This window comes from Geotrypetes seraphini, chromosome 6, assembly GCF_902459505.1.
Source record: "Geotrypetes seraphini chromosome 6, aGeoSer1.1, whole genome shotgun sequence".
Classification (NCBI taxonomy): Eukaryota; Metazoa; Chordata; class Amphibia; order Gymnophiona; family Dermophiidae; genus Geotrypetes; species Geotrypetes seraphini.
Window position 1 is genome coordinate 96,269,106 of NC_047089.1, and position 288,358 is coordinate 96,557,463.

The 288,358-nt window shown below is 43.1% G+C and overlaps 1 protein-coding gene across 1 annotated transcript; it reads left to right on the forward strand.

Moving 5' to 3' along the window:
* The first annotated feature begins 20,190 nt into the window (after positions 1 to 20,190).
* On the forward strand, positions 20,191 to 176,853 carry LOC117362901 (zinc finger BED domain-containing protein 5-like). Its single transcript, XM_033949989.1, has 3 exons — positions 20,191 to 21,919; positions 174,916 to 175,553; positions 176,815 to 176,853. Exons 1-3 carry the CDS (start codon positions 20,191 to 20,193, stop codon positions 176,851 to 176,853), a joined length of 2,406 nt encoding a protein of 801 aa, XP_033805880.1.
* The last annotated feature ends 111,505 nt before the right edge of the window (positions 176,854 to 288,358 follow it).

Consider the following 288,358-nt stretch of genomic DNA (forward strand, 5'->3'; position numbering starts at 1 on the left):
ATGATACAGCACTTACCTTGGTCGCTAATTAGAGGAAGTGCAAATTTGAATACACAGCTCTGACCATCAAAATGCATCCGGGTGCCAGATCTGCATGGAAAAATAAATCTTATGTTATGTACTGATGTATTAGAACACATCTTCACTTCCTGGAGACTTGAACCAATCACCCATGAATGACAGGGCAAGTGTTCTTAACCGCTGGGCTATCTCATCTCTTCCATAGCTATAGTTCCCTGTCATCTGGACTACAGGAGACAGGCAGAGCTCTGGAATCTCAATGTATACATGAGACAATGGTGCAGGGAGGAGGGTCTTAGATTTGTTATGCACTGGACAGCATTCTGGGAAAGGGGGAGCCTATTTTGGAAAGATGGGCTCCACCCTAACCAGGCTGTTGGTATCAACATTTAAAAAGGAGGCGATAGAGCAGCTTTTAAACTAGAAACTGGGGGAAGGCTGACAGTTGATCAGAAGCATATGGTTTAGAATAAGGATCTTTAAAAGATTTTACCAAAACAGAAGATAGGGCATCCCAAAAGTGAGGTTGAATAGCCCTCTGAGTAAAAGGAACCTCTAGCCTGCAAACAAAAATCATGAGGTCCTCTTGATGTCTGTCATACAACAGTCCACAGCCCAACCTTCTATGAAGCAAAGGAGAGTATGGGAAAATAACATAGAGCAGGGGTGCCCACACTTTTTGGGCTTGCAAGCTACTTTTTAAATGACCAAGTCTAAATGATCTACCAACAATAAAATTAAAAAAAAAAAACACAAAGCAAACTGTACGCAGAGAAAATGTTAATTATCATTTATATTCCAGGGTTTTTTCAAAGAGGTCAAGGCAGATGACTCTATGCACTGACACCTCAATAACAACCATACAAAAAAAGATACCCCCCTCCCTTTTTACTAAACCACAATAGCAGTTTTTAGTGCAGGGAGCTGCGCTGAATATCCAGCGCTGCTCTCGACGCTCATAGGCTCCCTGCGCTAAAAAACGCTATTGCGGTTTAGTAAAAGGGGGCCATAGTGCAAATATAGACAGCAGATATAAATTCTCAAAACGGACACATTTTGATCACTAAATTCTTCCGGAATTAATCCAGGTACTCTCCTCCCTTGTAACCAAAAAACCCCCCAAAACTGTTGTAACTTCACTGGAAATGTCCAGTTAGCTCTTTTGTAATCCGCCTTGAACTGCAAGGTATAGGCGGAATAGAAGTCCCTAATGTAATGTAATGTAAATTGAAAATAAAATAATTTTTCCTACCTTTGTTGTCTGGTGATTTTATGAGTCTCTGGTCGCACTTTCTTCTTCTGACTGTGCATCCAATCTTTCTTCCCTTCTTTCAGCCTGTATGCTTCCTCTCCTCCAGACCTCATTCCCTCCCCCAACTTTTTCTTCCTCTCTCCCTGCCTTTTCTTTCTCCCTGCCTCCCTTTCTTTTTTTCTCTCTTCATGCCCTCTTTCTTTCCTTTTGTTTCCCTTCTTTCTTTCTGTCTCCCTGCCTGCCTCCTTTCTTTCTTTCTCCCTGCCCTCCCCCAAGCTACTGCCGCCGCCATCGGGGAACAGGCCCCCAAGCTGCCGCCATCGGGGAACAGGTCCCAAAGCTACCGCCGCCCCAAGCTCTCCCTGCTTCCCTGCGTCGGGCTGACCAGCATTCCTCTTCCCGACGTCAATTCTGCTGTTGAAGAGGAAGTTTTGGGCCAGCCAGGCAGCGATTGGTTGGCCCGGAACTTCCTCTCCAATGGCAGAATTGACGTCGGGGAGAGGAAGGCTGATTGGCCCGGTAGATTGTGAAGGCAACGCGAGTCTATCATGGAGCCCAGGATGGGCTCAACAATTGACTACTGGACGATCGTGATCGACCTATTGGGCACCCCTGACATAGAGGATCCTTTATCTAACAAAAGGACCATGTTATACACATTCACATGCATCTTTGTTTCCTGGGGATTTGAATGATAGGACAAGTGTTCTTAATCACTAAGCCACCTCATCTGTTATAATTCCTTAACATGTGGACTAATACCTTAGCAGAGCATAGCCACCTCTGAGTGAAAAAGTGTAGTGCCCTCTGGAGAAAGAGACCTTTAGTCTGCAGGCACAAAAAATGAGGTCCTCTTGATGTCTGTCATACCCAACCTTCAAGGTGGGAATGGAGAGGTTGGGAAAATAAAAGGACCAACAAAAGGACCATCTTACACATACATCTTTGTTTTAGGGAGACTCAAATCCACCACCCGTGAATGATAGAAATAGTGTTCTTAACCACTACACCACCTTATCTGTTTAGTTGAAGGATATGTCCATCTCTGAGTGTGACGGTACATTGAGCCCTGGAGAAAAGACTCTACAGGCTGCAGACACAAACAATGAGGTCCTCTTGACATGTTTTTAGCATGGCTCTATCAGCCTAATATCAAATAGCCTCCTAGACCTTCCAGCACACTTATTACTGTGAATAAACTGTAACAAAATTCCTCATTACCATATTATTCAGACTCATGTATTTATTACTCAATATAATGTATACAACACACCAAAAGAGACATGTAGGAAAAGTACGCACAGCACTGTGCCTTGAAATTATGACAGCTTTCAGGAAGACTAAATATTGGCATAATTGGTTGGTCCTTATGTGGCCTAATTCACACCTAAGTAGAAACCATGCTCCTATCTTTCATGCCACTGACTTTTTTGTGTAATGTCTAATTATTAGGCAGACTATTACATTAAGTTCATTAAGGGACATGGACCTAAATTGCAATTTATGCCAATTGATGCTCATAATGCCGCTATATAGAGCAATGGTTAGACCACACTAGGAATACTGTGTCCAACATTGGTCTCCGAACCTAAGAAAGGATATAAAACTGCTGGAGAGGGTGCAGAGATGAGCAATGAAGCTAATAAAAGGTATGGAGAACTTGGAATATGAGGAATGACTGACTGTGAGGGGATATGATCGAGACCTTCAAAATAATAAAAGGAATCGACAAAATATAGCAGGAAAATAAATTATTTACAATGTCCAATGTGACACGGACAAGAGGACATGGACTTAAGCTAAGGGGGGACAAGTCCAGGACAAATATCAGGAAGTTCTGCTTCACGCAGTGAGTGGTGCACACCTGGAATGCTCTCCCAGAGGAGGTTATTGTGGAATCCACCGTTCTAGGATTTAAAAGCAAACTATATGCACATCTCCTTACGAGAGGCATAGAGGGATATGGGTGACTTAATTTACACCAGGTGCACACCTGGCAGGGCCTCCGTGTGTGCGGATCGCCAGACTTGATGGACCATGAGTGATGGCAGTTCTTATGTTCTTATAATTGCTAATTATTGGTGCTCATTAAGCCTTTAAATGAATTAAGTTAGGCACCTACATTGGCTAGGCATATCAATGTAAGTGCCTAACTTTAAGTGGACTTTATAGAATTTGAGGGCTAATACATTATAGAATATTACCGTAAATCGGTTATTAAGTGCCTGAATTTAGGTGCTACCACTTACACCTGTTCTATGGTAGGTTTAACTGTGAGTGCCTTAATGGAGCAGCTAGGTACAGTGGCGTAGCGAGAGTGAGGTGCCCATTGTGGTGGTGCCCTTCCTCACCCTTGTCTTTGTTTCCCTCCTTTCCTGATCCCAGCTGCTATGCATGCCCCCCGCTCCTTTCCCAATCCCGCCTGCTGCATGTGCCCCCTTCCCTCGAACCTCTAGTTGAAGTTGATGCTCATGGTGGTCAACAACATGCTCCTCGTGACCCTGTCAGCTCTCCCTCTGACATCACTTCCTGTGGGCGGCACCCAGAAGTGACATGAGTGGGAGAGCAGACGGGGTCGCGAAGGGCATGTTGCTGACTGCCACTAACAACAACTTCAACTAGAAGTATGGGGGGAAGGGAAAGGGGGGCGCGCGTTTAGAGGGGAAGAATGGGACGAGGTATGGGGAGGGGCGGAAAGGAGGAGGAGTGCCAGTGCCCCCACCAACATGGCGCCCAGGGCAGACCATCCCCATCACCCCACCCCCCTTACTATGCCACTGGTTAGGTACCTAACTGACAGTATTCAATAAAGTGTGCGGTGAAATAGAACGCTCATGACCTGCCCATACTACTACTGCTAATTTCTATAATGCTGCTAGATATTTGCAGTACTGTACATTAAACATGTAAGAGACCTGACAGAGTTTACAATCTAATCAAAACAGACAAACATGAAAAATAGGGGTTAGGGAATTGCTTACGATGGGAATAATTAAAATAGACATGGGTACTTTAGAAATGAATAGAAGTTAGGAGTTAAAAGCAGCCTAAAAAAAGTGGGTTTTTAGCCTAGATTTGAAAACAGCCAGAGAATGAGCTTGATGTATTTACTCTGAAACTCTATTCCAGGCATACAGTGCTGCAAGGTTGAAGGAATGGAGTCTGGAATTGGCAGTAGAGGAGAAGAGTACAGATAAGAGAAACTTAACCAATGAATGGAGTTCCCAGGGAGGAGTATAGGGAGAGATAAGATTAGAGATTATGCCTTTCCCACATCCCATTTTGTCACTTAATTACCATTCATTTCTGTTTGAGTACCAAAAATTGAATGCCTAACTAGTGCCTAACTTTTGATGTACTATATAGACTTACCTCCTTGGAATTCTATATATGGTGTTAAAAAAAATCAGCACTGAAAAACACCTCTGAGTGGTATTCTATAAAGCATGCCTAAAGTTAAGCACGGTTTATAGAATAGCGCTTACACCCGGGACCTGCACCTAATTTTAAGCACATCCATTTGCATCAGCTGAAACATGGTGTAAATCCTCACACCTAACTTAGGCACAGATGCCCCTTATTTGAGAAATGCCTCTGACTTGCCCATAATCCTCTTATTTCTGCACCCCTTTTGGCACTGCATACAAATTTTATGTGCAAACTCTGCACCTAAATTTATGCACATAAATTTAAATTAAAATCAATTAACACTTCGCATTGCTTAAGAAGCCAACCATCAGCACTAATTGGCTTGTTATTCAATTAAATTTGCACAGAAATTGGGCACATGCCCTAATTTGCACGTGCAACTTAAAGCTCCATATAGAATTCAGGGGTAAAATGGATTTTGCATGCTCTAACTTTTTAAAGGGGTGCAATTGAATCCAATGTGTGCTAACATCCCTAATGTTCATAGCTGGAAGAGTTCATTTCCAATATTCCTGTACAGCATAATGTATTATACTTCAATAAATTACTATAGTAATGCAGCTGAGAACATTAAGCTACTCTGTGCCAGTGGTATAAGTTTTTATCAAAAGTTTCCAACCAAAAATCTGGGAGAGCTCCTTCAGGGCAGGGAGTATGTTGGTCTTCTTCTTCCTTGGATCCTCTGCACTTCAGATACTCCATAGGCAGAATTTATGATACTATTGTATTCTGTCTCCTGCTAAAGCCCACCAATAATTAATTTGTTATTTCTGTAGTGACATACAAAGAAAATCAGAGCTCCTCTGATACATCACAATTTCTTTGTTAACACTGTCGTGTTTCCTAAATCTGTACAGTTGCAGACACAAAGACAAATTACTTCCTCCATTTCACATATGAAAAGTGTCTCTAAATAAGTTTATTTCTATTTATGGTAGAGTTGGTGATTATCCTTTCCTGCCTATATTTGAAAGCTAAAGACATCTGCTTATCTGAACTGTACAAAATAGCTCTCAAGTCTTCACCATATAAAGGATTTCAAAGGCTTTTATTCTGCTTTGAAGACACAGAAATCAAAGAGAAAAATTATCAGAGGTAAGTTTTTGTTTTCCAAACAATGAGAAATGACAAAGTATATCTTCCTTCTCATGTTTAAAAGCAATCAGAATTACACTTCAAAATCAAAGATGTAACAATAATTAAAACAAAAATGCAGCTTGACAAGAAGAAACCAAGGCTTGCAATCTTGTAACAGTGAGGGCATTTGGTTCACTCTTTCCACTATAGTACATAATATGCACTTGAATCAAACATGAGAACAATTTTAACTTCCACCTCTTCATCCAAGAAATATTCAGAGTTAAAAAGATATACAACCTATGTAGTGAAAATGTAACAGATTAGAGAGAATGGATGTTGAAAGCTGTTGCTTCATGAAAATTGTCAGTGCTCCACATCTGTCAAAGACACCACTTTCACACTTTTCCAAGACAAGTGTAGTAGTTAGAGTGGGTTATAGGCCTAAGTTCCCATCTCTATGGTTGACTATACCGCCCACTAGGCTACTCCAGAGAATTGCTTCCTTCTGTACTAAGACTGGCCATGATATCTGAAGCTATCATATAGGTAGGTATGTTCTGTTTTATTTACATCTTTGGGGGGGGGGGGATGGGATCAGTCACTACTGGGGAAGCATGTGTGGGGGTTATGTTTCCATCCCTCCAGTGGTCATCTAGTCCAGTGTTTTTCAACCTTTTTTGGGCAAAGGCACACTTGTTTCATGAAAAAAATCACGAGGCACACCACCATTAGAAAAAGTTAAAAAATTTAACTGTGCCTAAATTGACTATATATAAATATATAGGAATCAAATAAACACAAAGAAAGTATTTTATAATGCTGCCACTGCCACTGGGGAATAGGCTGCCACTGCCGCCATCGGGAACAGGCCGGCACCGAGTTCTCCCTGCTTCTCTTCCCCGCAGGGCCGACCAACTCTCGCCACCCATCGTCAATTCTAACGTCGGAGAGGATGTTCTAGGCCAGCCAGGCAGCGATTGGCTGGCCCAGAACGTCCTCTCCGACGTCAGAATTGACGCGAGTGGCGAGAGTTGGCCGGCCCCACAGGGAAAAGCAGGGAGAACTTGGCGCCGGCCTGTTCCCGATGGCGGCGGTGGCACTCAAGTGGCTAAAGAGCCGCAGTTTGCCGGCCTAGGGACAACACTGGAGGGTGGCCAGCTGTGCACCCCCTTGGGACGTAAACCCGGGGTGGGGCAGACCGCCCCCCCACCCTGGTATGCCACTATCTGTACCTCACTCCCTCCCTATGACCAAAAATTCTCCTTTCTTCTATTCCCCGTGTACACAACCATCTCTTTCCCTCCCTTCCTCTCTCCAAAGTCCATGCCTTCTGTGTCCAAACACTCATTCCCTCCCCCACCTCAGCATCTCTTTCCCTCCCTTCTTCTCTCCCAAGTCCATTTCTTCTGTGTCCAAAAACCCATTCCCTCCCCCACCTCAGCATCTCTTTCCCTCCCTTCCTCTCTCCCAAGTCCATTTCTTCTGTGTCCAAAAACGCATTCCCTCCCCCACCTCAGCATCTCTTTCCCTCCCTTCCTCTCTCCCAAGTTCATGCCTTCTGTGTCCAAAAACCCATTCCCTCCCCCACCTCAGCATCTCTTTCCCTCCCTTCCTCTCTCCCAAGTTCATGCCTTCTGTGTCCAAAAACCCATTCCCTCCCCCACCTCAGCATCTCTTTCCCTCCCTTCCTCTCTCCCAAGTCCATTTCTTCTGTGTCCAAAAACGCATTCCCTCCCCCACCTCAGCATCTCTTTCCCTCCCTTCCTCTCTCCCAAGTTCATGCCTTCTGTGTCCAAAAACCCATTCCCTCCCCCACCTCAGCATCTCTTTCCCTCCCTTCCTCTCTCCCAAGTTCATGCCTTCTGTGTCCAAAAACCCATTCCCTCCCCCACCTCAGCATCTCTTTCCCTCCCTTCCTCTCTCCCAAGTTCATGCCTTCTGTGTCCAAAAACCCATTCCCTCCCCCACCTCAGCATCTCTTTCCCTCCCTTCCTCTCTCCCAAGTTCATGCCTTGTGTCCAAAACGCACTCCCTCCCCCCTTTTGTGTTCCGTGTTTGCCTCCCAGCCCATCTTTGCAACTTTCTCAGCAAAACGAAGCTCAAGCCGCGAGGCTTGTCTTCTGCTTCCTGCCTGCCCTGCCGCGCACAAATAGCCGAACGGAAGTATTCTCTGATGTCAGCGCTGACGTCGGAGGGCAGGCTTTGCTTAAGCCCTCCCTCCGACGTCAGCGCTGACATCGGGGAACGCTTGCGATCGGCTGTATGTTAGCTGCAGGGCAGGCAGGAACAGAAGACGAGCCTCGTGGCTGGAGATGTATTGAACTCCGCGGGTCCTCCGTCCAGCTCTCTCCTGTCCACGTGGGGCGGACCGCCCCTCTCCCTAGACTGGTGGTACTGCCCTGATGGTGGCCCTGACCGTACGGCACACCAGGCAACATCTCGCGGCACACTAGTGTGCCGCGGAACAGCGGTTGAAAAACACTGATCTAGTCAGTTTGGGCATCTTTTTAGCACTTATTTGTTATTAAAACAAGACTAACCCCAAATGTCCAAACTGTGCCCTAGATGTATTTGAAAATGATTGATTATGGCAGAAAAATGGCCAGGTCATAAGCCTGTCCTAGTCCTGCTCACACCACATTTTTGGAGAGAGGTTAGGACGGGAGGTGGACGGCATGTGACTCGTCCAAACATAGTTGTCCGGAAGAGATAATCAAAAGTTTGATGAAGTTGCCAGGATGGAACTTATATGTTTTGACTTAGATGAAATCAAAACAGGTATAAGTTCTGGATTGGGCCACTGAAATTGGCTCAGTGGCTCAGGCAACTTGTCCCCCTGCCCCTGTAATGATCACAGCAGGAAGGATGCCCAGTCCTTCCTGCCCGTACCCGCTATGACCCCCCTGCAATGAATGCGGCAGGTTCCCAATCTCTTCTGCAGAACAGCCCCCTGAACCCTCGAAAGTTCGCCGACAGGAGAGATACCCTATCTCTCCTGCCAGACACCCACCCCAAACCCCTGAACGTTCACCAGCAAGAGAGATGACAAATCTCTCCTGCTGACACCCCCTGTGAAAGTTCACCAGCAGGAGGGATGTCCAGGCCCTCCTGCCAGACACCTCCCTCCCCCCCAAAGGTAGCCCACCTGGACCCTCTCCCCAAATATAGCCCACTCCCACTGGACCTCCCAAGCCCACCTGGACCCCCCTAAACTTTTTTAGATGGCTGGCCAGTTGGGTCCTTCCTGTATCCAGCCGGCAGGCCAGCCTTCACTGGAATGGCAGGCCTGCCCCGTCCCGGTGCATCTTGGGATGTACCGGGGAGGGGCCTAAGGCCCTGATTGGCCCAGGCACTTAAGGCTGCTTCTGTAGGAGGGGTCTTAGGCACCTGGGCAACTGGAATCATAGGCCCGTCTCCCATTGCATTCTGGGATGTACTGGAAGTGGCCTAATATTCCAATTGGCCAGATCCCCTATGCCCCTCCTATGGTGGGGGTGGGCTTGGGCGGTTCAGGTGCGCTACCATTGGAGGGGTGGGGGATGTCTGGTAGGAGGGACTGGGCATTCCTCCCACCGGCAAACTTTCAGGGGAGGGATGGAGGGTGTCAGCAGGAGTGATTGGGCACTCTCTTTCTAGTGAAATTTTAGGGGTTCAGTGGGTTGTACAGCAGGAAAGATTGGGCATCCCTCCTGCCGCAATCATTGTGGGGGGGGGGGGGGAGAATGGTTCCATGATTCTTTTAACAGCACTTATGACAGACGCTGGTTAGAAAATCATGGTTTTAGGCGAAGGACTGGTCCCTCCCACATCTAAAAGGTCTTGTGTTGGGCATTTGGGACTTGTGTGAATTTTTGTTCGGGAATAGGGCTTAAAGATATATGTAGTGGCGGTCTGGGTGATTAAATACCTGAACATATAGGTAGGCCATTGACGAAAAAAACCACGTCGGACATTTTTTTCGAGAATGTACATTTCCTTGCTGCCTACTTTGGGTGCCTAGCGCCTTAGGCAAAAAAGGGACTTAGATATTTTTTTCAATTATGCCCCTCCATATTGATAACATCATTAAATAATATTTCTCACTAAATCACCCAGATGAGACTAATTGGTCTTGCATGTGGAATGCTTTTAAAGCCTATATAGGAGGGAGTATAATATCATTCTCTGCTAATATACTGTATACTAGAAAAGGAAAAATGACATTGATATGTCAGAAGATATAAAAACTAAAGAAGAAATACATCAAAAAAATCACTCAAATATGTCAGTCTTAGTAGAATTACAAAAACTAAGATTAAACTATAATACACTTTTGAGTAACTCTGCAGCACAAACAGTATTCATACAAGCTGCCAATTATTACTCAGATAACAATAAGAGTAGTCATTTATTGGATTCTTATTTGAAGAAGAAATCTGACAGTCTCTGTTGCCACCATAAGAACAAAAGATAGCACTATACTGACCCAAACAGAAGATATTCTTGGATGCTTCAAAGCTTTTCACCAACAACTATATTCTACTGAAATTGAAGACATAGTGACTCAATGTGACTTTAAAAGACTTACCTCATCCTTTTCTGAATGAAGAGGATAACGCATTATTAGAAACTAAAATAATTACAAAAGAAATAAAAGTATGGCCATTAACAAATTTCCAGGATCAGATGGCCTTATGGTTGAATTTTACAATGCATTCCAAAACAATTTAGCCCCATATATGCAGTAGCATAGTGAGGGTGACCAGCACCCGTGAAAGTGGCCACCCCTCTCCCGCCCTCTTCCCTGACCCCCTGCTGAATGTGCACACCTGCACCCCTTCTCCATACCTTTTTAATTTTGGCACAAGCAGCGGAGAACTTGCTGCCCGTGTCAGCTTTGGAGGTTTCTCTGACATTACCACCCATCCTTAAGGAAATAACAGGACAGTTCACAAAACAACAAAAACTAAAAAATTTGAAAATGAACTACAATTTATGAGAAAAAAAAGGACAGCACAGGAAAAAAGGGAGAGCAAAGAAAAAAGATAGAATACTGTACAATACTTTACAAACTGCATCCCTAGTAGATCCCTGCAACCTCAGTTCCATGTAGCCGGATAGAAAAAGCTTTCTCAAAAAGATAGGTCTTCAAAAGAATTGACACAAAAATAATTCCCACTCAACTTGACATGGTGGGGCCATTTTGATACTACATAAATGATGATAAAACCAAAGATAAATTATATGCTTAATATGCTGCCATTCATGCTAAGCCTTGAAATTAAGAACTTATGAAGGTCCATAAAGCCTAGTATCCTGTTTCCAACAGTGGCCAAACCAGGTCCTCAAGTACCTAGCTAGATCCCAAGTAGTAAAACAGATTTTATGCTGTTTATCCTAAGAATAATCAGTGGATTTCCCCAAGCCATTTCAATAGTAGCCTATGGACTTCTCTTTTAGGAAATTATCCAAATCTTTTTAAAAACCCCACTAAGCTAATTGATTTCACCACATACTATGGCAATGAATTCCAGAGTTTAATTATGGAAAGCAAAACAACCTTGCATCGCTCTTAAGAAACTTAAATGTTCTAAAGATAAGGGAAGAATAAATTTCCTGAGTTTCTATGATTATCGTCTTGTCTTTTTAATGAGGCAAGGTTCCATGTGGATAATAGAATAATCTCTACATGAAACTCCTGTATGGCTACAACTTGAACAATCCATAAATGGACTCAGTTGCTTAAAACTCATCACAAACATGTCTCTTATTAAGACTGAAAAATCTAATCATATGATTACTTCAACCAAACTAAGATGGCCAATTATTTACCAAATAGATCTCTGCATTCTGAAAACTTAGTCTTATTAAAAACAAACGCTACTCCAAAATATGTTGAGACCAGTAAAATGACCTTCTGCTATGTGGGGGTTAAACTGTGGAACTCACTTGTCAGTCAGTTCCGAAAATGCTGTGAAAAGGGCAGTTTTAGAAAATTACTCAAAACGCAGTTATTTGTAAATGCATTTCTCTAGATACTGATCCCTCATGATTGTTTTTTGCTGAACAATTTTTATATGATTCCTTTATAGTCGATCTTCTCAGGATTATTTGTTCATGTTTGTTTGATCTTATTTGTTTTACTGAATTATGTATGTAAAGATATGTAGGTTTAAATGATATAGAAAATTTTAAAATAAATAAATATATAATCTTTCCAAACATAAATGGTCAGACTCATTGCTAACTACAATATGATCCATTGACTCAATTAGAATTCAAGACTTAACTATTTCTTGGAAACGATGGCAACAAAGTGGCAACGAGACTATAAACCAACTGATAAAACAAACAAACATTGGTTGAAATTCTCTGACATTCACAAAATTTATGACCTGCCTACTAGCCAATATTATAAATGGATATAGCGCCATCACTATTTAAAATCCATCTTTCCAGATATCTCTTTCCTGTATGCCACTTCTGAAATGCTTGTCTCTCTGTATCAAGTTCTCTGTCAACAGAGGCATTGCTTCTTAATGGTACAAGCACATTTGACTCAGGAAATTTACTGCTCCTCATGCTATAGAAAAAAACACGGAAATCTGAAATGGACACATCTTTCAAGCATGAAACTTGGGCTCAAATTTGGATACAAACTTTAATTTAAAGACAAAAAATATGGATTGCTGCAAATCTACAATTCTCTGTGGTTAACAATCTACATACATAAAATACATTGGAAAAACAACGTTAGTTCTTATAACATACAAATATAAAATCAATGATTCTTATTAATAAACCAAAATAATATAATCTTACAGGAACGCTTGAGAAAGCAGGTATGTTTTTAAAGATTTTCTGAAGCCATTTAATTAATCAATCTTAAGTCTTTTGGAAGTGTGTTCCATAATTGAGGTCCCACAACCATAAAGATTAATTTTCTATATATCTCTAATCTTATTTGCTTGAAATCCAGAGGATCAAGTAATGTATGGCTGCTTGAATGCAGAGGCCATCCTGGAACATGAACTTTTAAAGTTGCAGCCAAACAGAGGTTGCTGCTCATGAGGGATTTTAAAGATCAATGTCAAGATTTTGAATTTAATATGCCAATAAACAGGCAACAAATGTAATTATTTAAGAATTGGTGTAATATGATCGTAATGAGGACATCCTGAAATAAGCTTTGCAGGATCATTTTGTGCAATCTGTGTAGCTCTAAAGGGTCCTTTTACTAAGGCGTACTAACCTATTTAGCACACGCTAACTCATTTAGTGCACACTAAAGATTAGTTTGCGCTAAATGCTAAGATTAGCATGCCTTAGTAAAAAGACCCCTTAGTTCTTCCTAACTGACCAGCTGACCGTTGTGAGAATTAAGGCATGACCTCCTTTAAATCCCTGGTAGTTGCTGAACCCATCAACAACCAAAGATGTGACTGTGACGGTACATACCAGGCTCTGTGACAGCTTCAGATATTGTGACCATTTCTATTAGAGCAGCAAGCTGGTCCCAGGAGTAGGCCAGTGGTCAGTGTAGTGGACTATAGAGAAAGGGACCAAGGTCCATATCGCACTCTAACTAGTATACTTGTGGTAGAAATTATGAGCCTTCTGTACCTATAGATGGGAGACAACTGCAGACCTGAGGTCTTTTCTAGTGGTGTACAATTAAATATAACAGCTTTTTAGGTGTTCCTGGAGGGCTCACAATACAAAATAAGGGTTTTAAGGTAAGATTTGTACCTGGGTCCCTTTATGTGTAGTCCAATGCACTGACCACTAGGCTGCCCCTATGCTCTGCTGGGATGTCTGTATGGCCAGTTTACTAAGAATGCTGCCACAAAACCATCCCTATGAATTGTTTTATGCGCTTTTCTCTAGAACAATTTTTTTAAAAGGTAACTAAAGAAATATATGAGTGCTGAGCACAAAAAGGTCTGGAAAATATTGATTTTCAAAACAACAAAAAAAAAAAAAGATGTTTTCTTGGTTCAAAAAGTGCTATATTCAGGATGAGATTTTTGGATGTTTTCAGCAACATGTCTACAATTGGACTTGAATTCATATTGAAAATGCCCATCCACTTGTTTGTACAATGTTTGTTAATGCTATGTTATTGGATTTGGCTCCTGCCTTTTTCAATAGTAGCTCAACATAAGTTACACTCATCTATAGTGGGTATTTCTTTATCCCTGAAAGGCTCATAATCTAAGGGTTAAGTGACCTGCCAAAGTCACTAGGAACCACAGTGAGATTTGAGCCAGGCTTCTCTGGTTCTCAGACCACTGCTTATCAATTAGGCTATTCCTCCTGTCCTATTAATATAGGCTCCTTGTTATAAAACTACTCTCAGAATTGGAAATAGCATTAGTGAATCAACCTCATTTTTTTCTATAAGAATAACATCTGAAATAAATGTCCCCTCCTGCTTTTATATAACCTAATGAACTGAGTGAAAACAGTGTTTCTTGGCGAAAACAGAAAGATCTCTTTTAACTTTGTATATCTGTCATAAACTGTTTCAAGTTAGCACTTGCTTTGAGACTGTGTTAAAATAACACAATTACAAGGTGTGATAAACTTAAATGACATTATAATAATTGTACAATGGTTCCCACTTGCATTAAGTGCAGCCTTATAATTAGTAGGCCCACTTTGTGTTATATATAGGGTGATACTGCAGAAAAACAATGAAAATGTATTGATTAATTGCAAAAATGGCACTCGATGCTGTTAAGCATTGCTAAAAGGCTTGTGAAAAAGAAAATAAATAATATGCTAGTTACCTTAAATTATTCTGTCTGTATTTTTATTATTTTACATTTATTAACTGGCTTTTCATGAAGAGATTCACCCAAAGTGGTTTATAATTCATTGAACAAGCAAAAAATGCACAAAGAGTTCCACAGGATGTCAACAAATGAACAAAGTGGAACACTATGAAGTCCAAAGCATCTTTAATAAAGCATAAAACAGTCCAAATAATAAGTTGCTTTCTGGGAGAGCAGACTCAATTGAAAGCAGCCACTTTCTCTCAGTTTCAAGCAGTCTCTTTCTCTCGACACGGCCGCGTTTCAGCTGGTACACCAGGAGAAGTAAAACACATTTTCAACATTTTGGTGTGTGATTGTTTTACTAGCTACAGCTCATTTTCTGTGATTAGGTCTCTTTTTGAACTGTGTTCTAAACATCAGTTGATATCATCTCAACCAGTGAGTGTTAAGACGTGATTTACTTCTCCTGTTGAAGGCATACCAGCTGAAACGCGACCATGTCGAGAGAAAGAGACTCTTGAAACTGAGAGAAAGTGACTGTTTGAACTGAGTCTATTCTCCCAGAGAGCAACTTATTATTTGGACTGTTTTATGCTTTATTAAAGATGCTTTGGACTTCATAGCATTCCAATTTGTTAATTTATAATTCATTGAACAGTAATCAGGTACTCTTAAGTATTTTCTCTATCTGTCCTGGCAGGCACACAATTCAGACGAAAAAAAACTGCGTGATCCACACCAACACGGGTTCACCCAGGGAAGATCCTGCCAATCTAATCTGATTAGCTTTTTTGACTGGGTTACTAGACAACTAGATGCCGGAGAGTCACTGGACGTGGTATATTTGGACTTCAGTAAAGCATTTGATAGCGTCCCTCATTGAAGATTACTGAACAAGCTGAAATCGATAGGATTAGGAGACACTCTAACTACATGGGTTGGGGATTGGCTGAGCGGTAGACTTCAGAAGGTGGTGGTGAACGGTACCCCATCCGAAGCATCGGACGTGATCAGTGGAGTGCCGCAGGGCTCGGTCCTGGGCCCGATTCTATTCAACTTATTCATAAGAGATATGATGCAGGGACTTAGAGGAAGGGTATCACGGTTCGCCGACGATGCCAAACTTTGCAACATCGTAGGTAGAAGCTTATTACCTGATAATATGACACATGACCTACTGCTTCTGGAACAATGGTCGACTACTTGGCAGCTAGGCTTCAATGCTAAAAAATGCAAGATAATGCACCTGGGTAAGAGAAACCCGCGTAGAACTTATGTACAAAATAGTGAGACCTTGGTTAAGACCACGGCGGAACGCGATCTAGGAGTGATCATTAGCGAGGACATGAAGGTTGCCAATCAAGTGGAAAAGGCTACCTCCAGGGCAAGACAAATGATGGGATGTATCCGCAGAAGTTTCGTCAGCAGGAGACCTGAAGTCATAATGCCGTTGTACAGAGCCATGGTGAGGCCTCACTTAGAGTACTGTGTTCAGTTTTGGAGACCACACTACCGAAAGGACGTGCTGAGGATCGAGTCGGTACAGCGAACGGCCACCAGGATGGTCTTGGGGCTCAAGGATCTCACGTATGAAGAAAGACTAAAGAAATTGCGGCTGTACTCACTTGAGGAAAGAAGAGAACGGGGAGATATGATTGAAACGTATAAGTACATCACGGGACGCATCGAGTCAGAAGATGATATCTTCTGGATCATGGGACCCTCGACCACCAGAGGGCATCCGCTGAAAGTCAGGGGAGGGAAGTTTCATGGCGACTCCAGGAAGTACTTCTTCACCGAGAGAGTGGTGGATCATTGGAACAGACTCCCACTCCAGGTGATAAAGGCCAGCAGCGTGTCGGATTTTAAGAGAATATGGGATACTCACGTGGGATCTTTAAGGGAGTAAACTCAGGGGGGAGGGATACTTGGAATGGGCAGACTTGGTGGGCTATAGCCCTTTTCTGCCGCTTTTTTCTATGTTTCTATGTTACCTGGGGCAATGGAGTGATAAGTGACTTGCCCAGAGTCACAAGAAACAGGTTGAGATTGAACTTGCAACCTCAGAATGCTAAAGCAAGAGCTTTAACCATAAGGCCACCTCCTCTACTCTTATATACTTGTAAAATGACTTGCATTGAGAAGAACAGGATAGTTACAGTCACCTGAATATGGCCAATGAAAAATTGCAGTTTGGATGCTAAGATTAATCTTCCATGGGGATCATAGTGTCTGCTCCTGGTGAAGTTTGAGTAAAGTCTTCCAAATGAGAGGTATTGGAGGGAATGCATAGAGAAATCTGTTCTCTCAATAGATGAGGAAGACATTTGACTCCAGGTGATTGGGGGCATATAGTATGGAACAGAAGAGTGGCAGCTTGTGATTGTGGGAGGGAGCAAAGAGGTCTTTGTCCAGGGTCTCATGAGGCTAAAGGAGTTTGCTGAGTCTGTCTGCTAACACATTCTGCTTCCCTATAAAATAAACTGCACTGAGAAGAAATTCCATGAGCAATTGCCCAAGTTCAAATCTGGATTGCTTCCATGCAAATAGGATAGTATCCTGTGCCCCCTTGTTTTCTCAATGTTTTTGATTGGGAGACTGCAGATGTTCTTGAAGAGACCTAGAATGCATCAAAAGCAGCTCGAGCCATGAATTTTCTAGTTGTAAATAAGTTCTTTGTAATTTGTTGAAACTGTTTTAACTGTTCTGGAGAAAGATACTGTTCAAAATCTGAGTACTGGGTCAGGAACTGGAAGGCAGAAGGCGACAGAGGGTAGTAGTCAATGTAGATTGCTCAGAGGAAAGGGATGTTACCAGTGCCTCAAGGTTTGGTTCATGGGCCTGTTCTTTTTAACATTTTGTAAGTGATATTATTGAAGGGCTATCTGGTAAGTTTTGCCTCTTTGTGGATGATACCAAAATATGCAATAGAGTAGATATCCCTGATGGTATAGATAACATGAGAAAGCACCTAGTGAAGCTTGAGGAATGGTCCAAAATTTTGTAGATATTTAATGCTAAGAAATGCAAAGTCATGCATTTAGGCTGCAAAAACCCAAGGGAACGGTACAGTTTAGGAGGTGAAGAACTTTTGTGTATGCAAGAAGAGTGGGACTTGAGTGTGGTGGTATGTTATGATTTTAAGGAAGCCAAACAGGTTGAAAAGGCAACAGTGAAAACTAGAAGGATGCTGGGCTGCATAGGGAGAGGAATTGCCAATAGTGAAAAGGAAACATGATAGCAGATAAAGGCCAAATGGCCCATCTAGTCTGCCCATCCATAGTAACCATTATCTCTTTCTCTCTGAGAGATCCCACATGCCTATCCTAGGCCCTCTTGAATTCAGACACAGTCTCTGTTTCCACCACCTCTTCCAGGCGACTGTTCCATGCATCTACCAATCTTTCCATAAAAAAATATTTCCTCAGATTTCTCTGGAGCCTATCACCTCTTAACTTCATCCTATGTCCTCTCATTGCAGAATTTCCTTCAAATGAAAGAGACTCGTGTACAGCTGAAAGATACTCGTGTACAAATGAAAGATAACTCCTATACAGATACAGCTCTCTGTATAATCTTCAGGTTTTTGTGCTGAAGCAAGGACTTCTCTAAGTTACTGGCCACTGTAAGAGCTTCCTGTTCAGCCAACCCCTAATTCTTTAATCTTTGATGTCACCAGTCAGACTCTGAATCAATTGAACAGTTCTTTAATAATGAAGAAAACAACTTACAGTTAGATGGTAGTTTAATGCAGTTTAAGCCTGTACATTCCTTCTCACTCTACTAACAAATCAGGACTACGCTAGGAGTCTCCACTTTGTGGCAATGACACCATTCTCCAGACTTAGAAGTAATCTAAGCTGTATTTGATTGTCAGAATTGAAGGGGTAAAAAACATAGTGGGAGAACACCACACTCAAGCTCTCATTCTGGCATTTACTCAGCAAATATGGCCACTGCTCTCCTCTGACTGAAGAAGGAGACAGGCTCATGCTCTGTTGAAGCAAAGCCCAGTCCACTGGAAAGCAAAGCCCTCTGGATAGTTGAGTCCACAGAGCACCCATAGCTAATACACATCTAAACAACATTAACTGAGTAAATGTCCATATAACATGGGGGCATAATAACTCAACTCATGTACATTTATATTACGTAGATATTAAACGTCTCTATCATAGCTCCCCTCTCCCGCCTTTCCTCCAAAGTATAGATTGAGATCTTTAAGTCTGTCCCCATATACCTTATCACGAAGACCATCCACCATTTTAGTAGCCTTCCTCTGGACCAACTCCATCCTTTTTATATCTTTTTGAAGGTACGGACTCCAGAATTGTATACAATATTCTAAATGAGGTCTCACCAGAGTCTTATACATAGGCATCAATATCTCCCTTTTCCTACTGGCCATACTTCTCCCTATGCAACCTAACATTCTTCTGGCTTTCACCATCACCTTTTCAACCTCTTTGGCCACCTTAAGATCATCACATACAATCACACCCAAGTCTCGCTCTTCCGTTGTACACATAAGTTCTTCACCCCCTAAACAGTACCGTTCCTTCTGGTTTTTGCAGCCCAAATGCATGACCTTGCATTTCTTAGCATTAAATTTTAGCTGCCAAATTTCAGACCATTCTTCAAGCTTCGCTAGGTCTTTCTTCATGTTATTCATACCATCCAGCATGTCTACTCTATTGCAGATTTTGGTACCATCCACAAAGAAGCAAATCTTACCTGACAGCCCTTCAGCAATATCATTTATAAAAATGTTCAAAAGAACAGGCCCAAGAACAGAACCTTGAGGCACACCACTGGTAACATCCATCTCCTCAGAGCGATCTCCATTGATCACTGCCCTCTGTTGAATAATAAAGGAGAGAGGATAGAACCTTGGGGTACCCCATTTTGACTAGTAAAGAGATCAGATGATGAGTTATTAAATAAAACTTTAGGTTGGAACAAATAGGCCTGAAACCAATTGAGTACTTGATCTGAAATTCCAATGGATTTGAGTAAGAGGAGAGAATGATCTATAGTATCAAAGGCAGAGGAGAGATCGAGGGAAATAAGAACAATGGAGTTGTGATGATCTAGGTCAGTGTTTTTCAACCGCTGTTCCGCGGCACACTAGTGTGCCGCGAGATGTTGCCTGGTGTGCCATACGGTGCAGACACTGATTAGGCCTCAGGCCGGGTCCCGCACGTGCTCCCATGAGACTCCCCCGGTCCCCTCTGCGACACCTTCCACTTCCACATCCTACAGGACAGCGGCAGGCCGCTACGTAGTGCGGGCGGGAGTCCCGGCGGACGGCTCAATGGAGTGCTGCTCTGAGACACAGGCTTGAGACACAGGCGAGTTATGTTCGTAGGTGTACAGCGCTGCCACATCGCCATCTAGTGGTGAGATTGAAAAAGCCTATATTTTTTACAATAAAATTTACACACGGTTGTTAGTATGACTGTGGTAGGTAGGACATCATCTTCCAACTTCCTTCCAGGCCTAGCACAGTGTGGAGACAGAGCTGTCATCTGGAGCTGTCATCCGCCGGCTCATCAGGGATCGATCAGAAGAGTGCTGAGTGTGACGGACAGCGGCTATCTGGAGGAGACAAGCGCAGTAAGTCCTGAGTGACAGTGAGATACTGCAGTGATGGACAAGTTTTTGAAAAGGAAAGAACTAGACTCTGAACAAAATTTGGAGCCAGATGAGAGCCCAAGTATGAGTGGGGGTCAAAAGAAAGCAAAGATGGTTAGCGCAAGCAAATTTTCTGGCGCAAGGCAATATAGCGAAAGCTATATTTCAGTTGGATTTACTTTCACTGGAGATGCAAACAAACCAACTCCACTGTGCGTGGTGTGTGGTGAAAAGCTAGCTAACAGTGCTATGGTCCCAAGCAAACTTAAACGCCATCTCCAAACGAAACACCCTTCGCTTCAAAACAAGAATGCGGACTATTTTGTTCGCCTGCGTGACAACACGGAGAAACAGGCAACTTTCATGAGAAAAACCACAAAGGTAAATGAAAGAGTTCTTAAAGCTAGCTATCAAGTTGCTGAACTTATAGCCAAGTCAAAAAAGTCGCACACTGTGGCAGAGACATTAATACTTCCTGCCTGCAAAGCTATTGTAGAGGAGATGCTCGGACCTGAAGCAGCTAAGGAAATAGCCAAAGTCCCTCTCTCAGACAACACAATTTCCAGACGTATTAATGACATGTCTGCAGACATCGAAAGTGTGGTTTTGGAAAAGATCCGTATCAGTGAGAAATTTGCATTGCAACTTGATGAGTCTACTGATATCAGTGGACATGCTCAACTCTTGGCCAATGTGCGTTTTGTTGATGGTGATGCAATTAGAGAAAACTTCTTTTTTTGCAAGGCATTGCCAGAAAAAACAACAGGAGAAGAAATTTTTCGGGTCACATCAGAATACCTTGAACAAGGAGGACTTAAGTGGGAAAACTGCACAAGTGTCTGCACCGATGGAGCTGCAGCCATGGTCGGGCGCACCAAAGGCTTTGTAAGCAGAGTGAAGGAAAGAAATCCAGATGTGATTGTTACGCATTGTTTTTTACACCGCGAGGCCCTCGTAGCCAAGACTTTACCAGCAGTCCTAGTTCATGTGTTGGATGATGTTGTGTGCATGGTAAACTTTGTAAAGTCACGACCCGTGAAAAGTCGCATATTTGCAGCTTTGTGTGAGGAGATGGGAGCGAAGCATAAAACCTTGCTGTTTCATACGGAGGTCCGGTGGTTGTCGCGTGGCAAGGTCTTGGTTTGTGTGTATGAGCTGCAGGAGGAACTTAAAGTGTTTCTGACAAATGAGAGGTCAGATTACGCAAAGCAGCTTGCAAGTGATGAGTGGTGTGCAAGGCTGGCATACCTGGCAGATATATTTTATCATCTGAATGAACTGAACACACGAATGCAAGGCCGAAGTGAAAACCTGCTTACAAGTACAGATAAAATAAATGGATTCCGTTCAAAGGTGCAACTCTGGCATCAACACGTGGAAAGTGGCAATCTTGAAATGTTCACACTCACCAAGCAATGGCAAGGTGTTCACACTGCTGCACTGTGTGAGATAATAGTTAAACATTTAAAAACTCTTGAGGAGAAGTTGTCATTTTATTTCTCTTCAGTCTCCACTGAATGCCTTGACTGGGTTAGAGACCCTTATAGCTCAGCATCAGTTGGTGGAAAGGACATGACTTTACAGGAGCAGGAGGAACTAACTGAACTGAGACAAAATCGTGGTTTCAAGCTAAGATTTGCTGATCTACCTTTGGACAGTTTTTGGTTGGATACCGCCAAGGAGTTCCCCCTTCTGGCAAACAAAGCTATTTTGACATTGCTCCCATTTTCCACTACATATCTGTGTGAGATTAGCTTTTCAAGCATGATTGCTATAAAAACCAAATACAGAGAGAGACTGAGAGCTGTTGACGAAGAGCTACGTGTGTGTCTTTCTTCGATTCCAGCCAGAATATCAGCTTTGTGTTCAGCCAAACAGGCCCAGGTTTCGCACTGAATAAAGTATTTTATAATTTTTCACTATTCTGTTTACTTAATATTTCATAATAAAGTAATTATAAAATACTTTCTTTGTGTTTATTTGATTCCTATTCAAGAGAATTACTTTATATATAGTCAATATAGGCACAGAGTTAAATTTTTTAACATTTTCTAATGGTGGTGTGCCTCGTGATTTTTTTCATGAAACAAGTGTGCCTTTGCCCAAAAAAGGTTGAAAAACACTGATCTAGGTAATAAAGTAAAATATTGTCATCCCCAGGAGGCAGTGTTCTGTTGAGTAGTTTGTCCTGAAACCTGTTTGGTGAGGGTGTAGAACATTTGTAGAGTTGATGAATTCTGAGATCTGATTAAATACTAGTTTCTCAGTCATTTTTGCCAGAAACGGAATATGTATACTTTGCAGGAAAGGCAGGAGAGGGAAAATTTGATAGAGATATTTAAATGCCTATGTGACAATTGAGAGGAAGCTATGTAATGAGTGGGCATAGATGAAGGTGAATGGGGATAGATTTAGAAGTAACCTCAGAAAATACTTTATCACAGAAAGGATGGTGAATGCTTGGAACAGCCTCCTGGTGGAGGTGTTAGAGATAAAAAGTGTATCTTGATTCAAGACAACTTGAGATAAATATATTGGATCTCTAAAGAAGAGGAGGGGACTAGTGGATGGCATGGTTGAGCAGACCAGATAAGCCAGTGGTCTTTATCTGTCTTTATTTTTCTCTGTTCCTTTGTTTCTCTGTTGCAGAGGAGAGCGATAGGTTGAGGATGTGACAGATAGGAGGGATGACAAAGCGCAAGATAGCACAGAGTAGGTGAGTGGGAATCGGATTGGAGGAGCAGGTAGTGGGTTTAGAGGATGAGAGAAGATGTATGGTTTCCTCCACAGTGATCTAAGAGAAAGAGGAGAGGGTGACAAGTGTTGAGGGGAGGATAGTAGAAGGGGCAGATGGAGGGAAGGGAGAGGGAAGCAGCCTGGTTGAGAGTTCAAGGTGAATCATATTGTAGAAGAACTCTGGGAAGAAATTGAAGGAGGGATAGGCAGCGAGGGTGCTTTGAGTAGAGAGTTTAGTGTAGTAAAGAGACAGCGAGGATCGGACCTAAAAGAAGTGGTTAAGTGGATATAGTATTCTTGTTTAACCAGCGAGATGGCAGACTGGAATGATGTCAGCATTAATTTAAAGTATATGAAGCCGGTGAGTGCATGGGATTTAAGCCAGAAACGTTCAGCATAACGGGCACCATTAACCTTTAGACTTCCTTCCCTAGAACTGTAAGTACAAGTTCTATGTTAGTGGTATCATTCTTATTATGATGTTTTAAGAAAAACATTAGATATAAATTACATATACTTAAAGAATCATACCTATCAAAGCCCTTAAAAACACACCCCTTCAGGTTTCCCCATTACTAGGTGTTGCTAGGCGCCATGAACCCAGGTGCTGGCCCAGAGGCTGCCTAGTGGCACCTAATTTATTTCTAATATGATTTTAATTGGTTTTTAATGGGGCAAATCAATGCTTCTCCAAGCAGTGAAGCCTGTTTCCCTGCATACAGAGAGGTGTGAAACCCAAGTAGTTCAGGGGGGCAGTAGTAGATTAAAAAAACACAAACCAGAGAAAATATCTTATCACTTAACGTGTAATTCAACTAAGGAATCTGTTCCTAGAGAATGTGGTTTGGATAATTTCCTAAAACAAATGTCCCTAAGCCATTATTAAGATGGCTTGGCAAAATCCACTGCTAGGATAAGCAGCAGAAAACCTGTTTTACTCCTTGGGATCTTGCCAGATACTTGTAACCTGGGCTTGATGGACCTGTGTTCAATCCCAGTATAGCAAATCTTATGTTCCTATGAGTTGAGCCCCCAATATGAAGGCAGCCCCTGTATCCACTAAGATACTACCAGTAATTCATCATATCAGCACTGTGTTAGATAGCAGCATTTTTCCACTAGGAGGGCAGCACGTAAATCTCAGATTTTATGGGTATTGCCCCAAAAGATAGAGACAGGGGCAAACAGTAGCGTACCAAGGGGGGGGGGACGGGAGGGGGGGGGGCGGTCCGCCCCGGGTGCAAGGCCCAATGGGGTGTTCAGCTGGCCACTTACCAGGGAATAGGCTGCCGCCAGGGAAAGGCTGCCATTGCTGTCATCAGAAAGAAGCCGGCGCCAAATTCTCCCTCCCTGCTGCTTCTCTTCCCCGAGCCGAGCAACTCTAGCCGTCCGACGTCAATTCTGACGTCGGAGAGGACGTTCTGGGCCTGCCAATTGCTGCCTGGCTGGCCCGGAACGTCCTCTCCGATGTTAGAATTGACGTCGGCAGCCAGAGTTGGTCGGCCCACGGGAAAAGAAGAAGGGCAAATTCGGCACCGGCCTGTTTACGATGGCCAGTGACAGCCTTTCCCCGGCGGTGGTGGCAGCATGGTTGTGGTAGTGGTGGTGGCATGGGGGAGGGAAGGGAGAAAGAAAGAAAGGGGGGAGCCAGGGAGCCAGAAAGAAAGCAAGGGGGGGACAGGGATCCATAAAGAAAGAAAGGGGGCAGGGTGAAAGAAAGAAAAAATGGGGCATGGGGAAAGAAAGAGAAAGACAGACATAGAGAAAGAAAGGGGGCATGGAGAGAGAAAGAAAGAAGGGGGCAGGGTGAAAGAAAGAAATGGGGCACAGAGAGAGAGAGAGAAAGACAGACAGACAGAAAGAAAGGGGGCATAGAGAGAGAAAGAAAGAAGGGGGCAGGATGAAACAAAGAAAACGTTGGGGGAGGGAATGAGGTCTGGAGGAGAGGAAGCATACAGGAGGCTGACAGAAGGGAAGAAATATTGGATGCACAGTCAGAAGAATAAAGTGCAACCAGAGACTGATGAAATTACCAAACAAAGGTAGGAAAAATGATTTTATTTTCAATTTAGTGATCAAAATGTGTCCGTTTTGAGAATTTATATATGCTGTCTATATTTTGCACTATGGGCCCCTCTTACTAAACTGCAATAGCAGTTTTTAGTGCAGGGACCATCGAGAGCAGCGTGGGGCATTCAGCGCAGCTCCCTGCGCTAAAAAACGCTATCGCGGTTTAATAAAAAGGGAGGGAGTATATTTGTCTATTTTTGTATAGTTGTTACTGAGGTGACATTGCATAAAGTCATCTATCTGCCTTGACCTCTTTGAAAACCCGCGGAATATAAATGATAATTAACATTTTCTCTGCGTACAATGTGCTTTGTGTTTTTAAAATTTTATTGTTGGTAGATCATTTTGACTTGGCCACAACTGTAACGGGGAGGGAGAGAGGGGAGCTGCTGAAAGACATCTAGTAATCCTTGCAGGCTTGACTGCAGGGAATTATTTTTGTAAAATCATGTTTTGTTATGTGACTGGCATTATTTAGACTTTAATTTCTATGAATGAATAGAATGAAAATGATATAAAATTACTTGCTTGTTTTTATGTGCGTACACTGAAGGAAAGTGGAGAGAGAGTGGGCTGAGGACGCTGAAGGGAAATGGGGAAGAGAGGGTGGGGAGAAGACGCTGACTTATAAATTGACAATTGTACAGAATATTGTTTCTTTTTATACTTTAATATAATAAGTTCAATATAAAACAATTCAAGGCTTGTTGGATGGAATCAGGTGGTTTGTGGGGCTGAGGACCGAGCTTACGGGGATTAGTCCAATAAAATGGTATTTTCATATTTCTTATTATTTGTTAATTTGTAAAGTGGTGATTGTTATGTATCAGTTTTTCAAATTTACATCTACTGTCTTTATATTTTGCACAGTATTAGAGGACATGTATTACTGTTTTTGTGGTGTTGTGGTGTTGCATTGTATGCAGAGTCTGATTTCTTGGCAGTTCAGTTTAACTTTTGTCTACATATTTCTATTTTTAGTTTGTGATTATTCCATATTGGGCAAAGGTGTATCTGTCTGAGTGTATGAAAAGGACATGGCTTTCTGATAGCATCGACTGTACTGGATCAACTGACTGTGCAGGATCTGGTTTGTTTAGTTTTACAATGTATGTGTTGGTGTTCTAGTGCTCACTGCAGTGTTTAAGATGCTGCCTTTTCCTAGGGACACTCTTGTTGTGCGATATGTAGATTGTTACTAAAAATCATATTTTTCCATATAGATGGGGATGATGGGCCCCGGGTGTCACATATGCTAGGTACGCCACTGGAGGCAAAAGTAGAGATGTCATATCATACTGCTATATGAAATTTGTCATGCACTCAAACTGCCCCTCCCTCTCTTCTCCCATTCTCTCCATACAGGTGGAAAACCTCAGGAAATGAGGCCAGCTCCTGCTGCAGCATAAGCAAGAATTCCTCCAAGGGGTGCAGGAGGAAACGTGTGCTCAGGTAGGTGAGTACTGAATCTGTTTCATAGACCATTTCTATTGCACATCTATGCCAGTTGCTAGGTGCTAATGTCAAAGGCAAAGCCAGTGCTTGGTCTCTAAACCCCATAATCATCTCCTAGGTGACTATGTTCATGTCGGAATATGTCATGTTCAGATGTGTAGGTGATGAAGTACCTGACTGTAATCTACGAGGGATCTTCAAAAAGTTTCTGCATTTTTATATTTTTTAATACTATTTATGAAATATTTCAAAAGCAGATTCCATCACTTTTGCACATAATCACCTTGTTTGCGATACATTTTTCCTGGCATCCTATTAACTTACTGCCATAAGAAAATAATGTTTTTGGTTGAGCATGAAAATATCAGCGTATGGAAACTTTTTGAAGCACCCCCTGGACATGCTGCCACATGCACTGGCCCTGGTTTTGGAGGAGGAAGATGAATTTCTTTGCAATTCTGTTTTGAACTGGTGGATCTTTTTTCGCATTCCCAAATGTTGCCTATCAAAATCCTCCACTGTGATGGATACCTTTAACTCTGGAATTTCTGTTCAAGATTGGCTTGTAACATTGATGTGCTTTCACATGTCTTTTCTGTGATCAGCACCATTAAATTTAAAGAGCATTTATTCAGAATAGAAGCCCATTTCTTCAAAACTTCTTGATGTTCCAAAAATAGTTTGGGCTCTTTAACAACCTGAATACCCCTTGGAACGTATTCCCTCTTACAATATTCTAATAAATCTATGTGTACCAATTGTTTAAATTAATTCAAAAAATTATCTCAAGTCAGATCATCACAAGTAACTTTATCATCAATTAGAAAAGTTTATGGACTCTGGAGCATGTTCAGAAAAAAGTCAGATTCAAAACTAATTCAAAACTGTTGATGCCCCTGTACAGGTCATTGGTGAGGCCCCACTTGGAGTATTGTGTTCAGTTTTGGATACCGTATCTGGCGAAAGACGTAAGAAGACTTGAGGCGGTCCAGAAGAGGGCGACGAAAATGATAGGAGGCTTGCGCCAGAAGACGTATGACGAGAGACTGGAAGCCCTGAATATGTATACCCTAGAGGAAAGGAGAGACAGGGGAGATATGATTCAGACGTTCAAATACTTGAAGGGTATTAACGTAGAACAAAATCTTTTCCAGAGAAAGGAAAATGGTAAAACCAGAGGACATAATTTGAGGTTGAGGGGTGGTAGATTCAGGGGCAATGTTAGGAAATTCTACTTTACGGAGAGGGTAGTGGATGCCTGGAATGCGCTCCCGAGAGAGGTGGTGGAGAGTAAAACTGTGACTGAGTTCAAAGAAGCGTGGGATGAACACAGAAGATTTAGAATCAGAAAATAATATTAAATATTGAACTAGGCCAGTTACTGGGCAGACTTGCACGGTCTGTGTCTGTGTATGGCCGTTTGGTGGAGGATGGGCAGGGGAGGGATTCAATGGCTGGGAGGGTGTAGATGGGCTGGAGTAAGTCTTAACAGAGATTTTGGCAGTTGGAACCCAACCACAGTACCGGGTAAAGCTTTGGATTCTTGCCCAGAAATAGCTAAGAAGAAAAATTTTAAAAAAATAAAATAAAATAAAAAAATTTAAATTGAATCAGGTTGGGCAGACCGGATGGACCATTCAGGTCTTTATCTGCCGTCATCTACTATGTTACTATGTAACTCTGCTGCAATCTATTCATCATTGAAAAAAATCCAGCCAAAAAAAGCTTACAAAGCACAACAAACCAAAGCAGGAGGAGCAATTCAACCTACAAATCCTCACATACAAAAATAACCCTCCTATGGAGAATGAAGGGAAACTATCAATGAATATTTCATAAATATAAGGAGGAAAAGCCTCAGATCCCTGTCTGCCGCCAGATTTTCTCATGCAAAACAGACTTGAAAAGGAAAATACCTTATTGGCTAATAAACCTTCTTCCCTCCCCACATTTAGGGCTCTTTTCACTAAGATGCGCTAGAGGTTTTATCGCACACACCGGATTAGCGTGAGCTATAGTGCGCGCTAGCCAAAAATCTACCTCCTAGGTGGTAGCGGCTAGCGCACGTGGCAATTTATCATGCGCTATTCTGCCCGTTAAGGCACTAGCGCACCTTTGTAAAAGGAGCCCTTAGTGTCAAATATTTTAAACAGTTCAAAAAATGATCAAAATCCCATGTATTATGATAATCAAATTTGCACTTGTCTTCTCTAAAGAAAAAGAGTTCTAACAAGTTTGTATTCCACAATCCAATCATTAAAAAAAACACAAAAAAAACAGTTATCTTCTCTTCTCATTGCTGAAGAAGTCAGAACATTTAATTCTACACAGCCCAATTGTCCAACTGACAATGGCCAGCCAGCTTTTCGCCCCTAAAGCTAAAACACCAGATTTCATTAACAAAAATTTTTTCTTACATCTTTGTGTCTCATGTGCTAAGTCTGGAAACATGTTAACTTTAAATCCCCAAAATTATTTTTGTTTATTTTTGAATAACATTCGTAAGAACATAAGAATTGCCGCTGCTGGGTCAGACCAGTGGTCCATCATGCCCAGCAGTCTGCTCACGCGGCGGCCCTTAGGTCAAAGACTGAGACTAGCCCTGAGACTAGCTTTACCTGCGTACGTTCTGGTTTAGCAGGAACTTGTCTAACTTTGTCTTGAATCCCCTATAACTGTCAATAGTAAGGTAGTAGGGACAGCTGTTTCCCTATCAGAAGCTTCTAATAAAGCTGAAACATTCAATGAGTCCTGGTTTTCATTTTGTTGATTATTTTGCACCTTACTTGGAAGGTAGAAAACTTGTGTGAAGGGAGATAATGAAGCCTCAGGGACTTCCAATATTTCAATCAAGTAATGTTTCAACATTTCCCTAGGAGTTGTAGTAATCCAAGGGGAATAAATCAATATAAGATTATTATTTCTAGAAGCATTTTCAAGTGATTCAAGTTTTCTTCTTAGATTTATATTATCTTTGATTAGCGTCTCTTGTATTTATTTAGAAGATTTTATCTCTTGCGGCAAATTTTCTACTGCAGTTTTAGAGTCGCCAGTCGATTGCTTTAAGTTGGCAATATCTTAAGAACATAAGAACATAAGCAGTGCCTCCGCCGGGTCAGACCATAGGTCCATCCTGCCCGGCAGTCCGCTCCCGCGGCGGCCCAAACAGGTCACGACCTGTCTGAATCACCAGAAGGGGCTCCCTTGCCACCTTGGTTTCTCATTGAAGTCCTATCTTCCCATCGTAGTCCTAACTCTCCGGTCTTGCACATGCACGACCTGTTGGGTTTCTATACTTATTACCTGGTTAGCTTTCTATACCTGTGTTACATCCCAGCACCTCTCTCAGTATCCCACGATCCCTTTATCCCTCAGGAATCCGTCCAATCCCTGTTTGAATCCCTGTACCGTACTCTGCCTGATCACTTCCTCCGGTAGCGCATTCCAAGTGTCCACGACCCTTTGGGTGAAAAAAAACTTCCTTGCATTTGTTTTGAACCTATCTCCCTTCAGTTTCTCCGAATGCCCCCTCGTACTTGTTATCCCCTTCAGTCTGAAGAATCTGTCCCTATCCACCCTCTCTATGCCCCTAATGATCTTGAAGGTCTCTATCATATCTCCCCTGAGCCTCCTTTTTTCCAGAGAGAAGAGCCCCAGCCTATCCAACCTCTCGGCGTATGGGCAGTGTTCCAGCCCTTTTACCAGTTTCGTTGCTCTCCTTTGGACTCTCTCAAGTACCGCCATGTCCTTCTTGAGGTGTGGCGACCAATACTGAACGCAGTATTCCAGATGTGGACACACCATCGCTCGATACAATGGCATGATGACTTCCCGCGTCCTGGTTGTTATGCCCCTCTTTATGATGCCCAGCATCCTGTTGGCTTTTTTCGAGGCTGCTTCGCACTATGCAGATGGCTTCAGTGATGCATCCACCAGCACACCCAAGTCTCTCTCAAGTCTGCTGTCTCCCAACAATGCCCCCCCAATTTGTAGTTGAACAACGGGTTCTTTTTCCCTATATGCATGACCTTGCATTTTTCCACGTTAAAGCGCATTTGCCATTTGTTTGCCCAGTCTTCCAGCTTGTCCAGGTCCCTTTGCAGGTCCTCACACTCCTCCCTGGACCTAACTCTACCGCACAGTTTGGTATCGTCTGCAAATTTTATAACCTCGCACTTTGCCTCCTTTTCCAGGTCATTGATAAATATGTTGAAGAGTAACGGCCCCAGAACCGATCCCTGTGGCACACCGCTCGTGACTCCCCGCCAGTCAGAATATTGGCCCTTCACTCCGACCCTCTGCAGTCTACCCGACAACCAGTGCTTGATCCATCTGTGCACATCCCCTCCCACCCCATGGTTCCACAGCTTCCTAAGCAGCCTTTCATGTGGCACCTTGTCGAAAGCCTTTTGAAAATCGAGATCATGTTCTTTATCTCCAACCTTCTGATAACCACCCCAAACAATAAGATATTCAGAAAAGAAGTAAAAACTATACTCTTCAAGAAATTCCTGAAACAGCTTTATCATGTTTATCTTTATCCTGAAAATTCTTTATCATGTTCTTTTAATCTCCCTTCAATCTGTTGGAATTGAGGATTAATAGACTTAGCCAAATTAGCCACGAGATCCCACAAAGCATCCAGTGTTACTTTGAGGGGTTTTTGAAATTGAGAAAACTGTAAATGTAAAGTACTTTGCTTATCCATTGGTAAGTCTTGTCGATGTTCTGGCTGGGTTGATCCAATTGCTGATGTTATCAATTCTTCCAAATCCATATTCAGACTCCCTTGTAAAGACTGGGAGTCTGAGTCTCTAGCTCCTGCTAGCCTCCGAGGGAAATTGTGTTCTGACTCCTGGAAGCTCCTCCACCCGCGGGGAGCTGGTCATTTGTGGATGCGGGGGCGGTGCTCTCATGTCAGGACTAAAAATTGTTTCCAGACTCTGGGAACTCTGCCACATTTCGCTTCTCTGCAGTGTCTCCAGTGGGGAAGTCACTGACATTGCTGGTATGCCCTGCATGCGCCGCATGAGTTCCTCTATGTTACATTACATTAGAGATTTCTATTCCGCCATTACCTTGCGGTTCAAGGCGGATTACAAATTATTCTTTAATGGGGGTTACAATGGAAGAACAATTGTCATTTCTAGAGTTGTGAAGAGTAGATCATTTGTCATTTCTAGAGTTGTAAGTAGTAAGGTTATTTGTCAAGTGATAAAAAGTGGTGTAGAGTAGGTAGATATTTATGAATGGAGGGTAACAAAGGAAGATCATTTGTCATTTCTCAGGTTGTACAGAGAAGATCACGTAGTTTCAGTGTGCCAGGAGGAGGGAGGGGGGAGTGGCGGAGTAAGTGAGGTTAGGGCTGTTTCAGGAATTTCTTGAAGAGTATAGTTTTTACTTCTTTTCTGAATATCTTATCGTTTGGGGTGGTTATCAGAAGGTTGGAGATCTGGTTTTCTAGTTTTGTGGCTTGAGTGGCTAAGAGGCCATCGTATAATTTTGTCCGTTTTACTTCTTTGATCGGGGTGTGTGTGAAAGGGGAGTGCGTTTTTCTATGGTCTCGTTGAGGATGATTGGATGAGTCGGTTGTTCAGGTATGATGGGCTGTCTCCATTTAGAGTTTTAAATAACATGCAGTAGAATTTAAATAGTGTTCGAAGATGGTGGTCCCGGAGTGTCATGAGGCACTAGCGGCACTTCTCCTCCCTCCTCTTCAACATTTTTCAAGAAAAAATATCAAGTTAAATGAAGAAAAAGCAAATTTCTAGAACAAACCCACAGGAGCATGTAACTCAGCACTCCTATCCAGTGGCCATCTTGGATCAACTCAGCAAGTTCAAAAGGACCACTTTAACCTAAAGAAAAATACATACACATTAGAAAACCCTCAAATTTTATATACATACCTATCTGTTTACCCCACTATTTACCCTTCTCCATTGAGAATATTGACCATTTAACCCTACACTCTTTTTTGTCTTTTAACCAATTCTTAATCTCTCTGCAACTAAAATACTTCAAAGGCGTTCGGCCAGTTGGGGTTGTGCTGTCTTTGCTAGATTCCCAACTTCCATTTCCTATACTTCTAAGGGATATCCCTCTGTTGGTTTTGGCTAAGTTTCTCTTTTCCTCTTTGGGATCCTTCCAAGGGTCAAGAAAATGGGTATTTTCTTTTAATCTTCCCATTCTCCCATTTTCAGCCTTAACATAATGCTCCATTAGTGTAGTAGCTTCTTTGAATGTTCTTGGGACTTCTCTAGAAACCCACATCTGTAGTGGGGAGGGTAAATATTTATAAATTGTTATAGCATTCAGTATCTCAACTGGTGTATGTTTCTCTGATTCCAGACATCGGGAGGTCCAATCCAACAAATTTTGGGCGATTTCTCACAGTCATCTTCTGATCTGGAACTATTTCTTCCTAAATTTATTTCTGTAGTGTTCAGGAAACAATCATAACCTATCCTATATCTCCACATGAACTTGGTGATAGTCCAGTGCCTTATTGCCATCCAGTGCTTGGTCGACAGCTTGCACTTCTCCTTCAAATATGGAGCCAATCTAATGGCCCATTGCTTATCCAGTCAACGGGTTACTGTAGCCACCTTCTCAAAAGTGATAAGGAATGCTTCTAGATCATTTCCAAGTTTCCAAGTTTATTATATAATTTGATTAATCGCCTATTCTACATTCTAGGCGATGTACAAAATGGTTAAAAATATCTAAAAACATGGGTAACATATTACATAGACATACAGGAGTAAATTCTCTATTAGTACGTCTAAGTTAGGCGTGCTTTAGACGTCCAGAAACGGCAGGGCCAATTAACCGGTACTTAGGCGTACGGTAGACGTCCCGACAATCTAGCCGCGTAAAATAAACGCAGGTTTCTGAAACGTCATTAAGACGTTTCCAATGGACCCATGATAGACGTGGGTAAGGTTTTTTGGACGTCTCCAATGGACCCATGATAGACGTAGGTACGTTTTTTTTTTTTGTTTTTTTTTTTTTTAAAATTATACTTTATTTATACTCTTTATTATCACACATTCAGCATTGTAAGTATAGGATGATGAAAAAGATAACTAAAACACAGTATACCATTTTCTAAACTATATATTAGTTAATCTAGCAGAGAACACTTCTGTGTTGTATCTTTTTCCTCTAGGATATCAGAATTGTACAGTTTACCATTAATACAAGGAAAAAAAATATGTTATGTTTCAAAGGAGAACTAGAAGATGAAATGTACCTAGTGGGTGTTGAACTTACATTATCAGTATGAAAGGTGGGAACTGGTAGATGTGTGCTACACAGAAAGCTGTACAGGAATGTCATACTCACCTCCTATTAGAAGTGGAAAGGATAGGACTTTGAACACCATATAGACTTTTTTTATAAACTTCGTTTAACTTCCACAAAGACTGGCAGGAAAGGCACCCTAAGTCATCCAATAAGCTTTCTCTCGATTTCACAGAGACATTATTTCAGAGAGGATAGTTTAGAAGTGATATCTTGCTCGAAAGAACACTCTCCTGGTCTTAAAACATTGCAACAATCAGCTCATTCTTCACAACAAGAAACAGAATCAAAACACAGATTAAACCTGAATGTGGCTTCCAGTTCACAGGAAGAGGAAATAGCAAGCAGCACAATGCTGATCTCATTGTGACATCATCAAGGTGCACCTGGAAGGTAGATATGCCACAAGTAAAAGACAAGCCGGGACTTGAACTCACAACCTACAGATGATCAATATAGTGCTTTTACTCACTAACCTACACTTGTGTCTCTGGTTCCCCTGTCAAAGCATACCTTAGTGATGCAATGATTACCCCTTGTCAAATCTTGTACCTAAAGCCATTTCTGGAGACTCCCATTCCCAAGTCCCCACCATAGCTCAGTGCTTAAAAGCACTGCCTGTATCTTCCAAAGGTCAGGAGTTCAAGTCCTGACTAAGGTTACCAAAGACATAATATTTTTTTTTTCCACCCACCCAAACATGCATAGCTAAGCATGTGAACCTCACTTCCCAATCTTCACTTATTTAATTTGTCATTGTGTTTGGTGGAGGTGGTTCATTCTGCTGTACTTTTTTGTATAACAGCGATATCGGCGTGGTTTAGGATGTAATTAACAGTGTTGATGTAGTGCGGAACTGCCACCGCAAGCACGCCCAAGCGGCACAAACACGTCATCGCGTTTTTTTGCGTTGTGACATCATAGAATCGGCTGTTCTTCATACGCAGTTATTTCCTCTAAAATGGCAGCTAGGAGACAGCCAAATTTCTCCACAGAGGACTCCAGGCTGCTGGCCAGGCTCTTTTTAGGGCATGAGCACCACTATTTTAGAGTGGCAGGCCATCGCAGGTCATACCTGCAGTTCAGGGACTCCTGGACCCGCCTGACCCGGCGGTTCAATCGTAGAGCCTCCTGTCCCAGGGAAGTAAGTATTCCAAGTCAGGCCCTCACAAATAATCATGTAAAATGTAATGATGGAAACCTGTCTCAATCAAATTGTTCATGTTTTTGTGGGTAAATTTTGATTCCTTTTAAAAACTACAATTGTGCATAATAAATCTTTTACATTGAATACTGAAATTAAAGCACATCCCAAAGGAGCAGTAGTAGGATTTCAAATGTCAAATTCAGCTCCTAGAAGGCATCTATTCCATTCACAACATGCACACAACTAATTTTTGGGTCACAAGCTTCGCATTTGTAATAGAAACATCTTGAAATCAACTTTGCCAAATTGCTGCTATGTCATTCCAAATACCTTCACCTTTCCTGGATCAATCTGCTGGTCTAGGGAGATAGTGGCATGACGTTTAAAGTGACAGCGTCAGTACCCTGACGTCAGGGGTTTCAAGCCACGCTGCTCCTTCTGACCAAACTATGTTATTGCCCCTGCTGTATGATTGTAAGCTCACCAGGACATGCTGTAATGTGGGGCAGTGCTGATAGGCTACAGCCTCAGCACCCTGGGGTTGTGAGTTCAATCCCACACTCCTCCTTGTGATGCTGGCCATGTCACCTCAAACCCCCCCCCCCCCCCCACTGTCCCAGGTACAGTAGAGAGATAGCGATGCCTCCAGCACAGAAAGGGGAAAGAGCTGGAGTACGTGAATACATTCATGTAAAACATGTGGCAGAAGGGGGTAGAGGCAGGCAGCAAAGCGGATAGCGGCTCTTGGAGGGCAGCGTACTCCATTTTTATGTGCTTATAGAGGTCAATACTTAAGTAAACATGTTATGCCACAGTGCTAGATGGCACTCATCATATCCCTCCCTCTCTGTTCTTTCTCTCTCTCTCTATTATCTAGGTTGAGGATCTCAGGAAAAGGGGGCGGCTGCTGAGGCGCCAGGAGCGGGCCTTCCTTGAGGGGGTGAGGGAGGAATTGCGCGCTGAAGCCGGTGAGTAATGAGTCCAGCGTGTGTTTCTTTGTGATCAGCCTACCAGAATAAATAGATGAAAATGCTTGAGTAGCTGTCAACCATTCTTAATCATAAAATCTGCAGTAAAGCTGCTATTGTGATATCATGTCACAATGGCTTTATGGTGTTCTACTTGCCTCACTTACTTACGCTACATTTTGATGTTTACAGTGGAGTAGGTGCTTTGCATCCTGTTATTAGCATTTGAAGAAAATAACGTAGTAAATAATGTCATGTTCAAAAGTGTTGTGGACATATCTGACTGTATCCTATTTCTCTCTTGTCAAGCAGCACCGCAGGCACCCCCTCAGGAGGCCCCGCAGGTGATGGAGGGAGCCCCACCCTGGTCCTCAGCAGAGGAAGAGGAGATGGAGGAGGAGGAAGAGGAGGAGGAGGCCTGGCAGCCCTCAGGACCGCCCACACCACCACTGCCCCCTGGACCTCCACCACTGCCACCTGGACCTCCACCACTGCCCCCACCACTGCCCCCTGGACTGCCTGCCCCACCACTGCCCCCTGGACCCCCACCGCCTGCCCCACCACTACCTCCTGGACCACCACCACCATCCCCTGTTGGACCTTCCCCTTCCCCCACCCACAGCCCTTCCCCTCACTCTCCTGCCCTTCCTGTTCCCATCCCACCCCCTTTCCTTGCTGTTCCCCCCCAGGAGCAGCCCGACCAGCCTCAGGAGGGGGCAGCCAGGGAGATGGCGGCCTACTCTGCCATCTTGGAGGAGGTGCAGGTAATGAGAGGGTGTGTGGAGAGGATGGAACATGCCCTCTTGCGGCTGGTAGCCGAAAGAGGGCATGGTGCCAGCAGCCATACACCCTCTCATTGACTGCACCTCTTCCGCCCCCCTCGCCTGAGGTAGCTCAAGCTGCTCTTGGGGGGCACCTACCCTCTTTCCCTGTGTTATGTGTATGTAAATAGTTATTTAAAAAAAAAGTTTTAAGTTTTTAAAAGTTTTAAAAAGTTTATATTTTAATAAAAAAGTTGGTTATAGTTTAAACTTTCCTGTGTGGTTTTAACCATGTAGCATCAGCAGTTTAGTGGACAGAGTCCAAGGTAGATAGGGGTTCAGGAGGGACTGCTGAATGGGCCCTTTTCAATATACAAGAAGGTGACATATAGAAAGTTTGACAATCTTTATTGGGGTCTGTCATTCATTCTATTACCTGCTAGCCACTCTGATGTCAAATCATTGCAGAATCTAGGAAAAAAGTAAGTGAATGCAAGGGTATATGCAACTATAGGTAGATAACGACATCTCAGCTATGATGTGCAAAATAAGGCAGTCCCTGTTCCAAAGTAAATGGCTACATAAGGAAGAAAATATAAGTCACTGTGGTAGATTTGTTGTTAAGGAATAGGGTTACTGCTACTAAGAGTTGGCTCCACACCAGGAGAATCCAAATGAGACATGTGGGTTTTTCTTCCTTTCACGGAAGGTGATGGAAGTAAAGGCCACATACCTCAATCTATCCTCCTGGTTCTTGAGCTGCACTATTTTGGTTAAGCAGGTGTGGAAACCACAAAGATGCTCACAGCTGCACTGCTCTCAGTAATACAAAACTCCATCTGACAATACTGCAGTTGCCTGTTTAAGACACCTGAAAACAGAAAAGAGGAGAAGCTGGTTTACACAAGGTTCACAAACAGGGGGTTCAACCCCCAAGGTCCATATCTATCCTCCCTTCCCTGAAGCAATGTGTTAACCTCATTTATGTTGAGCTGCTGTTTGTGTGCATATAACAGCAGGAATGCGTGCCATGGTGTTCTATGAGGCCAACATTATCAATTTACTATTGTTCCTGAAAGTCATCAAGGATACCTGTGTGAAGAGAACAATAGAAGTGTGAAACATTTATTTCACTCATCAGAAGAGTGACTCAAGTGAAGAATAGTAGAGTATCATTCTCACCTACAACTGTTTGGCTAGGTGCAAGCTGGTGTGCTGAGCTGATGAGCAGAGTTAACCTGAAATGAAGAATAGAGAAACTGTTAACAAAGATCTATGTCTCCAAAATGAAACACTGAAGTTGTGGCAGAACACACACCTAGAAGTAACAGAAGTGCTAACATACCTTTAGACTCCTTATTAAAAATGGCAGCCATTAGCCACTCATTAGGAGTTTTCCACCTGAACCATGTACACTGATTGGATGTCCACTGAATGGCAGTGTTTCCCCCCCCCCAACACACCCAACCTGTTCTTATCAATGAGTTAGTACACAGAACCATTCCTCACCTGATTTTAACTTGCCTGTAATTTGATTCTACAAAGAATTAACTTTAGCTCTATGAGTAAACCCTCTCAGATGTATGAACACATCCATTTTACTTATATATCCATATTTCTACCAGCAAAATTTCTACCAGCATGGTCTTTATCAGTCTTCTCAGTCATTTTTGTCAGCCCTGTGGAATGAAGAGTAAGAGATATCAGAAATAAAATAACTATTATAAACAATAGCACACAATGAAAGCCCATAAAGAGAAGTCAGTTTTTGCTGGTTGGTTTCTTTAGTTCTATCATAAGGACACCTAAGTAGCTTACAAAATATCATTCTCACCTGGACTTACTATCTGAGCTACTTCTAGAAAAGATAAAACAACATATTAGAATGACATGTAGCTTGTTAATGGCTCTGTGGAATAGAGAGAAATGGGAGGCAGAGATAGGAAAAAAAAAAAGTAAAAGACTAAGACAGAGTAAAGTCTCAAACATCTGCATAAGGAATAGAACAGAATAGAAAAGAAACACTGCTCACCTGGACCTTCTTATACCCATGCACGCCTAATTAACGTCTGACGTCAGTAGGACGGGAAAGGTTTCTCAATGCCTATTGGGCACCGTTCGGGTGCGGTTCCTTGGCCCGCTTCCTAACCACGCCTATCACACCTCATTGGCTATTCTATGGGGGTGTGTTTGAACGTGTTCTACAAGTAGCCTGAAAAGATATCTTCACCTTACAACATGGCTCCAAAACGGAAATCGAATTTCTTGCATGGAGAGTTGCAGATATGGAAAATGGAAGTGGGGCAGACCATGACATTTTGAAAGCAGGGAGAGTGGTGGGTGTAGGCATCTGTGTGTAACCTGGCCTGGCCCCTTCTTTTCCCTAACAATTGATTCCCCTCCACACTTAACACAAAATTTAAGTCCTCAACAATCCCTCACACCAACACCCAGAAAAATCCATAAACGAAAGAAATACAGATAATGGGGGTGGGGAGGAGTGTCAAAGGCAGAAGGGAGTATAAAGGAGAACAGGCAAGTTTCATAGCACAAAGTTTCATCATTGAGGAAACGGAACACCACAAACACCAACTCACATGAGGGGGTCTTACATAGGGAAAATGGCTGTGCCAAAGCTTTCTATATACTAAGCACGCCTAATTAGCGGCGGACGTCATAGGAACCGTTAGGATTCAAATCTAATTGGATGTGCATTGGATGTGGTTTAGCAATATACAGCTGTAGTGACGTTGTAGTCAATTCCTTCACATCTCTAAGCTCTATGTTCTAAACAAAGTTACCTCTATAGCTCTATGCCTTAAGGCATTGCTTTTTTTTCATCTTCCATACATCAGGGGGTTCAAGTCTTGAGTAAGGTTAGCAAATAGGTTATATTCATTTCTCAGCCAGGACACCTGGTAACTCTTTAGCCTTGCCTTTACATTTCAATATTTTGCTTCAGCTTTTATTATGTGCAGCCCATTGTCTAATAGGTAATGCAACCTGTTCTCTCTCATGCTGAACACCCTCCCCCCACCAAAAACATCCCCCCCCCCTAACTGGATCATTCTTCAACACCTGTCCAAGCCCTCTGAAGTTTGATTTAACTCATAGCTGTTGCACAATGCCTATATTGCATTAAAAGAAACACATTCCTACTAGAATGGCTTGCAGTTAGGAGCAAATGAAAATATCTCATGCACCTGTGGCTGCAGAATGCTGAGGAGAAACAGCAAATTCCACCACTTCTGAGAACTGTTAAGATGCAAGGAAACAAAAGTGAACAACAAACAGCACTGCAATCGGCTCTCTTTTGAAAGCAAAGAAAAACCAGCACACATTATCAGCACTTAAAAAGAGAATAAACAGATACACACCTTAACAATCCAGCTTCCCTCATTGCAAAATGGAGGTGTTCAGTTGCACAAAACTGACCTCATTGTGACCTCATCAATCTGCATCTTCCAGTAATATGCCACAATTAAAAGACGTGGTGGGTGTTGAACCCACAACTTCTGGATGTTAGCAGCACAGGCTGGGCTCCTAACCGATAGAGCTACAGCTGCTTGACTGAACTGTCTGTGCTTCATTAGGTATCATATCAGGATGAACTCAAATAAGTTTAAGCAAAGGAATGGCTAAAGATTTGGAACGTTTTCAAGTAGAAAACAAATATGAAATATGTATTAAAGAATTGCAGCACAAATAACGCCTAAACGGAACAGATTATTTACAGTCCTATATGCATTAGTACAGTGCTTAGAATGAAGATTAGCGTGTGAGAAAAACGGAGCTCCACCTCACATGCATTCAAGCACACTTGGGAATATGGGTTTGGGGCTCAGTGAAAGCAGCCTACTATGACATTATAGCTAAACTCCTTTTCCCTTAGCACTTCACTAAGATATGATATGACAAGGGAACCAGAGGAATTGGAGCTGTGGGTCAGTGAGGAAAGGCACTCTCTACCAATTGTCTGGCCTTTGAGGGTTCAAATCCCAGCCTGTATTTTACTTGTGGCGTATCTGCCTTCCAGGTGCACTTTGATGATGCTTTCCACTTCTTATAGGAGTTGAATATAACATTTCTCCATTTAAACATGGCATACGTTGTTAGTTTTTATCGTGGTAAAGTATACATTTCTGAAATGGTGAAGAAATGGCAGAAAGCGGTATAAGCAAATCCAAACTGCTATAAGCACAAGAAAGCATTTGTAGCTCAACACGCTAATGCTCCTTTTCTGAGCTTTGCCATCTAAAACTCCCCAGTTCGACTCCCACCTTTGCTAATTTTAATAAGGTCCTAGTTTTTTGCTATTAGCTCTTATAACATTTCCCTTTGCAGGCAAACCTATTTTCAACTTACCATGGCTCGGACATCCTAAGCAGTGATGAGAGCACATTAACCAGGCGATCCACAAATGTCATCTTGCTGTCAGAGGAAAGGTGTCTCTCATCACTGCTTAGGATGTCCGAGCCATGGTAAGTTGAAAATAGGTTTGCCTGCAAAGGGAAATGTTATAAGAGCTAATAGCAAAAAACTAGGACCTTATTAAAATTAGCAAAGGTGGGAGTCGAACTGGGGAGTTTTAGATGGCAAAGCTCAGAAAAGGAGCATTAGCGTGTTGAGCTACAAATGCTTTCTTGTGCTTATAGCAGTTTGGATTTGCTTATACCGCTTTCTGCCATTTCTTCACCATTTCAGAAATGTATACTTTACCACGATAAAAACTAACAACGTATGCCATGTTTAAATGGAGAAATGTTATATTCAACTCCTATAAGAAGTGGAAAGCATCATCAAAGTGCACCTGGAAGGCAGATACGCCACAAGTAAAATACAGGCTGGGATTTGAACCCTCAAAGGCCAGACAATTGGTAGAGAGTGCCTTTCCTCACTGACCCACAGCTCCAATTCCTCTGGTTCCCTTGTCATATCATATCTTAGTGAAGTGCTAAGGGAAAAGGAGTTTAGCTATAATGTCATAGTAGGCTGCTTTCACTGAGCCCCAAACCCATATTCCCAAGTGTGCTTGAATGCATGTGAGGTGGAGCTCCGTTTTTCTCACACGCTAATCTTCATTCTAAGCACTGTACTAATGCATATAGGACTGTAAATAATCTGTTCCGTTTAGGCGTTATTTGTGCTGCAATTCTTTAATACATATTTCATATTTGTTTTCTACTTGAAAACGTTCCAAATCTTTAGCCATTCCTTTGCTTAAACTTATTTGAGTTCATCCTGATATGATACCTAATGAAGCACAGACAGTTCAGTCAAGCAGCTGTAGCTCTATCGGTTAGGAGCCCAGCCTGTGCTGCTAACATCCAGAAGTTGTGGGTTCAACACCCACCACGTCTTTTAATTGTGGCATATTACTGGAAGATGCAGATTGATGAGGTCACAATGAGGTCAGTTTTGTGCAACTGAACACCTCCATTTTGCAATGAGGGAAGCTGGATTGTTAAGGTGTGTATCTGTTTATTCTCTTTTTAAGTGCTGATAATGTGTGCTGGTTTTTCTTTGCTTTCAAAAGAGAGCCGATTGCAGTGCTGTTTGTTGAGACAAAAAAGGGGGTTGTAAAAGCCATGTGAAAATTATATTATGGTTTGGGATGAAATGTGGTTTGTTATCCATGCAATATAATGTGTTCCATTGTTATGGTGTCATTATATTTATTCGGACAGAGAAAAGATGAAATATACCTATTGAAATTCACTATTGGAATTATTGATGAAAAACACAGCGGACGTCTGCCTCGCGTGTAACAAAGAGCCGCAATTACGATAGTTGAAACGGCATTGAAATCCAAGCTAGACCAGGGTTTCTTACGTCTACATAATTCACGAGATTTAGACGCACGCGTTCGCCCAAGTAGCGCCTATCTAGCGTCCCCACTTGGCACGCCCAACGGAACGCCCACGGAACGCCCACGTCCAGAGCTGCAGACGGGACTATGCTTTCAATAGACGTTAGTTCGTTATGTACTACCTAGGGACGTCTATGTGTCGTTAATTACCCAATTAACATCAATTAAGACCCTTAACTCCGTAATTATTCACTTGCAGCGGACGTCCAAAGCACGCCTAAGTTAAACGCAGTAATAGAGAATTTAGGCCACAGTGTTCCAAAAAAAAAAAGCAAATACAATGTCGAAACAACAGGGAAATTATTTAAAGGTTACAATCTGTATTAAATTTAATATTTAAAGGTAAAAACGTTAGGAGGGAAGACAAACATGATAAAAGAAATATAAGATAAAGATAGATTGAAGAATCATTTATTCACTAAAAGCATCATTAAAAAAGAAACTTTTAAGCTTAATCTTGAATTTGTCTAAATTATTTTCTTCTCTTATATAGAGTGGGAGATCTTTCCAAGACTGAGGAGCAGTCACTGAAAAAATAGTATGATGCCTCGTATTAATGACTCTCAGTGAGGGAATGGCCAATAAATGTTGATTCTGTGATCTCAGTATTCTAGAAGTAGTATAAGGAATTAAAACTCTGAAAATAAAGGCGGGGGTTTGAAATATTAATGATTTAAAAGTGAGTAAACATATTTTAAATAAAATGCGATGTGCAACAGGTAGCCAGTGTGCCTCCTTGAGTAAGGGTGAGACATGATCAAATTTTTTAGCTTTGTGAATTATTTTAATAGAGGCGTTCTGAATAATTTGAAAACGTCTGATTTCTTTTTGCGGCAGCCTTTAAATAAGACGTTACAATAATCAATTTTGGAGATGATTCTGTTTCTACTTTACTCCCTATTTAATAAGCCACAGTAGAGGTTTCTATCATGGCCTGGAGCACTACAACCTGGATCCTCTAACCGGCACTGATATCAGTGGCCATCTTAAAAGAAGCTGCTGATTGTGTATCATTTGCACATTGGCACTGGTTTTAGAATTGCGCGATACAAAAGATAGGTGCCATAAATGTAGGCCAGGTTTTTCCAGGCCTACAAAATCCTGAGTGGAGTAGAATGGGTACAAGTGGATTGATTTTTCACTCTGTCAAAAATTACAAAGCATGAGGGACACTCAAAGTTACAGGAAAATACTTTTAAAACCAATAGGAGGAAATATTTTTTCACTCGGAGAATAGTTAAGCTCTGGAATGCATTGCTAGAGGTTGTGGTAAGAATGGAAAGCATAGCTGGTCTTAAGAAAGGTTTGGAGGAAATGCCCATAGTGCTATTATTGAGAAAGACATGGGGAAGCCACTGCTTGCCCTGGATCGGTAGCATAGAATATTGCTACTCCTTGGGTTTTAGCCAAGTACTAGGGACCTGGATGGGACACTGTGAGAATGGGCTACTGGGCTTGATGGACAATTGGTCTAACACAGTAAGGCTATCTTTATGTTCACCTATCTTCACATAGGCACTTTAGGCTCCCTTACACCATGTCCGACATTGGCCATGCCTACTTTGCCATTTAACATCCTAAAGCACCTACATAGGCATGATTCTGGTGCCAATTTTCTAGGCACTGGTATGTGCCTCAAATCTTGGTTAAAAATGCAATTTGGATGGTGTTTATAATGGAGGTATGGGCACCTACCGGCATTGATTCAAGAATCTGGGCCTACATACTCTGACACTGTTCCAACACACATAGGAATTCTATGAGCATCGAAGCCACGTTGGAGCATTTAACACTCCAGGCCATGGCAGAAACCTCTACTGTGGATTAGTAAAAGGGGGAAGGGGGTTAAGTCAGGGACAACACTTTAGTTCAGTCTTCTGATCCAGTATTTCCCTATCCCACTTCAGTGTCCAGCTACATAACTGCTTTCTAGATTCCATCTGCTAACCGATGAAGTTCCTTTGTCTGCATTTCCATTATCTGCATCAATGGTTGTTGTTTCCATTGCTTTTCCATGGCCTGTACGAAACTTTGCTCCATGGCTTCCTGATGGGTTTAGAGTTGGTCAGCCTTCCACTTTAAAGTGGCTTTGGACACCATCCCCCTGCTGGAAGAATAAGAACAATATCTAAGTGCAGATCAGCCAAAACTGGACCAGCCCCTCAAGTACCTTTTCCTCAGCTTAGGTACTGTTTACTTGTAAGTGCTGGGTATCAGCATCTTCCTCAAGGGGATACAATCCAATGTTGAACAGGCAGTTCCTTGGATCCCACCACTGCCACAAAAATGTGAGGTTGACTGTCTGTTCTGGTCACTCTGGTCCATCTGGCCACATTCGGGCCACTTCAGTTACTCTGAGTGATCAATACATCTAAGAAAAAGCTCAGAGATCACTCTCTTAAACAATAGGCCAAAACAGAAGTCCTATCCTTGGTACCTCAAAACAATTATGGTGAGTCAAATTCCTACCCACTGGACAGGCCACTGATCACCTTGTTGTAGCTCCAGACAAGTCCTGTGCCTCTATGCCAGCCTCAAAATAAAAAAGTAACAACATAAGGTCTTTAAAGACTAGGGCCTAGATTCACTAAAGCTTCCAATCCTGACCCAATTCACTAAACTACTGTGTGATGAATCTCTGACCTGATCCGATCTACTCTGGCAAATTAGTAAAACACCATGCAAAATAGCCAAGCAATTGATTCACTAACAATTGCTTGGCTATTTTGAATCAGGTTTTACTAGCCTAAAACCCGACTGCTGCAGACCTGTCAGTAACTGTGCTACTATCAATAAATGTTCAAAAGTACGTCTGGATCAATGTACGATTTTAATCGCTTATACTAAATTCAAAAAGGACACCTCAGCCCCACCACTCCACCGCATATAATGTTTTCTATAGCGGGAAGTATATTGTGGTGCTTCATCATTGGCTATCACTTTTTGTTATTTCACTGCTGTTTTTAGTTATTTTTTATATATATATATATTTTTTGTTGGTTTTTATATCAATAGTTTAAGAAATAAATATTTCCTTCACACTAAACATTCTCAGTGTCATAGTGTATAGTTTAAAAAGTAAGTAATACTTATCTCAGCCAACACCCAGGGAGTCTGACCCGACATGTTTCACACAAACAAGTGTTTTATCAAGGGTCTCCCTGTGGAATATAAAGCAGAGGGTGTCACATATACTTAAGTGGCACCTCTCCCCTATCAAGATTATGTTCAACGATTATGTTTTGCACTCACCAAGGCTGCCGCTGTCATCCGACTCCGTATCTAAGTGAGAAAAGATGGCGTCGGCGTCCCTGAGCCAAAGTTTAAATCCTCCCTCTCAAACAATCATAGTACTGAGAGTACAGAAAAAGAGTTGTGTGTTAAAGTTAGTAACATCGAAAATGAATTACAACAACGACAGGACACCAGTGACTTTGATCAAAAATTGCAAGATCTGAAAACATCAATGAAAAAGTTCAGAGGTGAAATTAGGACCAACAAAATTAAGAAGTGGAAAAGGGACCAAAGGGACTACCTACAGGATCGGGTATACTCATGGCAAAGGAAAACTTCTATTGTTTCACAGAAGAAAAAAGTATCATTTGATAGTTCATCTGGTGAGTCCGACACCACCAGTGAAGGCTCTATTGAAACAAATGCTGAGAAACCAGGGGAGCCCATCGATACGGACGCTCGTGGACGGGGATGGACAAGACATCAACGCACAAGGGGCAATGTCCAACAAACAACGCACAAAACTCGGACGACAACCTCTCGTCAGTGATTAATTTATCATCTTTGTGCCTCACCAACTCACAAAAGGAGATTTTGGAGAATGGTTTAGGGTTTGTGATGTCTCACCCCCCTGATTTTTTTAAACTTCATGTGGCATTACATGCCTTTGTGAGGAAGATGCAATTGAAGGTCTTTTTTCATGATAACATGAAAGAAGAACCCCAATTAATGGAGGAAGAACAGATACCTCAGGCATCAACGAATAGGAATTCTATTACTGTATGTAAGGTTAGGTCCTCTTGGATTCCCCCGGGCCCTATGGATCCTCTTATTTTCACCTTTAAGGAGTTGATCATTACGGAACTCAAAGACCTTCAGAGAAGTTGGCAGAATAGAGGTCCCCATAATACAACTAAAGGACAAAAATATGGTTTCCAGGATCTTCTGGAAAACAAAGATATCATTATTACCAAAGCTGATAAAGGAGGGGCCACGGTTATACTCAATCGGGAAGATTATAATGCGGAAGCAGCACGCCAACTAGCAAACACGCAGGCTTATAGCCTTCTCCAAGGGGACCCTACTACAGCATTAGGGGTAGAAATATTACAATTCCTGAATGAACATCGTGAAAGAGGCACGATTACTATGAGGGAATATAACTTTATGTTTGAAAAGAATCCAAAAGTCCCTAAAATTTCATTTGTCCCCAAAGTACATAAGACTCTCAGGAGTCCTCCAGGTAGACCTATCGTTAATACCCGATCCTCTATTTTGGAACCTTTGTCAAAGGTAGTTGATTTCTTCCTTAGGGAGGAAGTCCCAAAAATTAAATCATATATCAGAGATTCTTCCCACTTCTTAAGAAATTTGGACAAGTTACAACTGAATATGAAAGATAAATGGCTGGTGACCCTGGACGTGATCTCTTTATACACACAAATTCCTCAGGATGACGCTCTTCAGGTTATAAGAGAGTCACTCCAGAGAAGAGACACCCACCTAATTTCCACTGAATTCTTAATGAGCTAGCCTTTTGGGTAATTAAAAGGAATTATTTTCAATATCATCAACAGTTTTTCCAGCAAATACAGGGGGTGGCGATGGGTGCCACTTTGGCCCCCTCTGTGGCTGCCCTATATATGGCAAGATTTGAAGAGACTTGGGTATATACATCTCCATGGAGTTCCTACATTGGATTCTGGGGCAGATTTTTGGATGATATTTTTTTCATTTGGGACAGTACAAAACAAGATCTAGATTCCTTTGTGGAATTTTTGAATTTGGTGGATTTAAACATTAAATTTACTATGACATGCCATCAGACAGAGATAGGTTTTTTAGATATCACTGTTCAAGTTCAGGGAGGTAACATTAATACTACCCTTTTTAGGAAGCCGGTCACCCGTAACACTATACTGCATTTCAATAGTTTTCATCCGTTTAAATTACGTTTTAACTTACCCATAGGGCAATTTTTACGTATACGTAGAATCTGCTCCTCTTTGGGGGAATATAGAACACAAGCAAAAAAACTAACGGACCGCCTTCGGGCGAGAGGCTATCCAGAAAGAGCTATAAAACAGGCTTTCATTAGGGGAAAATATGCACAGAGGGAATTACTCCTACAAGAACCATCCCATATTAAAAGTGAGGATGACCAACTTACATGTGTTTTGCCTTTCTCAAGAGCAACTAAAGGCGATGGTGAACATGTTTAAAAAATACTGGTTTATTGTACAACCTCACAAACCTTTGGAACTTTTCCCCAGGATTGCATATACCCGGGGGAGCATGTTAGGTCAAAAATGTAACTTCCAGAGATATGGTGTTCTCCCCGATAGGGGGGAGGGGGGACACCATGGAGCATGTAGACGGTGCCAATGGTGCCCCGCCACCATCCGGGGGGATTTTTGGAGGGTTCCGGGTAGACCAGTTATTTTAAAATCTAAACATGTTACTGACTGTAATACTCAGGGGGTGATTTATATCATTCTCTGTCCATGTGACCTCATATATGTGGGTCGAACTAGCAGGAAAATCAAAACACGGCTGACAGAACATAAATCCCGCATAGTTAATAAGACGTTGCTAGCCCCCTTAGTAGATCATTGGCTGAGGGTTGGACTTACTATTGGGGACCTGAGATGGCGTGTTATCAAAAAAGTGACGGGGTGGGATTGGGGATGTGACCAGGTTAAACTTAATGAAAGCGAGCAAAGGCTTATTTTTTCACTTGACACAATTGAGCCTCATGGCCTGAATAGCGAATTAGAATGGGATTCTCTGATGTAACCTAAGTTTGGACCAATGAACTGCAGGGGGCGTGTACTATGATTGTTTGAGAGGGAGGATTTAAACTTTGGCTCAGGGACGCCGCCGCCATCTTTTCTCACTTAGATACGGAGTCGGATGACAGCGGCAGCCTTGGTGAGTGCAAAACATAATCGTTGAACATAATCTTGATAGGGGAGAGGTGCCACTTAAGTATATGTGACACCCTCTGCTTTATATTCCACAGGGAGACCCTTGATAAAACACTTGGTTGTGTGAAACATGTCGGGTCAGACTCCCTAGGTGTTGGCTGAGATAAGTATTACTTACTTTTTAAACTATACACTATGACACTGAGAATGTTTAGTGTGAAGGAAATATTTATTTCTTAAACTATTGATATAAAAACCAACAAAAAATATATATATATATAAAAAAATAACTAAAAACAGCAGTGAAATAACAAAAAGTGATAGCCAATGATGAAGCACCACAATATACTTCCCGCTATAGAAAACATTATATGCGGTGGAGTGGTGGGGCTGAGGTGTCCTTTTTGAATTTAGTATAAGCGATTAAAATCGTACATTGATCCAGACGTACTTTTGAACATTTATTGATAGTGCTTTTTGGACTGGACAAAATATTTACTTCAACCATATTGCCATTGTTAAAGTAAATAACTGTGCTACTGACAGGTCTGCCGGTCTTTTGACAGGTCTGCCTGTCTTTTTATTCATTTTTTTCCATTAAAAAATGAATAAAAATGACAGGCAGTTCTGTCAAAAAACAGCCACTCCCAACCCCCCGTTAGATATGGCAGGAGGGATACCAACTCCCTCCTGCCATTGGGACCCCTCCCGAACATACCCAATGCTGCTCCCTACCCATCTGTGCGAATATGTTAGAAGGGATGCCAACTCCCTCCTGCTGTCAAATCCCTCCCCCTACCATCTACCCATGCCCCCCCTTCCCTTCGCATACCTTTAAATATTTGGAGCAGGAGGGGTGCTCAGTCCCTCCTGCTCTGTAGGCCTCCAGCAATCTTCAGGAGCAGGAGGAAGCCCAAAGTCCTCCTGCCCCGACACAATGCCAGGCTTAGGCCCCGCCCTGGTGCATCATGTGGTTCAGCCCTAAGGAAATCCATGATTGGCTCAGGCACCTCAGGCCCCTCCCACGGGAAGAGCTTGAGGTGCCTGAGCCAATCAGGGCCTTAGGCCCCTCCCCGTGTATCACATGATGCTGGAGGCCTACAGACCAGGAGGTACTGAACACCCCTCCTGCTCCCAATGTTTAAAGGTACGGGGAGAGGGGCACAGGTCAATTGCGGTGGGGGGGGGGGGGTTTCAATGGCAGGAGGGAATTGGCATTCCTCCTGCCATATTTGCGCGGATGGGTAGGTGGCAGCATCGGGTAAGTTCAGGAGAATGGGTCCTGATGGCAGGAGGGAATTGCCATCCCTCCTGCCATATTCACGCAGGCTGGGAGGGCAGCCTTTGGTGTAGCGGCTGATGGCAGGAGGGAGTGGGCATCCCTCCTGCCATTTTTGTTGAGTTGGGGGTGCTGTCAGGGTGGAGGCTTTTTTTAATTGGCAAGATATTTTGCATGTGTAATCCATGCAAAATATCTCTGCCATAAAAAAAAAAATGAACCCCCCCTTCAAAAAAAAAACCCAACACCCGGCAGAAGCCCTGACAACAGTGACAGGAGGCTGCTTCTCCTGTCACTACTGTCAGGGCTGCTCCGACTCAATCACTCACTGAGCGATTGAGTCGAGGAGTTTACATGCAAATGATTTGCACCTCCGTACAAATCATTTGATTGCAAAAAAAGATAGTGAATCAATTGCTTTTTCAAAATCAGCCAGAAATTGGCCAACAGTGAATGAATCGCTGTCTTTAGTGAATCTGGCCCTAGGTTTCTTAAGAGTTCATATTGTAAGGAAAGCAGCTCAGCCACTGGAATCATGGGTTATCAGTCTGTCTTTCTTCCTTCAAAGCCAAGTGGTTTTGTTATATTGTTTCCTCGCTAGGATCCCCATCCCCAGGTCCCCAGTATCCCATGATGGGATGTACACTCCATCACTTGTAATTTAAAAATTAGAATACACCACATACATCATAGGGGCATTGGAGGAAGCAGGAGACAGCATTAAAAACCAAGGGCTCCTTTTACTAAGCTGCAATAGTGGTTTTAGCGCACGCTGCATTGCCGCACGCGCTAGACCTTAATGCCAGCATTGAGCTGGCGTTAGTTCTAGCCGCGTAGCGCGGGTTTAGCGCATGCTAAAAACGCTATCGCAGCTTAGTAAAAGCAGCCCCAAGTATCAAGGATTTGTATCATTCTTTGGAGCTATGCAGGGTACCTGCATAGCTCAAGAGGAGATGAATATATTTATTTGCTGTGTTGAACAAACATGTTTTTGAAAAGAAAAAAAAAGTTTGGAGGTCTGAATGTAGCTGAATCAAAGCCTTTGTTTTTCTGTCTTTGCATGTCTCTATTTTTCTGGGTGTGTCTATTTTCTCCATCCAAAATCAACATGGCAATCCTCCCATTGTGAGTTATTTATCCACTCTAAATAATTGATAGTTACATAACTGCCAGCAATTTGAGGTATTGTGAGAGATTTCTGTTTGCCTCTTTAATTAAGCGATTGTTCACAGGTGCACAGTTAAAACAAAATTAATTGATAGCTTTATATCACATTTCTTGAGCCCTCTATTATTTGATGTTTGCAGACACTGCCAGTAGTTAGGCCTTATCTTGCATTTAGGGAACATTGCTGGTTTGCCTGCAATGAATAATTGGAAAGGTTGATCTAAATTCTGAAAAATCCTATACATGTGATAGTAAACCTGCTGAGGCAATTTTGCAGGAAAAAAATAAAAAATATATTTATTGAACATTTAGCAGAGATAAAATATTTTCTTATTTCTTGAAGTGCTGATCTTTAACCTGAGAAATCTATACCACCAGAAAGTGCTAGATCCACATGCAAGAAATTCAGGATAGTACCTTTTAATACCTAGCTGTCTTTTTTGTTCTCCCCAGCCATTGTTTTTCTTTCCTTTCCCCTCTCTTTCTTTTCCACACTTAAAACTAGTCATATACATTCATTCAACCGCTCTTAAACCTTGTGTAAAGGACGATATATAAAGTAAATGAATAGAATAGTGATATGCAGGGAGAGGAACTATGAAGGCAAAATTAGGGAATATCCGTGAAATAGCCATTTTGGTGAAACATGTTGGATCAAGTTAATCCTCGGCCAACATTACTATCACAAAAACAGATATATGCAATTATCTCATAAGATACCGAGTTATTGTTAAAAGCACTTGTTGAATGACGTTCACAGTTAAAACCAAATTAAAATAAAATAATACAAGAAGCGGATCAATGATGAGTGCGTGTAAATCCTATTGGCACAAGAATATAAGCTGCATGGAAGGCATATCTGAAGATTCTGCTCGATTAGTTTGAATGGTTTATAGTTTGAACATTATAAATACTAAAATCATAAAAATCATAAAATCAAGATATTGTGGACACTGCGAGCCAGATTCTGTAAAGGACGTCTAACTTAAGGCATCCACAATCTGGACATCCATCAACTTAAGTGTCCAAATAAAATGGATACTAAGTCCAATTAATGTCTTTAACAAACATTAATTGGAACTTAGACATCTAAATGCTGGACGCAATTCTACAAATAGACGTCCACAATTTTGTGAATGCCCATCAGAAAAAGCTACACCTAAAAAATAGGCGTGGGTGTGGCATTGAAGTGGCTTTGATTTGGACGTCCATTTACAGATTTGCGTACTGCTCAGTGCCTGAACGCATCTACCTAACACCTAAAATGTAGATATTCCAAAACCAGGTCTAGGTAGGGACAAGTTAGGTAGATGCAACTTAGGCGGCACTTAGGCGTACCATAGGCGTCCACTTATAGGTGAATTGAGCTTTTATTTTTGGGGTATAGAGGACTCCAGGTTGATATTAAGGTCAAAATATGTTTAATCATGCATTACTTAAGCAAAGCACATGAAAAAATATACATATTGCATACTAAATAAGTAATGCATGATTAAACATCATTTTCTATTATTATCAAATAGGAGTCCTCTTTATCCCAAAACTAGAAGTTTAGTATGCAATATATATATCTTTTTCATGTGCTTTGCTTAGTAATGCATGATTAAACATCAAAAAATAGAATCCCTGTTTACCTATATGCGGACGCCTCCAGCACGCCTATGAGATGCCTAAGTCACGTCCACCTAACTGAAGCTTATCTAGCGCCCAACTCATACTAAAAGCAGACATGCTTTTGCAAGCAGTCCTCTTACTAAAAAAATAGAGGATTTAGAATGCAATATATATATATATATACACTTCCCCCTCCCCATTCGCGGTTCCTGCACTCGCGGTTTCATATAATCGCGATTTTTTCTGGGGAGGTGGAAAATAAAATAGTCTTAAGGTTAAAAAAATCCATCTTTTTTTCCTCCCTGCCGCCTTCCCGGCCTTACCTGGTTGTCTAGAGGGCTTTCGGGGCAGGAGCGATCTTCCTACGCTCCTGTCCCATGCAGATCGCCATGAGGAAATGGCTGCTGGGAGTTCCCATAGTCTCTCGAGACTACGTCGGGAACTCCCTACAGCCATTTCCTGATGGCGATTTGCACAGGACAGGAGCATAGGAAGATCGCTCCTGCCCCAAAAGCCCTCTAGACCACCAGGTAAGGCTGGGAAGGCGGCAGGAAGGTGGGGGTGGGTCAGAGCGGGATAATCGCGGTTTTTCAGCATTCGCGGTCTGGCTCTGCCCGTATCCCCCGCGAATGACGAGGGAGAAGTGTATATATATTTTTCCCCATATACTTTGAGGAACATAGAAGCCAAAAGAGGAACTGGACAAGTGTTGAAGGTACATGTTTAATATTTATCCTAGAGAAATGACTGTTTGTAAAACATGAGGATATAACCTTGGCTTTGGAATTGACATGTGGTTTAATGGCTGAGTGTGTGGTGCAGTGGTTAGAGCTACAGCCTTAGCACCCTGATGTTGCTGGTTCAAACCTCCCACTGCTCCTTCTGATCCTGGGCAACTGGAAAAGAAGAGAAATATGATAAAGGAGCCAAATTTAAATACCACATATGATATAAGTGGTATATAAATAATTAAAAAATAAATAAAATATATTAGTAATGCCAGCCTTTTACTGCATACAATTTTAATGTAGAAAAACAGCATAAAATCGCTATTCTAATGACATTATAACGCTAACACATGGTAACATTATAGATGTTATTTGGACGTCTATGTAAGGCCTAAAAGGTGATTCTGCATAGGACGTCTAACAATATAGACACAGTGTTCCTTTTACTAAGGTGCGCTAGCATTTTTAGTGTACGCTAAACCCGCGCCATGTGGCTAGAACTAATGCCAGCTCAATGGTGAAGGGTGAGAAAGGGGGTCAGGATGGTATGGAATCATGGTGAAGGGTGAGAAAGGGGGTCAGGGTGGTATGGAAGGGTGTGGAGGGTGACAAAGGGGGGTCAGGGTAGTATGGAATCATGGTGAAGGGTGAGAAAGGGGGGTGAGGGTGGTATGGAATCATGGTGAAGGGTGGGAAAGGGGGTCAGGGTGGTATGGAATCATGGTGAAGGGAGATAAAGGGGGCAGATGCTGATGGAAGTGGGAGGAAGGGAGAGGAGAGATTGAAATGCCAGACAATGGGGGTGTGGGAGAATGAAGGAGAGGAGAGAGATGTCAGACCATTGGAGGAAGGAAGGGAAGAAGATGGATGCCAGCCAAATGGGGGTGAAGGGAGAGATGGAAGGGGAGGCATAAAGTTTCTGGAAGGGGAATAGAAGGAGAGAAGATGCCATATAAAAGGGGCAGAGAGAGGATAGACAGAGGATGAAAGGAAGAGAGTGACAAGAAGATGAGGAAAGCAGAAACCAGAGAAGATAAGGTAGAAAAAAAATTATATTTATTTATTTATTTTTTGCTTTATGGGAGATGCATTGCTGTTTCTGTGGTGTTGCATTGTATGTAAAGTCCAGCTTCTTGGTGCTTCAGTTTAACCTTTGTCTACGTATTTTTATTCTATCTCCCCATTTACAAAACTGTATAGCGTTTTTTAGCGTTGGCATCTGAGCTGTTACCATCATGGCTAAAAACCACACTACAGTTTTGTAAAAGGGGGAGGAGTTAGTTTGTGATTACATACTAGGCGAATATGTTTTCTGTGTGTTCGAAAAGACATTGTTTTCAGTTAGGATTGACTGTGTAGTACTGATCTGTACTAGTCTGGCTTGTTTAGTTGTACAATGGGTTTATTGACGTACTGCTCACTGTAGTATGTAAGATGCTGCCTTTTCCTAGGTACACTCTTGTGTGACGTGTGGATTGTTACTAAAAATCATGTTTTTCATACAGATGGGGGTGGGTGTCAAAAAATGATGGGCCCCGGGTGTCACATATGCTAGGTACATATGCTAGGTACGCCACTGTTGGTAAGGGAGAGACATGGGCAAGTCAGGGACATTTCTAGGGCAACTGGGCAAGTCAGGGACATTGCGTGCAGTGTTAGAGTCTTCAGGAGATCCATGTCTAGTTTAGGTGTGGGATTTACAGCAGAGGTCAATTGGTATAAATCCTTGTGCCCAAAACTGGGCATGGATCCCAGTGCTAAGCAACTTTGAGTGTCATTTATAGAACAGTGCTTAATGTGCATTTTTTTGTGTGCCTAAATTTGGGCCCTCCCCCCCCTCCATTTAAAGGGAGTGTGTGGGGCAGTGGTTAGAGCTACAGCCTCAGCACCCTGAGGTTGAGAGTTCAAATCCCTTGATGCTCCTTGTGACCCTGGGCAAGTCACTTAATCTCCCCATTGCCCCAGGTACACTAGATAGAATTTGAGCCCACCAGGAAAGATAGGGAAATATGATAAAGTATCTAAATGTAAAACCGTATTAGGTTATAAGTGGTATATAAATAAATTTTCAGTGAAACAAGTATACCAAATCACTTCTCAATACAAACAAGAAAAAATAAATTAAAAATCTAAGTGGTCTGGTTCAAATAAGACATATTTAACATTTACTAATGCAATTAAAACTCTTGGAGGGACATTTTAAGAAAAAATAGCTCCTAGTGCCAAGACTCTAAGGGCTCCTTTTACTAAGCTGCGGTAGCGTTTGCTGTCCCCTGTGCTATGCGGCAATGCAGCACGTGCAAAGCGTGCGTTAAAACCGCTAGCGCAGCTTAATAAAAGGAGCCCTAGGTTTTAGTTGAGGAAATTATGTCTCAATTGTGTTATCCTAGACCAGGTCCTCGAGATCTACTGGCAGGCCAGGTTTTCAGGATATCCACAATGAACATGCATGAGAGAGATTTGCATACCAAGAAGGGAGTGCAGGCAAATCTCTCTCATGCATATTCATTGTGGATGTCCTGAAAACCTGGCCTGCCAGTAGATCTCGAGGACCGGACTTGAGCAGCGCTGCCCTAGACACTTCTGGTAACTAGCAACAACTGTTGAAATAGAGTAACTTTTAAATAATCAGCTTTCTATTGCTCCAGCTCAGTCTTAATTGTATCAATGATAAGCAATATGAGATCCAAAGTTAATTTTGAAATGTGATTTTTGAAATGTGATTCACAGTTGTATTTTGATTCAAACTTTTGCTGATCATATTAAAGAAGTTATGATGTTTTTTGGGTTTGCTGAAGCAGCCATCAAGCAAAACATGGTGGGACTTGAAGCCTCAATGAAGTTGTATTTTTCTATACAAAGTTTTTTGGATCACTGTTTATTATGTTTGGTTTTCTAATGTAAACATGAAAAATAGAAGGCAATTCCACCTAAGGATTAGATTAGATTAGATCTAATACCATAAATAACATTTGAAGAGTTACAGTTTGAGGAATGTCTTAATATGTATTCTCTATTCATTCCTGGGTGTTTAAAACATAGAAACATGATGGCAGATAAAGGCCAAATGGCCCATCTAGTCTGCCCATCCACAGTAACTATTATTCTCTTTCGCTCTCGAGAGATCCCACATGCCTATCCCAGGCCCTTTTGAATTCAGACACAGTCTCTGTCTCCACCACCACATATAATGCAATGACTACAGACTGAGCAAGAACCACAAGAGCAATGACCTAAAAATTGTTGTTCTTGTGCAGAACCAAGTGCAGGCAATAGAGACGGTACTAGCTTTTCCTACAGATTTTTATTATGAGCAAATTCAATTGTTAAGCTATTTGTCTTTGAAACAAACATGGAGACAGAATATGCCAATTCTTATTAATAATGTTAGACATTATGGGGTGAATTCTATAAATGGCGTCCCGATTGTAGGCAGTAGTAGGCATCCTACCGCTGTCTAACCAGCCAATCGGGATGCACATTTTCTAAAAAAAAATCCCTGAGGCAGGCACCTAAACTGTAAGCGTCTGTAGCAATTAAAGGACACTTAAGCTTGCCCGAGGCTGGGCATGGGCATTGTTTTACCTGGAAGTGGCCTTAGGTGCCTCTCTAGGGTTATGATAAATGCCTGAAAAATAGGCCAGCACAATCCTAGCCTACATTTCAAATAGACACTGTTGCTGAGCTGATCACGGTAATGAAATCTCCCTGCCACAATCAGCTGAGCAGCTGCAGCAGGAAACCTACCCTGCAAAGTCCCCCAGTAGGAGGAATAACCACTCCCTCTTCCTGCCAACCACCCACACCCCCCACTATGCCGGGCAGGAGGGATGCCCACTCCCTCCTGCCCCCAAATCCCCGCAGTATGCTAGGCAGGATGGAAGCCTATTCCTTCCTGCCCTTGAACCCCCACCCCCTATTGAAGACCGGCAGGATAGATGCACTGGGAAGGGGAAGGCCCGCCATTCTGTGGAGGCAGCCTAACTGAAAAAGGGCGTAAACATCCCTCTGGTCGGCCAATGAAAAATCAGTACTGGTGGGTCCGGGTGGGCTTTGGGGGTTTGGGTGGTGGGCATGTCTTTAGGGGGGAGTTCCAGCAGGAGGGACTAGGCATCCTTCCTGCCAGTTATCTTAAGGGGGTGGCGATGCTGGCAGGAGGGTCTGGGCATCCCTCCTGCTGGTGATCTTTAGGGGTGGGTAGGTTTCCGGCAGGATTTAAATCAAAATATCTCTGATACAAGAGCACTAGTTGTTAATCCATGGCATGTTATTCATATTGAACTTAGATATGTTGACCCCCCCTCCCTCAACACACATAGAAACACCCAGTAATGCAAATAGTAGTATTACAGATCCTAGATACTGTATAATCTGAGAGAAGGCAGAGGCAGAAGACCCCAGTATTTTTCAGAACACTACATACTTGAATGAAATTGACTACTTCATATCCCAGGACTAAGCTGGTGCATGAGATGAATGATTATACAAACTTTTGATGGTTGAAAGTTTGTTATCTCATATCATGACAAGGCGGTGGCTGCTGCCAGAAGGAACACAGAAGATCTAGAATCAGAAAATAATCCACTATAATAAAACCCTTAGCGCGCATGCACACTTCAATCTTCTTGATCCCTGCGTCCGTGATCCGTGCTTCCATGCTACACATGTGCAATAGAAGGAGCCAGCGGCGATTTCCCCATCACCCTACCTCGGTGATACTGGCTCCTTCGACTGAGCATGCAGAGGCACAGACGCACGGAGGCGGCGACCATGGCGATGACTCCCCCCTCCTGCCCTCACTCCGTCTAACAGGACCGAGAGCACAAAAATAACAGAAGCAGTCTGAGCAGGAGAGAGCAGGAGAAAAGCATCTACATAGAGAGGCAGAGGGAGGGAGAAGCCAAAGAGGAAAGCAGATAAAACAGCAGGAGAGAGAAGCAGAGGCAGGAGACCAAGAGGGGAATCGGTGAGAGTTAGCTCCACACCCCCTCCCGACGTCCACCACCGAAGCTCCGCCTTAAAAGGGGAGGGGCCAACGGAGCAGAGCTGATCTGAGCAGGAGAAAAGCAGTTACATAGAGAGGCAGAGGGAGAGAGAAGCCAAAGGAGAAAAAGCAGATAAAACAGCAGGAGAGAGAAGCAGAGGCAGGAGACCAAGAGTGGAATCGGTGAGAGTTAGCTCCACCCCCCCCCGATGTCTACCACCGAAGCTCTGCCTTAAAAAGGGGAGGGGCCAACGGAGCAGAGTTGATCTGAACAGGAGAGCAGGAGAAAAGCAGCTACAGAGAGAGGCAGAGGCAGAGAGAACAAAAGGGGGAAAAAAGCAGATAAGAGCAGGCGCAACCAGAGCAGACCCAGAAGGCATCCGCAGCAGACCGGCAAGCAGACAGCAATGGAAGCAGCAGATGGAAGCAAGATGTTGAGCTACCCAGTTTTCTGCATCTTCTGCCTTATGTATGACTACCTCCCCTCTGGGAGGCGGTCTTACGTATGCGCCCGATGCGGAGAACTGGAGAGCCTGAAGAGACAAGTCAGACTCCTGGAGGGCAGAATATTGGAACTGGAGGCACTTGAAGCAGGGGAGAAGGGAGACAGAGCTGCAGAGAACGTCCAGAGGAAGCAGAGAACAAGACAGAAGACACCATCGAGGAAGAAGTCCGAGAGCTGGAGAAGTTCATAGAGAAGGCATACAGGGAGGCCGTGGAAAATCACCAGCAACAGTGGAACTGCCAAAAGACACCTACAGAGAGTGTGGACACCCGACAGACAACCACCAGGAAGAAATGGGTGATACAGTAGCAAGAACGAAGGATACGGACCTGCGGCAGGAAAGATGGACATACACCAGGTACAAGGACCTGAGGCTGGAGAATCAGGAGACGATAGAGAGGACAGCAATCGTCGTGGGCGACTCCATCATCAGACAAGTTGACAGCCACATAGCGGGAGGAAGACTTGATCGGCTGGTGACCTGCCTACCGGGAGCCAAGGTAGAAGACATAGTGAGCTGCATCAACAGGATCCTCAACAGTGTGGAAGAAGAAGATACGGCGGTGGTGATCCATGTGGGGACGAACAACGTGAGCAATAGGAACTACAACAGGGAAGTACTGAAGGACCAGTTCCGGATGCTAGGAAGGAAACTGAAGACCAGTACGCAGAGGATAGCATTCTCGGAGATCCTGCTGGGCAGATGAGAAGGGCAGATGAGAAGAGGCAGATGGAGCTGCAAGCAGTCAACGGGTGGATGCGGCGCTGGTGTGAGGAAGAAGGATTCCACTTTGTGCGCAATTGGACAACGTTCTGGGGGAAGAGCAAGCTCTACAGGAAGGATGGACTCCACCTCAGCAGAGGCTACTTGCAAGCAATATCAAGAGAGAAGTGGACAAGTTTTTAAACTAGGAAGAAGGGGAAAGCCGACAGTCAACAGAGAGAGAGAGTCGATGGTTCGGGAACCGGTATACCCAGAGGATTGGTCCAAAACGACAGCCACGGCACTGAACTTCCGAAAAGGGAATTAGGAAGGGATGAGACTCATGGTAGGGAAGAAGATTAAGAAGAGGATAAGCACTGTAAAAACACTAGAGCAAGCTTGGTCCCTTTTTAAGGACACAGTCACCGAGGCGCAAAATATATAGAAGAAAGACTCACCAGATTACAGGCAAGAGAGATCGAAAAGGACACAAGAGGGAAGGAAATGCAAGTAAGGAAAAAGCTGCAAACTCAAGTGTATGTACACAAACGCAAGGAGCCTTGCAAATAAGATGGGTGAATTAGAAGCCTTAGCACAAAAAGATAACGTTGACATCATAGGCATCATGGAAACATGGTGGACTGAGGAAAAGGTCTGGGACACTGTGCTACCGGGATACAAACCATACCGCAGAGACAGAGTGGCTCAAAAAGGTGGGGGCATTGCCATATACATCAAAGAGGAAATTGAATCTGCTGGAGAGAACACGCCACAACTGACGGATAAGTTAGAGTCTCTATGGGTCAAAATTCCAGGAACAAATGGCCTGGAAATGAAGATCGGCATCTACTACCGACCCCCAGGGCAGTCCAAAGAAATTGATGGAGAAATGACAGACGAGATTAAACGCAACTGCAAGGGAGGCAACACAGTTATCATGAGTGACTTCAACTATCCGGGAATAGACTGGAACCTAGGCATCTCCGGCTGCATTAGAGAGACCAAGTTCTTGGATGCTGTAGGCGATTGCTTCCTGGAACGACCTGTCAAGGAAAATACTAGAGGAAATGCAATTCTGGTTACTTAATTCTAAATGGCCTGCGAGGACCAGCACAAGATGTAGAAGTAGAAGGGATGCTGGGAAGCAGTGATCACAATATGATTCACTTTGATCTGGACGCAGGGGAGAAACATTGGTCCAAAACGACAGCCACGGCACTGAACTTCCGAAAAGGGAATTAGGAAGGGATGAGACTCATGGTAGGGAAGAAGATTAAGAAGAGGATAAGCACTGTAAAAACGCTAGAGCAAGCTTGGTCCCTTTTTAAGGACACAGTACCGAGGCGCAAAATATATATATACCGCATATCAACAAGGGATCCAAGAGGAAAAAGAACAAAGAACCGATGTGGCTCACTGTAGAGGTGAAGGAAGCGATCAGAGACAAGAAAACTTCATTTAAGGAATGGAAAAGGTCAAAAACGGATGAAAACTGAAACAAGCACAAACAACATCAACGCAGGTGCCATAAGGCGGTAAAAAGGGCCAAAAGAGACCACGAGGAAAAAATAGCCAAGGAGGCGAAGAACTTCAAGCCGTTCTTTCGATATATTAAGGGGAAATGACCCACAAGGAACTGGTGGGACTGTTGGATGACCATGAAATAAAGGGTGCACTAAAGGAGGACAAAGCAATCGCTGACAAACTGAACACATTTTTTGCATCTGTATTTACCTTAGATGTGCACAGCATACCGGAACCCATCAGGCTATATGCTGGAAACAAAGACGGAAAGCTGACAGGATTGACGGTCAGTCTAGAGGAGGTATGTAGGCAGATTGATAGGCTTAAGAGTGATAAATCCCCGGGACCGGATGGCATCCATCCGAGGGTCAACAAGGAACTGAAAGGGACCATAGCTGAACTGCTTCAACTAATAGCCAATCTGTCGATCAAATCGGGAAAGATTCCGGAAGACTGGAAGGTAGCAAATGTTACACCTATCTTCAAGAAAGGTTCGCGGGGAGATCCAGGGAACTACAGACCGGTGAATCTGACCTCTGTACCGGGAAAGATGGTAGAGTCACTGATAAAGGACAGCATCATTGATCACCTTGACGGAAACGGGCTGATGAGGACCAGTCAGCATGGTTTTAGCAAAGGCAGATCATGTTTGACGAACTTGCTGCACTTCTTTGAGGGAGTAAACAGACAGATAGACAAGGGCGATCCAGTCGACATTGTATATCTGGATTTTCAGAAGGCGTTCGACAAGGTTCCACATAAACGACTACTTCGGAAAATTGCAAGCCATGGAATTGAGGGTGAAATACTCATGTGGATTAAAATCTGGCTGGAACATAGGAAACAGAGAGTGGGGGTAAATGGACAATACTCGGACTGGAAGAGCGTCACCAGTGGGGTGCCGCAGGGCTCGGTGCTTGGACCCATGCTCTTTAACATCTTTATAAATGATCTGGACATAGGTACGATGAGCGAGGTGATTAAATTTGCGGATGATACGAAGTTATTCAGAGTTGTAAAGATGCAGGGGGTTTGCGAAGATCTGCAATGTGACATAATCAAGCTCGAGGAATGGGCATCGACATGGCAGATGAGGTTCAACGTAGATAAGTGTAAAGTGATGCATGTCGGTAACAAAAATCTCATACACGAATACAGAATGTCCGGGGCGGTACTTATAGAGACCTCCCAGGAAAGGGACTTGGGAGTTCTGATCGACAAGTCGATGAAGCCGTCCACACAATGTGCGGCGGCAGGAAAAAGGGCAAACAGAATGCTAGGAATGATAAAGAAGGGGATCATGAACAGATCAGAGAAGGTTATCATGCTGCTGTATCGGGCCATGGTACGCCCTCACCTGGAGTACTGCGTCCAGCAGTGGTCGCCGTACCTGAAGAAGGACACGGTACTACTCGAAAGGGTCCAGAGAAGAGTGACTAAGATGGTTAAGGGGCTGGAGGAGCTGCCGTACAGCGAAAGATTAGAGAAACTGGGCCTCTTCTCTCTCGAACAGAGGAGATTGAGAGGGGACATGACTGAAACATTCACGGTACTGAAGGGGATAGACTTAGTAGATAAGGACAGGTTGTTCACCCTCTCCAAGGTAGGGAGAACAAGAGGGCACTCTCTAAAGTTGAAAGGGGATAGATTCCGTTCAAACGTAAGGAAGTTCTTCTTCACCCAGAGAGTGGTAGAAAGCTGGAACGCTCTTCCAGAGGCTGTTATAGGGGAAAACACCCTCTAAGGATTCATGACAAAGTTAGACAAGTTTCTGTTGAACAAGAACGTGCGCTAGTAGGGCAAGTCTCAGTTAGGGTGCTGGTCTTAGACCAGAGGGCTGCCGCGTGAGCGGACTGATGGGCATGATGGACCACTGGTCTGACTCAGCAGTGGCAATTCTTATGTTCTTATGTTACCAACGCTCAGCATCCAGATTGTGGTTGGGGTTGTTCAGGTTGGGGTGGAGGCAAAAGGAGTGATTTAAGGTTAGGTGGGAGAGGGGGGCTGGCGCTGAAGTGTCTCAGCGCACGAGAACAAAAGACAGAAACACAGAAAGACAGCGGGCAGGGAGAGAGACATACAGAAAGAAAGACAGACAGGGGGCCAGGGAGACAGACAGAAAGAAAAACAGACAGGGGACCAGGGAGACAGACAGAAAGAAAGACAGACAGACAGGGGGCCCGGGACAGAGACTGACAGAAAGAAAGACAGACAGGGGACCAGGGAGAGAGACAGACAGAAAGAAAGACCGACAGACAGGGGGGCGAGGGAGAGAGACAGACAGAAAGACCGACAGACAAGGGACCAGGGAGAGAGACAGACAGAAAGAAAGACCGACAGACAAGGGACCAGGGAGAGAGACAGACAGAAAGACAGACAGACATGGGGCCAGGGAGAGAGACAGACAGAAAGAAAGACAGACAGACAGGGGGCCAGGGAGAGAGACAGATAGAAAGAAAGACACACAGACAGGGGGCCAGGGAGAGAGACAGAATGAAAGACAGACAGACAGACAGTGGGCAGGGAGAAAGACAGACAGTGGGCAGGGAGAGAGACAGACAGAAAGAAAGACAGACAGCTGGAGGGAGAGAGACAGACAGATATATATTCTAGCACCCATTAATGTAACGGGCGTAAACACTAGTAGTAAATATTGAACTAATGCCAGTACTGGACAGATTTGCACGGTATGTGTCTGTATATGGCCTTTTGGTTGAGGATAGGCTGGGGAGAGCTTCAATGGCTGGGAGGGTGTAGATGGACTGGAGTGAGATTTGACGGAGGCTTCGGCAGTTGGAACCCAAGCAAAATACTGGGTAGAGCTTTGGATTTTTACCCAGAACTAGCTAAGAAGAAAAATTTAAATTTAAAAAATTTAAATTGAATCAGGTTGGGCAGACTGGATGGACTATTTGGGTCTTTATCTGCCGTAATCTACTATGCTACTATGTGTCATATGCATTCTGAATGTTAGAGTGCTGATATTGATGATTAACCTGTTGGGAAAAAAAAAGCTGTGTTATACTAGTACAGTGGTAGGCAATTCTAGTCCTCGAGAGCCGGAGCCAGGTCAGGTTTTCAGGATATCCACAATAAATAAGCATGAGATAGATTTGCATCTCAAGGAGGCAGTGCATGCAAATCCATCTCATACATATTCATTGTGGATATCCTGAAAACTTGACCTGGCTCCGGCTCTCGAGGACCAGAATTGCCTACCCCTGTAATAGTATATAGTATCAGTTATAGTTCTGAACAGCTTTAGTTTCTGAAACCTAAGAGCAATGGAGTTTTTGTATAAAGCTGAATGAAATTTGTTAGGGACGTCCCAAAAATTAATGTGGCTATTAGAGACTGCAAGATTATTGAATGGTTTAGAACAGGGATCTCAAAGTCCCTCCTTGAGGGGCACAATCCAGTCAGGTTTTCAGGATTTCCCCACTGAATATGCATGGAAAGCAGTGCATGCACATAGATCTCATGCATATTCATTGGGGAAATCCTGAAAACCCGACTGGATTGCAGCCCTCAAGGAGGAACTTTGAGACCCCTGGTTTAGAAGGTCCCACTCTTGCATGTCTGAATGGCCAACCAGGAATGATACGAATTTTAAAAAGTGTCCAGACTGCTACCAGCTGGAATGTTTGATAGTCCAGTGCACTTGAGGGTATGGGACGATTGATGGGGTACCAACTTCCATACTCTCAGGATGCACTGGATGAAGGACTGTTTCAATAAGCACTCTGTTATGAGAGGCTTGTACCTGTACCCAGGTGTAGTAGTATGAAATATTTAAATCATGAGTTCTCAAGCAAGGTCCTTGGCATCATTATCGATTCTTCTCTCTCCCTCAATGACCACCTCAACTCCTTGGCTAAATCATGCTTTTTCAGCCTCCACATGCTGAGGAAAGTAAGATCCTATTTTCGCCAACAACATTTCGCCGTCCTTGTCCAATCCATCATCCTCTCCAAATTAGACTACTGCAATGCCATCTACTTAAGCCTATCAAAAAAAAGGCTTCAAAGACTCCAGCTAATCCAGAATACTGAAGCCAAGTTGATCTTTGCAAAACGCTAGTCTGACCATGTTTCCCCACTCCTAGCCAAACTTCACTGGCTCCCAGTGATTTCCAGAATCCATTTCAAATGCTCCTGCCTGGCTTTTAAGATCATTCACGGCATCCTTCCTCCATTAATCCCACTATCTTTTAACTCCTCGAGTCCTGACTCTACCAGACCCACCCAAAGGTATAAATTATTCTTCCCCTCTCTACACGGTATTCGCTATGCAGGCAAACTATGAAAATCCCTTCTCTTCAGAATCACAGGTCTTTGGAATGACATTACTAGCCCGCTGCGGAACCTGGGCTCCCTCCAATTATTCCGCAAGCAACTGAAAACCTGGCTTTTCACTAAAATATAATTCTATCCCCCCTTACTCTTCTCTTCAATATATAAGTTCATGTAAACCTTTTTTTTTCCTTCTCTTCCTATATTTTAAGTTTTTGTAAACCGTGCCGAGCTCCACAACATCCGTGGAGATGATGTGGTATATAAACTTAAGGTTTAGTTTAGTTTAGTTTAGTAATAGAACAAAGTTATGATTTTAGTGTGACAAAGTGTTTGAAAAATTTGTTTTTAAACAAAATTTTTATTTTTGCCTGGGCAAACGTAATTAGGGTTAAAACTGATATTTGAGAATCCCCTGGGAGCCATGGGCTATCAGGACCCAACTGCAGGATCGGCACGGTAGATTCTGCAGTTCACAGATATGGCACAGCATTCATGCCTATGGTGGGCCACTGAAGATCAAAGGGAGGCCAGGAGGGGAAGATATGGAAAGCCAGCATGCTCATGCCCAATTTTGATGCTTCTGTACATGTGCGTGACATCATAGTACATGTCTTGTAATGATATTATATGTCACACATGTGTGGAGCCTTGAGGTTTTGGCTGGGGCTGGAAGAACAAAGAGAGAGAAAGGGTTAGGGAATCCCAACTCATATTAATTTCAATAACATTATGCTAGAGAAGACCCTGGGGAGGACCCGAGTTGGATGATGGGGTGCCATGATATCTCCCGCAGACTTCACAATTATGTATGTGTGACTGTGGGAGAGCAATGTAAGCCCAGGAGAATGCTGGGAAAATGAAAGAGGGAGAGCCCAAAAGCAGTGGTTTTTGCTGAATATGCTCAGTTGAATCAAAGGACACCTGCACTGATACCTGTCTTTAACAAACATTAATAAAACCTTCTCTGATGGGTTTAGAATTATATGAAAAATAGTCAGGGTTCTGAGTTGTTGTGCATATGGACTATACCTTTAAACAAGCTCTAATTTAGTGCAGAACACTGGAAACAGAGAGGGTCCCATTTTGCAGTCTGGGTTCCAGAAAATTGCTGATTTTGACATAATTCAGGTTAGCACTAGTGCATAATCTGTCTTAGGGGTTTAAAAAAAAAAATATCGAAATTTTAAAATATGTATTTTAAATAAAAATAGGAGATAGACTGTTTGAACTCTTTTAAAAGCTCTCTCCTGATTGGCTGCCCTGCCCTATGAGGGAACCTATCACAAAAAGAGTTAGAGAAGAGCAAAGATGCTGAAGATAGGAGCAGTTGTATTTATGGGGAGCTGTTGTTTGTTTGAGGGAGTAACTTCTTTGGTTGCGATATCAAACCATGAAAGGGAGTGTCTGAGCAAATAAAATAAAGTTTGAAGTGAGTGCTGTGAGAAAGAAAAGTTTTAAACTTGGAAAATTTCTCATTTTTCCTTCTTCAGGTAGGATAGGGGTGAGCAACTCTGGTCCTCGAGGGCCAGAATCCAGTCGGGTTTTCCCCAATGAATATGCATGAGATCTATTTGCATGCACGGAAATCCTGAAAACCCGACTGGATTCTGGCCCTCGAGGACCAGAGTTGCCCACCCCTGAGGTAGGAGCTCTTTGAGGGACAGCTGAGGCATTAGTTTTAAAGTTACCTACTTGGGGAAATATACAAGGGGCCACTGAAAAGTTCTCATGTGGAGCCATGAAACTTACAAGTTATTCCACACTTTTCTTGACACTTTTCATTTCGTATCATTAAAATAAAAAGTGCCAACAAAAGTGTGGATTAATTTGTAAATTTCATGGCTCCATATCATAAAAGTAGGTTCTCCTGAACTGATGATTGAGTTCAGCAAATGTTTTAAAATCCTCCTTTGTGAAGGAAAACTTGTCTGTAGTTATTAGAAATTCAGGAGCTCTGATTTTAAGGGAATGAGCCAAATACAGTATCAGCTACATGAGATATTTCAGATATTTATTCCATTTAGTTTGATGGAATTAATGGAAATTTACTTCAGAAAATAATTTAAGGGTGTGAGGTTTGTGATTTTTGAAAGGTTTCCTGGCAGCCACTGAAGACTTCAAAACTCTCCCTCAGATAGTACTTATAAGGACCTTAGTGTAAAAGCTAGTGAGAAATTACGGCGAGGGAATTATTATATTTATTTTAATTAGTCAGAGCCAGTCCAAGTATCCTGTCCAGGCAGGCATTCTAGTAGAGTGCACACTCTCAGGAAGGGAGGCTTCTCTCCTTTTATTTTGAATTAAGCCAGGCTTAGGGGAAAGATCAAGAGAAGAAAAGAAAAGTAAAGACAGATGAAACAAGACTATCCAAGAAAGCCGGAAAATAAGTAATCTGAATAAACAAGGGTTTATTTGGACTTCTAAAGAGATACTTTTGCCTTAACAAAGCTACCTGTTTTTTGTCTGTGGCAAATAGCTGGAACAGTCACCTTAGAGATAATTTTAATTTACAAACTGGGCTTAACAGTGAAATTATTTAACCAGTTGAAAGTAAAAACAATAACATGTTACTTATTGATTTGAATTAAATATTTTCTGTAACTGTGAAATTGACATTCTGTACCCTAGTCTGTAGAAAACTGGCCATAGAATTCACTTTAGATTTTTAAAGTTGTAACAAATTTATTTTGTTTTTAGTTCAATAATGTTTATTAGAATTTTCATAAAACACAATACAGAAAAACAGAACAATGAGAACAAAACCTCTTTATTTGATATCTTTTAATAGGTGAAGGCAATAAAAATGTTGAATTGTTGAGATCAGAACACAAAAGTTTACTAACTCCTAAGGAAGCTTTAAATAGCAAAACAGCAGGGCTCCCGTTGGGACAAAGCAAAGTACTTTTGCTTTTTTATTGCTGATTTTCTCATATATTCTACAGCATTTGATTAGTTAAATAGCCTTACACGAGGTCCTGAATAACTTGTGATGATATTCATACCCCATTAGACACCTGTAATTTTGGGGTATTGGGTGTTTGAAGTTCACGGATTCACTCATATAGTGATATCAGTATATCTGGTTTTGGTAATTACTTGCTTCAGTGTTGTGACTAGTCAGACTCTGTGCCTGACATGTTCCCATTTAAAAGCCCCAGGAAAGTCAGAACTAAGGCCAGAAAAGTTGTTCCCAAGCCTAGAAAAGAACAGCAGCCTAGGTTCCCCAATTACACTACGGAGAACCTTGCTGAAAATGAGTTCTTTTCTGAGAGCTCAGAGATAGAGGAAATGGAAACTCAGCCAAGCTCTGAAAAGTTTGTCTCCAAACCTATTTACATAAGGTTCAGGCAAAATGCCTCTGTGAGAAAGCCTTGCACTTTCCCGGACATCCACAGGGGAGCCCAAGAGAACCTCAGAGAAGTACAGGCACACAGAGAGCAGGGCGTGGCTCACACACTGAAAAGCCAGCAGTGTTTGTTCCATAGTTGGAGAGGACAAGGAGAAGGAATGGTTCCCTCTCCACTGCTCAGCAGCCAACCAGACCAGAACAACCTAATAATCTGGAACTCATGGAGGTGGATGAGATAGCTCCAAGCCGGGAAGCTGAAGTCTTACCTCAAGAGGAACAAATGAAGATTTTTGAATAGGTATTTCCAGAACCTGAAGCTATGGAAATAGATGTTGCCTGTAAGCAGTGGCGTACCAAGGGGGGGAGGGGGGGGAGGTCCGCCCCGGGTGCACGCTCCAAAGGAGTGCACAGCCGGCCGAATCCTCCCACGCTGCTCCAAACGGCACCTCAGCGCGGCTGCCGTACTTATAACAGAGCAGAGTCGGCAGCCACGCTGAAGTGAATGAAGGTCCCGCGATGACTGCGCCGTCTACCGCCTCTGTTCCGGAAGAGGTAAGTGACGTCGGGGAGGGGGGGGTGGACTGGCAGCTGCAGTCATCATGGGATCTTGCTGCAACTCCCTGCATCTTCTGGCCCAGCCCCCTCCGACATCACTTACCTCTTCCATCCAGAGCAGAAGCAGTCATTGCGGGACCTTGCTGATTTGGGATGGAGAAAGAAAGGAGCTTAGTAGGGTGGTGAAGGGAGAGAAAGGAGGTCAGGGTGTTATGGAAGGGTGTGGAGGGTGAGAAAGGGGGGTTAGGGTGGTATGGAATCATGGTGAAGGGTGAGAAAGGGGGGTCAGGGTGGTATGGAAGCATGGTGGAGGGAGAGAAAGGGGCAGATGCTGATGGAATTGTGGGGAAAGACATAAGGGGGAAGGATACTACATGGAATTGGGTTGGAGGGAGAGAAAGGGGGCTTACCATTTATCAGCCCTTTTTGGACACCTTAACTCCCCACGCACACAGCCATGTCTTAATTGGTTGTCTTTTACTTGAGTTTTGCTGTCATTTCCCTCAAATCCCTGGTGGGGTTTGGGGGGATAGGGGTGGGGTGGAGTGGTTGGGTGAAGGGGTGTATAGTTATTTAACTTGTTTGTTTTTGTGGCACTGTATTTACTTTTTTATTTCACTGTATCTGGTAATTTCTCTACTGTGTTACATTGTATGCATCTGACTATATTTTCTCACAAATTGAATAAACATGATTGGAAAACAAAATACTAGGTGGCATTTTGGATCGTTCATTAACCTTCGAAGTTCAAATTGATTCCATGATTAGATGCTGATGGAAGTGGGGGGAAGGGAGAGGAGAGAGTGAAATACCAGACCATGTGGATGTGGGAGAGGGAAGGGAAGACGAGGAGAGGAGAGATTCCAGACCATTGGAGGAGGGAAGGGAAGAAGATGGATGCCAGACTAATGGGGGTGAAGGGAGAAATGGAAGGGAGATGCATAAAGTTTCTAGAATGGGAATAGAAAGAGAGAAGATGCCATATAGAAGGGGCAGAGAGAGGGTAGACAGTGGATGAAAGGAAGAGAGTGACATAAAGATGAGGAAAGCAGAAACCGAAAAGACAAGGTAGAAAAAATTATATTTATATATTTATTTTTTGCTTTAGGTGAGATGCATCGCTGTTTCTGTGATGTTGCATTGTATGCAGAGTCCAGCTTCTTGGTGCTTCAGTGTAACCTTTGTCTACGTATTTTTATTCTATCTCCCCATTTACAAAACTGTAGAGCGTTTTTTAGCGTTGCCATCTGAGCTGTTACCACTGTGGCTAAAAACCATACCACAGTTTTGTAAAAGGGGGAGGGGTTAGTTTGTGATTACATACTAGGCAAAGGTGTTTTCTGTGTTCTATGTATTCAAAAAGACATGAGGCTCTTTTTATCAAGGTGCGGTAGGTGGTTAATGCGTGGAATACCGCGCGTTCAACCGCCTGCCGCGCTAGTCACTAACGCTTCCATTGACGAGGCGTTAATTTTTTGGCTTGCCACGGAGTTAGCACGTGATGAAATGTCCGACGCGCTAACCCCCGTAGCGCACCTTGATAAAAGGAGCCTATGGTTTTCTGGTAGGATTGATCTGTACTAGTCTGGCTTCTTTAGTTTTACAATGGGTTTATTGATGTAATGCTCACTGCAGTATGTAAGATGCTGCCTTTTCCTAGGTATTCATGTGTGACATTTGGATTGTTACTAAAAATCATGTTTTTCATAGAGATGGAGGGTGTCAAAAAATGATGGGCCCCGGGTGTCACATATGCTAGGTACGCCACTGCCTGTAAGGCTTACTGACTGTAAAACTGTAGAGGGTTTTTTTTTTTCTTTTTGCTGCATGGGCTCACAGCATTGCTGAGGCCCGGTCTAAGGGGCAGGGCACCTTCTTGTGTTCTATAAGGGCTATTGCTGGAGCTCTCAGTTTTGTTTTTGCCTTGTGAGATTATATTTTTGTTTTGAATGAAGTAATTCAATGGAACTAAGAATTGTATATGGGGAGAAGTTTGTCAAGACCTTGGGCGGGATTATATGAATGTTTTGTAAAACAGTGAATACAAACTTGACAATTCTCCTGCCTCAGCTCAGGAGCAGAGCTGAGGGCTTCCTGAATATTTTCTGTTGTATTTGTGTTTTGGAAAGCAATGCAGTGAATGTTAATGTGCTGAGATAGCTGGACTTCAACTCCATTTTAAGTAAGGCCTGATTTGAGGGCCAGAGTAAGGCCTAGGCCCAGGTGAGGCCTAACTTCTGTGAGCTGTGCTGAAACTACTAGGGCACAGTGACTTTTCTTTTTGTAAATCCTGAACTGCTGTTATTAACCTGGATTTTTTTCTACAAGTTTGTGTTTGGTCATTTTTGTTTTTTGAAATATTGTGGAATTAAAATCCTGAACAAAAATCCTGCATGAATTGAAAACACAGCATTTTGTTTATGACTAGTTTCCTGGTTCCTTTTGATTCGGTTGATTGATACCTTGCCTATAGGGCTGGTCTCCATATTGAGCAGCGTGCCTGGAGCAGTGATCCTGTGGTCCACTTGGGGCACTATCAGCCTAACCAGGGCCCAGTGGCCACAGAGGGTGCAACCAATCTTTCCTGATGACACCCCCTGACCCCGACATCATGGCAGGAGGGATCCCAAGCCTTCATGCCGACACCCCCTGAACCAGACATCGTGACAGGAGTGATCCCAAGCTCTCCTGCTGACACTCCCGAACCCATTGCGGCACTCCGGACCTCCCCCACTACTCCGGACACCCCAACTACTCCAGATACCCCCCCACTCACCTCAAAGTTGGGCAAGGCCTTAGGCGCCCTGGCCAATCAGGCCCTAGGTGCATTCCACATCCTCAAAATGGTGGGCCTGCTGGCCAGATGGAGAGAGGACACATCCGTCCGGCCAACTTTGAGTTTAGTGTGTGTGTGTGTGTGTGGGGGGGGGGGTATGTGTGGGGTAGTGGGGGGGGGGTCTGGGGTGCTGCAATGTATTGTTTGAGGAGTGTTACATTGTGAGCCGCATCGACAGGATCGTTGACAGTGTGAAAGAAGAAGATATGACAGTGGTGATCCATGTGGGGACGAACAACGTGAGCAACAGGAACTATAAAGCACAGTTACTTACCGTAACAGGTGTTATCCAGGGACAGCAGGCAGATATTCTTAACGCATGGGTGACGTCACCGACGGAGCCCCGGTACGGACCTTTTTAACTAGAAAGTTCTAGTTGGCCGCACCGCGCATGCTCGAGTGCCTTCCCACCCGACGGAGGAGAGCGTGGTCCCCAGATAAGATAAGCCAGCTAAGAAGCCAACCCGGGGAGGAGGGTGGGACGTAAGAATATCTGCCTGCTGTCCCTGGATAACACCTGTTACAGTAAGTAACTGTGCTTTATCCCAGGACAAGCAGGCAGCATATTCTTAACGCATGAGTGACCTCCAAGCTAACAGAGAGGGAGGAGGGATGGTTGGTCATTAGGAAAATAAATTTTGTAACACAGATTGGCCGAAGTGTCCATCCCGTCTGGAGAAGGCATCCAGACAGTAGTGAATAGTGAACTTGTGAACTGAGGACCAAGTGGCAGCCTTGCAGATTTCCTCGATGGGCGTGGAACGGAGGAAAGCCACAGAAGCAGCCATAGCTCTGACCCTGTGGGCCGTGACAGCACCTTCCAGTGAGAGACCGGCCCGAGCATAACAGAACGCAATACAGGCAGCAAGCCAGTTGGAAAGCGTCCGTTTAGAGACAGGACGACCTAGACGGTTAGGATCGAAGGTCAGAAAGAGCTGAGGGGACGAGCGGTGAGCCCTGGTACGGTCAAGGTAGTATGCAAGGGCACGCTTACAATCCAGCGTGTGCAACGCCTGTTCCCCAGGATGAGAATGGGGTTTAGGGAAAAAGACAGGCAACACAATGGACTGGTTGAGGTGAAAAGCCGAGACCACCTTGGGAAGGAATTTAGGATGGGTACGCAGAACCACCTTGTCATGGTGAAAAACAGTGAACGGTGGATCGGCGACCAGTGCATGCATCTCACTAACCCTCCTGGCAGAGGTGATGGCAATGAGGAAAAGCACCTTCCATGTTAGAAGTTTGAGTGAAGTTGTGGCAAGAGGCTCAAAAGGGGGTTTCATGAGGGCTGATAAAACCACATTCAGGTCCCAGACGATAGGAGGAGGCTTCAGAGGTGGTTTGACATTGAAGAGGCCTCTCATGAACTGGGAAACCAGTGGATGAGCCGTGAGAGGTTTTCCGAGGATAGGCTCATGAAACGCAGTGATGGCACTGAGGTGGACTCTGATTGAGGTAGACTTGAGGCCAGCGTCGGACAGAGAGAGCAAATAGTCCAGTACAGTTTCCACCGCTAATGAGGTGGGATCGTGATGATGCAGTAGACACCAAGAGGAGAACCTGGTCCACTTCTGATGGTAACATTGGAGGGTGGCCGGTTTCCTGGAGGCATCCAAAATGCGCGGACAGGCTGAGACAGATTCTCTGGAGAGGTCAGCCCGAGAGAAACCAAGCTGTCAGGTGGAGCGAAGACAGATTGGGATGCAGTAGAGACTGACGTTGCTGCGTAAGTAGAGTAGGAAACACAGGAAGAGGAATGGGCTCCCTGGAGCTGTGCTGAAGCAGGAGGGAGAACCAGTGTTGGCGAGGCCACCGAGGAGCGATGAGAATCATGGTGGCCCTGTCCCTGCGGAGTTTGGATAACGTCCGCAACATCAGAGGTAGTGGAGGAAAGGCATAGAGGAACCGATCCGTCCAGTCGAGCAGGAATGCATCTGGGGGTCAGATGATGAGGAGAGAAGAGTCTGGAGCAGAACTGGGGCAGCTGATGGTTGTGAGGCGCTGCAAAGAGGTCCACCTGCGGAGTGCCCCAGCGAGCAAAGATGGAGTGGAGTGTTGAAGGGTCCAGAGTCCACTCGTGAGGTTGAAGGATGCGGCTGAGATTGTCGGCCAGGGAGTTCTGTTCGCCCTGGATGTAGACAGCCTTGAGGAAGAGATTGCGGGCCATGGCCCAGGTCCAGATGCTGAGAGCCTCCTGACAAAGGAGGCGAGATCCGGTGCCGCCTTGCTTGTTTATGTAGTACATGGCGACTTGATTGTCTGTGCACAGGAGAAGAACCTGAGGGCAGAGAAGGTGCTGGAAGGCCTTGAGAGCATAGAACATGGCTCTGAGTTCCAGGAAATTGATGTGATGTTGACGCTCCTGAGGGGTCCAGAGTCCCTGGGTGCGTAGATCTCCCAGGTGAACTCCCCACACATAGGGGGAGGCATCCGTGGTTATGATCATGGAGTGAGGGGGTAGATGAAAGAGTAGACCCCTGGAAAGATTTGAGGAGTTCAACCACCATTGAAGAGATTGCCGAAGAGACGATGTCACAGAGATGGGATGAGAAAGTAGATCCGTGGTCTGTGACCATTGGTTGGCAAGAGTCCACTGAGGTGTCCTGAGGTGGAGTCGCGCCAGAGGAAGCACATGGACCTTCGAGGCCATGTGGCCCAGGAGGACCATCATCTGTCGGGCAGGAATGGAGTGATGAAGGAGCACCTGACGACAGAGGTGGAGCAGGGTCCGTTGACGGTCGGATGGGAGAAATGCCCTCATTAGTGTGGTGTCGAGAACTACTCCAATGAACTGAAGGCGCTGTGTGGGAAGCAGATGCGACTTGGGGTAGTTGATCTCGAACCCCAGGAGATGGAGGAAAGATATGGTGTGATGAGTGGCTTGTAGCACAAGTGGAGATGCAGGTGCTTTCACCAACCAATCGTCCAGGTAGGGGAACACCTGAAGGTTGTGAGACCTGAGGAAGGCCGCCACCACAATAAGGCACTTGGTGAACACCCTGGGCGATGAAGCGAGGCCAAAAGGTAGCACTTTGTACTGATAGTGATGATGCTGTATCTGAAACCATAGGTAGCAACGTGAAGTCGGATTGATTGGGATGTGAGTGTAGGCCTCTTTGAGGTCCAGGGAACATAGCCAGTCGTGTTGAGAGAGAAGAGGGTAAAGCGTGGCAAGGGAGAGCATTCTGAACTTCTCCTTGACCAGACACTTGTTGAGGTCCCTGAGATCGAGGATGGGACGGAGGTCTCCTGTCTTCTTGGGAACCAGGAAGTAGCGGGAGTAGAATCACTGACCCCTTTGGTCTGGGGGTACCTCTCCGATGGCATTGAGAAGAAGAAGGGATTGGACTTCCCTCAGGAGGAGGGGGGATCGAGAGGAGTGAGAAACAGACTCTATGGGAGGATTGTCTGGTGGAAGAGTCTGGAAGTTGAGAGTAGCCGTGGCGAATGATGTTGAGGACCCACAGGTCTGATGTAATGACCTCCCAACGGTTGAGGAAGAGTTGAAGGCGGCCTCCTATCGGCTGAGGAAGAGGCAATGATGGCGGGAGACTGGCTATGCCCTGGAGACAAGAGTCAAAAGGGCTGAGATGGTTTTGACTGTGGGAGAGGCTTGGCAGGTTTGTGAGACTGTAAACGTGCCTGAGTTTGGTGCTGCTGACGAGGCCGGCGAGGCTGTTGTTGCTGAGGCGGGTTGAGAGGTCTGGCCGAGAACCTGCGTTGGTAGGAAGACTGCTGTTTGTAGGGGCGAGCAGGTGGAGTCTTCTTTTTAGGTTTGATTAGGGTATCCCACCTGGTCTCGTGTGATGATAGTTTCTGGGTAGTTGAGTCCAGGGACTCCCCGAATAGTTCATCACCAAGACAAGGTGCGTTAGCCAGGCGGTCTTGGTGATTAATGTCAAGGTCAGAAACTCTCAGCCAGGCCAAGCGCCTCATGGCAACAGCCATGGCAGATGCTCGAGAGGTCAGCTCAAAAGAGTCATAAATGGATCGCACCATAAATTTCCGTAGTTGGAGCAAACTGGAGATTTGTTGTTGGAAAACCGGGATCTTACGCTCAGGGATGTACTTTTGTAAGGAGGAGAGTTGTTGCACCAAATGCTTCATATAGAAGGAGAAGTGGAAGGTGTAATTATTAGCCCTGTTGGCAAGCATGGAATTCTGATAAAGGCGCTTGCCAAATTTATCCATTGTTCTGCCCTCTCTGCCAGGAGGGGTGGAGGCATAAACACTGGAGCCCTGGGTTTTCTTCAAGGTGGACTCCACTATAAGGGATTCATGGGGTAGTTGAGGTTTGTCGAACCCCGGGATAGGAATGACCCTGTATAAACTATCCAGTTTTCGAGGGGCACCCGGTACCGTGAGAGGATTTTTGTAAAAAAGTTTCCCGTAAGATGTCATGGACGGGTAACTTTAAAAATTCTTTGGGAGGTTGTTCGAAGTCCAGGGCTTCCAGGAAAGCCTGGGACTTCTTAGAGTCGGATTCCAAAGGGATCGACAGAGCCGCCGACATTTCCCTGAGAAATTTTGTGAATGAGGACTGTTCAGGTTTGGAACTGGTATCGACCATCGATGGTTCCTCGTCCGTTGAGGAAGCCTCATCATCGGTACCGGGTGGGGATTCTTCCCATAAGTCCGGGTCCCTGACGTCGGTGTGCGCAGGACGGGACGGTGGTGCGGACGGCTCAGTGTGGCGAGTCTTAGAGAGAGATTTGCCAGAGCGCATCGAGACGGTACCGGGGGAGGAAGATCGATGCCGGTCCTGGTCTCGGGGGGACTAGTGTCGGTCTCGATGTCGGGGAGGGTCGGCATCAGAGCGTGTTTGTACTGGAGGATTAAGTGGTTCAGCCGCGAGTACCGGCATGGAGGTGTTCAACGGTACCGATGGTGTCGACACCGGCGGTATGGTGTGAGGCTCGGGCCGGTCTGGTACCGGAAGGAGTGGGGCCAAAATTGCGGGCAACAAGTGCTGGAGTTGCTGTTGCAGTTGCTCTTGCAATTGGCTTTGGAGTATGGCCGCAATGCGGTCGTCCAGAGGGGGCACCGGTACCGCTTTTTTCTTTGTCGGTACCATAGGTGCCGCTCCATGCCCCGGCGATGAGGAGCCGATGACGAGGCACTCACCGAAATCGGGGCGGAGTGTTTGCGGGGTCGGCGTGATGCCGGGAGGACCAGCGTCGCCGGTGTGGCAGGAGGGCGCTCAAGGGAAGTGGAAGGCTTCTTAGCCGGCTTACCTGGTGCCAGCGACCCCGAGGAAGGATCAGGCGTCGTCGAAGTAGTCGGTGCTGACTTTTGCGGCGCCGTTGACGGCGCGGCCGATTCCATGGCAGATCCGGTACCGAAAAGGATATTCTGTTGGATCTGTCTATTTTTCAAAGTACGTTTTTTAAGAGTAGCACAGCGGGTGCAGGTGTCAGCCCGATGCTCTGGACCCAGGCACTGTAGGCACCAATTGTGCGGGTCAGTGAGAGATATCGGGCGTGCACACCGCTGGCACTTCTTAAAGCCCGGCTGAGGGGGCATGAAGGGGAACACGGCCTCTGCAAAATCAAAACCGGAGGCCTGTATGGTGGCAACAGGCCCCGCCGGGGCCGGCCCGAAAAATAAAGGTAAAACAAAGTAGTTTTTTTTGCAAGTTGGAACGAAAAACGAAATCCGAAGGAAAAAGAACAAAGAAAAGGAAGAAAAAGCGCGAGCGGGAAGGCAAAAACAGAGATTTCAACAGCCGTTGAAAGCACATGCGTCTTCTTCGCTCCGCGGAAACGAAAAAACTGGGGACCACGTTCTCCTCCGTCGGGCGGGAAGGCATTCGCGCATGCGCGGTGCGGCCATCTAGAACTTTCTAGTTAAAAGTGTCCGTACCGGGGCTCCGTCGGTGACGTCACCCATGCGTTAAGAATATGCTGCCTGCTTGTCCTGGGATAATATAAAGACAGTAGATGTAAATTTGAAAAAAACTTCTACATAACAGTCACCACTTTACAAATAGAAATAAAACAAATAATGAGAAATATGAAAATACCATTTTATTGGACTAATCCATTTTTCAATTAGCTTTCAGAGGCCAAATCTTTCTTCAAGACAGTACAGTAAACAGCTGTTATGGTATCCTGTCCTGATCTGAGGAAAGGGGTTTAGTCCCTCCCAAAATTGCCTTATTTCCATTTCCTATTGATAAATTTTAATCAATACAGTTACAATACTACTTGATTCTACGTAAAGCAAAAAAAATATTTTTTTTTCTACCTTTTGTCGTTTCTGCTTTAGTCATCTTCTCTTCACTCTCTTCTTTCTATTCAGCATTTGTCCTCATTCCCTTCCAGGCAACATCTGTCCTCTCTCTTTGCCCCTTCCACCCAGCCTCTACCCTCTCTCTACCCCTTCCATCTACTGTCCACCCTATCTCTGCCCCTTGCATCCACTGTCCACCCTTTCTGCCTTTTCCATCCAGTGTCTGCTCTCTCTCTGTTCCATATGGTATCTTCCCTCTTTCTATGTCTCTTCAGTAAACTCTATATCCTGTGCCCTTTCTCTCCTTTGTACATGATTTATTTCAGCTTCAACCCCTCTCCATTTTTTGTCTCCACCCTTCCCCTATGCTCTGGCATCTCTCTCTTCTCCTTTTCTTCCTTGCCACTCCACCCCATGGTCTGACATCTCTATCTCCTTCCCTTCTCTACTCCCCTCTCCAGTATCTGCCTCTCTCTTTCTCTCCGTCTTTCTTCTGTGAGGAGATCATGTTGATCTTGAACACTGAATAATTCTTCCATATTCCCCATATCACTGAACTGTAGTCTGGTCCAGCAGACTGCTTTGGCACTATTACATGCATCAGCTTTCCACACAGAATGCCACAAGTCTCTATTTCTTGTGCTGTGTTTACATCTGCCAGCAGCAGAAACTTGTGAGACAGATCCCTTGGCAATACTACACTTCGGAGCCCTTTGACTATCTGGTTCTGTATGGCTGAAGGCTTTAAAGCTCTGTTTACTGGAGGAGACTGTCCAGCATACATAGTTGCATCACTCTTAGGGATCTGATCAGAGATTACATTAGACAAGGTGGTATTTTTAGGCATGGAAAAACAGGACATGTTCTCCTCAATCTGCTCAGATGCCCTTTAATGTTCGTCTGATCTCGGGCTAAATCTTGCCTCCTGAGCTAATCTTCAAAGGAGAGCGGAGTGAGAGCCATATCGGCATATTTGGGCCGCATGTTGTGCAGGGCTGGACTAAGGCAAGTTGTAAGCTTCCTTCCATCGTTGATCTATCTTCCATAAGTCAGCAACGGAGGGAAGCTTACAACTCGCTGCTCTTGCTTGCTTCGGGCCTTCCTCGTTGCCGGGTCCTGCCTTTACGGAAACAGAAAGTAGGCAGGACCCGGCAGCGAGGAAAGCCCGAAGCAAGCAAGAGCAAGTTGTAAGCTGACCTGTCTCCTATAGTGAACCCATGCAACGGGGCGTGTGCATGCCGACTTCCCTTCTCTTCCCCCCTCGGGACGTGACTTCCGGTTTCGGAGGGAAGCGGCATGCACGTTAGAGCCCCGCCGGGGAGCATGGGTTCAAGTCGCTTGCTGGCGTTAAAAACTAAAAAAAAAAAAAAAGTCAGGCTCTTGCGATTCAGGCTGTGCCGAGTCAGCCCGGTAAATCTCCAAGCCGGTGAAAAGGTTTTTTTTAAAAATGTTGAGCAGAAGGCGGCAGCAGCAGCAGGATTGCGATCGAGATTACAGCCGGGCGCTCATCTAAATTAGCTGGGCGGAGCGCCCGGCTGAAAGGCCCTGGGGAGAACACTGATGTGGTATAAAGATGGACGATTTAGTGACTTGGACGATCAGATCGGCAGGACATCTAATTAGATGATTTTCGAAACAAAAAATATTTTGGATGTATTTTTCGAAAATGTGTCCTAGGCTGTTTTTTTACTTTGGACGACTTGCGACTTAGACGTCCCTTTTGATTATGCCCCTCCACGTTTCTAGGCATTTAAACTAGAAGGTGGGGGTGGTGTATGTATGAAGGACAATTATAGAGACCACCCCCGGCAAAAGAAAAGATGTGATGGTAGTAAAGATTGCAATGTAAACAATATCAGAAACTCACTTCTTAGCATTGCAACAGAAAGTGAAACGAAACAAAAATCTATACGAAAAAGGAGATTACTGCTGAAAAATAGCTGGAAAGCGATGACCACAAATGCTCGCAGTCTAAGCAACAAAGTTCATGATCTGCAAGCCCTGATGTTAGAGACAGATCTAGATATTGTCGCTATCACAAAGACATGGTTCAGTGAATCACATGGATGGGATGCAAACATACCGGGATATAATCTTTTTAGGAAGGACAGAGATGGTCAAAAAGGTGGAGGAGTAGCTCTCTATGTAAAGATCAATATCCAAGCGACCGAAATGCAAGGTACCTGGGGAGAGGAAGAAGCAATATGGATCGCTCTGAAAAGAGAAGATGGAACTTCTATCTACGTGAGTGTAGTCTACAGACCTCCGGCTCAATCGCAGTAAATTGATAAGGATCTGATTGTGGATATCCAAAAGTTTGGAAGGAAAGAGGAGGTGCTGCTTTTGGGAGATTTCAACCTGCCGGAAGCGGACTGGAATGTTCCATCTGCAGAATCAGAAAGAAGTAGGGAGATTGTGGATGCCTTCAAGAGGCTCTGCTCAGACAAATGGTGACAGAACCCACGAGGGAAAAAGCGATATTGGATCTGGTCCTCACAAATGGGGATAGTATCTCTAATGTTCGAGGGGATGCTGACCTGGGAAATAGCGATCATCAAACAGTTTGGTTTGATATAACGGTTAAACTGGAGAGCGGCCGCACGATACTTAAAGTCCTAGATTTCAAACGTACGGACTTTAATGAAATGGAAGAGTACCTGAAGAAAGAGCTGTTAGGATGGGAGGACATAAGAGAAGTGGAAAGACGGTGGTCTAAGCTGAAAGGAGCGATAAAAATGGCTAAGGACCTTTATGTGAAGAAAATAAATAAAAACAAGAGATAAAGGAAGCCAATATGGTTCTCCAAACTAGTGGCGGAGACAATAAAGGCGAAAGAGTTGGCGTTCGTGAACTATAAAAACCACCAAGAAGTGGAGTGCAGAAAGGACTACAGGGTGAAACTGAAAGAAGCCAAGAGAGAGATACGTTTGGCGAAAGCACAGGAGGAAGAACAAATGGCTAAAAATGTAAAAAAGGGAGACAAAATTATTTTCAGATATATTAGTGAAAAGAGGAAGATGAAAAATGGAATTGCTAAACTAAAAGATGCTGGGAACCGATATGTGGAGAGTGATGAGGAAAAAGCAAATGTGCTAAACAAATACTTCTGTTCTGTGTTCACGGAAGAAAATCCTGGAGAAGGACTGAAATTGTCTGGCAAAGTTACACGAGAAAATGGAGTAGATTCTGCGCCGTTCACGGAGGAGGGTGTTTATGAGCAACTTGAAAAACTGAAGGTGGACAAAGCGATGGGACCAGACGGGATCCATCCCAGGATACTAAGGGAGCTCAGAGAGGTTCTGGCGAGTCCTATTAAAGACTTGTTCAACAAATCTCTGGAGACGGGAGTGATTCCTGGGGATTGGAGGAGAGCGGATGTGGTCCCTATTAACAAAAGTGGTCACGGGGATGAAGTGGGAAACTATAGGCCAGTGAGCCTCACTTCAGTTGTTGGAAAAATAATGGAAGTGTTGCTGAAAGAAAGGATAGTGTACTTCCTTGAATCTAATGGGTTACAGGATCCGAGGCAACATGGCTTCACAAAAGGTAAATCGTGCCAAACGAACCTGATTGAATTTTTTGATAAGGTTACCAGAGAGCTGGATTGAGGACAAATGCTATATGTAATTTACTTAGATTTCAGCAAAGCCTTTGATATGTTTCCTCATAGGAGGCTGTTGAACAAACTTGAAGGGCGAAGTTAGGACCCAAAGTGGTGAACTGGGTTAGAAACTGGCTGTTGGACAGACACCAGAGGGTGGTGGTTAATGGAAGTCGCTCGGAGGAAGGAAAGGTGACTAGTGGAGTCCCTCAGGGTTCGGTGCTGGGGCCGATCCTATTCAATATGTTTGTGAGTCACATTGCTGAAGGGTTAGAAGGAAAAGTGTGCCTTTTTGCAGATGATACCAAGATTTGTAACAGAGTAGACACCGAAGAGGGAGTGGAAAATATGAAAAAAGATCTGCAAAAGTTAGAAGAATGGTCTAATGCTTGGCAACTAAAATTCAATGCAAAGAAATGCAGAGTAATACTTTTGGGGGTTAATATTCGGAAGGAACCGTATATGCTTGGAGGAGAGAAGCTGATATGCACGGATGGGAGAGGGACCTTGGAGTGATAGTGTCTGAAGATCTAAAGGTGAAAAAACAGTGTGACAAGGTGGTGGCTGCTGCTAGAAGGATGCTGGGCTGTATAAAGAGAGGTGTAGCCAGTAGAAGGAAGAAGGTGTTGATGCCCCTGTACAGGTCATTGGTGAGGCCCCACTTGGAGTATTGTGTTCAGTTTTGGAGACCATATCTGGCGAAGGACGTAAGAAGACTTGAAGCGGTCCAGAGGAGGGTGACGAAAATGATAGGAGGCTTGCACCAGAAAACGTATGAAGAGAGACTGGAAGCCCTGAATATGTATACCCTAGAGGAAAGGAGGGACAGGGGAGATATGATTCAGACGTTCAAATACTTGAAGGGTATTAACGTAGAACAAAATCTTTCCCACAGAAAGGAAAATGGTAAAACCAGAGGACATAATTTGAGGTTGAGGGGTGGTAGATTCAAGAGCAATGTTAGGAAATTCTACTTTACGGAGAGGGTGGTGTTTGCCTGGAATGCGCTCCCGAGAGAGGTGGTGGAGAGGAAAACGGTGAACGAGTTCAAAGAAGCTTGGAATGAACACAGAGTATGTAGAATCAGAAAATAATATTAAATATTGAACTAAGGCCAGTACTGGGCAGACTTGCAAGGTCTGTGTCTGTATATGGACATTTGGGGGAGGTGGGCTGGAGAGGGCTTCAATGGCTGGGAGGGTATAGATGGGCTGGAGTAGGTTTTGACAGAGATTTCAGGAGTACCGGGTAGAGCTTTGGATTCTTGCCCAGAAATAACTAAGAAGAAAAAATTAAAAAAATTTAAATTGAATATCGTTGGGCAGACTTGATGGACCATTCGGGTCTTTATCTGCCGTCATCTATATGTTACTATGTTACTATGTTGCAAATTACCTTTCTGGAGTAGTTTGTCTAATAGCTGAAATATTTGGCCAGACTTTCCTAGGCCTTACAAATTTGTTGACACTTCCTTCTCTGACCAGGAACTGGGGAGAAATGCTTTTCTCACTCCAGCATAAGCCTCATCCTCAGTAGGAGGATATCAAACTTGCCAAAGTTGGGCTTCTTTGCGCAGGTTGCCATATGTTCCTAAACCTTCATCACTGTACATGTCATGCAGAGGTATTCACAGTTGGAATCCTTGAAAAAGCCTGTTTAGGCGAAACGGGTCCCATCGGGCATACAATTATTGGGGCAAGCAATGTATACTGCAATAAAGGATAAGTAAACAATGATTGACTGGCTGTTGATTATTGAATTATAAAGAAGAAGCCATTTATAGATTGAGCAAATTTTGACTTTTTTGAAATATGGTGATTTAACCCTGATAAGTGAGGGAGTTTTTGCACTTTGGAGTTTTCCTATTTACCTTACTTTCTGTCTTCAACTTTTTTCACTTTAGTTTTTAGCATCACCCATGGCAGAAACAGCTCCGACGCTCATAGAATTCTTATGAACGTCGGAGCTGTTACCGCCATGGCCGGCACTAAAAACCATGCTATTATTTTGTAAAAGGTGTGGGGGGGGGGGAGTAAATTAAGATTATTTTGTAAAAGTGGGGGGAGGGGAGTAAATTAAGATTGTTTTGTAAAAGGGGGGGAAGTAAATTAAGATTGTAATGTAAGCGTTGAAAGAAGTTAACACACTAGACAAAGCAGCTTACTTCTAAGCAAGAACATTTTATTGGCACTTTAGCTGTCATATTTTATTCTATCATATACTGTTAATAGAAATCTCAGATCAATAAAAAAATAGTCATGTTTCAGTGGTTGAATGCAAATACATTATGTGCAAAAAAAAAAATAGCAATAATCTATGTTGATACAATAGTTCATTTTGCGTTACAGTCCTAGATGGGACAATGTTAAGAAGCAATTTAAATGAAATTCATTTAAATGTCAGCTCTCATGCTTGCGATTTTTCTGTAATTGGTTATTTAATTAAAATAATTCTCATAGTCATTAATTTAGACTACAACTTGCTGTGCACTGACATGTTTTAATTACATGGTATTAACAAAATTGATATGCTTAAAAAAAGCATGGTGAAATTTTAAACAAGAATAAATTAGAAATCTCATAGATCATCCTACTTAGAGTATTTATGAGAAAAGTTGATTACTTTAAATGTTAATAATAAACACAGTTCTGCCATTATTGAGCATATATTCCATTTCTATTTCCTTTATCTATGTAAAGCATCTGTTATGTTTACTGTGTACATCCATCTTTGGATTCTTTTAACCAGCACATGATAAGAAGGTAATGAAAAAAATTAATTATTAATAGAAACCACAGACATATAAATAGATGCTTGAATTGTATATTAGCTTTGATGTCATTCAGATTGCATATTAAGTACCTCTAAATGGCTATATCGCTCTATCTGTATTATGCTTGAAAATGAAAATCATATGGCTTATTATTTGATTGCTTTAAAACAGAAAAACAAACACTTTATGCAATCCAAAGGATATTTACTACAGACCTTACAGTTACAGCACAAATGGTTATGTTTATGCCATTCTCCTGCCTGACTGTAGTCATTGGCACAAGAACCTATATAAATGTCCCCTTTCTCATTCTAATTACATTCTGAGAAATTAGACCTCTTAATGTTTCTTCCATTCTGGAAATTAAGGTTGTGGGCTATATTGCTCTGACCTTTTCAATATTCTCTATTTTAATTGAGTAGCCATTCTACTTCTTCTCGGATGGTCAGCCACCAAGCTAATAAATCTATTAAAAAGGGTAATTTTTACTGAAACTCATATTAACATTCTCCATGTTCCACTTACCTCAAAAAACATTGGGTTTAAATATGTTATTAGGAAAGACACTTCCATGGGGGTGGGGGGCATTTCAAAATATGTTCAAATCGAGTCATCATGAATTGAATCACATAGGCCTTAGTTCAACCATGCTGGTATCTGAAAAATATTGCTAGCAAAATATATGTTTGCTTTCTTGATTAAATTAAAATGTTTGATTAATTTTAAGTGCTTTTATAGTGTAATATGATTGTATAATATGTTGCACTTATGTATGGCTTAAAATGAATAAAGATATTTCAATATATATATATATATATATATATATATATATATATATATATTTGTGTTCTCTTTAGAAAATACCCTGCACATCTCAATAAGGCTAAATAATCCTGTTTTAATGAGGTTTATAAACTGACTTCCATTCTAACAATGTGTAACATTTTAACAACTTCATTACAACATGCATGAGACTCATAATCCATTCTCTTATTGCCTGATTCTGTATAGAATGCTCAGTCTCATCAGCCACCTAAATGGCTTTTGAGAATCGCACACAGGCATCCTATACAGAATCGCTTAACCTCATCTAACCACCCTGATTCTTTAAACAGTGTCCATGTTACAGGCACCGTTTTAAGAATTGCGTTGCTGCTGAGCTGATCGTGGCAAGGGAATCTCCCTGTCACGATCAGCTGAACAGCAGTGGCAGGGAACCCCTGAACCCCCCCCCTCCCCCTCTAAGTTGGCCAGAAGGACAAATGCCCACTCCCTTCTGCTAGAACTCCTGAACATTATTTCTGGTATTTAAAGTTCAATCTGTTCACTCGCCCACTTTTATTGATAGATTTCTGTCCCCTTATTCTACCTCAAGGACGCTTTGCTCAACTCAGCAGTCTCTCTTTGCAATTCCTTTCATGCGTCAAATTGTGTATGATACTACACGTAAAACCATTTTCTCCGTTGTTGCACCCTCGCTGTGGAACTCCCTCCCTTTCAATCTGAGACAGGAACAGTGGTGTACCAAGGGGGGGGAGTGGTCCGCCCCGGGTGCAAGGCCCAAGGGGGAGCAAAGCTGGCCACTCACCGGGGAATAGGCTGCTGCCGGGGAAAGGCTGCCACAGCCGTCATCAGGAACAAGCCAGCGCCGAGTTCTCCCTCTCTGCTTCTCTTCTCCGCAAGCCCACCAACTCTAGCCGTCCGACGTCAATTCTGACATCGGAGAGGACGTTCTGGGCCAGCCAATCGCTGCCTGGCTGGCCCCGAACGTCCTCTCCGATGTTAGAATTGACATCGGGCAGCGAGAGTTGGTCGGCATGCAGGGAAGAGAAGCAGGGCGAACTCGGCACCAGCCTGTTTCCGAAGGCCAGTGGAAGCCTTTCCCCGGTGGCGGTGGCAGCAGCATGTTTCCCAATGGCGGTGGCATGGGGGAGGGCAGGGAGAAAGAAAGAAAGGGGGGGGAGACAGGGAGCCAGAAAGAAAGAAAGGGGAGGAGGACAGGGAGCCAGAAAGAAAGAAAGGGGGGCAGGGTGAAACAAAGAAAGAAAGAAAAAAATGGGGCATGTGGAGAGAGAGAGAAAGACAGATATAGAGAAAGAAAGGGGGCATGGAGAGAGAAAGAAAGAAGGGAGTAGAGTGAAAGAAAGAAAGAAATGGGGCACGGAGAGAGAGAAAAAGACAGACAGAGAAAGAAAGGGGGCATGGAGAGAGAAAGAAGGGGGCAGGGTGAAAGAAAGAAATGGGGCACAGAGAGAGAGAGAGAAAGAGACATACAGAAAGAAAGGGGGCATGGAGAGAGAAAGAAAGAAGGAGACAGGAAGAAACAAAGAAAATGTTGGGGGAGGGAATGAGGTCTGGAGGAGAGGAAGCATACAGGAGGCTGAAAGAAGGAAAGAAATATTGGATGCACAGTCAGAAGAATAAAGTGCAACCAGAGACTGATGAAATTACCAAACAAAGGTAGGAAAAATGATTTTATTTTCAATTTAGTGATCAAAATGTGTCCGTTTTGAGAATTTATATATGCTGACTATATTTTGCACTATGGCTCCCTTTTACTAAACCGCAATAGCAGTTTTAAGCGCAGGGAGCCTATGAGCATCAAGAGCAGCGTGGGGGCATTCAGTGCAGCTCCCTGCGCTAAAAAACGCTATCGCGGTTTAGTAAAAAGGGAGGGGGTATATTTGTCTATTTTTGTATAGTTGTTACTGAGGTGACATTGTATAAAGTCATCTGCCTTGATCTCTTTGAAAACCCGCGGAATATAAATGATAATTAACATTTTCTTTGCGTACAGTGTGTTTTGTGTTTTAAAATTTTATTGTTGGGAGATCATTTTGACTTGGCCACAAAGGTAGGAAGGGAGGCAGGAGAGCTTCTGAAAGATATCTAGTAATCCTTGCAGGCTTGACTGTGCAGGGAATTTTTTTTGTAAAATCATGTTTTGTTATGTGACTGGCATTATTTAGACTTTAATTTCTATGAATGAATAGAATGTAAATGATATAAAATTATTTGCTTGTTTTTATGTGCGTGCCCTGAAGGAAAGTGGAGAGAGAGTGAGCTGAGGATGCTGAAGGGAAATGGGGAAGAGAGAGTGAGGAGAAGACGCTGATTTATAAATTGACAATTGTACAGAATATTGTTTCTTTTTATACTTTAATAGAATAAGTTCAATATAAAACAATTCAAGGCTTGTGTGGATGGAATCAGGTGGTTTGTGGGGATGAGGACCGAGCTTACGGGGATTAGTCCAATAAAATGGTATTTTCTTATTTCTCATTATTTGTTAATTTGTAAAGTGGTATTGTTATGTATCAGTTTTTTTAAATTTACATCTACTGTCTTTAGATTTTGCGCAGTATTAGAGGACATGTATTACTGTTTTTTGGTGTTGTGGTGTTGCATTGTATGCAGAGTCTGGTTTCTTGGCAGTTCAGTTTAACTTTTGTCTACATATTTCTATTTTTAGTTTGTGATTATTCCATATTGGGTGAGGGTGTATCTGTCTGTGTGTATGAAAGGGACATGGCTTTCTGATAGCATCGACTGTACAGGATCAATTGACTGTGCAGGATCTGGCTTGTTTAGTTTTACAATGTATATGTTGGTGTTCTAGTGCTTACTGCAGTGTTTAAGATGCTGCCTTTTCCTAGGTACACCCTTGTGTGATATGTAGATTGTTATTAAAAATCATATTTTTCATTTAGATGGCGGGATGTCAAAAAATGATGGGCCCCGGGTGTCACATATGCTAGGTACGCCACTGGACAGGAACACTGTGGGCAGGATTCTGTATAGGACGGCCCAGGAGAGGCGTCCTATACAGAATCGGACCTACACTAAATCCTGTTACAGACGCCGGTTACAGAATCGGGCTACAGTAGACGCGGCCACTATACTTATCGCGGCAAGGGATCTCTCTGCCGCAATAAGTATAGCAGCCGCGGCTGCCTGTCCGATTGCTGGCAGCAGGGTGCCCAACCCCTCCTGCCGGAAGATGCCCCCACTCCCCCCGATACTACCGATCACCGGCAGGAGGGTGCCCAAACCCTCCTGCCGGAAGATGCCCCCCTCCTTACCCTCACCCCCACCCCCGCGCTAACAGCCCCCAAACCTCCCCCCCACCAAACTAACCTTTAATTGTTGGCCAGACGGGTCTTGTCTGTCCAGCCGGCAGGCCCGCCTCGTCAAAATGAGGCAGGCCTGCCCCTTCCCGGCCCATCCCGCAAAGCCTAAGGCCTGATTGGCCCAGGCACCTAGAGCCTGGGACAATCAGCCCTTAGGCATAGTGGGGATGGGCAGACCCATTATGCCTAAGGCCTGATTGGTCCAGGCTTCTGGAGCTTGGGCCAATCAGGCCTTAGGCATAGTGGGGATGGGCAGACCTGCTATGCCTAAGGCCTGATTGGTCCAGGCTTCTAGAGCCTGGGCCAATCAGGCCTTAGGCTTCGCGGGATGGGCCGGGAAGGGGCGGGCCCGGCTCATTTTGACGAGGTGGGCCTGCCGGCTGGATGGGCAGGACCCGTCTGGCTAACAATTAAAGGTTAGTTTGGTGGGAGGAGGTTTGGGGGCTGTTAGCGTGGGGGGGCGTCTTCCGGCAGGAGGGATTGGGCACCCTCCTGCTGGTGATCGGTAGTGTCGGGGGGGGGCATCTTCCGGCAGGAGGGTTTGGGCACCCTCCTGCCTGGCGATCGGTAGTGTTGGGGGGAGTGGGGGCATCTTCTGGCAGGAGGGTTGGGCACCCTCCTGCAGGTGATCGTGTTGGCACCCTCCTGCCGGCAATCGGACAGGCGGCCGCTGCCACTATATTTATAGCGGCAGAGAGATCCCTTGCCGCAATAAGTATAGCAGCCGCGTCTACTTACAAAGTAGACCAGCATTTTGCTGGCCTACATTGTAAGCATCTCTTCCTCTACTAGGGAGATGCATAGGGCCGCCTAGGTTCGCCTAAGGCCCTTAGGCGAGCTTAGGCGTCTTGCGGGCCTCCCTAGGCTCCCAGAGGCGCCTTCAATATAGGCGCCTACAGATGCCTAAAATCGGGACGCACTTTGTAGAATCAGGGCCTGTGTTTCAGGCCTAAAAACTTTCCTGTTCCAAGACACATTAATTATTTAAAGTATGTTTTCAATCCATGATTATTTATGTCAGCATTGTTCCTTTTTGTGGGGCCCTTTGCCCCTTCATGTGCCTTTTCTATCCTTTTGGTTTGTCCTTCCCCCACCTAAAAATTTAGATGATATATCCTTTACTGCTTTTCCTTTTGTATACATCTTTCACCTTTAGGGTGTCTTTTTGTTTGTCTCCCTATTTATTTTATTATGTTATAACCTTTAAAGCATTTGTTTCATTATGTCAAATACAATAAACTTAAAACTTGAACTTGAACTCCCTCCCCTGACTGCCCGCAGGAGGAGTGCCCAGTTCCTCCTGCTATTACCCCCTCCTGTAGCATCCCTCGGCATCCATCCATCAATCCCCTGAACACCTGACACTCCCTAACACCCACCCGACACTCACCTGACATCCCCCAACACTCCCTCACACCCCAACATCCCTCTGATATCTCCCGAACCCCCCCTAACTTTAGGATATGGCCAGCAAGAGGGATGCCCACTCGCCTACTCCCTCCTGCTGGCAGGCCTGCCTCTTCCAAAATGGCAGGCCCTTCCCCTTCATGGTGCATTCTAGGATGCACCAGGGAGGAGCCTAAGGCTCCAATTGGCCCAGGTGCCTAAGGACCCTCCCATAGGAAGGGCCTTAGGCACTGGGTCAACTAGAGTCTTAGGCCTCCTTCTCAATGCATTCTGGGATGCACTGGGAATGGCCTAAAACTCTGACTAGCCAGATATCAAAGGCCACTCCCATGGGAGTAGCTTTTAGTATATGGCCAATTAGAATCTTAGGCCACTCCCAGTGCATCCCAGAAAGTACCAGGAAGGAGGCCTAAGACTCTGGTTGGCTCAGGTGCCTAAGGTCCCTCCTACGGGAGGGTCCGTAGGCACCTGGGCAAATTGGAGCCTTAGGCCCCTCCCCAGTGCATCCTAGAATGCACCAGGTAAAGGAAGGCCTGCAATTTTGGAAGAGGCGGGCCTGCCGTCAGGAGGAAATGGACATCCTTCTTGCCAACCATCTCTTAAAGGTAGGGGGTTAAGGAGGTGTCAAGGGGGATGTTGGGTGTGAGACTATCGGGGTGTGTTGGGGATTGTTGGGGGATGTAAGGTGTGTGGCATGTGGGTGTTGCGGAGTGTTGGATATTTGGGAATCGATGGGGCCAGCAGCAGGAGGGAGTGGGTATCCCTCCTGTCAAGGACAGTGTCTGGAGTTTGGGAGTGGGCATTCCTACTGCCATCCGACTTTGTGGAGGATAGGGGACGGGTTCCCTGCAGCGGCCGCTGAGCTGATCGCCGCAGGGAGATTTCTTTGCGGCGATCAGCTCAGCGGCCACGTCTATTTGAAATGTAGACCAGCTTTTTGTTGGCCTACATTTCAGGCACCTATTGCAGTCCTAGGAAGATGCCTAGGGCCACTTAAGCTCATCCAAGGCTGGGTGTGATTTTGCCCAGAAGTGGCCTTGGGTGAGCATAAGTGTCCTTGGTGCCTCCCTGTGACATGGCCTAAGGGATCTGACCCAATCGGAAAGTTAGTGCACTCCCAGTGCATCCCAGAATGTACTGCGAGAGAAGCCTAAGAGCTTGCAAGTTATTATTCTAGGAGAGTTAACAAAACTTACAGAAGTTTCTGCTAACTTGTTCCTCAGGGCATCAGGATATCAACACATGAACTCAGTGGCGTACCAAGGGGGGGGGCGTGGGGAGCGGTCCTCCCCGGGTGCCATGCCCTGAGGGAGTGCTTCTAGTCCAGTCCGGTTCTCCCCCCCCTGCGCCGGGTGTCGCATCTGGAAACAGCCGGCAGCAAGATCGCGATGCCAGCGATCTTTGCCTGCTTCGGCTGTTTCCTCCGCCACGGTCCCGCCCCTCCTCTGATGTCAGAGGAGGGGGCGGGACCGCGGCAGAGGAAACAGCCGAAGCAAGCAAAGATCGCTGGCATCGGGGGATCTTGCTGCAGGATATTTCCCCAGGGAAATGAAGCGGTGAGGCCGGGGGAATAAGCAGTGCTTCGTGCTGGTGGTGGTGGTGGGGCCGAGCGATCCTTCGAGGTAGTGGGGGGGGGGGCAGCAGGCCTTCAGAGTGGGGCGGACAGGCAGACTTGTGGAGGGGGGGAGACAGGCCTTCAGGGGGACAAGCCTTCAAGGGGAACAGGCAAGCCTTCGGGGGGGTGACAGGCCGTCGGGGGGGGGTGCAGACCTTCGGGGCGGGGGACAGGCCTTCAAGGGAGGGCACAGGCCTTCAAGGGGGGGACAGGCCTTCAAGGGGGGACAGACCTTTGGGGGGGTGCAGGCCTTCGGGGGGGGACAGGCCTTCAAGGGGGACAGGCAGGCCTTCGGGGGGGGGTGACAGGCCATCGGGGGGGGTGCAGGCCTTAGGGGGGGACAGGCCTTCCAGGGAGGGCACAGGCCTTTAAGGGGGGGACAGGCCTTCAAGGGGGTGACAGGCAGGCAGGCCTTCAAGGGGGGGGAAAGGCCTTTGGGGGGTGCAAGCCTTCGGGGGAGGACAGGCCTTCAAGGGGGACAGGCAGGCCTTCGGGGGGGGGTGACAGGCCATCGGGGTGGGGTGTGCAGGCCTTAGGGAGGGGACAGGCCTTCCAGGGAGGGCACAGGCCTTCAAGAGGGGGACAGGCCTTCAAGGGGGGGACAGGCAGGCAGGCCTTCAAGGGGGGGACAGGCCTTCGAGGGGGGTGTAGGCCTTCGGAGGGGGTGTAGGCCTTCGGGGGGAGTGCAGGCCTTCGGGGGGGTGCAGGCCTTCAAGGGGGGGCAGGCCTTTGAGGGGGGTGTAGGCCTTCGGGGGGGCAGGCCTTCAAGGGGAACAGGCCTTCGGGGGGGTGTAGGCCTTCAGGGGGGGTGCAGGCCTTCAAGGGGGGAGCAGGCCTTCAGGGGGGGCAGGCCTTCAAGGGGAGCAGGCAGGCAGGCCTTCAAGGAGGGGACAGACCTTCAGGGGTGGGATGCAGACCTTTAAGGGGGGGACGTGCATATGCCGGACTTTGGGTGGGAAGAAATAATGGGTCTGAAAATAGAGGAGAGAGAGAGAGATGATGGACATGGGTTTTAGGGAGGGAAGGAACAGAAAGGGAGAGAAGTTGGACATAAGGAATGGGGTGGGGGGATAGAGATACTGGTTAGGAGGGTAGTTGGGAAAAGAAAGGGAGAGATGGTGGACCCTGGGGTGGTGGGGAAGGAGGGAGAGCTGCTGGATGAAAGGGTAGTTAAGAAAAGGTGGATCTGTGGAGGGAGACAAAAAAAGGAAAGATGCCAGACATCCGGAGGAGGGAAGGGAAACGGAAGGGGAGGACAGAGATGGCAGATGGATGGTTAGCATGGAGAAAGAAGAAAGAAGGAGACCCTGGCAAGCAAGTTATCAGAAGACAACCAGAGCCTTGGACCAACTAGATTTGAAAAATAACCAGACAACAAAAAGGTAGAAAAACTAATTTTATTTTCTGTTTTGTGATTACAATATGTCAGATTTGAAATGTGTATCCTGCCAGAGCTGGTGTTAGACCGCAAACGTGAGCTAGGATTTAACAGAGAGAGGAAAAGTCCTTTTTGTTTCTTTATTTTATTTACACCACAGCACCAGTGTGGTTAGGAGAAGCCAAAGGGGGGTGAAAAAGCTATAAAATAAACCCACCAGGATGTTTGAAAAAAACACCCAATTGGGCAGGAAAATCGAATCCATAAACCAATTCAATAGGCTGAATCGAATCAAAATTTTTTTTCCTGAATCTGGCAGCACTAGTTTGCGCTAATGTCTTAGACTTTAGGACCTGGGATTGGGGAGATATGGCATCCTCAGTACTTTATAATGCAAGTGAAATGAGGATTTGGTCAGATTTTTGAAGGGTCTGCACTCTGCAGAAGAAAAATATTGTATAGGCCGGGGACATGAGACAGCAGGAAATGGGAACTTTTCTTCCTTCTATTTTTGTGAATGGAAAGGCTGAGGATGTCAGAGAGTTCAGTTAAAATATGTGCTTTATAAGAAAATATAATAATGTGTTTTATAAAGTTTATAGCATTACTGGCCTACCCGGTGAGGTGTTCCTTGTGGTGGTGGCGGCAGCGTGTCAATGTGTTGAGAGGAAGAGGTGATCTGGGAAATTCTGCTGAGCAAACTCCAGGCCCATTTCCACCCCCCAGTTAGTCCACTCCACTCAACTGGTTCACACACTGAGTGGGTCTTTGGGTGTTGTTCCTGGGTAGTTGTTTTGGGATCTCTTCCAGTGGTTTGTCAGTATCTCTTTCTGGTCCAAGGAAGGAAACTTTGTTAACCTTAGCACTGACCTACAGAATAGAGAATGACACGGTGAAAAAATTGGTCCCCGTCACCGCCCCGTCCCCGTCTCACCATCCTCTGCACCGCCCCGTCACCGCCATTCCCTTCACCGCCCCGTCACCGCCACTGCCACCCCATTCACCACCCCGTCACCGCCATTGCAACCCCATTCACCGCCCCGTCACCGTCACCGCTGCATATATAAAAGCCTCAAACGGGTACGATTTTAAATACTTTTCTTTATTTACGTATAAAGGAAACATTCTTTAAAACTTTAAAACTTAGTTAAATATTTGGTAATAACTATACAAAAACAAACACGACATGTACTTTTAATGCTTACAATGTTAGCCTACATGGTAAGTAGACGCGGCCGCTGTACCTAATCGCGGCAAATCGTGTACCTAATCGTGTACCAAATCGTGTACCTAATCGCGGTCACTATGCTAATCGTGATTAGCATAGTGACCGCGGCTACGGCTGCAAGTCTCCCCTCCCCCCAGCGATCACGGCAGGAGGGCACCCAACCCCTCCTGTAGACCCCCCCCCCAACGGCCCTCCCGACAATCGCAGCAGAAGGGTACCCAACCCCTCCTGCCGGTCCTCCCAATGGCCTCCCCTAAGATCGCCGGCAGGAGGGTACCCAACCCCTCCTGCTGGACCCCCCCCAACGAACCCTCCCACCCCGGAACCCCCTTAGTCTTACTTTCCAAGTTGGACCGGACGGCTCCTCACACGTATGGCCAGCAGGCTTGCCTCCGTCCAAATGAGGCGGGCCCGCCCCTACCCCGCCCAACCCACAGGATCCTAGGGCCTGATTGGTCTAGGCACCTAAAGCCACTCCCGCTATAGGAGGGGCCTTAGGTGCTTGGGCCAATCAGGCCCTAGGATCCTGTGGGTTAGGCAGGGGAGGGGAGGGGCGGGCCCGCCTCATTTGGACGGAGGCAGGCCTGCTGGCCAGACGAGCGAGGAGCTGTCCGGTCCAACTTGGAAAGTAAGACTAAGGGTGGTGTTTCGGGATGGCGGGGTTTGTTGGGGGAGGGTCCAGCAGGAGGGGTTGGGCACCCTCCTATTGGCAATATAGGGGGCCGTTGGGGGGGCCGGCAGGAGGGGTTGGGCACCCTCCTACCAGTGATCATAGGGGGGCTGTTGGGGAGCTGGCAGGAGGGGTTGGATATCCTCCTGCTGCGATCGTCGGGAGGGCCGTTGGGGGGGGGGTTGGGGTAGGCAGGAGGGGATGGGTACCCTCCTGCCGCGATCGTTGGGGAGGGCTGGTTCTGTCGGCATGAAGGGCTGAGCACCTTCCTGCCGGCGATCGTCGGGGGGGGGGGGGCGGGTTCTATTGGCAGGAAGGGTTGATTTGACAAATGAGGAGCCAGTATATTGGGGGGCGGAGTCAATGCGGCAACGTGCAGGTGAAACACAGGTAAATAGCGGTTCCTAGAAGGGGGGACATTGGCCTGCGGGGACAAATCTATTCACCGTTTTTGCGGGCGGTGAAAGAATTTGTCCCCGCGTCTGCGGCGATTTGCTAATGAGGTCACCATAACCCGCAGCCAAACTGCAGCCACGCAGCGGTTCGCTGCGGGGATCGCTCCCCGTGTCATTCTCTACTACAGAATATGTTTGTAACAGCGCTGCTTGTGTGGCATTAGTCTATGTAGTGATCGAAAGAAAAAACCAGACTTTTGCACATTTTTGCACTATATGGTGGGTGTATGAGGAGATTCACATTTCCTGCACAGCTAAGTCCGTGTGAAGTTATCTTGTGCTGTATTTGACATCTAGCAAAGTCTCTGTTTGGAAGGAAAGATCTCAGCTTAAAATTGAAGTGGCCAGAAGTTATGGTAAAAGCAGATAGCATAGCTGGTTTTAAGAAAGGTTTGGACAAATTCCTGGAGGAAAAGTCCATAGTATGTTATTAAGACATGGGGGAAACATCTGCTTGCCCTGGATCGGTAGCATGGAATGTTGCTACTCTTTGGGTTTTGACCAGGTACTAGTGACCTGGATTGGCTTCCATGAGAATGGGTTACTGGGCATGATGGACCATTGGTCTGACCCAGTTAGGGTATTCTTATGTTATGTTCTCATCTGTAGGGGCCTTTGTTTTCACTTCTTATTTTAATGTATTTTTTTTCTGAGAACTTATCAGTGTTTTTTATAATGGGAACAAAAATGGAAGAGAATTAATGTGTGTGGAATTGGGGGGGGTAACTAATTTCTTCAGCTAAATAATTCAATCCACCTCAACCAGACATAGGAGAACTCACGCACCATTCACACACCATCCAACCAAAAACGTCAAAAGAAAAAAAACAGTTCGACAACCTCCTAGCCATTCGAGCTGCAACACTCGACCCCCAACTCTACAACCTATTGACCTCGACCACAAACTACAAAACCTTCAAAAAAGAAATAAAAACCCTTCTATTCAAAAAACACATAAAACCGAACTAACACAATCAGAACTGTCCCAAGCATCACCTGCAACTACTCCATATGTACTTCTGATGTCATGACAATTCAGACATAATTTATGTTATACATATATGAGGTTCAAGAAAAGAAAATTTTCTATTATGTTTCTATTATGACCATTTATTCAGTTTCATGGTTATTACAAAAAATATTTTTTTACATGGGGGGGGGGGAGGTGTCAAAAAATTATGGGCCCCGGGTGCCACATACTCTAGGTACGCCACTGCATGAACTGATGCTAGTGTGAATATTCTTATAGAGGCGGCAGTATTAAAACTAAGACAATTTTCTACCTTCTAGTCAATCCTTAATTGGGTAGAATTAAACATGTATTTTATCAAATTTGCATACACTATATCAGTAAGAGCACAGACGTTTCAACAAAATTATTAGAAAAATCATTGTACTATGTAGGGAGTGCACATGATAGGCTACAATAACTCACAGTTATCATAAACGTGGAGATAAACAGTTATCATAAACATAGATCACAAGCAATCTTTTAGAGCTTTTTATCATCATAGGTCAGAAAATCTCCACTCCATAGAGCTTACTTTAACTCTCAACAAAGTTTTCTTCAAATGTAAGGGTTTTTATACAAAAAGTATTTGTCTAAATTAGTATTTTAGGTTGCATTTCAGAACCTAAGATAAGATCAGATTAGACACAAATAGCAGTTGAGGAAAGTCTTTGTTTAGTGTTCAACATTAGTTTAAAATACAGCTAGAAAAAAGTAGCCCTACAGACAGGGCTGGATTAATGGATAGGCCCAGTAGGCACGTGCCTAGGGCATGAAACTGTCAGGGGGCCCGCTGAAGGAGGGCACACTGACTCAGCTTTCCAATTTTATTTGGTGGGGGCAATGAGCCCTCCCCCCAGCATCGATGGCAACACAGGGCTCCCGGCATCGATGGCAACACAGGAGGGGCCCCCTGGCATCGGTGCAACTGGTAGGTTGCTAGCTACCCGATCCCCACCGTCACAATTTCCTCTCTTTACAGGGGTGTCTAACCCATGACCCCACTTGAAGGTGATGTGGCATTTTCCTCTGCAGCCCAGGTGTGTAGCTTCATGTGGCTCCTCCTTCGTCTTGCTACAGTGTTTGCTCAAAGCCGCGGGCAGCAGCTTCTACATGCCTCCTGCGGCTGACCTTGAAGTGTTCTCTCTGACGTCGCGACATGGGGCATGATGGGACGGGACAAGTGGTTTGGGGCAGGGGGCCCAGTGGACTTGTATGCCTAGGGGCCCTAGACGAATTAATCCTGCCCTGCCTACAGATAATATTTTTTGCAAAGGCCTTTTCAGTTAGGCAGTTAGAAACTGCTATTTTGTTTAGTTGCCTTTCAGTTAAACAATAGAGCCTGATTAAAGGGAAAAATCAAAAGGTTAGGATCAGTGCAGGGTGACTCATCTAGAAGGTGCAGCTTACAAAACTTGGGAAAAGGGAATCCTAAAGCTAAATGGATGATCTCAAAAGATCATAGTTCATAACAAAGTACCTTTAAAATATATCATCAAAAAAGGGAAGACAGAACATCTCAATAGCAAAATTTCAATATAGGTCACAGTACACAAGGTTTCCTTAAATATAGAGCAGGCTAATTTTAAAGATTGCAAATTATCTATGCCAACTGCTGAGCAAATTGTAAATAGATATTTATTTATTTTAAAAATGTCTATTCTGCTGAAAACTTAAGCGGATTACAATAAAACAAACATAATTTCATATCAATAAAACATCAATATATTATAAACATTAAAACACTACAAGACAAGTAGCTGATAAACTTTCCTAAAACAGTAGAGTTACACTTCAAAAAGAATATGACAAACATTGTTTAAAATGTCAGCATGCAAATGCCAGAAGTCTAAGGGCTCCTTTTACGAAGCCGCGGTAGCGGCTTTAACACGCGTGACTTTTAAACACGTGCTAACCCCTGCGCTAGCCAAAAAACTACCGCCTGCTCAAGAGGAGGCAGCAGCGGCTAGCACATTCGGCGGTTTAGTGTGCACACTATTACGCGCGTTAAACCGCTACTGTGGCTTCGTAAAAGGAGCCCTATGAAACAAGATGGGAGATTTAGAATATATTATATATTAAAGGCATCTCTGAGACCTGGTGGAAGATAACCAGTGGGACACTATAATACCGGGGTATAAACTATATCGTAGAGATAGGGTGGATTGAATTGGTGGAGGCGTATATAACATCAGGGCATGCTATTGAGATAAAATTCCTTGATGAAATGAAGGACTGCTTCATGGAGCAGTTGTTTCAGAAATCAACAAGAGGCAAAGCAATTCTAGACGTAGTTTTTAGTGGAGCACATGAATTGGTGCTTGATAGCAGTGATCACAACATGATCAGATTGGATATAATCCCTAGAATATGTTCACACAGGAAATCCAATACAACAGCATCTAACTTTAATAAAAGGAGATTATGATAATATGAGAATAGTAAAAAAGAAACTTAGAGGAACAGCTGCAAAGGTCAAAAATTTACATCAGGTGTGGATGTTATTCAAAAAATACCATCCTGGAAGCTCAGTGTAGATATATTCCATATATTTAAAAAGGAGGAAGGAGACCAAATGGCAGCCAGCGTGGTTAACGAATAAGGTGAAGGATGGTATTAGAGCTAAAAGAGAATCCTTCAGAAAGAGGAAGAAGAATCTGACTAAAAATAATTCTAAACAGCACAAGGAAATGCAAGTCAAATGCAAAGCTCTAATATGAAAGGCAAAGAGAGATCAGTTGGATCGCTAGCTAATCAAGGGATAAAAGGGGCTCTCATGGAAGACAAGGCAATAGCAGAGAGATTAAATGAATGTTTTGCTTCATTCTTCACCAAGGAAGATGTAGGAAAGTTACCGGTGCCAGAAATTCTGATGAATCAGAGAAACTAAAACATATCTCTAACACTGGAATATATAATAAGTCAATTTGATAAATTGAACAGTAGCAAATTGCCTGGACCAGATTTATCAAATGGTCAAACTATTAGAAAACTCTGTCTATATGGATTAAATAGCAAATTTACTTTAAGAGTTTTAAAGAGTTCTGAGGAATTTGTACTTAACAAGATATAATTGTACGTTAACTAATTCACAATTCTGTATCCTTGTTTGTTTTATGTAAACTGCTGTGAACTTCCCTGAGGTATTAGCGGTATATACGAGAATAACAATTGTATTGTATTGTTTTGTATTTCTTTGAAGAGGTGAATGAACATGTGGATAAAGGTGAGCTGGTTGATATTGTGTATTTGGATTTTCAAAAGGCATTTGACAAAGTACTTCATGAAAGACTTCTGTGAAAATTAGAAAGTCGTGGGATAAGATGTAATGTCCTATTATGGATTAATACAAAAAACAGAGAGTAGGTTTAAATGGTAAATAGTGGGGTTCCCCAAGGGTCTGTGCTGGGGCTACTGATTTTTTAAAACATATTTATCAATGATGTATTGTAGAGATGGGAATAACTAGTGAGATAATCAAAAGGATGGGACAATTTCCCTAAGAGGAAAGGCTAAAGTGGCTAGGGCTCTTCATCTAGGAGAAGAGACAGCTCAGGGGTGATAAGATAGAGGTCTATAAATACTGAGTGGCGTGGAAAGGGAAGATGTGAATCGCTTGTTTACTCTTTCTAAAAAATACTAGGACTAAGGGGCATGCAATGAAGCTACTAAGTAGCAACATAGTAACATAGTAAATGACGGCAGATAAAGACCTTAACGGTCCACCCAGTCTGTCCATAAGTGATACTCATTTAAAAAATACATGATTTGATTAACTTGTCTCTTTGATATTTCTGGGCCGTAGACTGCAAAGTCTGGTATTGTCCTCGGTTCCAAATGCTAAAGTTGCCGTTCAGGCTCACTCCAGCCTATCCAACCATCCTGTTTGCAGGATATCTATCGTAAAGTCTGGCCAGCAACATCCTCATGTTCCATATTAGTGGAGTTCACATTGATGCCCACCCCAGTCCACCCTACACTGAATCACCATATATGGGACACAGACCACGTAGGTCTGTCCAATACCGGCCTTAGTTCTTTAATTTACATCCTTCATTTTCTAAATTTACATAATTCATTTTCTAGTAGATTTAAAACAAACTGGAGAAAATATTTATTCACACAATGTGTAATTAAACTTTTGAATTTGTTATCAGAGAATGTGGTAAAATCAGTTAGCTTAGCGGGGTTTAAAAAGGGTTTGGATAAATTCCTAAGAGGGAAATCCATAGGCCATTATTGAGATGGCTTGGAGAAATCCACTGCTTATTCTTAGGATAAGCAGCATAATATTGGTTTTGTTACTTGGGGTCTAGCTAGGTACTTGGGACCTAGATTGACCATTGTTGGAAACAAGATACTGGGCTTGATGGACCTTCGCTCTGTCCCAGTATGGCAATTCTTATGTTCTTATGATCCAAGACTGTGGTCAATAGGAAAATTGAAGATGAGTTAAATCTTCAAACAACAGTAAGTCTCAATTGTAGAGGAATGTGAGAAGTAAAAGGATGGGTGAGTCTAACCTGCATGAAATGACAAATAGTTAGGAAATAGTGCATTGGACCTTGCTGTGGAGTGGAGAGAAATAGAAAGCTGGGAAAAGTGAAAATGAGAAGCAGAACAGGTTAAAAAGATTTAGGGCATAGAGCAGGCCAAGAGCAATTAAGTTTCCTGTCCCCAAATAAGAAGCATCAAATTATGTCTACGCAGGAGGAGAAAAATTAAAAAGTACAAAGGAAGGATGAAGGGAAATGAAATTAGGAGAAAATGAAAATATTAGGGGAATAGAGTGTGGTGTAGATGGGCTGAGGGAAAAGAAGGGATTTGTTTGAGAAAAGTGCTTTAAATGGCTTGAAGGGAGAGAGAAAAAAAGAATGATGCTGACATGCTGGACCCTAGCTTTTGATTTGTCCACATTCTTGCTCCTGCTCTTGACATTTAGGGCTCCTTTTATAAAGTCGCGCTAGGGCCTTAACGCGCGGAATAGCATGCACTAAATTGCCACGTGCGCTAGCCGCTACCGCTTCCTTTTGAGAAGGCGGTAGATTTTCAGCTAGCGTGCGCTAATCCAGTGCGTGCAGTAAAAACACTAGCGCAACTTTGTAAAAGGAGCCCTTAGATACATCACTACCATTTGCTACCAGGTATATTTTGTATTTCCTTTTTTTTTGTTTACTGGGTGAAGGGAAATTTGTTGTGAGTTATGAGTTGAGCACCCCCAATCATCTTCAAACGTTGGCTCCTATACTTGGTATACAGTTCCCAATATATTCAATATTAAGTTTCCTTCTTCAATTTAATCCCACATACCTTAAATCTCATCTTACTGAATGCTTCTCATGTATTTTTTATTCTATGGCTTTCTTAACTGGATTATAAACTCCAAGAGCAGGGACTGTCCATAGGTAGGTTGCCTAAGCAGGGGAAACATATGGATGCAAAAAGCAAAAACTGTGGAGTTGATGTTCATGGCTGAAAAATGTTTAAAAATGTATTAATCCATATAATAAAATCCCAATGAGAGGGCTAAAATCCAATATATGTACAAATGTTGTAAATCATAAGGAGACAATGATATTAGTCAGAGAGGAATATGAATCCATGTAGCATGAACCCGACACGGTACATGTTTCGGCTAAAAAGCCTTCTTTGGGGGTCCTGTGAAAAATGTATGTATGTTAAATGCATTGTAGAATTAAAAATAATGATGAGAAACTGTGTGAGGGGTATGAACTGATGGAAATTATGAGTGGGTAAAAAAACACGGTGATAATTGGTAATAATGCTGATGTCTGTATTGAAAAAGTGAAAGGTGACGAGGAATTACATAATGAAAGTGAATAGAAATATACAAATAAAAATTTGGAAAAAATGGGTATGTGAGAAAATCTGTGTGATAGAATAAAATTAGTAAAGTAAGAAAACATGTTGCCAGTCATATGTGTAATAAAACAGAAAAACTATCATATTAGTGCAAAATTTTGGGGAGGAAAAACATTTTTTGAGAAAAAGTACATACCAACTTGAACCAAATGAAAACATTTTTTTGAACTGGGTCACCAGAAGGCACTTTGAACGTCAATGAAATCTAAAACATTAAAATAAAAAGAATATAGATTTAAAAGAGCATAATCAATATAAAACAACACAAGTGAACTTAAAATATTAAACCATGCACAATTAAATTACTGATGAAATAGAAGGAAAGGCAAGACTAATGAAATGCTAGTGGCTGACAGACATCTTAATAACAAATAATCTCATATATTATGATGTGTTTAAAAACTGAAGATTGTGCAGTTCAAGATAATATATATGAACTGTGCACATTATACCAATATCTTAGAATAAGTGACTTTGATCTATAATCTACTGATCTGCAAACAAATATTACCTCAATAAAAAAATATATCTAGATAAAACCAGATTAAAATGGGGTCCTTTTATTAAGGTGCGCTAACCGATTTAGCACACGCTAAATGCTAAGACACCTATAGAATATAATAGATGCCTTAGCATTTAGCACATGCTAAATCGGTTAGCACACCTTAATAAAAGGACCCCATAGTGATGGAAACCAAAATCACAAAACAGTAAATAAAATAAGTGCTTGCTAAGATGGGTTATGCCAATAACTTTAGTAAGATGGTAAAAATAAAAAAAAATGCTAAAGGCTTCTGTACTACATAGATAAAAACCCTATGCTCAATAAGAAAGCTAGAATTATCTAGTAAAAATGTACATATTAGAACTACATGTGAAACCCATGACTTATAAATACAGCAACAAATATGTCACAATAAAAATATGACCTGAAAGAAGAGACACCATACCAAAAACGAGAAAATGGAAACAATGGATGAATCAATATAAACCAACCTAAAACAAAAAAGGGCTAAAATGGAAACAAACCATAATGGGGTGTGCCAAAATCATTTAGACCTGGAGAAAACAAAAATGCTGTGGGACTCCGGATGATGGAGAAATATAGGCACCTGCTAATGATGTCATAAACCCATATCGTGGGATGGAAAAAGAGGGAGGACAAAAAACAACGCAATACTCATATAGTAAGGCAGCATGGATACAGATGCTAAAGGCACAGGAAACAAAGGAGAAGATGGTATAAACCTATGAGACAAACTCTAAGGTAAAAGATATGTGGGGAAGAGGAATAACGATAGTGTTGGAAATAAAACTTTAATATGTGAAAGCAACTTACTGAAAGATGTGAGACTAAAAGCCAGTGTGATTGAAAGTGTCTGCTATGTGTGAATAAGAACAGTGTGATCGATGATATGTGCTAGTAGGAAGTGAGATTAAAAGATGTGTAATGTGTGTGAAATAATATAGAAATAAACAAGTAATGATGTGTTTTGTTGAAATAGTGATATGCTCTGTTGAAATGACATAATAGAAGAAAAGAAATGTGAAAACTATGAACTAGGTATATTGCAGTAGGATAAAAATAATTAGTCAATGATAAAAATGAAATAAAATAAAGAAGTCATGGTAAAAATGCAGAAAGATATACCAGCACATAAGAAAAACAACTGAGCATAGTGAACACATAACATTAGCATTCACATTCTCACCAACAACAACCAATAAACACACGCTAATTTGTGGAACAAGTATTTGACCACAGCTTTATTAAATATTCACATCATTTTAACTGACAATTCAATCCAAATAAAACATCAAATACCCCAAAGTGGCTTCAAAATTCCAGAGAGCTATTCGGTGATGAAACTAGCTCCTTTTAATTTTGTACTTTTAAAACATCATACAAACATTACCTATGGTAACATCAGGCCAGCCATCCCCTCATAGTAATGTTGCCTATGACTGCTACATTTTAATTATTTATAAACCTGTCATCTCCCAGCTGCATCTGCATTTTCCGCCCTCACTCCACAGCTACGACCTCTCTACCATACCTCAAACCCCCGCTAACCCTCTACCCTATCCCAAACCCCTGCTAACCCTCCACCCCAAAGCCTATGTGCCACCCCAAGAACCACCAAATCCACGATAACTCAAAACAAAATACATGAGAGGTGGGTGGGAAAATTACAACAGGAGCCATCTAACTGTCTCTTTTCCTGTTCCTCACAGACTACTTCCCTTAAAGCTTGCCAAAAGCAGTGGCGTACCAAGGGGGTCCCCTTGGTCTGTCCTGGGTGCAGCCTTAGGGGGGGATTCACAGCCGGACAGGTCTGGAAAATTCCTGGGCTGCGACAGCACTCAGCGGCATCAGCGCCCCCCCCTCCGCGACGGCACTCAGCGGCATCGGCGCCCCCCCTGCCCCACGACAGCATTCAAGTTCGGCCTCCTTCTCCCGGCATCAGCAGAACTTCAGATCGGCAATAGGTGTTCAGTCAAAAGCTTCCCCTGACTGAACTGCCTGGGCGGAAACAGGAAGCTGAGTCAAGGGAAGCTTTTGACTGAGCACCTGTTGCCGATCTGAAGTTCTGCTGATGCCGGGATAGGGAGGCCAAACTTTACTGCTGTCGCGGGGCACGGGGAGCGCCGATGCCGCTGAGTGCCGTCGTGGAGTGGGGGGGACTTGCCGATCTTGTTGCCAAATCGGAAAGTTGAGAAAGGGAGAAAGATGGGCCTGTGGTGGATGGAGAGATTGAGAGAAGGGGCAGGTGATGGAAGGAGGGGGGAAAGAGAGAGAAGGGGCAGATGATGGCAGTGGGGAGAAGGGGTAGATGATGAAAGTGGGGAGAGAGAAGAGGCCAGATGATGGAAGGAGGGGGGAAGGGAGAGAAGGGGCAGATGATGGAAGGAGGAGGGAAGAGAGAGAAGGGGCAGATGATGGAAGTGGAGAAAAAAGGGAGATAGAAGAGGGCAGATAATGGAAGTGGGGGGAAGAGAGAGAAGAGGGCAGATGATAGAAGTGGGGGGGAAGAGAGAGAAGGGGCAGATGATGGAAATGGGGATAGAGAAGGGGCAGATGATGGAAGTGGGGAGAGAGAAGGGGCAGATGATGGAAGTGGGGGAAAGAGAGAGAAGGGGCAGATGATGGAAGTGGAGAGAAGGGAGAGAGAGAAGAGGGCAGATGATGGAAGGAGGGCATAAATAAAATGAGGGCACATGATGGGAGAAAAGGATTGAATTAGGGAAATGCTGGAGAGGGTGAGGGAAAGAGGTGGCGAGCTGTAGGTAGACAGTAAAAAAGGAAATTGATTAGAGGGTAGTAAGAACGTAATCTAGATGGATGCAGAAAATAAATTGAAAAGGAAAATGAGGGAAGAAAGGGATTGCAGAAGAGAGGTGTGGGAGAGGCAAGGAGAGGAGAGAGATGCCAGACCAATGGGGGTGAAAGGAGAGATGGAAGGGGAGGCATACAGTTTCTGGAAGGGGCATAGAAGGAGAGAAGATGCCATATAGGGGCAGAGAGATGGCAGACAGTGGATGGAAGGAAGAGAGTAACAAGAAGATGAGGAAAGCAGAAACCAGAGAAGACAAAGGTAAGACAAAATTTTTCTATTTATTTATTGCTTTAGAAGACATGTGTCACTGTTTCTGTGGTGCATTGTATGCAGAGTCCAGCTTCTTGCTGGTTCAATTTAACCTTTGTCTAGGTATTTCTATTTTATCCCCCCTTTTACAAAACTGTGGAGCGTTTTTTTAGCGCCAGCCGTGGTGGTAGCAGCTCTGATGCTCAGAATTCTATGATGGAAGTGGCTAAAATCCACACTACAGTTTTGTAAAAAGGGGAGGGGTTAGTTTGTGATGACATATTCCATACTAGGCGAAGGTGTTTTCTGTGTTCTGTGTGTTCGAAAGACATGGTTTTCTGTTAGGATTGATGGTGTAGAATTGATCTGTACTAGTCTGGCTTGTTTAGTTTTACAATGGGTGTATTGATGTTGTACTGCTCACTGCATATGTAAGATGCTGCCTTTTCCTAGATACTCATGTGTGACGTGTGGCTTATTACTAAAAATCATGTTTTTCATACAGATGGAGGGGGTGCCAAAATATGATGGGCCCTGGGTGTCACATATGCTAGATGCGCCACTGGCCAATCGCAGTTTGTTTATTTAGCTCCACCAATCCAGAATTCCGTTACATCTCTACTTCTATTCTTGCTATCTTTTCCATATGTACTGTCCTACATAGCCTTCACTGCCCACCTTTATCCCTCCCCCACACCAAACCCATTTACACAAATCTGACTTCCAGGTGCTCAGCTCAGCTAATGTTATTAACACACCAGATTAGTCTGATGTTTCTCCTAATACAAAACATGTAAACATACAGGTCACATAAAAATTAAGTATTTCCTTCTATTCAGCAAACATGCAAGCTAAATAAACCAATATGTTGTGCTTTTTTATACAGTCAACGTATATGCCTATATGACTTTTTTAATTAGCCTATCCAAATGCTCCTACACCTGCTCCTATACAGGAGTAAATTTTTATGTTTATGTTCAGTAGAAATCAGAACCATCTTCTTTATATTATCGAATGCTTAGAAAATTTTAAAGTTACCATTCACCGACCTCAGATAGCGTTGTACATAACAGCTGTAGTGCACATCAATATTAATTCATTTAGGGATTTTCAGATTACCACCCGAGTAATAATTTCAAGGTGGTAGAGATCCTCATTAATCCTGTCTTAATTTTTAAGTCTTATCATATCTATTTACTTTAAATATGCAGCATAGATAAGAGTTTAATAACTTAACTTGCATGCGGTTTATCCCCTTTGCTGACATGTTTCACTCAAACTTTATCAAGGACGGGGAAAACTGCAAAGAAGTATAAAAGATTTCATTTAACGTTTAACTTACTCATATAGTTCAAATTCATATTAGCAAGTAGAGTCTTCACAGAAATCTCTTACTTTAATGTGTATATTGCCTAACTCACTGTGGCTATCAAAGATGGCCACAGTGTACAAATAACGTCCTGAAGTAGGGAATCCCTCTGATGTCACCCCCCAATGAAATCCGACCTACAGCCGACAAACATAGTTAAAGGGCCCGGTCCTGCCCACTCGTATAAGGAGAAGGAGCCCCAGAAATTTTATACATTGAATTTTAGTTGAAATTCACCTGTGCCATCCAATCCGATGTTTCATTTAATCCATGCGGGGCCATAGAGTTAAGTTCAAACATCCACCTAAGTTCTCTGATATTAAGCGTCCGTTAAATATTTCCTCCCTCCCACCCAACAGTAATCAAATCTAGGACTCTCCATTTAAGAACTTTCAAAGTATGATTGCATAACTTCCACCGGCGAAGCAGAGAGAAGCCTCATTTAGGTATGGACACGAGATTTGTGCTCAGTAAGGCTAACTTTTATAGACTGTGTGGTTCAACCAGTTGGGAATTGGATCAAATAAATTATGTTGATGGAATTACATTCCATTTTATATCTGGACTGATAAATTTTACCAGTGCTTGGATGTACCCAAGTTTCCCCAGTTAATGTGAAAGGGCACCACTGGCATTGGCCGCATGGCGAGTGGTAACCTTGAGTTCTTGGGACTATTTCCCTTAGTATGCTATGATTTATATTTTCACCTATGTTTTTACCTCTTTGATAAGAAAAAAGAGGGCTATGACCAATCATAGGGTTTGCAAGCTTCACAATGTGCCAGTGTTTTAAAATAATTTAATTCTGTGGGCATGAGTGGAGTACTTTTGGATAAATGCGACATCCTCCAAAAAACTATTCTCATGCTGGGCATATTTGGCTCGGAGGTAGGCCTTCTGCACTACTTCTCTAGGGTATCCTCTTTGGTAAAAGCAGTTTTTCATATCTTTTGCCTGGATACGAAATTCATCTAGGGAGTGGCAGATTCTTCTAAGCCGAAGGAATTGGCTAATTGGGAGACTTTGCTTGAGTCCTATAGGGTGGAAACTATGAAACCGCAACAGACTATTTATGTCTATCGGTTTTCGATGAATAAGTTGGTAATAATGTATTATGATGTTTCATGATTTTTATGTCCAAAAACACAATTTCCTGAAATTGAGTTGTCACTGTAAATTTGATATTAGTGTCAATCTGATTCAGCCAATCCACAAAAGTTTTTAACTCATCTAGGGAGGAATCCAAATACAGAAAATGTCATCCAGGAATCTCTTCCAGATGATAACATGCCTAAATGCCTCTGCTTTATATATGTATTCTTCCTCAAGAGCTGCCATATATAGTGTGGCCAATGAGGGTGTTAAAGATGCCCCCATGGCAATACCATGCACTTGCTGATAGAAGTGGTCATGAAACCAAAATTACTTTTTGTTAGTACGAGAGTTGCCATTTCCATCAGCATAACTGCAGGGATGCGGGGCCGCACTGATTGCTTATTAAATATCTCCTGAAGCAGCAGCAATGCTTGATCTATGGGAATGGGTGACGGGACAAAAGTGCGACAGACAAAGCTGCGCCGACATTTGAGAGCAGACAATTACGCACAAGACTCCAGCGGGCCGCCATAAAAGTTTATTTTAAAGGGCTCCGACAGGGTCATTGTATATAATGCAGTCACTTTGAAGGTGACCAATATCCAGTGAGTTTCTACAATATGAATTTCTGATAGCATTTGCAGCATGTGGGTGGTATCCTTTATATGTGATTTAATGTTGATGATTTCCTTCCGTAGAAAAATGTCTAGAAATTTCGACAAAGGTTCCAGCGTTGAATTCTTCACTAATACGATGGGTCGTCCTGGAGAGTTTTGTAAATCTTTATGGATTTTTGGAAGAAAATAAATCTTGGGGGTTATATAGAATTTGGGTCTAAGAAAGGCCGCTTCTTGAGATGTGATCATCTTAGCTTTATAAGCCTTAGAGGCCAGGTTGGATATAGCCTGCTTTAATTCTCCTATAGGACTCATATTCAATAGTTGATAAAATCGTGTATCTTCAAGTTCCAGAATTTACGCCAGTTCTCCACCTTGGAGAGAAGGCAAAATACTCAATAAGTTTAGCCACAGAGTGTTCTAGAGTTCCATGCTGGCCAGCAGAATGCTAAACTATAACTTTTATATGACATTTTATCTAAAGTTGTTTAATGAGAAACTGTCTGTGAACAGTACATACCTTCTGAGCATCTCAATTCATTCCAGCATCTTTCAAATGACCTGCCTGAAGCAAGAAAATAAATGGTGCATTCCACCTTTGATGCAGCAGTGTCCATTGCCATGCTAAGGCAAGCATGGCTCAGGATTTCCTATCTTGATGCTAATGTGCATCTCAAATATTTTTTTCCTAGGAGATTATCTATTTGGAGATTGTACAACTGAAGCTACACAAAAGATAAAGAAAAATGAAGATTGCATGACCACCTTATCTTTCTCCAAGTCAACCCAGTTTCAACAGCCAAGAACATTTTGCAATACTGCTAGATGTTTCACTTATTATTCCAAGCATAGGTATAGCCTACCTTCCTCATTCTCATGAATTTCTACTCAGAGGCATCCCAGGCAGCAAAGAGAGCAAAAACATCAGTCACAGCCTGAGTCCAAGCAACAACAATCTTTTTGACTCTATACTAGAGAGCATAGTCAATATTTCTCAACTCTTTCCATAGAAGGTTGACTCACACATTTTCACCGATGGTTCCTGATAACTTCAGACCACTGTGTCCTCCAGGTGGTGAGCCAGGGCTATGCTCTTCATTTCCAAAAAAAACACCTCCAGTCCATCCTCCAAAAAAGTTGAGTTTCAATTCCCAACAGAAAACCCAGGAACTCTCAGCCCTCCTCCAGCTCAACACCAGAGTATACAAGTGCTAATGTGTGAGAGGGGCCAAAGGTTCTACTTAAAATATTTTTCATACCCAAGAAGTCTGGGGGGGTCTGTGCCTGATTCTAGACCTCTGTACTCTCAACAAATACTTAGTAAAGGAGAAATCTCATATGCTCTCTCTGGGAACCCTGTTACCAATGTTAAGAGAAAAAATATTAGCTCTGCTCTCTAGACCTCAAAGAAGCCTACACACATATTTCTATTCTCCCAGCCCCCAGGAAATATCTTTGCTTTCAAATAGGCACACATCACTTCCTGTACAGGGTTTTGCTACTTAGGCTGGCATCAGGAACAAGGGTACTCACCAAGTGTTTAGTAGTAGCTGCACTATTTTGCTTGTTCAGCCTTCATATGTTCCCTTACCTAGACAATTGGTTGGTCAAAGCCCCAACTCCTCAACAGGCTCACTAGGCCATGAATTCAACAGTATGTCTATTAGAACTGCTTGTATTTGCAATGAATTACGACAAGTCTCATTTCCATCCCACTCAAACCATGGAGTTCATTGGAGTGGTTCCAAATACAACTCAGACTCATGCCTTTCTACTCCAACACATACTCAACACTCTCATAAAGATCTGCCATAAAGTCTCCTCGCTGTAATGCATCTCAGGATACCAAATGATATGTCTCCTTTAAGGCTCCCTGAGATGTAGATGAGCAAAGGAACTCATGTGAAATATAGATATTTCACATGAGTTCCTTTGCTCATCTACATCTCAGGGAGCCTCAAAGGACACTCTACATACAGTGGTTTCAGGCCACTTTAATTCTCAGTGCATCCAGGTGATACAACCCCTTCATCAGTCTCTTCAGTGGTGGCTGTTACCAGATAATCTTTCCAAAGGTCTTTTTCATACTCTACCACAGGGGTCCCCAATGTCCCTTCTTGAGGGCCGAATCCAGTTGGGTTTTCAGGATTTCCCCAATGAATATGCATTGAAAGCAGTGCATGCACATAGATCTCATGCATATTCACTGGGGAAATCCTGAAAACCCAACTGGATTCGGCCAAGGAGGGACTTTGGGGACCCCTGCTCTACCATATCAGAAAACATTAATAATGGATGCTTCCATGTTCATTTGGGGAGCTCATCTCAATGGCCTCTACACCCAAGGCAAACTTCTAGAGCTTTGAGCAATTTCTTATGATCTTCGCACTAGATAATGACACAGTGGCTATTACTCATGGCTAGCCATGGGTAACCCACCGAAATGGGAAGAGAAAAAATAGTGGTCACTGCTGGGATGGGGACAAGGCCATTCACTGCCCTGTGGAGCTCCACAGTGAAGTAAGGGAACATGCGCGGTCACGGATCACACGGTCCAGCACTGCAGCCCTTCCCGCCTGATCACCGCATCCCACCATTTCCTTTCCCCTCACCTTATGTGCTGAATTTAATTTTTCTTCTCCCTGCGTCACGCTTCCAACAAGTCAGGTGCACGACTGCTTGAGATTAATCTTCTCTTATGTCGCAACCTGAAACAGGAAGTTGTGTCAGAGAAGAAGATTCAACTCAAGCAGCTGCACGCGACTTGTTGAAAGTGTGCTGCTGGGAGAAGAAAAATTTAATTTGCTACATAAGGTGAGGGGACGGGAGGGAGAGAGATGGCGGGACATGGAGATTGGGCGGGATCGAGCTGCTGGACTGCGCGATCCATGACCGCGTGTATTCCCTCACAGTAGGAAGAAGGGAGTGAAAGGGCAAGAGATGCTGGGCCATGCGGATGAAGAGGGAGACAAATATTGAACCCACAGCATGAAAGAGAAAGGGGAGGACAGGCAGGTGAGCCAGATGTTGGAAGCAGGGGGAGAAAGAGGAAAAGAAGCTAGATGGGTTGGAGAGGAGAGAGACACATTGGTGTGGAAGAGGAAGAGAGGGGAAATCTGGACACAGGAAGGTAACATAAACAGAGGGGAAATTATGTGCATGGGGGCATAGGGACAGAGACAACGGTGAGATACATGGGGATGGTATATGGATACAGTGGGGGTGGGGAATGCCGGACACAGGAGGGAGTATACAGATACAGAGGGGAGATATTAAAAATGGGGAAAATAGGAACACAGAAGGGAGATGGTTTGTGTGGATGGGATCAGATGGTTTGCAGGGATAGTATTGGGACCGAGCTTGAGGGGACCGGGCGGGGACTGAGTTTACAGGGACGGGGACCAAGCCCATGGAGACGAGCTCACAGGAACAGGGACAAACTTTTTCCCCGTGTCATTCTCTACTTCGCACCTTCCAAGATAGCCTACTCAATCAAGTAGTTCTCATTTGAACAGACAACCAAGTGGCCATGTACTATGTAAACAAACAAGGAGGCACAGAGTCTCACCCACTATGCCAAGAAGCACTTTGAATCTGATCTTGGGCGATTCCTCACAACATATTCTTGATAGTAGTCTGCCTAGCAGGGAAGCAAAACATCTTGTCAGACAAATTATGCAGACTCCTTCAACCACATGAATGGTTGCTAAACTCAATCATACTTTGTCAGATCTTATCACAGTAGGAGACCCCCGATATGGACATTTTTGCATCCCCTCGCTCACAACAACAAACTTCTAACCCTCTGTTCCTGAATCCACTCTCTGGATTGTCTGGAGTCAGATGTCTTCTTCCTTAACTAGAGGAACACGTTTCTTTATACTTTTCTTCCAATTCCCCTAATCAGGAAAACTCTCCTCAAACGTGACCAAGAACATGCCACCATGATTCTCATAGCACCTTGTCCATGTCAACTGTGATTCCATCTCCTCCTGCAACTCAGTGTAAAAGAACCCAGCACACTCCAAATCTTTCCAATGTTGCTGATGCAGAATGACGGATCTCTCCTACTCCCCAGTCTTCGTTTAGTGGCACTCACAGCATGGTATCTCTCTTCTAACCATGGTATCTCTCTTCTAACCAGTAAATATTTACTCACTATATGCACCAATGTCAGCCATCATTAAGGCTTCTAGAAAACCTTCCACGCAACACTGCTACCATTTCAAATGGACTTGCTTCACAGACAGGGTTCATCTCACTGCTATTAATGCTTTTCATACACCACTGGATAAAAAAAACCGTTATCTGTACACCCTTTAATATCTAGATTCATGAAAGGCCTTTACCATACCAAACTGCCTCTCAAGTCTCCCTCTGTGGCTTGGGACCTCAATGTAGTACATTTCACTTTCATGAAGTCTCCCTTTGAAACACTCTCAACTTCATCTTTCAAGCATATTACTTGGAAAGTAGTATTCTTTATATCTCACACATCTGCTTGATGAGTCAGTGAACTCCAAACATTTATGTTAGATCCACCTTATACAACATTCTACCATGACAAGGTAATTCTTTGCACTCATCCCATGTTCCTCCTGAAGGAAATTTCTGAATTTCATCTGAACAGATCTTAATTCTGCCTGTCTTCTTCCCAAGACCACATTCTCAACATGGTAAAACAGCACTTCACACATTGGACTGTAAACTTCAACTCAACTGTTCCTATCTTTTGATCCCAAATAAACTTGGAGCTCCTATCACCAAAAGGACAATCTCAGCATGGGTGGTGGACTGTATCTCATTTTGCTATGTTTGGGCTGGACTGATGGCCATATCATTGCACACAAAGTTTGATTAATGACAACTTTAACAGCTCATCTATGTTTCATTCCCATTGAGGACATTTGTAAAGCAGCCACTTGGTCTTTAATTCACACCTTCACATTCCACTGTTGTCCCTTACAGTTTCACCAGGCTCATGGTAATTCTTATTAACCTTCTTTCAGAGGCATGATCCTGACTGTTAGGGAGTCCCACTTGTGAGAATATACTGCCTGCTTGTCCTTGGATAAAACACAGTTACTCACTTGTACCAGGTGTTATCTGAGGACAGCAGGCAGATATTCTCACAACCCTCCCTCCTCCCCTTGTTGCCTTCTTAGCTTTGTTACTGAACTGTTGGTCACACGAGCTGGCATTGGGCGGGAAAGCACTGAGTGTGTGGCACTGGCGTGTGTGGCACAGGAGGAAAGTTTTAAAGTGACAGTACACTTTTTGACTGTCTGTGCCAGAGCTCTGTGGATGACATCATCCACATGTGAGAATATCTGCCTGCTGCTCTTAGACAACACCTGATACAGGTAAGTAACTACACTTTTTCTAATGCCTGTGTGTGTTTATGGCAATAAAATGCTGTAAATCAGACCCATAATATCCACAGCTAGCAATATGCAGATTCTGCAATCTTGCTTAAATTGGTTTAACAGTGCCACCACCATATGAACTGTATTTATCTATTAGACTCATGTATGCCACAAACACATTTGACGCATACTGTAACTTAGTAAATGCAATATACTTTATCACTGCTGCCTCCCAAATTTGGATAGTTATTAAATTATTTCTTCCTACTTTTTGAAAATTTACAGTTGAATTACATAGATTTGCTGACTTAAGCATCTTATGTCTCACCTTGAATTTCACATGTAGTGCAATTACCCCGTCTAACAGAAAGTAAAGTTGATGACACTTTAACATCAATCTGTCACTTATTTCTATGAACACTAGTCTTGAAAGGCTAAGCTACACTTACTGGTAGGATCTTATATAATGCATTGTGCACTGATTCTGTGATATCCTTAATCATGGGCAACAAGCCCTATTTGCCATGTACTTGTAAAAGAAATAGTACAGTAGTGTGCTGCACTTTCTGTATAATAGACACGTTTGTCAAGATGAAAGTAGACATTCAAACCAAACACCAATTGATTGTGTTTCTAGGTAAAGCAGTCAGATTTATTTAACGATTCAAAGTGGAGCTCTATAGCCAGGCTCACAAAATGGTAAACAGAGACTATTGGCTCCTGGTCCTGTTTTGAAAGATTATAACATTCTAATCTAGACTGGTATGGTAGCAGACTACTTTTGTCAGAAACTTTGCTTCTTTGAGTTAGTTGAAAAAAAGGATGTGCTGTGGCTGCCTGTTGTGGTGGAGGCCCATTTTGAATTGACTGCAGAATGTTCTTTTCTGTTACCTGGCCCAAGATTATACTGTAGATTTCTCTTTATGATGTTGACCCTAAAAAGAGATAGTGGTAAATTCTATATAAGTTTCTAAAAATTAGGCATCAAAATACTGGGCGCTAAGGTAGTACCGTATTTTCACGCATATAACGCGCGGTATACGCGTGAGCGCGCTATATAAATTTTTTTTTACATAGTTCCCCCCCCTGACGCACCCCCACCCCGAAGGACCGCTCGCACGCACTCCCACCCGCACCCCCACCCTGAAGGACCGCTCGCACCCCCACAGCCTCCCGACCCCCCCATCATGTAGAAGCTCCTACCGGTGTCCTGCTGCTTCCTCTTCCGGCGGTTCGCCCTTTCTCTAAGGTCAAGCCCTCTTGCCCCGCCGACTCCCCGACACGATCGGGGCAAGAGGGAGCTCAAGCTCTCTTGCCCAGTCAACCGCAGCACCCCCGACACGATCGGGGCAAGAGGGAGCTCAAGCCCTCTTGCCCCTGCCAACGGCGGCACCCCCGACACGATAGGGGCAAAAGGGAGCCCAAGCCCTCTTGCCCCGCCGACTCCCCAACTCCCCGACAATATTGGGCCAGGAGGGAGCCCAAACCCTCCTGGCCACGGTGACCCCCTACCCCCACCCCGTACTACATTACGGGCAGGAGGGATCCCAGGCCCTCCTGCCCTCGACGCAAACCCCCCCCCCCCCAACGACCGCCCCCCCCCAAAGAACCTCCAACCGCACCCCCCAGCCGACCCGCGACCCCCCTGGCCGACCCCCACGACACCCCCACCCCCCTTCCCCGTACCTTTGTGTAGTTGGCCGGACAGACAGGAGCCAAACCCGCATGTCCGGCAGGCAGCCAACGACGGAATGAGGCCGGATTGGCCCATCCGTCCCAAAGCTCCGCCTATTGGTGGGGCCTAAGGCGCCTGGGCCAATCAGAATAGGCCCGGGAGCCTTAGGTCCCTCCTGGGGGCGGGGCCTTGGGCACATGGTCGGGTTGTGCCCATGTGCCTCAGGCCCCGCCCCCAGGAGGGACCTAAGGCTCCCTGGCCTATTCTGATTTTCTTTGCATGCCATTCCTACTCATTTGCATGTGTGGATTGGATTGGATCAGGAGTAAGGTTAGTGAATCAGGTCGTAAAGTAGTCGCAAACTGGGCGGGACACGATCGGAGCTGTTCCTGGACAGTTAAATAGCACTGAATATTGGCCAGATAGTGAGCACAGAATAGGACTTGGGGGCCCTTTTACAAAGCTGCAGCCAAAAAGTGGCCTTAGTGCGCCTTTATGCGAGTCTTTCTTGTGCACTAAGGCCAATTTTAGTGCAGGGTAAAATAGCTGAATTTTATATTTTTCTATTAATGACCATTCACTAATTTTCCCATTAGTGTGGTCATAAGCAAGTGAGCCCCTACCGCCACCTGTTTTGTAGGTGGTAGGGACTCACTCACTAAACCTGCACTAATTGTTAGAGTATGGCAATTTACATTGATGCACCCTCCTTCTCCACCTCCTTGAAAAAATTGAAAAAATATTTTAGCATGCAGTTTGCACTTGTAAGTGCACATGTAAAACTTATTGCAGGATACTTCAGTGTGCCTCAATGGTACAACATTTTAAGCTATGGCAATCATGCTTTTAATCAGTGCATACCACAACTGGACCCTTAGATGGTTTCTCCTTATAACTCACCATTTTAAAAAAATGTATAATTCTGGTGTCACCTAAGTCAGAGTTTCTCAACTTCTTCAATCCAAGTGCCCCCTAAGTCTAACAAATATCAACCGAGTACTTCTGCCCAGGCTCCGCCCCTGACCCACCCAGGCTCGGATCCTGACCCATCCCTATAATAATAGTACTAATTGTAATGCAATTTCTTCCATCCATTTTTCATATTACCACAATATAATCTTATTAACACAAAATAATAACCATATAATCCCCCCCAAAGTACACTGTATGCAGATAAAATGTTAATTATCATTTATATTCATGTTTTTTTTTCAAAGAAGTCAAGGCAGATGACTTTAAAATATGCAATATCATCTCAGTAACAACTATAGAAAAACAGAAAAATATAGTGCAAAATATAGACAGCAGCTATAAATTCTCAAAACAGACACATTTTGATCACTAAATTGAAAATAAAATAATTTTTCCTACCTTTGTTGGCTGGTGATATCATGAGTTTCTGGTTGCAATTTCTGTTTTTAATTATTTATTCAATTTTAATTGAACATACAGCATATACCGGTAAATGCATTAAGAAACAAAAATCACAACGCTATAACAACAAGAATTCAACAAAGTATTTTCCTTAAGGAACCTGACAAGAAATATATTTCATAGCAACTTTCTCTATAAGTCCTCAACTAGAAATGGGGGAGAGGATAAGGAAAAAGAGGCACATCTCAAAAAGAAAAAACTTATATAAAATACTGATGGCATATTGTCAGCTAATTAAACTACAATCTTCCATTTTCCTAATGATCATCAATTTCTTCCCTCGGACCCGACACCTGAAGCTGTATTTTACGTTTATTCTCAAGAAAAGCCTCCAATTGTTTGGGATAAAAAAAAAGATACCTATTTGACTCATAAAATATTAAACATTTACAAGGAAAATGTAAAAAGAAATGAGCACCCAGGGCTATCACCTTGAGAGCGTAGAGCCAAGAATTGCTTCCTTTTCTCCTGTGTATCTACACAGACATCAGGAAAACCCATACTTTTCCTCCCAAAAACAGTTTATCAGAGTTACGAAAAAACATTCTCATCACCCAGTCCTTATCAGACTCAAAAACAAATGCAACTAAAAGAGTAGCTCTTATACACTCTTCTTCCAAAGATGTTACATTCAAGCTGTCCATAGATAGATCTTCCTGGGCAGAAGTCTGCTGTTTCTTCCCTGGCATAAAATAGACTCGAGAAAATGGGGGCACAGCTTCCTTTGGAACCCCTCAGAACTTCCATCAGATATTTCTTAAGCAGTTCAATGGGGGCTACAGTCTTGGATTGAGGAAAGTTGATAAAATGCAGATTCAACCTATGGGTATAATTCTCCATTTTTTCCACTTTATTTCTCAGTCCAGCCATACCCTGACCATAGGTATTAGATTTTATCTCTTTAAGACTTTGTTGAGCTTCCTCCACTCTTTTTTCGAGCTCAAAATTCTTTGCCTCCTGGGTGACAATACCTGTTTTACAGTCTTGTAAAGAATTATCCACCAAAACCTTATTTCCCATGAAAATCTTCTCCAAACGTGCTACAGCATCCCAGATAGAATCTAAAGTTACATGGGGAGTTTAACCAGTGGTGTAAAAGGCTGCTCACCAATATCCTACCGATGGTCTAATTTCTCAGTCCTGGGACTCTCTCCGTGCAACTCTTCTGCTCCTCCTACAGCACCTTAGAGTGCCAAAGGGAGCTCAGGATCCACTCCCATATTGTCTCCCAGCTCTCTGGTTTCTCCTCTTACGCTCTGGATACTCCTCTCCTCTGTTGAAAACACCGCCGTGCTGATTACAGCCTGAGGATTCATCGATTGTTCCGGCCACGTCACCATGCCTGGGCTCAGAGTGACGTTGAACTCGGGTAAGGCCACCCCTTCGCCAGCACCCGCTCCAGGGATACGCGCTGATCGGACCACAAACTTCTCAATGGTGGAGAGGGGAAGTGGTGAGGATTCGGAGGGGTAAGTCCTTACTTTCCCCTTTCTCTTACCCATCTTCTATACTTTTCAGAGCGATAAAGCAAAGGAAAATAACTTCCAAATAATAGCCCTTCTCAGTGTGATTTCCAGTGAGGCGCCATCTTGAATCCCCCTCCCCCCTGTTTGCAATTTATTCTGACTGTGCATCCAATATTTCTTTCTGCCTCCTGCATGCTTCCTCTCCTCCAGACCTCATTCCCTTACCCAACCAACATCTCTCTCTCTCTCTCTCTGTCCCTCCATGAATCCAACATTTCTCCCTCTCTCATCCCCCGGATCATGTGCAGCATTTTTCACCACTGCCCACCAGCCCCATGCCCATTTCTCCTATCACCGCTCTCCAAAACCATGCCACATCTCTCCCTCCATCACTCTCCACTACCATATCCAACATTTCTCTCTCATCCTTCTCTTCCCCATGCATCTCTACCTCTCTCCTCTCTCTGCCCAATTTTCTTCTTTCTTCCTTTCCCCATGTGCACCATCTCTTTCACTCACACACTCATGCCCAATTCTGCCTTTCTATTCTCTCCCTCCTATGTCACAAGTTAGTGGCCCCTTCCTCCCTCCCTTCTGAGTCCCATGTTCATGTCACCTCCCTTCCTTCTGAGTCGAGTTTGTGCCCCCTCCCTGACTTCTAGCCATTGTCCCAGAATCGTGCCCTTCTAATGCACTCCTTCCCTCCCCCCTTCTCCCTTTGTCCCAGAAAGATCATGTCCCCTTGCTTGTTCAAGCTGCACTCGCTCCATCTGCCTTCAGTGGCTTGTTGGGGGGGGGGGGGGTCGCACAGGCAGCGATTCATATGCTGCACGTGTCTGACCTATAAGCCTATTTGTAGCCTATTTTGTAAAGCTTAAACCGAATGTTGGGAATTATAAATAGTATATCATGCTTCTAATTCAAACATTTACTTACAATAATGAAGTCAATTACTTATATTTCAATACAAAAGACACAAACACAACCCACACCCCTGACGACAACATCTAAAAAATAAATAAAACTCAGTCCGATACTGATCTTTTTTTTATCATGAAATAGTCCCTTGAGGTATTCAAAATGGTTTATATTTCAAATCTTCTTTATACAACTGTATTTATAATGAACTAAATCTTCTTGTATCCTCGTTTAAAATTAGTCTTTGTAACAGTTGAAACCAGTCTTACTCTACACCACACTGTGTTTCGCTGAAAGCGTCATCAGGAGACAAGACTTATTTGTGGTATTCCTCGGGTCTATTTACCTTAGACAATCTTTATCAATTCAATTTTAAATTACCTTCGGGTTTTGAAGGAGAGCTGTAGGAAGATCTCCCTCCCTTAGCTGGTTGTCACAATAAAGATTGTCAAAGAGAGATTGCATGACGTAACCCAGAAATTCTTTCACAGGTCTAATATCAGATTTATATATATTTACACATTTAATCTATGTCCATAGCATAATGATAGCGTTATCACCTGTTTAGTGCAAAATTATCAGCTGATGTTAAGGAAAAAAGCCAGATTTTTGATGGTGTTTATATTCATTGGCTTTGAATGACCTTAGGATGGGCCTAAAAAATTGTACTAAAAAAGATTTTATGATCAAACACATACAAATTCATGGGAAAAGCTTCAATTAGTAGTTTCTACAACTTTAGGTTTTTCTGGATAACCCTAATTGGACATTATGACTGGACATCTTTATTCTGACTTGAACATACTTTTGAAAATGCCCCTCCAGCTGTCTTTATAACATATTAGGTATAAACCAGTAGAAATCATGGCTAGATGGAAGCTGCAGAAATATTTGCTTGCTTGGGAATATGTGTAAATATTAGCCCATAATGTATGAATGTACTTTGTGACTCTACCCCAGAATATGCCTACACATATAGCATAAAAGTGCATGCTTTTTTGTTACCATATATACTTTTATGAGTGTAATCCCTGGGGAAATTTTATAAAGCCCCTATCTGTGCTTAAACAGGATTTTAAATATGAAAAAAACATTTGTAAGCTTGCTCCTTCTGCATTTTTTGAAGCCAGGTTTACAAACCAACTTCATCAAGGTTCACTTAAGCACAGTTGACACTTGTCACCACCATAGAGAAGACACCATTAAAATTTGTTAGGATTTGGAGTTAATGTGGCTTAACATGGGATTCTCATACATATTAATTGCAAATCTAGAGTGATACTTTTTAAGGCATTTTCAGTTTTTAAAAAATTCAAGTTACATGTTGATGTTGTCATTAGCTTGCGGTATATGCTATGAGTTAATGTGGGAGTACTTATGTCTCCTATTTCAGAGGTGCTAGGAAGAGCTAAATGCTCTGGCATTACCTCTGCACTATCCAGTTAGTGTGTAACATGGAAACATTATCCAGCATTATATTTAAATATAATGCTGGATAATGTTTCCATGCTCATTCCCTGCTAATGACACAACTCTCTCCCAGAAAAATTCTTAAAAAATTGTGCAGTCTACCATTTTAACATATTTGTGTGGTAGCTTACTTGAGTGCATTAACTATGTATTAAGGGCTTAACTTCCTTTAGTAATACCACTAATAGTTTACAAAATTGGACCACATAAACCTTTAAAAATCTGAACTTCTAATCCCTGAAACTATTTTATATAAGTAGCCTTATCTGTCCCCCTTTATGGGTGAGATGATTTATCTAGTCCCTGCCACAACTTCTCTCCAAAGTCTTACCCTCAGAGAAAAAAAGTAGTTTTTGTTTCTTAGGTGGGCTTTTGCAAAAAGTACATTGCTGAGAGTGCATGCTAAATGCCGAGCTGCCGACAGGAATAGAATAGGCAGCTCTGCATTTAACCTGTGTTGCTTGGCAGCATATCTTTGTAAAAGAACCCATTTGTGTCTGCAATAATTGGACTGGAAGAAAAATTTGTTTGTGTCGGCAACCATGTGTCCATCAGTTTCTCTTAACTAAGCCTGCTTTATTAATGATGGCATATATTTTTGTTTTAGTTTGATAGACAGAAGAAAACATCTTTAAATGATTATGCACATGGCTGTATTACTCGTTGAGTAATCTGCTGCTATAGTGCCAGTACATACTTTATACAGTTTAGGAATGCATTCAGATGCTATTAAAGACAGTTCCATGAAGAATAAAATCAACATTAGTCAAATGAAGATAAAGTCAGTTTTAAGAGTAAAGTGAATCTAAGAAATGGCTTTTTATTGCTAGTGCTGGAATGGAAATTAAATTTTCTAGCTGTTGTGAGCCATTAGGGGAAAAGGGAAAATAGCATTATTGTATCTACTGGTGGCTGATAATATCATCATTCTCATAACATAAGGGTTGGTTATTTTCACATTTTTCTAAGAGTTTGCTCCTGAACAAACCTTTCAAAGTACAACCCTTTTTAAAGTATAAGGTGGAGAGCCCTTCACTAAGTGTGCTGAGCTGCCTCTAGACCTAGTCCTTTGATGCTCTTTTTTGTGTCCTGATTCCCTTTCTGAACATTAGAGAACATCAAAGGGAAAAGGTTTGAAGATAGAATTGTAATTTTGATAAAAGGATGCTCTCATCATATGGCAAGGAGGAATGCATTGTGAGAGGTGGAGATTGAAAAGAAGTTGAGGCCTCATGCACTAATATAACAACAAGTGTTTGAAATGTGAAGAAAACTATGGAAACTAGGTAAGATAAATGTTGTGCATCACTCTTTAAAGATTTTATGGAAGTATTTTTTGACAACTAGTACTTTTTTTGTCCCTAAGCATGCTTAGAAACATCTATAAAATGTCCAGTCACAACATAATTTCTATGGATTCTTTGCATAATTTTGGATAATTAAAAATATTGAGATTTTGAAGGGAATAATTTTCAAGGGACTTTTGCAGACAAGTGAACATTTAACCCTTTGAAAACTAAAGGTTTGGACAAGTCCATAATGTGCTTTTGAGACAGACATGGGGGAAACCACTGCTTGCCCTGGATCAGTAGCATGGAATGTTGCTACTATTTGGGTTTCTGCCAGATACTTGTGACCTGGATTGGCCACTATTGGAAGTGGGATACTGAGTTAGATAGACCATTGGACTGATCCAGTATTGCTATTCTTAACTGCACATTGTGTCATGCACATTTGAAATAGTATTTCCCATGTCTTTTTATGTTGATTTTAACTCAAAAATGACAGACTCTTTCCAATATATTTGTTTTTCCTTTGCCATTAATAGTATGTACAAGGGGCTGCTGAAAAGTTTTCAACCTAACCAACAAAGTTGGGGCAGTCTCCATTGAGGGCTATACACTTAGAGGGCATAATCAAAACCTTGAAACATCCAAAAACTAGCCCAAGTTGGCACTTGGACTTCCTAATAGCAGGGACGTCCAAGTGCCGATAATAAAAAAAAATTTTCTGGACGTTCAGCAGCACTTCTAAGCCGCTATATGTCCATAGCTCAAAGGGACGTGTTGGGAGGTGTGTTATGGGTGGGCATCAGGTGGGCATAGTTCTGGACATCCTGAGGAAATAACTGAAGCTTTCCTAGGCAGAACTTAGACGCATGAAATTAGACCTGTTTTCATTGCGTCTAAGTTCCCCAAAGGTGCACATACTGACAAGACCAATGGAGTGTTAAAGGCATGAACCTCCCTTACATCCCCAGTAGTCACAACTCCCACCCACCACCCAAATAGGACATCCCCCAACATCTCCCCACATCAATCCTACATCTCCCCCCAACCCCCAACCCCCAACATCGCCTCACATCTCCCGACAACTCCTGTACCTTCAGATGACAAATCGGCAGGAGGGAAGCCCACTCCCTCCTGTCTATAGGGCCACATGCTCAGAATGATGGGCCTTCCTTCTCCCAATGTATTTTGAGATGCAGTACGAGGGGCCTAAGGCCCTGATTGGCTCAAAATTGTGATTTTATTCCAAAAGAAAAAAAAAGAAACATAAAAATAAAAAAATAAAACAAGAAACCCCAGAAATGATATGGAAATCTTAACAAAATAAAATATGTTTGGTCTGTTCTCATCAGGTTGTCAACAGAGCTTATACTTTTCCCTGTGCAAGAAAAGGGATGTACCTGGGGGCTAGCCTTGCTCAGATACCTGCAAGGTATATAGGTTAAAACATTTTCGATATGACATCCAAATCCAAGTTTGAACATTTTGCAGAAGATGCACAAAAATCCAGTACTAAGCACACCCATTTTCAAAACTGTAAAATGTCTATTTTGCTCATTCAAAAATGGGTATTTTTCAGATGTGTGTCTATTTGTTGAATCATTAAAATAAAAGTCCAAAAGAAAAATGCACAGAACAAGCCATTGGGATGTAGGAGGAGACAGCATTTGTAGTAGACTGAATTCTACAGAGCAGTGAGGAACCTCAGAGGGCACTGTACTGAACTTCACATAAAAGGTCCCAGATATACATCTCATCATAATCCTCTTATATTGTGTGGCGAGCCCTCCAAAGCCTACCAAAACCTACTGGACCCAACTGTACACCACAACAATAGCCTTTATGCTTGAAGGCACCTATATGTAGGTTCAGTAGGTTTTTGGTGGGTTCACGTACTCCACTACAAGTGTTCTTAGTGGGATATGGGCCTAGGTTCCCTTCTCTGTAGTTCACTGCACTGTCCACCAGGCTTCTCCATGAATCTGCTTTTTGATCTACTTCTGCTTGTTGGCCATAACATCTGAAGCTATCATACAGACAGGTATGTGCTATTTCATTTACAACTTTGGGTGGTGGTGGAAAGGGGGGTCAGTGACCACAGGGGGAGTGTGTGGGGGGGATATGATTACAACCCTCCAATAGTTATCTAGTCAGTTTGGGCACCTTTTTGGTACTTTTAACTGGTCTAGCCACATATGTCCAAACTGTGCCTTGGATGTTTTATAAAATGTTTGATTATGGCATAAAAATGTTCAAGTCGTAATCTCTAGTCCTGTCCACACCACACCTCTAGCATGCCCCCTTGAGATTTAGACAAACTAATGATGAACAGCATAGAAATCTGTCTAGAAAATAGGTTTCAAAAATAGTGAATTGGAATGGTTTGCCCATGTGTACCTTACTTTGAAATTGGTTAATCTTATTCTAGTGAACTAGTTGGTGAATAATCATAGAGCAGAAAATTTCTGTTCATTTAAACCCAAAGATTCAACATTCTGCAGGAGTTATGGTAGCAGCTCCTACCAGGATGGCTCCCTTTCTCCAGGTCTAACCCAGATTTTCATAGGCATTTAGCTGGATAGTGCTGCTGAAAATCGTATTTAAGCTAATGGCATGGAATAGTTTATTGTATAATTTTCATCTATTTGTAGAGGTATTTTTTTTTTCTTATTGTGATCCACATTGAATCTTTATGGAAAAATGTGGAATACAAAATACTTGTGTGGTATAGTATAGGTAGACATCCTTGGCATTACCCATACAGTAGCAGGACAGTCTCTATATGAAGCCTAGGTGGAGCAGGGTATCCACTAATATTCAACAAATGGATCTGGAGAATTAACATCAAGAAATATAGCCTAGAGATTAAGACTGCAAGAAAAAACAATTATGGTATTAAGATAACCAGTTCATATACTCAAAGTAACGCCCTTTTTAAACTCTGGCGCTCACTAACTTCCCTCCCTATTTATCTCAGAGAAGAAAAGAACTTAGATAAATTTAAAAGTAAACTTAAGAGCTTTCTTTTCAAAGACACCTATGATATTTAGGAGTCCCAGCCTATTTTTGCTTATTTTCATAAGGCTACTTCTTTTATTTCCCTCCTATTGTTTTTTACCATAATCGTCCATTATTATTGTATTTCATTACCCTGCCTTTCCCTTTTTGTTTATTCTGTTAGTCATTAATTTAATATGTTTTGTCCAGTGTCCATCTGTCTTTTATAACCCCTGTATTATCTGTAAATTGAAAGATTTGTTCATCACTTAGATATTTGAGTAAGCGATTAATCAAATACTTAATAAACTTGAAACTTGAATATCAAAGCAAAACTGTATACCAACTGCAGAGGATTTATCAAAATTTTTTAATAATAAAATTACACTTATTAGAGACACTTTTCCTGCAATAGACCCTGATGATTTTCTTTTAAACCCTAATGGGCAAATGATAATTCCAGTGGATCATTTTTGGAATAGTTTTGATCCAGTTTCAGAAACCCAGGTTTTAGAATTGTGTGAAAAATTGAAAAAGTGTAGTTGTAAATTGGATCCTTTTCCTTCTTATCTTTTTGGGGGGTATCCCCTTACAGGCTATTAAATGGCTGACCTTACTATTAAATCACTTCCTTGAAAATGGTCATTTCTCGTTGGGGAACATTATCTTAACACCTCTGCTGAAAAGTACTGATTTGGATCCTTCAGTTTTTCCCATTACCGTCCAATCGCAAGTTTCAAGTTTATTAAAATTTTGATTAAATGCAAATCAAGCTTCTTTTTTTTATCTTTATTGATTTTCAAACTTTGATAGTGCAATCCAATTGATTAATCATGAATACTACATGAAACACACTAAGTATACAATTAATACATATGACGTGATTACAATATTATAATTTAATAATTTAACTCCACAAAGTACATTTCCCTCTCCCCACCCACCCTCCCTCCCTAAATGTGTAAGGACATCTCATGAAAAAGAAAGAAACATGATCTTACTGTATTGCAACAAGAGTAGTCAATGGACTCCATATATCATTAAAGGACTTACTAGTCCCCAGATGTTCCGCCATCATTCTTTCATATTTATATGTGGTACACACATTTACCCACAAAAAAAGCATAATTAATCCTGTCATGGTTCTTCCAATTATGTGTGATCAGTTGAACAACTATACCCATCATGATCAGGAAAAGGCAACTTTTATACTTATCTAAAGTAGGCTTAACATGAAGTAACGTACCACAAATTACAGCTTCATAGGATAAGGGAATAGATGACTCAAGATTGAGATTTATTTGTCCCCAAATTGACTTCCAGAAACTCAGTATAAGTGGATAAAAATATAACAGATGATCCAAAGTCCTTACATAAAAATGACAATGCCAGCATCTATTAGATTTAGAATTATCTATTTTTTGTAAACGAACTGGGGTCCAAAAAATCCTATATAATAAAAATAACCATGTTTGTCTCATAGATGCTGATGCTGTACATTTCAACTTCCAAGTCCAAATTTGTGGTCAACGAGACACAGAAATATACTGCTTTATCTCGATGCTCCAAATATCAAGCTTCTAAGCATTTTACAATTTATAATAAAGTAGGGGAAGACAGTACAAACAATCAAAACCACAGATTATACTTAATCAGACAGAAAACAATGGGGAATAAGGGGGAGCTACAAAGTAAAAAGTAAAGAATACATAAAAGGGAAGAGGGGAATCAAAATTATTGGGCTGCTCTGATTGAGTTCTGAATTTATTTAAGTATCATATGCGTCAAGGAATTACATTACATTACATTACATTAGGGATTTCTATTCCGCCATTACCTTGCGGTTCAAGGCGGATTACAAAAGGTTAATTTAAAAATACAGAGTTACAATGATTGGCTAGAGAGGTAAGTTATAGATTTTATAAACATTAACGGGTTGTTGAGGGTGAGGTGGTTTGTAAGAGAATTAATAGTTGGTCATAGTGGAGGTTCTTTTGTTGTTGTTAGTGCAGTAATGGGTAGATCAGATGTCGGTTTTAGAGTTACTAAGAGGTCGTGATGTTATTGCTGCTTCAGGAATTTCTTGAAAAGTGTGGTTTTTATTTCTTTTCTGAACGTCCTATAGTCTGGGGTGGTCATCAGAAGGTTGGAGATCTGGTTGTCCAGCCTTGCGGCTTGAGTGGCTAGGAGGCCGTCGTGTAGTTTTGTTCTTTTTACTTCCTTGATTGGGGGGGGTATGAATGGGGAGTGTGTTTTTCTGTGTCTGGTAGTGGGTGCTTGGATGAGGCGATTATTCAAGTATGATGGGCTGTCTCCGTGTAGGGTTTTAAATAGTATGCAGTAGAATTTGAATTGGATTCTTTCTTGGATTGGAAGCCAATGTGAGTTGATGAAGGCTTCAGTGATGTGGTCATGTTTTCTCAATGAGTAGATGAGTCTCAAAGCTGTATTTTGGATTGTTTGGAGTTGTTTAATCGTGGTTACAGGGCAAGGAAGGAAGAGGATGTTGCAGTAGTCCAATATACCTAGTATTAGGGATTGTACTATAAGTTGGAATTGTGTTCTTTCAAAGAATTTTCGGACTTGTCTCAGATTTCTCATGACTGCGAATGATTTCTGAATTGTTTTATTTATTTGCGGTTGCATAGTGCAGCATCTGTCTATGGTCATGCCAAGTAGTTTTATGGTGGTTTGGATTGGATATTTGATTGCGTTTATTTCTAAGTTGGTTGTGGTTTGGACCTTGTCATTTTCGAGAAGGATGAATTTGGTTTTGTCTTGGTTGAGTTTAAGTTTGTGATTTTTCATCCAGGTTGTGACTGTTTCAAGTGTTTGGTGAAGTTTGTCTGTCATGGTAGGTTTAGAATGATCATATGGGATGAGGATGGTGATGTCATCAGCATAACTATAGGTGGTTATGCCCAGATTGTCCAGATGCGTTCCTAGAGAAGCAGTGTAGAGATTGAAGAGGGTAGGGGATAGTGGAGATCCTTGTGGTACGCCGCAGGGGTTTGACCAGGATTCTGACTTTTCTTTGTTTGATTTTACACTGTAGGTTCTGAGTTTTAGGAATCCTTCAAACCATGAGTATACTTTATCTGAGATGCCTATTGCGTCTAAGATCTGTAGAAGGATGTTGTGATCCACTAAGTCGAATGCTGCAGTTAGGTCCAGTTGTATGAGAAGCATTTTTTTCCCTGTACTAAGGTGTTGTCTGACGGTATCCATAAGGGAGCCTAGTAGTGTCTCTGTACTGAAGTTTGTTCTGAAGCCTGATTGCATGGGGTGGAGTAGGTTGTGGTCATCTATGTAATTGGAGAGGAGTTTGGCTACTAGGCCTTCTATAATTTTGACATATAGCGGAATTGAGGCTATAGGTCTAAAGTTAGATGGGTGGTTTTGTGGTGCTTTTGGGAATAGATAGGTTTTTAAGTTGCCCTTAAATTTGTCTAAATTTGTTTCCGCCTTGATATGAAAAGGTAAAGGATTCCATATCATAGGGGCAGTAGTAGTGAAGAAAGTTGCTTGACATGTGCTGATAATTTTTAATGATGGGACATGAAGAAGGTGCTGAGAAGAGGATCTTAAGGCTCGCATAGATTCATGAGGAATGAGAAGTTTATGAATAAAAGCCAGTTCTTTGGTGTTTTATGTTTTGAAAGAAAGGATAGCTATTTTGTAGATGATGCGGTGTGGTATTGGAAGCCAATGAGTGGATTTTAGTAGGGGGGTGACGTGGTAAAATTTTTTTCTTGTAATAATTTTTATGGCGGTGTTTTGAATCATTTGTAACGGCGAATGTCTTTTTGACAGATTTCCTTGTAAAGTGCATTACAGTAATCTAGTTTTGATATAACCAGAGAATGGATTAAAATGTTGAGAGATGAAGGGTCTAAGATGTTAGCAAGGGATCGAATCATCCTTAGTCTAATAAAGCAAATCTTTAATACGGCGCTAATGTGTGGATGGTAGGACAGTTTATTATCTATTATGATGCATAAGATTTTGGTTGAAGACACGGAAGTGATAGGGGTGTTGTTTATTGTAATGGGAAATCTAAGCTGAATGTTATCTTTCCAGGGAAAGAGGACACATTTGGATTTAGATTAGCTTAGTGATAACATGTTTTCATGGAACCATTGACAAATTTTGTCAAGTTTAGAGTTGAGAAGAATAATGTCATCAGAATTGTTAGCATCAATAGGGTAAATGAGTTGAATGTCGTCTGCATAGGCGTAGGCAGTAGTGCTGCCCGATTCAAGAAAAAAAAATTTGATTCAATTCAATTCAGCCTACTGAATTGGTTTTTCAATTCGATTCGATTTGATTTTCCTGCCCAATTGGGTGTTTTTTTCAAACATCCTGGTGGGTTTATTTTACATCCTCTTCACCCCCTTTACCTTCTCCTAACCACACTGGCACTGTGGTGTAAATAAAATAGACAAACAAAAAAGACTTTTCCTCTCTCTCTTAAATCCTAGCCCACGTTTATGGTCTAACATCAGCTCTGGCAGGATACACATTTCAAATCTGACATATTGTAATTACAAAATGGAAAATAACATTAGTTTTTCTACCTTTTGTTGTCTGGTCATTATTCAAATCTTGTTGGTTCCAGGCTCTGGTTTTCTTCTGATAACTTGCTTGCCAGGGTCTCCTTCTTTCTTTGTTCTCCGTTCTAACCATCCATCTGCCATTTCTGTCCTCCCCTTTCGTTTCCCTTCCTTCCTCCGGTTGTCTGGCATCTTTCTTTTTTTTTGCCTCCATCCACAGATCCACCTTTTCTTAACTACCCTTTCATCCAGCATCTCTCCCTCCTTCCCCACCACCCCAGGGTCCACCATCTCTCCCTTTCTTTTCCCAACTACCCTTCTATCCAGTATCTCTATTCTCCCTTCCACACCATCCCTTGTGTCCAACTTCTCTCCCTTTCTGTTCCTTCCCTCCCTAAATCCCATTGTCCATCATCTCTCTCCCTCTCCTCTATTTTTAGACCTATTATTTTTCCCCCCCAAAGTCCAGCATATGCACATCTCTTTGAATCCCCCTTCCCTCCCTCTGTGTACTTCTACCCTTCCCCTGAAGGTCTGTCCCCCCCTGAAGGCCTGCAGCCTTGCGCCTCCCCCCTGAAGGCCTGTACCCCCATACCTGAAGGCCTGTCCCCCCCCTTGAAGACATACCTGTCCTCTCTGAAGGCCTATGCCACCACCACTGGCCTATCCCCTCTATGAAGGTCTGTCCCCCCCTTAAAGGTCTGCACCGTGCACCCCCCCTTAAAGGCCTGTTCCCCCCTTAAAGGCCTGCACCCCTCAAAGGCCTGCCCCCCTGAAAGACTGCCTCTCTAAGGACTGCCCCCTCCTGAAACACTGTGCACCCCCCGGGAAGGCTTCCGTGTTCCCCCTGGCCTCCCCAAACCATTTACCTTACAGCAGTGTTTTTCAACCTTTTTACACCCATGGACCAGCAGAAATAAAAGAATTATTTTGTGGACTGGCAAACTACTAGGACTAAAATTAAAAAACTCAGTTTCTGCCCTATCTCCTCGAGCTCGGTCCCTGCAAATCATCTGATCCCATTCACACAAGTCTCAGTTATGATTTTATATTGAATGTATTTTATTAAAGTATAAAAAGAAACAATATTCTGTACCACTGTCATTTTATAAATACAAATAATACAGAGCAAGGATCATCAAAACCCTTGTCTCCCCTCCCCTTCACATATATCCCCTCTACTATCAAGAAAACTGAACAAGCCAAATTATTACAGAATGCTACACAGAAATATCATGCTAACAGAATACTGCAGTCACACATGACAGGAATAGTTTTAGGGGAGTGCAACTAGGGCAACTGCCCCCTGGTCAGAGAGCACCCTAAGCCAGCTGGAAGCTAAAGAAGCACTGCCTGGGCTTTGCAGTCACCAGTTATATCTAACACCAGCTCTAGCAGGATATATATTTCAAATCTGATATATTCTAATCACAAAATAGAAATAAAATTATTTTTTTCTACCTTTTGTCATCTCTGGTTTCTGCTTTCATCTTCTTTTCACTCTCTTCCTTCCAGCGTCTGCCCTCTCTGTCTCTTCAGTACAGCATATGCCCCTTCCATCCACTGTCTGCCCTCTCCCCCTTCCATCCAGTCTGTTACCCTCTCTCCTTTTTACATTATTCATTCCAGCATCACTGCTCTCTTCATTTTTATCTCTCCTATACCAGATCTAGCATTGTTGTTCCTCTCTGCTTATTTCTCTGCTGACCCCTTCCCATCATCAATCTCTCTACTTTCTCATGCCTGTCTCTCCCCTTCCCCTCCTCTAATCTCCCTGCCAGCTGTTTTCTTCCTTTTTTCCTTCTCCCTCCCTCCTTCTCCTGTCCAGCAGTAACTCTCTTCCCTTCCTCCCCTCCCAGAAGTATCTCTCCTTCCCTCCAGGTCCAGTAGCAGCTATCCATTTTTTTCCTTTGCCCAGCAACTTACCAGACTCCTTTCCCTCCTCCCCTCCCAGCAGCATCTCTCCTTCTCCTTCTCTCCAGGTCCAGTAGCAGCTGTCCCTTTTTTTCCCTTGCCCAGCAGCTTCCCAGACTCCAATAGTGGCTTTCTCCCCTCCCAGCAGCTCTCCTTACTTCCCAGCACAGTGATTCAGGAAGGCAGCCTCGGGTCCTTTGTTGGATCGTGCCGCCTCTGAGGAAAGAGGAAGTTGCATCATCAGAAGCAGCCGCAACTCAGCAAAAGCCCCAAGGCTGCCTTCGTGAATCACTGCGCTGGTAAGTAAAGGAGAGCTGCAGAGAGGGGAGAAATCCACTGTCGGAGGATCCCCATGATCTCTCCAGCCCAGCGCAAACCAGATGAAAATAACTCGTCGATCTTGCCGGCCCTGTGTGGACCGGAAGGAAATTGAAGTTTGTCAATCTCGCTAGCCCTGCGCGGACCAACAGAAATTTCCTGCGGACTAGCACCAGTCCGCGGACCGACGGTTGAAGAATAGTGCCTTACAGCTTCAGCCTGCAGCCGAAGATTGCGGTTACAGCGTCTTTGCACTGCAGTGCTTTCAACTGTTTCCCCTGCTGCGGTCCCACCCCTCCTCTGACATCAAAGGCAGGATTGCGGCGGAGGAAACAGCTGAAAGCACTGCAGTGCAAAGACGCTGTAACCGCGATCTTCGGCTGTAAATGGTTCGGGGAAGCCAGGGGGAACACAGATTCCCAGGGGGGTGCGCAGTCTTTCGGGGGGGGGGGGCAGTCTTTTGGGGAGGCCAGAAGGGAAGCCGGATGCGGTACTTCCCGACTGACCCTCCTTCCTCGCCCTCTAAAACAGGTGCGGCAGCGGCCAGCCAGCAAGAACAGCGCTGCCGCTCCTGCTTTAAGGATCGAGGGGAGAGGGTCCAAATTGGGAAGCCGATATTTTAAAAATTTGATCGATTTGAATCGATTCACCCGAAGTGAATCGGTGAACCGATTTGAATCGGGCAGTACTAGTAGGTAGTGAGGCCGATCGATTGGCAGAGTGTTAGAAGAGAGACCAAATAGATATTGAAGAGTAATGGGGACAGTATAGACCCTTTTGGGATACCGAAGTTGTTATGTATGGGTGAAGATGTGGAATTGTTGAAGGAGACAATGGTAGAGCGGTTCGTGAAATAAGAAATAAACCATTGAAGGATTTGTTCAGACATATCTGCCGCTGCTAGTCTTTGAAGCAGGAGTTGATGATCTATCGTATCGAAAGCCGCTTGAAGGTCTAAGGAGATAAGAATAACTGATTTGTGTTGATCAAGGAAATATTGTACTGACGTGGTTAATCCTATGAGTGCATGTTCGGTAGAATGGTTTTTCTGGAAGCCCATTTGGTTATGGTGAAGGGCTTGTGTTTATCAAAATAATCTGATATTTGAATGAAGATGAGTTTTTCTATAACTTTATCCAGAAACTATATCCAGAAAGGTAGAAATATATCTTTACTTTCCAACTATATAGAGAAATTTTCTATTCTGTTACCATTCCAACATGGTTTAGATCAGATTTTAGCATGGAAACCTTTTTAGTGTCATTAATTTCAAAGATTCAAAATTTACAGATGCAAATATGCAGTACTCCTGCAATTTGACTTGTCATCCGCGTTCGATGTTGTCCATCATGATATCTTGATCCATATGCTATCAGATATTGGTTTAAATCAAGTAGTTCTAAACTGGTTTAGTAAATTCTTATCATTACGATCTTATGAGGTATATTTGGAGGGTGTGACATCCTCTTCATGGAAACTGAGCTGTGGACTACCACAGGGTTCCCCCTTGTCGCCGATACTGTTTAATATATATATGACCTCATTGAAAAACTTTTATCTCACACCTGTAGAGACTATAGTTACCTACGCAGATGATATCCTCATTTTACTGGAAATTGATCCCAATCTTAACAAATTAGGGCTCCTTTTACTAAGCTGTGCTAGCGGTTTAATGAACGTAATAGCGCATGCTAAACCGCCAAACGCGCTAGCCGCTACTGCCTCCTCTTGAGCAGGTGGTAGTTTTTGGCCAGCGTGGGGGTTAGTGCGGGATAAAAAGTCGCGCACGTTAACCCCACTAGCACGGCTTAGTAAAAGAAGCCCTTAGTCTCAAGTATAGACTTGTATTTCTAAACTTCAAATATGGGCACTTTCCATTCAAATGAAACTGAATGCTGCCAAAACTAAGTTGCTCTGGGTGGGGCCAAAATTGGAAAATCTCCCTGTCTCTGTTACACTAAAAACAGGTATTTCGTTACAGATAGATTTTTTTTCCAGAGTGTTAGGTATTGTCTTAGACTCATCACTCACATTTCATGAACAGATAAACTCTTTGGCAAAAAAGTGTTTTTTTAGTTTACATATGTTAAGGAAAGTTAGATCGTTATTTCATCAAGATCATTTTTCAGTGCTGGTACAGTCTATTGTACTTGCCCAGTTGGATTATTGTAATTCTGTATATTTAGGTATCACACAGGATAGTTTGAGAAGACTTCAGTTAATACAGAATACGGCAGCTAAACTCATCGTTGAAAAGAGAAAGTACGATCATGTCTCCTCTCTATTGAGAAAGCTCCATTGGCACCCAATCTGTTTTAGGACCCAGTTTAAATGTGCCTGCATCATTTTTAAGCTTCTCTATGGAATATTTGGTCCTTTGGTCCCTTTATACTGGAATACCCTTAGATCTTGCCATTCGAGGAATACACAGAGATATAAATTACAGTTCCCTTCCTTCAGAGGAATTAAATCGGCCGGGAAACTCAGTCAATATTTCGCTTATAAATTGGTAGAAATGTGGAATGGGCTTCCTGATTCTGTCAGATTGATAGGTCAGTTACAACAATTTCGTAAAGTCCTATAAACCTTATTATTTACACAATACTTGAACAGCTTAGCTAAAGATTAAACAAATTGATTGCCCTACAACACATTTTCTCCTATGCTCTTGTTTGCTTTTTTTTTTTTTTTTGCTGGTCTTTACTTTTAAATATTAATCAAAGACTAGATTAGATTAGATCAGAAAAAAAGCTGTTCTTAGTTAACTGGGTAGCTATCTAGCTGCTATCACTGGTATCAGAGGTACTGGGGTAAGTTCCAGTGACTGTCCAAAATCTGGATATTCAGTGCTGGTAGCCAGATATGGTCCAATAATCACTATCTGGGTCTAAATTGGCCTATATTTAAAAGCTTTTGACCACTATGGGCTGAGTATTGCCCAGAATTGAACAAATTAGTGCTGGGAAAGATGGATGGGTCACTTTGGTCTTTGCCTACCATCATTTATCATATTATTGAAAAGCTTAGTGATAATCTTTACTCAATGAATTTACATTAGAAAGAAGAGAGAGAAAAAAATGCATCAAAATTCCTCTGCAGATAGAGCTCTAAAGTGATTTGAAAAGTTCACTTCCCTATGTCTATGGTTTAGGTGATATTTCACAAGGCATCATAAAGCGATAAAGAATATTATCCATGCCTGCATGCAGATATGTAAAGATCAAGTACTTATGGACATTAGAAGGCCATGTATCTACATTGTACTCCATCAATATTTCTCTGTCCTCTTCTGGAAGATTATCACTAAGAACGAGAGCAAGTTTCATTTCCATTTTCATTCTAAACTAAACTAAACTAAACCTTAGGTTTGTATACCGCATCATCTCCGCAAGCGCAGAGCTCGGCACGGTTTACAGAGGTTGAGAGGAAAGGAACTACAAAGATGGGTATAGGAGAGGGAATAAGAAGTTAGGGAGGGAGCAAGGTACTAGAGAACGGGGGGTGATTAGATTTTTGAAAAGAGCCAAGTTTTCAGGTGTTTACGGAAGGATTGGAAGGAGCTAACATTTCTGAGCGGGGATGAGAGGTTGTTCCAGAGTTCTGTGGTTCTAAAAGGGAGGGATGTTCCAAGTTTTCCAGCGCGGGATATACCTTTTATAGATGGGAAAGATAGTTTCAGTTTTTGGGAGGATCTAGAGGAGAGTGGGTTAGAAGAATTCCAAAGGAGTGGGATAACGGGGGGTAGGATGCCATGTAGAATCTTGAAGGCTAAGCAGGCACATTTATAGAGGACTCTGGAGTATACTGGGAGCCAGTGAAGCTTGGAGAGGAGAGGGGAGACGTGATCAAACTTGCCTTTTGCAAAAATAAGCTTGGCCGCGGCGTTCTGAATTAGTTGAAGTCTGTGGAGGTTTTTCTTAGTTAGGCATATATAGATGGAGTTGCAGTAGTCCAGTCTGGAGAGGATGGTGGATTGAACGAGGATGGCGAAATGGGAATGGTGAAAGCAGGATCTTACTTTCCTCAACATATGGAGGCTAAAGAAGCATTTTTTTACCAGGGAGTTGAGGTGATCACTGAAGGAGAGGGAGGAGTCTAAGACGAAGCCTAGGACTTTGCTTGAGAACTCAAGCTGGAGAGTGGGGCCGGAAGGTAGTGGAATGGAGGAGGGTAAATGGTTTGAAATAGGGCCAAGCCAAAGTAGTTTTGTTTTGGACTCATTTAGTTTCATTTGTACAGATTGGGCCCAGGATTGGAGGTTCGTAATACATGAGGATATGTTTTCAGTGAGGTTAGAGAGGTTCGAGTCGGTCTCGAGGAGGATGAGGATGTCGTCAGCGTAGGAGTAGAGAGTTTCTAGGGGGGATAGATGAAGTAGTTTCAGAGAGGACATGTAGATGTTGAAAAGGATAGGGGAGAGGGGTGAGCCTTGCGGGACACCACATTTCGGCTTCCAGGGGGGGGATGAGGTACCGTTTGTATTAACGGTGTAGGAGCGGAAGCGTAGGAATTTCGAGAACCAGTCTAGGACAGTGGAGCTTATGCCTATTTCAGAGAGTTGGAAGATTAGGATGTCGTGGTGAATGACATCGAAGGCTGCGGAGAGGTCAAATTGAAGAAGAACAGCAGATTTGTTACACGAATGGAGTTGTTGCACCTTAGAGATTAGTGAGGCCAAGAGGGATTCGGTACTGAAGTTGGGTCTGAAGCCGAATTGGTGGGGTAGGAGGATAGAGAATCTTTCTAGGTAGGAGGAGAGTTGGGTGGATATGATGGATTCTAATAGCTTGGTTAGGAGAGGGATATTTGCTATAGGACGGTAATTTGATGGAATGGAGGGGTCAAGGTCGGCCTTTTTCAGTAAAGGGGACAATGAAATGTGACCCATGTCGGGGGAGAAAAGGCCCGATGTTAGGGCAGAGTTAATAAGTTCAGTGAGGGAAGCGATGGCCTGTGTAGGGATATTCTCGAATAAGTAGGAGGGGAAGGGGTCCAACGAGCAGTTACAAGTTTTTAATTTGAGGCAGAGTTTGGAGACTTGCGGTTCGGAGACAAGCTCGAAGGAGGTCCAGGATCTGTCGGCAGGAATGGGAGTGGATACGAGTGGGGTAGGGTTGAGATCAATAGAGGTCAAGGAATTATAGGAGACTGTGGGGGGGAAGGAGCGTCTTAGGGTGGTAACCTTTTCGTTAAAGAAATTTGCAAGGGCATCGCCTGAAAGAGATGGTGGGAGCAGAGATAGGGCTTTTTTTTTTGTAGTTAGTGAGCGCCAGATGTTGAACAGCGCACTGGTCTGGTTGTTGGATCTAGAAATCTTATCTCCGAAGAAGTTTTTCCTGGCTTTTTTTAATGCTGAATTGTAAAATTTTATATTAGCTCTCCAGGTCTGTCTATCAGAGGGGGATTTAGATTTTTTCCATTTGCGCTCCAGAGCGCGACATTTTTGTTTCAATTCTCTGTGGAGAGGTAGGTACCAGGGGGCCTTTCGGGGGTAGGAGATGGTTTTGGTGGTTAGTGGGGCAAGGGAGTGGTAGGTGGACTCGGAGAGGGCGGTCCAGTTATGCCAGTGTGATTCGGGGTCTGTAGGTCTAGGGTTTGAGGAGAGTTTGTTGAGGAATTTGGACCAGAATAGATTGCTCGAGGTTTTTTTGCGGAAGGTTATGGAATGAGAGGAGTGGGGTGGGGAGTGAAGATGTGACATGAAGATGGGGAGGCAGGTAGTCCCTAAGAAGTGGTCAGACCAAGGGACTTGTTCCCAGCGGGTGTCGTCGGTTGAGGTTTTGAAAGCGGTAAGATCAATGAAAGTGGTAAGATCTAGAGTATGCCCTTTTTCGTGGGTTGGGGATGGGGTGGGTGAGGGAAAGCCTAGGGAGGTAAGGAAGTTGTTGAATTCGGATGTATCATTGTTATTGGTGTCATCGAGGTGGAGATTGATATCACCAACGATTAGAAGTCTTTGGAATTTAAGGAAGGCAGTTGTTATAGTCTCATAGACGAGATTGGAAGATTTGGTCCAAGGGATGGGTGGTCGGTATAATAACAAGATGCCCAATGGGTGGGCGCGGAGTTCGTCATTAACTGAGGCAAGTAGATATTCTAGGGAGGCATGGGTGCCCGTCTCAAGGAGCTGGACGTCGAAGAAAGATTTGGAGATGAGTGCAAGACCACCACCTTTTCGATTGGGTCTGGGGGAGAAGAGGCCTTGGTAACCATGGGGGAGGAGTTCGTTTTGTGTGAATTGATCGTCTTTGGCGATCCATGATTCTGTGATGCACAGGAAACCAGGGTTGAGCTCATCTAGAAGGTCTTTCAGGATTTGGGTCTTATTGCACGCGGATCTGGCATTACAGTAAAGTGTCGGGACTGGGGTGAGAGAGTCCGGGACAGTGTTGGGAAGATTGGCAGGGGGTAGGGGCTTCAGGGAATCTTGGTTGACTTTTCGGGGGTTTTTCTTGGGAGGGGAGTTTCTGGTGCGTATCAGTGTGGGGATTCTGAGTCCGGGGCAGATGGTATTGGTGTTTGCGGGGTCGAGTAGGTTGGGGGAGGGAGGTTTCAGACAGAGGGAAGGAAAGAGAGGTGAGCAGAGTAGGAGGAGAAGGATCCAGAAGGATGGGTTCATGGTGGGGTGTTTGGTTTCAGAGAGTCTGCAGCGAGGGAGGATAGAGTTGGTTGAGGAAGGAGCAGGGGAAAATTTAAGTCGGTTGGCTAAGAGCAGGGGCAAGTAGGGGGAGAGCCTTATTTATTTTTTTATTTTTTATTTTTTTTATTTTATTTTATTTTTTTATTTTTTATTTTTTTAGAACTAAGGGGGGCTATATCAGAGGGGACAATTGGCGTCTAGGCGCTTTCTATGTGGTGCCTAGAGTGGAGAGACTAGGGTCAGTAAGTGGGTAACGAGGGAGAATTGCACAGTTAAGGTATGTGTGTAGCCCAGGATGTGCTAGGGGAAATGGGGCAACCGAGAAAGTGGGAGACTGGTAAGAAGCCTTTGGCCGAGGATACAGTTTGGTGCTGAACTAGGCAAAAACGGAGAAAAGTGTAGCATCTAAACAGGGGCAAGACAATAGTAAAATAAGGTACAATTTGGTGCTGGACTGAGTAAAAACAGAGAAAAGATTGGCATCTAAACAGGAGCAAAGACAATTGTAAAATATGGTACAGTTTGGTGCTGGACTGAGTAAAAAACAGAGAAAAGATTGGCATCTAAACTGGAGCAAAGACAATTGTAAAGTATGGTACAGTTTGGTGCTGGACTGAGTAAAAACAGAGAAAAGATTGGCATCTAAACAGGAGCAAAGACAATTGTAAAATATGGTACAGTTTGGTGTTGAACAAAGCAAAAGCGGAGAATAGTTTAGCAGGCAGTAGTAAAATATGGTACAGAAAAGAATAGTAAAATATGGGTTGAAGTAGAGCTGGCTTCAGAGTCAGCAGGGCAGGGCAGAACCTCCTGCTCGAATGGCGTCGGGTGGAGGAAGGAGGAACACGATGGAGGAAGCTTCCTCCTTCCTCTGCCTTGGAGGCGCTGGAGCGGAAAGAAAAAGCTTTCGGCGGCCCGCAGTGGGCTGAAGAGAGGCCGGGTCACGCTGGCCTTGTGCAGCCCTCGGATGGGCTGAAGTAGAGCTGGCTTCAGAGTCAGCAGGGCAGGGCAGAACCTCCTGCTCGAATAATTAGACTTTTTTTGCTAACTTTACTAACAAAGGTTTCAGGTGTGAAGTGGTACCTTTCATGGTAATGTACTCCTACTTCTATTAATTATTTCTAGAGTGCTACCAGATATACTGTGACAAACCAAGCGCCCGTGATGGTTTTGCACCTAAACTAAACTAAGCCTTAAGTTTATATACCGCATCATCTCCACGGAAGTGGAGCTCGACACGGTTTACAAAGTTTAAAAATATAAGAAGAGAGGGGAGAAGGGTTTACAAAAGCATATAAAAAGAGGGGATGTAGACAGAAGGAGAGATGTTATATGCTAGGGAAAAGCCAGGTTTTCAGTTGTTTTCGGAATAGTTGGAGGGAACCCAGGTTCCGCAGCGGGACAGTGAGATCGTTCCAAAGGCCCGTGATTTTGGAGAGGAGGGATTTTCCCAGTTTACCTGCGTGGAGGATGCCGTGTAGAGAGGGGAAGGATAGTTTATGTCTCTGGGCTGATCTGGTGGTAGCAGGCATCTGGGCGAGGAAGGATAGAGGGATTAGGGGCGGAAGGATGCCATGAATGATCTTGAAAGCCAGGCAGGAACATTTGAAATGAATTCTGGAAAGTACTGGGAGCCAGTGAAGATTGGTAAGTAGTGGGGAGACGTGATCAGATTTGCGTTTAGCAAAAATCAGCTTGGCCGCAGTATTCTGGATAAGCTGTAGTCTGCGGAGACTTTTTTTAGTTAGGCATAAATAGATGGCATTACAATAATCGAGTTTGGATAGGATGATGGATTGTACAAGGACGGTGAAATGTTTTTGGTGAAAATAGGATCTAACTTTCCTCAGCATGTGGAGGCTGAAGTAACAAGATTTTGCCAAGGAATTCAGGTGATCGTTGAGGGAAAGGGAGGAGTCGATGGTGATGCCGAGGACCTTGCTTGAGAACTCAAGGTGCAGAGCAGGGCCTGTGGGTAGAGTGAGAGGATGGGCAGGTGTGCTTGTTTTGGGCCGAGCCAGAGTAATTTTGTTTTTGATTCATTTAATTTCATCTGTATAGAGAGGGACCAGGCGTGAAGTCTCGTTATGCATGAAGTTATGTTCTCTTGGAGGTTTGTAAGGTTTGAATCTGTTTCGAGGAGGATAAGGATATTGTCTGCATATGTGTAGATTGTTTCAAGGGCGGATAGTTTGAGGAGCTTCAGGGAGGTCATATACATGTTGAAGAGAATAGGGGGATAGGGGGGAGCCCTGAGGGACACCACAGGATGGTGTCCATGAAGCGGATCTGGAGCCGTTTGTGTTGACAATATAGGAACGAGCGCGGAGGAAGTTTGAGAACCGGTTTAGAACAGAGGAGTCTATTCCTATCTCTGAAAGTTGGTAGATTAGTATGTCATGGTGTACGATGTCGAAAGCCACGGAGAGATCAAACTGTAGGAGAACAGCAAATTTGTTTCGGGCGTGTAGTTGTTGCACCTTTGAGATTAAGGAAACTAGGAGGGACTCGGTGCTGAAATTGGGCCTAAATCCGTTTTGGTAATGTTGGAGAATGGAGAATCTCTCTAGGTAGGAGGAGAGCTGAGTAGCGACTATGGTCTCTAGAAGTTTTGTTAAAAGAGGGATGTTTGCTTTGGGGCGGTAGTTCGATGGTGAGGAAGGGTCGAGATCGGCTTTTTTCAGAAGAGGGGATAAGGCAATGTGTCCATTTCGGTGGAGAACAGGCCAGATAGTAAAACTTTATTTATAAGGTTTGTAAGGGAAGAGATGGCCTGCGCAGGGATGTTTTCGTAAAGGTAGGATGGGAAAGGATCTAGGATACACTTGCAGGATTTAAGTTTGAGACAGAGTTTAGATATCTGGGTCTCGGATACAAGTTTGAATGTAGTCCAAGATCTGTCGGCAGGGATAGGGTCGGAGTCTTTCGGGGGAAGAGAGTTGTAGGCGATAGCTGAGGGGAACGAACTCTTTATGGTAGTGATCTTCTCGTTGAAGAATTTGGCTAGGTCATTTGGAGATGGGAGGGGGGAGGGGGGCGGAGTTGTTTTTAGAAGTTAGGTTCCGCCAGATGTAGAACAGTGTACTGTTTTGGTTTTTTTGACCTGGAGATTTTATCTCTATAGTAAATCTTCCTAGCTTTTTTTAGCACGGAGTTGTAGAATTTGATGTTTTCTCTCCAGGATTGCTTGTCTAGGGGGGATTTTGATTTTTTTCCATTTCCGTTCTAGGGCCCGACATTTCTGTTTTAATTCTCTGTGGTATGGGAGATACCAGGGAGCCTTATGAGAGTAGGAGATGGGTTTAGTGGCTAGAGGGGCAAGGGCACGGTACGTGGTTTCGGAAAGAGTCACCCAGTTGTGCCAGATTGAGTCTGGGTCCGTGTGATTGGGAAGAGGAGGGAGTTTGTTGAGAAACTAGGACCAGAATAAGAGGATCCTGTGCAGAAGAGCTGACCAGATCAGCTCTACTGACAAACTTGAATCTGACCTCCCTCGTCCATGTTATTGCAGAAACAGTAGACATGTGGCTTAGACGAAAATGGACTTAGACGTTCCTTACAATTATGCCCCTCCACGTCTTTACATGGTATTTTACCTAGTTATTTTATTGACCACTTTGAATGTGTTAATAGAAAACGCCTTAAATGAGGTTCATGGATATTTGTCTTTCCATCTATTAAGGGATGTGTTTACAAACGATTCTTTGGCAGAATTCTATCTTATCAGGCCGGTATATGGGATAAACATTTTGATAATTTTATATTAAGTTCCAACACCTATCTGGCATTTAGAAAATTGTTAAAAATATACTTGTTTGATTAATTTTTTAACTAATGGATTGTAATTCACTTTGAATGTACAGTATCTTTACTCTGTAAACTGCACAGAACTGAGAGGTAGCTATGGTATACAAGCATTTTGTTATGTTATATTATCTCATATGGAGAGGAGGAGATAGTGGATGTTGCTGATGGGAAGACTGGATTGGCCATTTGGCCTTCATCTGCCATCATGTTTCTATGGAATATAAGTTAAAAAAAATACAATGAAAGCAATCATAATACATATTAAAACATAAAAATCAGCAATATAATTGTATCATGTCAATATAAATGAATACCAATGTTTTACATTTTCATACATGCAGATTTTGTGTATAATATGCATTGAATAAAAGAATGATGACATGAATATCAGCCATAAAAAGACTTTTCAGAACATATAGCCAGAGATAAAGATAATGGAAACATCAATATCAGCATGCTTATATGATAACAAAGGTCCTCATAGTGCCATACAATGTTCTATTTTAGTAAAAGTACTGAATCAAACAGTGTGTGTGATCAAGTAGATGATGGCATCTACCTAGAGGGGAATACAATTACCCTTGTTTCCATCTAGTAAAGCAAATTGGCAAAATCTAAAACTCAAAAATCATTTTTTGAGCAAAACATACAGCCAAACAGAAATTAAAAGCAGATTAAAAAATGATTGTTACTTTCAGCCAGAAGTTTGTTCTCTTAGAGTGATGTGGCCTATTAAATTCGGAATCGCTACTACAGCTCTATAAAAGGGACCCTTAGTTTCACCAATCAGAAAAAAAAAACAGCCTAACTTGATGAATTAGGAAACTTATAGGAACTGTCGAAGAGGTCAAATGTTGAATTTCTGTGATGGTGAAGGTGTCCTGTTACCAGGAACCCTGAGTTCAAGGGAGAGAACTGTTGTTTAAGAGCCAAAGTGACCAGAGGGACCAGGCCAGATCACACTGAGTGGACCAGAGGTGGTCACAAAGACAAGGGACAAGGGACCAGAGCGCCGGAGAAGAGGAATGAGTGGACAAGGCAAACCAGATGGACCAGACCGGATCACAATCTCAAAAACTATAATAATAATAATAATTTTTAAAAATAGGTATGTGTGTCTCAGTTATGATTTTGTTTTATATTATGATTTGTTTTTATTGTATTTATTATAATTTTAGTGATGTTCATTTTTATTTTTATGTTTAACAGCTGCCCCTGATGCAGCTGTATAGGTGAAATGCAGGTCTCTGGTTATATTTGTGCATTAAAGTTTTGAAATTTGCTTCCTCTATGACTATGGGGTTTATTTTCAAAACAGATGAACATCCAAAAGATGGCAAGAACTGGCACTTGGACATTTTAATTGCCAAAATATTCACGTGCCGGTTTCTGAAACTGACTCTTTAGACATCTTGCAGGCCATTTTCACTCCAGTACATCTAACTATTAAGGAGGCATGTTAGAGGCATGATTTGGTTGGGATTAGGGTGACCTTGGACTTCTTGCAGGGATAAGACGTTCAGAGTGTCATTTAGACATTCGGAGGTAGACCTGTTTTAAAAGCGCATAAGGGCTACAAAGGTACCAAAACTGACCAGGTGATCACTGGATGCATGAAGGCTTGACCCTTCTACTTCACCAGTGGTCACTGACCCCCTCCCACCCCCCAAAGATGTGAAAGAAACAGTACATACCAGCTCTATGACAGCTGCAGATATAATGGGAAATCCTAGTAGAGTAGCAAGCAGGTGTGTGGAGTTTCCTGATGGGCAGTGTAGTGAACCATAGAGAGGGGGATCTAAGCCTAAATCCCACCCAACTACATTTATAGTGTGAGCCCACCACAGCTTGCCCCAAACATACTGTATTGCCATATAGGGGTGGTAGACAAGTGGGTATTGCCATATAGGGGTGGTAGACAAGTGGGTAAAGTAGATTTTGGAGGGTTCACCTTATATTATAAGGGGGTTATGGTGAAATTTGTACCTGGCACCCTTTATATGAAATTCACAACAGTGCCACCTAAGTGCCCCAATGCTCTGTTGGCATGCTGTGTGGCCAGTCCATTAAAATGCTGTCCCCTCCGATGTCCAAATGGGTATTTTGGATGTTTCAATTTTTGAAAATGGGCCAAAAAGATAGATGCACTAAAGGCTAACATGTTTAAATAGGTCATTAAAAAAAACCCACCAAAAAAACAAACAAACCCAAAACAAAAAAAAAGACGTCTTATGGTTTTGAAAATGGTCATTTTTCCAACCTGACTTTTGTACATCCTTGCAGAAATGTCCAAATTTGGACTTAAACTTCCTATCGAAAAAGCCTCTCTATATCTTCTATTTGGTGATCTACCCTGTGGATCCCTGTCTCCCACTGTTCCCCATCAACCATGAATATGCATGAGATAGATTTGCATACAGTGAAGGTAGTACATGTAAATCTTTCTCATGCATATTCATTTTGTATATCTTGAAAGCCAGACTGGCTTGGTGTGTCCTGAGGACTAGTTTGGGAACCCCCTAGTTTAGGTTTATTAGTTTAAGATTAAGTTTATTAGGATTTTATATACCGCCTATCAAGGTTTTCTAAGCGGTTTTACAATCAGGTACTCAAGCATTTCCCCTTTGGTATTTTGATAGAATGGATTGAAATGGCATGGTATTTAGTAAGTTTAAGAACATAATAACAAGACAAGCTATGCTGAGTTATACCAAGGTCTACTGAGCCTAGCATTCTCTCTCAGACAGTGACCAGTCTAGCTAACAGATTAGAATTATGATTGGCCATTTGTTAGTTTTATAATACACTGGGGGCCTAAGCCCAAGTAAGAGTAGAGGAGAGAACTATTCAATATGTTGGGGTTATTTTGTATTAATTATTGTATTTTTATCTGTGATGTAAACTGCTTTGTGTTCATTTTTGTGATATCTGGGTATTATAAATGTGTAAAATCTAATATAATTAAAATGGATTTGTGGGTGCATAGATACAAAGTACTAAGACTTAAGGACGTAAGAGCATACAGTATGTATTGCCATACTGGGACAGACCGCAGGTCCATCAAACCCAGTACCCTCTTTCCAACAGTGGCCAACCCAGGTCACAAGTTCCTGGCAAGATCCCGAAGAATAAAACAGATTTTATGCTGCTTATGCTAAAAATAAGCAATGGATTTCCCCCACATCCATCTTAATAATGTCTTATGAACTTCTCTTTTAGGAAGTTATCCAAACCTTTTTTAGCTTACAACAATTTTTTATTGAACACACCAGAAATAGAAAAAAAACAATGAATACAACAGATGACATAAGGGTTCAACAAATCTATACAGCAATTATCCCCAATCGCAATAGCCCCCCCCCCCTGCACAACAGTGACCATAATATACAAAAGTAGAAGAAGCTGCTAAAGGAACCCAACCCAAAAGAATGCAGTAGAAAATGCTGCCAATAGAACAAAAGAGTTACCACCGATAGGACAACAGAAAAAGAGCAAACTGCCCAACCCATTCAAAGGAGGTCTGAACAAGAATGAAGCAGAAGCGAAACCTTCAGGGCTCTGGACTCTGATGAGCTTCAAAGGATCATGTAGAGGACCTCCCAAAGAAGAAATAAAAAAAAAAGGGGGAGGTGAAGCTGGGGAGAGGCCACCCCAAGGCCATGAACCCCTCACTGCTCAATACAGATCAAACAGGCAAAATATTAAGAATCAAACTGTGCGTTCTAGGAGACAAGGAAGAAATATAAGGACCCCACACTTTGCAAAAAAAAACAAAAAACTTTGATTGGTCCAAACCTTTTTAAAATCCTGCTAAGATAACTACTTTCACCACATTATCTGGCAATGAATTCCAGAGTTTAATTACACTTTGAGTGAAAAAATACAGGTACTTAAGACTTTCCTATCTGTCCCGAAGGCTCACAATCTTGCTAAATTTCCTGAGTAACAATTGTTAAATAGTAGAGATTTAACAAAATTCAATAATAAAAAATATTAATTATAAATAAATAATTTCTGGAAATCAATATGGGGAAAAATTAATATGGTACTTGAGGTCTCGATACTATTGTCTTATGATGTAATCCTATTTGAGATATTGTTGAAAGCTAAGATTCCAATAGACATTTATAAAAGCAGACTTCTGATTATGACAGGGGTGGCCATTCAATTGATAACCAGAAATTGGAAGAACTGGGACAGATTAAATTTTTCATTTTGGTGGGGATCACTCTGTCTGTATTATAGATATGAAAGAATGAATGCAGAGCAATTGGGTAATAATAAATTTTTTTTTAAATAAATGGGGTCCATTAGAGGCATTTGTCAAATAAAAGACTGATTGATTGATTAACCTTGATGATTTCTATACACATCCAGGGAGGGTGGGGGGAGGGAGTATAGTACTTTGTTTCTTATTTGTTCAATGATAAGTGCTGTTATTTGTATTATTTGACTGTACATTTTGTTGGCACTTTGTATAAGTTCTGAAAATGAATAAAGATTATTTTTTTAAAAAATTATAAATAATAAAAAATTATAATAAAAATACAGCTGCATTATATGTCCCCTAGTCCTAGTATTTTTGGAATGAGTGAACAAACAATTCACATCTACCCACTCCACTCCACTCAGCATTTCATAGATATCTATCATATCTCCCCTGAGCCATCTATTCTCCAGGTTGAAGAGCCCTAGCCACTTTAGCCTTTCTACATAGGGAGGCCATCCCATCCCTTTTATAATTTTTGTCACTCTTCTCTGTACCTTTTCTAATCCCTCTATATCTTTATTGAGATGCTTAATTTCTGGGGAAACAGCCTGGAGGTGTTCTGGTCTTGCATCTCCATCCAGGCAGATTGCAGGGAAGAAAAAGGGAGGAGATGAGTCTGCAGCAACACAGAGAACTGTCACTCTGCTTTATAATCCAGCCCTTCTTCTCCTGTTCCTGCTTCCATTTGCCTGGCTGCCCCCTCCCCTGGCTCCAGAGTTCTACTTATTATTCTAGGGTTGTTGGGGTTTTTTTTGTCTACAAAGTAACCAGAAAGCTCCCCAAGAAGTTTGAAAATTACCCACTAAAGTTACATTATCTAAAATTTTGGGGTAATTCTCACACTGACCTAATTAACCCCCTCATTTTATCAAGCTGCACTAGCTTGATAAAAGGGGCCCTAAATTTATCACAGTTATTATAGAACCCAATTCAGCCAATAAAACTTTGTACTACTGTCTTCTATAGACCTGTGCCAATAAAATAATATTTGACAGATGGTTCATTTGAAAGTCTCAAAATTGCATACTGTAATTCTGCCATAAATGAATTCTTACCTTTTTTAAATCAACCATTTTTCTTTTGTCATTTCTATAGGAATGTTCCTTTAAAAGACATTTATGCTTTAGTACTCCAAGAATCATTTCTACACTTCCTGCAATTAAAGTGAAAGTTTTATAGTAGAAAGTGAACACCAAATGCACACAGATTCAAATATTTATCCTTGTTTATTAATATTTAGAAGGTTTTTAATTAACGTCTGTAGTGTGAAATTTTCATTCCACACAGTATACTGTATAGCAATTTGTATACTGACCTTTCCTCTGTTTGGAACAGGGATTAGAATAATACATTTGATCCATTTCAGTCACTTGGGAGAGGTGTTATTTCATGTCCAATAAATTGAAATATGTCTTAAGTGTCCAAAGGTTGAGGCTATGACCTAAAAAAATGTAACACTAAGTAACTCATAGGCTTATTGAGCCCTGTGTAACTCAAGGACATAGCCCCTTTACCAAACTTGTTATTGTTGTCTATGCATCACTTCTTCCGAAGCATTAAATAATTTTCTAACCATGAATGCAGATCTAATAAACAGCTAGAGTTTCCTCTTATATATTTTTTTATTGAAACAATTTGCTTGGACACTGCTATTCTTCCAAGAAAATATTTTTGTGTTATAAACAAAACAGGTTAATCTCGGTGCATTGTACATTATAGCAAAATTTATGGATGCATAAATTGTAGTATAAACTTTCAGAAAGACTAGTAATTACAGTGCCATTGATGGTCTTTGTTGCTTTAATTTTGAGGCAGCTAGAATGATTAAACTGAATCTTAATCGACTTCTTCATTAAAAATGCTGGCAGAAGAGCTCCTTTAACCTTTCTCATTGATTGAACACAACAATCACCATTCAATTATAATACAAAAGGAACATTTGTTATAATGTACAAAAGATGCATGAACAATTTCCTTTTACTCAAGACAATCAATTCAATGTCTCTTCCCTCAGAAGGTGAGAATACTGAAGCTGAAAGAATTTAACTATTATAGTAAAAATACAATCTACATCAGTGTATGGTTTTGAAAAATCTCCTATCGGAGTTAGGACATACACCTTCTGTTGATGAATTTTCCAAAATCATACACCCTCATATATAAGAACATATAGACCGATATTTAAAGCAAGTTTTGCATTCACCAGCAGGAAGTAAGCACATAATTTGCTTGCTGTATGAAGGGCTGCTGGAAAGTTCTCAGCCCAAACAACAAAGTTGGGATAGTCTCCATTGAGGGCTATACACTTCGTCCAGTGATTTTTCATTTTTTTCATTCTGCATTGTTCTAAAGGAATGAAAAAAGTGGAAAATCACTGGCCTAAGAGCCTGATTCTCTAAACGCACATCCTGATTGCGGGCAGCGGTAGGCATCCTACCGCTGTCTGGCAGCCAATCGAGATGCATGTTTAAAAAACAAATTGTGTGAGGAAGGATGCCTACATTGTAGGCATCTTTAGCACATCTATGGGGACACATTGAGACACTTAAGCACACCCAAGGCAAGTTGTAGGTGTGGTTTCAAGCAGGAAGTGGCCTTGGGCATGCTTAAATGTTACTATGCATCTCCATAGATGCAAGACAGATACCTTTAATGTAGAACTGAAAAACGCTGGCCTACATTTAAGGTATCTGTTCAGCAATGAGATGTGATTCTGTAAAGCAGTGTTCTTCAACCTTTTTAGACCCGTGGACCGGCAGAAATAAAATAATTATTTTGTGGACCGACAAACTGATAGGACTAAAATTTAAAAACCCCATTTACGCTCCATCTCTGCGAGCTCGGTCCCCGCAAACCATCTGATCCCATCTGTACAAGCCGCAATTATGATTTTATATTGAACGTATTTTATTAAAGTATAAAAAGAAACAATATTCTGAACAATTGTGATTTTATAAATACAAATATACAGAGCACGGACCAACAAAACCCCTGTCTCCCCTCCCCTTCACATATATCCCCTCTACTATCAAGAAAACTGAACAAGCCAAGTTCATAGAAATATCATGCTAACAGAATACTGCAGTCCCCAGTTATGTCTCTAGCAGGATATATATTTCAAATCTGATATATTCTAATCACAAAATAGAAATAAAATTATTTGTTTCTACTTTTTGTTGTCTCTGGTTTCTGTTTTCATCTTCTTTTCACTCTCTTCCTTCCAGCGTCTGCCCTCTCTGTCTCTTCAATCCAGCATCTGCCCCTTCCATCTACTGTCTGACCTCTCCCCCTTCCATATGGTATTTGTCTCCTTTCTATTCCCCTCTCCCCTTTCCATCCAGCCTATGCCCCTCTCTCCTTTTTACACAATTCACTCCAGCTTCACTGCTCTCTTCATTTTTATCTCTCCTACACCAGATCTTTGTCCCTCTCAATTTCTCTGCTGACCCCCTTCCCATCTCATTCCTATCTCTCCCCTTCCCTTCCTCTAATCTCCCTGCAAGCTGTTTCCTTCCTTTTTCTTCTCCCTTCCCTCCTCCCCCTGTCCAGCAGTAACTCTCTTCCTTTTCCTTTCCCTCCTCCCCTCCCAGCAGCATCTCTCATTCTCCCTCCCTCCAGGTCCAGTAGCAGCTGTCCATTTCCCCCCCTTGCCCAGCAGCTTCCCAGACTCCTTTCCCTCTTCCCCTCCCAGCAGCATCTCTCCTTCTCCCTCTCCAGGTCCAGTAGCAGCTGTCCCTTTTTCCCCTTGCCCAGCAGCTTCCCAGACTCCTTTCCCTCCTCCCCTCCCAGCAGCATCTCTCCTTCTCCCTCTCCAGGTCCAGTAGCAGCTGTCCCTTTTTTTTTCACCATGCCCAGCAGCTTTCTCCCCTCCCAGCAACTCTCCTTACTTGCCAGTGCTGCGATTCAGTAAGACAGCCTCGGGTCCTTTGTTGGGTCACACCACCTCTGAGGAAAGCGGAAGTTGCATCATCAGAGGTGGCCCGACTCAGCAAAAGCTCCAAGGCTTCCTTCCTGAATCGCTGCGCTTGTAAGGAGAGCCGCTGGGAGGGAAGAAAGCACAGTCTGAGGCTCCCCATTATCTCTCCGGCCCTGCGCTCCTCGATCTTGCCGGTCCTGCGCAGACCAAGTCACAAAAAATATACAGGGGTGACCAATTCAAACCGTTGGTATTATGGAGTGACTAAAGAGGTCAATGGAACAAAATAAAGTCACTACTTTATTTAAAGTGACTTTATTTTGGTCCTGCGCGGACCGGCAGGAAATTGAAGAAGTTGATCTCGCCGGTCCTGCGTGGACTGGCAGGAATTTTCTGCGGACCGGCACCAGTCCGCGGACCGGCGGTTGAAGAACTGTGCTGTAAAGGACGCCAATGACATACAATCAATGGCCGCTTCTTAGGCAGCCACTGATATTGATGCCCTTTAAAGAATCAGGCCCTAAGGTATGCCCAGTCCCTCCAGCTAGAACCCCCAACCTCTGAAATGTCCCTGCCGGCCAACTTTGCAGAGGGACAGGTTCCCTGGTGCAGCCGCTAAACTGATTGCGGCAGGGAGATTCCCTTGCCATGATAAGTTTAGTGGCTGCACCTATTTGAGATGTAGGTCAGCATTTTGCTGGTCTACATTTCAGGTACCTACCACAGCCCTATGGATATACCTAGGGCTGCCTAAGCTCGCCTAAGGTCACTTCCGGGTGAAACCATGCCCATGCCTAGCCTTGGGAAAGCTTAGGCAACCCTACGCATCTCCCTAGGCTCATGAAAATGCCTACAATGAAGTCTGCCTGCCTCGGGGTGTTTTTTTTTTTTTTTTTTTACATGTGTCCTGATTAGCTGGTAAGGCAACGGTAGGATGCCTACCGCCACCTACAATCAGAACGCTGTTTATAGAACTTCCCCTAAGTGTATAGCCCTCAATGGAGACTGCCCTAACTTTGTTAGTTGTGCTGAGAACTTTTCAATAGCTCCTCATATATTTTCATAAATTTTGAGGATTGTATCAGGCTATTGAAGGGAGAGGTTTACTAAGGTATGTTAAGGCAATAATGCATGTTATTTGTCATTTAATGTGTGTTAAAAAGCAATAATGTGCATTACATTACAATGGAAAACATAATAATGAGATGAAAATCAAGTAATGCTGAGTCAACCTTCAATATAATTTTGAAAATTGATTAATTTTTAGTCAATTATCCCAATTAAAAGAATAAGAGGGAAATTTGCCAACACAGGATATTTTCATCAGTAAGCGAGTTACCCAAAATAAATTTCTCTTATATGGAAGGCTGACCTAGAGGTAGTACAGTGAGAATACTGCCAGGAGTCAGTGGGTGCCATTCTGTACCCAGAGTTAGACAGAGATGGAGCAGAGTGGATCAATCCTTCTGCATCCACTAGACCACCCTAGATGGTTCCAGCTAAGAGAGGGAGGAAGGATCAGCTTGGCAACCCAGCAGTCATGACCAGGAAAATAGTAACATAGTAGATGACGGCAAATAAAGACCCGAATGGTGCATCTAGTTTGCCCAACCTGATTCAATCTAAAACTTTGTTTTGGGTTTTTTCTTCTTCTACTTAGCTATTTCTGGACAAGAATCTAAAGCTCTGCCCGGTACTGTTCTTAGGTTCCAACTACTGAAGTCTCCGTCAAAGCTCACTCCAGTCCATCTATACCCTCCCAGCCACTGAAGCCCTCCCCAGCTGATCCTCCCCCAAAGGCCATATACAGACAGTCTGCCCAGTACTGGCCTTAGTTTTTCAATATTTATTATTATTTTCTGATTCTAGATCCCCTGTGTTCATCCCACGCTTTTTTGAACTCCGTCACTATTTTCCTCTCCACCAACTCTCTCGGGAGTGCATTCCAGGCATCCACCACCCTCTCCGTAAACAAGAATTTCCTTACATTGCTCTTGAGTCTCCCACCCCTCAACCTCAAATTATGTCCTCTGGTTTTACCATTTTCCTTTCTCTGGAAAAGATTTTGTTCTACTGTACATTAATACCTTACAAGTATTTGAACATCATATCTCCCCTGTCCCTCCTTTCCTCTAAGGCAGGGTGCCCACACTTTTTAGGCTTGTGAGCTACTTTTAAAATGACCAAGTCAAAATGATCTACCAACAATAAAATAAAAAAAACCAAAATCACAAAGCACACTGTACGCTGAGAAAATGTTAATTATCATTCCTATTCCCGGTTTTTTTCAAAGAGGTCAAGGCAGATGACTCTATGCACTATCACCTCAGTAACAACCATACAAAATTAGACAAATTTTTACTAAACCACAATAGCAGTTTTTAGTGCAGGGAGCTGTGCTGAATTCCCAGCGCTGCTCTCGATGCTCATAGGCTCCCTGCGCTAAAAACCGCTATTGTGGTTTAATAAAAGGGGGGCCATAGTGCAAAATATAGACAGCAGATATAAAAATTCAGACACATTTTGATCACTAAATTGAAAATAAAATCATTTTTCCTACCTTTGTTGTCTGTTGATTTCATGAGTCTCTGGTTGCACTTTCTTCTAACTGTGCATCCATTTTTTCTTCCCTTCTTTCAGCCTTTATGCTTCCTCTCCTCCAGACCTCATTCTCTCCCCTAACTTTTTCTTCCTCTCTCTCTGCCCTTTCTTTCTCTCTGCCTCCCCTTTTTTTTTCTCTCTTCATGCCCCCTTTCTTTTTTTCTGTTTCCCTTCTTTCTCCCTGCCTGTCCCCTTTCTTTCTTTCTCCCTGTCATCCACTAAGCCACTGCTGCCACCATCAGGGAACAGGCCCCCCAAGCCGCCGCCACAGCCTTCGGGTAACTGGCCCCAAAGCCACCGCTGCCCCAAGCTCTCTCTGCTTCCCTGCATCGGGCCGACCAGCATTCCTCTCCCCGACGTCAATTCTGCCATTGGAGAGGAAGTTCCGGCCCAGCCAGGCAGCAATTGGCTGGCCCGAACTTCCTCTCCGACGGCAGAATTGACATCGGGGAGAGGAAGGCTGATCGGCCCAGTAGATCTCCAAGGCAAAGTGAGTCTATCAAGGAGTACGGGATGAGCTCCGCAATCGACTCACTTTGCCTTGGCGATCTACCGGTCGATCGTGACCGACCTATTGGGCACCCCTGCTCTAAGGTATACATATTCAGGGCTTCCAGTCTCTCCTCATACATAATTTGGCGCAAACCTCCTATCATTTTCATCGCCCTACTCTGGACTGCTTCAAGCCTTTTTGTGTCCTTCGCCAGATACCCACAACACAATACCCCAAGTGGGGCCTCTCCAATGACCTGTACAGGGGCATCAATACCTTCATTCTTCTACTGGTTACGCCTTTCTTTATACAGCCCAGCATCCTTCTGGCAGCAGCCACTGCTTGTTGCACTGTTTTTTCGCCTTTAGATCTTCGAACACTATCACCCCAAGGTCCCTCTCCCCATCCGTGCATATCAGCCTTTCCCCTCCCAGCATACACGGCTCCTTCCGATTATTAATCCCCAAATGCATTACTCTGCATTTCTTTGCATTGGAATTTAGTTGCCAGGCATTAGACCATTCCTCTAACTTTTGCAGATCCTTTTTCATGTTTTCTACTTCCTCCCCGGTGTTGAAGATATGCAGTTGCCAGTTGATACTCATGCCTGCACCTGCATAGCTAAGCTACCAAAGATACAACATCCATTTGTGAAGTTCTAACTGGCTGCTTAGCTTTATGGATACTGGCACTAAATACAACCCATGCTCATATAAGTGCTAGCTCCTTCCTGACTATCCAGTTATGAAATATGTGGTTAGATCCAATATTGCAGGAGGATCTTGGAAGACTGAAAGACTAGCATTCAAATAGCAGATGAATTTAATGTGGACAAGTGCAAAGTGATATACATTGGGAAGAATAACCTAAATTATAGCTATATCATGCCACATTCCACATTAGGAGTCATTGTCCAGGAAAAGGATCTAGGTGTAATTGTGAACAACACTTTGAAATCTGCACAGTGTATGGAATTGGCCAAAATAGCAAATCTAATATTAAGAATTATTAGGAAAGGAATCAGCTATAATAAAACCCTTAGCGCGAATGTGCACTCCAAACTCGATGGGTCCGTGATCCGTAGCACTGTGCCCCCGAATGCGCAGTGCCTGCCCCAGCTGATTTCCTGCCCCGATCTCTGACACCGATTCACTTCCTGCCTTCTGACTAGCTACTGGGATGCCTCTTCTTCTCACTCCTGGACCAGCAGCGTCCGGCCCTCTTCGATAATGCGATCTGAGCTGGCCTAGCAAAAGCCCCGAGGCTGCCTGGCCTATCGGATGCTGGACAGGGGGAGCAGGGAAGGGAGAAAGGGTACTAGTGGACAAGGGGAGCAGGGAAGGGGTGTTGCTGGATGGGGGGCGGTAAAAGGAAGGGAGAACGGATTCTGCAGGACAGGGGGAGCAGGGAAGGGGTGCTGCTGGACAGATGGGAGTTAAAAGGAAGGGAGCAGGGGTGCTGCTGGACAGGGGGAACAGAGAAGGAGTACTGCTGGACATGGGGGAGGTAAAAGGAAGGGAGAGATACAGAAATAAAGACAGACATAAAGAAAGAAAGGGGGCAGTGAGAGAGAAAGAAAGACAGACATACAGAAAGAAAGAAAGAGAAAGAAAGAAAGAAATGCCTAAGTCTACACATCTATTCTAGCACCCGTTAATGTAACAGGATAAAAACTAGTAGAGAATAAAAGACAAAAATATCCTAATGACTCTGTGTTTTTCCATTCTACAACTAACTGCACCTGAGTATTGGAGTCATTTTACTAAATGGTGTTAAACCTATCCTAATGCATGGTTAGTTTATGCTAAGAAGCTACCACAGAATGCATTAAAGCATTTCAGGATATTTTACTTCATTGTGCACACTAAACCATGCTTTGCAGATTTTTTAAAAAAATATTGTTTGAAGGGGGAGTGTCATGGGTGGAGAGTAGGCAATACCACATTATCCGGTTAGCGTACTACGATTAGCATACACTAACTGGATAATACTGAATTAATGTGGGTACACTTAGGGGTCCTTTTACAAAGGCATGGTAGCGGTTTAACGCGCGGAATACTACGCGCTAAACCGCCTGCCCCGCTAGTACCTAACGCCTCCATTGATGAGGCGTTAGGATTTTAGGCTGCCGTGGGAGTTAGCGTGTGATGAAATGTCTGATGCGCTAACCCCCTTAGCGCGCCTTGATAAAAGGAGCCCTTAGTACATCCTAAATAGGAGGTAAATGCTTCCTCATTAATTCTTTGGTGATACTACACTAATGAGAACATTAGCACATGACCTTGTACAATTAACACAATAGAAAAAGCCCTAAAAAGTGTCATTTTCTATCTGGGCTTACTATGAGAAAGTCCCTTGTTAAGGCCAAATTTTACCACAGCCTAGTAAAATTACCCCATTCTGTGAAATTCTGATTGCTGCATCTTAAAAAACACTGCAGAATTAAAAAAAAAAGGTACAGAGAAGAGCAATCAAAGTAATTTAGAGGTGTGACAATTCTCATAATAGTAAAGGCAAAAGAGGTTAGGACTTCTCATCTTGGAAAAGAAATGGCGGAGGGGAGATATGATAAAGGTTTATAATGGGCTTGTTCAATTTAGTCCTTGAGGGAAGCAATAAGACCAAGTTTTCAGGTCATCCCTAAAGAATATGGGGCTCATAATAAAAACAAACAAACATATAAAAAGTGGCCTAAATGGCTACTTGAAAGATCAAAAAGCCAGCCCATGTGCTTAAGGCCCCGCCCACAGAAGGAGCACAGAAGGTGCCTGGGCCTATTCTGGTTGGTCCAGGCACCTCAGGCCCCACCTGTGGGTGGGGTTTGAGCCGCCTGGGCCAATCCAGCACCATTCCTGCGCTGACTGGCCTGCCAGACGGGCGGGCTTGGCATCCGTCCATCCATCCAAAATTTTTTGAGGTACGGGGAAGGGGGTAGGGGTGGAGGGGTCGTGGGGTCGGCGGGCGGGTCACGGGTCAGCGGGGGAGTCAATCAGGGTTTCAGGGGGATGGCCATTGGGGAGGGTTGCGTCGAGGGCAGGTGGGCCTGGGATCCCTCCTGCCCGTATTTTAGTGAGAGGTGGGGGTTACAGGGGGTCGCGGTCTAGGAGGGCTTGGGCTCCCTCCTGGCCCCAACGGATTCGGCCCGGGGGGGTTGGGGATCGCAGGGCAGGAGGGCTTGGGCTCCTTCCTGCCCCTTAAATAGTCGAGGTGCCGCTGGGGCAAGAGGGCTTGAGTTCCCTCTTGCCCCGAACATAGTCGGGATGCCGCTGGGGCAAGAGGGCTTGGGCTCCCTCTTGCCCCAATGTCGACGAGGAGGGGGGGTGGATTCTGTAACCGGTGTTGTTTTTGACAGACACCGGTTACAGAATCCAGCTTTTAGGCGAAGGACTGGCTCCTCCTTCGCCTAAAAGCCCTTGTTTTGGACGTTTGAGGCTTAGGCTTTTCTTAGGTTGATTATATGGTATAAGTTTAGACGTAGTGGTCGTCTGGGCGTTTAAAAAGCAGAACGTAGAGGCAGGCCATTATTTTTAAAAAAACCTCCTTTTGGACTTTTTTTTGATAATGGACATTTTCCCTGCTTCTACTTTCAATGTTTAAGGCCTTAGGACAAAAGGGGACTTAGACTTTTTTTTGATTATGCCCCTCATTGCATCCTAACTAATCAACAGGTCTTTTCAAAATATTAAATAGCTTTAATAGATATTAATACCATTATATATAGAAAAAGCTATTAAACATATTAAACTATAAATATTACAATTTATTCTTAAATGTCAATTCATCAATTAATATAATAATTCAAAACAATATCATATTATAAAACAGCCCCATATGGTTACTAGAGGGGTTTTGTAGTATGAATGAGAGTGAATGAGGGGGGTTGTTTTATATTATGATCTTACCACAAAATTTAAGTATGTAAGCACACACTTAGAAAAAGCTTATTTTATCCTTACACACTTACAGAAGATTCTGGTAAGAACTGTTTAAGATTTTATTTTGAATGGTGGTTTTTGTTTATTGGTATCACAAGGTTCTCCCTTGTCCCCAATATTCTATGAGTGTTGGAGCAGCGTCGGAGCATTTAGCACTCCAGGCTGCAGTAGAAACCTCTACCATGGCTTAGTAAATTAGTAATTTGGAATGATCTTCCTATTTTAATTAGATCTGTAGGTCAAAGTATGTTTTTAGGAAGCTTTAAAATACATTTCTGTTCAGAAATTATTATTTTTAAATGTATTTTCTGTTGTCAATATTTTATACTGAATACACAGGTCAACACATCATTTTCATCAGAGTTAATGTTGGGTGCATTTTGTAGTATTTATCATGATGATTTCAAATCTGTGTTTAGGTTTTCACTAGCACGTCACATTTTTGTGATGAGGCTCATTATATATAATTATAAACGTTAATTGGGCGATATATCATGAATTTCTAGGATAAACATATAAGGAGGGTTAACAACAGTTGTCTTTGTTTTTTTTATGCTACAGATTATTTAAGGTGATTAATATCATGCCAAGACATTGTACTAATCATCCAGATAGTTTCTGTTATGTCTGTAGTTCATTCACTATGAAAGCATAAATCGCCCAATTACTATAGATCTGAAGAAGGCATACAAAGTGTACTATGGCTGTCCACTGGGTGACCAGAATAAATCTTGGGTGCCACATATCATCTGTACCAGTTGTTCCAATGGACTTCGTGACTGGCTCTATTGACAAAAGGCAGCAATATCATTTGCAATGCCAATGATTATGGAGGGAACCATGAGACCATATTAAAGATAGCTACTTTTACCTTGTGAACACAAGTGGATTCTTAGTTAAAACTAAGCACAAAATTATATATCCTACTCTGGTTTCTGCTATTAGGCCTGTTCCTCATGATGAGTCACTGCCTGTCCCTGTACCTCCACAAGATGGACTTGCTTCTGTGGAACATGATGAAGAATATGATGATAATAGAGCAGCTGGTTACAATCCAGATCCTGATGTGAATGATGAAGATTCAGAACCAGAGACCTTTACCCAAGCTGAGCTCAATTACCTTATTTGTGGTCTAAATCTTTCAAAAGAAAAAGCAGAACTTCTTACTTCAAGGCTTAAACAAAAGCACTTGCTTGCAAAAGATGCTACTATAACTCATTACAGAAACAGGACTCATAACTTAACAACATTCTTCACTGTAAATGGCTCATTGAAGTTTTGTCATGACATCAACGGGCTCTTCGACAGTTTGTCACAAGTGCATTGTCCAGATGAATAGCATCTCTTCATTGATTCTTCATAGAGAAGCTTGAAGGCAGTGTTATTGAATAACGGAAATTCCAAACCAAGTAAACTAATTGCCCATTCTGCTCATCTAAAGGAGTCTTATGAGAATATGAAGAATTTACTAGAAGCAATCACTTATAAAACACACCAGTGGAACATCTGTGGTGATCTGAAGGACATTGGTATGCTAATGTGAATGTAAGGATTCACTAAATATTGCTGTTTCCTGGAATGAGAGTATGATGACTGACTAATGCTGGATGTTGCACCGTGACAATCCAGACACAACTCACAAAAATAAATCATACTCTAAGCATTTTTGAAGAAATATTAGTTGCTAAGTGACACAGTCCAGTATAATTATACTATGCTGTGTGCTTATTTGACTTTGGACGAAGATACTGCAACATTTCTTTAAGTTGATGCTGCAATTATTAAAACCCTATAAAATAACATTTGTCATAACTTTAAAGTTTACATGACTGAAAAAAAACTAATAACAGATTTGAAATCAGCATGAAAAACTGATTTAGAAAAATGTGCTGTGTTGTTAGATGTTTCCCCCCAAATTTTTTTTGTTGTCTTGTGTTATTTGTCATTACATTATATTTAACTGGGCTTGTTTCCAGAAATTGAAATATATTGTTATCCACCATTAACTCTTAAGGGCTATGACGGATTATAAGTCAGAATGTAATGTAATATTCTCAATGAAGGGTTATGTGCAATGTAAAATTAAATACTAGAAAATATTTATTCTGCATCTTGCCAACAGTTTCCAAGTACAACAGCATTTCTTAATGCTTTGCCTCATTGAAGGCTGTTATCTTACCTTAAGTACCATCAACCTCTTTTAAAGCATCCCTCTAACTTTTACCACTCATTTATAAATTGCTTCATACTTTATTTACCTGTCAATATAAAATCCACTAGCTACATATTAAAAAGTACACCCACCCATTTCATTAATACAGATTGCTAGGGAGCAAAGAGGACAGAATTTTTAAGGCAATAACTCTGAAATATAAAACCAACAGCTATTAATTCTACAACACAGTGCTATGCAAATAGAACTTTCTCTTTTATATATGCTTGGGAGATAGAAAAAGAAAACAGAAGAGTAGGTAAGACTGTTAGAAGCCACACACACATGCATGTATATGTAAAGTATGTATAGATTTGTAAAGGGAGCTCAAAATTTCTGCCCCTTATCAGTGAGCTGTATCATCAACCATGAAATCAGAGAGGAAATGTGGTAGGTTTTTATGGCAGTCTTCATTGGGAAATGTCTAAAATTTTGTTCATTGAATAAAAAGGAGAAAACAATTGCTTCTCATCTAGCTTTTTCATCTCTGAAAATGCCTGGGTCTAGGGGTAGGAGCACCTTTTAACTCTAAGGGCTAGATTCACTAGCCTGATGATCGTGCCCGATTTGTGGCCAATCCGCAGCAGGCCAACTGATCCACAACGGGTCAGTATTTAAATGGGGACGATCGGAGGAACGCCTCCCTCCTACCACAAGGATCATTAGTGAGCAATCCTGAAGCATGCCCAGACCATCTTCTTTGCCTGTAGATGGTCTGCACATGCTTACAAAAGCAGCAATTTTTTTTCTTTTAGCTTCACTTTTGAGCCCGTGGTTTTAACCCGCTTTAAATCTGTGGGTTAAAACCATGGGCTTGCACTGCGGGGAAGGTTAGGAGATTGGGCTGAGAGCAGGAGATCGGGGCTGAGAGCAGATTGGGGCTGAGAGCAGGAGATCGGGGCTGAGAGCAGGAGATCGGGGCAGAGAGCAGGAGATCGGGGCTAAGAGCAGATTGGGGCTGAGAGCAGGAGATTGGGGCAGAGAGCAAGAGATTGGGGTAGAGAGCAGGAGATCGGGGCAGAGAGCAGATTGGGGCTGAGAGCAGGAGATTGGGGCAGAGAGCAGATCGGGGCTGAGAGCAGGAGATCGGGGCAGAGAGCAGATTGGGGCTGAGAGCAGGAGATTGGGGCAGAGAGCAGAAGATCAGGGCAGAAAGCAGCAGATCGGGGCAGAGAGCAGAGAAGCAGGGCAGAAGGCAGGGCAGTCAGAATGAACCTGAGTGACTGGTCCTCAGCAGTTGCTTATTTATGATCGTTCAGCCCAGTCGGTGTCCCTCATTTTTTTTAGTGAATCGCTGCCTGCCTACATTTGCATGCCATTCCCCCTCATTTGCTTGCACAGATCTGAATTGGATCGGCATAGAGGTTAGTGAATCAGGTCGGAGGAAAATCGGTTTGCAAAGGGGTCGCAAACCGATCGGTACAGATCGGTTTGCTTAGTGAGTCTAGCCCTAAGAGATAGAGTGGAGCTTAAGGTATGCTCTCATTAGGGTGCCAGGACTGGATTAAGGAATATGCTAGTGAGACACTGGAACAAGACACCAATTCACCGATTCAAATCGATTTACTGATTAACTTCAGTGAATCGATTTGAATCGATTCATTCTCCCCCCAAATTAGACTCACTGATTCAGGAACAACCCTCCCCCCCCTGGTCAGACCTGATATATCTCTGGGCCACCTAAAGCAGCAGCAGCCTCTGCAATGGTGGATGGCTAGCAGAAGCAATGTATGAATAGGCTGCTCGTGGCCTGCCTTGCTGGGGCCTTTCCTCTGCTGTGTCACTGATAAGATCACTGAGGATGTGGCAGAGGGAAGCCCTGGTGGGGCTGGCTGCAAATGGCCTGTTCAGAGCACTGCCTCTTCTAGTCATCTACCCCCACTGCTGCTGCATTAGGAAACCCAATGGTATGTCAAATCTCAAGGTGGGGGGTGGGTCGGTCGGTAAATGCTACACAGAGAGATGGGAGATAGACAATATATCATTGTATAATTTTGAGCATCTCCTTCTAGCTAAGTTGTATTTAAATTGTATTTATGAGAAGATTATTTATCAGAGGATGCTTTCACATCTGGTATGTTTTGTTTTATGTTTTATACCTTCACCTTGCCTGTTTCACTAGCTTGCAATGCTCTTAGCATCTGTATTGTTCACCTTGCTAGTTGTACTAGCTTGATATGTTTTCAGAATCTGTACTTTGTTCTCCATGAATGTTCATTTTACAGTTCTACAGTATATCATCTGCACAATCCTTTTGGCTTTCTGTTGATGATTCATTTGCATAATCCTCTTTCCTTTATATCTAGCTTTTTAAGTTACCTGTTGTGCTATATAATGTAGTGTAGATGTTAACATATAATTTTATTTTATTGTATTTTATTGTTCTTTGAATTTTTGTATAATATATGTGCTTTTTTTTAGTTTGATAGACTCTTGAGAAAGGCCTTTATGCCAAAACACTGTCAGTGTCAAGTCTACTGTATATCTGTATCTATCAATAAAGTGTATCTTGAATAATTCATGGCTGAGTATCTGACATCTCTTTCTCACAACTCCTTGGTATGCTTCAAGAAAAAGGATTGCTGTATTACTATGCCACTTGATTAGTATTGGAACATCAAATTTATCACTTGGAGTACTAAATATACTGCACTCTTATCAGGTATTATATAGCTATATGTAGACTACCTAACATACTTGTAGCTACATATGTAAGATCTTTTTGTGTGGACTTTCGGACTACAGTTGGGCACTAAAATAGTCCCACTGCTAAACTCTTCATCAGTCCACTTTAATTGAAAATGCCACTCTATTCTTGTTTAATCTTCTTAGTAAATCTTCAATTTCTTATAGTTTTTATTTATCATCAATTCTCAATCGTACTATAGTGCAATAATTAATATAAAATTCATTTGAATCAGCTTGAATCACTTAGCTCTGAGTGTCATTTTATACTTGTGGTCTCCTTTTCAAATATCATCAAAGCCACCTCTCCCAACATGCATGTTTCAATGAAACTTTCTTCAGGGTCGAAGGGAACTAAAAGTATAGCATAAACACACAATCTTACTATCATAGCTTTTTTTAAAAATTTAAGCTTTAAATATTATGCCCCCAAAATAGTCATTGAACTTTCATCCTTGCAACTGAGCAAAAATCATAAAGAATTAACATTTCAGCGCTTACCATTTGAGGGTGCTTTCTACTGGAATGAAACATGGCTGCGGTTTGTAAATCAGGCCCATTTTATTCAGCTGGGTTGATGCCGGGATTCCGTGCTCCAGTCACATGCTGACTGGAGCCAATCATCAAAGTGCAGATTATGCATTGAGCCGGTATATATCCAGCTGGGTTAAAATTATGTATCCCACACCATGTACTAACAATAGCCCGTGGTTAGAAAAAATATAGCATTGCTGGAAACCTGCTGCCTCGTGTTGAAATTCTCCTGCACATCACTCGTGTCCCCGCACCATCATCTCAGCTGATATTGTATAATGGAGGTATTTTATATGTCAATAGCGCTCTTCGATCAGCGATGTATACATAGGAGATCCTCATATGACAGATAGCCACTCAATTTCCTCATAGAAACATAGAAAGATGACGGCAGAAAAGGGCTATAGCCCATCAAGTCTGCCCACACTATTTACCTACCCTCTTAAGTCTACTGACCCCCTGAAGTATAATTGTAATTATACTGTCACTCTACTGACCCGCTCATTCAAGTCCTAGTGACCCTATCCCTTGGCATGACCTCGTAGGGATCCCACATAGGAAACCCATTTGTTCTTGAAGTCTGGGATGCTGCGTGCCTCGACCACCTGCACTGGAAGCTTGTTCCATTGCTCAATCACTCTCTCCGTGAAGAAGTACTTCCTGGCGTCTCCACGAAACTTCCCTCCCTGAGCTTGAGCGGATGTCCTCTTGTGGTCGAGGGTCCCTTGAGAAGAAAGATATCATCTTCCACCTCGACCCGTCCCGTGATGTACTTAAATGTCTCAATCATGTCTCCCCTCTCCTTACGCTCTTCGAGAGTGTAGAGCTGCAATTTGCTCAGTCTTTCTTCGTATGGGAGACCCTTTAGCCCCGAGACCATCCTGGTGGCCATCCGCTGAACCGATTCAATTCTGAGCACATCCTTACGGTAATGTGGCCTCCAGAATTGCACACAGTATTCCAGATGAGGTCTCACCATGGCTCTGTACAATGGCATCATGACTTCAGGTTTCCTGTTGACGAAGCTTCTCTTGATACAACCTATCATCTGCCGTGCTTTAGATGAAGCCTTCTCCACTTGAGTGGCTGCTTTCATGTCAGCACTGATGATTACTCCTAAGTCTCGTTCTGCCGTAGTCCTGGTTAAAGTTTCTCCATTCAGGGTGTAAGTTCTGCAAGGATTTCCGTTACCGAGATGCATGACCTTACATTTCTTGGCGTTGAAGCCCAGCTGCCAGATCAAGGACCAACTTTCTAAAGTACGCAGGTCTTTCTCCATAGCATCCTGTAGATTATAGCCGTTTATTATATTGCATAGTTTGGCGTCATCAGCGAATAAGGTTACCTTGCCTTGAAGCCCTTGAGTCAGATCCCCAATGAATATGTTGAAGAGGAGTGGGCCCAGGACTGAACCCTGTGGCACTCCGCTAGTTACCTCCGACATTTTAGAGAGGGTACCGTTAACCACCACCTTCTGAAGTCTGCCACTAAGCCAATCTTTAACCCATGCAGTTAGAGTCTCTCCTAATCCCATCGATTTCATCTTGTTCAGCAGCCTGCGGTGTGGGACGCTGTGAAATGCTTTGCTGAAGTCCAGGCACATGACGTCCAAGGACTCTCCTGAGTCCAGTCTTCTTGTTACCCAGTCAAAGAAGCTGATTAGATTGGACTGGCATGACCTACCCTTGGTGAATCCATGTTGGCTGGGATCCCGGAAATCTTCCTCGTTCAGGATCGTATCTAATTTATACTTAATTAGTGTTTCCATGAGTTTACACACTATTGAGGTGAGGCTTACCGGTCTATAGTTCGCAGCCTCAGCCTTGCAACCCTTTTTATGTAAAGGAACGACGTTGGCTGTTTTCCAGTCCAACGGAACTTTCCCCGTACTTAGTGAGAGATTGAAGAGCACTGCCAACGGTTCCGCCAGAACATCTCTCAATTCGCTGAGCACTCTTGGGTGTAAATTGTCCGGTCCCATGGCCTTGTTTACCTTTAGCCTTGCCAGTTCGTTGTAGACATCCCCAGGTGTGAACTCAAAATTCTGAAACGGGTCATCCACGTCTTGTTTTATCATCAACCGTGGTCCGTGTCCCGGTGCTTCGCAGGTGAAGACTGAGCAGAAATATTCATTTAGTAGTTCTGCTTTTTCTGAATCCGCCACCGCGTAGTTTCCATCCGATTGTCTAAGGCGTACTATACCGTCTGTGTTCCTTTTCCTATCACTGATATACCTAAAGAAGGATTTGTCCCCTTTTTTAATGTTTTTTGCCAGAGTTTCTTCCACTCGAAGTTTGGCCTCCCTAACTGCTGTTTTGGCCGCTGCAGATCTGGTCTTATATTGTACTTTAGTTTCTCTTCTCTGCGTACGTTTGTAGGAAAGAAATGCTTTTTTCTTCTCCTTAATGAGTTGCGAGATCTCTTCAGTGAACCACTGGGGTTTGTTGTTTCTTTGCCGTTTATCTACCGATTTTATGTAGCGATTAGTTGCTTCGCGTATGGATGATTTCAGGTACGACCACATAGTTTCCACATTGCCGGTCTCTGCTTGGTCTTGCAGCGTCTGATGAACGAAATCTCCCATGTGTGCGAAGTCGGTGCCCCGGAATTTGAGCACCTTTGTTTTTGTAATTGATTTAGGGGATCCTTTCCCAAGGTTGAACTATACCATGTTATGGTCACTGGAGGCTAGCGTATCTCCCACCGAGACCTCTGAGACGCTTTCCCCGTTGGTGAATACCAGGTCTAGGATTGCCTGGGCCCTAGTGGGCTCCGTTACCATCTGTCTGAGATGTACTCCTTTTATGGAGGTCAAAAGCCTCCTGCTGCTGCTGGTTGTTGCTGAAAATGTGTTCCAGTCTGCATCAGGCATGTTGAAGTCCCCTAGCAGTACAGTGTCGCCCCGTAGAGTTATATTCTCTATGTCTTCAATTAATTCTGCGTCCATGTCTTCCGGTTGTCTTGGAGGTCTGTATACCACACCAAGATACAGGCATTTTTTGCCACCTCTTGCCAGGTTTACCCAGAGGGACTCCCCGGTATACTTGACATCAGTGATCCTGGTGGTTTTGATGTCCTCTTTAATGTATAGTGCTACCCCTCCACCTAACCTGCCCTCTCTGTCCTGACGAAGTAGATTGTACCCCGGTATAGCCATATCCCACCCATGTGCGTCCGTGAACCAAGTCTCGGATATTGCCACCACGTCCAGGTTGGCATCCCTTATTTCAGTTTCCAGTTCTAGAATTTTATTGCCTAAACTGTGTGCATTAACATACATGGCCCTCCACACTTTGTGTTTGTGTTTGCTAAGTCCCTGTAAAGATATTCCTGACTGAGTCTGTGTGGCTCCTAGAGAACTGTTTGCAAATTGGGTCCTTACCTCAGAAACAGAGTGTCGACTCGTCCCATCAGGATAGTTCCTTTCCACACCAGTATATGAGTAGGTCCCCTCCCCCAACTTACCTAGTTTAAAGCCCTGCGAAGCAGGCGGGCTAGTCGGTGTCCGAAGATGTTCTTACCTCTGCTGGTCAAATGGAGTTCGTCTGGTCCCTGTAGTCCCTGCAGCGCCTCTCTATGATCCAGGAATCCGAAGTTCATATCCCGACACCATCCTTGTAGCCATTCGTTCGCTCTCAGGATGCATTCCTCTCTGGCTCTTCCCTTGCCTCTAACTGGGAGGATTGATGAGAAGACTACCTGCGCACTTGTCTGCTTCAGCCTCTCACCCAAGGCTCCGAAGTCTCTGGTGATGGTCTCTGGGGTGTTCCTGGCAGTGTCATTCGTACCTATATGGATAAGAAGCATCAGGCATTAGTGCTTTAAGACGGGATATCCACCTCTGTTCTTTCAGCGCTAAGGCTTTTTGAAAATTCCCTCCTACCCAACGGATACAGAATCCATTATTCTCCATCTGATGTCACTCCATGCATGACCCATTAATTGCCAGTGTTTTACCAATGGAGCCGTGTCATGTTCCATACGTACCCTCGATTTGTGTTCATTCAGGCGCACTTTAATTGATTGTATGGTACGTCCAATATAGATTTTGTTACAAGGACATTGAATCAAATAAATTACATAGGTAGAGTCACAGTTGGTTAATTCATGAGAGTAGTATTTCTTTCCTGTATCAGGATGTACCCAACAATCACCTACCATAGCAGATGTGTACCATTGGCATCTGCCACATGTAAAGTGTCCACCTCTATTATAATTATTGGGGGTATAAGGACTGTCTTTCACTATTTCCCCAATATTTCTTGTGCATTTGTATGAACACATAAGGATTCGGAAAGTGCCATCCTGGCAACATGCCAATGTTTTTGTACCAGCCTGGTGATCTTGGAAACAAGGGGGGTATATTTCTGAACAAAGATCAATCCCGTCTCTTCCCTTTCCTCATGGGGCTGCAGCAGCAATTCATGTTGAGCATATTTTGCTCGAATATATGCTTGTCGTATCACTTTCTTCGGGTACCCCCGTTGTTCAAACCTGTTTTTCATTATTTTTGCTTGTTCTTTAAAATCTTCAAATAAGGAACATATACGCCTTCAAATAAGGAACCAATTGGCTAATAGGTAAACTATCATGCAGCTGCTGTGGATGGAAGCTGTGATGGCGTAAGAGGCTATTCCTGTCAGTACTTTTTTGGTATAAAGTAGTTTTAAAACCATTTTCTCCCATATAGATACTAATATCCTGGAAATCAATCTCACTACTATTGATCGTTGCAGAAAATTTTATGTTAGGATCCAACCTATTCAGATCTAGAAGCTGTCCAGATGAAAAACATATCATCCAAAAACCTTTTCCACACCACTACTTTACTGAACCATCCTGAGGTACTTCTCCTCCTTGTCTGCCATGTATAATGTAGCAATCGAGGGAGCTACTGATGCCCCCATTGCTATTCCGTGAATCTGTTGAAAAAAATTCATCATTAAACCAAAAATAACTTCTGGTCAGAACTAAAGTTGACAAGTTCATCAAAAATTCCAGATATATTCTACGGTGCAGAGATTTCTGATTGAAAATTACATGTAGCAGTTGTAAAGCTCACTCCACTGAAATCATCGTGAACAGTGATGCTACATCTAAAGTTACCATTATCCAATTTCTTCCTACTTCTGTTATAGATGCTAAAATGGACAGCATATGGGTAGTGTCTTTAATATAAAACTGTACTTTCAAGACCTCCTCTCTCAAAAATATGTCTATAAATTTAGATAACGGTTCCAAAACAGAATTTCTCATAGAGACAATGAAAAGAACATAAGAACATAAGAATTGCCTCTGCTGGGTCAGACCAGAGGTCCATCATGCCCAGCAGTTCGCTCGCGCAGCGGCCCAACAGCTCCAGAACCTGTGTAGTAGTCCTCTATCTAGATAGAAGCAATAGATGATAACATCAAGAGAGATCTACCAACTCTAATTGATTGCAATCAAATACCAGACATTAGGGAAGAAATCCCTTTGCCTGAGGTTGCACAACATTATCCTCATTTACAACCAATAGCAGAACATCTGCAGCCAGTGGATACGAAGGCCAAGATCCTATTCTTACTAGGAAAAGATATACCAGCCCTTGTCAGAGTTCTTGGATCAAGAGCAGGTACAGCTGATGCTCTATATGCCTACTGACTCACCCTGGGATGGGTGATAGTAGGTGACGTCTGCCTCAATGGGCTGAAGAGACCAAATGTAGATGTATACAAGATGTGCATTTTGGACAATGGGCACACTACCTTGTTCATGCCTTGTCAGAACTATCTGCAAATAAAAGAAGTGTATAGCTGGGAAGAACCAGAACCTAGCTCAATTACCTATCAGAACACTTTATCACTAGAGCCAGAAGACCAATTGGGCAATACAGTGATTCAAGTCACCAAGGATGATGGCAATCCAACCTTTCATTGAAGATAGAGAGTTCCTGAAAATCATGGACAAAGAATTCTCCAGAGATGAGTTCAAAAATTGAATAGCTACTCTACCCTTTTGGACAACCAGAATACAACTTCCCAACAACAGGGAACAAGTTATTTCATGATTCACTGAACTGCAGAAGACCCTGTGATAGAAGCCAGAGACAAAACAGCACGTCATATCATTCATGCAGAACATACTAGATAAGGATCATATGGAAGCAGCTCCACCACTGAAAGATAATGAAGAATGCTAGTACTTACCTATCTTTGACATGCCTGATCAGGATTGTGTTTGACTCCAGTCCTCATATCCATGGAGTCTCCTTCAACAATATGCTTCTTTCTGGACCTAAGAAATGGAGCTGACATAAAATTGGGACTGTACTATCGCCCACCTGGACAAACGGAAGCAAACGACAAAGAACTGGAAACAGAATTGAGGAGAGAATGCAAAAGCGGAAGTGTACTGGTGATGGGGGATTTCAACTACCCCAGGATAGACTGGAGCATTGGGAACTCAAGCTGTGCGAGGGAAACAGAATTCCTGGAGGCTGTGGGAGACTGCTTCATGGAACAGCTTGTTAAAAAATCAACACGAGGGAATGCCACTCTCGACCTAATCCTAAACGGGCTAGGTAAAGGAAGTGGCAGTTGTAGGACCACTAGGAAATAACGATCACAACATGATCTGGTACAAATTAGAGGTAGCAACATCCAAAGTGAAGAGAACTGCAGCGACGACGCTCAACTTCAGGTAAGGGAACTATGACGCTATGAGAGCAGTGGTGAAAAAGAAACTCAAAAATTGCTCAAAACGGATGGAAACCATAGAGAAAGCATGGTCCATATTCAAGGACACGGTGCTGGAAGCACAAAACCTGTACATTCCCAGGTTTAGGAAAGGGTGCAAAAAAAATCGAACAAAAGACCCGGTATGGATAATGACAGAAGTAAAGAGGGTGATAGGAGATTTAAAAAAATTGTTCTGAAAATGGAAAAAGGACCAAACCGAGGAAAACTGGAAAGAACACAAAAAACACCAGAAAAACTGTCACAGAGTGGTTAGGAATGCAAAGAGAGAATACGAGGAGAAGCTGGCTGAGGAATCCAGAAACTTCAAATCATTCTTCAGATACGTCAAGGGGAAGCAACCGGCGAGGGAGGAAGTAGGACCGTTAGTTGATGGAGACAGAAAGCGGGTGGTAAAGGAGGAAAAAGAGGTAGCTGACAGGTTAAACAAGTTCTTCTCGTCGGCCTTCACGAGCGAGGACACATCAAATGTACCAGAACCCGAAGAGATCATAAGTGGAGATCAAGAAGAAAAATTGGCGCATATAGAGATAAGCCATGAGGAGGTTCTCCAACAGATAGACAGACTAAAAAGCAACAAATCACCGGGCCCGGATGGAATCCAACCAAGGGTTCTAAAAAAGCTAAGGAACGAAATAGCGGAAACTCTCCGACAAATTTGTAACTTGTCCTTGAAAACTGGGGAGATCCCGTAGGACTGGAAAATAGCAAATGTCACACCTATCTTTAAAAAGGGATCGAGGGGTGACCCAGAGAACTACAGGCCAGAAATGCCTGACTTCAGTCCCAGGCAAGATGATGGAGGCACTGTTAAAGGACACCATCTGTGAACACATAGAAAAAAATGGACAACTGAAAGTGAGCCAGCATGGCTTCTGCAAGGGAAAATTGTGCCAAACGAACCTACTTTGAAGGGATAAACAGCCAGATGGACAAAGGATAACCCGTAGACATCATCTATCTCGACTTCCAAAAAGCCTTTGACACGGTACCCCATGAGCGGCTTCTTAGGAAGCTGTGAAACCACGGGGTGGGAGGGGACGTACACAGGTTGATTAAACACTGGTTGGCAGGCAGAAAGCAACGGGTTAGAGTGAAGGGCCACTACTCGGCCTGGAGGAAGGTCACGAGCGGTGTTCCCCAGGGGTCGGTGCTCGGACCACTGCTGTTCAATGTATTTATAAACGACCTAGAAGCGGGGACGAAGTGTGAAGTTATAAAATTTGCGGATGACACCAAACTCTGCAGCAGGGTTAGAACCATGGAAGAATGTGAAGACCTACAAAGGGACCTAAACAAACTGGAAGAGTGGGCAAGTAAACGACAAATGCGCTTTAATATAGAGAAATGCAAGGTCAAGTTTCAAGTTTATTCGAAATTTGATGAATCGCTTATACATAGAATACTAAGTGAATTACATTAAAATCCAAGTTTGCACATACATTAAAATACAAAAGAATGATAATAACAAATCGAAAAAGGGGTGAGACCTACAGACCAACAGACATGACTGGATGTGAAGGGATGAGGGGATAAGGTTATAATATTAATCATTTTAAAAAGAGGGAGACAATAAGGGAGAAAACATTAGGAATGGTATCTTTTTTTTTTTTTTTTTTTAATTATTATATTTTTGATAAAAGGACTGCTGCACTGTGACTATTCCATACAGGAGGTAAAAGCATCTTTAAACAGGAAGGTTTTTAGATTACTTTTAAAACGGCTAATGTCTTTTTCGTCTCTTATATATTGGGGAAGAGAATTCCATACTTGGGGGGCTACTATTGAAAATATATCATGTCGTCTGGTACCGATCACTTTTAGGAAAAAAATCCCCGATGTTCAGCTACAATATGGGGGGATCAGTGCTAGGGGATAGTAACCTTGAAAAAGACTTGGGTGTGCTGGTAGATACTACAATGAAATCAACGGCACAATGTGCAGCAGCCTCAAAGAAAGCAAACAGAATGTTGGGTATTATTAAGAAGGGCATTACAACCAGGCCGAAGGAAGTCATCATGCCGCTGTATCGTGCGATGGTGCGCCCGCATCTGGAGTACTGTGTCCAGTATTCGTCACCGTACCTCAAGAAGGACATAGCGATACTTGAAAGGGTCCAGAGAAGAGCGACGAAAATGATAAAAGGTATGGAAAACCTTTCATACGCAGACAGATTGGGAAGGCTGGGGCTCTTCTCCCTTGAAAAGAGGAGACTCAGAGGAGATATGATAAAGACTTTCAAGATCATGAAAGGCATAGAGAAGGTAGAAAGGGACAGATTCTTCAGATTATTGGGAACCACAAGCACAAGGAAAAGCTGAAAGGGGAAAATTTTAGAACCAATGCTAGGAAGTTCTTTTTTACACAGAGGGTGGTGGACACCTGGAATGCGCTTCCGGAGGTTGTGATAGGACAGAGTACACTACGGGGGTTCAAAGAAGGATTGGATAAATTCCTGAACGATAGGGGGATTGAGGGATACAGATAGAGGTAGAGATAGGTTTTAGACAGAGTATGGATAGAAGGATAAAAGGGATCAAAGGGCTTAGAGAAGGATCACATTTCAGGTCATGGGCCTGATGGGCCGCCGCGGGTGCGGACTGCTGGGCACGATGGACCTCTGGTCTGACCCAGCAGAGGCAACTTCTTATGTTCTTAACATAATCAACAGCTTATTAGAAGTCCTGATTCACTTCAGGAATAAACCTATCACCATAACAGCAGGCATCCAGCAAATGTTCTACTGCTTTCAAGTGCATCCAGACTACAGAAACTACTTGATATTCCTGTGGTATTGTAACCACAGCTTCAGTCAGGAGATTATGGAATATAGAATGAAAGTTCATGTCTTTGGCAACAGTTTATCACCTGCAGTTGAAATATTTGGGTTTAGAAGGACAGCCCAAGAAGGAGAGAAAGAATATGACACAGCTGCCAGATCCTTAATTGAAAAAGACTCTTATATGTATTGAAATCCTTGCCTATAGCCAGAGAGGCAATTGATCTGCTAAAAAGAGTACAACCAATGTTGTCAGAGGCCAATCTCAGACTTCACAAAATCACTTCTAACAGTCAAGAAGTAATGCCAGCATTTCCTGCAAAGGATCATGCCAAGGATTTAAAAGATCTAGATCTCAGAGTAGACACCTCACCACTTCAGAGAAGCCTTGCTAAAGAAAGACATTTCACATTTCAAGTGTTTACCCCAAAAAAAAAACATTTACACACAGAGGTGTCTTATTGACAGCCAGTCAATAGTTTGTACGATCCACTGGGGTTTGTGGCTCCAGTAACCATTCAAGGGAGATCCCTACTAAGAAAAGTAGTGAGTGGGATGCTCCACTGTCATCAGAAATGTGACAAGAATGGGAGAAATAGAAAGATTCTCTAAGGACTCTTGAACAACTGCATATCTCATGCACTTATGTTCCTGCAGCACCTACCTATCACAAAGAAATATGCATCTTCTCAGATGCTTCTGAAAAAGCCATAGCAAAAGTGGCTTATTTGAAAGCTACAGATGCAGATGGAGTATTCCAAGTTGGATTCATCTCAACCTAGTCATGCCATTCCATGCTTGGAATTGTGTGAAACAGTACTAGTGGTAAAAATAGCAGAAATGATACTCAAATAACTTGACATTCAAGTAAATGCAGTCAATTCTACACTGAAAGCAAAGTCATCCGGGATACATCTACAACCAGGAGATGAATTCCACCTGGGATACATCTACAAATCAGGAGATTTTATGTATACATCAGCAACAGAGTTGAATGTACGAGGGTCTTTTCATAAATAAGGCACACTATTTTTTTAAATTTTCATGTTTATTTTTTTTTCAAGTATTTCTTTACAATCCTTCAATATGGTCTCCCTGCTTTGCAGTGACCGAGTCCCAATGTCCAGGAAGCTTCATTATTTCATCCAAGACACCGTTTTTATTCAGTTGCCGAATGATTTGGGTAATGGCAGAAGAAAGCTTTTCTAGGGATGCAAAATGATGTCCACGCATAGGTTGTTTCAACTTTGGAAAAAGGTCGAAGTCTGGTGAACTCATGTCTGGACTGGAGGGAGTATGAGGTAACACCTCCCAGCCGTATTTGCGTAGTTTTTCAATGATGACATTCCCTATGTGCGGGCAAGCGTTGTTGTGAAGAATGAGTGGCCCAGCCAAGAGCAACTGAGGTCAGGTTTTGTGCATTTTTCTGCATATTTTTTGCAAAAAAATCACAATAATACACTGCTGTGACACTTTTACATGGAAATTTGTCTGTGATGATGATGCATTCATGATCATAAGCATAAATCATGGGGGGTCACGTGATGATGCACTGCTGAGCGGTGGCTCTCTGCCTGAGCTCCTATCTCTCCCCGGTCCTTTCTTCTTTTATCTTGGCATGAAGTGATCAGTTTCGCTCTCATTTTCCCTCGCTAATGCTGCCTTGCTGCAGGCACCAGCTGGAGTGTGATTTGGCTTGGACAGAAGCGCATTCGAAGTGTTATGCCTGCTAAGCTCCTGCGGCCGCCAAAACTTCGGCAGACCATGCTCTCGCCCAAAATGGCGTTGGAGGGGACTCCGGTGCACACCACTGTTACCCTGCAGGAGGAGACGCTGCGGGAACTTACCAGACATCTGTCTGCCCTCATAGATGACAAACTTGCTAAATTTCAGGCTTCCGTCAACGAACTGAAAGACTGCATGGAACGACACAGGTCTCAACTTACCCAGCTGGAAAAGAATGTGTCGGCACAGGAGGACCGCGGTAATCAGGATGCTACTTGCCTGAGTGCCCTGGAGTCCCAATGCTCTACCCTGAAAGCCCGATTAGAGGACCAGGAGAATCATGGGCGAATAAATAATTTGAGGGTACTTGGGCTCCCGGAGAAGGTTCAGGAGGTGGATCTCTGGAACATCATGGAGCAGTGGCTGCCAACTCAGGTGGGCCTGGATATGGCGGGAACCCGAGTGGTGGTGGAGCGGGTGCATCGTATTGGGCCCTTCCGGCAAGGAGAGCCTAAACCTCGCCCTGTGATTGCCCGGTTCTTAAATTCAGCGCTCAAGGATCACATTTTGGCCCTGTACAGGAAGGTGGGCTCACTGGACTATGAGGGCGCCAAATTGCTCTTATTCAATGACTACTCGCCGGCTGTGGCCGCAAGTCGCTGCGCTTTGGCGCCTTATTGTGCTGAATTGCGCAACCGGGGGGGGGGGGGTCTGCTTCACTGTACTGTTTCCAGCAAAGGTTCGCATCCACGCAGAGTCTGGCCCTCATCTGTGCAACACCCTGGCAGAACTAAAGCTTTACACCGAGGGCCTTCGTGGAGGAGCGGTTCCTTGACCTGAATTTGCCGCAGGGCCCAGGATGGGCTGTTCTTTGAATCGTGCTTTCCTGCTGTTATCTTTGGTTTTGGTTCCCATTTTGATTGGGTCACCCCAGGACCATCTCTGTTGCGGTTATTGGAATTTCTTCATTGCTGGGGCCTTCAGCTCTAGGGATGAACTGTGGCGGGGCAGAGTGTGGGCTTCTCTTCTGCCTCAGCCACTTTCTCCTACTCCACATGCAGAGTTCTGGTGTTCTGTTCTGCTTCTGGGCTGCATGCGCCTGGCTATGTTTGCTTGAAGGAGACGGACCCTACCTTTTTGTGGACTGCCTGTGAGGGAGGACTGAGACTGCCGTGGGGCCTGATGGAATGGAGTGGAGTTGAATACCAGGGGCAATCGGGTGGTGTCTGGGGGACACTAGATGCTCTGCTGTGGGCTGCCTGACATTCTGTTGGGGGTTGCTGGAGAATCCCCGCTGGCCCTTTGCTCTGTACTTGTTGATTTTCTTTTTTCTTTTTATTATCTCTTCTTGGATTTACCGACGGGACGGCTGATTGCTGTTTTTTTTATTTCCTTCTCCTGCCTGCTGGATGTTCTTCTCTTCTATGTTTACTATTACTGATTGTGGTGCTCCTATGGGAGCTTTATTGCTGGTTTCATAGTTGTTCTTTCTTTATGCTGAGATATCTAATGGGTCTTCTTTTGGAATGGGAGGGGGGAGGTTGGGAGTGGGCATTTCTTGTTATTTTAATCTGGTTAGGGGAAGGGGGGTTGGTAGCAGTGGGGGGAGAGATGTGGCAGAGTTTGTATGGGGGATGGGGTATTTGGTGTTGTGGTGGGTTATTTTTGTATTGGGCTTTGGGTTGTTTGACTGGAGGGTGGGAGCGGGGGTGGGGGGGTGGGTGTGGGTTACCCTCAGCGACGGGTTTCTCCTTTTTCTTTCCCTGGGGGCTTGGCTGGGAGGCCCACTGGGGAAACTGTTTGCTGTTTCTATTTCTGATTGTTCTTTGTTTTTCTCATGGCTAAGGCTGACCTGACTTATATTTATGAAATGACCCTTGTATAAGAAATTCAACAAAACCAGAGCAGTGGCATTACATATCAAAAAATCAGAATCCAGCAGATTGTGTAACCAGAGCTGTGACAGCATATCAGAGGTGAACAGTCTTACCACCAGCATAGTGTCTTCAACTCATTGACCAGCTGATGAAGGACCAGATGCCTATCACTGAAGTGCCTCCAGAGAGACAAAGTTTCAGATCACCAAGAGCAACTTGGTACCACCTGGGAGCCTGAACATCAGACTTCCACAAAAGACAACACAGTTCTTCAGTAAAGGCATCACTGATCCAGTGATCTTTCTACATCATGAAGAAACATGATGACCACTAGTCTACTCCAGAGACCTGTTTGTTGCTGTAATAGGATTGGCCATAACATCTGAAGCTGTCATATAGGCTGTTATGTACTGTTTCATTCACATCTTTGCGGGTGGAATGGGTTCAGTGACCACTGAGGAAGAGTAAGGGATGGTCATGCCTTCATGCCTCCAGTGATCATCTGGTCAATTTGGTCACCCTTTTCATACTTGTTATTGAAACAGGTCTAGCTTCAAATTTTGTCCTAGATGTATTCTGCAGACTGCAATGTTCCATTATTGCAGAATAACATCCAAATCATAAGTCCAACCTAATCCTGCACAAAACACGCTCCCAAAAAATGTGTTTCAAAAATGGCACTAATCTGGTGTGTTAATAACATAAGCTGAGCTGAGTACCAGCAGGTTGGATTTGTGTAAATGGGGTGGGGGAGGGGTAAAGGAAAGTGACTTTGGTGGTGAAAGCTATGTAGGACAGTGAATATGGAAGAGATTACAAGAGTGAAAGTAGAGATGTAATGGAATTCTGGATGAAGCTAAACAGACAAACGATGGGATTGGTGGAAATTTTTGGCAGGCTTGAGGGATTAGTCTGTGAGGAACAGGAAAGGAGAGGGTTAGATGGCACCTGTTGTAATTTTCTTAGCCTCCCCCCCCCCCCATGTATTTTGTTTTCTGTTATGGTGAATTTGGTGGTTCTTGGGGTGGTGCTTGGGCTGTGGGGTGGAGGTTTAGCAGGGTTTTGGGGTGGGTGGAGAGGTTGCATTTGTGGGGTGAGGGGCATAAAATGGGGGCATTGTTCACAGGTGCAGCAGGGAGATGAGAAGTTCATAAATAATTAAAATGTAGACCTCTTAGTGACACAGCTATGAGGGGAGACATGACTTGAAGTTACCATGGGTCATGCTTGTATGATGTTTTAAAAGTATGAAATTAAAGGAAGCTAATTTAATCACTGAATAGCTCTCAGGGATTATGAAGCTGCTTTGGGATATTTTTTTTTATTATTATTATTTATTTATAGATTTTGAAATTTTAACAAGCATACCATCTTGTACAGAAAAGTGCAATCAAGAAAACATTTCTTTGATTATTCTCAAAATTGAAAATAAACCAAAATTACATAAAAGGTAATAATTCCAACTTAATCGTACACTAGACCTCAACAATGGATCCAAGATTCAGGAATTAGGAGTGAATATAGTACAATAACAAAATTAGCCAAAACACGTCATCTGTGCTGAAAGGGAGCTTAATAATTAAGACACCGATGTTTCTCCTTTTTCAAGGCGCTTCATGGAGAGGAAAGCAGTCAAATGAGACGGTTCAAAGAAAATATATTTGAGGGAATTATACCTTATTACACACTTACAAGGGTATCTAAGAAAGAACAATCCCCCCATCTGAGTCACACCTGGTTTTAACAATAGAAATTCCCTCCTTCTTTTCTGAGTTTCTCTCGAAACATCAGGAAAAACTTGAACATGGAAGCCAAGGAAATCTCTGGATCTATTTTTAAAGAAAAGTTTAAGAATCCAATCTCTGTCTGGAGCCAAAGCTACAGTCAGTAAGAGAGTGGCTGGACTAGCCACCTCTCTATCAGATTGTTCCAATAAAGCAGTAACATCCAAAGGATTTTCCTGTGGACTACCATCCTCATCTTTTTTTTGAGGTTCCTGATTTTTTTTTAATAAGCAAATAGTACACTCTTGACAATGGTGGCAGTGAACCTTCAGGAATTTTTAAGTTTTCCAGAAAGTACCATTTTATCATTTCTCCTGGAGGAATTGAGACAACCTTTGGAAAATTAATCAAACGTAAATTGTTGAACCGACTATTGTTTTCAAGTGCTTCTAATTTTCTTCTCAAATTAAGATTATCTTTCACAATCAAGTCTTGGTTGCTCTTAAACATTTTTAAGTCCTTCTTTTCTTCTTGTATCTCAGTTTTTATGACTACAATGTCCTGTTTCACATTTTTAATTTCTTCCTTCTGAAATTCTAATTCTTTTTCCAAATTCTTTATCTGAGGACTGAGAGAATTACCCAGACTAGAAACCAAGTCCCATAAAGATTCCAGTGTAACCTCTGGGGGTCGGATAGGGGCAAAGGAAAGTATTTGTGCACTGTTAATTGGTTCATCTGAGTGTTTTACCTCCCCTGTGCCTTGTAGATCCTTAAGCACAGTTGTCCCGGTTGCTGGTTCTTTAACAAGGAGAAATTCCCCTTGTGCTGTTCCCTGCAGCGAGCCCTCCACTTCACTGGCCTCTCGAGATGAAAACTCTGCCTCTTCGGACATGCTCTCATCCCTCGGAGAGCTGGCTCCCAGCGGCAACGGCTGTAAGGGAGGCGTCCTGACGTCGGGGCTCAGCGTGACGTCCAGCCCGGGGGTATCCACCGAGACACTCCTATCAGCCGGCGCTCCCAACGGGCGATTCCCCAACGGAATCGACTCACTTTGGAGACGCCGGAAAATGTCATCGACTGTAAGAACTGCGGGGCTCGAGCGCTGGGAGGCTCCACCAACGCTCCTACCCCTTCTCTTTGGCATTTTCCGATAAGTAGGAAAGACACTCTCTAGCGTCTTGTCAGCAACAGATAGCGGCAGCCATCTTGGATCGACCCCTGCTTTGGGATATTTAATGTTTTATTTGAATTGAATTGTGAGTTAAAGATGATGTGAATAGTTAATAAAGCTGCGGCCAAATATTTGTTCCACAAATTAGTGTGAGTGTATTTATTGACTGTTTGTTGATTATGCTATATACAGTATATGCAGGTGACATAATGTGAATGCTAATATCAAGCAAACAAAATGTCCAAATGTCGCTTTATGCCATTTTTGGACATGTTTCTCTTTTGAAAATGAGTCCCATAGTATAACAAATTTAATAAAGCAGAAGTGCAAAAACCTAATGAACTTTAGTAAAAAAAAACAAAAAAAAAAAACCCAGGTACAAAATAAGTAAAAAGTGGTATACAAGACCCATTCCTCCTTAAAGTCCGTGACCACATTTTAATGTGGTGTAAGTTTTTCTTGTTGCTTAGTATGGAATTCCAACACTCTTATTTATTCAAGGAAACTTTCAGTATCTGACAGAAACTTGAAATGATTCCATCTCTATTAAAACTAACATAAAGTTAAAATTTAATAACTGATTCGATCTTGGCATGCACTTGGAATGCTTTTTAGGAAGGAGCCCTAAAGATTAGCCTATCTACCTGAATTTCATGAATTATGGCCTTGGATTCCCCTTATGATAAGTGTCTTTAAACTTAATGTAAAGTAACATTAGTCATATTTTATAGACATATATTCCATCTTTTTTTTTTCTTCTAAGATCAAACATAAGGTATGTGGTTTGATTTAAAGACAGCTCCCTTTTGGCTGAGATTGAAAATATGTGAACTGTGAAGCTGGGGAGAGCAAAAAGATATGTAGGGGACAATTCCATAATTGGTTACCTCATTTTAGGCATCCTATTACTAGGCATCCAGACTCTGTTATAGAATACTAAGCATAATCCAGTGCACTTGCAGTTATGCCATATACCATAGAGGCATGTGTAACTTATAGTTTTCATTAAGTTAGACATATAAGTGGAAGCCCCCACATGTGCTCTGCATGTGAATATGCTCCCTATATCTATGCACTATCCCCAGATTCCATATATGGCTCCAAGATTTGGGTTCCCCAATTTGAATGTGCACCTGAGATGAGTACACTACTTAATTGGCTAAAGAACTGCTTCAATAATTGGATGCTAACAACCAGTTCTCCCTCTAAGGATTGGACAGGTGCATACACATTTTATTTTCTCATGTGAGTGACAGATGAAAAAAAAAAAAAATTTTTTTTGAGGAAGCAACAAGTTCTAAAAACCAACAATTTTCCAGATTTGCAAGTATGTTTGTGAGCGACCACATAAAATCTGTGAGCGACGCTCATAGAATTTATGAGCGATTACTCATGTGCTCAGCTTAGAGGGAACATAGCTAACAGCCAATTATCAACATTAAATTGGCACCAATTAGGATTTGCATGTGCCTCTAACTGTGTGATATTCTATAATGTTGAGTGCTTAAATCCCATAACATGCAACCCCATGGGAGGTTTGTAGGCAGGTCAGGAGCATTCCAAAAAGTTGGGCGTGGTGATATAGAATAATGAGTCTTCCAGCTGAACTTAGGCACCTAGATTTACATCAGGTTTCAGTAGGTGTAAGTCTGGTGCCCAGGGCAGGATTAATTCTTCGAGGGCCCCTAGGCACACAAGTACACTGGGCCCCCCTGGTCTTGTCCCGCCCCCATTTAGTGTTTTCTTATTTACTTCTTTATTTCCACTTGTATTTCTTTCTTTCTTTTTTTTTTTAAATTCAAAACAAAGATTAGCATACCAGTGCACAGTTTTTCTTCTATGCCACCACCAAACATCTCTGAACAAATTTCCATTCCTTCCCTTCCCACCTACTTACCCAGGACTTTAACTCTGAACCCTTTCCATACATATAAAAGTGTTCAAATATATGTAAAGCAGTAATACTATCCGAAATATAAGTCTATATTAATAACCAACAACACCTCTCAACTGCCTCACTCTATGTCGACCAACTATAACCCATATGTATGTATAAAAAATCAAATCTGTAACTCCTCTAGTACGTTCTACTCCATATATGTTATCTTGTAACGAAACAACAAGCCAAGTAGTCCACCAAAGAATCCAACATGAAACAAAAGAAGATCAGCAGACAATAAGGAGATTCAAATCAGGTTTATTCAAGGTGCTCCCAAGAACCATGCCTAATGTAACCATACGTCCCATTTTTAGGTACCCTGTCCCATTGTCCCCAAGCACAGCTTCGGGATGCTGAAATGTCCCGTTTTCAGAAAGATAGCAACTAGAGTCTAGTTGCTCTTTTTCTGAAAACAGGACATTTCGGCATCCCGAAGCTGTGCTTGGGGACAATGTGCAGGGATGCCCAAAAGGGGTTCATAGTCAGTCGCACACGAGTCACTAGCGCGCCGACAATCAAGTGCTGACAATTCGGCATAAGACACCAACGCGCTGCGGAAAAACTTAGTTTTAAAGAGCTCAGAAGCGGGGAGTGAGTGGGGTACCCCCCCACACTTTACTGCATAGTGTTTGCGCTGCTGCTGGGGGGAGGGGGTTGGGGGGTTGGAACCCTCCATTTTAGAGAAAACAGAACTTTTTATGATTTTTTGGGGAAAATTTCAGTTTTCCCTATAATGGGGGGGTTTGCACCCCCCACACCATCCCCAACGGCAAAGCGAACAGTATGCAGTAAAGTGGGGAAGTTCCCCCCACACCCTCATTGGAGCTCTTTAAAACTAAGTTTTCTCACGGCATGCTTGTGTCTTGCGCCTAATTGTCAGTGCTCGATTGTCAGCGCACTGGTGTCTGGCATGCGATTGTCCCGTCACTCCCAAAAGGAGCCCGGGATTTTTCCCTGCTGATGCGAGCAGCTGGCTGTGAGGGCCGAGATAGAATGCGCGGGGAGCGCTGAGCGCCCTGGGGACCTTGGCTTGTGCACTGTTTACAGCACAGAACGCTTTTGCTGTTGCACTGGCAGCTGCGTGTAGCGTCGGATATTTCCGGCCCTTTTGACTTAACCTTTCCCAGTTTCTTTCTAGTGACATTAGCCATTGAAATGCAGCTTGATGATGCTGGCCTCTTCCTCTTCAAAGGTACTCATGATGGCAACAGGGGTGTAACACCGCTTTATCACGCATTGCAGTTGACAGATTTGCTCACTGACTTTCCATTCTGCCATGGTGTGAGAAGGCCCCCCCACATCTGCACATTGGATGTGAGCAACCCAGGCTTCAGCGACTTCCCCCTCTGGCGCTGCAACCAGCATGTGGAATCGGTGGACAAGTGGCACTGTTCCCTGCAGGCTGTGCCCGATGAGATCTACCACTACAGCCGCAGCATGGAGGAGCTGCTGCTCCACACCAACCAGTTGCGGGAGGTGCCCAAACCCCCTGCAAATAGGAAAGATGGCCCTGAATGTCAGCGGCAGCCCTGCTCTAGGCTTAACGTTCTCCAAAGATGCAACAGGGGAGAGATTTGTGGTTTGAAAGAAAGGGGGGGGGGGTGCAGGGAGAGAGAAAGAAAGAGGGGAGGCAGGGAGAGAGAAAGAAAGAAAGAGGGGGACAGGGAGAGAGAGAGAAAGAAAGAGGGGGGGGACAGGGAAAGAGAAAGAACAGGTGCACAGTCAGAAGGAAGTGCAACCAGAGACTCACCAGACAACAAAAAGGTATGAAAAATGATTTTATTTTCAATTTAGTGATCAAAATGTGTCAGTTTTGAGAATTTATATCTTCTGTCTATATTTTGCATTATATTTGTCTATTTTTCTATAGTTGTTACTGAGGTGACATTCCATATTTTAAAGTCATCTGTCTTGACCTCTTTGAAACCCCCCCGAATATAAATGATAAATAACATTTTCTCTGCATACAGTGTGCTTTGTGGGTTTTTTAAATTTTATGGTTACCATTATGAATTAATAAGATACTGTGTGAACTGTACATGAAAAATGAATGGAAAAAATTGAGTCGGGCCTGGGGCGGGACTGAAAATTAGTAAATGTCCTGTTTTGAGGAAAAAAAAAAATGGTCACATTAACCATGCCTGATGCATTTCACCAAACAAGGCTAGTAAACGCTAACAGAAAACCATGTCTTTCAAACACACAGAACACAGGTAGACCGTCACCCAGTATGGAATAAGTAATCACAAACTAAAAATAAAAATGTGTAGATAAAGGTTAAATTGAACGGCCAAAAAGCCAAACTGCATACAGTGAAACACCACAGAAACAATGACGCATGACCCCTAATACTCTGCAAAATATAAATATAACAGATGTAAATTTGAAGAAACTGACACATTTTGATCACTATTGAAAATAAAATCATTTTTCCTACCTTTGTTGTCTGGTGATTTCATGAGTCTCTGGTTGCACTTCCTTCTGACTGTGCATCCTTTCTTTCTTCCTCCTGCATACTTCTTCTCCTCCAGACCTCATCCCAACCAACATCCCTCTCTGTCCCTCCATGAGTCCAACTTTTTCTTCCTCTCTCCCTGCCCCATCCCCTTTCTTTTTTTTTCTCTCTCTCACTGCCCCCTCCCTTTCTTTCTTTCTCTCCCTGCCCCCTCTTTCTTTCTTTCATTCTCTCTCCCTGCCACTTTCTTTCAGGCTTTCTTTCTTTCTTCCTGCCCCCTCCCCTTTATTTTTTCTCTTTTTTCACCCCCCCCTGCAGCCACTGCCGCTCCTGCTGATATTACCAAGCCACCGCCGTGATTTCTCCCTACTTCCCCGACGCGATGGGCCCACAAGCCTTCCCGCCTGACGTCAATTCTGACATCAGAGAGGAAGTTCCAGGCCAGCCAATCACTGCCTGATTGGCCTGGAACTTCCTCTCTGACGTCAGATGCCCAATCTCTCCTGCCCTCCTGCCATCCTGCCCTCGACGCACCACCCTCCCACGATTGCCCCCGAACCCCCGATTGCTCACAGCCTACCTGCGAGACCCCCCACCGACCCCTCAAGCCCCCCAATCCCCCTCCCCATACCTGTAGAAGTTGGCCGGACAGACGGATGCCAAGCCCGTCCATCCGGCAGGCCAGCCATCCCTCAGCCTGTGGCACCTGGGCCAACCGGAATCAGTAGCCTCTGTTAGTGAGTCTAGATGTAACATCTCTCTATACTTAAATACCCCAAGATGGAGCTTTAAAAGTTATAGAAGAATTCTTAGAGAATAGGCCAAAACCAGTTCTGATTCTGACAGAATTTTTGCTACAGCTGAGTAGGATTGCTATGAAAGAAAATTTTTTCTTGCTTGACCATCAATTATACCTACAAGTGAGTGGCGTTGCAATGGGAGTAACATTTGCCCCCTCAATTGCCAGTCTGTACATGAGGAAGTTTGAGAAAGATTGGATATTAAATTCTCCTTTCTCTGATGCCATATACCCATGGAAAAGATATATAGATGACATTATAATGTTATGGAAGGGTGATGAGATCCAACTATCGCTGTTCATCAAGTGGCTTAATTCTTGTGATGAATGTCTTGAGTTTTCAATGAACTGTTCAAAGGAAGTTGTCACCCGTCTAGATTAAAGAATAGTCTTCCATTTTCTCAATTTTTAAGAATCCGAAGTAACTGTTCTTCTCTTCAATCTTTCAAAAAACAAGCTAAAGATCTTCCAGCCAAATTTGTCTCCAGAGGATATCATTCATATGTAGTCAAAAAAGCCTACAAAAGAGCACTATATTATAATAGAGATTTTCTGTTAAGTCCAAGCAAGAAAAACTCAGAAGAGGCTATTCAAACCTGTGTGATACAATTTGGTCCCAAGGGCACAGAAATATCCCAAATTATCAGAAAATATTGGCCAGTGGTTCGTTCAAATGTAGTTTTTCAAGATTGCGATTTGAGGATTGTGTTTTCAAGACAATAGAATTTAAAAGAACTATGTGAGCTTTTTTCAGCATCGGGTTGGCAAATGTGATTGTCGCTACAGTTGTTAAAACAGGGTTAGTGATGATCGCTGGTTTTAGTGCATCTGGGCCCTGGATGCTGTATCTCAAAAAAGACATAGAGGAATTAGAAAAGGTACAGAGAAGGGCGACAAAAATGATAAAAGGGATGGGATGGCTTCCCTATCAGGAAAGGCTAAAGCAGCTAGGGTTCTTCAGCTTGGAGAAGAGATGGCTCAGGAGTGATATGATAAGAGATGTATAAAATGCTGAGAGGAGTGTAAAGGATAGATGTGAATCACTTATTTACTCTTTCTAAAAATACTAGCTTCATGTGATGAAGCTATTAAGGACTCCTTTTACTAAGGTGCTTGCGGTTTTAGCATACACTTAGCATGCGCTACAATGCTGCATGCGCTAAACACTAACGCCTCATTTAGCGCGTGGTTTGCGCGCACTAAAAACACTAGCGCACCTTAGTGAAAGGAGCCCTAAGTAGTAGATTTAAAACAACCCAGAGAAAATATTTCTTCATACAACGAGAATGTGCCAGAGAATGTGATGGAATCAGTTACCTTAGCACGGTTTAAAAAAGGTTTGGATAATTTCCTAAAAGAGAAGTCCATAGGCCATTATTGTGATGGCTTGGGGAAATCCACTGTTTATTCCTAGGATAAGCAGCATAAAGTCTGTTTTACTACTTGGGATCTAGCTAGGTACTTGGGACCTGGGTTGGTCACTGTTGGAAACAGAATACTGGGCTTGATGGACTTTCAGCCTGTTCCAGTATGGCAATTCTTATGTTCATATCCATATCAGGTGTTAGAACAAAAATAAAAACAAAACCCAAGAAAACTCTTTAATATACTGCTCGCAAGCTCTGGCGATTTGGAGCTGTACTGGGCCTGTGTTTCGGTTGGTCTGTATGTCTGTTGGTCTTAACTACTGTTTTAAAATTTTTAAGCATAATGTTAAATTAAATGTTATTTTTTGTTGTAACTCGCTTAGCAAAAATTAAATTAAGCGATTCATCAAATTAAAATAAAACTTGAAAACTTGAGCTGTGCCTACCGCTTAGCTCGAACTGTGCAGACACCAGTCACAGCTCCTCCCCTTCTTCCAGGCTACTTAACACAAATAGCATGTATTTAATATGCATGCTATTTGTGCTGAGCAGAGTTAAACAAAATTAACTCACTCCTAACCTGGTATTTTTTACTTGGTTGCCAAAGCTTTGTGCATTCTGCCAATCTGTAGGAGGGATTGGGCTTCAGATGAGAAACAGTCAGTGACACTCAAAGACTGATAGGAGCCTAGACTGTCTGTCCCATCCTGTCCTGCAGGAGGGCCCCAATTATATTGAAGGAAAGCAGATATTTAACCCCCTGTTTTACTAAGGAGCGCTTAGCGTTTTAGCGCACGTTTAGTGCACGCTAACTGCTAATGCGTCCATAGACTAACATGCACGCATTAGCGTTTAGCACATGGTTACCACGTGCTAATATATAGCGTTCGCTAAAAAGCATAGCACACCTTAGTAAAAGGAGCCCTAAATAGTCCACTAATTTTTGTTTTCAAAGCAGTTAGTCATAGTATCAGACCTTGAAGGTATTTCTCATTTCAGATCTTTTTCAATGGATTGACATGTTAAAATCAGAAATGGAATATTTCCAAATAATTCTCAAATATGTTTCATAGTAAAGCATGCCCAATAGAGTTTTAAAAAATGATTGGTAGTTGTATGGGCCTTTGCAGGTCAATTCTTCCCTTAAAAATGATATCAAATGTTAAGATTTTTTTTATTATGTGGATACTATTATGAATGTCAAAGAATAATTTAAAAAATTAAATGAACTCTGTTATCTATAATTACATTTTGTTAGGATAATGATATGAGCTGGCCAGATGGCTAAGTGCCTCACACTGTGTTCTGCCAAACATAAAATTCTGGATCTAATTTTCCATATTAGTACCTATCTGTTTGCCTGCTTGGTTTTTTTTTTAAGTTCACAAATTTTATTTGCATTTCAAATGTAAAACAGCAAGCAGTAACAATCTAGCAGTCCTCAACTTCTAATATAGAGCACATGATCCACTTGCCATTCCATTAGTCAGTGCAGCAGAAAATCCCATAAACATGCAGATTAGCAGTGGCCCTGTATGGCTTTCCAAATCCTCTGAAACCCCTTAATCATATTCCTACATTCAGCAGCCACTGCTTCATAGTTATATGAAAGGCACACCATATTCCACCTGTTTGGGACTTGAAATACCACGTAAAAGAACTTGGAATGCCACCTAAAATAACATACTCTGCAGTTTCTCAGTATCTCTTCTCTCTCATCTCTTCCCACACTCTCCTCCGAGCACTTTGCTCATCAGACATAAGAACATAAGAATTGCCGCTGCTAGGTCAGACCAATGGTCCATCCTGCCCAGAAGTCCGCTCACGCAGCGGCCCCAAGGTCAAGACAAGTGCTCCAAATGAGTCCAGTCTAGCATGAACTTGTCCAACTTTGTGTTGAAACCCTGGAGTGTGTTTTCCCCTATAACAGACTCCGGAAGAGTGTTCCAGTTTTCTACCACTCTCTGGGTGAAGAAGAATTTCCTTACATTTGTACGGAATCTATCCCCTTTCAACTTTAGAGAGTGTCCTCTCGTTCTCCCTACCTTGGAGAGGGTGAATAGTCTGTCTTTCTCTACTAAGTCTGTTCCCTTCAGTATTTTGAATGTTTCGATCATGTCCCCTCGCAGTCTCCTCTTTTCAAGGGAGAAGAGGCCTACTTTCTTTAATCTCTCGCTGTACAGCAACTCCTCCAGCCCCTTAACCATTTTAGTCGCCCTTCTCTGAACCCTTTCAAGTAGTACCGTATCCTTCTTCATGTATGGCAACCTGTGCTGGACGCAGTACTCCAGGTGAGGGTGTACAATGGCCCGGTACAGCGGCATGATAACCTTCTCGGATCTGTTCGTGATCCCATTCTTGATCATTCCTAGCATTCTGTTCGCCCTTTTTGCCGCCGTAGCACATTGTGCAGATGGCTTCATGGACTTGTCAATCAGAACTCCCAAGTCCCTTTCCATGGAGGTCTCTCCAAGTACCGCCCCGGACATCCTGTATTTTGTGCATGAGATTTTTGTTACCGACATGCATCACTTTGCACTTATCCACATTGAACCTCATTTGCCATGTCAATGCCCATTTCTCGAGCTTGATTATGTCCCATTGCAGATCTTCACAATCCTCCTGTGTCTTCACTACTCTGTACAACTTTGTGTCGTCCGCAAATTTAATCACCTCGCTCGTCGTACCAATGTCCAGATCATTTATAAAGATGTCGAAGAGCACAGGTCCAAGCACTGCACCATGTGGCACCCCGCTGGTGACGCTCTTCCAGTCTGGGAATTGTCCATTTACCCCCATTTAAAATACAATGCTACAGAGCATTCAATTGTTATATGCAAACTCCACTTAGCTTTTACGCTGCTTTGCTGTCAGCTTTAACTTTCGGTTTGGTTATTCATTCATGCCGGGATGGGACTGATCAACATGTTTCGCATTGTGCTTTTTCAAGAGCAGCCCCCTCTTCGTTATCACCGCATACCATCCCGACTCAGTGATAAGAAAAAGGGGGCTGGCTGCTCTTGAAAAAACACAATATGAAACATGTTGATCAGTCCCTTCCCGGCATAAATGAATAACCACACCAAAAGTTAAAGCTGACAGCACAGCAGTGTAAAAGCTAAGTGGAGTTTACATATAAAAATTGAATGCTCTGTATCATCATATTTTAAGTAAAGCATTGGATATAAGGAATGTCTTATGCACACGAAGCACTTGAAGCACTTTTATATGCACAAAATTTTGTTTAAAAAAAAATGATTGCGAGGAAAGGGAGATCAGTCTAAGATGGCGTCGAGAGCAGACGCCTGAGAGGGAGGCTCTGAGAAGTCGGCGTTTCACTCACACCAGTACCAGCGGCCTTTTCCATTGTTATGGGGAAGAGGAAGGGAACCCCGTGCTCTAATCCTCCAGCGGCAGTGGAGGTCCCACAGTGTCTGAGGCAGATGACCTTACCGGCAGCCTTTTCCCTCTCTGGTGAACCGGTTTGCACTACTTCGGGTGAGAGCCTGTTGATTTCGGGTGATCCTGGCTTCCACTCTGACCGGGCATCTCTAAGCACGGAGCAGCGGCTGGTCCTGCCCCAACCAGGAAGCACATCAGTGCTTGCAGAGACTGAACTAGCCGAACCAAGAATGGAGATTTCGGACCTCAATGTTGGAGGCTCTCCTGTACCAACTTCTTTGGGAGAAGGAACAGTAGAAGAACTGCCAAGCACTGGAGCAGAAGTGAGAGGTGCTTCTGGAGTTTCTTCCATTCAATTTGGGGTACTTGAAAAACAAACAAAAAAAAAATCAATTTGGAAGCATTATGGCAGGCCATATCAGTAATGGATGCTAACCTCAAACTTTCTTTTTCAACTTTAAGTACTGATTGTGGAACTATTTTTTCCAAAGTTGAGCAACAAAGTTTAGCCCTTACAAAGGTAAATGAAAAGTTGGAGAAACAAGAAGAAAAGATTCGAGACATGAATGTAGTAGAAAATGAATTAGTGAAGGAAAGAACTTTTATGGCAAGGAAAATGGAATCTTTTGAAAATCAATTGAGAAAAAATAACCTGAGACTTTTGAGTTTTCTTAAGTGTCCTTTGATTTCTCCATTGGAGTTGGTAAGAAAGTACTTTACAGAAATTCTTGCTATTCCAATGGATAATTTGCCTCCAATTGTGAGAGTTAACCACCTTCAAATGAAGAAACTAGCAGGAGTTTCTACCACTAATGAGGCTCAAGTTGATAAAGTGGTGGATACGAATTTAACAGCTTTTTTGGAAAGTTTGCTTGAGGTCATAACGGAAAGGAAATCCTTGCTGATAACTCTTGCTTTGGAAAGCAATAAAGAATATATATTGCGTCTTTATTTTCGACATATAAATGATCAGTTTTTGGGCTCTACAGTGCGAATATTTCCTGATATGTCTCAGAGATCCCAGAGGCATAGAAAGGAACTCTTGGCATTAAGACGTGGAGGGGCATAATCGAAAGGGACGTCTAAGTCCGTTTACATCCATCTCGCAAGTCATCCAAAGTAAAAAAACAGCTTAAGACATATTTTCGAAAGATACGTCTAACTTTTTTTTTGTTGCAAAAATCATCTAATTATACGTCCTGCCAATCTGATTGTCCAAGCCACTAAATCGTCTATCTTTATACCACATTTTCATCCAACTTTCCGTCCAAGTCCAAAAGGCCTAGAACAAGCCCTGTTGGATATGGAAGGGGTCTGCAAAGTGATGGACTGAACACCCAGACATGGCACCTAAATAGTGGGGTACCTTACAGGGCACTGTTGTGAACTTCACAAAAAGGGTCCCATGTCTTTTCCTCCCTACAGCTCCCTTATAGGTTACGATGAGCCCCACAAACCACCTCCAGAATCCCCTAGACCCACTTATCTACCACCTCAATAGCTCTTTTGGCTGCAGAAGCCACTTATATGCCAGTACAAAAGGGTTTTGGGGGTGTATAGGGGAGTGCACATGTTTAAGTATCAATGCAGTGATTTCAGGGGCTTATGGGCATGGATCCTCTTCTCTATGGGTCCCTAACCCCCCCCCCCCACCCCACCCTAAGATGACTTAAGCTTCCTCTGGGCTGGACGACTAGGGCTTTCCTATGCCAGGCGGCCAGGTGATGATGGTCTGGAGGCAGAATTTTAAAGTTATGATTAAAATTTTAATGGGTGTGTGTGGGGAGGGGGGTTGGTGATCACTGGGGTAGTGTGTGGGGGTCTGTTTTATGTGTTTGCAGTGCTTATCTGGTGACTTTAGGTGGGTTTTTGTGACTTAGACCATGTTTTACATGGTCTAAGTCACAACGTCCCAGTTCTGTCTAGGCTCTGTTGTTAAACTGTCGGTTATACATGCTGTATGACTAAGTCTAAGCCAGCCCACATCCTGCCCATCTCCCGCCCTCGACACACCTCCTGCAACACCCCATTTAGCTTTGGTCGTTCAGCAGCACTATGAAGGCCTAGGTCGTTTAGAAATACGTCCAAAATCCATTTTTATTATTGGCACTTGGACACTTTTGAGAAATGTTCGTCCAAGTGCCGACTTAGGCCGGTTTTAGGACGTTTTTCTCTTTCGATTATGAGCCCCCAAGAGTCCTAGCCCTGGGGGCAACTTTTTTGTTGAAATTTCCTGTGAAATGCTTTATTACGTATCAGACAAATAATTACTTGTTTTTGGAGTCTAAACAGCTTTTAGAATTTGTAGAATCTAGAGAGGGTGCAACATCTGTAACTTAAGATATGTAACTTATCATAATCCGGCTTTAGTGCCAACTGGGTATTGTTGTTTTCTCGCTTGATTAATTGTACAATTTCTTTTTATATCTTGAAGTCTGTTCTCAAAGTATTGTGGTCGATATAAGTGAATAGAAACTTTTCTGTTTTGTTTTTTCTTTTACCTTTGGGAACTATTGATCTAATTCAAGTTGTTATATATTATACTTGAATGTTAATAAGAAAAGTGATTAAAAAAAAAGCAGATTTAATGATGAACTTAATGCCTAAGAAGAATTCACACAGCCGTGTTTTTTAAGCACAATTAGGCTGGTGGGGGCATTTCTGAAGGATCTGCTAAAACATACTAAAATAGTTGAAATAGACGGATACACTAGGTGTATGGCTTGATATCTTAGTAGTAGTGATAAATTAATGAATATGGCTATAGAGATATTACTTGGCATGTGTAGGCATGCCCATTTAAACTTGCCGTTTACATGGTTTAAAAGGTTGTGTATAAACTTTGGTGCATCCAAGCTGACTTATATTAGTATTCTCTAATAGCATCTTGGTGCACAGAAGCCATTACAGATCTGGCACCCAGCGCCCAACATCAGTATATCTAAATGGAGGCACCAATTTAAAGAATTGCCTCTTTAAGGCTAAATTCTTTATCCTTATTAAAAATTTCTATACCACTTATAATGATCAAATAGTCAGTTCAAAATGGTTTATAATATATATCCATAATATCAATAACATTACATATACACATATCCTCTTTTACTAAGGTGTGCTAACCGATTAGTGCGTGCTAAACGCTAACGCGTCCATAGACTAACATGCACCTGTTAGCATTTAGCATGCGCTAATTTGATTAGCACATGCTAATCGGTTAGCGCACCTTAGTAAAAGAGGGCCACAGTTTCACATAAAATACTGATTAAAATTTAACATTTCTCCCCCAGAATTCCCCACAAGGGATGAGCAGCCTAATATCAGCAAAAGTAGTCTGTAAACAGCAGTGCCTTCAATTTTCTTTTAAATTTACTAACATCTATTTCCACTCTTAATTCTATAGCTAAGCATTTCACCACACTGGCGCCATCACTGAAAACATATGCTCATATTTCATGTCTTTAAAAAAAGAGATTGCCAACAAAAGGTCTTGTCTAGAATGTAGGGTCTGCGGCGGTACATATTTATGTATTCTGTACATATTTATGTAGTCCAATGTGGCAAGGACAAGAGGACATGGGCTGAAGCTAAGGGGGGACAAGTTCAGGACAAATATCAGGAAGTTCTGCTTCATGCAACGAGTGGTGGACACCTGGAATGCTCTCCCAGAAGAGGTAATTGCGGAATCCACCGTTCTAGGATTTAAAAGCAAACTAGATGCACATCTCCTTACGAGAGGCATGAAGTGACATGGGTAAGGGTAAGCTAAATGCACTTCTCTTTACGAGAAGCTTAGAGTGATATGGGGACTAAAACTATGCCAGGGTACACCTGGCGGGGCCACCGCGTGTGCGGATCGCCGGACTTGATGGACCTAGGGTCTGTTCCGGAGATGGCACTTCTTATGTTCTTATGTTCTTATGGTAAACAAATATTGTGGTTCAGTTAAATGCACGACCTTAAATGTTAGTACAAAATCTTAAATTTCACCCTGCTCTCAATTGGAAGCCAATGCAACTTATTAAACAAAGGAGTGGTCTGTTATTTTCCCAGCATAAATCATTCTGCTACATTTTGCACTGTTTGGATTTGTTGAATCAAATACTTTGGTAATCCCAACAGGACAGCATTACAATAATCAAAGACAGAGAGTAAACAAAACAATTACATTGGTCATTGCCTGAAAAGAAAGTTTTGGGGCTCCTTTTGTCAAGCCGCACTAGCGGATTAACGCAAGTAATAGCGTGCGCTAAACTGCGGGATGCGTTAGCCACTACCGCCTCCTCTTGAGCAGGTGGTCATTTTTGGCCAGCGCGGGGGTTAACGTGTGATGAAAATCCGCGCGCGTTAACCCCGCTAGCGCGGCTTGATAAAAGGAGCCCTTGGTTTCGGACCTCTAATCCAGTACAATTTCCCATAGGCATTTTTTAAAATAATATGCTGAACCTGTGTTGACATATCAAAATTTGGATCCAACCACACACCCAAATCTCTAATCCCATCCAAGGATGGCTCTACTAAAGAGCCATCCAATGCCATCTGATATCTTGGACTGTGACCACCTCATTTATTAATGAGCAGCAATTCTGTTTTATCTTTGTTTACTACCAATCCATTGGCCTGAAACATTTATAGGTCCTTTTACTAAGGTGCGCTAGCCATTTTAGTGCATGCTAAATGTTAAGGAAGGCTAAGGCATGCTAACGCATCCATTATATCCTATGGGCGCGTTAGCATGTCTTAACATTTAGCGCACGCGCTAAAATGGCTACCGCACCTTAGTAAAAGGACTAGTAAATATTTTTCCAGTCCCATCTTAATCATCTGATTAACCCCTACATCAGGCTCATTCACCAGGATGATCAATTGAATGTCATCAGCATATACAGTATGTAGCATTCACAGCCCAAATCTTTAATAAACTCCCCCTGTCCGATCACTAATATCTCCCTGCAGTTCCACTCTCAGCACCTAATTGGATAAAAATGATTGAAACCATGACAAAACCCTTCCTTCCAACCCCACATCACTACATTGCATCCCCAGTAGCACATGTTGGACCAAATTGAATGCTGCTGAAAGTTCTAAACTCACCAGCAATGCTGGTGCTTTAAAACTGAATCTTGCACCAGTACCATACTACCAAAACAGTCTCAGTACTCAAATGCCTTCTAAATCCTTACTGGGCCTGATCTGATCTAGAAAAATCTTCCCAAAAAGATGAAATCAGCTGGCAAACTAACTTATCCACCAATTTTGATATCCATGGCTGATTTGCTACAGGCCTACGAGGAGGTTGCTGAAGAATTCTCATCACAACCAACAATGTTGGAGCAGTCTCCATTGAGGGCTATACACTTACATAGTCACATAGTTCAGCAAAAGTTTTGTTCTATACTTTTCTGATGGAACAAAAAAGTGGAAAATCACTGGACTAAGGCCCTCTTTTACTAAGGTGGGTTAACCGATTAGCACACGCTAATCGATTTAGCGCTTGCTAAACACTAATGCGTGCATGTTAGTCTATGGGCACATTAGCATTTAGCATGTGCTAATTTGATTAGCGTGCACTAATTGATTAGTGCACCTTTGTAAAAGAGGGGGTAAGTGTATAGCCCTTGATGGAGAGTGCTTCAGCTTTGTTGGTTGGGCTAAGAAATTTGCATGGTTCTCCAGATCTTTATCTTTACTGTTCAAAATAGCCTTAATAACTGAGTATTTCCATTAATTTGGAACATGCCCTGACTTCAGTGAACAATTAATAAGGTCCACCAAAAAGGTTAATCCTAGACCCTCTAAATCTCTCATCAAATATATCAGGCAATTGACTAAAGATGACGTATCTGGTTTTACCCCTTTCAGCATCTTCTTAGGTCTCAGTAACCTGCTCATATTCTTCCATCCTATCTTCTACACCCTCCCCAATCCCATTCAAAGTTATTCCATCACTCAATCCATTACATTGGCCAACACTCATTTTGGTGCTTCAAATGTTAGACCTGTTTCTGGGTATATTTGACCTGCAGATTCTAAAAATGGCACCAGCTTTCTCCTATCAGCTATAGATTTTCAGATATAAAACATATGCCATATATCACTCTTCACTCTGCTCCCCCATCAAAAAATCAGGATATTTTAATGTACTGTTTAAATTAATATATTTTAAGCATGACGGAAACATTAAAAATTAAAAGAAAAGTATAGAACATGAAAATCTACTTATTTCACTACCAAAAGCACAAGTTTATGATTCAAAATTTCCAGTCATTTGACACACAAGAAGCTCCTTTCTGAGAGTGGGAGTTGCCTGGACAATCTCCCATAAGATTCCAACAATAGTCTGCCATCATGTGTGCATCCCATCTTCCTTGGTATTTGGTTTCCATTGCTTTTATGCCTTGGTGAAATCTTTCACCTTGCTCCAAGTTTCTCTGGAAAGCAATCTAAGTGACTGTTCAGGTAATGGACTTTAACACTCATGTTACAGCCAAGCTTGTTGAAATGAAAGAGCATATCCTCTACTAATTGTATGTAGTTGCCTGCCTTCTTGTTGCCAAGAAAGTTTTTCACAACAAGAACAAATGAAGACCAGGCACATGAATTAATTTCATTCACTGATGCTATGAAATGTGGGTCATTTATAAGTTGTCTAATCTGTGGACCATTGAAAATTCCTGCCTTCAGATTTCCATGGTAAGTCCAGGTAACATATGCGCTAGCATTTAGTGTATGCTAATTTTTATTTATTTATTTTTTTCTTCCATTTGTGCATCGCACATACCTATACAAGCTCTAGGCAACATTACAGAGGAAGGGTTAGAAGAGGGTAGGGAGGACTATGGAGGGCAGGAAGGAGAGGAGAGAAGCATGTAGAATATTTCACAGAAATTCCTAACTTTACAGATAGGAGCACCATCTATGTAAATGATATCTAAATGAATTAAAGCAATATATAACAAGGAATAGAAGGGAGGAACCGTTAAACAATAGAATTCAGGGAAATTCAATTAATAAAATAAAAACAATAGAGGTAAAAACAATAGAATAAAATTTAAAATAATTCATAAACTGGAAAAAAAAAATCAAATAAGTCAGACAGAAGTCCAATTTTCTGAAGCAGCTCTGTTGCTCTGGTCTTTTTACTAACCCCCTGTTTACAAAGGTACGCTAAGTGTTTTAGCGTGCGCTAAATATTAGCGCGTGCTAACCAAATGCTAACGCGTGCATGTTAGTCTACGGAAGCGTTAGCGGTTAGCGTGCGTGTATATTTAGCACACGCTAAAATGCATAGCACACCTTAGTAAAACAGGGGGTTAGTAAAAGGACTCACTCCACACTCACAAACACAAAGGGAGTGTAATGATCAAAAAACTCAAATACCTCACTTTTTACTCCTTTACAATAGCATAATTTTAAACCTCTTCCTAAGGCTCAACAACGCACTGTGGACTTAAAACCCCAAAAGCCACTACTATGCTTCAGAAATCATGTAAAGGGGGAGAAAAAGCCTCAGACTCATGCCTGCTGCTAATTTTATAAGCATTCAGGCTACTATTAGAGTTTCCTCATCGGCATTAAAAAACCCTCCTCCATGTATTCCTATCTTCAGTAATAAATATTTTTTCAATAATAAATACTTTTCAAATATTCAAATATTTCAATAAATTTCTATCCACATGTGCTGCGAGCCCTACTCTAAACTCCTAAAGAACAGCTGTGTCGGGAGCGAACATAAAATCACTTCCCGCTAATGTAATTGCACTGCGTCCGGATTGTGTGCCAGTGTATAATGTTACTAATACTGTTATGATAAACACTTATTTTTCCCAGCACTGTGCTAGATCAGGCCCACTTGTCTTTCATACACTGCTGTTCTTGTGGCAAGTCTGCTCAGCCAAAGCCAACGATGGCCAGCCAGCGTTTCGTTAAGCTGCATCAGGGCTTCCTGGGCTGCGATTGGCACTTAATCTCTGTGCTCACAGGCGTTGTCTCACTGATTATCTTCCTTCCACCAGGTCTCTGAGATGCCTATAATATCCACCTTTTCATTGCTAACCAAAAGTTGGGTACCTAATTAGCACCTAACTTAAGGTGTCATTTATAGAATTCCTTAGCTTGTATCACTGAAGATCTTTTCAGAAGCAGAGTCAAAGCTCTGATGAGAGCTGTATTTATTTAGTTTGCTCACAGGATTTCCTTAGATAAAAGTACGTAAGATGTGCAAAACTGGAAGGACGAGAGAGATGGAGATTGAATTCTTGAATTACACAAATTCAAAGCTTAGGAGCTACGTTATAATTTCCTTTCCAATATTCTAAACAAGTGAATGGTGTGTGGTAGAGATTACAGTCCAGTACCTCAGTTATGACAGGAGAAGGAACAACATGCTCAGAAAAGGAGACACAAATAAAATAATATCCTTTGATTATCCTCATGAGCATATTAAAGATCTAAGAATGAGTATGGCTATAAAAGTTAATTATCAGAATGAAATACCAAATATGTTTAACAGAGGATAAATACATTTTTAACAAATAGAACACAATACATTCAGACTACAATACAATACCTTCATGGCTCACCTCACTGAGCTTTACCTATTCTTTTATTCTTTTTCAAAGAAAGCAAAGTAGAATATTAACAATAAATAAAGCCTTTATTTTTTTTATGTAAAGAGCTAGAGGTAATCTCTCTGGGAAAACAATCAAAACAAAGATGCAGCGCCATACCAATTTCACAGTGTTCCATTAATTAAAATTAGAAAAAAAAAAGTTGCAGAAAAATTATTTAGAAATGCAATTGGATGCAACTGTGTACTGTAGGAAGTATAATTCTTCTTTTCATGCTGACAATAAAGGACAATTTATAAAGTATCCTTATGCTGTGGAATTTTGGCGTTAGTTCCATCAGCTACAATTTATTGTTTTTAAAATGAAGCCAAGTGAGCAGAATCACATGAGAAGAGAGATTTGATGAGTTTTAACAATAACAAGCAGAGTCTAAGACATATATGCAGTCATTTTACTCAGAATTTTTGATTCCTCAGTGTGCACAAGCTTAGGTATTTCTTGCCAGTCCATACTAAATGGTAAGAGGGTGGTTTTATAAAGAAATGTTTGTTTTTTTTAGGCACCAAGAATGATTCTATTTGGAGCCTATTCTATATAGGAAAGTAGGTGACATTTATAGAATAACAATGTAACAGCACAAATGCATGATATAATTTAGCTGTGTCCACCTTCACCAGCCATAAAACTATATTGCTAAAAAATATATGCGTGGAGGGGCATAATAAAAAAAAAAACGTCTAAGTCCCCTTTTGGCCTAACTCCTTAAACGTTCAAAGCAGAAGCAGGGAAAGGGTCCATAACCAAAACAAACGTCCTTGTTTTGATTATGGCCTGCCTCTACTAAATGCCCAGATCACCACTACATCTAAAAGCACACCCCTAGGACATCTACAATTTTTGGCCATAATGAACCAAAAAAATGCCTAAGCCCTAAACGTCCAACAGAAGGGCTTTTAGGCAAAGGAGAAGCCAGTCCTTCACCTAAAAGCTGGATTCTGTAACCAGTGTCTGTCAAAAACAACACCGGTTACAGAATCCCCCCCAACGATCCAGGCAGGAGGGTACCCAAGTCCTCCTGCCATGTCAAACCGCGAACCCCCCCCCCCCCCCAACAACATTGGGGCAAGAGGGAGCCCAAGCCCTCTTGACCCGTTGAACCACGGCACCCCCGACGATATCGGGGCAAGAGGGAGCCCAAGCCCTCTTGACCCACCGATTAACATCGGGCCAGGAGGGAGCCCAAGCCCTCCTGGCCCTGGCGACCCCCTACCCCCATCCCCCACTACATTACGGGCAGGAGGGATCCCAGGCCCTCCTGCCCTCGATGCAACCCCCCTCCCCCCAATGACCACCCCCCCAGAACCCACAATCGCCCCCCCGCCGACCCTCGACCCCCCTGGCCGATCCCACGACCCACCCCACCCCACTTCCCCGTACCTTTTAAAGTTGGCTGGACAGACGGGTGCCAAACCCGCACGTCCGGCAGGCAACCGACACCAGAATGGGGCCGGATTGGCCCAGTCATCCCAAAGCCCCACCCACAGGTGGGGCCTAAGGCGCCTGGGCCAATCAGAATAGGCCCGGGAGCCTTAGGCCCCTCCAAGTACCTACATATCCAAAATGTAGCCCTGCAAAGGTTTTGAGTTTGAGACCACTGGGTTAAGACATAACACCCCTTTAATCCCCCAGTGGTTGCTGTTCTTCTTCCCTGAAAGTGAAACTGAAAGAGAATACCAGGCTCTTTGACAACTTCAGGTACTATGGCAGCGTCTCACAAATTTTGCGAAGCTGCGGCACACCAAACTGGTGGCTTTAGGGCATCCAGAACTGTGCAACATCAATAAAAACAGCACCAGATTTTCTGCTCCAGAGGTACCTACCATCGCCAAATGCCACTGTAGGCATGGCTATTGCTGGAAGTGACGGTAGGCGTCAGTAGGTGCCTCCAGAGGCATGATTCATGCCAAAGGCAGGTGCCAGAAAGGTAGGCCTTGAAAACCCTGGCCTACATTTCTGGCACCTACCTTTAGTGGATGTGCGATTATCTAAATGGCACCATCACGTGCTTGATATGCGATCAGCAGCCACTTTTAAGGTGGCCGCTGGCAACAGCGCTGTTTAGAGAATCCAGGTCTAAATGTTTAGTGCAACTTAAAAAGAATGCTGCTCCCCCTTGTATAAGCACCACTCTTAAAAAAAAAAAATAACCCATCAACTGTATATACTCCAGGGAATTATGTAATATAAAAATCAAAATAATGTACAGAGAAACAACATATTGAACAGAATAATATTTGCAGTATTCTGGAAATATATGGAGGTACTTTAATACCTAGCTTGCCTGCCAAGTTCCTGTTGACCTTATCAACAGTGATATTCAGTAGCACTAACAAAAATCCCGAGGTTGCAAGCAACCATAAACCTATCAGTGTTTTTGGTAGGTTGCCAGTTAGCCACCAGGCTTCAACTCTGCCAGCCTTTAGTAAGGGGTTGAGTTACCAAAGATTAGGGAGGCCTAACTATTCCACTTATTGAGACATTTTGAAAGGAAGTTAAATAGAATAGCTTCTTTAATATTAAAGTGAAAGATTATGGAGGAGGAGAATCAGGGAGGTCACTGTTGCTCCTTGAAATCTTAGACAATCACTCAACCATCCATTGAATCAGGTAGAAAACTTGGGCCCCTTTTATGAAGCCGATTAGCATGGGCCACTGCAGTAAATGCCCCAAAGACTTAGGGATTTAAAAGGTTTTGGGACTTTTTGCCACAAGACACTCACTAGTGTGGCTTCATAAAAGAGGCCCTTAAATTGTAATCCCTCCAGAATGATGAAAATACCTACTGTACCTGAATAAAACTTGTCTTAAGCTATTACTGAGAAAGTTGGGATCGAAATTGAAATCCAAAATCCATAAACAGGCATACTGTGAAGTAATGCAGAACACTATAAATGTCACCAAGGACCTGAAGAGCAATTCTACCATACTGTAACCAAGGTTATAAATAAAATTTTAAAAAGTATTCCTGTAGCTTTAAGAATTTTGAGCTGTACATGTCACTTTTAGAATTCTGGACAGCACAGATCTATCCGGGAAGTCCGCATTGCTGCTAGTGTTCTAAAACTGCTAAGTTAGTCAGTTGAGTTTGGGGTGGTATGTTATAGTTGGGTGTTTGAAGATGTCTTGTTGTCTGAGGTTTTTGTTAAAACAGAGTTTTCTTCTTGGCTTGATTTTTGTCTGTATTGATATAAGACTGGAAACCTTAATTTAAGTATTTGGAGGTATTAAGAGTTCTAAAGGGAACTCTTGATGTTTTAAGTAAGTTGGTCAAATCTATATTTGGCAATCTGTAATCCTCCTGGATTGGTTTTATTCTAAGGAATTTTGAATTAAAATTGTTATACCTTGACAATTACTGCTTATAGCAAATATTAGTAGCAATTGAAAATCCTCCACAATTTTAATTCAAAATTCCTTAGAATCAAACCAAACCAACAAGCTACTCTTATGCCTCCCAGTTAGCCATCTCGCACCCTTCCAATCCGTCCAGAATTCAGCTGCAAGGCTCATATTACAGGAGAGCCGTTATATTCACATTAACCCTTTCCTAAAGTCACTTCATTGGCTTCTCATCTGTTTTTGAATACAATTCAAACTCCTCTTACTGACCTACAAATATACTCACTCAGCTGGCCCTCACTATCTCTCTTCGCTTATCTCCCCCTTTGTTTCCTCCCCCCCCCCCTTGAGCGCCGCAGAGCTGGTAAGTCCCTCTATCTGTGCCCTTCTCTTCAACTGCCAACTCCAGACTCCGTTCCTTCTACCATGTTGCACTGTATGCTTGGAACAAGCTGCCCGAATCCCTATGGCAGGCTCAGTTTCTGGCATTGTTCAAGGCCCAGTTAAAAGCCAACCTCTTCGAGAGTGTTGAGTGTTTTTGACTCTTCTCACCTTGGGTTATGCATCCCCAACCCTATCTGTCATGTCTGTCTGTCCAAGTTAGATTGTAAGCTCTTCTATATATGTCAAAATGTACAGCACTGAGTACGCCTTTCAGCGCTATATAAGTGATAAGTAGTAGTAATAGGTCTAAAATAACTTGCTGCAAATTAGCGGTAGGATCATGATCTAAACATAGATAGTCCCTTGGTTTGTTCAATTGGATCATGATTTCATTAGCATATTTAGTCCTTGACTGCAAAAAATTGTGCCGACTTTATCGGCATGTCTAATCACTATACTTGTCTAAGGTTCTGTACAGCCCTAAACTCATCCCTGGATAGATTGTGAATAGCTCTGCCATTACTGTGTTCCATCTTCTGCACATAATGCAAAACCAACTCTTTAAAGGCAGTGAGGAGGGGATCCATAGGCACTGGGGGGACTCAGGTAGAATGAGGATTAAAAATTGAATTAACAGTTTCAGCAGGATTGACATCTCCTTTGTTAACGAAATAATTTTTTTAAGATGTAGCGTGTGCAAGAAGCATTCGATGTTGATCCTTACATGAAAGGCATCATATCGTTGTGAATTGACAAATGATAGTCCCTTAGACAATATTTGGACTTCAACTGGTGATAATCTCTTTCACCACCAGCATTTGCCCCCTCTCTTTTCCCTTCCATCAAGTGTGGCTATACCCCTTCTCTCTTCTTTCCCCTCCTACATCCAGCTACCCCCTCCTACCTGATGCCAATGCTGTCCCCACTGCTGCTTCTCCAGACTAACAGCAGCAGTGGGGGGAAGCAAAACAAAGATAAAGCCATTGTGAGTCCTTTCTCTTCCTCCTCATGGTTGCCAAACCTGCCTCCGTCTGATGTCATTTCCAGTTCTGGGGCAGAGCTGGCAGCCACAAGGAGGAGGAGAATGGACTTGCAAGATGGCTTTATCTTTGTTTTGTTGCTACTGCTGATGTTACTGTCAGATGCTTCCCTGTTACCACGGGAATGCTGCAAGGGTGGTTCCCGTTCCCAAAGCACTACTGCGGAATGATCCACCATTCCCACGGCATTCCTGGGGGATTTTCTTAGGTTCTTCCCATTACCGCAGTATTGCCGCAGTAATGGTTCCCATGACACTCTCTAATATGTACTGTATACACCTGTGCATCACTTTTGGACAAATACCATATGAATTCTGATTACCTGACAATAAATAGGAATGATGCTCAAGAAGGCCAACAGTAAAATAAGAGCTCCATATGTTATATGATACAGAACTTGACATGATCCCCAGCTAGCCCTGATAGGAAAATTAAAGCGGTAGTAAAAAGGGAAAAGGGAGTTCCTTCTTTAAGAGGGAAAAGAGAATCCCAGAAACTATACCTTTAGGGCCAGGGGAAGGGAGATCCTGTCACATAATATAGCAGTTAAACTAAATAACCAACCCCCAGTGGTACTTAACAGAAACTAAATACTTATATCTCCAGTAATAACCACTTAATACTGATATACTTTGTATCACACTGAGGCCTCAGATTCGGAGCATACGCGAAGTCCTATCACGGACTAGACGATCAGCGTATTCCAAGCTCTACACTCCAGTCATTGGCCTCTTAGCTGCACTAGTCTAACAACTTCTATTTTATCAAAAAACCTTTTAATACTTTTTATCTTTTTTTTCTTTTTTTCTTATTATCAAAACGGCAATACTTTTCTAATGTAAAAAATTTTTCTCTAGGTATATCCTAAAATGTTCATCCTCGATATATCTTAAAGTGTAATGCAAAGCAACCTAATTTTTAGCAGATAGACAGATCACTTATCTTGAATGAAGACTTAAATGTTAAAGCCTTAGCCTTCGTATATCTAAGCCGACGCGGCCAGCGTTTCGTGGAACCAATTATACTCCACTGCGTCAGGGCCATTCGTCACAGGCATTAAGGCATCTACAATAAAATAGAATATATATTAATATAATACTACTACGTTTTTATACAGCACAACTAGATACTTACAGCGTGCTTTTAGACCTGACAGTTTATTCAAACAAAGCTGAAGGCAAAATGGCGACAGCGTTCTTTTTATACAACTAGCAACCTTTTAAATCACGTGATTTCCTCTTGCTACATAGACTCATTTTTAAAGAGATAACAACCCTCAGATACTCACAACTTAAACAATGGGAACCTGATCTTTAATAGAAATGTTGCCATTCTATATTTACATTTAGGCCTTCAGGTTCTAAAGTGCCCAAACGGTTTATCCAGCGTTGCTCGTGCTGTGCCAAATAGCGTTTAAAATCCCCCCTCTAGCACTCTGGATAACCACTTCAATAATGATTGCTTTTAATTGAAAAAATCCATGGTTTTTTTCAATACAGTGGCGGGCTAAAGGGGCACCAATTTTTTGAATTTTAATATTGCTCTTATGTTCTGTTAACCGAATGTTAAATTTTCTAGATGTATGCCCTACATACAAAAGGTTGCAGGGGCATTGAAGAATATAGACCACCCCTTGTGTTTTACAATTAGACACGTGTTTTAGTTCATATGTTTTCATATCTTTCGGATTCATGAATGTGTTAGTATTCAACATTATGGTACACATCTGACAACTTCCACAGCTTGTATGACCCAACGAGACTCTTTCAATACTATCCTTTTGGATACTGAGGTTCGAAGGACACAAAATCTCCTTAAGGTTGCGTTTTCTAGAGTAAGCAATTCTTAGCTGAAAATCTTGAAACACACCGGAGATTTTTAACATGTCCCAATATTTTCTAAGAACACATACAGTGTATTGACAGTCGTTAGTGTATGTCAAAACACAAGTCATCACTCGTTCGTCAGTCTGTTTAGATTTCCGATTATTAGGAATTATAAGATGTTCCCGATGGTTAAACAACGCTCTTTTGTATGCTCTATTCACTATTTGGGGTGGATACCCACGTTGTAAAAATTTATTCTTCAATATTTTCGATTGTTGTTTAAAGTCTTCAGTGGAGGAACAAATTCTCCTGATTCGTAAAAATTGGGAGAATGGGAGACTTCTCTTCAGAGTAGGGGGATGAGCGCTTGAATACAATAGAGAGGAATTACATTCTACCGGTTTAAAATATACTTCCGTATGGAAGGTCCCCTCTTTAATTGTAATCTGGACATCAAGAAAAGAAATCATTCTCTTATTATAGGTGTACGTGAATTTCACTTTGGGATGACATGAGTTAACAAACTCTAAGAACAGTAACAGATCTTGTTCACCTCCATTCCAGATCAGAAATACGTCATCTATATACCTAATCCATGCTTTAATCTTCTCAAAATATTTTGAGGGATATACCCATAGGCGTTCAAATTTGTCCATAAACAAATTCGCGACAGAGGGGGCCATCGTGATCCCCATAGCTATGCCGGTCGTCTGTTGAAATAATCCGTTCTCAAACATAAAAAAACTTTCCGTGAGAACAGTATCCGCTAATTGAACTAAAAGTTCAGTAGGCACTTTTGGGTGTATTCTTTTGTCCAGGGTTTCTTTGATAACATCAATTGCCTCCTTATGAGGAATTATGGTATATAGAGAGCAAACGTCAAGTGTGACCATAATAGAATGACCATCAGGGTTAATCTTCTCTATTTTATTGAGAAATTCGGTAGTGTCTTGGATGTAGGCAGTAGTTTGTTTAACAAATGTCTGTAGAAATTTATCAATGTATATTGAAGCTGCTTCTAAAAGGGCACCTCGGTTAGAGACTATAGGCCTACCTGGGGGAGATGTTAACGATTTATGAATTTTAGGTAGTAAATAAAAAACTGGGATTTTGGGATATATCACATTAAGAAATTTGAACTCTGGCCGCGTCGGCTTAGATATACGAAGGCTAAGGCTTTATTCAAGATAAGTGATCTGTCTATCTGCTAAAAATTAGGTTGCTTTGCATTACACTTTAAGATATATCGAGGATGAACATTTTAGGATATACCTAGAGAAAAATTTTTTACATTAGAAAAGTATTGCCGTTTTGATAATAAGAAAAAAAGAAAAAAAAGATAAAAAGTATTAAAAGGTTTTTTGATAAAATAGAAGATGTTAGATTAGTGCAGCTAAGAGGCCAATGACTGGAGTGTGGAGCTTGGAATACGCTGATCGTCTAGTCCGTGATAGGACTTCGCGTATGCTCCGAATCTGAGGCCTCAGTGTGATACAAAGTATATCAGTATTAAGTGGTTATTACTGGAGATATAAGTATTTAGTTTCTGTTAAGTACCACTGGGGGTTGGTTATTTAGTTTATACACTATATGGTTACCCGTTTTTGGTAACATGGCACAGCAATCCTGGCAAAGTGGATTAAGCTTTAGTGCTGATTTCATAAATTCTGTACTGGACTCTTCTACTTCCCTGAATTGGGAACAAACTACGAGCAATAATTCTCTTTTATGGGATGAATTGGGAATTTTATCTAAACGGTATATTCGGGCAGAGTTGCATGGAGTAACTTTATCAGAATACTGCAAAAAAGAATATATTCCCAGAGGTTTACGCATTTTTAAAGAACCCCGGATGTTTAATGAAGATATAGAATTTAATCAACAATGGATTTCAATCCTGAACAAATGCTCATTGGACTTAATGATATTGATTATTGATCGAACTAAAAGAGCGATGGTTTCTATCAAGTCAGAAATTGAAGAGAAATTAAAAACATTACGAGAAAATTCGAATGATTTGGAATTTAAACAACAACAAGACAATATGAAAAATAAAGTAGACATCTTGAGAATAGAGATACAGAAAGAAAAATTTAAAAAATACAAAAGAGATGAACAAGACTATCTTCAACAAAGAGTGTATCCCTGGTTAAAATCAAAAAACCCAGAACAAATGCCAAAGGGAAAAAAGTGACTTTTGATAATTCCTCAGAATCTTCAAATTTCAGCAGGAGTTCAGATGAGGACTCCTCGGGTTCAGCACCACGGCAACAATTTAAAGGAAGACGGCGAAGAGGCGGTAACCGTGGGCAGAACTATAATCAATACCAGTATCCAAATCAATATCATAATCCTACCCAATATCAGAACAAATATCAAGCTCAAAATCAAGGACCACGAAGACCGTATACCCGCTCACAGAGAGGTCAAAAATATACATAGCAGCGAGAACTATCGAGAGCGGTGCCCCTTGTGAGGAACATCGATCTGGCGGAAAGAAAGATAGAAAGCTCTGCAATTGTGAACTTATCAAATCATGTGCTTACTGACGATGAAAAGGCAGTACTGTCGAAAGGCCTTTCTTTTGTGCCTACAACCTCCCCTGATATGTTTCAGACCAAAGTAGTTATTGAAAAATTCTTTCGGGTTTTAAAAATTAAGTCATTTTTCTCTAAATTAGATTCTGAGAAAACAGATAGTGTTGAATCCATAGTAACTCCTAAATCAACTTGGGTTCCTCTGGGTCCGACGGACCCTATTCTGGACACTTTTCATAAATTAGTTATGGCAGACATTGACAAAAAGGACAGATTTTTGAAAGATTTACACCACATCATAATTTAAACAAAAAAGAATATCTTGCCATAAAATCATTAACAGGAGACCAAGAATTGGTCATAAGAAGAGCTGATAAAGGTGGCAAGATTGTTCTTTTGAGTAAAGAGTTATATTTGAAAGAAGCATATAGACAACTGCACAGCGAGGACTATAGACTTTTGACTGAGAATCCTACAGAGAAGTTACAATTAAAAATCAATAAAATAACTAAACAAGCTTTGGATAAGGGATTTTTGACGAAAAAAGAGTTCAAATTTCTTAATGTGATATATCCCAAAATCCCAGTTTTTTATTTACTACCTAAAATTCATAAATCGTTAACATCTCCCCCAGGTAGGCCTATAGTCTCTAACCGAGGTGCCCTTTTAGAAGCAGCTTCAATATACATTGATAAATTTCTACAGACATTTGTTAAACAAACTACTGCCTACATCCAAGACACTACCGAATTTCTCAATAAAATAGAGAAGATTAACCCTGATGGTCATTCTATTATGGTCACACTTGACGTTTGCTCTCTATATACCATAATTCCTCATAAGGAGGCAATTGATGTTATCAAAGAAACCCTGGACAAAAGAATACACCCGAAAGTGCCTACTGAACTTTTAGTTAAATTAGCGGATACTGTTCTCACGGAAAGTTTTTTTATGTTTGAGAACGGATTATTTCAACAGACGACCGGCATAGCTATGGGGATCACGATGGCCCCCTCTGTCGCGAATTTGTTTATGGACAAATTTGAACGCCTATGGGTATATCCCTCAAAATTTTTTGAGAAGATTAAAGCATGGATTAGGTATATAGATGACGTATTTCTGATCTGGAATGGAGGTGAACAAGATCTGTTACTGTTCTTAGAGTTTGTTAACTCATGTCATCCCAAAGTGAAATTCACTTACACCTATAATAAGAGAATGATTTCTTTTCTTGATGTCCAGATTACAATTAAAGAGGGGACCTTCCATACGGAAGTATATTTTAAACCGGTAGAATGTAATTCCGCTCTATTGTATTCAAGCGCTCATCCCCCTACTCTGAAGAGAAGTCTCCCATTCTCCCAATTTTTACGAATCAGGAGAATTTGTTCCTCCACTGAAGACTTTAAACAACAATCGAAAATATTGAAGAATAAATTTTTACAACGTGGGTATCCACCCCAAATAGTGAATAGAGCATACAAAAGAGTGTTGTTTAACCATCGGGAACATCTTATAATTCCTAATAATCGGAAATCTAAACAGATTGACGAACGAGTGATGACTTGTGTTTTGACATACACTAACGACTGTCAATACACTGTACGTGTTCTTAGAAAATATTGGGACATGTTAAAAATCTCCGGTGTGTTTCAAGATTTTCAGCTAAGAATTGCATACCGAAGAAAACGCAACCTTAAGGAGATTTTGTGTCCTTCGAACCTCAGTATCCAAAAGGATAGTATTGAAAGAGTCTCGTTGGGTCATACAAGCTGTGGAAGTTGTCAGATGTGTACCATAATGTTGAATACTAACACATTCATGAATCTGAAAGATATGAAAACATATGAACTAAAACACGTGTCTAATTGTAAAACACAAGGGGTGGTCTATATTCTTCAATGCCCCTGCAACCTTTTGTATGTAGGGCATACATCTAGAAAATTTAACATTCGGTTAACAGAACATAAGAGCAATATTAAAATTCAAAAAATTGGTGCCCCTTTAGCCCGCCACTGTATTGAAAAAAACCATGGATTTTTTCAATTAAAAGCAATCATTATTGAAGTGGTTATCCAGAGTGCTAGAGGGGGGGATTTTAAACGCTATTTGGCACAGCACGAGCAACGCTGGATAAACCGTTTGGGCACTTTAGAACCTGAAGGCCTAAATGTAAATATAGAATGGCAACATTTCTATTAAAGATCAGGTTCCCATTGTTTAAGTTGTGAGTATCTGAGGGTTGTTATCTCTTTAAAAATGAGTCTATGTAGCAAGAGGAAATCACGTGATTTAAAAGGTTGCTAGTTGTATAAAAAGAACGCTGTCGCCATTTTGCCTTCAGCTTTGTTTGAATAAACTGACAGGTCTAAAAGCACGCTGTAAGTATCTAGTTGTGCTGTATAAAAACGTAGTAGTATTATATTAATATATATTCTATTTTATTGTAGATGCCTTAATGCCTGTGACGAATGGCCCTGACGCAGTGGAGTGTAATTGGTTCCACGAAACGCTGGCCGCGTCGGCTTAGATATACGAAGGCTAAGGCTTTAACATTTAAGTCTTCATTCAAGATAAGTGATCTGTCTATCTGCTAAAAATTAGGTTGCTTTGCATTACACTTTAAGATATATCGAGGATGAACATTTTAGGATATACCTAGAGAAAAATTTTTTACATTAGAAAAGTATTGCCATTTTGATAATAAGAAAAAAAGAAAAAAAAGATAAAAAGTATTAAAAGGTTTTTTGATAAAATAGAAGATGTTAGATTAGTGCAGCTAAGAGGCCAATGACTGGAGTGTGGAGCTTGGAATACGCTGATCGTCTAGTCTGTGATAGGACTTCGCGTATGCTCCGAATCTGAGGCCTCAGTGTGATACAAAGTATATCAGTATTAAGTGGTTATTACTGGAGACATAATATAGCAGAGCCAGAACTGCCTCTAGTGTGTCACACCAATTCTATAACATTACCTGTCATTTGATAGGAGAAAGAAAACAATTTCCTTGGAAAGATACATATAAGCTACTTTCTGGAGCACCTAGGTGGGAAAGTGTGGTCTTTAATTGCAGAAATGTTGTGTCAACCACTGGACTAGAAGTAGCCCCCCTGAACAGATGGGAATATAACAGGATTTACCCAGCCCAATAGATCAAGACTTTGGCTCAGTGGAATTTCTAGAGTAAGGTGCTGAAAGGACAAAATGTTTTAGAACATTTTTAACTTTCTTTGAATGTATTTTCTTTTGAATGCACAATGAGGAGAAGGGAGAGGGGTAGTAAAGAGTACTTTATTATTATTGGATTATTGGAGTACTTTATTATTATTGGATGGGTTACTACTTAGACTGGCTGCTGTGAGGCAGATGAAATGCAGCCAGTCTCAATGCACCTTGTTGGTATGTTTATTGTCAAGACTGCAGAGGGAGAAAAGGTGGTTTAAAAATCTGTGACATTATGCAAACTGCAGGTAGAACTGGAAACTGTAATGAAATGAAACCATTGAACAACTAAAGCCTAATTAGGCTGAAGGGTCAGCCTTTGACTGTTCCTTGGGGATTTAAGGATAGGTTGGGGGGAAAGCACTGATTAAAGGGTAAAGTGTTGAGGGGTCATGGATCTGACATCTCACTTTCTGTGGTGCACCCAAATTGCTTTACATTTAATATATGTGGATACTTTCTTCTTCTACTACTACTACTACTACTATTAATTTCTGTAGCGCTACTAGACGTATGCAGCACTGTACAGAGTCACAAAGAAGAAAACAGTCCCTGATCGAAAGAATATACAATCTAAACAACCAAGACAGACAAACAGGATGTCATGGATACAGTTAAGGGGAACGGTTAATCAGCTGGCTGGGTTGGAGGGCAGAGGAGCTGGGTTAAGATATTGAAGGCTATATCAAAGGCTTGGTGGATAAACTTTAGTAATTTATTCCAGGCATAGGGGACAGCTAGATGAAAGGAATGAAGTCTGGAATTGGCAGTGGAGGAGAAGGGTAAAGCTAAGTGCAGCTTTCTCTGTTCCTACTGGACTCATAATCTAGTATATAGAGATAGCCAAGAAAATAAAGGAAGTTCAGCGATTCTAGTTAGTTCTTTGAATGGAGGAAAATTTCTTCAATGTTTAAACTGGGAGTATTTGAACTCAAAGCTCTTTATAAAGAAGAGTTGTTTTTTTAATTATTGAAACCTGAACATTATCTTGTAAACTCTTTAGTGGAAGAGCACTGCAAGGACTACAGAACTATAGTTGAAAGTCTATAGAAGTGTATGAGGAAAGCCCTCTTGCTGAGGCAGAGGAGGGGGAGTAATGTTGTCACTGACACAAGAATAAAGCCAGAAGTGGAGAGGAAGTGATGCCATCCATTGGCAGTGGAACGCTTTTTTGTTTGGGGGGGCCTGTAAGCTCTACCCCAGACCTCGCCCCCATAAAAGTACTAATTGTAATACCATTTTTTCCATTCATTTTTCATATGTACACACAATATAATCTTATTAAAAATACATAATGGTTAACCACAAAATTAAGCTACGCAAAGCACACTGTATGTTTCTCAGCATTCATTCCTACTAGAACACTTCTTGGTCACACATGCAGAATACAGATAACCCCTATGCAAATACAGGATCACAAACTAAAAGTATTAATATATACAAACAAAACCCTAAGATGCAAGACTCTGTATTCAGTACAACCCTCAGAGAAATAGAAACAAATGCATTTCTTCCTGAACAGTGCAAAATATAGACAGCAGATGTAATTTCTCAAAGCTGACACAATTCAATCACAAAATTGAAAATAAAATAATTTCCCCTACCTTTGTTGCCTGGTGATTTTGGTTTTCAAACTATCTTTCCCAGTCTCTGGCTGCACATCCTTCTGTCTGTGCTCTTAACTGTGTATTCAGGGCCACCTTATCCATTTGCTGTTTTTCTCTCCTTCATTTTCTGCCATACATCCATCTTTAGCATTAACTTTTAACATTCAACTTTCTTCCATTTTTCTGCTTTCTTCTCAAAATCTACTTGTCCATGCCTTCCCTTCCCATCTATCCATGTGTACCATCCTCTCCATCTTTCTTCTCCCCTACTTCCATCTATCCATAAGAAACATTTCTTCTTATCTCTTCCCTGTCATACTCATCACTGTTGCCATCTCCTCTCTCTGTCTCCCCATCCCCTCCATCCCTATGCACCATCTCATCCCTCTCCCATGGTCAGACATCTCTGTCTTCCCCCTTCCCCCCTTATATTGTCTGGCATCTTTCTCCTCTCCTTGCCATAGCCTAGAATCTCTCTCCTCTCCCTCCCTCTTCCTGAGATCTAACATCTCTTTCCTCTCCTTTCTGTGGCCTGGCATCTATCTCTCCCCTCCTTCCTTTCCATTTTGTGGGCTGGCATCTCTCTATCTCTCCTTCCCATTCCAGTGGTCTGACATCTCTCCCTTCTTTGGGTCATCTCTCCTCCCTCCCAGTGTAACATTTCTCTCCCCATCCTCTCCACCACTATCATATCCAACAATTCTCCCTCTTTCTTCCTTTCCCCATATACATCATCTCTCTTTCCCTCTCACACCACACACCTATGTCCAACAATTCTCTGTTCCTTTTCCCTCCCTCACCGGCAGCATTTATTTCTCTCCCTTCACACTACTCTACTTGTGCAGCATCTCTCCTTTCCTAACCCCCCAGCCCGTGCATCCTTCCCATCCCTCTCCTAGTACGTGCAGTATCTATCTTTCCCAACCCCCTGAGCATCTGTCCTCCCTGCCTTTCCAACTTATTACCCCCTGCACTCAGCCTCTCCCTGCCAGGCTCTGCACTCAGCCCCCCTCCCTCCCCATCAGACCTTGCACCTAGCCCCCTCCCTCCCCTGTCAGACTCTGCACCCAGCCCCCTTCCCTCCCAGGGAAAGCTCAGAAGACCCATTCATGAATTTTGAATTTACTACCAGCAGCATCTACCAAGAATTATCAAGGCTCAAATTGAAAAAAGCCATAAATTGCACCCCAGAGTGCTTAGGGAATTGAGAGATGTCCTGGCAGAACCGTTAGCTGTGCTCTTCAATCTTTCCCTGAGCATGGGAAAAGTTCCATTAGACTGGAAAACAGCTAAAGTCGTTCTGCTTCACAAAAAGAGATGCAGGTCAGAGACTGCAAATTACAGGCCGGTAAGTCTTACATCAATAGTGTGTAAACTTATGGAAATGTTGATTAAACACAAATTAGATATGGTTCTGAATGATGAGAGGCTGAGGGACCCCACCAGCATGGATTTACAAAGGGAAGGTCTTGCCAATTCAATCTAATCAGTTTCTTTGACTAGGTAACAAAAAAACTAGATCAGGGAAAGTCCCTGGATGTAGTGTATCTGGACTTCAGTAAGACTTTTGATAGTGTCCCACACTGTAGATTATTGAACAAGATGAGCTCATTGGGACTAGGAGAAATATTAACTGCATGGGTTAAAGACTGGCTCAGTGGCAGACTTCAAAGGGTGGTGGTAAACGGTACTCCCTCCGAAACATCGGAGGTGTTCAGTGGAGTACCGCAGGGCTCGGTCCTGGGTCCAGTCCTATTTAATATCTTTGTACGGGATCTGCCTCAGGGACTTCAGGTAAAATTGCATTATTTGCCGATGACGCTAAATTATGCAATGTAGTGGGCGGAAGTACCGTACCCAACACTATGACACAGGACCTACTTTTACTGGAGCAATGGTCTACTATTTGACCGCTGAGCTTTAATGCCAAGAAGTGTAAAGTTATGCACCTTGGTAGCGGAAACCCTTGCAGAACCTACACTGGGAACGGTGAGACCTTAACTAGAACTGTTACAGAACGGGACCTGGAAGTAATCATTAGTGAAGATATGAAGGCTGCCAATCAAGTGGAGAAAGCTTCATCCAAGGCTAGACAAATGCTGGGTTGCATCCGGAGAAGTTTCATCAGCTGAAAGCCCGAAGTGGTAATGTCGCTTTACAGGTCCATGGTGAGACCACATCTGGAATACTGTGTTCAATTTTGGAGGCCACATTATCAAAAGGATGTGCTGAGAATAGTTGGTTCAGAGATTGGCCACTAAGATGGTCTCAGGACTCAAGGATCTCCCATATGAAGAACGTCTAGGGCAGCTATACTCTCTCGAGGAATGTAGAGAGAGGGGAGACATGATAGAGACGTTCAAATATGTTACTGGCCGTAAGGAGGTGGAAGAAAACATCTTTTTCCTTACAGGACCTATAGCGACAAGAGGCATCCACTAAAAATCAGGGGTGGGAGATTTCATGGTGACATTAGGAAGTATTTCTTTACCGAAAGGGTAGTTGATTGTTGGAATGATCTTCCACTTTAGGTAGTAGAAGCCAACAACGTGCTCGATTTTAAGAATAAATGGGATAAACATGTGTTCACTTCGAGGAAGTGCTTAGGGTGGTGGGTTATTCGAGTGGGCAATCTTGTTGGGCTGAAGGCCCTTTTCTGCCGTCATACTCTATGTTTCTATGTTAACCCCTGTCAGGCTTTTCACCCAGCCCCCTTCCTTCCCACCCCTGTCAGACTCTGCACCCAGCTCCCTTTCCTCCCAACCCCTGTCAGACTCTGCACCCAGCCCCCTCCCTCACAGGCTCTGCAGTGCACTCTTCCCCATCCTCCTACCTCCTCCTGGTCAGTGGCAGCTGATTTCTTCTGCCGCTGAACGGCAACCAGCAGGAGTGCACTTTGACGCTGCCTACATGGCGCTCAGCGTCTTCTTTGACTGGCTCCCACAAATTTGTGAGCCAGTCAAAGAAGCTGCTGAGCACTAAGCAGGCAGCACCAAAGCGCGCTCAAGCTGGTTGCCGCTCAGCGGCAGAAGAAATCAGCATCCACTGACTGGGTTAGCAGCGGGCAGGAGCACAGAAAGCTTGCTCCTGCCTGCTGCTCCCCTGGACCATCAGGGATCAAATTTTTGGGGAGGCCACAGCCCGTATGCCCCCCCCCCGTTCCGGTGCCTATGACATCATCAACACGGATAGGAGCTTAAACTGAGAGCTCCGATCTAGCCCTGAGAAATTCCTCGAATTTATATAGATATCAGAAGCAGGAACACTTGCCTTCAATCACAAGTGATAGTTGACTGGGTTTACAAACCATAGCGATAAAAAAAAGGTGAATATAAGAAAACATTGCTTTGAGTGGCCAAGAAGCAGCAGGGTTGCAGCACACATGACGCGTGTGCGATGGTGGAACCAGGCGGCATTCTGTCAAGACTTGGCAGTGAGTACACTCCAGATGTGCTGCTCCTTTCGAGAAGTCACTCAGGCTCTCATGAGAGCTGATGTGAAATACAGATGGACCTGCTGGACTCCTTATTTCTATGAATAGTGTGCATACCAGGGTCTCCTCTTTGAGGGAAGCTTGGGCATTGCTACAGAAGAAGGGTGTGGAGATCCCAGAAGTCTCTGGCCAACAGGCGAGGGTCATATAGAATACCTAGCAGTGACTGGCAAGCTTCAGATGGCAAAGAGTTGAATGCAGGCACCTGGGGTCTGTACAGCCCTCAGCAGAGGCCCAGTCAGGTAGAAGCTCTTGAGGACTGCTGCTGCTGATTTCTTACTGCAACTTCTTACTATTAGACTATGGACAGTTCTTTAACAGCTCTGCTGTCCTTGGACGTTAATCTATAGTGCTCTCTATTGAGCTACTACATGGTGATGGGAGATTGGGGCTACAGCCCTGTAGGGGGTTGTTATTGGATGCAAAGGGATGTGTATGGGGAAAATGTTTGGTTTAGAATGGGTGAAGGGAGTGAGTGTTGTTTGATGCTATGGGGGTATTCTGAAGCTTGGTGGGGTGAGGATGTTTTATAAGGGGATATTTATGATTTTTGGTTTGTTGAATCATGGGCAATGGGGACTAGTTACTTCCTTGAGATATGGTGGGAGGTCTTGTTGATCTCACTTGTCGGGAGGGGGTAGATGGGGGGAGGGGGAAGGGGATCGTGGGTAGGGTAGAGATGGGGGGATAAAAGCTCCTGCTTTAATTCTTAGCAATGATGGAAGGGATTAAATTTGTATCATATAACATCCTGAATCCTGTGTCTGTGTGGGCATCTAGGGTGGGGACTACCAAGAAATGGGGAGTTGACATTTTGTTTAGCAGGGGGTTATGATGTGATGTTCAGAGGGTAGTGTGGGACCCCCAGGGGAGGTACATAATAGTGGTGGTTATTGCTGGAGGGTGTACTGTACTCTTTAGTGAATGTATATGTTCCCACTGAAGGGCAAGGGGAATATTTGTATGATTTAGTCCCCTCGGTTTCTCCAGCATAAGGAGGCCTCTTTGATCATAGGGGGAGATTTCAATCTCACTCTAGCTCCCAATTTGGACAATTCAGGAAGGGCGGGGGACTATGGAAGAAGGGATAGGAGGCTATTTAGGGAGGCTGCTAAAACATTGAATGTAGAAGGGAATTATATAGAGGACGGTGAGGATGGGGATTGAACAACTCACTTGGTCTGACCATACACCTGTGTAGCTGCAGCTTTCATTGTGGTCCAAGGGTCATGGGTGAAAATTATGCTGGTTTAATGATAGTTTATTGGATGATCCCATAGTGGAGAACCAGATAGGAGAGCGGATCTGAATATGAGCATCTCTTGAGGCCATGTGGGAGGGGTTGAAGACAACACTTTGGAGATGCCTGATTGTTTTAGCCTCCTCTAGGAAGAAAAAACTGTGTGAGGAGATACAACAGTTATTGATTCAGATTTGTAGGTTGAAGGATATGCATAAACATCAGCCTTAGAATGGAGATGTGTTGCAACAACTGCAAAGAGCTCGTAGAGATTTGCACTCCTTTGAACTAGAATGCTTGCATTTTAATCTCCAATTGTTGCAGCAGAAATATTTTGAATTTTCCAATAAGGCCAGCCAACTAGTGGCATATCGGTTGAAGGCTCGCCAGACTCAGAATAACATTCTGTCTATCCGAGCAGTTTCAGGAGAGATCTTGAGGAGGGAGGATAGGTTTGTGGAATTCTATAGGCAGCTATATACCCCCCGGAGGAGTAAGTGCCCCAAGTGGGATTGACACAGTATCTTGATTCTCTTCTATTGCCTCGGATTGAGGAGGAGGATGTAATTCAGTTGGACTAACCTATCACATTATTGGAAGCGCAATGGGCCTTATAATCCTTAAGGTGGGCAAATCACCGGGGCTGGATGGCTTTAATGTTAGGTATTATAAGTGCTATCAGGACAAGCTTCTGCCACTTCTTTTGAGCTTCCTCAATTCCCTGGAGGGGGATACACAACTGTCCTTCGGTTGCTATTCCTATTTCAGGCCTTTCCATTGTGGGTTTGCCGGTTTGTCCTGGAGAGTTTGCAATGTAGTATTTTACATTTCATGTGGGCTGGTCACTACCCTAAGGTGGGGAAACAAGTTCTCTACCTGAGCAGGACCGGATTAAAGGATAGACCCAGTAGGCATGAGCCTAGAGCCTGAAATGATCAGGGGGCCCGCCAGTGCCATGCTTAAGGGCCTCAACCTTGCTGGAGTTGCAGGTGGCAGCAGCAGCGTCGTCATCGTCCTGAGCCCCCCCTGATCCGACCCTCCTATCTCTCCCTCCCTCCCATCGCGAGACTCTAAACAGCACCGCAGCACTCTAAGCAGGCTGCTTCGCGGCTTTCTCCTGCCAGTGATTCCCTCTGGTGCGTCACTGATGACATCATCAGTGACGCATCAGAGGGAGTCACCAGCAGAGAAAGCTGTGAAGCAGCCTACTTAGAGTGCTGCGGTACTGTTTTGAGTCTCGCGATGGGAGGGATGGAGGAAGAGACAGGAGGGTCGGGGGGAGGGGAGAGTAGCAGTCTGCCACGGGTGCTCAGCTTGGCATCATGAACTTCTTCAGCTAGCAAAAGCATTTACAATTTGCTGCTGTTGCCGGCTTCAGGCTTACCTCTCTGTCGGATCCTGCCTACTTCTTGTTTCCATGAAGGCATGACCCGACTGAGAAGAAGGCCCAAAACTGGCAACAGCAGCAAATTGTGAATGCTGCTGCCCGAAGAAGTTCATGATGCCAGGCCTTGGGTAACAGAAGGAGGAAAGGGAGCAGAGGAAAAGAGACTTGCTGCACCCAAATGGAGGGAGAAAGAGAGGGAGAAGGAAGATGAGAGGAGGGAATGCAAGGAAATGCCAGAGCTTGGAGGGAAGGGAGGTTGGAAAAGATGCCAGGGCTTGGAGGGAAGGAGGAAGGTATGCCAGACAAAGGGAAAAGGAAGGGGGAAAGGAGGAGGAGATGTCAGAGCATGGAGGGGGAAGGAGAGATGGATGAAAAGGAAAGGAGATGCCAGAGAATCAGGGAACGGAAGATACCAGACCATGGGGTCGGAAGGAAAGAAAGAAGGAGAAGAGAGAGATTGCCAGGAGACGGGGTGGTGACAGCAGTGGCGTACCAAGAGGGGGGGGTAGGTCCGCCCCGGGTGCAAGCCCTGAGGGGGTGCTCCGGCGTTCGTTCCCCCCCCCCAACGTCTGGTTCTTCCTCTCTGGCCACTCCGCACCATTAAGAGTACCGAAGCAGCCTGCAGCAAGATCGCGATGTCAGCGATCTTGCGCTGCTTCATGCTGTCCTCCGCCGCAGTCCCGCCCCTCCACTGACGTCAGAGGAGGAGGGCGAGTCTGCGGTGGAGGACAACACAAGCAGCTCAAGATCGCTGACATCGCGATCTTGCTGCAGGCTGCTTCTATTCTAAATGGTGTGGGGAGGCCAGAGGGGAAGAACCGGACGTCTGGATGGGGGGTGGGAGGGGGGGCGAGCGGTCCTTCGGGGTGGGGCGGTCAGGCAGGCCTTCAGGGGGATATGCAGGCCTTAAAGGGGGGGGGACAAGCCTTCATGGGGGAGACAGGCTTTCGGGGGGGGACAGGCAGGCAGGCCTTCAAGGGGGGGACAGGCAGGCAGGCTTTTAAGGGGGGGGACAGGCCTACAAGGGGGTGGGACAGGCCTTCAAGGGGGGGACAGGCCTTCAAGGGGGTGCAGGCCTTCAGGGGGGTGCAGGCCTTTGGGGGGTGCAGGCCTTCAAGGGGGGGGAACTGGGGGGGACCCTGGTGTAGAAGTACACAGAGGGAAGGGGGTGTTCAAAGAGATGTGCATATGCCAGACTTTGGGGGGGGGGGAAGAAATAATGGGTCTGAAAATAGAGGAGAGGGAGAGAGATGATGGACCATGGGATTTAGGGAGGGAAGGAACATAAAGGGAGAGAAATTGGACACCAGGGATGGTGTGGAAGAGGGATAGAGATATTGGATAGGAGGGTAATTAGGAAAAGAAAGGGAGAGATGGTGGACTCTGGGGTGGTGGGGAAGGAGGGAGAGATGCCGGATGAAAGGGTAGTTAAGAAAAGATGGATCTGTGGAGGGAGATGAAAAAAAGGAAAGATACCAGACTTCCTGGGGAGGGAAGGGAAATGGAAAGGGAGGACAGATATGGCAGATGGATGGTTAGCATGAAGAAAGAAGGAGACCCTGGCAAGCAAGTTATCAGAAGACAACTAGAGCCTGGGACCAACAAGATTTGAAAAATAACCAGACAACAAAAGGTAGAAAAATTAATTTTATTTTCTGTTTTGTGATTACAATATGTCAGATTTGAAATGTGTATCCTGCCAGAGCTGGTGTTAGACAGCAAACGTGAGCTAGGATTTAACAGAGAGAGGAAAAGTCCTTTTTGTTTCTTTATTTTATTTACACCACAGCGCCAGTGTGGTTAGGAGAAGCCAAAGGGGGTGAAAAAGCTATAAAACCCACCAGGATTTTTTGAAAAAAATCACCCAACTAGGCAGAAAAATTGAATCGAAAAACCAATTAAATAGGCTGAATCGAAATTTTTCTTCCTGAATCGGGCAGTTTGCGCTACTGTCTCAGACTTTAGGACCTGGGATTGGGGAGAGATGGCATCCTCAGTACTTTATAATGCAAGTGAAATGAGGATTTGGTCAGACTTTTGAAGGGTCTGCAGAAGAAAAATATTGTATAGGCCGGGGACATGAGACAGCAGGAAATGGGAACTTTTCTTCCTTCTATTTTTGTGAATGGAAAGGCTGAGGATGTCAGAGAGTTCAGTTAAAATATGTACTTTATAAAAAAATATAATAATGTGTTTTATAAAGTTTATAAGCATTGCTGGCCTACCCAGTGAGGTGTTCCTAGTGTTGGTGGTGGTGGTGGCAGTGTGTCAATGTGTTGAGAGGAAGAGGTGGTCTGGGAAATTCTCCTGAGCAAACTCCGGGCCCATTTCCACCCCCCAGTTAGTCCACTCCACTCAACTGATTCACACACTGAGTGGGTCTTTGGGTATTGTGCCTAGGTAGTTGTTTTGGGATCTCTTCCAGTGGTTTGTCAGTATCTCCTTGTGGTCCAAGGAAGGAAACTTTGTTAACCTTAGCATTGACCTTTTGTAACAGTGCTGCTTGTGTGGCATTAGGCTATCTAGTGATCGAAAGAAAAAAAACAGACCTTTGCACATTTTTGCACTATAGGTGGGTGTATGAGGAGATTCACATTTCCTGCACAGCTAAGTCCGTGTGAAGTTCCCTTGTGTTGTATTTGACATCTAGCAAGGTCTCTGTTTGGAAGGAAAGATCTAAGAATAAAAATGAAGTGGCCAGAAGTTATGGTAAAAGCAGATAGCTTAGCTGGTTTTAAGAAAGATTTGGACAAATTCCTGGAGGAAAAGTCCATAGTCTGTTATTAAGACATGGGGAAGTGTCTGCTTGCCCTGGATCGGTAGCATGGAATGTTGCTACTCTTTGGGTTTTGACCAGGTACTAGTGACCTGGATTGGCTACCATGAGAATGGGCTACTGGGCATGATGGACCATTGGTCTGACCCAGTTAGGCTATTCTTATGTTATGTTCTCATCTGTAGGGGCCTTTGTTTTCACTTCTTATTTTAATGTATTTTTTTTCTGAGAACTTATCAGTGTTTTTTATAATGGGAACAAAAATGGAAGAGAATTAATGTGTACGGAATGGGGGGGTAACTAATTTTTTCAGCTAAATAATTCAATCCACCTCAACCAGACATTGGAGAACTCACACACCATTCACATACCCTCCAACCAAAAACGTCAAAAGAAAAAAAACTGTTCGACAACCTCCTAACACTCGACCCCCAACTCTACAACCTATTGACCTTGACCACAGACTACAAAACCTTCAAAAAAGAAATAAAAACCCTTCTATTCAAAAAACATATAAAACCGAACTAACACAATCAGAACTGTCCCAAGCATCACCTGCAACTACTCCATATGTACTTCTGATGTCATGACAATTCAGACATAATTTATGTTGTGTTATGTTTGGAATAATGGTTACATATATGAGGTTCAATAAAATAATATTTTCACTCCCTGTTTCTATTCTGACCATTTATACCGTTTCATGGTTATTACAAAAAATATTTTTTACATGGAGGGTGGGTGGGTGGGGGGGTGTCAAAAAATGATGGGCCCCGGGTGCCACATACCCTAAGTACGCCACTGGGCTGAGATGACAGTTTCCCACTACTAGTCTGAAGTTAGACAGGCTTAAGAGACCAGCCTTGTCCAGCAATCAGAGTTCTATGCTTCAGGATGAGTTAGAAAGAAAGTGCTAGATTTCTTGGTGGGACCAAATGAGGATATGGTGGGCATCAGGATGAGCAAGGCAAAAACCAAAAAGAGCATCAGAGTTCTGATGCAGTTAAAAATAGGAGATGTGTATATGAGCTGGAATGATGGTGGTGGTGGGGCAAACTACATTCTGTGTATTTGGGGATGGCACAGGGTTTCAGTAGGGAGCGAAAAACAAAAAGAAACAGCAGAGAGGAATGTCCAAGTTGCAGTGTGGACACCGAATGCGAAAGTGCCCACACTGAGTGTTGGCTACGCAGGAGCGATTATAATTTAATCCAACACTATTGCATTGCATATGGCTCTCCATTAGTGAAACACAGTGGCAGTGGCGTATCAAGGGGGGAGGGCGCGGAGGTCCACCCCGGGTGCAGGCTTAGGGGGGTGCACAGCCTGCTAGGTCCGGAAAATTCAGCAGTGAATTTGAAACAGCTCCCTTTCTCCCTCCCTGCCCCTTACCTTCGTGGCTGCGAGTCTAAATTACCTTCTTACAGCAGCTGGATTTGCATGTGGCTGCCATAAAGGTCATTTCTGATGCAACCGGAAGTTGCATCAGAGGCGACCTTTACGGCAGTCATACAGCAGTAGGCTGCTGTACGAAGGCAGTTTAGATGTCGCCGGCCACAGGGCAGGGACGTTTGTTGGACCGAGCCTGTTGTCCGGGGGGGGGGGAAGCACCATGAAGGTAAGGGGCAGGGAGAGTGAAAGGGAGGAAAGGTGGGGTGGAGAGGAAAAGACGCTGAAGGGAAATGGGTAAAACAGAGGGGGGATAAGGATGCTGAAAGCACATGGGGAAGACAGAGGGGGTGGGGGAGAAGGACGCTGAAAGCACATGGGGAAGACAGAGGGGGAGCAGGATGCTGAAAGCACATGGGGAAGCCAGGGGGGGGAGAAGGACACTGAAAGCACATGGGGAAGACAGAGGGGGAGAAGGATGCTGAAAGGACATGGGGAAGACAGAGTGGGAGAAGGATGCTGAAAGCATATGGGGAAGACAGTGGAGAGAAGGATGCTGAAAGCACATGGGGAAGACAGAGGGGGGGGGAAGGATGCTGAAAGGACATGGGGAAGACAGAGGGGGGAGGAGGACGCTGAAAGGACATGGGGAAGACAGAGGGGGAGAAGGACGCTGAAAGCACATGGGGAAGACAGAGGGGGAGAAGGACACTGAAAGCACATGGGGAAGACAGAGGGGGAGAAGGATGCTGAAAGCACATGGGGAAGACAGAGTGGGGAGAAGGACGCTGAAAGCACATGGGGAAGACAGAGGGGGGGAGAAGGATGCTGAAAGGACATGGGGAAGACAGAGTGGGAGAAGGATGCTGAAAGCATATGGGAAGACAGTGGGGAGAAGGATGCTGAAAGCACATGGGGAAGACAGAGGGGGGGAGAAGGATGCTGAAAGGACATGGGGAAGAGAGAGTGGGGAGGAGGACGCTGAAAGGACATGGGGAAGACAGAGGGGGGGAGAAGGATGCTGAAAGGACATGGGGAAGACAGAGGGGGGAGGAGGACGCTGAAAGGACATGGGGAAGAGAGAGTGGGGAGAAGACACTGGCAGGGAAGAAGACAGAGATGCCAGACTATGGGGGGAGCAGAGGGAAGAAGATGGGTGCCAGACCAATTTGGAAGGGGGGGGGAGAAAGGGAAAGGCACAGTAACAGAGCAAATGGAAGACACAGAGAGAATAGAAACAGTGGATGGAAGGAATTGAATGAGAAGATGAGGAAAGCAGAAACCAGAGAAGACAAAGGTAGAACAAAAATTTTCTATTTATTTATTGCTTTAGGAGACATGTGTCACTGTTTCTGTGGTGTTGCATTGTATGCAGAGTCCAGCTTCTTGCTGGTTCAATTTAACCTTTGTCTATGTATTTCTATTTTATCCCCCCTTTTACAAAACTGTAGAGCGTTTTTTAGCACCAGACATGGTGGTAGATGCTCAGAATTCTATGAGCGTCAGAGCTGTTACCACCGTGGCTAAAATCCACACTAGTTTTGTAAAAGGGGGAGGGGTTAGTTTGTGATGACATATTCCATATTAGGCGAAGGTGTTTTCTGTGTTCTGTGTGTTCGAAAAACATGGTTTTCTGTTAGGATTGACGGTGTAGGATTGATCTGTACAAGTCTGGCTTGTTTAGTTTTACAATGGGTGTATTGATGTACTGCTCACTGCAGTATGTAAGATGCTGCCTTTTCCACACTCATGTGTGACGTGTGGCTTGTTCTAAAAATCATGCTTTTTGTATAGATGGGGGGGGAGAGGTGCCAAAAAATGATGGACCCCGGGTGTCACATATGCTAGGTACGCCACTGGGTGACAGAGAGAGAAAAATGGAGAGGTGGCAGAGCTGAAATCATTCATGTATAAAGGAGAGAAGGGGCACAGGATAGACAGTTTATGGAAAGAGTATAGAAAGAGGGAAGATGCCGTATAAAATGGGAAGAGGGCGGACAGTGGATGGAAGGGGCTGATGTTGATGGAAGACAGATAGAGGACAGATACTGGCTAGAAAGAAGAGAGTGAAGACAAGATGATTAAAGCAGACACGACAAAAGGTAGAAAAATAATATATATATATTTTTTGCTTAAGAATAAAATAGTATTGTAGTTGTATTGATAAAACTTTTATAAACAGAAAATAAGGTAATCTTTTTATTGGACTAATTTAAATACATTTTTTACTAACTTTTAGAGACCAAAACCCCGTTTCTCAGATCAGGACAGTATAATGTAACAGCAATATACTATATTGACCTGAAGAAGGAGGCTATGGACTCTGAAAGTTAATTGAAAAATGGATTAGTCCAATAAAATGATATATTCTTATTTTCAATTTTTGTTTTATTTCTATTTGTTAATTTATAAAGTGGTGATTGTCAGTATTTTCAAATTTACATCTGCTATATTAATATTTTGCAGCGTATTAGGGGGTTATGTGTCATTGTTTCTGTGGTGTTTCACTGTATACAGTTTGGCTTCTTGGTGGTTCAGATTAACCTTTATCTACATATTTCTATTTTTAGTTTGTGATTACTTATTCCATACTGGGTGAGGGTATATCTGTGTTCTGTGTGTATGAAAGACATGGTTTTCTGTTAGCGTTGACTAGCCTTGTTTGGTGAAATGCATTGGGCATGGTACTTGGAAGCATCCTGAATAAACCTGATTTGAATCTCCTTATTGTCTGCCGATCTTCTTTTATTTCATGTTGGATTCTTTGGTGGACTGCTTGCCTTGTTGTTTCGTTACAAGTTAACATACATGGAGTGGAATGTACTAGAGTTACAGATTTGGTTGTTGATACATACATATGGGTTACAGTTGGTCGACATAGAGTGAGGCAGTTGAGAGGCGTTGTTGGTTATTAATGTGGAGGGGCATAATCAAAAAAAACGTCTAAGTCCCTTTTTGGCCTAAGTCCTTAAACGTTCAAAGCAGAAGCAGGGAAAGTGTCCATAACCAAACCAAACGTCCTTGTTTTAATTATGGCCTTCCTCTGCCTAAACGCCCAATCACCACTACGTCTAAAAGTGCACCCACACAACGTCTACCCACACAACGTCTACACATGAAACAAAAAAACGCCTAAGACCCAAACGTCCAACAGAAGGGCTTTTAGGCGAAGGAGGAGCCAGACCTTTGCCTAAACAACCTTTGCCTAAACAACCTTTGCCTAAACAACCGCTTTCACTACTACCTCTCACCCAGAAGAAGGAGAACGCATTACATCTTCACCTTCCCACCTCTCAACGGAACTCGTCGTAAGAAACTTTACGACAACCTTCTAGGGACACAGGCAGCTAAAATCGACTCTGACATCTTAGAATTACTGATCAAAACAACAGACATAAAAGATTTCCGTAAAGAAATAAAAACACTATTGTTCAAAAAATATCTCCCATCACTCTAACCTCCTCACAACGAGTTACCAATCAACACCTTCAGAAATACCCACCTATAGTATCTCCTTGTCTGTGAATTAGAATGTACTGTAACTCTTCTACACTACACCTGATTTAACTTGATTCAATCGATATATATTATCTCCTGTGATATGTATTATCTTCTGTGACATGTATTATCCTCTGTGTTATGTACCATTCTGTTAAATTGTTGTATCATAATTCTTTACCGTTCCTGTAATCTACTCTTATCCTGTAATGTAATTCTACTGGAATTGCCCAGACATCTTCTATATTGTAATCCGCCTAGAACCGCAAGGCACAGGCGGAATAGAAATCCCTAATGTAATGTAATGTAATGTAAAAGCTGGATTCTGTAACCAGTGTCTGTCAAAAACAACACCGGTTACAGAATCCCCCCCCCCCCCACTACGATCCAGGCAGGAGGGTGCCCAAGCCCTCCTGCCACATCGAACCGCCAACCCCCCCACCACCCCAACAACATCAAGGCAAGAGGGAGCCCAAGCCCTCTTGCCCCGGGCACCCATGGCACCCTCGACAACATCGGGGCAAGAGGGAACCCAAGCCCTCTTGCCGCGGGCACCCGCGGCACCCCCGACAACATCAGGGCAAGGGGGAGCCCAAACCCTCTTGCCCTGGCGATCGTGCCCCCCCTACTCGATATGGCCAGGAGGGAGCCCAAGCCCTCCTAGCCCCGGCGACCCCCCCCCCCTCCGATACAACGGGCCAGGAGAGAGCCCAGGCTCTCCTGGCCCGCGGCGACCCCCGACTCAAGTGGGCCAGGAGAGAACCCAGGCTCTCCTGGCCCCGGCGACCCCCTACCCCCCACCCCCCACTACAATACGGGCAGGAGGGATCCCAGGCCCTCCTGCCCTCGACGCAACCCCCCTCCCCCAATGACCGCCCCCCAGAACCCCCGATCGGCACCCATAGCCAACCCGTGACCACCCTGGCCGACCCCATGACCCCTCATCCCCACCCCCCTTTGCCCATACCTTTTTTTAAGTTGGCCGGACAGACAGGTGCCAAACCCGCCCGTCCGGCAGACAGCTGACGCCAGAATGGGGCCGGATAGGCCCAGCCATCCCAAAGCCCTGCCCACAGGTGGGGCCTAAGGCGCCTGAGCCAATCAGAATAGGCCCGGGAGCCTTAGGCCCCTCCTGTGGGCGGGGTCTTAGGCACATGGTCGGTTGGGCCCCTGCCGGCGATCCTCACCCCGAAGTGCCGCTGTTCGGAGTGGGATGGGCGATCACCATCGCTGGCAGGAGAGATGAACCATCTCTCCTGCAGCGATCAGCCCTCCCCCGGCTATTACGATAGTGCAGGAGGGGGCCCAAACCCTCCTGCCCAGAAACACCCAGAACCCCCGACAACATCGGGCCATGAGGGAGCCCAAGCCCTCTTGCCCCGGCAGTACCCCGAACCCCCGACTAAGTTTGGGGCAAGAGGGAGACAAGCCCTCTTGTCCTGCCGGCACCCAAACCCCCAATAGCATTGGGGCAAGAGGGAGCCTAAGCCCTATTGCTCCACGATCCCCAATCCCCCCCGCTGTGTCTGATGGGGCCAGGAGGGAGCCCAAGCTCTCCGGGCCCGGTGACACCCCCTAACCCTCACCCTCCACCAAAATACAGGCAGGAGGGATCCCAGGCCTTCCTGCCCTCGACGGAACCCCCCATGACCACCCCCAAACCCCCAATCACCCCCCCACTGACTCGTGACCCCCGCTGACCCCACGACCCCCCCACCTTCCCTCCCCGTACCTTAAAAATTGTTGGTTGGACGAACGGGTGCCAAGCCTGTCCGTCCGACAGGCCAGCCATCTCCAGAATGGCTGGCCTTAGGGCCTGATTGGCCTAGGTGGCTCAAACTCCGCCAGCAGGTGGGGCTTGAGGCGCCTGGGCTAACTGGAATTGGCCCAGTTGTCTTAGGTCCCTCCAGAAGTTTTAGCCCTTAGTATGTCTTTTTCTTTGGACATTTTCTAATACAAAAATGACCAAATGAAAAACACACTAAAATACAAACCATTAGGGCAGGAGTGTCCAATGTCTGTCCTCGAGGGCCGCAATCCAGTCGGGTTTTCAGGATTTCCCCAATGAATATGCATGAGATCTATTAGCATACAATGAAAGCAGTGCATGCAAATAGACCTCATGTATATTCATTGGGGAAATCCTGAAAATCCGACTGGACTGCGGCCCTCGAGGACCGACATTGGACACCCCTGCATTAGGATGTCGAAGCAGCCAGCATTCTTAGCAAACTGTCCACACAAACAGCTAAGCAAAGCAGAGCAGAACAGAGGGGCACTCTACGGGGTACTGTAGTGAACATCACATTAAAACATCCCAAGTACACATGCCACTATAACCTGCTTTCCAAAATCCACCCTAAACTTAATATGCCCACTTGTAGAACACATCAATAGCCCTTATTTCTGCAGGTGTCATCTTTATATAGGTACAGTAGGTTTTGGGTGGGTTTTGGAGGGCTCACCTTATAAGCAGGTTATAGTGACATGTGTACCTGGGACATTTTAATGTGATGTTCACTACAGTACCCGAGTGTCCCTCTGATCTGCTGAGCTTTGTCTGTGTGGCTATCTGAAACTAATATAGGCTGGAATGTACTGTTACTTTCACATCTTTGGGTGATGGGAAGGGGTCAGTGACCAATGACGGAGTAAGGGGAGGATCATTCCTTAATCCTGCCAGTGGTAATCTAGTCAGTTTGGGCACCTTTTTAAATCTTATTCATTTTTAAAACAGGTCTAGCCCCAAACATCTAATGGTGATCTGGACTTTTTGTTAAAAGTTTGATTATCCCTGTAAAATGTCCAAGTACCAAGGCTGCCCTAAACCAATCCAAAGCACACCTCTAACATGCTCCCTTAAGATTTAGAAGCTCTGGAGCCAAAACAACTAGAAAAACGCCTAGAAAGTCAGTTTCAAACATGGACACTTAAACATTTTGACTAATAATAATTCCAAGTGTCAGTTTATGTCATCTTTTGGATGTCTATCTTTTTTTTTTTTAAAGTGAGCCTCATAGTATGTTTTGTGAGTAGCTTCTTTGATGGGGTTTCATCTGTCAGTCCTTTGCAAACAGATAAATCAATTTCATTTTGAACAATGTGGTTCACTTGGAATTTTCATACATTGGTACTGTACATAAAAGACAAAAGAAGTCAATATGATTTTATAATTCTCTGAACTTGACAAATAACTTTCCCATTTGAATTTGGGTGAATCAAGCCCTAAGTGCACACAATACAAAAGACACAGTTCTGCAGACAAAAGAATGGTACACTGTGTGAAATTAAATGAAGCTGAATAAATGCCCATTGTGAATGCTAGACATCAAAAATACATTTAATGAAAAAAATAATTTGAAAGGAACACAGGCATGGTTTAGAATAGAACAGAAATATATTATTTGTGAGATATCTGTTGAGTATAAATAATCTTCTATATATATAAAATCGGAGGTATGTATGTGTGTGTGTATGTATGTGTGTGTGTATGTGCTGCGATCACGCAAAAACGGCTTGACCGATTTGAACGAAACTTGGTATGCAGATCCCTCACTACCTGGGGTGATATGTTCTGGGGGTCTCACGGCCCACCTGCACACGTGGGCGGAGCTACAAACAGAAAATCAGATTTCACCCATTCATGTCAATGGAAAAAATGTAAAAAGCTGCCATTCTCACAGTAATTCAAAAACGGCTTGACCGATTTGAACGAAACTTGGTATGCAGATCTCTCACTACCTGGGGTGATATGTTCTGGGGGTCTCACGGCCCACCTGCACACGTGGGTGGAGCTACAAATAGAAAATCAGATTTCACCCATTCATGTCAATGGAAAAAATGTAAAAAGCTGCCATTCTCACAGTAATTCAAAAACGGCTTGACCGATTTGAACGAAACTTGGTATGCAGATCTCTCACTACCTGGGGTGATATGTTCTGGGGGTCTCACGGCCCACCTGCACACGTGGGTGGAGCTACAAATAGAAAATCAGATTTCACCCATTCATGTCAATGGAAAAAATGTAAAAAGCTGCCATTCTCACAGTAATTCAAAAACGGCTTGACCGATTTGAACGAAACTTGGTATGCAGATCTCTCACTACCTGGGGTGATATGTTCTGGGGGTCTCACGGCCCACCTGCACACGTGGGTGGAGCTACAAATAGAAAATCAGATTTCACCCATTCATGTCAATGGAAAAAATGTAAAAAGCTGCCATTCTCACAGTAATTCAAAAACGGCTTGACCGATTTGAACAAAACTTGGTATGCAGATCCCTCACTACCTGGGGTGATATGTTCTGGGGGTCTCGCGGCCCACAACTCTATGTTGCTTGCTCAAGGGTGGGTTCACCCAAGAATTTATATGTTCTTGCTCCTGGAGGTGAAACTAAAAATGTTGTTTATAATCAAGTTTTGCGTTAGTTGTATTGTATTCATTTTGTCAAATATTTCACATTATAAGTTGAATATATGTGTGTGTGTGTATGTATGTATGTTCCAGCATAACTCTTCAATGCATGGACAGATTTCAACCAAACTTGACATACACATTACTTACTATCTGAGGACAAACACTGTGGGGTGGGAAGGGGGGGATATGTAAAAATGATTGAAAATGACAGATTTAGTATCTACCCCATAGTGTTTTCGGGCTCACAGATGAATACTCAGCATAACTCTGAAACGCATGGAGAGATTTCAACCAAACTTGGTACACATATGACTTACTATCTGGGGAAAAATATTGTGCAGGTGGGACGGGGTAAAATACTGTGGGGGTGGGAAGGGGGGTGATATGTTAAAATTATCAAAAGCGACAGATATTAATGTCCCAACCCATAGTTTTCAGGCTCGCAGAGATGAATACCGACACTCCCGATGCCGTTTAAGTCTAAGTTCAGCCCCATAGAGAGGGACATTCCTTTGGGACATGTGGAGGGTAGGGGGTTGGGACATTGGAGTGGGGCATATGGGATATGTGGGGTGGGGGGTAACGTGGGGGGTGGGACATGTGGGACATAGTGGGGTGGGACATGTAGGGGGTTGGACATTTTGGGATAAATAAATATCCGGGCAACACCGGGTAATCAGCTAGTACCTAAATAATGCTACCTCCTCTACCCATACCCTCCCTCTCTTTCAATCTTATAGAAAAGTTTTAAAAGCAAATATTAAAAGCCTGTTTGCCATTAGACTTCAAACCTTTTCAAGTTCTCTTATAAGGTACTTTAAAAGTCTTCAATATGATAGAAACTTTTTTGTATTTAGATAACAGGAATACATTTTTTATATAGAACATCTAGGTAGGAATTGAGACACCAAGGTTAGAATGAGAACAATTTCATGAATATTTGCTAAAAATCTCACTGAAAGTGGAATCATTTGTAAAATACATATTAGAGTAACAGGAACTATACTTGCAAGTGCAAGTCATTTTAAGTAAGAAATATAAAAAAAGAGTGGTATCATTTGGGGTTTACACATGCTGGTACTCAGATGTATAAATGCCAGATTTTATAGAACTGTATATCCAAGAAGAGCTCTTGTATGTGTTTCCTCCATGTCCCAGGATAAGCCGTGATCCAGGATAAAACCTAGTGCGTCTTTGAAGGGATGCAAATGTCAGATTGTGAATACAGCCAGACCTTCTTTCTCATGGATCAGTGCTCTTGTGGCATAGCTTTTGAGTGTGTGGCATTAGTGTGCAAGGGATACTGCGAGTTATTGCTACTCTGTTCAGAGCCAAAGAGCTTATGACGGTCTCTGCTTATGCTAAGGTATGTGAAAAATTTCTGCTCTGATGCATTAAGGAGAATGAGGAGCCATTCTTTGCTCTGATCTCGGTGGTGTTAGCTTCCTCCAGGCTGGACTTGACAAGGGTCTTACAGTGGTGTCCCTCAGAGTTCAAGTGGTGGAAATGACTTGTTTCAGGGCTCAAGAGCATAAAGCTTTGTTGGTGTGGGCAAATAAATGGCAGATGAGCTTCAATGTAGAGAAATGTAAAGTTATGCACATAGGGAAAGGGAACCCGATGTACAGTTACACGATGGGGGGATAATATTGGGGAAAGGCAACCTAGAAAAGGACTTGGGGGTTTTGGTGGATAAAACAATGAAACCGGCGGCACAATGTGCTGCGACCTCAAAAAAGGCAAACAGAATGTTGGGCATTATCAAAAAAGGTATCACTACCAGAACCAAGGAAGTTATCCTCCCGCTGTATAGGTGCGACCGCATCTGGAGTACTGCGTTCAGTACTGGTCACCGTACCTTAAGAAGGATATGGTGATACTCGAGAGGGTCCAGAAAAGAGCAACAAAAATGATAAAGGGCATAGAAAACCTCTCATATGCTGAGAGGCTGGAGAAGCTGGGGCTCTTTTTCCTGGAAAAGCGGAGACTTAGAGGGGATATGATAGAAACTTATAAGATCATGAAGGATATAGCGAAGGTAGAGAGGGACAGAGTCTTCAGACTGGCGGGGGCAACAAGAACTAGAGGGCACTCTAAAAAATTGAAGGGAGATAGGTTCAGAACAAATGCCAGGAAGTTCTTCTTCACTCAGAGGGTGGTGGACACCTGGAATGCGCTTCCAGAGGAGGTGGTAGAGCAGAGTACGACTTTGGGTTTCAAAAAGGGACTGGTAGAGTTCCTGAAGGAAAAGGGGATCCAGGGATACAATTAGAGGGTTACTATACAAGTACAAAATGCTCTAGAGTAATTGATCACTACAGGTCATTGACCTGGGTGGCCTCCGCAGGAGCGGACTGCTGGGCATGATGGACATATGGTCTGACTTGGCAGAGGCAATGCTTATATACAGGACACTAAATGAATAGGGAATACATGATTTAGGTAAAGGATCACTTATAGGTCATGGACCTGGGGGGCCACCGCGGGAGCGGACTGCTGGGCATGATGGACCCCCTGGTCTGACCCGGCAGAGGCAATGTTCTTATGTGTCTCATCTGGATATAGCCGGATTCCAAAAGGGGATGCTGCTGCTCAAGCTCCTGGTAAAACCTTAACATGGCTTTATAAGGCCTCAGTCAGGCTCCATATGAGCTACTCTAGGATATGTCCTTGATGAATCTGATTCTCAAAACAGTTTTTCTTGTGGCTATTACCTCAGTGAGAAGAGTCTCGGGTCTACAGGCTCTTTCTTGCAGATAATCTTTCCTCAAGATCACAGAGGCTGGAGTTTCTTTGTACACTGTTCCATCCTTTTTGCCAAAAGTTGTTTCAGCTTTCCATGTCAATCAAGAAGCCAGATTGATGGCATTCCAATCCACAGGTTCTAAGAAGGACTGGATTCTGATAAAGTTGGATATGAGAAGAGTGTTTTTCCAATATCATGAGGTCACCAACAATTTCAAACTATCTGCCCATCTTTTTGTGCTCACAAGTCAGGCCAGATGTGGCACACCAACTTCCTAGACCACAATCTCCAGATGGATCCATAGGGCCATTTGGTCAGCATATATTGCCTTAGGAAGATAGTCACCAGTCTACGTAAAGGCACATTTGATTAGAAGCGTGGCTTATTCAAAATTTGTAGGGCAGCAACTTGGTCCACTCTACATACATTTTCAAAGTTTTACAGGGTGGCTATAGTGGAAAGGGAGGATTTTGCCTTTGGATCCTCAGTATTACGAGCCAGGGCAGTGGTCCCACCCTAGATTTTTGGGACTGCTTTTGTACGTTCCAGCCATCCAGAATGACATACCTAATGCACTATAAAAAGAGATTAGGTTCTTACCTTGCTAATATATTTTCTAGTAGATAGGTGTGTCATTCTGGAGACCTGTCCTGTCAGTTATCTCCTATGCCTGTCCACTGTATCTAAAAGAAAGTTTGAGTCCAAACTGACATTTGGATGTCAGTCAGACCTTAAGGGCATAAAGAGTAATCTATTGTTAAAACACATTGGTGTATTACATGAGCTCAATCAATGTTTTTGTTTGGCATGATTGTTTTGCTGTTTGTTCAATGGCAATGTTTTTGCCAAAACTGGGTTCCTAGTTGGGACATTGTTCCAGCTGGACATAGCTCCAATGGACTTTTGATTATTCCATGTTTGTTGAGATATCCACAGAGATTCTATTTGAGCCTATTTACATTGATATTTATTGTTGAAATAAATTACCAGGTTATAAAGACATCTTGCTTGCCTTTAGTTTGCCGTTCTTGTACTAAATTCATCTCCTGCAAAGACTCCAAAAGAACTGGCAAAGCCGCAGGCTTAAATAAATGCAAAACCATGGGAACGTCCCCAGGTTCTAAACCCCCTGAGGGATCCACAGATCCAGCACACAGTCCCTGGATCCCTCATCCTGGGAAGCGCTGCACATGTAAGGGGTCAGCAAGCTGGTCATCATCATAAGGATCTCCCAGATCAGGATCAGGCAGCACAAGAACAGTGGCTGACTGAGCCGAGGACATTCCCATAGAAGAAACGCCACTGAGAGACACATTTGAGGCAGAGCGGAACTGTGCGGGAACAGCAGCTTTGAAACTCATTCTACAAATGTTTAATAAATTCTGAGAAAGCTTTCAGCTTCTGAGTCATAGTCACCCTCAGATGACTTAACTTTGCATTTCTTAGGCTGCAGAGGATCTGCAGCCAGGCACACAGAACTAGAAGCTGTGCCAAGCCCTGAAAATAAAGAAGGCCACCCCAACCAGGCTAGCTGAGCATTTTGTCACCTACATAAGCATTGGAGAAGCTAAGCCTGGTGCTGCCGCCTCTCCCAGCTGCACCATGTGGCACATGGAGCAAGGATGCTCTTAAGGCACTAAATTTCTGCAATCCTGACAAGAATTCACATTAGGAGAGCCCAAGGACTACATCCCAACAAGATTTGAGGTAAAAACTGCAGTTTCGGAGAAGCAAGGAGCTTTAAGAAAAAAGATAGTTAAAAATCCAAAATGGCTGCAGCTAAGAAATTTGCACCAAAATCACAATATTTTTCACATTAAACAAATTGCAAAAACAATGATTTTTCAGGTGGGGAAACACAGGGGAACATGCAGAAACCATTAAAACATTGATTTTCAACCCCCCTCCCCCCCCCCCCCACACACACACACACTGATTCACCTCACAGGCTGTGACACCCTTTACTCACTGTGACCTGTTTCAGCCCTCTAACAGTAGCTGGAATCAGAGAATCACTACCTCATGCTAGAAATGCCTCTTCGATGCTGATCTTTGGGCTTCCAGTCAGACCCTATGCCTGACTGCACCTCCACCCCCTGTAGACCAACGGACACACTCGGGGATGGGCAGAGGTGAAAAGATACAGCTGGCACCCTGCGAGATACTGCGAGACATGACACTGAACTTCCAAAAAGGGAATTACGAAGGGATGAGACTCATGGTGGGGAAGAAGATTAAGAAGAGGATAGGCACTATAAAAATGCTAGAGCAAGCTTGGTCCCTTTTCAAGGACATGGTCACCGAGGTGCAAAATCTTTATATACTGCATATCAACAAGGGATCCAAGAGGCAAAAGAACAAAGAACTGGCGTGGCTCACTGTAGAGGTGAAGGAAGCAATCAGAGACAAGAAATCTTTGTTTAAGGAATGGAAAAGGTCAAAAACAGATGAAAACTGGAACAAACACAAACATCAACACAGGCGGTAAAAGGGGCCAAAAGAGACTATGAGGAAAAAATAGCCAAGGAAGCAAAAAACTTCAAGCCATTCTTTCGATAAATCAAAGGGAAACGACCCGTGAAGGAAGTGGTGGGATCGTTGGATGACCATAGAATAAAGGGAGTGCTAAAAGAGGACAAAGCAATCGCCAACAAACTGAACACATTATTTGAGTCTGTATTTACCGAAGAAGATTTACACAGTATACTGAAACCCATCAGCTATATGCAGGAAACGAAGATGGGAAGCTGACAGGATTGACGGTCAGTCTAGAGGAGGTGTGTAGGCAGATTGATAGGCTTAAGATCAATAAATCCCTGGGACCGGATGGCATCCATCCAAGGTCATGAAGGAACTGAAAGGGACCATAGATGAACTTTTCAACTAATAGCCAATCTGTCGTTCAAATTGGGAAAGATTCTGGAAGACTGGAAGGTGGCGAATATTATGTCGATCTTCAAGAAAGGTTCGAGGGGAGATCTGGAAAATTACAGACCAGAGAGTCTGACCTCGGTACTGGGAAAGATGGTAGAGACGCTGATAAAGGGCCGCATCATTGATCACCTTGACGAACATGGGCTGATGAGGTCCAGTCAGCACGGTTTTAGCAAAGGAAGATCGTGTTTGACAAACTTGCTGCACTTCTTTGAAGGAGTAAACAGGCAGATAGACAAAGGCGACCCGGTCGACATTGTATATCTGGATTTTCAGAAAGCGTTTGACAAGGTTCCACATGAACGACTACTTCAGAAAATTGTGAGCCATGGAATCAAGGGTGAAATACTCACGTGGATTAAAAACTGGCTGGATCATAGGAAACAGAGACTGGGGGTTAATGGACAATACTCGGACTGGAGGAGCATCACCAGTGGGGTGCCGCAGGGCTTGGTGCTTGGACCCGTGCTCTTCAACATCTTTATAAATGATCTAGACAATGGTACGACGAGTGAGGTGATTAAATTTGTGGACGATACAAAGTTATTCAGAGTAGTGAAGACGCAGGGGGATTGCGAAGATCTACAACGAGGAATAGGCATCGACATGGCAGATAAGGTTCAATGTGGATAAGTGTAAATTGATGCATGTAACAAAAATCCCATGTACGAATACAAGATGTTTGGGGCGGTACTTGGAGAGACCTCCCAGAAACGAGACTTGGGAGTTCTGATCAAGAAGTCGATGAAGCCGTCCACGTAATGTGCGGCCACGGGGAAAAGGGTGAACAGAATGCTAGGAATGATAAAGAAGGGGATCACAAACAGATCGGAAAAGGTTATCATACCGTTGTACCGGGCTATGGTACGCCTTCACCTGGAGTACTGCGTCCAGCACTGGTCGCCGTACATGAAGAAGGACACGGTACTACTCGAAAGGGTCCAGAGAAGAGTGACTAAGATGGTTAAGGGACTGGAGGAGTTGCCGTACAGCGAAAGATTAGAAAAATTGGGCCTCTTCTCCCTTGAACAGAGGAGATTGAGAGGGGACATGATCGAAACATTCAAGGTACTGAAGGGAATAGACTCGGTAGATAAGGACAGGCTGTTCACCCTCTCCAAGGTAGGGAGAACGAGAGGGCACTCTCTAAAATTGAAAGGGGATAGATTCCGTATGAATGCAAGGAAGTTCTTTTTTACCCAGAGGGTGGTAGAAAACTGGAACGCTCTTCCGGAGTCTGTCATAGAGGAGAACACCCTCAAGGGATTCAAGACAAAGTTGGATAGGTTCATGCTAAATCAGAACGTACGCAGGTAGGGCTGGTCTCAGTTGGGGCGCTGGTCTTTGACCAGGGGGCCGCCACGTGAGCAGACTGCTGGGCACGATGGACCACCTGTCTGACCCAGCAGCGGCAGTTCTTCTGTTCTTATGTACTGCTGAGTCTTCTACAAATGTCCAACAGCCTGTGCTCCAAACTTTGTTTGGAAGAAGGAGAAGGATGGGGATGGCCCTAAGCTACTGTGAAGTAAATGTAGGCTGGCTGGCAGGGATTGGTCTGTCAGCTGCAGACTGAAGTCTGTATAATTTCAATGCAGGTAGAGCTGAATAATCGCTCCAAGCACACACCCCTCCCCCCATCCCCAGAAAGGGATGTAAAAAACACTGCATAAACTAATAAAAGAGAAAGAACAAAACAAATACACTCCTGCTGGCATGCATGCAGAAGGGAAAAACTATAAGTTGAGCTAAAGAGCCCAGTGAAGTACAGCAGAGGCACAGAGAAAAAAAATCCAGAGTGGATTCCTTCTGCAGATGGCTTGTGGCCATGGGGACACAACCTCTGTCTAGAATTTCTCACCTATTGTACTGGAAATCAAATTATTGTATCAAATCAAATTTTGTTGCAGGTTGGAATAAATTCACACTAAACAAAAACCCAATATGGGACTCACTAATACATTCAAACCAAATTGTCCCTATTGAAATAATAGAGATAGGTACAAAAAAAAATATTAGAATAAGTGTATCCTCAGTGTGATTATGAAAGCTAACAGGACCCTGGAAAAACAACCAGAGTTCCAGTCTTATATAGGTTGGAGTAAAGGTAGGAAAGGCATTCCACCACCATACCATAGAAAAAGAATAAAGAAGGTCAGCCATTCCTTTTAATGCTGGCCAAATGTCCAGGGAGGTATGAGAGAGGTTGAGCAAGACAAAATGCCATCAACAGACTACGAACCCAATGTGATATATTTTCTGTGTTTCTTTTTCTTGTTGATACCCTACAACAATACAACAAATGGTAGAAATGTCCTACCCCATCCCAAGAAGACAAAGTATAGCACACAATCTATGGTATGTGGGCCAGTAGATTTTCTTTTCTGTTTGAATGCTCTGTTTACTGCTCTAAAGTATTAGCCAAGTAGATCTAATATTTTCCTGCATTTACCATTTTATAGCAGAAACAGAACACATATAAGGAAACCCTCGTTACAAAGTATGCATAACATGCATGTGAAGTAGACAGTTTGACTAAGAAATAAAATATATCTGATGACAGATTTCATTGCAATCTGCTAGTACTTATTAAGATGTCTATAAACAAAAAGTCATATCTGAGAACATCTTTCTGCAAACAAAGGAAAGTTTTTAATTGCTTTAATCAGCATGTGCTTTGTCTTTGCAGTGCCATAGGAAAATAATCTGAATCTAATCAGCAAATGTCTTGCAGAGGAAATTCTTGTTCACAGGCGTTGTCAATAGACCTCCTTTTGTGAGATGCAAATAATGTTCCTGCTAAACTGGAACATACACAAGTGAGGCTTGACTCATTTAGAGCACTGGTCTTTGACCTAAGGGCCGTAACGTGAGCGGACTGCTGGGCACGATGGACCACTGGTCTGACCCAGCAGCGGCAATTCTTATGTTCTTATGCCTTTTAAAAATAATTACACTAGATCTTGAGTCACATGATCCTTACGAGGGTCAAGTTAAGGAACTAGGTCATTAGTACTCAGACTTAATGGGGTGGGTCAGTAGAGTGGGCAGACTTGATGGGCTATAGCCCTTTTCTGCCGTCATCTTTCTATGTTTCTATGTTTCTATGTTTCTATGATAGAGGAAGATAAAAAGTGCCAATACTTACTATAAACTTCAACAAGCTTTTGACCAGGTAGAAAATCACTACTGAGAGCTTACTAAATAGTGTTTAGCAATAGAGGAATTTCTGCAGAAAGTATGTTTTGACTGAGACATTAAGGTCCTTTCAGTAGCTACTACACATTAGAAGTTGCTCAACACTATACTCATTTATAACCTTTAGTCAACAAACTTCAATCTATGGACCTAGATGAAGAAATCCTACTTGTACTGGGCAGAGATGTGCCAGAGTTCAAGTTTCAAGTTCAAGTTTAATACAAATTTGATTAATCGCTTTATCTAAATTCAAAGCGATGTACATAAAAATAAAATTACAATATTAATACAGTATCATAGTAGATAAAACAAACAAGGTTAATGACAAATTTGACAGAACCGGAAACAAAAGGGAAGTATAGGGAAAAAGTTACATTTTAAGTTAAAGAAACATACGTATAGGGGAGGCACATGAGGAGAGGGAAATGATAATAATTAGATGTAAAAGAAGGAAAAAAATTGAAAGTGAGACTTAAAAGAAAGAGTTTAAGAGATTCTCATGATTGTTAAAAAGGTTACATTATAGCTAGTTAGTTAATGAAGGCATCGTTAAAAAGGAAAGTTTTTAGTTTACTTTTAAATTTTTCTATTTTAATTTCTTCCCTTAAGTGACTAGGTAAAGAATTCCAGGTTTGGGGTGCAGTAACTGAAAAAATAAATTGACGACGCGTATTTATTATTTTAAGAGATGGAATCGTTAATAAATGCATTTCAGTGGATCTTAATGTTCTATTAGCTGTGTATGGGATTAACAATTTATGAATGAAAGCTGGAGTTTTAAAAAGTAGAGATTTAAAGGTGAGTAAGCTAAGCTTATATATTATTCTATGGGCTACTGCCTAGAGGTCAGTAGTTATGTGCTGATCCATATGTTTGTCCCTTATCCCCAGTACCTTTTTAAATTCCTCCCTCCTGAGACAGCTGTCTCATCTATTTCCCAGCCAGCGACACACAGGCTAGAAGCGCAGGGATAAGGAATAAGCCCTCCGCACTCGCACTTGGGCCCGCGCCAATCTATGAATTGCTGCAGTCAGTTCTTATGAGTCCCATATACGATGACAGCAGGTGGGTTTAAAAGATGCGGCGGTGGCTGGGGGGGAGGGGAAGGGGGAGTTAAAAAATGCGGCGGCGGCAGCGGGCTTAACAAATTTTTATCTTCACTTCATAAGATGCACTTACATTTCCACCCCCTTTATGGGGATGGAAAACGTGCGTTTTATGGAGGGAAAAATAAAGTATGTTACCTTTATAAAACTAATATTTAAATTGTCAAAGAATCCCAAATGATTACAATCTGTTCCATTCCACCCATCATTGTAATAGTGTTATTGGATTATATAGTGCAATAAGTACTCAAATACAGCCTTTTCCCTGAAGAGTGTACAGTATTTAGTACATACTGGCAGCAATAATATAGTTGCGGCTGCCCCTACCATTGAGCAATTGTGTTTTTTGCCCATGGCTTTGCTTTGCTTCCCCCCTTCCCCCTGACTTAATGCAAATGGGGCCTTGTAATGAGTCTCAGCACATGGTCCTGCATTTTTTCACCGCCTTCTCCTCCCCACACACACAAACAACCCCTGGTTAGTGAGTTGCCCAAGGTCACAAAGAGCTTCGGTAGCAGATATAGGATTTGAATCCTGCTTCCCTGGTTCTCATCTCCTTGCTCTTAGCAGTAAACCACTTTCTCTCTCTACTGTTTAGGGATCCAGCTATATTTGTTCAATACATGGTCACAGAAAAGTCTGAAGCTGTTTGTTACAGCACACTGGTGGGCTTTTTTCTTTTTAACCTTTCTGTAACATATAACATAAATACATGTGCTGGGAAAATCAAAACAAGTCAACATTAGAAGAAAAACACAGTCTTACTGTTAAACACATTTCAGGCGGCCCCTCTTCCAGCTCTGTGCATGTGTTTTAGGTTAAATATGGTTCCAAAGATTAAAGTCTATGTTCTCGGCAAAGAGAGGAAATAATGTTTCCTGTCCCATTTGCCATGCTAAGTGAACAACTGTTCTCGCACAATTAGAATTGTTAATTGATTTGAAAACAGAGGGCTTTGAAGGTGGAAAACTGCTGACATTATTTCAACAGGGAAATGCACTCCTGAGAGAGTGAGAGCACTGCAGTACAATTTCTCTCCTTGTTTTGTTGAAAATACATCTATAAAAACACTGTGAATCACGCAGTAAAAACTGCTGTGCTGATATCATAAATCTCAGATAATAAAAATTTCATTGTTCAAACAATAAAATAGACTTTTATTATAACACAGAGTATCCACCTAAACATTGTCCTTTTAGCTTCTCCGAGTTAAATGTATGCATAGTTTTACAGTCTATAAACAGATCTGGAATAAAAGTTAATAAATGTCAAAATTTGCATTTCAAAAAATTCTTGCTGCATTTTAGGGAAGATCAATCTATGAACCTTTCAACATTATGTCAAATGAAATGCTAATTGTACCTTTAGGAATTTCAGAGACAGTGACAAGAAACTAAATGCTCTGTTCCTTTGCATCAGCAAGTCGAAGATAATTGTATATCCACTCTTGTGAACTTCTCCAGGAAGAAAAAAGAAAAAAATTGTGAAGAAAAAAGGGGTTCTATTCTTCAGCTCGGCAAGGTAGACTCCTTCAGCCACCCTTCATCAATCTATCTTCAAATAAAATGTGCTAACATGTTGACAATGGACAAATCACATGGCAGTGCATTTATTCTTTTTATAATAGGTTTGTCAAATAAGCATCAGCAAGAGAGATTTAAGAGTACGAAATATTTTTTTTTCCAGCCAAGTAGAGGCTCACAAAAAAAGGAGAGGCTAATATATGATTATGATTATTATGATCAGGTTTTTCCTCTAAGTTCACTAGAGCTAGTTCTTTTCGCTGCATTATGGCTTCATTGAGTTTTGCAATAATAAACCAAGAATAAGCAAAATGCTGAGTATGACTCAATATTAACCCACAATTTCTTTGTCCTTTGTTCTGCTGTCCTTCTCCACAGCAGTACTTGTACAGCCAAAAGGTTAAAAGAATCAAGGACAAGCATAGTCTGAATCACTGAAAAGGGAAAGTCACATTCATTGTTGGTTTTGACTGAGACAATTTTTATGGATGTCAGCCATATTTCTTCCAGTTATATGAATAGTAAAGACCCAGTTCAATGGAAAAGGTAAACAATGTGGATAAAGGAAAGGGAAATGTGATTCGAGCATTCTTTTGTCAACCTATTCATTTGACTTCACTCAGTTCAAAGTTAGCATAGCACAGCATCTCAACATTTTCTATAGTGTGTTTTCAAAAGCAAGAGTTTGTGGCTTACTGGTCTCATGCTGAGGTATTAAACTAATGAATGCAAATGATTCTTAACATTACTAGTATCAATATTACTGAATGGATGAGATACACAAGTTAATATGCAATTATATCTACAATATATCAAGTTCATAAAAGAACAGTCATCTTTAGAAAATGTATATAATAAAAAGAAAAAAAACCTTAAATTTATCTAATTGATTTTAATTTAGATAAAAATCTTGCATTCTCTTTTTTTATTTTAGAATTAAACATAATATTCAAGCATATAAAAGACAAAAATATCAGAAAAAGGCAAAAATACAGGGAAACCCCTTAGAGGAAATAAATGGGAAGGGGTAAAACACGGACCTTACGGACCTCGCAGATTTAAAACCGCACGTCCTTAAAAATCTGAGGTCCGTGCAATGAAGTCGCTGGGTTGCGGGTTTTAAAACCTCCCTGTAATGGTCCGTGCAATGAAGTCGCTGGGTCATGGGTTTTAAAACTTCCCTGTAATTTGCTAAAGGATTTTTTTTTTTGTTCTTTTTTATGGCCTCTGTCCCCATATACATTTAATAGTCCTTCACACCTCAACTATCCGTAGCTGTGCACGGCCCTCATCAATATTAAGCAAGGATAACACAAAATTTTGTGCAAGTTTAATGGAGTAATTCCCCACCTTTCTCTAGGAGTCAGCAAAGTTGAGAAAATGCTGGGAGTCTTTAAGTAAGTGTTCAACACTAGGGGAAAGTACTTCTATGACATTTTAGCTCTGACGGATCCTAATGCTTTTCCCTCCCTATGCTGAGACTAAAAGTGGTACCGACCTCAGGACAAAAGTTTTGCTGCTAGTCTCAGCATAGGGAGAGAAAAGCATTAAACATAGAAACATAGAAAGTGATGGCAGAAAAGGGCCAAGGCCCATCAAGTCTGCCCACTCTATTGACCCACCCCCCTAGCTATCCTTTGAAAGATCACACCCTGATGACCCATCCCCTCTTAGAGATCCTACATGAGCATCCCATCTGTTCTTAAAATCTGGCACGCTGCTGGCCTCGATCACCTGTACTGGAAGCTCATTCCAATTGTCAACCACTCTTTCGGTGAAGAAGTACTTCCTGGTGTCGCTATGAAACTTCCCGCCCTTTATTTTCAGCGGATGCCCCCTTGTGGTCGAGAGTCCTCTAAGAAAGAAAATATCATCTTCTACCTCGATATGACCAATGATATACTTAAACATCTCAATCATGTCTCCCCTCTCTCTACGTTCTTTGAGAGAGTATAGCCGCAATTTGTTCAGGCTTTCTTCATACGATAGATCCTTGAGCCCCGAGACCATCCTGGTGGCCATTCACTGAACCGACTCAACTCTCAGCACATCTTTACGGTAATGTGGCCTCCAGAATTTTACACAGTACTCCAGATGAGGCCTCACAATGGTTCTGTACAATGGCATTATGACGTTGGGCTTCCGACTAACAAAGCTTCTCTGGATACAACCCAGCATTTGCCTTGCCTTGGATGAAGCCTTCTCCACTTGATTGGCAGTTTTCATGTCTTCACTAATGATCACCCCCAGATCCCGTTCTGCTGTAGTCCTTGCCAAGATCTCTCCATTCAATGTGTACGTTCTGCGCGGATTATTGTTGCCAAGGTGCATGACCTTGCTTTTTTTAGTGTTGAAGCTCAGCTGTCAGGTCAAGGACCAATGTTCCAATAGAAGCAGGTCTTGCGTCATGCTGTCGTATAAATTGCTGTTACGTACAATTTTACATAGTTTGGCATCGTCGGCAAATAATGTTATTTTACCTTGAAGCCCCTGAGTCATATCTTTTATTGAATATGTTGAAAAGGATTGGGCCCAAGATTGAGCCCTGCGGCACAACACTGGTCACCTCCGACGTTTTGGAGAGGGTACCATTAACCACCACCCTCTGAAGTCTTCCACTCAGCCAATCGTTGACCCATGTAGTTAATGTTTCACCTAATCCCATCGATTTCATCTTGCTCAATAACTTGCGGTGGGGGACACTATCAAAAGCTTTGCTGAAGTCCAAGTACACGACGTCCAGGCACGCTCCCAAATCCAGTTTTCTTGTCACCCAGTCAAAGAAGCTGATGAGATTGGATTGGCAGGACCTACCCTTGGTGAATCCATGTTGGTGGGGATCGCGTAGATTCTCCTCATCCAGGATCGTGTCTAATTTGCGTTTGATTAGTGTTTCCATGAGTTTACTCACTATCGATGTGAGACTCACCAGTCTGTAATTCGCAGTCTCTGTCCTGCAACCTTTTTGTGCAGAGGAATGACATTAGCTGTTTTCCAGTCCAGGGGGACTCTTCCCGTACTCAGGGAGAGATTGAAGAGTACGGATAACGGTTCCACTAGGACGTCACTGAGCTCACTGAGCACTCTGGGATGTAGATTGTCTGGTCCCATGGCCTTGTTCACCTTGAGTCTTGATAGTTCATCGTAGACGTCACCGGGTGTAAACTCAAAATTCCAAAACGGGTCTTCCGAACTTTGTTTTGTCTGCAACTGTGGACCGGACCCCGGTGCCTCGCAGGTGAAGCAGAAGTATTCATTTAGTAGTTCAGTCTTGTCTGAATCTGATTCTACATAATTCCCGTCTGGTTTCCTAAGGCGCACTATCCCATCAGTGTTTCTTTTTCTGTCACTAATATACCTGAAGAAGGATTTGTCCCCCTTCTTAATGTTCCTTGCTAGGTTTACTTAAATTTGATGCTTGGCCTCTCTGACTGCCGCTTTCACCTCTGCAGATTTGGCCATATATTCTAATTTAGCCTCCCTTGTCTCCGAGTGTTTGTAGGAAATGAATGCTCGCTTCTTTTCTTTAACGAGGTCTGAAATCTCTGCGGTGAACCATTGGGGTCTATTGTTTTTTCGCCGTTTATTTGCTGATTTTATGTAGCGGTTCGATGCTACATGTAGGGTAGATTTCAAAGTTGACCACATAGCCTCCATATTATTGGCCACGGCTTGGTTTTGCAGTGCCTGATGGACGAAATCTCCCATGCGTTTGAAGTCAGCGCTTCGAAAGTTGAGTACTTTTGTCGTCGTGCTTGATCTAGTGAAATCCTTCCTGAGGTTGAACCATACCATGTTGTAGTCGCTGAAGGCTAACCTATCGCCTACCGAGACCTCCGAGACACTTTCTCCGTTGGTGAGTACCAGGTCCAGAATCGTCTGAGCCCTAGTGGGCTCCAATACCAGTTGTTTGAGTAGTGCTCCGTTTATGGCGGATAATAGCCTTCTGCTGCCGCTGGTTGTCGCTGAGAGTGTGTTCCAATCTGCATCGGGCATGTTGAAGTCCCCTAGCAGTACAGTGTCCCCCCTTAAAGTGATATTCTCTATGTCTTGGTTTTCCAGCTGTTTTGGAGGTCTGTATATTATACCAAGATACAGGCATTTTTCATTGCCTCTGGCTAGGTTTACCCAGAGGGATTCCCCAGTGTACTTGACATCTGCGATTCTCGTAGTTTTAATGTCTTCTGTAGTGTACAGTGCTACCCCTCCTCCTAACTTGCCCTCTCTGTCTTGACAAAGTAAGTTGTAACCCGGTATAGCCATATCCCACCCATGAGAGTCCGTGAACCAAGTTTCGGAAATCGCCACCACATCTAGGTCAGCATTAATTATTTCGGTCTCCAGTTTGAGAATTTTATTAACTAAACTGCGTGCATTAACATACATAGCTTTCCATACCTTGTGATTGCTAGGACCCTGTGGGGAGTTTCCCATCTGAGTTAGTGTGGCCCCTGATGTATTGTTTGCAATGTGGGTACTTATCCCAGACTCAGAATTGTTCGCAAAGTGAGTACTTACCTTGGACTCAGAAGTGGAGCTGTGGTTCTCCTCCTCAGGATGGTTATCTGCTGCACTGGAACCCTCCCCCAACTTACCTAGTTTAAAGCCCTACGAAGCAGACGGGCTAGTCGGTGTCTGAAGACGTTCTTACCCCTGCTGGTTAGATGGAGTCCATCTGGTCCCTGAAGTCCCTGCAGTGCCTCTCCATGGTTCAGGAATCCGAAGTTCATCTCCCTGCACCAACCCTGTAGCCATTCGTTGGTCCACTGGATACACTCGTCTCCTGCTCTTCCTTTGCCTCTAACTGGGAGGATCGATGAGAAGACCACTTGTGCTCCCGTCCGCCTCAGCTTCTCACCCAAGGCTCCAAAGTCTATGGGTATATTCTCCAGGGTGGTCCTGGCAGTGTCGTTTATTCCGACGTGGATGAGAAGCATGGGGAAGTGGTCTTGGGTGTGAGATGTCTGTCTAGGATCCATCAGAGCTAAATTGTCACAGAGGTCTGTCAGAGCCAGAAACTACAAGTGGCACGGACCTCAGATTTTTAAGGACATGCGGTTTTAGATCCGCGAGGTCCGTAAGGTCCACGTTTTACCCCTTCCCGAAATAAATATTAATTAGTCCACAATATTGCAGGAGTCATGCAGGAAACATACATATAGAAAAAAATAAAAAACAAAAACCCCTAATTACAAAGCAAATAAAGTCTATACAGTGACGGTCAAAGAAACTACTATCGCAGCTGGATCTCCTTTCCAAGGCACCAAAAATTTCAACAATTGCTTGGGCTCAAGAAATAACAAATCACTACTATTAAATTTTACATGATTTATAACAGGAAATTTTAACAAGACAGCCCCATCACCAAGACAGCCCCATCACCAAGTCCCTTGGGCAGAATCTCCCCAAAATCCTTATGGAACCTTGGACTGTCAAAGAAAGATCAGGAAAAAAATACAAAGATTAGAAACCAGAAATTGTTCATACATATATCTGATTTCAGTCCAGTTCCAAGACAAAGGTTACTAACTAGGTAGATCTAAACATCCTGTATTTCCACCTTGACCTGGATATCTTGGGACTTCTCCCAAAATACCTTCACAGTTTGCTAGAGAGATGAGTCCAGTCCAATATCTTGATGGCTTTCTATATGATGTCACAGCCATTGGTTTTAAAATCCACCGAGGGTGGTGCTGTGCAGCACCAATCCAGCAGTAACACTTGATACAGTGTCTATCTTTGATTCTTGATAACCTCTCCTCATTCCAGCTTGGGGAGAATTGGAATATTCTATGCACTGGTTCCACACTAACTGCCTGTCCCTTGACAGACATTGCAGAAGCTAACAAATTGTTTTCTGATCTTAATAGAGCCTGTCTATCTTCAAGAATCAACTGATGCCTGCTCCTTATTAAGGCCTGAGTCATTAAGTGTTGGGCTCTGTGAAGGCACTGAAAGAGTCAATACCAGAGAACAACCTGGGTCTGAGGGTAGTCCCCTAAACCCTTTTCTTTAACTTAGGGTGAATAATAAGAACCCTGTCAGTGGGAGGTAGTGGTTTGACAGGGAAGGCTACGTGGGAGGTAGAAGGGATGGGCTATCCCTCAAATCCCTGACAGAATTCCCTGGGTGTTGGGAAGGACTGAATAGTGCCCAACAAATTGACTGAAAAGACTAATTTGCAGATTAATTTGCATAGGACAGAAAACTAAAGAAGACTATCCAGAAAGGAGAAATATCCTTTTTGGGGCCCAATAGGGGCCTAGGAGGGAAGCAAACCTAAGTCTCCACAAGACTTTTGGATGGGTGGAGAGATTGGTTTCTGAGGGTTTTTTTAAAATTTAAGAAATAAGGATTTTTAGAAGGGAGGGAGGGAGGGGAGGGGAGGGGAGGGGAGGAATGCAGGTTTTGGCTTAACCCCCAGTAAATGTGTTTGAAGGAGAAGGAACAAAGTAGATAGTTGTGACTGTAACTTTGACTGGCAAATGCTGAACCAATCAGATTTCTCATCAGACAAAAGATCGGACTGGAGGAGTAAGCATAGGATCGGAGAAGCAAGCAGAGGACATACCCATTCACACAGATCAATAGGTCATAATACCAATAATCTCAAGGTTAAAAGCGGAAACTTGCACCCAGTGATAGATACATATTTGTCCTTTCTTCTTCCTCATTTTAACCAGCATAAATAGAGGGAACATGGTTTAAAACACATGCCAATACAGGAGCTAATTCACAGCACTTCTGCTTCAAATACAATCTTGAGTCTCACAGGTTTGGGACACTCTTCCTCTGGTTTATCCTCAGAGGTTTGTCTGATATGGGTGACCCTACAGCAAAGCTCTCCAAATCATCTATTTATTTATTTTATTTTAGGTATTTATATACCACCTATCAGGTTATCTAAGTGGTTTACAATCAGGTGCTTAAGCATTTTCCCTATCTGTCACAGTGGGCTCACAATTTATCTAATGTACCTGGAGCAATGGAGGATTGAGTGACTTGCCCAGAGTAATAAGGAGCAGCGTGAATCACACAAGCCCATCCACCACTATAAGGTGGTGTCCCTTCAGAGGGGATCAGATATTCTTAGTCTTAAAATTCCAACTAAACTTTAACATGAGCTAATTCAACAGAGGTAGCTAGATTCATCAGCATATCAAGTTGCCTGAAATGTATTCCTATATTTCCTTTTATTTTGGATTAATATAGTTTCATTCTTGCATTTTCCTGATGTTCCAAATGAAGACACACATATTTTGCTATGGCCAGAGTCTTGTGCTTTAAACATGTCTTTCTTTGAGTCTAGTATTTAGTAGTCAATATGGCATATACTGTATAATGAAATATCCATATTCTTCTTCATTGATTATTGTCAAAAGAAAGCAACTACAAATCAGTGCACTTCCTATATTTCTGCAGATAACTTTTTAGATCATGGCATGAATGAAGTGATTATTTATACTATGGGGCTCATAATCAAAATTTAAACATGTTTTAATATTTTTAATATGTATGCATGTAATCTTGTAAACCGCATAGTATTTATGTGGTATATAAATTTTTAAATAAATAAAAGCCCGCCCAAGTCGGCACTTGGATGACCTAAAAGACAGGTCGTCCAAGTGCCGATAATCATACCGACTTTCTGAATGCCACTGTATGCCCAGAGCTGAAAGAGGCGAATCTGCAGGTAAGGGCAGTATGTGGGTGGGATTGGGGCCGACCTAGAATTAGTCATCCTGCAGGGATAATCAAATATATTACTAGACATCCTGGATGAAACTTACATGTTGTGAGTTAGACGATGTAAAAACAGGTATAAGTGCCAGAAAGGTATCCAAAGTGACCAGATAACCACTGCAAAGACAAAGTAAAGACCCCCACATATTCCCTCAGTGTTCATTGACCCCTTCACACCCCCACAAAGATCAGAATACAAAAGTACATACTTGTCTTCAGAACATCAGCCCCTGATATAGGAAAGCCTAATAGAGATGCACACAGGTGTCTTAAATAGCCTGGGAGGTGGGCTGGTGAACCATAGAGAAGGAGGACCCAGGCCCATAAGCTACTCTAACCACTACATTTATGGTGGAACATGAGCACCCACCAACCCTACCGTACTGTCATATAGGTGCCATCTGCAGCCATAAGGGCTGTTGGGGTTGTAGACAGATGGGTATAGTGGGTTTTGATGGGGGCTTACCATAACCTATAAGGGAGTTCTGGTGAGATGTTTATCTGGCACCCTTTTTGTGGAGTTCACAGTAGTGCCCTGTAAGGTGCCCCACTGCTCTGTTGTCATGTCTGGATGGCCAGACCATTACAAGATTGTCCCCTCCCATGTCCAAATGGTCTTGTTCTGGGCTTTTGGGACTTGGACAAAATTTTGGTCAAAAATGTGGTATAAAGATAGTCTGGATGAACAATAGCCTGGATGTCTAGATTTTAAAAAAATATATTCTAGACTTATTTTTCGAAAATGGGCATTTTCCCACTGCTGACTTTGGCCATCTAGCACCATCTGCCCAAATCAGACTTAGGCATATATTTTGATTATGCCCCTCCATGCATATTAGGGATGTCCAGAAAACCTAAAGTTTGAATTGAAGTTTTTTCCCATGAATTTGATTGTGCTTGATCAGATAATCATTTTTTTTTAATTTTTTTTAAAAGCTCATCCTGGGGTCACTCAAAGCCACTGATTACATAAAGTGCAGATATTGAAAGTTCATTTAATAAAATATTGCTAGATTTTATGCATAACATGTCTTTTTATCAATGTATCTTTGCTGAGTGTGAAAATATAAAAGTTATAGTTATAATATCAAGAAATTTGCTCCATTAAGCAAAAATAATAATAAATTTTAAGAAAAATTGAGCTTTATGTAATCAGTGGCTTTGAGAGACCCCAGGATGAGTTTAAAATTTTTTAAAAAATATTTTCTGATTAAGCACAATCAAATTCATGGAGAAAACTTCAATTCACACAGTTTTCCAAATTTGGGTTTTTCTGGACAGCCCTAATGCATATACTTCCATCCCCTGACCTAATTCCATCCCAGGAATGCCTCTTCAACCTCTCAGGTTAAAATATGCATTTTACAAAACATTGATTGGTTTTTTTACCCATGGACAGAGTGGGCAATGATCAAAAAGCACTTTTTTTTTTTTTTTTTTGCAAGTTTCAAGTTTATTAAATTTTTACTATACCGACTATCACCAAATATCTAGCCGGTTTACAAGTTAAAATAAGATAAAAGATAAAAAAATAAAAATAAAATTTATACAATATATAAAATAATAGAAAAGAAAAAGAAGGGGGATTGTGAACATTTAGACTTTAACTGGACATACTGGAAAGTGATGGTAAGGAGAAGTAGTGGAAGGGGAAAAATACATAGTTCTATAAAAAAAAAAAAGGACTTTGATTATTGCCAGCTGGAATTAAATTTTGGCTCTTATATTCAGAGTGTTTTATGAAAGATGACAGATTGTGATCATTATTCTGAAAGACAGCTTACTGCATTACAATTGTTAGAGTGGTGTTGACTCTTTAGCACTTTTAGCACCTAATATCTTAGTAAGGGTGAAATAAAGATAATTTTATGCTCATGGACACTAAGGGGCTGATTCTATATAGGACGCCAGTCTCGGCGGCCACCTAAGAAGCAGCTGAGAATTGTGCATTGGCATTCTATACAGAATCGTGTCTGTCTTTCTGGAAGACAAGCCTGGTTTGGCTGGCTACCCTGGTTTGCCCAGAGTGGTCAGCATATATAAAGCTGAGAAACAATTACATATAAAGAGAATTTTTATTTGTTACCATTTGCCTCACCCAAAATAGAATGACTTAGGCTTACCTCAGCCAAATTGCTGCAAGTGTTAGTTTTTCCCAAGGCCTGCCTCTACTACTACTACTTATCACTTATATAGCACTGAAAGGTGTACACAGTGCTGCACATTTTGACATTTATAGACAGTTCCTGCTTGGAAGAGCTTACAATTTAACTTGGACAGACATACACAACATATGCAGAACCCAAGGTGAAAGGAGTTAGGATTTGAAAGCACTCTCAAAGATGTGGGCTTTTAACTGGGCCTTGAACACTGCCAGAGATGGAGCCTGCTGTAGGGATTCGGACAGCTTGTTCCAACCATATGGCACAGCAAGGTAGAGGGGACGGAGTCTGGAGTTGGCAGTAGAAGAGAAGGGCATAGATAGGAGGGACTTACCAGCTGAGCGGTAAACTTGAGAGTTCCTCTTTCTCCCTCAGAGACCTCTCTCGAATACAGTCTGGGTAGAAGTATCTCTCTCCTGTGAGTTCTACCCCTGTGACTCAACACTGAGCTCCATAGCCTAGTGCATTCTGGGACCTGTAGTTACACATTTGATTAGCACCTCCTGCTGCCCATGGACATATTTGCATGGGGGAAGGAAAACCCCTTAATCTGTTACATACCCTCCCCCTAAGCTCATCTTTTATAAGGTGAGTGCATGCTTTTACCAGGGGCCCCTTTCCCAAGGGTGGAGGGTAAGACATTCCCAGGGCACTTAGGACCTTATTCACTATTTTGAATTGCCAAGCACACCACAGGGCCACAACCCCGACTGTTACTCTCCATGCCTCATGCATACATAAGGGTACAGGGCACAGCCAGCAGTAGCATCGTGACTCCGACTGAGTCCATCTCTTCTTCTTCTGGTAGTCCATAATAGTCATGGGGCTACTGGCTGACAGTCTCTGGGTTCCCTCCCCTGTTGGAGAGTCCCAGATCAATGCATTCTTTAGCTTTTGATTCACTTGACCTTTTGACACTTTAGCTCTTAGATCTGTAGACTTGAGTTTTGGTTTAAAAGTATGGTTATCCTCTGTAACCAAGTCAGAGTCCATTCCTCTCAATACCAGAGCTCGGACTCCATCTCCCCCTATTCAGGGAATCTTGTTATGTCCTGTGGACCAAGAGTCTTGTTCATCTGTAGTTAATGTACTGACACCTTGGTGCCTAGGTGCAAGGTAGAACTAAACTGCAAATCCCCATGGATTTCAACTTTTTGAGAATTTAAGTAGCGTTCTTCACCCCATCGCTAAGCATGCATGCCTATCTTAACTCCTTCCAGAATTCTGTAGAGGTTGCCAGGCCCCTGGGTTCTCTCTTCCCAGTTAGTTTCTCTCAGCCCCATAAGGGCATCAGGTAGCCTATTCCCTGGACTTTGGGCTGTCTCTTCCTTAGCTGCTCCTGAATGACTTGCAACTCCAAATCTAATTTTTTTTACTTGCTTCTAGCACTCCTGCCCGTGGCAGTCTCAGTAGCAAGCTGAGCCTAGGTCTCCTCCAACTTCTGGTACAACACATCATTCTCTTTCCTTAGTTGAGTGCACACTTTGCTGGGTTTTCCAGCCATCTTTGCCCCCTCCTCCTCCCGGAGGTGCATCTCTTATTACTTCCTTTGGAGCTTGCCATTCAGCTCTTCTAGCCTCCTTGCCTTGGCTTTCATTGCTTCACAGTTCTGTACTGCTTCATTTAGCTGCTCCTGCAGTCTGATATACTGCCAGCCTGACACTGTTGCTGCCAACTCCTGCTGCAGCTGCTCCACTATGGCATTTGCAGCCTCTGCTTTGGCCTGATAATCATCCCTCTGGAATGTTACATGACAGAATTGTTCTTTTAACTTTTGGGACAATATCTCATATCTTGCTCTGAGGTTGCCAATTGCCAATGTATATTTTGAATTGAGATTGGAGTGGCCTAAGGATCATAACTGAAGATATATAGCTCAACAAGTATTCACACGCTGCCTGTTCAATTCAAGTATTTATTTATCAGCTTTTTTTGTTATTGATATATTTTCTGGCTGGTAAAGGGTTTCTTTGGTTTGATTATAAATAGTGGGGTTCCCCAGGGGTCTCTGCTGGGATTATTGCTTTGATGACACAAAGCTGTTCAAAGTTGTTAAAGCGTAAGAGGATTGTGAAAAAATAATAAGAGGACCTTCTGAGACTGGGAGACTGGGCCTCAAAATGGCAGATGACATTTAATGTGAACAAGTGCAAAGTGATACATATAGGAAAGATAATGAGAACAATCCACAAAGCCACTGGAAGGGCCTGCTGTGAGAACTGCAGACCCTAGAAACGGGCAATAGACCAGTCTTCCCAAATAATGAGAAACATCCACAAAGCACACAGGGTAGAGACAGTTTTTTTTGTTGGTCCGTGTTTCAGCATAAAAAACTTTCTTCAAAAGTCCTAAAATGATAATTGAGATATGACTGTACTAAAATATTCTCTCTCACATATGTATTATCACCCATTCACATTGTTCAAAATCTCGTTCATAGGCAACTATACTTGTCCATCCATAATAATTTTCATTATTTGTTACTCCAATCACATTGTTCACAGTTCTCTATATATCTTGGGTATCACACGGCACATTGTCACCTCATCACCACTCACATGGAATGTTTTAGTAAAGTCCAGCCAATATAAGCTGCCCTCTATTCCTCCAGAGCCCCCTTCCTCCTCTGCTAACCAATCTCTTCTCCCTTCCACCAGGCACATCTTTAAGGGCCAACTGAGGTTCCACATGAACCAACTTTGATATACTTAGTGGTCCAGTGGGATTGTATGGGCAAAACTGATGCCCATTCATTCGTTGAAGTCATGGCATCCATTTTAAACTGGCAGCCATGATGGGCAGGAGAAAGTGGGTATCACTCCTGCCCATACAACCCCACTGGACCACCAGATATACACAAGTAGACCTTAGGGGACCTACGAGGGTGACAATTGAGTGGGGGTCTTCAGTTGGCCCTTAAGGATGTGCTTAGTGGGAGGGAGGAGGGAAGGGGTGAATGCTGTAACTGATAAGCTCAGCAGGCACTGGCTGATATTCAGACCAGTGCCTGGTTAGCTTTGTGGCTAAAAGATCGGACAGCTTTTTTGTTGTCCTAACTTTGGTTGCTTACCTAATGAGTTGGCCATCTAAATATGGTTACTAACAAGTTAGGTCCTGGCTCCACCCAATTTTTACCCAGGTTGCCCTGGTACTAAATGGTCAGTGCAGGGGTGCTCTGTGGTAATATTCAGAGGCACTGTCCTATTAAGTGCTGTAAAGGGGTGACAAAATTATTCTGTGCATCCATACACTTGCTGGGTGTTTGCATGGTACCTGCTGGTTGCCCTGGTAACCAGGGTGTAAACATTCTAGATTCTTCAGTTGCTGTGAGAGTCAGTTGGGAGAGAGCTAGATAGTGAGTGAAGTCTGTATTAAGTTGTCCTGCTCTCATAGCTGAAATTTGGTTGATTCCTTGAGTGTTTACCTTGAAACCTTTTCTCTAAAAGTTTTAGGGAGATTTTTGTGAGTATGTGTGAGATTTAAAGGAAAGGTATCAACCTGGTAAGAAAACTGAGTGGCTGAAAGAACAACCGTGAGATATTAGGCCTGCTCTTGGATGACTGTTTATAGAGGAAATAAGGATTTCTTTAATAGAATAAAGTTCTTAAAAAGTATACATTTGCGCAGAGAAGCTTTGATGGCTAGCAGCCTGGTAAAGCTGTTCTAAGTTATGTATATCTGCTAGTTAAGACTAACCATGGAAGGGTGCAAGAGTCACCACCTCTCAATTCTCACAGGCAATGTGTGAAATGAACTCTAGCTAGAATCCTTGAATTAAAAAACTGGATTTTAAAAGAAAAACTAGGCTGTTAGATTTTTGTTTCTACAGAGTTGGTTCAGTCTCTGATGTACAGAGCAGGGCATTCATTGCTTGTGAATTGTTTTGGGTTGACTGCAAGATATTGATGTTTATATTCCTTGATTGTATGAGAGAATGATTTGGTTCTGCTTGGGAAAGTCAGGGACTGTTTTCATTAAATTGTATTTTTTTGGGCTAGCTAGTTTATTCAGTTATGTTGAGGCAACACTCACACAGACATTCTAGAAAGTTCCAGGACACTCTGAATTACATATTGTTAGGGAAGTAGATTTTTTAAAAAAATTAATTTGGTATAGATAGGCTAGTAGGTGTGCTGCTGAGATTGTTGCTGGAGGTTCCTGACCCTGGTGACCAGAAAGGAAAGACAAAGGGTTCCTTTTACGAAGGCACGATAGCAGTTTAATGCGCATAATAAAACCGCCGGCTGTGCTAGCCGTTACCACGTCCTCTTGAGCAGGCGGTAATTTTTTGGCTAGCACGGGAGTAGCACGTGATTAAACGTCATGCACATTAAAGCCGCTACTGTGGTTTCATAAAAGGAGCCCAAAGTTTCAAGTTTATTTAGTCTTGATATACCGCTTTAATTACCAAAGCGGTTTACATTGTACAAAATTTTAAAATGTTTTAAAATAAAAGTAAATATAGGGTAAAAAGACAGACTTCACAGTCTTACAGACAAAACATGGCACAAAAGGGAAGTGGGTGGGATACATTGTATAAAAATAAGAAAGGGAAATGGGAAAAACGAGAGGGAAAAAGGGAATGTCTGATATGTGGCCATTATCTGAGTCTCATGAGCAATTAATCCTAGGTATAGATCTCATAGGCATCTTTAAAGAGAAAGATTTTGAGGTTAGATTTGAAGTTGTTGAAGTTAAGTTTCCTGTTTCAGGGCCAAAGGGAGGGCATTTCACAATTTGGGGGGCAACATTCAAGAAAGCTATGGGAAAAAGCTAAGTGACAGATCAATATTTTTAAAAGTGTGCACACTGACCCAGGTCACAGATTTTTAAAAAAATTTGTGGTTTGATGAAACTTTAGTTTAGAGAGAGAGAGAGAGAGAGAATAATCGTTGAATTGCTTCTTTGAAATCTGTTAGTATTCTCAGTTAAGATGTATAATCAGTTCCTGTTGGAGAAATGCAAGCTTATTTTAATTGAAAATGTTTTAGGTGCTATTTTTTTTTTTTTTGTGCGTCTTATTTTGAAACACGAACAACTAGTAAAAATAAATATTTTTCTTGTGCAACATGCTGGCTGGTGAAATTTTAACTGGGAAACCCTAAAACTCATGAAAATTAATTTTAAATGTACCAACTGTAGTACCGTCTTTCACCACCAGAGGGTGGACAGTGCCTTTGTCTTTCACCACCTGGTTAAATCACTTTGAATATCAGGCCCAAAGAACTTAAGGTACATTGAAGACATTTGATTGCCATAGGTCAGTGGTCTCAAACTAGCGGCCCATGGGTGCTATTTTGCAGCCCGCGGTCTAGTGCCTGATCCCACACTCTGGGCAGGAAGAGAGGCGCCGGCGTCAGCTGACTTGCAACTACCTGCTACCGTCGCACACTGGGCAGGAAGAGAAGCTCCGGCATAGGCATCAGCTGACTTGCAACTGCCTGCTGCCCTATTGTATGCCAAAATTCCTGCCTTCGCGGATCCGGCTGATACACAAAGGCAGGAGTCCTGGCATATGCGACGGCTGCAGGAAGTTGTAAGTCAGCTGACACCAATGACAGAGATTCTCTTCCTGCACAGTGTGCGAGATCGTGTACAAGACCAGGTACTGCTGGACAAGGGGAGGAGGGGAGGAAGGAAGGGAGAAGGGGTACTGCAGGACAAGGGGAGTTAAAAGGAAGGGAGAAGAGGTGCTGCTGGACCTGGCAGAAAGGGAGGGAAAGGAAAGGTGCTACACACTGAAGGGGAGGGAGAGATGGTGCATGGAGAGAGAGAATGTTGGGTTGGGTGGTGCGAAGGAGGGATGCCACTGAGGAAAGAGGGAAGGACAGAGAAAGAAAGCATGCAGGAGGCAGAAAGTGTTGGACTCATGGAGAGGGCAAGATGGATGGGGAGGGCAGAAAGGAGGGAAGGAGAAATGTTACACTGGGGAAGGGGGAGAGGGCAGAGAGTGAAAAGTTAGACTCATGGAGGGAGAGAAAGAGATGTTTGGTTGAGGGAAGGAGGATCAGAGGAGAAATATGCAGGAAGAAAAGAGAAAAAATGTTGGACTGGTGGAAAGGAGGGAAAAATGTTGGACTGGGAGAGGAGCCAGAAAGGAGGAAGGGAAGGAAGATGGACTGCAGGGGGCAGAAAGGAGGAAGGGAAAGAGAAATGTTACACTGGGGGGGGGAAGGGGAGAGATGTCAGACCATGGAAATATGGAGGAAACGAGAGCAGGATAGGAAGGGAAGACATGGAAAAGTAGATTTTGAGAAGAAAGCAGAAAAATTGAATGTTAAGTTAATGCCAAAGATGGATGCAAGGCAGAAAATTAAGACAGAGAGAAAAGCAGTCAATGGACAAGAAGGCCCTGGAAGCATAGTTAAAAGCACAGAAAAATAAAGTCACCAGACAACAAAGGAAGGGAAAATGATTTTATTTTCAATATAGTGATTGAAATGTTTCAGTTCTGAGAAAGGAAAGATGTTAAACTTTAACTGTAAAAAAAATAGTGTACTTGGAGGGATGCAAAAAAAAATAGTGTACTTGGAGGGCTGCAGAAAAAATAATTAATGTCTTATTAAAGAAATGACAATTTTGCATGAGGTAAAACTCTTTATAGTTTATAAATCTTTCCTTTAACAGATAAAGGAAAGAATTATAAACTATAGTTTTACCTCATGTAAAATTGTCATTTCTTTAATAAGACATTAACTATTTTTTTTTCTTGCGGCCCTCTTAGTATCTACAAATCCAAAATGTGGCCCTGCAGAGAGGTTGAGTTTGAGACCACTGCCATAGGTTGAATATCAGGGAGTAAATATATAAGCCATAGGCATTGTGAATGGCATTCTTTCAAGTAAGCTCACTCTGCAAAATTCTGACTAACCTTAACATATTGGATGGCTTACAAATACAGCAACACCCAAATTCTATAAATGGCACTTTAAGTTGTACATGCAAGTCTGGGTGTGTGACCAATTTAATAGTATTTACTCCTTCATTTATCAAGCTGTACTAGAGGTTTTTAGTGTGGGCTAGTAAAGTAAGTGTTCTGACACTCATAGAAATTCTATGAGTGTTGGAGCATTTACTGTGCCGACTGATACTTAAAATCTCTAGCGCAGCTTGATAAAAAGCCAACCTTAATTTATTTGTACAACTTAATAGAACAGCAAGCCAATTAATGCAGATAATTGGCTTCTTAACAAGCAATTATTTGCATTAATTTGTTGTAATTTAAATTTATATGCGTAAATATAGGCACAGGATCTGCACCTAAAATTTATGGGGGCATAGAAATGAGAGAGCCATGCATGGATGGGGGCACTCCTCAAAGTTATGCAAATAATTATAACATGACAAGCATTCGTACCTAACTTTAAGTGTGAGGTTTTGCATCATATTTTTTCTGGTGCAAATGGTTATGCCTAAAGATAGGTGCAGCTTCTGGGCATAAGCACAATTTTAGAAATGGCACCTAATTTTAGGCATCACTTATAAAATGGAGTGTAGGAGTTTTTTTCAGTGCCAATATTTTAGACGCAGTTTATAGAATTCTGTCCTTATGCTCAACTGTGTATTATGATGTGTGTAAATAAATGTTTCTTCAAAAATACTGTAATAGTTAAGATCTATTATTCATTGAGTTCTTATGTGTGGTTTGAATTATTCTAGTGAACAGTGAATATACAGTACTGTGCTTGCTAATACATGTGAATATGTATAGCTTAGAGGAAAGAAGGGACAGGGGAGATATGATTCAGACGTTCAAATACTTGAAAGGTAATAACGTAGAACATAATCTTTTCCAGGGGACATAATTTGAGGTTGAGGGGTGGTAGACTCAAGAGCAATGTAAGGAAATTCTTGTTTATGGAGAGGGTGGTGGATGTCTGGAATGCGCTCCCGAGAGAGGTGTTGGAGAGGAAAACAGTGACGGAGTTCAAAAAAGCGTGGGATGAACACAGAGGATCTAGAATCAGAAAATAATAGTAAATATTGAAGAACTAAGGCCAGTACTGGGCAGACTTGCACGGTCTGTGTCTGTAAATGGCTGTTTGGTGGAGGATGGGATGGGGAGGGCTTCAATGGCTGGGAGGGTCTAGATCAGGGGTCTCAAAATCCCTCCTTGAGGGCCGCAATCCAGTTGGGTTTTCAGGATTTCCCCAATGAATATGCATGAGATCTATGTGCATGCACTGCTTTCAATGCATATTCATTGGGGAAATCCTGAAAACCCGACTGGATTGAGGCTCTCAAGGAGGGACTTTGAGATCCCTGGTCTAGATGGATTGGAGTGAGCTTTGATGGAGACTTCAGTAGTTGGAACCTAAGAACAGTACTGGGCAGAACTTTGGATTCTTGCACAGAAATAGCTAATAATAATAATAAGGAAAAAAACAACAAATTTTTAGATTGAATAAGGTTGGGTAGACTGGATGGACCATTTGGGTCTTTATCTGAGTCATCTACTATGTTACTTTGTTATGTTATGTAAGCCAACTACAATCTTTCAAATTATGATTAAAAAAACTTCATCTCTGAACCAAGTTTTGTCCTAATTTCTGAGTTAAATCCAAGACATTTCATATTTATTTTATAAGACTGACCAGTTTTGAACTTTGTAGTTAGAAGGCTGATTGGACAAATTCTCATGAATTAAAAAGTAATCTATCCAAACCTAGCACACTTGGCAGCAATGTTACAGCCAGTCATTAGCCAAGTGTGTTGAGGCAGGGTGAGCTCAGGCTTTTGTGAGTGTAAACAAGCTGTCAATGTAGCAGTACTCAGAAAATGTGACCTGAATCTTCCAATATTCTGTCTCAGAGGCAGGCAAATTTAGTCCTCAAGGGCCTTATCCTAGTTGGTTTTCGGAATTTCCCAATGAATATGAATGAGATCTATTTGCATGTACTGCCGCCATTATATGCAAAAAGATCTCATGGATTTTGGCTCTTGAGGTCAAAGGTTGCTAAGCCCTGCTCTATCACCAAAGTTTTGACTTTGTTCATATTGTGTCTGAGCCAGCTCATCTTTCCATGGTAATAGCCAAACCTGGTGCAGCAGGCTGTTCTGGCTTGTCAGTAGAGGTCAGTACATATACAACCAAGATATAATTGCACATAAAATAATTTATTTATTTATTTATTTATATTTCTATCCCATTCTCCTGGGAACTCAGAACGGGTTACAATCTTTTATTGGTTATTGTTTGCCTCACATTTTAATTCACACAACAAGTTTGGCTTACTTCAGCCAAGCTGAATGCACTGTCATGGTCAAGGCATGTATTGGGGAGCACTGTTTCCCTCCTTCGCCAGGGTTCCTTCTTAACCCACACATTGGGAAGATCTCCTCTCCTCTTAGAGGTCTCTGTTTTGGGACCTCTTCTTTCTCTCTCTCTCTCTCTGGGACCTCTCTCAAATGACTAAAGTCTGGGCAGAAATACTCCTCCCTGAGTCCCGCCTAACTCAGCATTATCCCAGGACAAGCAGGCAGCATATTCTTGACTGATGGGTGACGGCACCGACGGAGCCCCGGTACGGACACTTTTAGAGTGATTGCACTCTAAGAACTTGGAAAGTTCTAGAGACCGCACCGCGCATGCGCGAGTGCCTTCCCGCCCGACCCCGACGCGCGGTCCCTCAGTTTCTTAGTTTCCGCGGAGCTAAGAAGTCGCATTTTCAACGGCTGTTGAAATATTTTTTCATTCGCCTTCCCGCTCGCGTAAACTTTTTCGGGTTCTTTTTGCCCTTCCTTTTTTCTTTCTTTTAAAAAAAAAAAAAAAAAAATTTCTCTTGTTTTTGTCAACTTTCTTGATTTGACCCGGCGGGGCCTACTGCCATCATCGAGGCCTCGGCCTTCGATTTGGCAGAAGCCGTTTTTACGTTCATGCCCCCCCAGCCCGGGTTCAAGAAGTGCCAGCGGTGTGCACGGCCTATTTCCCTTACAGACCCGCACAACTGGTGCCTTCAGTGTCTGGGTCCGGAACATCAGGCCTCTACCTGCACCCGCTGTGCCACTTTGAAAAAGCGGACTCTCAAAAATCGAGAGATACAGCAGAGACTGCTTTTCGGCACCGACATGTCCGACCCCGCGTCTTCGGCGCCGGTCTCGGTACCTGTTTCGTCGGCACCCACCTCATCGACGCCACGCGATACCGCGTCGGCGTCGCAACATGCAGGTAAGCCGGCTAAGAAGCCTTCCCCGCTGGAACGTCCTCCGGTCTCCATTGCAGAGAGTCCAATCCTGCCGACCGTGAGGCGCCAGCGGAAGCGCTCCGCCCCTATTGAGGTGAGTCCCTCGACATCGGGCTCCTCATCTCCGGGGCGTCGAGCAGCACCGCAGGTACCGCAGAAGAAAAAAGCGGTACCGGTGCCCTCCCTTGATGATCGCATTGCGGCCATCTTGCAGGTACAGCTGAAGGAACAGCTCAAACAACTCCTTCCAGCTCTCCTGACACCGAGCCCTCCGGTATCGGTCCCCACTGAGCAACCGGTACCGATCGTGGAACAGCCCGTATTGTCACCATCCACTCCTTCGGTACCGGTACACTTGACCTCATCGGCATCGATGCCTGTCCTCGCACCGGAGCCTAGGTCTCATCACCAATCGGTACAGACATCGGCTCCGGTGCGACCGATAACATCGCCCGGTACCGGGTCGGTGAGGTCGGGTAAGTCGGTACAGAAGTCCCGACACCGAGAACCATCCACTCCTGAGTCTCGGGACCGTGGTCCCCATGTTCGAGACCCTGATCTGTGGGGCGACTCTGAAGAACCTCTTCAGTCAGAAGGGGAGTGTTCATCAGAGGAAGACGAGCCTGTTCTGCAGGATATTTCCTCCAAACCTGATTCCACCTCTTTCTCTTCTTTTTTAAGAGATATGTGTGAATCTCTTTCCATTCCTTTGGAGGCTGAGTCTAAAAAGTCCAAAGCTTTTTTGGACGCTCTTGATTTTGACCAGCCTCCAAAGGAATTCTTGAAGCTCCCTTTACATGACATCCTGAGGGAGACCTTTTACAAGAATCTGGAGACTCCTCTTACTATCCCGGGAGCCCCTCGCAAATTGGATTCCCTTTATAAAGTAATCCCTATTCCTGGTTTTGATAAACCACAGCTCTCTCATGAGTCTCTTCTTGTAGAATCCACCCTCAAGAAGTCATTAGGAGCTAGTGTCTATGCCTCTGTCCCTCCTGGCAGAGAGGGTAAAGCCATGGACAAATTCGGTAAGCGACTTTACCAGAATGCGATGCTTGCTAATCGTTCTGGTAACTATGCTTTTCATTTTTCGTTTTATTTAAAGCATCTCCTTACCACCATGGCTTCCTTTGAGCAGTACCTTCCTGTGGGGAATCGTGAGGCTTTCCATCAGTGCTCTTCAGCCCTTTTCCAGCTCAGGAAATTCATGGTAAGGTCTATATATGACACTTTTGAGCTTACCTCTAGAGCAACAGCCATTTCTGTAGCCATGCGCCGTTTGGCTTGGCTCAGAGTCTCTGAGCTTGATGTTAATCATCAAGACCGGTTGGCTAATGCCCCATGTTTAGGGGATGAGCTGTTCGGAGATTCTATGGACTCAACGACCCAGAAGCTCTCGGCTCATGAAACCCGCTGGGATACCCTTCTTAAGACCAAGAAGAAACCTCCACCTTCACGGCCATTCAGACAGCAAACGGCCTATCAGCGGCGTTTTGCGGCTCGCCCCTTGCAGCCTTCCACTCAGCAATCTAGGAGGCAGCGTCAACAGCAGCGGCAAGCACCTAGACCTCAGCAGCAACAACCAGCTAAGCAGCCTCCTCCACAAAAATCGACTCAGCCCTTTTGACTTGATCCTCGAGGGCATAGCCAACGTTCAACCTTCTCCTCTCCTCCCTCAACCGATAGGAGGACGTCTGTCTTTCTTTCTCAGCCGATGGGAAGTTATCACTTCGGACCAGTGGGTCCTCAACATCATCCGCCACGGCTACTCTCTCAACTTTCACACCCTTCCGGGCCAAAGTCTACCAAAAGAGTCTGCTTTGCACACTCCTCAATCTGCCCTCCTTTGTCAGGAGGTTCAGTCCCTCCTTCTTCTGAACGCCATAGAGGAAGTTCCTCTGGACCAAAGAGGGCAAGGATTTTACTCCCGGTATTTTCTAGTCCCCAAGAAAACAGGAGACCTCAGACCAATTCTAGATCTGCGAGATCTCAACAAATGTTTGGTCAAAGAAAAATTCAAGATGCTATCTCTAGCTACGCTTTATCCTCTCCTCGATCACAACGACTGGCTATGCTCTCTCGATCTCAAAGAGGCCTACACTCACATCCCAATTCATCCGGCCTCCAGACAGTACCTTCGCTTCATGATCAATCACTGTCATTACCAGTACAGAGTGCTCCCCTTCGGTCTTGCCTCCTCTCCAAGAGTGTTCACAAAATGTCTGGTAGTGGTGGCAGCGTTTCTCCGCTCCCACCACCTTCAGGTTTTTCCCTACCTGGACGATTGGTTAATCAAGGCCATTTCATCTCAGACTGTTCTTCTGGCCACCAACCAGACCATCTTATTTCTACAACTGCTGGGGTTCGAAATCAATATACCCAAGTCTCACCTTCTGCCTACGCGGAGACTTCAATTCATTGGAGCTATACTGGACACGGTCCAGATGAGAGCCTTCTTGCCGGACAACCGTCTTCACAACCTCCAATTACTCTGTCAGCAGGTGCTGTCCCAGCACTCCATTTCTGCAAAGCAGATGATGATTCTCTTGGGTCACATGGCCTCCACAGTTCATGTCACTCCCCTGGCACGGCTTCACCTGCGCACTCCTCAATGGACCCTGGCTCTCCAGTGGTCTCAAGCGACAGACTCTTGCTCACGACACATATCTGTGACATCGTCTCTTCGTCAGTCTCTGCAATGGTGGTTGATATCCTCAAATCTCTCCAGGGGCCTTCTGTTCCATCTGCCTCCTCATCATCTGGTCATCACCACCGACGCCTCCCCTTATGCATGGGGAGCTCATCTGAACGAGTTCCAAACTCAGGGCCTTTGGACTCCTCAGGAAAAGAAGCATCACATCAATTTCCTGGAACTCAGGGCAATGTTCTATGCCCTCAAGGCCTTCCAACACCTTCTATTTCCTCAAGTCCTTCTAATTTGCACAGACAACCAGGTGGCTATGTACTACATCAACAAGCAAGGGGGAACGGGCTCTCGCCTCTTATGCCAGGAAGCCCAGAGAATCTGGTCTTGGGCATCCTCGCGCCGCTTATTCCTGAAAGCGATTTATATTCAGGGAGAACAGAACTACTTAGCGGACAAGCTCAGCAGAGTTCTCCAACCCCACGAATGGACTCTCGACCCATCGACTCTACAGTCCATCTTTGCACAATGGGGCACTCCTCAGGTGGACCTTTTTGCAGCTCCTCACAATCATCAGTTGCCCCAATTCTGCTCCAGACTTTACTCTCCTCACCGTCTGGCAGCGGATGCGTTTCTTCTGGATTGGTCCAATCTGTTCCTTTATGCTTTCCCTCCTCTGCCTCTCATGCTTCGGACCTTGTTCAAACTAAAGAGGGAACGAGCCACCATGATCCTGATTGCACCACGGTGGCCCAGACAGCATTGGTTCTCCCTTCTTCTTCAACTCAGTTCCAGGGATCCATTTCTACTTCCACTGTTTCCATCTCTGCTTACACAAGATCAGGAAACCCTCCTCCATCCCAACCTGCAATCTCTACACCTGACAGCTTGGTATCTCTCGGGCTGACTTCAACTGATTCTTTGTTATCTCAGCCTGTTCGCTCCATTCTGGACGCCTCCAGGAAACCAGCCACTCTACAATGTTACCATCAAAAGTGGACGAGGTTTTCTTCTTGGTGTCTCCTACATCATCATGACCCCAAGTCTCTTGCTGTGGAACCGCTATTGGATTATCTGCTTTCTCTGTCTACTTCTGGTCTCAAGTCTACTTCCATCAGAGTTCATCTCAGTGCCATTACGGCTTTTCATGAGCCAGTCCAGGGGAAACTCCTTTCAGCTCATCCCCTGGTCTCCAGATTCATGCGAGGTCTTTTCAATCTGAAACCACCTCTCAAAGCACCTCCGGTGATCTGGGATCTGAACGTGGTTCTCTCCGCCTTGATGAAGCCTCCATTTGAACCCTTGGCTACTGCCTCTTTCAAGTTTCTCACTTGGAAGGTACTTTTTCTTATTGCTCTCACCTCTGCCAGGAGGGTCAGTGAGCTCCATGCACTAGTTTCTGATCCACCTTTCACTGTCTTTCATCACGACAAGGTGGTTCTACGTACACATCCAAAGTTTCTCCCTAAGGTTGTTTCTGAGTTCCATCTCAACCAATCTATTGTACTACCTGTTTTTTTCCCTAAACCTCACTCTCATTCCGGGGAACAGGCTCTTCATACTTTGGACTGTAAGCGGGCTTTAGCTTACTATTTAGACCGTACTAAGCCCCACAGATCATCTCCCCAACTTTTTTTGTCCTTTGATCCGAATAAATTGGGACGTCCTGTTTCTAAACGTACGCTATCTAATTGGCTTGCTGCGTGCATTTCATTCTGCTATGCTCAGTCCGGACTGACACTGGAAGGTTCTGTCACGGCACATAGAATTAGAGCTATGGCAGCATCTGTAGCTTTCCTCCGTTCCACTCCCATTGAGGAAATCTGCAAAGCTGCTACGTGGTCCTCAGTCCATACTTTTACATCTCATTATTGTCTGGATGCTTTCTCCAGACGGGATGGACATTTCGGCCAATCTGTTTTGCAAAATTTGTTTTCCTAATGGCCAACCTTCCCTCCATCCCTCTTTTTGTTAGCTTAGAGGTCACCCATCAGTCAAGAATATGCTGCCTGCTTGTCCTGGGATAAAGCACAGTTACTTACCGTAACAGGTGTTATCCAGGGACAGCAGGCAGATATTCTTGCGTCCCACCCACCTCCCCGGGTTGGCTTCTTAGCTGGCTTATCTTAACTGAGGGACCGCGCGTCGGGGTCGGGCGGGAAGGCACTCGCGCATGCGCGGTGCGGTCTCTAGAACTTTCCAAGTTCTTAGAGTGCAATCACTCTAAAAGTGTCCGTACCGGGGCTCCGTCGGTGCCGTCACCCATCAGTCAAGAATATCTGCCTGCTGTCCCTGGATAACACCTGTTACGGTAAGTAACTGTGCTCTACTGCAAACTCAGGGCATTCTGGGACATGTAGTTTTCTTTTAACTGTCTAATGTCCCCCTGCTGCCCAGTAGCCCTACTGCAATCTTAGAAAGTGAAAACCCCTGAATCTGTTACATAATCTCCTCTTCAGCTCATTCATATTAGGATGAGTGCCTGCTTCTATCAGGGGCCTCCCTCCGAGGGCTGAAGATCACTCTCTTTATGGGTATCCTGATATCACCAAAATCTCTCCAGGGCAGCTAGAAAATCACTCCCCTGTATACAGCCTCTCTCAAAATACAGCCTCTCTCAAACAACTGAAAGTGAACACACAACCGAACAAACAACTGAAAGTGAAAGCACATCAGACAATGAGCCCTGTCAGACCAATAGCCTTTACACTTTTGGACTAGACTGTCCATACTCCACTCAGGAGAAGCCACCTCTGACACTTGACATTCCTGGATTCTCCACAGTCTTTGTTGCAGACCACCCCATCTTCTCTGGGTCCATTCTTGCCTATGACACTGCTTCTCCTTCTGGATCCACTTTTCTTTTTTTCAGGTGACCCTTGGCAATCTTTGTTTCTTTCATAATTGAAAGATCCAGCCCACTGCTGGTCTTAACCACACTGCAGTTTATAGTATCAGTCAAGATGTACTCCCCCAGGGCCAGATTAACCAATAGGCCCAGTAGGCACATGCCTAGGGCCCAAAACTGTGAGGGGCCCCGCTGAAGGAGGACGACTCACCTTGCCATTTTTTAAAAACAGCAATGGCCCCCCCTCCCGGCATCAACGGCAACGCACCCCCTCCGCAGCAACGGCAATGGCCTCCCCGCAGCAATGGCAACGCGGCTGGATCTGTTACAAGAAGGTCCCACAATGACTGCTTCTGATGGTCCATCCCCCTCTGACGTCACTTACTTGCTCCGGAAGAAATGACATCGGAGTGGGATGGACCGGCAGAAGCAGTCATCTCGGGACCTTTCTGTAACAGATTCGGCCATGTTGCTGTTGCTGCAGGGAGGGCCATTGCTGTTACTGCGGGGGGGGGGCGTTGCCATTACTGCTGGGGGGGCCATTGCTGGGGGGGGGCCATTGTCATTGCTACAGGGGGCTGTTGTCATTGCTGTGGGGGGTAACCCGTTGTCGTCAGCTGCTCTAATGCTGCTTTCGGGCAAAGGAGCTCAGCGGGCTGAGCCAGCAGCTGCAATGTTGGGAGGGGGAGAGAGAAAGGAGCATGGAAGGGTGGTGGAGGGAGAGAAAGGGGGCAGGGTGGTATGGAAGAGTTGTGAGAAGGATGGTATGGAAGGGTGGTGGAGGAAGAGAAAGGGGGCAGGGTGGTATGGAAGGGTGGTAGAAGGAGAGAAAGGGGCTGATGGAATTGGTGTGCAGGAGAAGGGGAGAGATACAAGGGGAAGGATACTGGATGGAATTGGGTTGAAGGGAAAGAAAGAGGGCAGATGCTGATGGAATTGGGGTGCAAGGAAAGGGGAGAGAGACATAAGGTGGAAGGATCCTGGATGAAATTGGGTTGGAAGAAGAGAAAGGGGGCAGATGCTGATGGAAGTTGGAGGAAAGGAGAGGAGAGAGTGAAATGCCTCACCATGGGGTTATGGGAGAGGGAAGGGGAGGAGAGGAGAGATGCCAGACCATTGGAGGAGGGAATAGAAGATGATGGATGCCACACCAATGGGGAGGAAAGAAGAGATGGAAGGGAGAGGCAGACAATTTCTGGAAGAGGCACAGAAGGACAGAAGATGAAAGGAAGAGAGTGACAAGAAGATGAGGAGAGCAGAAACTGGAGAAGACAAAGGTAGAAAAAAAATTTCTATTTATTTTTTTTGCTTTAGGGGACATCGCTGTTTCTGTGGTGTTGCATTGTATGCAGAGTCCAGCTTCTCCTATTTTATTTAACCTTTGTCTACATATTTCTATTTTATCCCCCCCTTTTACAAAACTGTAGAGCATTTTTTAGCGCTAGCCGTGGCTAAAAACCATACTAAAGTAAAAGGGGGAGAGGTTAGTTTGTGATTACATATTCCATACTAGGCGAAGGTGTTTTCTGTGTTCTGTCTTTATGAAAGACATGGTTTTTTGTTAGCATTGATTAGCCTTGTTTGGCGAAATGCATCATGCATTGTTCTTGGGAGCACCTTGAATTAACCTGATTTGAATCTCCTTATTTTCTGCCAATCTTCTTTTGTTTCATGTTGGATTCTTTGGTGGACTGCTTGCCTTGTTGTTTTGTTGCAAGTTAACATACATGGAATGGAACGTACTAGAGTAGTTACAGATTTGGTTGCATTTACATATGGGTTAGAGTTGGTTGATGTAGAGTGAGGCAGTTGAGAGGTGTTGTAAACTTGGTTACTAATATAGACATATTTCGGATAGTATTACTGCTTTACAAATACAGTGGTGCCTCGCATAACAAACGCCTCGCACAGCGAACGCTGCGCACAACGAACTTCATGTCTTGCTTCCTACAACGAACTTCGTTTCACACAACGAAGTCGCCCGAGCTGCAAACTTCCGTGCAGGCACTGCGCTTAACTGCCCTCTCTCCGCCTGGCTCCCTGTGCAGTGGCGGACCGTCAGCTCGCAGGGGCCCGGCGCCTACTGCTGATGCGTTGGGGGGGCGGAGCTACTCTCGCCGCTTCCCCGATGCTAGAAAAAAAAAAAAAAAAAGAAAAGTTAAGTCCCAGTTTTTGCCGCTGAGACTCTGCCCTCTCTCACTGTATACAGTCGTCCTTTTAAGATAAACTCAATATTTTTTATATACTGTATATCATGGCTTCTAAAAAAGGCAGGAAGGTGATTTTTATGTCATCTTAGCATATTATATGCTACAGAACAAATTATTTTTTTTAACATGTATTGTTATGGGAAAACGCGTTTCACATAACGAACTTTTCGCATAACAAACTTGCTCCTGGAACGAATTAAGTTCGTTGTGTGAGGCACCACTGTATTTGAACACTTTTATATATGCATGGAAAAGGTTCAGAGTTAAAGTCCTGGGTAAGTAGGTGGGAAGGGAAGGGAAGGAAGGGGGATTTGTTCAGAGATGTTTGGGGGTTGCATAGAAGAAAAACTGTGCACTGGTATGCTAATCTTTGTTTTGAATTATTTTTTAAAAAAGAAATACAAGTAGAAATAAAGAAGTAAATAAGAAAACAGATAAATGGGGGCGGGACATGGGCAGGGCATGGGCAGGGTGGGGCGGGGCAGAGCCAGGGGGGCTCAGTGTAATTGGGTGCCTAGGGGCCCTCAAAGAATTAATCCTGCCCTGATTCCGCCTGACTTAAGACTTCGAGTCCCAGCTTTATCTGTTCTTGGGTTTCCCTCTCACAGGGAAACCCCAATACAAGACCCATAGGTTTCCCACTTTCAGAGTACTTTTCTATAATGTCCGTTCTCTGTTTTCAGGTGGCGCCCTCATTGACTTTTAGCAGCAACTCCTGGGTATCAGTCTTCTCAGTGACAGTTCCCCAGGGCTGGCCATTTTCCCGCTGATAATCAGGTCACCGTTTATCATTTGTGGTCCTTCAGGTTCTAGTCATTTTCTTGATCTATACCTGGTTTGCCCGAGCCACCTTGATAATGGTTCTCACTAATGCCCCTTGGCAGTCATTCCTGGCCCAAGGTTCTGGTTGGACCTGAACTCTCTCCAGTTCTTTACTGGCCAGATGAAAGTCTTCCCCCATGACCCTCTTCTCTTCAGCCTGCTCTTCTAGTTGTCTCCTTAAACCTCCCAGTTATAGGGCATCTCCCTGATTTGAGCCAAGGCATGTGCATTTTGCATTTGCCACCACTTGGTCCTTTTTTCTTATGTTCTTTTTGAACTGGTTCTATACCTGAACATTTATCACTGCATACTTCTCATGCGGGACCCTTTTCTCTTCCAGCTCTAGGGACAATACCTCATTTCTTTCTCTGAGGTTGTCAATCTCCTCCTTCAGTTCCTTCACAATTTTATTCCTAGACATTTCTATCTGAGTCAGCCGAGTCTGAATGGCTTTGTTAGCTTCTCAAGCCTCTTTTATGCTTTCCTTTTGTCTAAGCAACTGGTTCTGGTTTTCTACCAGTTGCCTGTAGAGGTTTTTATTTTCCTCCTTTAATTTAGCTACATACATGGCAGCAAATAGCTGGTCATCTAACAGGTCTTTAATATAGTGATTAGCCTATTCCAGTTCAGTAGCTAAATCTGGAGGTGAGCTTTGGACCCCTTACAGGTAGTCCTCCCAGTTTCTTTGATTCTTGTCTCTTACCAGTATGTTTTTACTTGTGCCAGCTTTTCTGGCTTGCTCTCCTCTTAGTATTAAACTTCCCTTTTCTCTGACAATTACCTCACTAGTTGCAATCAGAGAGTTAATTAGGGAAGGCTTCCAGCACTGCAACACTACTGCTGTAAGGCACCAGTTACTTTTATAAATCAAACAGAAACCTGCTTTTCCAGCTCTTACTATACTTTTTACAGGTTCCTCTCCTTTGTCAGTTCAAAACCCTTTTCTGAGTTCCCACTGTAAAAGCCTTAAGTCCAGCTTCTCTGCTGCAGAAGCCATAGGCAGCGGAACGCTTTCTTATTAGGGGAGCCCACAAGCTCCACCTCAGACCCCGCCCCCATAATAGTACTAATTGTAATATCATTTTTTCCATTCATTTTTCATATATACACACACAAAATAATCTTAACAATACATAATGGTTAACCACAAAATTAAACTACACAAAGCACACTGTATGTATGCTTCTCAACATTCATTCCTACCAGAACACAGATAACCCGTTTGCAAAACAGGACTAATATATATATATATATATATATATATATATATATATATATATATACTAGTCTTCAAGCCCGTTACATTAACGGGTGCTAGAATATATGTATGTCTGTCTTTCTTTCTGTCTCACTCCCTGCCCTTGTGTCTTTCTTCTTTTCTTTCTGTCTCCCTCCCTCCTATTATTTGTCTTTCTTTCTATTTGTCTCTCTTTCTGCCCCCTATGCAACATTTATCTCCCCTTGTCCACTTTCCTGTACAGTAGCCATATCAGCATTCCCTCCCCCTCCATTTCCTTGTGCATCAGCATTTCCCCCCTCCCTACTTCCCTGTGCAGCATTTTCCTCCCTCGGGTGCTAGAATATATGTGTGTGTCTTTATTTCTTTCTCTCTCTGTCTCCTTAGCCACTTTTTCCTGTCCATTCTCCCTTCTTTTTACCTCCCCTGTGTCCACCACCACCCCTTCACTGCTCCCCTTATCCAGCAGCAGCCCTTCTCCCTTTGTTTTACCTCCCCCCTGTCCATCAGTACCTCTTCCTGCTCCCCCTGTCCAACAATAGGCATCCCTTCCTTTTTCCCCCCCTGTCCATCATCACCTCTTCCTACTCCCTCTGTCCAGCAGTAGGCCTCCCTTCATTTCCCCCCACCCCGTCCATCAGCATCTCTTACTGCTCCCCCTGTCCAGCAGTAGGCCTCCCTTTATTTTTCCCCCTGTCCATCAGCATCTCTTCCTGCTCCCCCTGTCCAGCAGTAGGCCTCCCTTAATTTTTTCCCCCTGTCCATCAGCACCTCTTCCTGCTCCCCCTGTCCAGCATTAGGCCTCCCTTCATTTTTCCCCCCTGTCCACCACCACCTCTTCATTGCTCCCCTTATCCAGCAGCAGCCCTTCTCCCTTTGTTTTACCTCCCCTCTGTCCATCAGCACCTCTTCCTGCTCCCCCTGTGCAGCAGTAGGCCTCCCTTCATTTCCCCCCTGTCCATCAGCAGGTCTCCCTTAATTTCCCCCCCTGTCCATCTGCACCTCTTCCTGCTCCCCCTGTCCAACAATAGGCCTCCCTTCCTTTCCCCCCCCCGTCCATCATCACCTCTTCCTGCTCCCCCGTCCAGAGTTTTTTATTTACTCGGATAGAGTCCTTGCGGCCTCTCCCCTTCCCTTCCCTTCCCTTGTAACTCGGCGATTCAAGCAGCCTGTGCAGCAGTCTTCACACGCTGCTTCGGGTCCTTCTACTGCCCTTATTTGTTCTGCCGCGTCTCTGATGACATCATCAGAGACGCGGCAGAGCAAATCAGGGCAGTAGAAGGGCCTGAAGCAGCGTGTGAAGACTGCTGCACAGGCTTCTTGAATCGCCGGGTAGGTATTAGGGTCAGCGGCAAGGGAAGGGGGGTGAGCGGCAAAGAACTCCTCTGGTCTGTTGCGGAGGGCGGCCTGGCTCCATTTATTGATTCGTTGGGGGGGGGGAAATGCGCTGTGTTGGGGGGAAGGGTAGGCAGACGCGGGGACCGGGTTGTGCGCTTGTGGTGCCTGAGCTGCAGGAGAGGGAGCTGGTTGTGCGTGGCGGGGGAGGCCCCGACTGCAGCTTCTTCGTCGTTGAAAGCCGCCGCCGCCGCAGCTCCTCTCTGTCGATCCTGGTCCAGTTCGAGAGAGGAGCCTGGGGTGAGGAAGGCCGCCGCAGCTATGTAAATTTTTTTTTATTTGAAAGCCGCCGCCGGGGCCGTGCATGCGCAATTGTGTTTTCGCGACAGATCAGGGAACACATTTTTTTTAGTGCGCATGCGCGGCCTATCATTTTATTATATTAGATATATTAACCCTAAGATTATCTGGATATATCTGGAGCTTTTGACTCGGTTGATCTTAATAAATTGTTGGATAGCTTGTATAATCATGGGATACATGATGTTGTGTTTAACTGGTTTCAAACATATCTTCTAGGACAATCTTTTCAAGTGTGAAATGGATGTAAGATTTCAAATACATATTCAGCTAGGACAGGAGTTCCACAAGGCTCTGCTCTTTCTGCCTTATTATTCAATATCTACATGGCTGCTATAGAGAAATTATTTGAAACTTTAGGCATAGACTATCGAATATATGCAGATGACATTATTTTTTTCTTTCCAGTTGATGGATGGAATGATAATTTTGAGAAATCATTGAGTGAATAAATGAGTAAAATTGAGGAGTGAATGGGAAAACCGGTTTGAAATTAAATGTAGATAAAACTGAAATAATGTTGGTAGGAAAATTGGATCCTAAATGGCCTATGAAAGTGAAAATTTCTGATGATATTCTCCCGGTCCATGAGTTCATGACTATTTTAGGCGTAAGATTAGATTCTAGGCTAACAATGAAGCTGCAAATAACCAAGATTGTTCAAGCTTGTTTTGCACAGATGCATTTGTTGCATCGGTTAAAACCAATGCTAGCACCATATGATTTTTGAACTGTAGTTCAGGCTATGGTTTTGTCGAGACTTGACTACTGTAATGCCCTTTATCTTGGAATAACAAAGGCTAGATATAAAGCGTTTCAGTTTACACAGAATGTGGCAGCAAGATTGATAATGGGTTTGTCTAAATATGATCATATTTCGCCTCAGCTCCAAAAATTGCATTGGCTACCTGTCACCTTCAGAATACAGTACAAAGCTTTAATGATTTGTCACCAATTTTTGTATGGAAACATTCCAGAATTGATTAAAAATAACATATCTAGTTATATTCCAAAACGATCTTTGCGTTCTGAGAATTTGGCTCTGCTGAAGACGACTGTGAATCCAAGGTTAGTCGATACTGGCAAAAAGACCTTTTGCTGTGCAGAAGTTAAGATTTGGAACTTTCTGGTAGAACAGATATGGAACTGTTGTGAGAGGGGTATGTTTAGAAAATTACTTAAAACACAGTTATTTGTTGATGCTTTTTTTTAGACATACCTTTTTTGGTAGATTGGAAGATTGGAAGATAGCCAACGTTACGCCCATCTTTAAAAAAGGATCAAGAGGTGACCCGGGAAACTACAGGCCGGTGAGCTTGACTTCGGTTCCGGGGAAAATGGCAGAAGCACTGATAAAAGAAAACATCGATCAACATTTTGAAAAACATGAACTTCTGATAACCAGCCAGCATGGTTTCTGCAAGGGAAGATCGTGCCTAACGAACTTATTGCACTTCTTCGAAGGGATCAACAAACGGATGGACAAAGGAGACCCCATAGACATCATATATCTAGATTTCCAAAAAGCCTTTGACAAGGTGCCCCATGAACGTCTACTCCGGAAACTGAAGAACCATGGGGTGGAAGGAGACGTACATAGATGGATCAGAAACTGGTTGGAGGGTAGAAAACAAAGGGTAGGAGTGAAGGGTCACTACTCCGACTGAAGGAGGGTCACGAGTGGTGTCCCGCAGGGCTCGGGGCTCGGGCCGCTGTTATTTAATATCTTCATAAATGATCTAGAAACAGGAACGAAGTGCGAGATAATAAAATTTGCGGACGACACCAAACTATTTAATGGAGCTCGGACTACAGAGGACTGCGAAAAGTTGCAAAGGGACTTGAACAAATTAGAAGAATGGGCGGCGAAATGGCAGATGAAGTTCAACATTGAAAAATGTAAAGTATTACATGTGGGGAGCAGAAACTCGAGGTACAACTATACAATGGGAGGGATGTTATTGAATAAGAGTACCCAGGAAAGGGACTTGGGGGTAATGGTGGACATGACAATGAAGCCGTCGGCACAGTGTGCAGCGGCCGCTAAGAGAGCGAATAGAATGCTTGGTATAATCAAAAAGGGTATTACAGCCAGAACGAAAGAAGTTATCCTGCCGTTGTATCGGGCGATGGTGCGCCCGCATTTGGAGTACTGCGTCCAATATTGGTCGCCGTATCTTAAGAAGGATATGGCGTTAGTCGAGAGGGTTCAAAGGAGAGCAACACGTCTGATAATAGGTATGGAAAACCTGTCATATTCTGAGAGATTGGAGAAGCTGGGTCTCTTTTCCCTGGAGAAGAGGAGACTTAGAGGGGATATGATAGAGACTTACAAGATCATGAAGGGCATAGAGAAAGTAGAGAGGGACAGATTCTTCGAACTTTCGAAAAATAAGAAAACAAGAGGGCATTCGGAAAAGTTGAAAGGGGACAGATTCAAAACAAATGCTAGAAAGTTCTTCTTTACCCAACGTGTGGTGGACACCTGGAATGCGCTTCCAGAGGACGTTATAAGGCAGAGTATGGTACTGGGGTTCAAGAAAGGATTGGACAAATTCCTACTGGAAATGGGGATAGAGGGGTATAGATAGAAGATTACTGCACAGGTCCTGGATCTGTTGGGCCGCCGCGTGAGCGGACTGCTGGGCACGATGGACCTCGGGTCTGACCCAGCAGAGGCATTTCTTATGTTCTTATGTTCTTATGGTAAACCTGATGAACTGTTTATGATCCACAGTTACAATATTAATTTGTGAAGCTATGTTAATACTTTTTAGCTATGAATTTTAAGGCTTCTTTATATGTTTATTATACTATGTTTTAAGATTATGTATGTCCTGTTAACCGTTTAGTTGTAAACTGTATAGACATTTTTAAAATAAATAAATTCAAGACTCTGCATGCAGTACAACCCCAGAGAAATAGAAACAATGAACAGAGCAAAATATAGACAGCAGATGTAAATTCCCAAGATTGGCACAATTCAATCACTAAATTGAAAATAAAATTATTTCCCCTACCTTTGTTGTCTGGTGATTTTGGTTTTCAAATTAACTTTCCCAGTTTCTGGCTGCACTTCCTTCTATCTGTGCTCTTAACTGTGTATCCAGGGCTACCTTATCAATTTGCTGTTTTTCTCTCCTTCACTTTCTGCCATACATTACATGACATAAGTGTTTTCTATCTCACCCCAATACCTTTCATTTCAAGGTGGTTTACAAAAAGAGTTGGCCTAGGCATTTCCATCTTTAAATCAGCAAAATAACACAGGGTAACTATGTGAAAACAAAGGAGAATAGAAACGGTATACAAAAAGCATACCACCAAATAATACTTTGTATAACGTGTCTCCTATTATTTTAAAGAACAAAAAATGAACCCTGTTCCTATTATTTTAAACCATGATATACAAGGTTGTAGATGAACTGACAATGTTTCCTTATGCTCAGAGATGTGCAAGTCTCTATTAGGGGGTTTGCTGGTCCCCGTATCTGAGAATTGTTATTCTTCAATCATTGCATGGAGTTAGCTTGTCAATAAATAGCTGTGCAAGGTAATATGTGTTATACTTCATATAAATCAATTTAAAAAGTCCAAAAATCCAACTTGTCACAGCTATTATGGGCTGACCACTAAGGGGTCCTTTTACAAAGGCGCGGTAGCGGTTTAACGTGCAGAATACCGCGTGTTAAACCGCCTGCCGCGCTAGTACTTAACACCTCGATTGATGAGGCGTTAGGATTTTAGGCTGCTGCGGGGGTTAGCGCGTGATGAAATGTCCGACATGCTAACCCCCATAGCGCGCCTTGATAAAAGGAGCCCTAAGTGAAAGATGATATTATCACTTATCTTGGATGGTGAGGGGTCCCAACATGGCCCCATTTTGATATCTGCTTCAGGAGACCCAATTCAAGGTCTTCTAAACACTACACTGGTGAGGGTAAGTCACCAACGAGAAATCAAGTGTGGTCAGAGTTTTCAAGAATCAGCACTTCAGGCAAAAGGTTCAATATTCACTCTGTGGAGTTTTTCCCATCTATCCATGTGTACCATCCCCTCCCTCTTTCTTCTCCCCTACTCCCATCTATCCCTTCTTATCTCTTCCCTGCCGCACCCATTGCTGTGCACCATCTCCTCCCTCTGTCTCCCCTTCCTCTCCATCCCTATGCACCATCTCATCCCTCTCCCATGGTCAGACATCTCTGTCTTCCCCCCTCATATGGCCTGGAATTTTTCTTCTCTCCTTCCCATAGCCTGGAATTTCTCTCCTCTCCCATGGTCTAGCATCTCTCTCTCCTTCCCTCCTTCTTCCCAAGGTCTAACATTTCTCTCCTCTCCTTCCTGTGGTTTGGCATCTCTCTCTCCTTCCTTCTATTCCATTCTGTGGTCTAATATCTCTCTCTCCTTCCCATTCCAGTGGTCTGACATTTTTCTCTTCTTTGGATCATCTCTTCTCCCTCCCAGTGTAACATTTCTCCCAACCTCCCTCCCCTCTACCACTATCATGTCCAACAATTCTCCCTCTTTCTTCCTCTCCCTATATACATCATCTCTCTTTTCCTCTCACGCCACACACTTATATACAATTCTACTTTCCTTTTCCCTCCCCCACTGGCAGCATTTGTTTCTCTCCCTTTCCAGTCCCCACCTATGCAGCATCTCTCTTTTCTTCCTTTCCTACCCCCCCAGCCCATGCATTTGTCCTTCCCAACCCTCTCCCGGTATGTACAGTATCTGTCTTTCCCAAACCCCTGAGCATCTGTCCTTCCTGCCCTCCCAATTCCCTACCCCCTGCACCCAGCCTCTCCTCTGTTAGGTTCTGCACCCAGTTCCCTCTCTACCAGGCTCTGCACCAAGCCCCCTTCCCTCTCCTGCCTGGTTTTGTACCCAGCCCCCCTCCTTTGTCAGGCTCTGCACTCAGCCCCCTTCCCTCCCCTCGTCCCTCCCCTGCCTGGCTCTGCATCCAGCCCTCCTGCCCTGTCAGACTACACACCATGTCCCCCTCCCTGCCCTTTCTCTGTATCTCCTCCGATCCCTGGTGGTCCAGAGGTGCAGCGGGCATGAGCAAGCTTTCCGCGCTCCTGCCACGCTGCTAACCTGGTCGTCAGAGGCTGCCAGAATTCTGTTTAGCCGCTGAGTGGCTCCGAGCAGCTTCCTGATTGGCTCCTGCGAAGTCTCGCGATTCACGAGATTTTGCGGGAGCCATTCATGAAGCCGCTCAGTGCCGAGTAGCAGCACCAAAGCACGATGCTGCTTGGGGCCGCTCAGTGGCTGAAGAGAACTCTGGCAGCCTCTGACGACTGGGTTAGCAACGGGGCAGGAGTGCGGAAAGCTTGCTCATGCCCGCAGTACCTCTGGACCACCAGGGATCACAGGACATGGCAGGATTACCATTTTGGAGGGAAGTCACAGCCCCTGTGGTCCCCCACTTTCCAATGCCTATGGCAGAAGCTAGGAACCAGACAGAAACACCATATTTAACAGCCTAACCTGGTTTGGCAGGCTGTTCTGTCTTGTCAGGAAAGATAAGCATATAGACAGCCAAGACATAATTGCACATAGAGAATTTTTTATTGGTTATCATTTGCCTCACACTTTAATTCACACAACAAGCTTGGCTTACCTCAGCCAAGCTGAATGCAATGTCATAGTCGAGGCATGTATTGGGGAGCACTGCTTCCTCCTTCCCCTAGGTTCTTTCTTAACCCATACCTTGGGAAGGTCTTCTTTCCTCTTAGAGGTCTCTGCTTCAGGACCTCTTAGTCTTTCTTTGGGACCACTTTCAAATGACTAAAGTCTGGGCAGAAATACTCCTCCCTGAGTCCTGCCCCTCTGATTCAGCATTGCTGCAAACTTAGGGCATTCTGGGACATGTAGTTTTCTTTAAAGAGTGAAGACTCCTAAATCTGTTACAATTATATTTATGTAACATAAACATGTGAAAACTTCTAAATCTGTTAAAATTATGTTTACTAAAAATATACAGTTAGGAAACACATTACTGATCATTAGTAAGATGTTGCTGAAATTCATTAATGCAATATGTTTACCACCATCAAAGCCAATAAGTGCAAAATACAAGTATTCATAAACATAAACCTCCTTCATATGGAGGAGTAGCTTAATGGTTAAAGTAACGGGCTAAGAGGCAGGGAATCCAGGGCTCAAATTCCACTGCTACTCAAATTCCACTGCTACCAGGGACCTGGATTAGTCACCGTGAGAACAGGCTACTGAGCTTGATGGACCATTGGTTTGATCCAGTAAGGCTATTCCTATGTCCTTATAAGTTTCTAAGTTCAAAGCTCATTCTCAAAGCATTTAGACATCAAAGTACCTATGAAAAACTTATGAACCTCATACTCTAATTGTTTGCCATTAATATTAACTCAGCCATGGTGAGTCAACTATGAAGAACTTAGAATTGTAACTGGATTGAAGGTTCACTATTAACCGCCTAATGAAACTCCCTGCATATGATGCTGAACCAAGTATTAAGTTATTATAATTGTCTCTACAGGTATAATTAATTTGAACATCTGTTCCAAACTGTCCATTGTAATGTCTTAGGTAATCTGGCCCAGCTTCTTATACTGTAATCCTACCTTGAACTGAATAAGTAAATGCAGAAGATAAAACTTGATTAATAGAACATAATAATATTGGTAGGCCATAGCAAAAATCCGAGGTTGTCTGAAAGTGAAGAAGGATCTTGCAAATTCTAAAGTAATACTCAACAACATATAATCAATCTACATAAATGAGCTCTTATATACATCTATTTAAAAATGATATATCATAATTAAAATTATTCTAGACACAATTGAAGTTTTTCATGCTGGCTTACCTGATTCAAAAATAATATTAAAATGGATAATACGTATATTGCTTAAGAAAATGTTCATCTTTTGGTTAAGATTCAAAACGGAAGGCTAATAAAGACTGTTTAGAATAAAAGGGACCATTACTCCCTGGATTTATACCAGCTTTACTTGCTTTCATTGTGCAAAGTGTGTTATTAATTTAACATGCCAGATTCATAGGTTTCTGCAATATCAGGTTTGATGTATTCATTATCGGCACTCAGTACATTAATTCACACTGAAGTCCGGTAAATCAAAATTATACCATCTGGCTTCCTGTTCTTAATGATGAATTTGATGTAGGGGTGATTAAGATTGTTAGGCTTTTGCATTTTAATGTAAAAATTAGGGAATTAAAAAGGCATTTAGAAATGACCAATAGTTAGAATAAACTTACTGACAGAATCTAATTTGTGTACTAGCTAGCAAAGCTCCATTTTAATTAGCAGCCCTAGTCTTTCAGCCCAAGCTCAAAGAGAGAGTTTAGTGATTAAGAAGATGAAGCTGTTAAATTGATAAATTGACCTTGAAATACTTGTAAATGTGGTAGAGAGCAACTGGATTGATAATTTTAACACAAGCTTTTCTTAATTGGGTGACCAATTTGACATGGATATAAACCTAAGAAATAATATTACCTACAATTACGACAAAAACATTTATAGCTTTACATGGGATTCTTGTTGCATTTTTTGTACCTAAATAGCAAATCAATGACTAAAAATAGGAAGCATCAGCTCTTGTTATAAGGTTTCTCACTATTTTATTAGGAATAAGTGTTTAGTTGATAGGAGGACTAATCTTGTCTAGGAATAGGAAACTAGAAATGAAAAAGTGTTGCTACCACAACAGTAAAACGTCAGGACACATGTCAAGTCAGAAGATGTGATAATATTTCAATTTCTTTACAAAATATCTTCATTTAGGTGTAAAGCAAACCAAAGAGCAAACAGAAAACCAGCATAAATGGACATATCAACAATTTGAAGGATTCTAATTCCTGCCAAGTGGAGAAATATTTTAAACCTTGTGTTTTAGAGGAAATTGAATCTTGACTAACTGCTGCAATTTGTGTCATTTTAAATAAGATATTTGAATAAGTACATCTTTCTTGCCTTTAAAAGACTGATGTCTCCTGTTATAAGATCATCCTATGGCACATTTGAGTAGGTAGAAATGCAGATTTTTTTTTTCCCTTTTTCTGATGGCAATGAAGTGTAAATGGAAAATATCAGACTTGGCAATCACTTAAACCATGTGAAAATGTTAAAGAGTGAAGGCTATTAGAGTCACTTTGTGATCTCCCCAGATGACCAAGGGGGGAAAAAACATTTCTACATTTCTTCAGATCCTTTGTGTGACAGCTAAGGAGAATAACATTCTTTCTAATATGCCAGTTTTAGTCTCTAGTTGAAAATAACCTCAGTGCTTTCTTATGTCACTAGATGAGAGAAGATGAAAGACTCAGCCTTGTGTAAATGGCTTTGTCTAACCATCAGTCTTTAGCTCTGCATGGCAGCTGTACTATTGACATTAGCTTGTGCACTGGGTGAAATTGAAGTGAGTTAAATGTGACCTTGGCTTAGTTGTTGAAGTAGAAACAAACTCTACTGGGAGTGAAAAAAATAACTATTTCCCCAACTTTATTTATCTTTAATGAGTTTAATAGCACTCTTACAATTTGATATATTTTATAAACAGATATGAGGGGCTGCTGAAAAGTGCTCAGCCCAACCAAGAAGAAAATGATGTGAAGCCTTGACATTTACAAGTTATTACACACTTTTCATAACACTTTTTTTGTTTCAATGATATGAAATGAAAAGTGTGGAATAACTTGTAAGTTTTATGGCTCCACATCATTCTCTTCTTGGTTGGGCTATCCTTAGTGTATGTGTATATGTATGTGTGTGTATATAGATAGATAGATAGATAGATATAGGGGAGAATGTGGCACAGTGGTTAAAGCTACAGTCTCAGCCCCCTGAAGTTGGGGGTTCAAACTCACACTGCTCCCCATGACCCTGGGCAAGTCACTTAATCACCCCATTGCCCTAGGTATATTAGATAGATTGTGAGTCTGCCAGGACAGCTAGGGAAAAATGCTTGAGTACCTGAATAAATTCATATAAACCATTTTGAGCTCCCCTGGGAGAATAGTATAGAAAATTGAATAAATAAATAAAATGTGTATATACTTATATAGGGTTACCATATAGCTCCAGAAAAAGGATATTAATATCATTCAAGGGAGTTTCAATTTCAATCATTGTGATAATGATCATCAAACACACAAGAAATCACAGTTTATATGTACTTATATATTCAATAAATACTATTATTGTGTAAGGTGCTATGACCCGCAACCTTGTGGAACAGTATATAACTAAAGCAGAGTTGCCACTGGGACCATCATAGCAGCTTTACTGTCCCAACGATCATTATAAAGAAAATCGTGAAACAAATCAAAAGAAAAACAAGACTTAAACTTATCTGTGAATGTCCAGGCAGTCCGCTGGTATTTTTATGCTGGCGGCAACTGTGGAAGTGCAGTTAAAATGTAGGAAAAGACTCCTGTGTTCATTTGATCTTTGAACCCCCCAACTCAAGTTTTGTGTACTTCATCAGGAGGGGATACTAGAAGTTAAAAAAATAAATTTAATCAAATACAGTCAAACCTTGGTTTACGAGTGCCGTGGTTTGCGAGTGTTTTGCAAGATGAGCAAAATCTTCACAAAATCTGCACTTCGGAAACCAAGCTTGACTTGATTACGAGCACCCCCCCCCCCACGCACAATCCGGCATCCCCCCTGCTTGCATCACCCCCCTCCCCCACCCACGATCTGGCATCCTCCACTCACCCAAACACATTGTCTTACCCCTATCTGGCACCGGCACCAGCACCAACGCACAGGACATGCCGGTGCCCGAAGATCTTCCCTCTTCCTTGTGCTGGGCCTTGAGCATCTGCGCCTTCAGCGATTAGCAGCAGCAGGGAGGTAAGATAGCAGACCGGGGGAAAGGAAGGAGGGAGGCTTTTTTTTTTTTTTTGCGCAGGAGGTAGGGACAGGAAGTGATCGCCTATCCCGTTGTCCCCGAGCACAGCTTTGGGACGCTATCTCTGAAAAAGGGACATTTCGGCATCCCAAACCCGTGTGTGGGGACAACGGGACAGGGGGTCTGAAAATGGGATGGTCCCGTTCAAAACGGGATGTATGATCACCTTAAGTAAGGAGATCTACAGCTGGAACTAATCAAATTCAGCGTTAAGGCCAAAAGGAGTTAGAGTGCACCATTTAAATATAAATCTGTGTATATATAAGTATATATATATACTGTGATTTCCAGAAAAAGGATGACAGATTGAGATATCTATTGAAAGCAGTATAAGTAAAACCTGGATGTTTCAATCCGTCCTCCATTTTTGGGAGCTATATGCTAACCTTAGATATATAAATATTATTTTATTTCCATTGCATGATTAACAATTATCTTATAGTGACATTAACTTGCTCTTTTGTGAATTCATGGATTTCATATGATTGCATCATACACTATCAAATGACAGTTAACACATGAAATTTATTGTTCATAAATGTACAGATTGCTATGTGGCTACTTTCATTAGTATTGTATTAAACTATTGAAAATATTCAAGGACTCAAACAGGACTGAATTTGATGTTTACAAAGTGATGCCTTATGTCACCTATTTATCTGTCAGTCAGATACCTATGAAGACTGTGAAACTGGCAGGTACTATTACTGAAGGAGAGAATTTGGCAAAGAGCCTCTGGAAGCATTTATTTCTCTAGATTCATGATACAACAACACCAAAAACCCCTTAGAATGTAAACTATTTGGGACAGCTAAATTCCTGCTATATAATGCCTGTATTAATATATCTGTTATGACTTGAATTTGAATTTATAACAACTTGGGCTGTAATATATTCAGACACTCTCAGGCCATAATAAACAATCTCAATTACTTGCTTTATTATAACTCACAACAATAACAGAAAGTGATATATTCTGTCTAGGTGTACTTTCCACTTCTTATAGTGATCAGGAGACTTATACAACAGCCAGCATGGCCTGTCACATGGGGTCCTCATTGACAGCCATTAAGAATAATTTCTCCCTGTGTATTCACGTCTCTAATTAGGGCAAATAGTTGGCTATGGGCTGGACAGACTGATTCAGTTGTGGTTTTAGCTTACTGTCAAATATGGGATTGTTGCTTTTCTTAGGAAATGTTAACACAAAGAGATAAGCCTGTATCAGTGCTGTAAAGAATATATATCAAAATCAAGCTAACTGGATAGCTGACAGTTAGTAACCCTAACCTCCTCATATTTTGTTCAGCATTAATAGAGAACTGAGAAGAGGCAGTTCTCAAGTCCAGTTATTTACATACCCTCCTGTCAAATTATGTCATTTTAAGATATTTTTAGAGAGAACTGTTGCTTTTCAGGCAGCTAAATTGAATACCTGGTTTGGCAAAATGATGCTAGAAGTTCCATTTTACTATAATTTTAGAAAATTATTAAAAACACAACTATTTGATAAATTTGTAACTTAAGTGTTCTAATGTTAATGCTTTTAATCTATAGGCATTATGTATCTTCTAGAAATAGCTTTTCTTGTATTGTAAATCGGCTGGATGTTCAGTCTTATCTGGCTGTGAACCGCCTAGAACCTTTTACTGGTTTGGCGGTATACAAGAAATAAATTATTATTATTATTAAGCAGCAGGAATAACCTACTGTAAGACTTAGCCCAGGATTCCTTAGGGCTCCTTTTACAAAGGTGCGCTAGCATTTTTAGCACATGTACCGGATTAGCGTACGCTAGCTGAAAAATTACCGCCTGCTTAAAAGGAGGCGGTAGTGGCTAGCGCGCGCTAAAACTGCTAGCGCACCTTTGTTAAAGGAGCCCTTAGTGTGGAGTGAGGGGAGGGGGAAATTATTTGAGGAAAGGAAGGGGGAGAAAAAGCCCAATAGGGATGCTTCATTTTGATTGGGGGGGTGGGGGGGAGTGGCAGTGTGGAACAGGGCCTCAGATGATTGGGTATACAGTAGGGTTGTCCAAAAATGTCTAAAGTTGGGAAAACTGTGCAAATTGAAGTATCTCCCATGAATTTGTGCTTGATCAGCAAATAATTTTTTTAAAGCCCATCCTGAGGTCGCTCAAAGCAACTGATTACATAAAGCTCCATTTTTTCTTAAAATTTGCTATTATTTTAGTTTAATGGAGCACATAGCTATAACTTTTATGTTTTCACACTCAGCAATGATAAAAAGACATTTTAAGCATAAAAAATCTAGCCTTATTTTGTTAAATGAACCTTCAATATCTGCACTGGCGTACCTAGGGTATGTGGCACCCGGGACCCATAATTTTTTGACACCCCCCCCATGTAAAAAAAATATTTTTTGTAATAACCATGAAACTGAATAAATGGTCATAATAGAAACAGGCAATGAAAATTTTCTTTTATTGAACCTCATATATGTAACCATTAATCCAAACATAACATAAATTATGTCTGAATTGTCATGACATCAGAAGTACACATGGAGTAGTTGCAGGTGATGCTTGGGACAGTTCTGATTGTGTTAGTTCGGTTTTATGTGTTTTTTGAATAGAAAGGTTTTTATTTCTTTTTTGAAGGTTTTGTAGTTTGTGGTCGAGGTCAATAGGTTGCAGAGTTGGGGGTCGAGTGTTGCAGCTCGAATAGCTAGGAGGTTGTCAAACTGTTTTTTTCTTTTGACGTTTTTGGTTGGAGGGTGTGTGAATGGTGCGTGAGTTCTCCTATGTCTGGTTGAGGTGGATTGAATTATTTAGCTGAAGAAATTAGTTACCCCCCCATTCCACACACATTAATTCTCTTCCATTTTTGTTCCCATTATAAAAAGCACTGATAAGTTCTCAGAAAAAAAATACATTAAAATAAGAAGTGAAAACAAAGGCCCCTACAGATGAGAACATAACATAAGAATAGCCTAACTGGGTCAGACCAATGGTCCATCATGCCCAGTAGCCCATTCTCATGGTAGCCAATCCAGGACACTAATACCTGGTCAAAACCCAAAAAGTAGCAACATTCCATGCTACCGATCCAGGGCAAGCAGAAGTTTCCCTCATGTCTTAATAACAGACTATGGACTTTTCCTCCAGGAATTTGTCCAAACCTTTCTTAAAACCAGCTACGCTATCTGCTTTTACCATAACTTATGGCCACTTCATTTTTAAGCTGAGATCTTTCCTTCCAAACAGAGACTTTGCTAGATGTCAAATACAGCACAAGGTATCTTTACATGGACTTAGCTGTGCAGGAAATGTGAATCTCCTCATACACCCCCCATATAGTGCAAAAATGTGCAAAGGTCTGGTTTTTGCTTTCGATCACCACATAGACTAATGCCACACAAGCAGCGCTGTTACAAACATATTCTGTAGGTCAGTGCTAAGGTTAATAAAGTTTCCTTCCTTGGACCAGAAGGAGATGCTGACAAACCACTGGAAGAGATCCCAAAACAACTACCCAGGAACAACACCCAAAGACCCACTCAGTGTGTAAACCAGTTGAGTGGAGTGGACTAACTGGGGGGTGGAAATGGGCCCGGAGTTTGCTCAGCAGAATTTCCCAGATCACCTCTTCCTCTCAACACATTGACACGCTGCCGCCACCACCACTAGGAACACCTCACCGGGTAGGCCAGTAATGCTATAAACTTTATAAAACACATTATTATATTTTCTTATAAAGCACGTATTTTAACTGAACTCTCTGACATTTTCAGCCTTTCCATTCACAAAAATAGAAGGAAGAAAAGTTCCCATTACCTGCTGTCTCATGTCCCTGGCCTATACAATATTTTTCTTTTGCAGAGTGCAGACCCTTCAAAAATCTGACCAAATCCTCATTTCACTTGCATTATAAACTACTGAGGATGCCATCTCTCCCCACTCTCAGTAGCACAAACTAGTGCTGCCAGATTCAGGAAAAAAATTTTCGATTCGATTCAGCCTATTGAATTGGTTTATCGATTCGATTTTCCTGCCCAATTGGGTGTTTTTTTCAAACATCCTGGTGGGTTTATTTTATAGCTTTTTCACCCCCATTTGGCTTCTCCTAACCACACTGGTGCTGTGGTGTAAATAAAATAAAGAAACAAAAATACTTTTCCTCTCTCTGTTAAATCCTAGCTCACGTTTGCGGTCTAACACCAGCTCTGGCAGGATACACATTTCAAATCTGACATATTGTAATCACAAAACAGAAAATAAAATTTAGTTTTCTACCTTTTTGTTGTCTGGTTATTTTTCAAATCTTGTTGGTCCAAGGCTCTGGTTGTCTTCTGATAACTTGCTTGCCAGGGTCTCCTTCTTTCTTCTTTCTCCGTGCTAACCATCCATCTGCCATCTCTGTCCTCTCCTTCCATTTCCCTTCTCTCCCCCGGATGTCTGGCATCTTTCCTTTTTTTGTCACCCTCCACAGATCCACCTTTTCTTAACTACCCCTTTCATCCAGCAGCTCTCCCTCCTTCCCCACCACCCCAGGGTCCACCATCTCTCCCTTTCTTTTCCCAACTACCCTTCTAACCAGTATCTCTAACCCCCCCTCCACACCATCCCTTGTGTCCAACTTCTCTCCCTTTCTGTTCCTTCTCTCCCTAAAACCCATGTCCATCATCTCTCTCTCTCTCTCCTCTATTTTCAGACCCATTATTTCTTCCCACCCAAAGTCCGGCTTATGCACGTCTCTTTGAACACCTCCCCTTCCCTCCATGTACTTCTACAACAGGGCCCCCCCCTCCTCTGAAGGCCTGTCCTCCCCTTAAAGGTCTGCAACCCACCCCTGAAGGCCTGTCCCCCCCCCTTGAAGCCCTGCCCCCCCTGAAGGCATGTCTCCCCCCTTGAAGGCCTGCACCCCCCCCCCGAAGGCCTGTCCCCCC

Coding starts and splice junctions, on each gene's coding strand:
- LOC117362901 (XM_033949989.1), top strand. CDS start 20,191: ATGGACAAGTTTTTGAAAAGGAAAGAACTAGACTCTGAACAAAATTTG. Junction 21,920..174,915: donor ATTTTCCACTACATATCTGT/GTGAGATTAGCT, acceptor GCCTTGCTGCAG/GCACCAGCTGGAGTGTGATT. Junction 175,554..176,814: donor TTTTGGCCCTGTACAGGAAG/GTGGGCTCACTG, acceptor CTCATGGCTAAG/GCTGACCTGACTTATATTTA.